Below are 246168 nucleotides of genomic sequence, written 5' to 3'. Positions count from 1 at the left end.
ATTTATTCTCAAGGTGCAAGAGATTTTACACATTAATTTAGAGGCTTAATGCAGCACACATTATGTGGGCATTAATAAATTTAACGAAAGGGGGGCAAGGTGTCAAATGCTTTGCAGCTGTCCAGTTTCTTTGAAAAATAAGGCAGATATATTACTGCTTTCTTTCTTTTTTAGCTCTGTTGCATTCACTCAGAAATAGGTAAATTCTAAATTGCTTCTGCTTCAGAATAATATGAAGATAGGAAACCACCTTTCAAATATTAATTGCATGCATGTGAGCTCAGTTGAGTATACTGGTTTTGCAGATGGACAGCTGTGTTTAGTCATTTGCAGCAAAACAACAAAGACTCTTACAGCACCTGAAAGAACTCAGCATTTCTGTTTCATCTCTGGAAGCTGAGCTTTCCTGCTGCAAGAACATTCGGAAGCAAGTGAACAGAGGCATTGTCTCCTTCATGAGCAAGCTATAAGGGAAGAGACATAATAAAAATAAGCAGGCTTGAACCAATCAATGACACTTATAGAAGCTGATGGTGGTTAGCTGAGCAGCTGGCACCACTGTTTTAATTAAGTATACACATGAGCCTATGATGACACAGTGGTGGGACAAGAACAGCCACTGCTCATTGTGTGCAATGAGCACTAAGAGAGATATTACCCTGGACTGGATTCATATGTGGAAAAATTCTCACACAGAGAGCAGACTAGAACTGTGCTTGCTGGTGAATGGAAGAAGGTACATAGGAGCCAGTGGGCCTTGCAGCTTTCCAGTGATGAATCGTCGTTTCCTGAAGTCCTGAAGATGGAGGAGAACAAGGATCTGAGGTAATGTGTAACCACGCCTTTCTATGGTTGGCACTGAGGATAACACCTGTAGTACAATGAGGCCTGACCTCTCCATGGGTTCCCTTGATCACCAGGTCCCTAACATTTCTGTTCAATGGTGGCTCATTTGTATCATACACATGGGATTTCTCTCACTGCTTGACCTATGGGAGGTATGGAGCAGTCAGCTGACTGGAGGGGGGAAAGAGAGGCTGGCGAAGTAGTTCTTACGCAGTGGGCAAGAAAGGAAAGGGTGTAAAAAGCATTTTGTGTAAAACCCGAGCAAGCAGAAACAGTATCAGGGAAGACATTGAAGTATAATAAGCCCTCGATTTACGCAGGGGTTACATTCTGTGGATTGCACCTAAAGCCAAAATTGTGTACAGTTAAAACACATTCAATGCAATGGTGGGCAGGATTGCCGAAGTCATTTTTCCTGGATGCCTGCCCCCCTTTTATTGTTATTTATTTGATTTTTTTTCTTGCAACACACACAAAACTGAATGTGCACAGGTTCAATGCATGTAAATTTTGTGGGACTGCTGTACAAGGTACTGAGTCTGCCAAGGTAATGCAAACGTAGGAGGTATTTGTAAAGGAAAAACCAAAAAGTCAGACACATAATTCTTCCCATGCTTGCTGTTCTCCTCTGAAAATCTCCTTCCATTTCTTCTATCCAGGTTGTTGTTGTTGTTTTTAATCTCTTCTCCTATTCCTGAGTTAGGGGAAATTGGGTTGGAAAATGCTATTGAGAAAGGTAAAATACATTAATGGTCTGCTTAAGCTCACCCTCTTTTCTCAAATCCTTCACCACTTTCTCCAGGTTTAACAATGAGCCTTGCACCTTCCTCAGTATAACAAACAAATGAGAAAAAACTTACGTATCTTGCATTTATTTATCTGTCTTATAACTTGTAATTAATCTTCTGGGTAAGAGAAGACAGTGGGAATGAGTGGTGAGGTTTGCATTCCTTTCTGGGGTATAGAAATGTTTAGGGCCAACCATGTAGTGCTGCACTGTGTCGTGTCAAAATGGCACCTAGTAAGCTCCAGGAGTATAATATGGAAACTCCATTTATACTCTTGAATCATCCATGGATTAAGAGATGTAATGACAATAGAAGCTTAGAATGCATGAATGCAACCAATGAGGTCATGTGCTACTTTGACATTTTCCTTATTTTTCTGTTTACTGTTTCCGTCCTTCCTATATTTCAATATGTCCTCAATTTATTTCTAAAAGATGCACATTAATGTTTCTATTAAAGCATTATTGTCCTCCAGATATATCCCAATGCCTTGCGTTAATTAACTTTGCATTCTAAACAGCAGCTAAAAATCACTTTTATGAGAATCATTCCTCCGTTGGGATAATTTAGGATCTCCTTTATTTGACTTTCACAGTTTGTTTGTTGCTGTAGGTAAAGCAGATTTTTTTTTTTTTGCCTGTAGCCTCCAACAAGTTACTCTGGAGTAAGCCTGTTCAATTACTCAACAAAATTGCTCCAACAAAAACAGTTGGAGGCTTGCAGCCTTAGAATCATTAACGAGTTAATATTCCTGGTTACACCTACTTGTAAATTAGATAAATAATATTTTACATAATAATTTGAAGATGGCTGGTTTGATGACACTTATGGCTGACTATGATTGCTGTACAAAAACCCTGCCAACAGTCAGATGCAGCTGTGCCAAGATGCATTACCAAAAAGAAAAACTGTGTTCAACTGTGTTTACATGTGACTCCAGTCATGTAAATTGGTACACTAGATATTTGGCTGTCCCCAAAACAAATGTCCTAATCCAAAAGAGAAAACAAGCATGAAAACTGGTGTTGTATATGTGTTTCCATAAGCTGAAAAGCCCAATCTAGGTGGAGCTGGTCTCAGAGGCCTTTGCAAATCCTCTGTCACAGTGCAGGTTATCTTTTCCAGGAGACGGTCTGAATGGACAGTCCAATTTTTTAAAAAATGCACCAGATTTCTTAAAGTTAAAACAATACCACACACTACTTTTCCATAGTAAATTTGCTGACAATTTAAGTGGTCATGGAAGCATCCAAAGACTTTGGACCATAGGCCCAAATGTAAGTGGAATCTGTCCCCTAGTCCTTCCAAAAACCTAATAGCCCTGTGAAGTGAACACTACTTTTAAAGTGTTACTTTGGCATATGTAGGAGTCTTAGGGATTATGCAGATAAAAATGGAATTTGCACATTTAATTTTCATAAATCATCCTTCCACCAGAATTTTTAGTTCCTTAATGAAAGAACAGTAAAAACTACATCTGAGAAAAATTTTATGACAAGGGGAACAAAATGGACATTATTTTTACTCTTGAGATCTCCCTAATTTTCCTCAGCAGGTCTGAATATTACCATAATTACATATCATGGAATAATGGCCTATTTCAGTAGCAATTATTGGAAGTTAATAAAATTATCACTTAATCTTAAATGTTGCCACTCTTTAATTTGCCATCCAGATTTCTACCCCCCCCCCTCCCAGCCCCAATATGAGAGTAGAGCAAGGCAGGAATTAAAGCATTAATTATAAACTAACCTATTCATTTCATGTCAGAAAAATGTACGAATACCAGAGCCTTTGCTTATTTAAATCTCTATCTAGAATATTGTGAAATGAAACTGGAATTAAAGTAAGCAAGAATGAAAACGGATAATGAAAGAGCAATATTTAAACACTAAGATGTCTCACCTAGGAGATTCCATTGTGCAATGCAGTATTTATACATTGAGCAGCCCAATCCTGTCCTGTTAAGTGTAATGGCATAGTTAGACCATTGTCCGGTGCCCAGGGCCATATATCTCTGCCAAACTGCTTTCTAAAAACTCCTTAGTTTCACCACTGCAATTGTTGCTCCTGTGCTGGCAAGCCTGGATAATACTGTGCGCCATAGGTTTCTTATGGCAAACAGCATTGATACATTTGCCTCCATCACTCTGAAAAAAAAACATTTGAGTGGCAGATCCTGCTGCTAGCCAAGGCTAGGTCTTAGAAGAAGAGAAGAAGAGTTTGGATTTGATATCCTGCTTTATCACTACTGTAAGGAGTCTCAAAGTGGCTAACAATCTCCTTTCCCTCCCCCCCCCCACAACAAACACTCTGTGAGGTGAGTGGGGCTGAGAAGACTTCAAAGAAGTGTGACTAGCCCAAGGTCACCCAGCAGCTGCATGTGGAGGAGCAGAGATGCGAACCTGGTTCAACAGATTACGAGTCTACCACTCTTAACCACTACACCACACTGGCTCTCTTAGTGCCAAGGTAAAACTTACCTGCGTGACAAGTGTCATGTGTTTTAGATTGGCATCCTGTGGGCAGAGATAATGTCTTGATCTTATGGAAAGCAACTCCCCTTGGATCCTTTGTAGCTCAAGAGCAGTTTTAAAATGTTCTGAGTAAAATAAATAAAGAGCCATTCAGTGGGCCTTGTAATGACCGCTCCCCGCATAAAACGGGGGGGGGGCGCCCTTTGCGTGGACGCGTGCAGCCCCTGGATCTGAGCGGCTCCATCAGCATAGGCTTGGCTTTGCCTTCCCTCAGGTGGGATACCTGGAGGTCTCCGCCTACCTCAGTCAGATGTCCAATCCCGCCTGGGGGAAGCGTTGCCAAGGAGACCAGTCCAGGTAGGGGAGGGATTACCTGCCCACACAATAGAGGGAGGATCTTACCTGGGAATCCTCAATTCAGTGGCCTTCCACAGGCCTTCAGTGGGCCTTGTAATGTACTTTGAAACCTTCCAACAACATGTAACCTTCTTGGGGATGGTTTGATTGGGGAGGAAAAACATATTAAGTCCAGGTCTTGGTCCTACAGTCGGCCCCCAACCTTCAATCCTGCATTTTCGAAGTAGGCCCTCTTTTAAAAGGAAACTGAATAACTAATCTGTCTAAAACTCACATCCATTCTGTGTTTCTGTTTCACTCTTGACACTTCACTACAAAGACTACTGTAGAGGCTACTGATGCCAAAGGATTTATTTTCCTTTTTAATGAAGAAATTCACTGTATCTATCAACCTTAGTATATGCCTGACCAAATGGGTTGTATAACTTTTCAGAGATGAATGAAAACAATGGGTACAGTGCAAGATATGGTTAACTTGAATGGAATTAGAAGCTATTTTGTACAGGTATTCTGAATTCTATGCCAGGTTTTGGCTGATAAGTGTTAGATCGCAACAATACCTTACATAGCCCCTCCCTCCATGCTATAAAATGCTGTGTGGTGGACCGCCCTTGGTATAGGGACATCCTATGGAGCTATGAATACGCAGAAGCCCCCCCCCAATGTTGTCAGTGCGTGTTGTTTCCAGGAATCTGGCCTATTTGCTCCTTGCTCCTGAAATGAACACACACCCCAAGATCATTCAATGCACAAACAGAACATCCTGGTCAGTGTTCAAAGAGCTACTAGAGGTACAGTGGTGCCCCGCAAGACGAAGGCCTCGCAAGACGGAAAACCTGCTAGACAAAAGGGTTTTCCGTTTTGGAGGTGCTTCGCAAAACAAATTTCCTATGGGCTTGCTTCGCAAGATGAAAATGTCTTGCGAGTTCCTGCAGGTTTTTTTTTTCCTCCCCCCCTTTTCCCCAAGCTGCTAAGCCGCTTATCAGCTGATCCTAAGCCGCTAAGCCGCTTATCAGCTGATCTGCTAAGCCGCTTATCAGCTGATCCGCTAAGCCGCTTAAAAGCTGATCCGCTAAGCCGCTTATCAGCTGATCCGCTAAGCCGCTTATCAGCTGATCCGCTAAGCCTGCTAAGCCGCTAATAGCGCTAATCCGCTAATGGGCTTGCTTCGCAAGACGAAAAGACCGCAAGACGAAGAGACTCGCGGAACGGATTCTTTTCGTCTTGCGAGGCACCACTGTATGTCCACGGGATTGGATGTGCCTAGTGGGGTTGTGGGTTTTTTGGCTTTTTCTTTGAAAGACAAATCCTCATGCCACCCCACAAACTGCTTTTGAAATTCTTCATTTCAAAGGCAGTTTGCCATTAACTGTGGGAGACTCTTGTTAGAGAAACACAAGTTGAGACTCCCCTTAGGGTACGCTGAATTAGTCAAATGGCCAAAGTATGAAATTCATAGCAGTTTGCCATTGGCTTGCAAATTCCTGTATAATCAAACATGCACAACCTACCTCCTGAGCATTTTCTTTTCTGATAATTACACAGCCTGGTTTTTTTGGTCTGTTCTAATATATTTCCAGGCAGCTTAAATTCCACATTTTAATATTAGAAATCCACTTTAATTATAAGTAATCCTTGGTGCCATGTGTCAGTCAGCTGTATTTGCATTTACACTCCTCTGTGAGGCTGCAATATAATTTTCTGTTTATTATCATGAGTGCGCTTCTGGTGTAAATCTACAATTTCATGTAGGTCGTTGCTGGCAGTCAGCCAAAGCTTTAATTTATCTTTGCCTTATCTTATTCCAGTACACCCAAAAAGCCTGATGGTGCAAATAACAAACATTCCATCAGCTGTGCTGCTGTGGAGGACTCCACAAATATCACCAGTTTACTGCTACTGTCATTCTCTATATTGGCTTTCTGAGAAACAAAACTGATAAGACAGACTTCTCCCCTGGTGGGTGTTCCTGGGGAGTATTTGCCAGCCAAATCATTATTCCCTTGAGGTGCAGGCAAGTCTATCAAAGATGATTCAAAGACTATAGACTGCCTGATTCAGAGAATACAGAGCCCGGAAGGAACAAAATAGCTGGATTCTCTTGGGCTTTCTGTCTGTGCTGATTAATTGTTTTCCATTCGAGGCTATTATATTGGTAAAATATTTGCATTATGTGTGATAGAATATCTGCTCCTAAGCAAATTCGCCCTGTGTTGCCACCTTTTGATTCTTCCTTGTCTTTGAAACATTGCTGTGTTAAGTATTTTTTGCTTACACTCCTTGCTCCATCTCTTGCTGTCACATGCGGTAATTGGGCTAATAAAAGGCAGAAACAAGAATTTATTACACCTTGGGCAATACTTTTAAACAAACTTTTATTTGCTAGAGCAGCACTTTCCCCACTACGTGCTACTGTATATTTTGACACTTCTTTTTAAATACTAAATCTGGCTTTATTAAAACTTAAATCATGCAGCTGTGCTCTTTTATGCATTGGGTGGGGGTTGTCCATACATTTCCTTAGGCATACTAAGGTTTGGGATGCATATGAATATTCAGATGATGGGCTGTTGGGATCTACAGCTACTTCATTACTGTCAACCTTCTCCAGATGTTTTGCAGCAGAATAAATTTGAGTTAAGAAGATGAATTTTAGGCTTAAGTATTGGAAAAGATGACTGTGGGGCAAAGATGTCCTGTAAAGTTCTTAGTACGTGGTTCGTTACCACCACAAGGCGTTCAAACCATAGCACTCTTGGAAGAGCTGTGTTCAAATTGGTTTATATTTCCACTTTTGGTGGGCATGTCCAGCTGTGCATGAGTTTGGGGAATGCGATTCATTACTACCAAAATTTTCTCTACACTAGACCATAGGTGATTCATAAAGCTATGCTGCTTCATTGTTTTGAACCTGCAACTCTGGATACCTGATGCAACAGGAAAGCAATGTTTAGCATGTACCTGGAAGCCTGCCAGACAGCCTTCTAAACAGCAGTGGATTGATAATATTTGGGGGAGCATCATTACATGCAAACTTAGCAAGTGCTATTGTAAAAACCAGGGAATTCCACTTTACTTTCTAGCATGCTGTTATAGCACCATAATTTCCATCTAGTGCCTATTTGTGAAAGCCTTTCAGGCTTCTGAACACATTCCAATAAAATACAGACAATTATGGTTTTTATTCACCTACGTATGTCCAAACACTCCCAATATTTCGATATTCAGTCTATTTTATTCTAATGATGTGTCACAAGCCCAGTTCTGCTGTTTTCCCCAAAACATGGCAAAAATGTGAGTCCATCTGATCCATCTCTTACTGCACAGAGAAAGTAGATCACGGAAGGGCTATCGTAGTGTAAATCATACTACCATAGCCTTGTGCTGTGCAGGCTTCTCCTGTTATGTTGAGGCATGTAGCAGTGTATCATTAAGAAGTGAGATCTTGCATCTCACTTATATGCATCCGTTGAGTTAACTATCTCTATAAAACATGCACATCATTTTCCTGGTAGCACCTATTCAGAGTCTAACATTGGGGGCAAACAGATCACCTAGCAAAGTACTCAGAATGCTTATGGGGCAGGGGGGTTGCAAGACATTTGTTGCTCCACAGTGCTGGCAATCATACCGCACATCTATTAACCACAGATCTATTTTAGCTTAAGTGTATAGCAAAATGCCCCCACCCCGCCCCAGTAATAATGCTTTCAGAATTTTTGATCACGGATATTATATTAATGTGCACATATTTGACATATACTTGAAAATTCAGCACTGGCACTCAAAGGTTTTGCAACAATAGTCAATATATCTGATATCTGACAAGTGGCATTCAGCCCTAGTCAGTTGCTGACATGTATCCATCAGTGTTTAACAGTACTGGAGACCTGGTATGCAATACCAATCAGTGTTTGATAGTTTCTAACACATGGCAATAAACAGCAACAAGTGCTTCATTCCGTATCAACCAGTATATGCACTGAAGGTATCTACAAAGGTTCTCTTGTGAGTGCCTCAATCTTCATAAGTGGGAACTAGAAATATGGCCTTCTTGGTTGTGGCACCCTGCCTTTGGAAATTCCTTCCCAGGGGATTTCCCTAGTGCCTTCATCTTTGCAGTGATGGAACTTGCATTTTCTTGGCTTTTTCAAACTGTTATAAATGCTGCTAGAAACTGCTAGTCTAGTACCATTTTGATTGTTTATGATAGCATTTTGTTCTTTTATCTTTTGTCAGTTATCCTGGGAACCTCTTTGTTGAAGGCATGCTATACAGTTAATTAATTAGATAAGTTGACTGTATCTGACATAGTAGCAATCAGTATTTGGCAGTTTTGCATAGATTACTTATACTTAAGTACTTTATATTACCTTCATTCATTTAACCAGTCCAAATATTTGAATGCTGACTTTTCATGTCATATTTTGACTTGTAAGTTTCATATATTGGAGCTTGACTTAAAAAAAATCAACATTGAAATATGAATTGTGAACATTGATTTCATTTCAGCTTTATAAAGTTATTTTGATACATGTATGTTATGTGTTGTACGTATTACTGTGAATAAATTAGTTAGCAGAAATTATAATTAGTATATTGACACTTGTAATCCTAGGCATCCTACTCAGAAGTAAGTCCCATTGAGGCCAATGGGGCTTGCTCCCAAGTAAGTTGGTATATGATTGTAGCTAAACTGAATTGATTTGAAGGAAATGAATTGAGCTTGTCTGCCAGCTGAAACATTACCTACCATGGCCTTGCCACTCATAATTGCTGTCTCTGAATCATTTGGGGAGTTTTCTTTCACATCCATCTCATTGTGTTTGCACAATTCTGCATTTGAATTTCTATTCCATCAAACTGGTAAAATGCAGTTAAGAAATTGCAATACTAATCCCTGAAATTGTTTACGCAGGAATCTTTATTCTCTTAAATCTTCCAGTGTTAAAGCAACAGAAAACATTTAGAATGTCCTTTGGTGGAATCTTATTACACTTGCTATAATATGTAAACTGATATTCTTTGATGCCAGCACGTTGCCCATACAGAGAAATCTCTGCACAATTAAATGAAAAGTGAAAGGAAAAAAAAGAAAGAAAAAATAGGATGAAAATAAAAAATAACTCCCCCCCCCTTAATCTGATTAGGATTAAAGTACATTAATAAATTGTCTGTTAACACAAATTGGCAATAATACAAAAAATCTACGTCTTACGTTAGTCAAGAAAAATAACTTCATTTGAATACAAAAGGATAAATACACTCTTTTTTTTTGTCCTATAGCCACTCTTGTACAGTAGGTCAGCACTGCATGAACTTGATGCAGTACTTCTAAAATATACAAGGGTATGACTGGCTTTAGATTTATTGAGGAGGGAGCTGGTACACATGTGCATTTACTAACATCAGACAAAGAAATCGTTCAACCAACAAGGGTTACAGAGCAACGTTCACTAAAGCACAGTTGGAAAGGGAATTTCAGGGGCTGAAGCAGGCCAATATGGCAGCTTTGAAACAGATTTCCTTATACCCACAATGCACTGACAGCAAAGAATTGCCTCTATTTGGTTGGTCCACACACTGGGAAGAGGTACAGTTGCGCACCAGATTGGAGGAGCAAGGTTCTGTAGTTTCTTTCTTTCTTTCTTTTTTTGTATTCCCATCTGGGGGTGGTTACGAAAGCCTTTTCGATCCTGTGTAAGCTTTTGCAGCTGTGACTTAGTAGTAATAGTATTGGCAGCTGCCGACTTAAGCTTGAGTCAGAAAATTAACAGTCTTGACTCGCTGGGTTGTCCACCACAGATAGATATGGCTTAGTTCGTTTGGGCCTTTATAGAGTCTATATATGTGTGGAGATTTTAGTTTTCCCCCTTTTATGTTTTTGAAAGACTTATTAGCATCTGCTTGCTGCTGCTGCAATTTCTTTTCCTCAGATTTCCTGTGGCATGTTCTTTTTTTGTTTTAAGCAGTCTGAAGTCGATCCTCCAAAGCTGGGTTGCCTAGAATATGAGAAACCCACTTAATCCTAATGGAGCAATCAGTGGTAATAGGAGTATAACACGTGGTAATGATATTGCCCCTTGCGCAGAGCTTTGACTGCAACCGTCTGGGTCCATTTCGCAACTCTGCTTCTCACACAACACACCAGTGTAGGCTGCGGGGCACTGGCAGCGGACGTTGTTGTGGCACGTTCCCCCATTCTGGCAAATCTGAAGTTCATTGTCACATACGTTTGCTGCAAAGAGTGGAAAGAGAAAAGCATAATCAGTATATGTGACTTGGTTATGACAAGCAACGAGGAAAAATAAAAATAAAAATAAAAGCATTGGTTCTTCAACCCGCCCACCCCTAAACTCCGATAATTTCAGTACTCGGTGCATTTACTTGTGAGTAGATTTGCTAAACCCATGGTAATTACTCACCAGCAAATGTACTGAAGAACTTGGCTTGAGTGTGGGCCTGCCTCTTTGGTCGTGAATCTCTGTGACTTCATCCCCTCACCTCCCTGAAAGGGTTAGCTTTCTATACGCAGCCTATAAGCAATTAAGTGCTTGCCCCCCACAGCCAGCAGTTATGCACACTGAATGTGCTGGTTTTCCAGCTTGTGTATAAACCAACCTGTGTTACAGCTCCCAGCTGAAGGCTTAAATTACCTTCCCATGTTCATGTTACCAGGGTTACCACAGACTCTGGTGTGCAGGATAGAACACACACAAGGCTGCTAGTCTGGGGTGCATATAATCTCATGGGGGGGGGGGAGGCATCACCCTTTCCTCATGGGGAACATAAGAAAGCCAGACATGCTGTCCACCAACCTTTGGCAATCTGCTTAAGTGCAATGGTCAAAGAGGAAAACCTAGACCATTTTAGACTGTGGAATTTTGCACTTGTGTATTGTGCAGATTTATCCAAGCTATGCATTCAGAAAAAATTACAGTACTGTATAGACTTTCTGGGACTGTTCCACTACAGACAGCAGGTATGGGATCACATGTCTGAGCATTCCCTTCCAGAAAACTTAACATGTTAGAGAAAAGGTTACTAGTCCAACTCATTCCCTGATATGCCACTTTTCCACATGAAGGAAAACGCTATTGCCCCACCTACAGTGGTGGTACAGTCTTGGGAGATCTATGCTTCATGAATGTTATGAATGTGACTTGAAAGCTATGTGAATATGCCCAAAGATCACACCACCAATTCAGCGCTAAAATTATACTGTGGCATAACCCTGATGAGATGCCCATGCAGAAGTCTTCCTGGGTGCATGTAACCGACACTCAAAAGATATAAATAATTATGCGAATAATGGAAAACCAGGCATACAGTTCTATGTAACAGGTGGCTCTGTGTGTTTCCAAAATCTGTATATACGTTGGTAATCATTGCTTTGAATCCAAACTATAGAGCTGAGATTCAAAGAACAGTGAGTGGAAGGAAAATAGCACACAGCACTTTTATGCAAATACATGTGGCGCTATAAATTGGTAGGTTCTATAGCAGTTCCCCAGCTTGTGCAAGAGGTTGAATTTGATGCTGCACCAAAAGAATAACAATTCTGGTTTTACGCTGCAATCCTAACCCCATTTACCTGGAAGCAAGCCCCATTGCTTTCAACATGACTGGCGTCTGAGTAGAAATGGTTAGGATTGTGCTCTTTGCTTCATCTTTCTCATACAAACCTTCTGTGTGCTATGTGAAATAGCCATTCTGTTAGTAGAAGCCTCCCTCTGTAGGCAGAAGGGCATTGTTGGATCCAACCCATTATGTTTACCATGCTCACATTAGTTTTTTGTTGTGAGATGGCAAAATACACCAGTCCACTTATTACTGGAGACAGTGAACCTGGCTCAAATAAACTCAATCACAGGCACATAACAGGATCTTTGAATATTTCTCTGCAGCAGTGCCTACTCCTTTAACTCAACTGATTTCTTCCCTTGACTTCTACGCAACTCTTTTGAGCGTCTATATAAATTCCGAGTATTACTTGCATGTAAATGACTTTCTTGGATGGAAGCCCAAAGCTTTAAGCGGCAATCCTATGCACCCTAAATGGGAGTAAGCCCAGATTAACACAGTGGGAGTTACTTCTGAATACACATGCATAGGATTGTGCTATCAATATTAGCTTTCTCCAGGCTTTCGGAGTGAACATGCGTGCACTTAAAGAGGGCAGGCAGGGCAGGGGTGAGCATGCAAGTCCTGATCCCAACCTTCCCGTGTGGACCAGCTGCATTTCAGACCTCCTTTGTGTGGAGAGGAGGGGTCTGAAGGGGGATGCTAAGCATGCTCATGAGCCCTGATACAGTCTTCTCCAAATGCAGGAAGTTCTGAAGTGAAGGCAGCATGTCCAGAAGCACTGCCACCTCTCTCCACTTCTACCCACACAAGCATTTGGGTGAATGCTTAACCAGGGCTCAAGTGCCCAGTTACACAGACACAAATACAATGGGGATTTTTTGGAATCAATGCCTACTTAATTTGTTGTCAGATTGCAGGCTCACAGTTATTCAGTATCCAAGTAATTTTATACCTTTGGACAGGGCCAGCCCAAGACATTTTGGCCCCTGAGGCGAACCACAAAATGGCACCACCCCAGGGAAGAAGGGGTGAGTGAACATTGGTATCAGGATCTGTTGTCCCTGTGGATCCTGCTGCCTGAGGCAATTGCCTTAGGGCCGGCCCTGCCTTTGGAGTGCCTTAAGGTGCAGTTTTCCTGACAGACAGGGCATAGCAAGGGGAAGCATTACTGTCTGAACAAAGTCTCTATATGTTGTCATTATTATTATTGAATTGGAATTATTAATGGTCATGTTTATATACAATGATGATATTTGCAGCAAACAGGACAAAACTTGCGCATTAACAAAAAGGCAACACTTAGTTGCCCAAAGCAAAATACCAATATGAGACATGATGCCATTACACTGAGCAAACGTATCTGTGGAAGGTAAGCTGAAAGCACGAGGAGGAAATAGCAGAGCAATGGGAGCATGCTCCTGGGGAATCTCGTAAGCAAGTGAATACAGATAGAAATAGGACAAATGTCTCCCTTTTTAAAACAACAACAACAACAACAACAACAAAGTGACTATTAGCCACAGACAACAATTAACCGAGAAGTACATATGTCACATTTTAAAACATTTCTTCCTATGCATACATTCTCTTCCTTCCACCCACCCACCCACCCACCCACCCAGCATGCATCCTCTGTCCAATCTCTTGCTAATCCTTCTTCTTTTATGATAGAGATATTCTAAAAGGAGTTTAAACACTCAAAGTACCAATCAAATAAATCCCTCATAGCCTTCTTTATCGGGGGAAGGCAGTAGCTCAGTAATTCAATGCATGTTGTTTAGGCAGAAGTTCTCAGGTTCAATCCAAGACTCCATTTCTAGTTAGAACAATCTCAGGGAGCAGACCTGAGTAGGACCTAGGAGAGCTGCTGCCAGCACTGGGCAGGATGGACCAAACCCTGACAGAAAAATAAGGAAGTTTCATGTGTTTGCTCTATTCAAATCAACAGTGGTTGCAGCAACAAGTAGTTCTTGGTGGAATTGCTTCCCTTACAGTTGCTTATAAAGCATGCCCTTTGTTCCCGATGCACAGTTGACTTCTAATTCTGTTCATGCAAATGCGTTGAATAATAATGCTCTTTCACTTCCTCTCCAGCATACCGTGCCATAATTAACAGGAGGGCAACCAACAGGCAGCATCTAAACATGTTCTTCCTTCGTCACCTTCCTGTGCGATTCCTTTTACAGTGCTAATGTATTTTTTATGACCCATTGACACAACACTGAAATGCATCCACAGTTTCTGATCTGTAAATGTCACAACTGCATATTAAGCCATTATAAATGCTGCTTGCTCAGGGAATTGTGATGATGATGACCATATGTCTGCATTTTAGTCTTCTTTAATATAGCACACTAGACGAGCCTAATTGGGCATATTTATATTGCAGATATAAACCAAGAGAAATAATAAACCATAAAGCAAGTCTGATGAGATTTCAAGTCTGGGAAAAGATTGCAAGCAGCAACAGAAGAAATAAATGCAGAATAAGGAACTAGACTTTTTCTTAGATACTCATAGCAAGATTATATTTTGTGAATTTCCACATTTGTTTGGAAATCTTTAGACTGGTCCACTCAAATATGTATATAATCCTTTGATTAGCATCTAAATTAATAAATTGACTCCAGTGAATACCATAGCATATGTTGAGTTCTATTTCTGTTTGTGGTGCTGGATGTAAAGTGATGCATTTCCAACAGCACTGAAAAGCAATGCCTCTGAGGAGAGTATGAAGATTTGTGTTGTTGATAAATGATTTGTCTGCACATGACTGCTTTGCACTGCAGTCACATGATCAGCGATTATTATTCCTTATAGTCTATATCCTCAGCAAGGCTGTAATCCTATGAACACTTACCATAAGAGGTATAGTTCCATTGACCCAATGAGACTATTTTGTAGTAGACATTTATAGGACTTAAGTGTGTGTAAGGTTGCAGACTATGCTGCTTATATCTAATATTCACATATGATCTTTCAGTTCATTTGGCTTGAAATAAATAAAACTTTTGTAGAAAAATCCAGCTGCAAAGTCCCTTAAAAGATTCGGCATATTTGAAAAGGGCAGCTGTGGTTTGGTGTTTCTTTGTTTCTTTCTAAACTGGGCAATGTCAGGCATGGAGTATCAATGCAATAGCATGGATATTGATCATTACTAGCCTTAAATAATTAAATGGCAAACTAATAGTTAAGTAAATGCCCCTCTTAAACACCAGATGAGCTCTTAATATCTAGACGTTGAATGCTAATTGAGACATTTCCTTAAGTGTGCCTATCTCATAACTAATAATTATTGTTTGGGTTTATTTTTATTTGCAAAACATTTGAGTGTTTAAGAGTGCATGATCCCTGTCTACGCCTATGGTTTCCATCCCACAGTAACTGCAGCATTTTATAAAGTCTATGATGAAATTACTGGCAGCTCCATTTTAATCATTTGCACTGATACTTCTGCTTTTTCAACTGCGGTGTAGTGATATGTTTTGTGATGCTCTAACTCTTGGTATGCCCTGTCCTAAACACTTAGAGGGCTATATAGAAAGGATACGAGTAGCTTGACCCATGGTATGACATGCAAGCTAAAAAAGTGAAGGCAAATCCTTATGTAAAACACCTTGAAGGGGGTGTTTTATGCATTGGTTTGTATGCATTGTGTGTGTGTGTGTAGTTTCATGCACTCATTATCTTATTGCTTGGCTGCAATAAGATACCTTTACCTACCTTTGCTTGACTGAAAATGACAATGTTTGTTAAGCAAATCATATCCAGCTCATCTCTATTCTTTATCTTTGATGTTTGAGTGAAGCTGGTGAGTCACCTATACCCTTCAACCTTTGGCTAGCCACAAATTTATTTCTTCCTTGATGACTGTTCTGCCACACAAATTGCTTTCACTCACACCATCAGACAGAAGCAATATTTGAATAAATGGACATTGGGTAGGACCCATAGTAGCTAGCTTCCAACTATGACCGGTTCATGGCAGATTAGCAAACACAACAACTTCAGAGGCATAATCACAACACTGTAGCACAAGTTCACGTGTTAGAAAATGGCAGTATAGATTCACAAGAAGCCATTTGTTTTCTAATCCCAGTGTCATTAATAACTGCAAATCTAGCGCAAAAAAAAAAAAGGGAAGAGAACAGCGTTCTGGGGCATGTGAATCTTTTTCACTAACAGGGAGGTGATGGAACTGAGATGTATAGTACACCAGTAATGGAGAGTGGTGCAAGCCATCACCTGTATGAACTCCAATAAGGGGAAGATGCAAAGAAGCACACTGTGCTGGCGTACTTTCACAGTTGCATAGAAAGGTGGCAGTTTGTCATCTACAAGTGAGACAAGCATCACCTGATGAAATCCCTGCTCCCACACAGCTATTAAATGCACAGAAACCTTGCTCTCATTAGCACTTAATAGCTGGGACTGATGGATTTCCACATTTTGGCAATGGGAGATCTGGGATGCAATTGCTAGTGGCCTCCTGGGAAAAGCAGCCATTTCTTCCACTTGGTGGCTGATTAATGCTGAAGCAGCTGAGAAAAGGTGGCATTTGAGACTGACCCAAAGTGTTAAGACTGAAGGGAAAGGAGCCACTCAAGGCAGACACCCTATAATCGTTATAGCATAATGGATGACCCTATTAAAGACTACGAGAGTCAGTATACTATATTTAGGTGCTGCTGATTGCAGGCTTTCCATGTTTCTTAACATTTCACCTAAGGTTTTCCCAGCCCCGATTTTGAATGAAGTCACGATTCCAGCAATATGGACTGGAAAATGAATGTAACAGCTTTTGATCTCTGGCACAGTAGTAGATCTTCTAAAAAGTGACACTCATTCAATGGATTAGTATATATATATACTAACATTATATCATTTTCCCTATATTTTTACAATGTGAAATCATGTAAAAGAAAGTTGTATGCTGCTATGAAAAACAACCACTTACTCCAATGCTATGGAAAGAATGAATAATTATAACATGAAGACTAGGTTGAAACAGAAATGTTCGTGTCCCCCCATGAGACAAAAAAAGTGAAAGTAATGGTCTTTGAGAAGGTGATGTAATTAATTGCATATCAAGGGGGGTGGGGGTGCTTAGGAAAAATCAAGATCAGCCACAGAGGTGGAGATGGGTGCATCTTTGACTATTGCATCTGAAAGGGATTTGGTAGCCACCCATTTAATTTGAAATGAAGTTAGATTTAAAATCATAAAAACAAGTTAACAACATTGCCCAAAGGCAACTCATTGCTGAATAATAACGTGATCCTACATGTGTTTACTCAAAAGTAAATCCTAATGCATTCAGAGTTCTTATCCCCAAGTAAATATTCATAGGACTCTAGCCTGGGGCTATGCACACTTAATTTGGAATAAGTCCCAGTGAATTGAATCAGATTATTTTCAAAGCATCACACTTAATGACCTTCTGTAAATATTTATTTGAACTTATACTAGATCTCTGGAGAATGAGTTAAAAAAAAATCTTACAGTTGTTGGCATAGCAAGTTGTTTTAAGCCAGTTTCTGATCAGGATCCATCGGCTTCTGAAGAGTAAGGCAGTGGTGCCATGTTTGGTGATGATGAAGACCCAATTTTGGGCTAAACTATGGAATAGGATCAGGACTGCAGTAATTCATATAGACTCTGCTCCATGAAAATATGGGAAGCAGAAACTTATGTTTGGATTTTCTCATTCAGAATGTTTGCATATGGGCAATGTAAGTCACAATTCTGAAACCTCAACACTTCCTAATATGTTGAAGGAAGGAAGGAAGGAAGGAAGGAAGGAAGGAAGGAAGGAAGGAAGGAAGGAAGGAAGGAAGGGTCTTTTGAGACCAGGGGTATAGAGAAATAGACTTAAAACTACTCTGTATCTCCTATGCTCAAAAATGTTATGAAATCATACAATCGGTTCCAGAGGTGTGCAACAGGAGAAATGCAGCTACCAAGGACTTTGAAATAGCAGAAAAGGTAAAAGAGTAAAGGAACAATATCCAGCACTGCACAAAAGAATAAGTGGGCACTCTCTCCAGACAGAGATAATAATCTCAGATCATAGAGTCGTTTTGACAGGCCTGATAGAGGATAACAAGAGATTGCTTTCTAAAACGGACAAAATTGAAAATAAATCCAGGATTAGGCATTTTAGAATTACTGTTGTCCCAGAGGGGATGGAGCCCTCCAGTTGTTCTTAGGCAAGGGGAGGCGCGGTTAACTAAGCTTGTGCAGTTGTCTGATTTAGATCAAGTGCTTTCAGGAAGAAGATTCTTAAGGGTGGGAAGGAATCCTCAGCTCCAGCCATGCCATAAATCCTTTTGATTGTCTTTGGATACCAGGCAGTTCATAATACAGTCCTCAAAGCTGCTGGAGTCACCTGAGGGGTACAATCGGTTGAAGACTGGGGAAAGCTGTAAATGTGATAATGAAGTTCAGAAGCATGAGGCTGGTAATGAAAGGCCAAAGGAACTGTGCGCATACGGCTTAGAGATAAGAAAATGAAGGGAACATAGTAGTATTCAAATGCGATAAAAGACTCCCACAGTGAAGGAGAGCAAATGTTTTCCTGTTCAGCTTTAGGTTGGACATTACATATATCTATATATGAAAATCTGTACCAAGTATGCAGTAACAGTCCGCATGAAAATGTAGATTCTTCTTCCCCGAAGGTACTGACAACCTAATTTTTTTTGATGGAGGAAAGTCACATGTCATAACACAGAGCCTTGGGCAGCCTTAAGAGAGTCAGGAGTATGCAACCAGACCAGAACTGAAGAAGTCTTTCTAGTAGGAACGGCAGTGGCTTGGAGTGCTTGGTATGTTTGAAAGGGAGAAATGAATCTTATATGCCTCTACATTCTTTTAATGTCTGATGTTTTACTGCTTTATTATTATTATTTTTATTATTTTTATTATTTTTATTATTATTATTTCTGTTGGGAGCCACCCAGAGTAGCTGGGGAAACCCAGCCAGATGGGCAGGGTATTAATAATAATAATAATAATAATAATAATAATAATAATAATAATTTTATGGTTTCGATCAAAATTCTCTTCTGGTTTCCATCTGCCCACCCCACTGCCTCTACTCTTCAGAAGCCCCACCCACCAACTCCCTGCCCCAAGAACACACTCCTCCTTTCCTACCCCTGGCACCAGAGGCTGACATGGTTGGGCACTTGCCTCAGGTCTTGGAAGGGCCTATTGCCAGCACTACTTAGCTCATTGTCTGGGTCCCACTTGATACTGAAATGCAGGAATTGCAACTAAAGAATCCCTGACAGATAGCCATCCAACTTCTGTTTTAAAAAGAACCTCCAAGGAAATAGATTCTACACTCTCCAAGGTAGTCTGTTCCACTGCCAGCTGCCAGCTCTTGCTGTCAGAAAGTTCTTCTGATGTTTAGTTAGAATCTCATTTCCTGCAATTTGAATCCATTGGTTTGGGTCCCTCTGGAGCAGGAGAAAAGAAGCTTGCTCCATCTTCTATGTGACAGCCCTTCATGTATATTTTAAGATGGCTATGAAATCACCTCTCAGTCTTCTCTTTACCAGGTTACACATACCCAACTGTGAGGTGATTGACAGGTGAGAGGCATTGTTCACCTTTCGGACTTGTCCTGCTGGACAAATCCAGTTCTTCACCCTTGATATAGTGGATGTAATTAGGTTATGATGCTATAAAGATATATGACCAAATGATGATCACTGAAGGCAACTAAAGTCAGTTAAAGCAAGTGAGGGCAATGACAATATGTATATTTCTCAAGGACTGTAGTGTGTGTGTGTGTGTGTGTGTGTGTGTGTGTGTGTAGAAAATTCTGAAATGGATTCAAAACTACATAAAACAATAGACTTTTGATGAAAGCTTTTGTTCTCATCAGTAATTATTCATTTCCCAAGAATTCAATTAGTGAGTTGTTTTCTTTCAGCTAGTCTCATAAGCAGGGTTTGGGCTTGTGAAAAATGTGAAATCTATCTCACAGCTATCCATAAAATGGCTGTTCTGCCACCTTCATTTTAGGATCAGCTCTCAGTAAGCTGCCTCCATAGTATGTGAATATTAAATATTGCCTTGTGTATGCAACTTGGGTGCACTGTTTACCACAGAAGAGAAAAAAAGCATTCAGTACACAGTATAAACCACCACAGTTGGCAATGAGAGTTTATAGGGACCTTTGGAAAATACGTTGGACTCTGGATTATAGCTATACAATTCCCCATCTTCTAAATTATTAAAAAGTGTGCAGATAATACTGGAGCACAGCTCTTTTATGGAAACCTTGCATTGGGATGTGACTAGAGGGTTACTAAGCAATACGGTGGGTTTCCGTACAGACTCTTGTCTAATGCCACATTTGAAAATTGTATGCTTGACTTAAAAGGGAAATTTGTTCTGGCTGAGCTATATATGTACACTCCAGTTTTTTGTCAGGGAAGAAAAATACTGCCCTACACATTTTAATAAGTAGATTAGAATGGATCCAAAGAGGTAAGTCAAGTCTGTTATGTAAATTTTTGTGCGAGATACCCGCTGTGCATAGCAAAATGCTTATGGAAATGCTTTGAAAAGAATTATTCTACATTTGGGTAGCTAAAAGAGAATCCTTTGGATTTGAATTTCCTCACAATGAGAAAGATATTAGATTTCTGTCTGGATTATCCATGCCAATTAAAAACTTTAATTACTGCTTCACTTTAGTGTTGTGCATGGGGGGGGGGAGCACTAGAAGCTGGTCCTATTTTTAATATTGCTTTGGCTTTCAACAAAATGACAATTTATTGTTTTGACAATTTGTGCAAATTCCATTTTAGATTTCCCTCCCCCACCCCATGGTAAATCACACAAGTTGGGATTTTACTTGATATATTGACAGGAGCGGAATAGCAGCAAAGAGGCCATGTTTCCACATTATGGCTTGAAATTGAATAGGTTATCAATTATTTTAAATGTTATGTTTTCTGGGGGGAAACCTAACTAACAGCAGTAGAACACCAGTTACAAGAGCAGAACGTGGCACAAATGAAAAATTAAGTGAAGGGATAAATAAATAAATATCCGATTTATAATTGTTGTTTTGTGATCTCCATATTATATATATTTTGTCATGCACTACTCTGGGTTTGAAGGGAGGAATATAAATTTAATAAATACATTTCATGAATAAATGAATGGATAATAAGAATATGGCAGAGCCACATGTGCAAGCTCTTTATATCTGGCTGTAACCCTTGCTTCCAGCTAGGAGGAAAGGACTGCATTCTTGGCCTTCTCCATAGGGATCAGGGCTTCCAAATGTGGTTATGGTGATATAGGCAGAAGGCCTTGTGAAATACATCCTGTGTTGCTTTACTTGCGGATGAATGCAAGTTTAGGGGGTGATCTCCACAGAACAATATGTCACTTTTCAAACCCTCAGATTTGTATGGAGATGGAAGCAAGGCTTGGATTGACAAACTCCGAAGAATTATCTGTGGAGGTTGCAAAGTAGAGTAAAATTATAATATTACTTTTATGAGCCAAGCTAACAAGTGGAAAGAAAATATCAGGATTTATATTAGTTATGAGGCATGTACCCCCTATTTGCTTTATGTATGGAAAAAGGCAGATTATTTATTGCAATGTCACTGTGCCAGCACTGTAAAATATAAGGTGAAAATAAATAATCTCTCTATTGGAATGCCTCCCACTCATACCTCTTTAAATTATGATATGGTATTTAAGATTTATACATTTTCTTATCAATGAAGACTTTTAAATAAGAAGCAAAATGTTCACAATATTTTCTCTTTTAAATACCTTTAGTAATGTAAACTAAACAGCACTCTTCTGCCTTTTCTAGCAATTATGGTAAAGTATTAGGCTCATATCTTTTTGAATACACATAGTATTTAAACTTTGAATCTACCTTAGGTGAAGCAAGAAATGAAGTTAAATATCTCTAATCAGTGCTATTTTCTAGAAAAAGAGGTACCAGAACTCACCACGAACCCTTCCCTTATTCTGATATAATGGCAATGGCCCACCTGAGAGGTGCCGGAACTGAATTCTGGCTGGGGGAAAATGCCCTGGTTCTAACACAGTGAAGTTGCTCAAGGCTCTCAAATGATGGCTAGAACTTTAAACACTTTTCAAAGGAAACTAAGGAAACAGAGAAGCCTGCTTCTTCTCAGTATCTGCACTATAATCTACAAAGGGAATTGTTTTTATGGCTCTAGTGGTGATGAAGAGGCCTCTTTCAGTAATGACCCCAGCTGCCTTTCTGTTGCACAGCAGTTTGGCATTTTGAAGAGCCTGCAGCTGCCACTGGTGGAAATGGCAGGTCAGATTATCCAAGGCAAAAAGGGCAAAAGGAGTAAGATGCGTAGGAAAGCAAGACTGGGAGCAGAAGTGCTGGAAGAGGACAGATGGGTGGAACAGGGGGGTGGGGAGAGTGCTGTTGTGTTCAGGCCCTGTTTGTGGGCTTCCCCCAGGCATCTGGTTGGGCACTGTGAGAACATAATGCGGGGTTAGATGGGTCATTGGCCTGATCCAGAAGGATCTTCTTAGTTTATCATGTGTTTGAGAAGCATATTGGGAATGACCAGGTTGGTAAATACGGCAAGGATCTGTCAGGAGGAAAGGAACCTGAAAGTCACATAAAACCTTATATTACAGGCATGCAGCTAAACATTTAGTGAGTTATTTTGAATTTCTTAAAAGTTTAAATATACTGCATAGTGATAAGTTTAACATGAGCATATCATGTATAATAGCTAGCTTGTTTAAAGTGCTATGGGTATCTGGAAATTGTGAATGTGGACAAGGTACATTTTGGGGTGATGCTCCCCCCTTGGGTCTGCAATTCTGGTATGTTTTTGTGCCAATGAGACTAAGTTGTGTCCCTTGTATTGCTGCGTGAGAAAGCTGGATGAAGAAGAACATATTAAACTGGCACAGCTGCGTTGATGTTAGGCATGTCACAAGAGCACAAGCCTATATGGGTCTACTCAAAAGTAAGCGCCACTGAGTTCAGTGTGGCTTACTGAGTATGTGTAGGATTGGGTGCCTGTTAAAGAGGTTTGTAAATCTCTTCTACCGTTGGTAAGTAGAAGTGGGTGACTGGGCTCAAAGATACTGACCCATTTACATTATAATATCCAGCAGCTCCTGCCTTATTCTCCAAACCCACTCTTAGTTATTGTGGTTGGGGAGAGCCACATATAGTGAAACTGTCTCTCCACAACTGCCTTGGAAATAAGATTTTTTTAAAAGAAAGAAAAAAACCTAGACAATAACAACAGTTTAAGTTAAGCATCTTTTTCACTGAAAGAGGACTTCACCTTGTGACACCAAAATGGCTACTTTTCCAAATTTACCACAATGCATCATCTCATTAACTGAGCACCCTGCTGAATAAACTCCTGCTGATATATAATGAGGATGTAGTGTGTGCTTCGGCTCAAAAGCTCCTTCAATGTCCGGAATATGTGTATCTCTGCATATGTATCGTCTGCCTGGGGACATGTTTGAGAGATTGCGTGTTCCTGTTTGTATTTGGAACGATCTGTCCGTAGCTCTCAAAAATGCTGTTTGTTGCTTCACACTTATGTAGCCCAATCCCATGCAATATTTACTGAGATGTAAGGCTTAAACTGTTCATAGCACTTAATTCCCGGCTAAATGCTAGTAGTAGAGCTGCCTTAATTTTTCTTTTTTGTTGCCAATGGTATTTCTTTGTTGCTGTTGACATAACCTTAACAGAGGCAATCCTATACCCACTTACCTGGGAGGAAGTATATGTCATTAAACTGAATGGGACTCACTTCTAAGTAACACTGTATGACACTGGTTTCCATGCGTACAACCCATGTTTACTGTTTTCTTTAGTATGGGATATGTTGTCTACTAAGCTCAGCATGCCCTATCTGTAAAATCAGTAAGGACTGCTTACCGTTAACAGCGGGTTCCTATCTGCACACCTGACTGACTCCATCATCAGCCTTAGCTGGCCGCAGGGGTCAATGAGATTTACCACTGAATTTTATTTGAATTGGCCAATCATGGCCTTTTGGGTGAGCGGGGCTCTGGCGATGGACCCAGGCTTCACTCTGGTCCACTGCCACAGCATTTAAACCAGCTGCGCTGGGAGCAGACAGCAGTCAGCATGAGACTGCTGCCCAGAGGTAAGTGGGCAGCACGCATGTATCACCTTGTTGTGGAATTGATGAGTCACCATATTCAGGCCCAGGGAGGAATTCCCTTGCCCCAAAATTGGGCCTGTCTTGGGGTTTTGCCTTCCTCATAGCAACTGTCACAACGTTTTGGTGGAAAGAGGCATTGGATCGGATCCTTAGCCAAGGGGGTGGGTCCCACACCCTTTCTCCACAATCAAAATTACAGGATACCCCAATAAAGGAGTCCAGGGGGAAGGTTGTGTCCGAAGGCCCAGATAGGGGCCAGTGAGCCATAGAACACCCCACATGGTGACCTGGTGGGTTTGCCCTATTTGATTTGCATCATTTGGTGGTGGTAGTAGGGAGAATCCTTTAGCCCAGGATCCATGTTTGCTTTCCGATTGTGGCCCCATTGTCATTTGGGTAGCATTGTGATATAGTATTTGGTAGTAGGTAGTAGACTTGTTGGAGGGCAGGGAAATAGCTGTCCACCTTAGGTGAAGTTGCTCTGCCACCAGACTTGCCACAAACTGGAGGGCTCCACCCATGGACATACCCCATATCTAGCAACATTTCCTTTTAATGATCTTGGCTTTAAAAAATGCAATGGAATTTAATATTAATGACTTTTAAAAAAATAGTCCATATCTATTCATATCTGGCCTTAATGCCAGGTTTATATATTGCTGGATTGTTGGGATTTTTTTTTGTACCTGTTCTAAGTCAGTGATGAGCAAGCAGTTTATACAAAGCTTACTTTCACAACTCCTACTGAGGACAAACTTTTACAGTAATTTCTGCCCACCTGTCATTTCACAATACGAGCTGCCCATGCCTGCTTTTGCTCAAATGAGCAATGAATAATTCTTCTCGATAAACATTATAATTTCCCCTTCAATAGATTTGCAGTCCAACATAGCAATTGTTGTTTTAATCTTTCAAGCTGTTTTATTTCATGCACCTAATAGAAACTCTGTCTCCTTCTGTTCTAAGCTCCCTTTGCATTTTCATTCCAAGCTACTTCTGATTGCCATATCTTGTATTGAAATATTTATTACCAAGCCATCAAGTATTAACCGCTTAAAAATTATACTTTCTGAAGAGAAGAAGCAGGCTTCTTGTTTAACTTTTTATACATTCATTATTGTTTGCATGCTACAGAAGTGCCCATAACTCTCATGTGACTTTGCTGATAAAGCAAGATGGCCTTTTCCTTGAATTGTAATCTTTGTACACTTATGAGTGGGTATATCTAATATTTCACCATAATTTGAGCAAGTATCCTCTTGGAGCTTCCTGGCTTAAACCTGAGTCTCTGGCTGTGGGGATGGGATTGCAAGGATATGGATAAACAAACACATAATGAACATATGAAGCTGCCATTTGTCCGAAAACTTTTATGTTAAAGGTCAGGACAGAATATTTTTTAAATGCAATAAATAAAATCTAGTCCAGTGCTGTTCTGAGTAGTAGTGGACCCGTAGGTCTGAAGCAGAAAGGGGGCTTTTCCTAGCCCTGCAGCCAAAAGTTATTTTAACTGGAGATGCTTGGGACCTTCAGCAAAGCTGAATGCCTCTCCTCCAGCAGTAAACTTCATCCAAACATTATGGGTTGCCTCTAACAAAGTCATCCTGTTAGTTCAAGAACTCCCACTATGGGCTCCCTCTCTCTCCCTTCTAGATTTGGGGGTGGGTGGAAGGCGCACAGGGAGCGGAAGTCCTGATGTGCAGGAGGAAGTCATTGTGCTAGTGGGACAACTGCATTGGATACAACTGTATTTTTTAATTTGGGGAGAGGGCATGAAAAACCCCTTCTGTTTCTGCTGAGACAATCTAGGGGAGTTGACAGCCTCCTAAGAAAAGGTCATGTTTCACTGGGACCATTGAGACATCTACCGCAACAGATGTGAAAAATTATGCTTCTTTGCCTATACTGAAGTCAGGTAACTGTTAGTTGCATTTCTAGTATGGTGCCCCATTACTACATTCATGGCAACACATTATACTCCGACCGATGTAAGGCCAACATACGAGGTTGTATGGAAATGAAGTGTTTTTTTGTTTTTGTTTTTTTAAGATCCATAAGAACAGCATTACTAGAGCAGACCAATGTATCTCCTGGCCAGAGTCAACTTATTGAACCAGCCCCTGGGACACATTTTGTTCTCCAATTGGCATAACGCCCTCATATAATAACTCCACTAGATTGCCTTCACTTAAAAGATTTGATGGTAAATTCATAAGTGCAGCTTCAGGGCATCATCACATTTTTCCAACTTAGAGTGCTGCAACAAGTGTCAGACATGTTATAAAAGTTTCCTGTGTGGCTAAATTAGTGTTTGAATGTGCAACACTGGGAGACACTTGCCCCAAGTGAAACTTGCAAATAGCTCTGCCTTCAGTGTTAATAAAACCACATCCTCTTCCTGTTCCAGGCTGGAGTCTGTGGGTATATTCCAGTCAGATGTGGTGAAATGCAATAAAGGCAGATAAGAGTCAGGACCATGGAGAGCTCCCCAAACTACAGGCGTAGGCCAGAAATGAGACTCAGAGGCGCTGGAAGTGTTTGGTGTTGACTGATACTTTATACCAGGGATAGAACACCTGTGGATCTCCAGGTGTCTTGGATTACAACTCCCACAAGCCCCAGCCAGCTTTTGCCAGGGGTGGAGTCATGGTCCAAAAATGTATGGAGGACTATAGGTTCCCACCCTTCCTTCATATAATCTGGCAAAGGAGTCTTGACTTCCTGGAAGGGAGCCTTCTTGGAGGATAAGGCATCTGTGTCCTCTTATGCAGACATGCACTCCAGCCGTTTTGGAAAAGCTTGGTTGCCAGCAGCTTTAGAGAAAAGTAATTTGGAAACTAGGAGGAAGAGCAAATGTGCCTCATCCAGAAACAGAGATAGAAGCCTCACTGTCACATTGGGCTTCACTTCCATGGAAGCTTCTACTGGGGTCACTGCTCTGGAAGCTGCCTCCTGGGAGGTTTAAGATTTAGCAATTCTGACTCTGATTTTCCCCTTCCCCATATTTCCTAGTCTCTGTTTGAAACATAGGAATATGTAATATTACAAATGAAAAACTCAAAAACTGTTACATAGTCACCTGAATGCACTGAAATGTGCAACAGATTCCCTCCAGGTGAAATGTTAAAGCAGGTGATGCGCCACATTTTTCAAAGTTGTTTCTATCTACATATCAGAAAAACAAATCCTCAGATGTGCAATGTCATTATTTGTCTGCTCTTCTTTGTTAAGATATTTGCCAGCTAGTAGTGTAGAATCAACACAGATAAAAACATGGTATAGGGTGTTGATTCTTTGGTATAAATCCTATCTTCACAAGGGTCATCTCTACTACCATAAGAAAGGACATTGCAATAGGGATACAGGGAATATGTAAAGCACCCCTGACATTTTTTTAAAAAAGAACTTACTAAAACTCTTTGCTTCCTTCAAAATTCCTTGGGATTTCTTCTGTGCAGGAACCTTCAAGTTTACCATAAAATGTTGCTGTAGGTAAATTTGGTGGCAACCCTGGTCCCAGACCCTACCAGCTGTGCTTATTGAATGGACACTTTCATCCCCTGCCCCCGACTAACAACAGGATAGCAGATAACACCCACTGTCAATCTTCAGTAACATCTTCCATCCATGCTGTCTATGGTTACAAATTTGCCTTGAATGTTTCACATCAGTATTTCAGTAACAACTTTATATTGCAGAGGTCCGTGGATGCATGTGATGAATTAGGTGTCCTGTGGCTTGTAATCTTAACATCAAATTAAAATAGTAAGTAAAATCTGTAAAATAAGATATTGCATGAACATTATTGGCCCTTGAGGCATAATATTAATTAATAAATTAAATCAAATGGCAGCAAACATATACAAAGGAACTAACCTAAACAGAATCCAGAATTCTGTAGATCTGGATGAGTTGTCAGATACTGTAGCCCATTGCAGTAGCTTGCACAGAGACCTCCAGTTTTGCCAGGGCACACAGATATTGTTATGCTGCACTGATACAGGAGGTCTTCTTGGAAGCATGATACAGATTTCTAACACCAGAAACCTCATAGGTATAGTCGCATATAATAACATCTAGTTGAGCCTTGCAGAAGCAGATGAGAACTTGGCCTACAGGGGAATGTGCTGGAGGGATAGTTCTTGGGACGAATCAGAGCTCTGTAAGGAATGTTTTAGACATATCCGCAGCCACCAAGGAACCACTATGCATCCTATGCAATTGGCAGCTGTGTCTGAATGACCCAACCTTGTGAGCAGGGACAATTACTTAGATTCATGACAGAAGGCCAAATTTCAAATTGCCTTAGGTTGGTGTAACAGCAAGGACTCCTCTTCAACATGCATGTGCCTATTGTAAATACAGCTAGTGTTTGTAGGGTTCTCTGGGCAGGCCCATTCCCTTGACCATGACTTCACCCCAAAGGACCTTCCACACTATCCTTTGTTTCTGAGATCAGCCTCACTGTCATTTTGCATATCTATCATTGACCCCAGTTGCATATCTATCATTGACCCCAGTTATTGCATTTTGCTTGCTAGTAACACATAATCTCGTTCCCCTCCTCTTTCCTCTTGCCAATTAGGTTCCACTTATTCATTTGGTGTCTCTCACCATTCCTTCTGCCCCAGGCAAAAACATACTACCAATCCAATTTACATGCTGTTTGCTTCGCCAATTCTTCTTCCTTCAGCAGAAGACTGCATAGTAATAAATATTTATATATTTTTTTGCAATAAAACTACGTTTTGTTGATGTTAAGCTTTTGACTTTTATCCAAGTACTGATTTTCCAACATACTATTGTAAAATGTAACCTCTCTGTTGCACACTGTCTCTGAACTAAATATCTCATTACATATGTTTGTTAAGTTCATATGCATGCTTAGATGCAAGTGTGACTGAGACCAGGGGTCCTTATATTTCCTCATTCTTACTATACATTGGACATAGCCATGCATCTCTCTCTCTCTCTCTCACTCACACACACACACACACACACACACACACACACACACACACACAAACACAGCCACAAACTGTAACACACACCTCACAGCAGACCCACTGCCCCCTCTTTCCCGTTTTAGGGTTCCACCTTAAAAAGAATACCCCCCCCCCCAGTTCTGCATAACACCAGTTCTCTGGCTCTGTCTTCATTAACTTTGCCCGTGCTACACATATTCTACTCGTTGTCATTATGGCTTAGTTTCAGCTGAGACAAGGATTTATATTGAGTGTATGCTTTGCATGCTCATGCAAGTAATCTTTCGGGACTCTTTATAGCACATTAGAGAGATGTTGCTGCTGTTGCTGTTCTTGTAATTTTCTGTACTACTATAATAAATTTCCTTGAGAAATAAATGAAGTGAACATGAAAAGGAGCTGATTATAAAGTTTACAGAGTCCTGGACTGAAAAATAGGGAATCAGGTAGAAGACCTATAGGTAGCACAAGCTGACATCAAAACACTTCAAAATTCATGCTAATTTGAAGGCTAGTTCCCGGTGAAATATATATAATGTGGTTTTTTTATATTTTATGGGGGAAAACACCACCTCAGATTTTCTGGCCACTCATCTGTCTGTGAACCTCCTGTAGCCTCCTCTGAAACCCCTGGTCTGACTCTTGTCTTGGCTATGTAAACTTTTTTGGAGCAGGGGCTATAGCTTAACTCAATCCAAAGTGTTGATCAATTGAAAATGTCAGTGTGAATTTAAGCAAATCAATAGCAGCTATTTTTATATGCCAAGGTCCCGATCCAATTGCAGTTTTGGGCAACTATTAATGTGTAACAAATGGTGGACCTTGATAGCGATTCATTTGCATCAAAAGGCACTTTGAGCCTCTTGGAGGAGCATGATGCCTCCTTTGCTAAATTAAAGTGTAAGAGAGGTGGGAACCTAGACTAATAGAATGCATGGGTATCGAGATAAGTAAGGATATGAGCTGTATCTGGCACAGCTATTTCTCTTTAAAAACACGCAAATGAATTCAGAAAACATTTGGTCTACTGAGAACTCTGGGAAAGTGTTAGTTGATTTGCACCTTCCTTGAACTCTATTTACTGCTGGGGGTTTCAGGACAGATTACAGTATAAAAACAAATCAGAAACAGTACAAGAGCAGCCGCTCAGTAACCTAAAAATATATCAAAATCTAACTGGATGTTACTGCACTGACAAATATTTAGATTCAAGACAAATAAGGTTTCACCTGGTGTTGCATAGGCATTGGGAACAGAACCAGTGTTATCAGGGGTTATTGCTTACCATAACTTGAACCTCTACCAGCAGCTCATGTTGCATATTGATTTGCCTTTAGGCTAATGCTGCATGCAATACCCCCAACTTAACTGAACTTTGAGTAGCTAAAACTGCATTTGTTCACATTTGTCCCTTGTCATGGAATCCCCACTTTCCTTTATTCCCTTCTGTTTCTGCTGTCTCCCACATTATCAAATATAGTATGTGATGCAGTCAAAGTCAAACACCTTAAAGTGCCATATTTCCATGGGAGATATAGGCATACATGCAACTTTTGAGTTGGAGTAGTCTTCCATTATGTTTGATAAATGTATAATGAGTAGAAAGAAGGGAGTTGCATTCTGAGGGATGGTGGTGTTCTGAAATGAGAGGCAATTCAATGAAATCAGGGGTTTATACAACAGTATTTGTTAGATCTTGTGGAACCTTCAGCAGTTGCACTACAAGCAAGGATGTAGTGTTAAGATAATCCCAAGAGATTTCCAAATGACATCTAGTCAAAACAATGTAATGCCCCTACATTCAAAGCAAGCTACCAGAAAGAGTGCCAGAGGCTGGCAAGTTTACCTTTGCATATGTGCCAAAGCTACAAAACTACTGAAGGACCCACCAGTCCCCAAACTATTCTTGTACTTCACTAAGTACTTGAGACAGACAGAGGTAGCATTGGACAATTATTACTCTGCAGGAACCCACTTCCAGGTGGAGGAGGATGGAGGGACAGGATATTGATGCTAACTTGCCTAAAGGTTGCCCAAATCATGTAACCTTTAGTACACCATTGTAGATTTAGGATGCACCCTAACTTTAGAAGATGAAGGTGATTTTGCATGCTTGCTGGAAGATGAGGGGAAATGCAAAGGGTGGAACTGGCAAATAGCCAATAAACAAGGCACAAATGGAAATACATTTGCATAAAGCACACAACATCAAATAATGAACACATCGAATCAAAGCTTGTTCTTGATAATCCACTAATGGAGAGCTAGGCAAGATGCGTTTAATGAAATGTTTGCTCTGAATAGCTCACTCTGCTCCAGAGACTTCCACTGCAAGACTATAGAAGTTGATGAATTCTAATTGGATAATTGCATTTCACCTACCTGAAAATCCATTCTTGTTTCTACTTCTCAAATAAGCTCCTGTTTTTTTCCACCCACCCTGCACTGCAAATGCACCTTCAAGCACGAGGAAGGCTGCACTATATTGGCCCAGTGGCACAGATAATATTTCCTATGTTCAACAATGGGTGTGCCCCCTTGGCTCATATACTAGTCCACTTCCCTCATCTCTCCTACTTAAAAGTCCTTCTCCCTTTCCCTTTCCAGTATATACTGGCGTTAGCATTATTTCTACACTGAGGTTAACACTTAACCATAGTTAGCTTTAATGATGGTTTACAAACCTGCTTTAAAGCTCCAGTTTAAAGCTAACCATGGTTTGCATTATATTTGAAGAATACTATGTTTGTGACTTTGAAACATGTTACATCTGCATGGCTTGGTGAACCACTTGGTAAGCAGACCTTTCCTTAGGAGCTTCTCTGTGTGGGCAACCTTGGGACACAATTTCATATGGTCCTTGGCCTAATTTCATGTGAATGACAAGGAGGAATCTGGAGAATAGTGAAAGCTCTATCCCTGCCAATATTAGGCTTGGGCTCCTTCCAGGCTTTGGGCACATCCATATACATTGAAAGCACAATTTTACCATTTTTAACAGTCATGGCTTCCCCCAAAGGATCCTGGGAACTGTAGTTCATTGAGGGTGCTGGGAATTGTGCCTCTGTGAGGTGTCCCCATCCTAATGCCTCTCAGCACCCTTAACAAATTACCATGACTTATGCCACATTAAATATGGTGTGTGACCTTTGTCAATGCCTTCCAATGGCTTCCATTCTGTTCAGTGTTTGCATGTGACAACCACCCCCCAAGTAGATTACCCACTCTCCCAAGTGACTGCAAACCCTCAACAGGGGGGAAACCACACATTTCCCACTCCTGCTCTATTGGAAAAATGAACAAGTAGCACTCTATTATTGGAGCAATCCAGAAAAAGATTTGCTACATAGATTTGTCTCCTACAGTTCAAACGAACTTTGTCACATTTCTTAGTATTGGGTTTTGAATGGTTAGATAATAGATAGTAAACCAGAACATCCACAGTTAGGGTTTTGTAGAGCATGGAGAGGGAAACTGTGCCCTTCCAGATGTTGGTGGACTACAATTCCCATCATTCCAGACCACTGGCCATGCTGGCTGGGGCTGTTGGCAGTGGAAGACCAGCAACACCTGGAGGTTCCCTAAGCCTGTTACAGAAAGTCACAGCTCAATATATTAATTAAAATTTCTAGGGTCTAGGAAAGGGCAATGCAACGAAATAAACATACATGCACAATTCTTCTCACCTTTCTGTTTTCAATATGCCTTTAGAACCCAGCCACTGGTGATACAGCTCATCATACTTTAGTTGATTGTAGCTGACAAGGTGCATATATGTGCTATCTTAGTTAAAGGTTTCTCCAGGCATTAGCAGAAGGAAAGGGAGAGGGCACTACACATACGCAGAATGTTGAAACGAAAGAAATTGCACAGCCAATTTGCTACCTTTTGAGTGCTTTCATTAAACTTCAGGCTGAAGGAGTTTTGAGACCTTGCAGAAAGGTTTCTCTTCTTTTTTTAAAAAAAAAGTGCTGAGGGACTGCACACATTGGCACAGAGAAGCGCAGGCAGCAAAGGGTGGGGGAAGGGGGGGAGGAGGAGGGCAGATGTAGGGCAGTTACTTACATTGACAACCCTGGTTGTGCCAGTTATATCCCCGCAGACACTTATCACACTTAGGCCCTGTTGCTCCCTGCTTACACTCACAAATTCCTCTTTCATTACAGCGATCATGGACTGAGCCAAAACGGCTACAGTTACATTCTGCAGAAACAAGACAACACATATGAACTTGGTAGAGGGGTACAAGATTAAAAGTCATTCATTACTGATAGGGGTAACAGCGGCCAAGTTTAACCATAAAGGAAGATGGTTTGATAACGGCAGACTGCTGGAAAGTCCACTTGCTCATTGGTTTAGAACGGGGTTTCCCAAACTTGGGTCTTTAGGTGTTTTTTTTGGACTACAATTCCCATCATCCCTGACCGCTGATCCTGTTAGCTAGGGATGATGGGAGTTGTAGTCCAAAAATAGCTGGCGATCCAAGTTTGGGAAGCACTGAGAGTATCAGTGTTCAACTAATGCAAAGGGATCCATAACTGAGTCATATCCCCAATCCAAGGTGGATCCCAGCATTCACTCTATTACAACACACCACATTATTATTTTTTGGTTTACTTTAAAAAAAGAAAATGACAAAGGAGAAGTGAGAAATATATGATAAAAAGATTGAAAGTGGGTCCTGTGTTGCAGTTTTTGATTAAAGGTGGGTCCCTGCTTGAACTACTGAAGACTACTGCTATACATTTAGGGTGGTTATTCAGTTAAGCAGTTCTACTAGTGTAATTGACTTTTGCTGTGCAATGAAACTTTGCTCCCTCCATTTATCCTGAGGCTTTCTGAGGTCTTCTCCAGCCCTCCAGAAGGGTCTCAGTATGTCCTTTGCATGCAGAGGGTCCTAAATTCAATCCCTGGCATCTCTAGGTAGAGCTAGGAGAGACCTTCTGCCTTGAAAATGGCAGAGAGCCACTACCAGGCAGTAAGCAAGCTGGACTAACTGTCTGGCTTCCTAGATTCCAAAAGTACTTGCATTAGTGGAACTGTTTAGTTGGGATACCACCCTTAATGGCACATTTCCATGGTGGTATGAGCAGAAAATTAGCAGAAATAAAGCGAAGAATGAAGTCCTCAGAAGTAACTAACGGTGACAGCGCTTACAACTTGTTCTTCGCGTTTTTATATCATTTTAATGAACGTTAAGACAGCTTGCTATTTCAGGAAACATCAATAGACCATCAAGTTAAAGCTCGCTTTAAATTATTAAAATAGGTAAGACTCCACACTTGATGCTGAATATTTTCTAAATGGCAACATAAATGCACTTTACTAATTTCCAAGGCAGTCTTCCTTTATGTTTATGGGCATCAGCTTAATTTATTCATGGCATTTTAGTGATTGGAGTTTACAGGCTGTATTTTTTTTCTCCTGCAATGTTAGTACACCTTTTAAGTTATGCCACAATATCCTACTTGAGAGAACTCAATGGGCAGCAGATGAGAGTGTCCCAGAGCCTTGGCCAATAATAACTTAAACCCAAGCCTGTCATTTTCGTTACCACATTGAATGTAAAAACATACAGATATGAAATGCACAAACTTTGACCATATGAATTTTTGTGATAAGGTGTCTCTTATAAAAACCAATGGATCAGTTTTATTGAACCTATTTTGTTTTCATATTTTATTTCTAGGAAATGTATGTTCTCATCTCGCACCCCTATTGGTTCTAAATCTCTGGAGTGCTTTGTTGCAGGAAGGGTGGGGGTGCTGCTGTAATAATGGCAGGCCAGATTACCACTGACACTCCCCCAAGTAGGCTGCTGGCAAGTCTATACATGCAGTGCAGTCGCACTCTGTTCATGTTTTTTCCCCCTTTCCTGGTTGGCAACTGGGGAGTCAGATTTGGCCTGGGGCTTCAGTGTATACATGCTGGGGGTGTTTAAGCAGAGGCTGGTTGCTGCCTCTGATTAGATGACCAACTAGGTATCTTCCAATTGTATGATTCTATTGCAAATCATTATTTTTCATATACATAAAAATCAGGTTGTCAATGTCTGGAATGCTATGTGATTTGCATCTTCCCTATATATCCTTGCCTTGTTTATCTTGTTGTTTGCACTTCTGGTAGTTCCTTGAGGATCTGATTTTGATTGCAGATACACTTGTGTAGATAGAATTGAGACTTCAAGTTAATAATAACTTTCCCAACACCCCTGATATCTGCTATCAAATGCAAAGAGTGCGAGTATTTCTTTTTGAATTTAGAGACCATGCTGGGTGAACAGCTCTATTTTTTCTTTTAATCATTCCATTTAGATTTGTTCCCTGGGATTTCATTATGAATCCGTGAGATCAGAAATGACAAAACAGGAGGGGGAAACTGAGAATATTTTAACATGGCAAATAGAAATGGGGGGTGGGGGAGGAGAAGCTTAAGGGGAAAATGTTTTGAGTAGCAAATATTGCATCTATTGCTCAGGATTTCAATCCTTACAAATTGCAAATGGCATTTCCAAAGGAACGTAGGCTAGTGCTATTGGTGGTGGTTTGGAAAAATGTGCCAATTGAAATAATGATTATCCTGTCAGTTGGTTATCTGCAATACATTAACAAAGTTACTGAGAATTTTGCCCTTGGCAAAGGCATCCAACCATGCGGTATGTCACATGAGAAAAAAGGGACAATTCCGAATGAAATTGATATTCAGAACTTACTTTTAAATGGCTTCAGAACCAAGGTTGTCAGAGGTGGATAAAGGGATTTTAAGTCAGATGTTTACATGGAAATAAGAGCTGATTGGCCTTTACCTCGTTTAACAAATGGAGGGAGAAATTCTGTCATTGCCAAAGCCAACAAAAGTTTGGCATTGACTTCAATTGTGTTAGTATTTCACCTTGGATTCAGCTACATTGGCAAAGAAAGAGCATTTTTTATGTGTTGTAGTCTAACACTGTGACACCAGATGGCGATGTGGAGTTCCTTTTTTTGCCAACCCGATTTCTCAAAGTTTACAACGCATTTAACTGAAACGCTTCTTTGACATGTCTAGATCCAGCCCCAGGCAGATTTCACTCGTGCAAAGTGAGTTATGTGCCAAGGAAGTATTAAGGACTGGACATGCTGCCCACATATGCAGCATGGCTGATCATTCCTGAACTGTCAAATGAGGCCTCTTAGTGTGACACAAGATACCTTCCTGTGCAGCAGAAGAAATCAATCACACAACTAATTGCTCCTATGCACCTTCAAATGCTGCTTGCACATTTTGCTGTTCTGGCTTTGCGGAGAAACGCAAAACAAATTATCTGTGCTGAGGCTGCCCACTGCATCTCCATATAAATTACTGTTCTGGGGTTACCCCTTTGCAGCCAGGAGGTACCCCCCGGACATTAACCTACACACCGCTGCAGCAAGTCATGTGATATGGCAAGAGGAAAGTGTGAGCACAATCGGGGGACGATGACAATGCTGTGGCTATAAATCTGTTGCAACCTGTTTCATACTAATGCTTTCCCCATGAATGCAAACATGCACATAGATAGGATCAGGATCATGGATCTTCTGTACACGACTGTAAGTGCAGAAGCCAATGAGAAACAGTTAAATACAATCACTCGACGGGCCTAATCAGAATGCAAAAACCCAGGTACCACTGGAACATAAAAAAAAAATTGCTTCTGTTGCTTAGGTTGCTGAAGACAGTAAGGAGAAAGTTTCTCCATCATCGAAGGGTGCTGATTTTTGTGGGAGCTGGGCCAACATCTCCATATGTTCAAGAAAGGGGGCCCCAAGCTATGATTTCCATAGTTGAGCCCTGACATTTCTCAGTAAAACACTGTCTGGAAGACCAGGTTCCTGCCACTGGTGCACTCAAGTGTCTATCTCTCCTTCCTTCCAAGCTGCCTTTTTCAAAGTCCAGCCAGTTCTTTAGCTTTACAAATAGTTAGGTTCCCTGCTGGCCTTGATCCGAAACTCTTAGATAGGCAATTGGTTGCCCTCCTGCTTCAGAGAGCTACTCTAAATGAGCCCCCTCAGACTCCACCAGCTGGGGTACTGGTGCCCTTTTCTCCTGCCCGTTTCCAGTTCAAAAGGAGGAAACTATGAGGTACCTTCCTCACAGATCTCTGAAGCCAGGCACATACCTCTGATATCAGAAAGATAATTCCTTGTCTCTATCAAGCGCTAATTAGCAGATGATGCTCTGTTTAAAAGACCTGCGCTTGTCGGATGTGTTAATTGTATTGAGCAGGGCAGTATGAGCGGCTGTCTTGTTACTTGTCATACACACGTAGTTAGTATTAGTGCAGCATAATTAAGTTCAAAGGAATCAATCTTTTCGTTTCACTTGGCACCAAATGACTTTAAAAGGGATGTGAGCATTATATTGTATGTCCATGCATGTTTCTGGATGCTGTATTCATTTATGAAATAAGTTGTGATTGACACCTCACCCTATCCTGATTATTTAAAAAATTTAGATTAACGTGGATCTGTTGTATTTCTATTGGACAAAATATACTTTAAATTGCTAAAATAAAATAAAAATCTCTCTGTATAAATGATAGAAGGCATTGTGGTGGGTAGAGGAAATTCTAATCCAAGCACAAAAGTTTGTTTGTTTAAGTAATACAATACAGGGGTCTCAGATGTGCAATTAAAAAACAACATAGAACCTCCTCAGCAGATCATGGTTTTAAGACAATTTGGTAGCTAATGTCCATAGAGTGAGGCTATATTTATGATAAATGTTGATCTGGGAAATTGACAATGATGCTCCCTAAACAATGTCTGAAGGAAATGGTTGTTGCTGTAGTGTAACATATTTTTTTTGAGACTACGCAGTATATTGTACTTGACTAATGATGTTCTATTTGAAGGAAGGAATTGGCAAATAAGTACCATCTATAGTTTATGTGCACAGAATCGTGCACTGGCAAGGAGCTGGAGTTGATAGCTGATTAGGAAAACACATTTAACTTCATGACCTGATGGCAGTCTTGCAGAATTTGTAACCCAACATTGCATGACAGCCTACTATGGACAAAAATGTGGGATAATAAAGTAAAAAACAGTATCAACAGCAACAGTTATAATAATGCTGTGCTGCAAAAAAAAAAAAAAAAAAAAAACAAACAAACAAAAAAAACAAAAACAGGGCTATCAATCCCCTGGCAGCCTACAATACAGAACTGGTAGGCTGAATTTGGTTTGGTCAGTCCAATTTATGAACTATATTCTGGTCTAAAGGGCTGGTTTAGGATTTATTTCCTACATGGACAACTCTTCTGTGCAGGAAATTGCATGAACTCTATGTGTACATTATAACAGATCCTAAATACACATTTTTCTTTTTTGTGTTCTATGCACAGTTGGTACCCTGCTGAGTTGTGGTAAAAAAGCTAGGAGTGTGTTAACTGCAGGTGAGTTTCCTGCATGTGGATGGTGTGTGTTGAAGGTTCATCACACCTGAAGTGGCCCTATTTTGTGAAATTCTCTACATTTGTATTTGGGCAAAGCTCAGTTTTCAGTAATCTTGATCTATGATTGAGGTTTTGTCTAAAGCATTGCAACCTATGGAATCTAGTATGCATTGGGCTGTGTGAACAAACTTGTTCCGGGGGAATCTACTCTACAATGGAAAATAGCTGCCAATTTCCACCTTTTTGTGGTTTACAGGAGCGCATATTGTGGCATATTTTAAAATCATTCTTTTCATTATTTTGTGCAGCTGGTCTTTACGCCTGATATTTTCCTGTGGTCAATCTTACTTTGCTTTTGAACATTCCTGCGTATGTTTACACGTATCAATAAGGGAACAGAAACAAGGAGTACCAACATTGCTCTTGAATACATAGATGCTAATAAAGTTTTCAGATTCTGTAGGTTTGAGCAGATTTCTCATTCATACAATGGAATTTAATGGAATTAAATCAGTTGCATATTCTGTGACTGCTCTATTACAGGGGTCTTCAACCAGTCCAAACTGAAGACACACTTTAAGAACATGGGATCCACTTTCACATTTTCACTTTTGATTTATATTTAATAGTGCTAGTATCTCACCACATATCAAACCCTGGGGTATCAGCATGCTATTCTTTTTTTCAATAAAAGTGAACCAATATTTCCTATATTGTTGGTCAAACTTTTGAACCCTTTTAATAGTTGTACCCTGGTCTTTGATTTCCGGGTAATTCTTTAATTCAGGGGCAGGGGCTGTGGTCAATATTGAGCAAGAGGACAAGCCAGCACAGTCATTCATGCTTGTGTTTTGTTACCAAAAAAGTATTTCTATCACTTCCAATAAAATGAGTCACCTCCTTTATTTCTCTATCCCTTGTTGCTGCCTTTTTCTCTCCCTACCTTCTGGCACTTTTTGTCCTCCGTCACCTGCATTGCTTCTGCTTTCCTCTCCTCTCTTCTTCCATCTCCTCTTTGCCTCCTCCTTGCACTTTCTCAGTACTTTATCTGTTGTCACCACCTTTCACAATCTGTCTGTTTTCTCTTCCTCTCTGCACATGCCGTCTTCTACATTCTCTTCACCTTCTCAAACTTTCTTCCTTTTACTTCATTTTACCTGCTCACTATTACATTTCTCCCAACCTCTTCTTTTTCTTTCCTCACTTTCTTCCAGCTTGTGTCACCTTCTCTGCCACCTTTAATTCATTTCTCTGTGCCCTTTGTCCCCTTCCTAACGTCAACTTGCCTGAAATAAAAATGAGCAGGATTTCTCAGGGAGGCTCAGTACCCTCAGAACTTAATACAGATATCAGGTGTTTTTTGTTGCCCCTGTGTTGGATGATGATTTGAAGGAACTCCCCAGATTCTCCCTCACCGAATCAACGTAAGAGTTGTCATTTCAAAACAACAACCATTTCCCCCCTCTTAATTTGCAAAGTGTTGCCATCTTATAATTCTTTTTTTAAAAATCAACTAAATAAAGCTAATTTGCGTTCCAAATCAACCCTGACATACTAAAGTTGCATGCTTATTTGAGAATAAGTCCCATTAAAATGGGCCTTACTTCTGAGTAGACATGCATTAGATCTGCATATTAAGATTAATGAATTAATCTGGAGAGCTGAGTCCCCGCTCCCTTTCCTTCTTTACTTTTTTTGTCAGCTTCAGTAGATGAATTCCCCCCCTCTCAGAACCACCTCCCTATCTGTCCTCTCCTTGTATCAATGTGCCTGAAATCAAATGTACACAGAATAAATCAAAATGCTTCAGTAACCTCACAACCTAATCTACACAGCAATTGTTTGCTGCTGTCCTCAGCCACTGAATAGGGAGTAAGTCCCATTTAACTAAATTGACCTTACTTCTAAGTATTATTGGCAGGCAGGGGGCAGGTGCATAAGAGGCCTCAGTGTGCAAGATGCCTGGCTGCCTAGTCAGTGTATAAAGCAAGCATTGCAGTGAATCCCTAGCCATGTCTACTCAGAAGGAAGCCCTGCTGAATTCAATGGGGCATATTCCCAGGTCAGTGGGATCGGCATTGCAATCTTACTCCTGAATGAACAAATGATTCGACTGAAACTCTTCAATAATCCTGTGAGACCTGCTCTCCAGTAAACACATAGCAATCCAAATCAGGCTGTAAAGTCACAATCCTATATGGGCACATTTTCTTGGCAGTAAAGCCCCACAACTGTATGCTGGGGAGTGTCTTCAGAAAATTGGACTGCAAGTGACAGCAGTATAACACCTATGCACTAACTTTAAACTGAGAGTAAAAAGGAAAAAGGAAAGTCCTACCATAGCTGAACCCAAGTAGCTTTTACTCCCCAAGGAACCCTCCTCTGGAAATCTAGCTGCAGCAAGAGAAATCTACCCATGCTCATAATCAAAGGTGATGGGGAACTATAAAAATCTCAAGGGGACTGGACCCAAAATAGAGGGCACCCCCAAAATTGAATATCTTAGGCATGGTTGCCCATTAAGCTCAAGTGGGATCCCCTGCTGTTCCTGTCCAACCCTTCTACTCCAAGTCAAGTGTTCAGTGGAGTAGCAGTCCTTACTAGTGAGCAAACCCTCACATTTGAAGGCTTGCTCTCTAGAATTGGGGATGCCTGGATTCATTCCTGCCCTGAGCGAGTGCCCCACCAGTGCCATCAACAGAAACAATACCAGCCCCCCTTTTCTATGGAGAGGTATCCCATGGCTTCTGGGCATCCTGCCACAACCCATTCTGGGGCCATGGAAAATGGGATGGATAGCCAGGCAGCATGTTCCCAGTAGGGAGTGGGGAGGAAATGGCAGTAAGGCTGGGAGGGGCAATGTGGGGAGGAAACGCTCTTACATAAGGGGGGGGGGGAGGAGCTGCAGTCTCCAGGCTTGGTTGAGGAGTCTTGCTTTGGTATGACCCACTTAGCATGGTCTTATGCCCACCTATGGGTCCTGAAGACCTGCACTCTATTATATCTATTGGGCTACATATGGGTGGGTGCTGTGATCTGTGAATCCTGTAATTTTTGATCAAATTATATAGATTCTCCAATGGAATCTCATGCTGGTGTTTCAATGGCTGTAATGGCGGGTTTTGGATTCATTGTTGGGAACTGGTGATTTCTTAGGGGTCTAGACCTAGAGCAACTGGCAATATCAAGGTGTGATTTTTTTTGAAGGGGGAAAATGTCTAAAATATTGAGGATGGCCATCACAACCCTGTGTAGTCCTTATTCAAACTAGACGCTTAAGGCTTAGAACAAATGCATGTAAGGTGTGCAGATTCTCCATTGAAAACGCTCACTCTGGCTCAGCTGGTACAACGAAGAGAAACGTTGGAAATGTCTCGCTTTTGTACTAAAGAGGTCTGAACAGCTGAAAAAAGGCAGAGAACGAAACGCCAGAATTAGAATGAAACTGACCTATGCATACATTTTCATCGTCCAGTTTTGCCGCAGCATTTCTGTAGTAGCCCAGCCTGCACAACTCACAGTGCTGCCCTCTAGTGTTGTGTTTACAGCTCACACAAATGAATGCACTGAGCAGATCGATGTAACTGCACCGGTTGGAGTGGCCGAAGCATTCACAGTCTTGCAAGGAAGAACAAAAATGTACACAAAAGGGTATTCTGCAGCAGTTATAGCAATTCACATGCTCTTTTTTAAAAAATAAATGAAGCATGAATAGATTATGAATGAACAGCAGCACAACATGTTAATTAACGTTACAGTAGCGTACATGGACAACCACAGATGTCTGACTGTATGAAGGTGGTATCTCTTTTCAGGCAGGTTAGAATGATTAGACATCCATTACATAGCACTGAGAGTAGTATTATAATCTGTAGGTCTAATGGAGCAGAAGCATTTGCAGCTGTAAACCTTTCATGGGTTTTGTGGGATGGCTTTTGCACAATGTGCAATCATAGCCTCCTTTAAAAAAATAAATAAATACGAAAACCCTGGTGATTTTGCCAGAAGCTGACTGCATTATTGGGAATTTCTCATGATACATGTTGAAGGCTAAATGCACTTTTTTGGGTGGATAGGCTTGCCCTCCCCCTGATGGACCACATTTGCAGCTTTGCTGTGCTTATTAGTCCACCTTTGCCTCTGGTGGCCCTTGTGGCCTCCACAGGTTGGAGTGCCCTCTGCCGCAGCTGACATGTTTCAGCTATGACCCCTTCTGACAGACATGGCCTAGTCCTAGTAATCCATTCTCTTGTAACCTCTTGGTTAGATTGCTTGTGGCATTTTATAAGAGGCGGCCTTTGATTGTCTTTAGTTAGTTCAAGATACAGTTACTAAGATGATGAGAATGGGCATTGGGTTCATACCTCATCAGTGCTTACATTGCTGCACTGGCTCCCAATCAATTTCTAGTTCAGTTCAAAGGATTAGTGAATTGAACCGTGCATGACTTAAGTCTCGGGTACCTGAAGCTCACCTGACTCTACTTCAGCCTGCACATACATTAAGGTAGTTTTCAGAGACTTTCCCTTAGGTATTCCACCATCTGAGGTGAGAAGGGTCTTTTTGGTGGTGATGCACCAGTTATGGAATGTTCTCCTTGTGGAGATTTGTTGGGCACTGACTCTGCTATCTTTCTGGCAATAGATGAAATCATTTTCATTTCCCCAGGCCTTTAAAACCATATTCATCCCCGGAGAATCTGATTTTATGCTATGCTTATATGAATTTTAAATTGTCTTTAGTTTTTTATTGTTTCTATTTTGTTTCTATACGTTGTATATCTGCCCTGGAGAATTCTTAGAAGGATGAGATAGAAATCCTTAAATAAATAAAACAAACATGTGTGGTATAAGTGGCGTTGCCACTTGGAATGTGAATGACTTTTATTTCCACCTTAATGTGTGGTGCCTCCCATCACATGTTCACTGACTGTTCCCCTCAAAATGCCCATCATGAATCGGGATGAATGGAACTGAGGGGATATTGATTGAAGATGTTTGACAGCTAAAGAAGGAAGTGGATGCTTGATGTACATGCAACTGCCTGTTTTGGTAAACCTTGTGCCCTGGAGTATCATGGAGACTTATTTCCTTCAATAGACCAGGTTCTGGGTGCATGAAAGTAAAAATTCAACATGTGAACTAACTCTTTAGCTATGGAGAAGTCAAGGAAAACGCAAGATAGAAATCTGTCAGTGGGACAAGGCATTCAAATGACAGGTATCACCTCTTGCTGATAGAAAAATGTAGCCCAATGCCTTCATATTTATGTCTCTGCTGCGTTGGACCAAAATCTTATGCTTGCTAGTTACTAGCTGCAACATTTTCCTCTTTCCTGTTTTAGTATAGAATTCTGACAGCTCTGCGATAACTCCCATATTTTATTTCAAATTAAGTGTTAGTTAGAATTAGCAGTCTACATTTAAATAGCTAGATGAAGCCATGCTCTTATCATACTATATTAGGCAAGAATGCTGCATTTGCACAGTCAGCTTATCACATGAAATGGCTATACAGATAATGCAAGAGAGTTGGAACTCTCTTATTAAGTGCTTATGGGGAAGAGCAAAAGCTCAGCAATAGCTTTGTGTGCAGAAGATCCCAGGTTCAATCCCTGCCATCTCCAGGTGGGGAGAGAACCCTGTCTGAAGTTGAGACACTGCAGCTAGTCAGCGAAGACAAGACTGAACTCATTGGACTAACGGTCTGACTTGGTTTATGGCAGCTTCCTAGGTTCCTATGAGGCATTTTACCAGTTGAAATATACTCAGAGTCGCAAAGTGATTTCATGCTCTTTATTCAGCTCATAGTGGTGAGGAGGAAATGAATGAATGTCCCCTCAAAGTATCTGCTTTATATACATTATTTACACAATGGGCTGCACATGATTGGCTAATTCCGGAATTCTACTGTAAGCCAATCAGGTTGTGGATTCACTTCTATCTGGAGCATGACTGGGTGGTTCCTGCCAACCAATCATACTGCTGCATTGTTCTAGGACCAATCAGACTGCTGCATTCTGAATCCTATTGTTCTAAGACCAATCAGACTGCTGCATTTTGGATCCTATTGTTCTAGGACCAATCAGACTGCTGCAGTTTGGATCCTATTCAACTCAGTACATAACACCAGCGGTGACAGGCATATCAAGCAACGTGCTCATCACTGGGTTAGCAGCTGATTCACCTGCCTGAATGACCCTGGCCATCTTGGAGAGAACTTCTGGATACTGATTGCAATCAAGATGGGAGACTTGTAACAGTGAAGGGGGAAAAAACAGAATGGAACAGAACCCAAGGCAACTTTCCCCAACCACATTAGCCTGGAACTTCCTGGAAGGAAAAAAAAAGTTTTTCATCAATTATTCAATTTCTTAATTGAAGCTTTATAAAGAAGAGCTGTCCTTCCAGCTATGCTTTGAGCAGCTGTTGTCTTGAATTATTTTATTTTTTTAATACAGTGAGCCCCTCTTAGCTATTGAGTCCTGTCTGATGACTATCCTCAACCGGACACGGAATTAATGCATGTAATAAAGGTGGAGGAGTTTTCCATGACAGACCTCTTACCTCTTTCCCTTTGTGAATTTAAGAGAGTCATTTAGGAGGAAAACACTGGATTGTTAAGTACGAAGTCAATTGCTAATTAATGGCCGTGATCTTTGAAATGGCAAAGCTGCTCAGCAAATTATAATGTTGCCTCCTGTCGCCTACTCTGCCTCTTTATTACTGACTCTGACTTTTCAAGCACATGACTAAGAGTATTTTGGACATGCTGAAGAGGAATAAAGCCCTTCTGACGCACATTCGCTTTCACTTCAGGTTCACAGTATTGGTTTCTCTCACCACAAGAGGATCTTTCATGGGAAACCTCACCAACATAAAGTAGAGTTGTCTGCACATCAGGTTGGCCATGCCATGCATCTTTTACCTATCAAAGCCAGCCTTCTCTTAAGCAAAAATGGCAATGCAGTCCTACAAGGACAGGCACTTTAGAACCCAGACACTGGACATATTCCTTTAACTACCAAATCAGAGCAGTATGGGTAGGACCTAGCAAAGCCAAAGGAAAGGGGCTCTTTTGACATTCAGGTAACGTATGATGGAGAAATAAAGGAATACTGTGAATTGACAGCACAGGTCTCTCAGCCCTAAGGTTTCTAGCTAATATGTCCCTTTTAGAGTCCCAAAGCAAAATGTAAGTGAACAGGTGTTGTTTCTTTCCTCACTGTAACGTTAAGCATACCTGTGGAGCTTGGGTTATTGTCCAAGCTCTTAAAGAGATACATTGTCCAGAAAAGAATACACCTGCCCTATTTTAACCTCAAATTAAATGCACAATATACTTTCATGCTCATTTCTCCAATATCCATGGGATCTGGCTTTTGTTACCATAGCGCAATTTCCTGTCATTCTGGCATGATTCACACTAAACCCATACAGGCCAAACCCATTGGCCAAACTCTAAGCCCATATTGCAAATAATTTCCACCACTCAGCAAACCAACAACAATATGTTGAATAATTTTAAATTGAGAGATAGTTAAAAGTTGTTGTTTTCAAAGAGTAGGTACTAAAAATTTCCATAGTGCTTGGAATATCTAAAATAGCATAGCAGTCATTACAAGTGACAACCACCACTATACAACCTCTGTTACTATAAGGCATGAATAATGTGAATTCTTTTTAAAAAATGGAAGTGATGCTACCATTGTAACTGCATCACCAAAATAAACAGTTTGGGCACAATCTAGCCAATGCGAAGCATGAAACAAGTTCTATTGATTTCAGCCAGTTAGATTTACAGAAAAATCCTACGCATGTTTATTCAGAAGTAATTCCCATGTTCATTCAGAATTAATTCCCACTGTGTTCCTTGCTTATATTCCAGGCAAGTCTCCCATTGAAATGAATGGGACCTAAAAGTATTTTATGGCTGGATTGTGTCCTTTGGATTCAAAGAACATGTCTTGAAATAATCAAGCTGTGGGAAAAAACAATTAAACTTCCTTTGTAATTGGTTGACATACAAATAACATTTACATAATTACAGCAAAAACCCATATATTGCGGGGAGAAAAGAATAGTTCCACTATGATAACCGGGCGGTGGGGGGTGGGGTGGGTGTTATATTTAAATCAGGAACTGGAGATAGCGAAAATATCACAGTGCAGCTCTATGGTTCTTAGCAGCTGACAACTTACAAAACCTGCTGTGCTAGGGCAGTAAGGTAAAAAGAAGAAGACCCTTGGATGGTTACGTCCAGCCAAAGGCAACTATGGGGTGTGGTGCTCATCTCGCTTCATGCTGAGGGAGACGGCGTTTGTTCACAGACAGCTTTTTGGGTCATGTGGCCAGCATGACTAAATCGCTTCTTCTGGTGCAACAGAACACCATCCCAGAAGCCAGAGTGCATGGAAAAGCCGTTTACCTTTCCTTGCACTGGTATGCTTTCAAACTGCTAGGTTGGCAGGAACTGGGACACAGAAACAGCAGCTCACCCCGTTCCGCAGATTCAAACTGCTAACCTTCCGATCAGCAAGCCCAAGAGGCTCAGTGGTTTAGACCACAGCACCACCTGCATCCTTGCTAGGCCAGTAGCAGGTAAGGACCTCATTTTACTATTGTTCAAGAGAAGCTCTGGAACAACAGAGATGTGCCATGAAAGGGGCTTTGGGTGCATGGAAGAAACAGTGAAGAGGGAGGCTGCCATTAGCCACTTCAAATACCATCTACAGCTGTTTCTGAAATGGCCTTAGGGGAATGGGAACAACTGTTCCCCCAGTTACCAAAAGAGGTGATGCTCTTTGTGGAAGAGAACCAAGTTGTTGGTTTTTCCCATGTGACTGGGAATTCCTGATGTTGCTGGAATAGCATGTCTACAGGTAATGGTAGAGCTCTGTCACCCTACTCCGGATACAAAATAGATAAAAACAAACAGTTGAAAGGCATAAACTTCTTTTATCTGCTCAGTTTCTGTAGCACTGAGCTAGAAATGAGACAAATGAATTGGCCATCCATGCAACCAAGGAAATTTTGTGGACTTGTATTTATACAAGCAAATGTCATTATTCTGTAGGTAAATCTTGATATAATTTTAATTTCTTAGAATATAGAACCTTCTGAGAACCTTTATACACCTATAATTATATGGCTTGTTGGTATGTCTGATTCAACTTATTATTATTTCACAACTTTATCTGTAAACTTACAATCCCACTCCCCAGTTTGTTGACACCTAGAAGAGGCCACCATTTATATCTCCCAGCATTCTGATACACAGCACAGTGCCAGAAGACACAAAAGACACCTCCCCCACACCCAATTTGGTGCTGCCTCTTTCAGCAACCTGGTGGTGGTAACTAGGGGTGTGAACAACCACAGAAGAATTCCAAGGAAAATAGATGGTTCCCCCCACTTGGGGTGTGCCAGATTTTAACCCCATCCTCCATAATTGTCCCTGAGATTTCTGCTCAGCTTTTCTCACTAGCTTTTTGATTTAGTTTGTTGTACTATTACAGACAAAAAATGGTGTGTTAATTCCACTTTTCCTTCCAGCAATCCATTGCGGGGGAGTGGAACTTGGGATTTTCAATTTCAAAACAGCAGAAGGGAGAGGGATGTGAGAGCTCCAAAATGTTGTGCAGTGCCTTTGGTCCACTTGCCACAGCTATATCAGAGATATAACCGTCAGTCCACTGCAGCAGCTGCTCAGGGACAAAACAGACTATGCTCCACACTTCCCAAAGGGTTACACTTTACTAAGTTACAGGTGCAATAAATCCCTTGCAATATTGTTCCTCCTTTCCTCTCTTTTAATACTTTGTTATTCCTATAGAAGAACCACCTCTTCTGTTTTCGGTTGCACTTAGCAGCTGAAGTAGCAATGGAGGGCTTGAAAATGCTCAATGGAAGGAAATCCCCAAAAACGAACATTTCCATTTCTTGCTACCATTATAGTAACACTATCCTATGATGATATAAAAAACATTTTAAAACCACTGTCCCCACGCTATATCAAAGTTTCTTATTCTTCTCTTGTACAATATAAATATGGAAACAAATATATTTTTCATTATCAACTTAAAATTTCTACATTAGAAATAATCTACTCCAGGTTCATGGTGTGGGTCATTTATCCATCCCCTGGGGCAAAACAAAGGTCAGGGGTTGTTGTTGTTGTTTTAAATCAGCCCATATGCCTTGGCAACTCTCATCCCATGACTAAGGACATATTGAGAACAATAGCTTGGCTTACACAAATATTGCAATGTGTTGTTCAAATGCTTAAACAAATAAAATTGAGAAGTGAAAAATAGCAAAAATAGTTCTGGTCTATAAATGACAGATGCTCAGCTGGGACAGACTGTCTGGGAGCTGTCAAGGCAATTGTGCTATGCTTTTAAAATGTCAATATAATTCCATTATTTTGATAAAATATTGAAACCATATCAGGGCACATGGAATCCAATAGATGCAGCCGGTTCACCAGGAAGTTCAAGGCTAGAATTTCCACCAAATTTTGCTTAAAGCAAAATTCAAGGGGAAAACACACGATTCTGCTTAAGCAAAACAACCGAGGATGCTCAAGCAACTTCCCAAAAAGATGAGTGCAGTTTATTGTGTGTGTGGTGCAATACTGCTCACATCAGTTAAACTCCACTGAAAAGAAATGTAGCTACCGAAAAAAATGCTGCAACTATTCATTTCAATGTACTTTGTGTGAGAATAATTTTTGGTGGACTGAACCCCATGTTTCCATAAAAGGTGTGAGAAAGTTTCACTGTGGGGTGGTAGTTGGGGAATGGATGTTATATATTGGCTATAACATTCAAGTGCAACTGAACAGTTCCACAAGGACTTTTAACTGCACTCTCTTCTCTCTCAAACCCTTCAATCGGTTCAGGGGTTCCTCTAACTCTCCAGAGCAGATTTAGGGGTTGTGTGGAGAGATGGGAAGGTGGTGAAGTTCTACTGTGCAGTTAAAAGTCCTTGTAGTAGTGGAACTGCTTAGCTGGCTACTGCCCAATGATTGTTTTGTTTGTCAAAGGCATATAATGGAATCAATTCTGCATGATTCACTTGCCTGTACTTTACTGGATTATAGTTTCTCATTTACTGTATCAAATTAGTAACACAATCTAGAGGACATCCCTCCCCCAACTTCTGTCAAAAATATGGCTGCTGTGATTTTGTGTGTGTGTGTGTGTGTGTGTGTGTGTGTGTGTGTGTGTATATATATATATATATATATATATATATATATATATATATATATATATAGGCTGCTCATCAGTAATAGATCCCTGGTGGCTTACAAACATGACACAGCCTAGGAATCATTTTTATGTGCCCCTTTTGTGGTTCATGTCCTTAGCAATGCTTAATTCTTTCATTTGTGCTCACTAATGGGATGATACTAGACACCACATCACAGTTATTCCAGATTCATACAGTGCAATCTGTTACACAACACAGGGCAAACACTAGGAAATCACTGTATGAATGCAAGAATTCCTACCTCTTTTGTGGTTTGCAACTTGAACAGAAGAAACAGTAGACAAAGCTAATTTTGGAGCAACTGGATAGGTTTAAAAAATGAAGAGTAGATTAGGAAATTGTCATATAGGCACAAGTTTAAAAAACCAAACAGAACCTAAGATGAATTTGTTGCAGCCCTATATAAACTCACATGGGAGTAAATATTTTGAACTAAATGGGAGTTTCTTTTGCATAGACATGTACAGGATTGCACTATTGGTAATACTGGATGTGGATACTTATGTATGATATATTTGTAAAATAAAACAGGTTTATCTAAGGAGTTAGGTATTCTGGCTATGAAGCTTAAACAGGTGACCTCAGAGAACCCTCACTACTATAAATATAAAGTTAATTAAAACCTTGAACACACACACACACACACACACACACACACACAATATGTTGTTGGGATTTCTCAGTTCCTTTTTCATAACATAACTTCTGCTGTACTTCCATGCCCTGATCAAGAGATATTCAATAACTTACTTTGCCAAACCTTTATTAGGCATTACAAATATAGCCCATCATAAAACATCCATATATAATTTATTAAAATATATAAACAAATAAACAGCCATGTAAACATAGCTGTCAATGTTCCCCTTTTAAAAATACAACAGGCTGGGGGGAGGAGGATCTAAGACCCCCTAACTGTAGTGTTACAGATGTGTATGTGAGATGCTTGTACATCAAATATAAGTGGTCTAAAATGTCATCAGTACTACATGTTCTGATGGCAACAGATCTATTGGTAGTGGAGGGGTAAGGGGCTAATTCAGTCAGATGCCTCCTTCCTCCTGCTAAACCGGGGTTTCTGAAATTTCGGTCTCCAGCTGTTTTTGGACTACAATTCCCATCATCCCCTACCACTGGTCTTGCCAGCTAGGGATGATGGGAGTTGTAGTCCAAAACAGCTGGAGACCAAAGTTTGTGGAACCCTGTGGTAAACAAACGATCAGGGCTGTCAGCTTCAACAGTATTGGCCGTGTGTGTGTGTGAGAGAGAGAGAGAGAGAGAGAGAGAGAGAGAGAAAGAGATAGAGAGTGCTTATTACACGCTTTTTTAGTTGTTTGATGCTTAGACCGTCCTACTTTATCATAAGCAATTGTAATTGTAACTGTTGCTTTCTGACAAACTGCTAATGGGCTGAGCTAGTCACGCAACCATTTGCAAACTATTCCCTATATGAGAAGGATAGTTCTGTTCCCATTTTACATCATTACCTGAGCATCATAGCTGATGCTTGACCTCTCAGTGCTTAATGCTGCGTTGCTCAAGATTCAGTGGGAAGTTACGTTGAAGCCTAAGACCCTTTGCAATTAATTTGTTAAATAACAAAATCCATTAGAAATGCTAAGTGAATCTTAATTCACTCAATGCCATCAATAGTCAATTGCTTGTGAAATACAAAATAAATAATGTGCTCTCAAATTCAGTGTCAATCTTGATGGAGAGCTGTAGAGGAAAGATCGGTTACTGTAACCTCTTCAAGGGACATTTGAAGAAACTTGTAAAATATAATATGGATTCCATGATTAAGGCAATTCTAGCTGTTAGTAATGTATGTATCTAGGGCAGGCTCAATTTCATCACTATGATCAAGGGCTAGGACTGCATTCATTCCAATCTAGCTCTCCAACAAATTGCTAATACATTTTGTTTTAGCTTAGAAGCTATTTCCTGGATCCTCTTTTGCTCATTTCCTCCTCCATCTGTATTCATTAGAGTTTAAAAGGAACATCCTGGGTATAACGATGGCAAGCTGTAGACCAATATTATTTGCTTTTAAAGAGGGAAAACAAGATAATTCCATGTGATATAATGAATGCATTTACACCTGACCGAATGAATTTGCTGCATAAAAGCTCTGTAGGAGAACAAACGTTTAAAATGATAGCATTTTAACTATATATGTTCTTCATTGTCTTTTTTTTTAAACCATACTCCCAGAATAATCATCAGGCCACAGTCTGACAGTAATTGTGTGTGTGTGTGTGTGTGTGTGTGTGTGTGTGTGTGTGTGTGAAAATGTCACTGGAATTCAGATGTGAAACTAGTGCACTAGGGATTTCAGAAAGAAATATTGCTGTCAGTGCTAGTGGAAATGTAATACTTTAAGCACACAAAAAAGGATACGGGATATGGGAATCAACCTACAGTGTGACTTGACCTCTTGCGGGGGGGGGGGAATGGAGAAGAGAAAACCCCAGCTTTTTGAAGATGCTGCATTGTTCAAAGAAATTCCCTGAGAATACTGTTGCTACCACCACTATAAGTCTGTCTCAATGCAGCCTCAGCTCTGAATACCAACCGAAATAACATTCATTTCAATTAAGAAAAGAAAGCAGAAGAGAGAGACATTAAGAAATGATTTGATGGAGACAAAAGAAATCTCTGGCACTCAAAATTTCTCAAAACTTATTTATCATGCAAACCTTGATGCCTATACAATTCCAGTCTTCTCCAGGGACTCATATTCAATTTAAGCTATAAAAGTGCTTATCACTTTGGTGAGGAAGATCTGTACACGTTATATAAAGCCTTTTCATGTAAGATTCATTTTTATGATAATTCCCAGTAGTTGTTTTTGGACAGTATACTTTTTTATTAGTCCCAAGAGAGGAAAAAAAATGTGTTTTGTCCTTTTTGCCATCATCTCAGATTCTATGAAAGCAGTTAAAAGTATAGACCAGTAGGAATTTTACAGAATCCTACCTTGATTTGGGTTAGAAACCCCAAGGGAAGATATATTCGGCCATATCCTATCAAACTTTGGAGGAGCTGCATATATCAGGAAAAATCAGGATTTGTTATTTACATCTGCTGATAGATATTTTTTATTTGTTTTATTTCTAAACAGACGTGTATGGAGAAAAACATAAAGCACAAACATCCATTACTGGACTTTGTCAATGACACACTTGGACAATACATCAAGGCCACATTGAACAAGAACAAGCAATTGATGATTCCCAAAACATTGAATGGACATTTACCTCTTTTGTGTGCACGTGTGTGTGTGTGACATTTCAGCTTTTATAATGTAACATTACCAATTTTGATGTTAAAATATGTATTACAGGAAGGGACACTGGATAACAGGACCTCTCTAATAACTAGGTTCTATGGGGTAAGGCTAGAAACTCATCTGTCAAGGATGATGTTTAGGGATGGTAGATGGGGCAGTGGAGAGGAGAGGATAGGCTCTCCTCTTTGATTTGTGCCATGTTTGATGATTCCTCGGGAACACTTATATCTCTGGGTAACTTGCTAGTTGCACACATTAAATGATATTGTTATAAACAATTACATGGGTGAACATACTAGGCATACATGCCACAGACGCCAGTCCAAAGAAAGATGACTTTGACTAACGTTGATAACACTGCTACTTATTATTTGGCATATAAACAACACATCTGTGATGATGGCCCATTCATTGTTCTAGTCATCCAAGTGATGAATTAACACATGTGGACCAGTCTTAACTAGACCCCTACAAACATACACTTCCATTTTGCCTGCAACCACACCTAGTAGTGAAGCAAATAAACAAATTATCAACACTTCCTATTTAAAGCCATACTCTAAATATAAAATCAGAGTATGAGCCTAGGATAGCAAAGGCATTTTACATAATTTTTGGTCCTCCGTGCTCTTGGAAGCTAGACAAAGCCAGGTTTTCAAAAATTATAGCAAAAGATTTAAAAATAAGTAGACTGGGGTTTCTAGAGAGAACGAATACACATGATTTCTTATAATATCCAGTGAACTATATATGCAGAAAGCAACTAAAGGGAAAAAATACTTATGTGATAGCAGAAATAATCACTAAGTTTCTATGAACTTGTTGATCACTGTTTTGCTTTCTGATGAGAATTATCAAATGATTTTTTTCCGCATTGCCCTGGCAGAATTAGAAAATATGTCCTCCACAGCTGTTCTTTAGCTGCAGTAGTGTGTCTGTCTTCATTTAAACATTCCCATTATGTGTCTTATTTCACTCATGCTAATGACAACAAAAATCACAGGAAAGAAGCACCAATGAAATAAAATTTTGCTTAACGTGAAATAATAATAATAATAATAATAATAATAATAATAATAATAATAATAAATCTAACGTTTTATTGCATTTCAACATGTTTGGGACATTTATCAACTAGAGAAGTTACAGCATTTTTGTGAAGGTATGATTTTCTGTAACCATATTTCACATGCTTCCTCCCCACCACCCCTGATCCTCACACTGTAATTGGTTTCCTGTTTAAAGGCAAGAGATCTGACTTATGTGTGCATGGTTCTCAGTTGTAAGACTTGACACCTCGATGAATTGTGCATTGTTTCTGCTTTGGAAAGGGGCAAGTTGCAGGGTGGAATGTTTGGATATTATTTTGGACTACTGATCAACATGGCAGGCTACTGCTACGTTTGTTCCTTGTGCAAAGCAACCGGTTGACCAATTTTAATGAAGAAATCAAGCTATTTTGTGCACCCCCTGCTAGTCTATTAAATAGACTCAATAGTTTAATGTCTTGTGCAACATGGCAGAGCTCTGCCCCAGTCTTTTCTTTAAAACAAAACAAAACCCTGGCAATAATTTGTTCATTATACACACTTATCAGTTGAAGTTCTGAACATCAGGTTGCCTACCCTGATCTAGTGGATTAATTGGGTAACAGCAATTTTTTGAGAGTGCAATTCTAAGCCTCTCTGTTGGTGGTTGAATGGGGATGGAGCTCATGTTTTTCTCCACCAGTGAAGAGTGCCACTGGTGCTGATGAGACTCTGCTGCAGGCTGGTATATGAGGCGCTGGTGGCTTTTGGAGTGGAATACCAGTAATCAATGTATCCATAGCCTGTGGTTCACCTAAGGGGCTTGATTCTTGAGTTCCACATCTTCACCAGTCTGGAGCTGGCACAGCAAATATATAAAAAGAAGATATATATCTTTCCCCACTCCCTGTTTTGCTCTGGCCATTTATGTAAAAAAAATAAATTCTATACTACTTTGTAGGCCAATTGCCTCACAAAGTGGTGTGCAATCAATAAAATACATTAAAAGGCAATCAATACAACATTATAATAACCTCTCATTAAAACCTTTCTTGCTTGTGGCCCTGGGTTTGGATTGCTTTGGCTGTTAATCTTCAGTTGTGCAATGCAATTTTATGCATGACTGTCCAGAAAGAAGTCCTCCTGGGTTCAGTGGGTCTTATTCCTTATACGTTTATTTAGAGTTGCAGTCTTGGTCACATTTGACCTTTGAACTGTCTAATATCTCCTTCTCCAACCTTGTGATGCCACAAAAAAAATCCCACATCTCACTGAATAGGGTTTTGGTACCTACCCCTTTATCCATGAGAACTAGATTTCAGTTACAGATAGGTAGCCGTGTTGGTCTGCCATAGTCAAAATAAAAAAAATCCTTCCTGTAGCACCTTAAAGACCAACTAAGTTAGTTCTTGGTATAAGCTTTCGTGTGCATGCACACTTCTTCAGATACTTCTTCAGATTCTTCTTCAGATACTTCTTCAGGTATCTGAAGAAGTGTGCATGCACACGAAAGCTTATACCAAGAACTAACTTAGTTGGTCTTTAAGGTGCTACAGGAAGGAATTTTTTTATTTTAACTAGATTTCAGAGGTTCTTAAAGATATCTTTATTAGTCACATCCTGTTACATTCTCAGCCTACTTTGATCTGCTCCTCCCATCTCCTACTTCAACTACTGGATCCTTCAAGCATCTTCCTTTAAAAATAATAATGGTACAGAGCCTGTTCAGCTTTAGATTGAAGCTGCTTCCACTGGGCTGAACCTTGAATTATTTTTAAGCCTTGTTCCACCGCCAGTATATCAATTATTACATTTTCCCCCTGTGACAAATATGGCCCTCATTCTAGGCATTGAGCTTTTCATTTTTTTTCCCAATTTGTGGCTGGATACAGCATGAACACTACCCAATCTCTGCACATTTGGCTTTTAAAAAAATGCTTGAATAGTGGGATGAAAACTTCTGAGTCACTCAGAGATTCTTCTGGAGGCTGCCTGTGAAGTCTTTAGGTAACTGGAAAAGATGACTCATTCTCAACAGGCTTCAATCAGAATCCTTTAATAGCCAGGCCATATAATAGCCACTCATTCATTTACCGCAATTTGTTAAGAACTCTCTTTTCCTGAGCAGCAGGAAAATAACATAATAGTTCTGAGATCTCTGCAGGGGTATAGGTAAGTCTGAGGAGAAAGATATTGAATTGTAAAATGCAGCCGGTGATCTCAAAGAGCTGTTTTTTTATTATTAAAAAGTGCAGGGGTTGTGGATATGCACAAAGACAGAACTTTTTATTTATTAAATTTATATGCTATACCATTTCCTCCAGAGATGAAGTTGAGATACTTTTAATCTGATTTAGCATTTTAACTTTCGTATGTTTTAAAGTATGGCCGTACGTCTGTCTTAATTTTATCTTTTTATGAACTGCTTAGAGGGTTTTTAATAATAATAATAAAGTGGTGTATAAATCTTAATAAATAAATGACATTCAAAAAGTACCCACATAGTTTACTATTCAGGTACTGACAAAGATTTGCTTTGCTTTTGTAAAATTGTCTTCAGCATCTGCGTTTTTTTGAAAGAGATATTCAGATTCTGATGATTTTTTTAAAAAAAATCACCCAATGCCATATAAAACATATTCATACTTAATTATGATGTTTTGGGCTTTATGCTGAACAGCGTGCTGTGATGGTTGCTAGCAAATATTTGTTTTTAATTATTTTGATTATGACAAGTATACAGGATATACAACATATGCAAAATATAATAATAATAATAATAATAATAATAATAATAATAATAATAATAATAATAATAATAATAATAATAATAACCAAATGCAAGCTTTCATACCAAAAATAGGTAAGCTATAATGTTATCAGTTACTCCACTCCAGTGGGGGAAGCATATTCTTATAAAATGCTTAGCTCACTGTGCTTACCGGTATCAGCCCCACTCCTCTGGGGAATTTCTTATGGTTATTTTGATATCAGTAGTATCGGTCAGACCTACACAACTTGCTAAACAAAATGCATCTATGATATATGGTGATTTTTTCTCTTGCTGGAAGCAAAACCAGGAAATATACTGAGCCACTAGTGGATGATTGCACACGGCTGGTGACCTGTGTTAGGCTTTGTGGGTCAAAACTGAAAGTCCACTGAAAATACGGCAGGCTTCCTCAACCTCGGCCCTCCAGATGTTTTGAGACTACAATTCCCATCATCCCTGACCACTGGTCCTGCTAGCTAGGGAACATGGGAGTTGTAGGCCAAAAACATCTGGAGGGCCGAGGTTGAGGAAGCCTGAAATCTGGCATACCCTCCAACATTTCTCCGATGAAAATAGGAACGTATAATAATAATACCCCTCCCATCTGACTGGGTTGCCGCAGCCACTCTGGGTGGTTTCTAACATTTATAAAACATTAAACATTAAAAAAACTTCCTTATACTGGGCTGTCTTCAGATATCTTCTAAAGCTTGTAAAGTTACTTATTTCCTTGGATTGGGGGTTGCATAACTCCACACTCTCCAACTTCTCTGATGAAAATAGGGACGTCCTAAGGAAAAGCAGGACATTCCAGGATCAAATCAGAAACTGGGGTGGCTTCTGTAAATCCGGGACTGTCCTTGGAAAATAGGGACACTTGGATGGTCTGATATGGAGATCAGAATGAGGCCAGAGGATGCGATACCGCTCCCTGTTCTATCTGTTCTGTATATATGGAAGAAAGGAATGAACAAGACTATATTTGGCATGTGATGAAAGGTCCGAATGTTTAACAGGGCTAATGGCATGTTTTGGTCATGGTATGGTCTACTAGACAGGTGTCTATAATGTAACATATATCAACCAACCAATCACCATTCACTCCTTTTTCTCCACAATAGGCACTGCACTAATTAATGGAATTAATTAATTATTCTTGGTTCTTACCTTAGCCAAGAACAGATGTAGACTTTTAAGGGTGGTTCACATAGTCACTTGGCAGAAAAATGGCCAGAGACACAAACATAATTGATGAATTGGGGTTTGTTTGAGGGTGGTGGGCATAACATGCTGGATCCTTGCCTAGGTGAGAGTAAATTGGCACCAAAATGATGTTTTTCTATAATAAAAGTGAGGGATATGACTGGTAGTGAGTGACATGTGGTGCTGCACAAGATGAATCTTTAGACAACTAAATATGTTATATGGCCAAAACATACATAGCACATGATATCTGTGATTGGCTCTCCTGATTTTTTCGCCTTTGAGAACTTTCACCCATTTTTGAGGGGTGTGGGGGTTGTTGACGAAGAAAGGGGGCGGCTCTCCCTTCTGCTTTTTGCCTTTCAGAAGATCAGGGAGAAGTTCAGCAGTGTGGGAAGAGCTGTTACAAGGATTCGTGCTGTGTTTTGTTGGCTGGCCTCCACCATTTACATTTTCCAATATTGCCTCAGAAAAATGTTTCATTGCGACATATTGTCATCCTCAGCAGCATTCTGGGAAGAAATTGGTGCCCACCCCCCCTGTAGCTCCTAGCAAAGCTTTAAAAAAAATGAGGCCTGTCTGCCTTAGAAGTCATGAGTTTAACTTCTCCCACCATTGAAATTCAGTTCCCAGGCCCTGAAAATATGGAAACACCTATCCACTTACATAACCTTTGAATGGGTCACAAAAAAGCCCTGGTTATATGTTCCCATGCCTGTCCACAGTTAAGTTGGACCCTAGAACCTACACTGGCAGAACGGGGGGTGGGGTGGGGGGAATTTGCCCATAGAGGAATCAACAGCTATGCTTCTCATAGCATGGAGATAAACATTGTCACTAATACCTGCTAAAGACACAGCTACAACACAGCTACAAGTTGGCAACGCCAGCTGTGAGCTATCTTTTTAATCGGATACGTGTTTGCTTCCTCCAGTACCAAGGTGGATAACTCTGAAAACTACTGGCAGATGGGTTTCCCTAAGGCACATGTACAAAGAAATGAGTGACCCCTTTGTTTTTTTCAGAGATAGCTATGTGAAATCTGTGGGCTCTCAAACCTCAGGAACCAGATTGTTGCTAGAGTGATCAGATGCAAAGGAGGAAAGGGCCTGTGTACATTTAGCGGTGGTAGAGGAGAGGGATTTCCAGCAGGTGTAACTTTCCCTCACCCCTATCTGACAAGCTGCATCTGCTAAAATTCCCTCCTCTCCACACCTATTAAAAGCACAGGAGTCCCATCTTTCTCTTCATCTGGTCACACTAATTGCTGCTGCCCTTAGGCCTCTTCCGGGGAAAGAAAGTGAGCACTGGGGTTGCTAGGCAACCGCTCCTGGTCTGCTTACCGAGAAGAGAGAAGCAGGAAATTTGTTAAACTATTCCAACTGCCTGCCTCCCTCCTTCATGACAGAGGACGGTGTAAAACGTATAATTCCATACCAGTGTGCCTTAGGCTGGGGTGGGAAACCCCGTGGTCCTCTGGAGGTTGAAGCCCAAATCCCATCAGCTTCAGCCAGCTTGGCATATAGTCGGGACAGATGGGCGCTGTAACCCAACACCTGCAGCTCCCTGTGTCTCTTCCATCCCCTGCCTTAGGCCCAACTGCGGACATTTTAATAATATATTTAGTCTTTTCTGAATGTTCACTGCAATACTTACGGTAGGATACTTGTAAGCTGCTTAGCGATACCCCCCCCCCCAAATGTAAAGGTAGACCATGACTTAAAGTTTACATGTATTTTAGCTGATAATGTGTGGGCAAAATTCAAGTAAGGAGATCTATAAGCAGAAGCCCTGTGCAAGGACTTCTTATTGGACAATGGGGCTTTCCCCCATCCTCCCTCTGTGGTGGGGGTTCGGGAGATGCTCCACCACTTGGGCAAATAAGAGAGTGGGGATCATTCTGTTTAGCAAGCTGAAATGCTCATGCAGCCTGAACATTCAGAATAGTACAATGGTGAAGTCCACTCTTCATTTTCAACTGTTGTTTTTTTAAAAAAACAACAACAACTGTTAATTCTGATTTTTAATGACAATTTTAATGTATACTTTATATTCTCCACAAACCTTTTGGGAGATTTTGTTTACAGTTAGGCAGCACATACATTTTCTGTCTCATTCTGTTTTGTTTGCTTGGAGCAAGGGACTGGGTTACTGTTCACACTTGGGACCGAACCTGAAACTGTCCTTTGGTTGGGCTGTTTTTCATCAGAAAGGCTTGTCTGATTCTTAGGGCAATGTTCCAATCAGCACAGTGGCTGTGTCTAGCCACATTTAATTTCCCACAGCACCCCAGGGTCTGAGAATTGCTTAAGTGTCTGCTGTACAAGGGAGGAGGATGGGAAGCAAACCAGAGTAAGTTGAATCTGCTTCAAGTGATGTCCGTGGCCTGGCCTCTCATTAATTGCCCTGCTCACCCACCCTACCACTGGTTCACTGCATTGTGCTATTCCAATTCTCTTCTAGTGCCAGTGTTGGATTAGTAGCGCCCCAATCATCATATTAAGTTATGCACGCAGCAGCAGCAAAGCTCTGCAAGGATATTCTGAGCTCACCTGCTAAAAAATGGCTGTGAAGGGATGGGGTTCAGAAATTCAAAAAGTGGCCTGCATTGAAAACATATTGGGGCATCATAATCCTCATCGGTTACTGGTTGGTTTACAACATAAAAATATAAAATGCATAGCATAATAGCAGAACACTCTATAGACATATTATATATTTATAGGGTATGGTTTTCCTAATATAACACCATCTAGCTATATCACAAGGCCACATTCAAGTTTATTTTTTCTTACTGCCCAATCCTAGGTGTGTTTATACAGAAGTATGCTCCAATTAACTCAGAGGGACTTGCTAGGAAAACAGGCCTAGGATTGGGTTCTTAGCTGTCTTAAAGTGAAGACAAGATTCTTGACTTTAAGAGTTTCATTTCATTTCCCACTCTGGCCAACCATTTGCTGCTGAATATGTTTTGAATTGTAGTTCTTCTATAATGACTACAACCAGATCCAGTGTGAGAGTAAATATTGTAGGAAACTGTTAAGATAAGCTTACTGATGCAAAAGCTAGAGTCAGTAGAAGTTATAATACGGTGCACAGGAGGTAGGGAAGAGCCCTCAGCAAAGTGTGACAACTTTTGTGTGTGAGAAAGGAGAGGAGAATGTGAGAACAGGAGTGTTACAAGTCTCAAGGGTGTCCCTATTTTCATCCATGAAATGCTGGAGGATATGATAACACAGAAATGAAATTATGTTTTCTTCCCATTTCTTCTTTCAATAAGAACCCCTGCAATGCTTCAGAGATAATCCCATACCTCTTAAAGTACAGGAACATAAGACTAAACCTGCTCAATCAGACCAAAGGTCTATGTAGTCCAAGCTTTCTCTTTGTAGCCAGCCAGATGCCTTTGATATACCGAAAAAGCAGGACATGAGAGTTACAGCGACTAGCAATCATACAGACATCGTAACTATTAGCTAGTGAAGGCTTTTCCTCTATGCATTTATTTAATCGCTTTTTACAACTGCCTTAAGTTAGTGGCTGTGTCATGTTTTGTGATAGGGAATAAGAGTCAACCTACACAGGCAGCAACAGAATCACTTGATACAACTTTTTTACTTGGGCTGTACCACTTTCTACTCATGACAGGAGACCTCAGGTGTAGGCACTGTTCTACAAAAAGGAAACTTGCTGTCAATGGCTGATAAAATAAACACTCTGGTAGCAAATCTCAGCATAGTTTATGGCCAGAATGGTTTCCCTAACACTCTTGAAAGAAGAGTGGGCAGGAGGGAAATATTTCAGTGTCTCTGAATATTAGCTCTTTAGCAACTTCTGAATCCTCCTTTCCACAGAGCAGAAGATTTCATTTTTTCACAGAGGTACCCAAACTTGAGATCCCACTGTAGCGTATTTTTAAAACCATGTTGGCCTCAAGTTATGTGGTCGACTTGCTCCCAGATTGAGGAAACAGACCACCTTGCAGAATGGTTGTGACATAAGTAATGATTGCTTCCCTTCCCAGTATCTCATAATTCTAGTAGCAGGATCAGAGCAGTTTAAAAAAAACACAGTTAAAAAAATTAAAATTAAAAAGCCCTTTTTAAAAAAGAAAGTTTCATTTGAAACCGTCTGGTTTGAAAAAAATGCTAACATGACACAAGCATGCTTTATGTAACTAGGAGCTAATAATGCAATTCTAACCATGTCTACTCAGAAGAAAATTCAGCAGACCTTATTCCCAGGTAAGTGGGGTTAGGACTGCAGCCAACAGATCTGTTTCGTATGGGTATGCTTTATTTAAAAAGACGGTGAATGTAATTTAGAGTGTAACAACCCAGCATTTAGCATATGATATCAGTAGCATTTTCTCTGAATATAGCTTTTTTTACTTGGGACAGAGGTGCTGGAAAGCCTTTTCTGTTGCTGCCCCCTCCTTTTTACTTCATTCTCTACAAATCTTTTTCCATATCTGGTTAATTAATGTATGTGTGCAGTATACAGTCAATTTGTACATCTCATTAGTGTGAATTATTATGCCGAAGACAACTAGGCTTGCCAATATTGTAATCGATTACCGTAGCTGTGACTTTAACAGCAGCTTGTCATTCAGACATTAGCAAGTGATTATATTTTTCTCCATGCTGTGAAAAGTGTCACCTGCAGATTATTATTTTTTGCACACCAAGCAACCACTAAAGCCAGAAGAGGCGGCCTGTCTAGGCTTGTTTTAGCCAGTTGTCAACATCATAGGCAGTATTATTTATTACCGAGCAAACAAAATGGTTAGGAGAATTTAAAATCTTCTAATGCAAACAGAAATTATCTTGATTAGAACTATTAAATCAGTAGTATACCTTAGTTTCAACATTTATCTGCAATTGAAGATGGTGTCAAATCAAAGAAAATTATATTGGCTATGTAACAGCTCCCACATGATCACATTTGAAGAAAACAAAACACACAGTTCTTAACAAATACAGGCACCTCCCGATTTGTGTGGGGGTTGAGTTCCAAGTCACTGCGTGCTTGTGTGAAATCATGTGCAATCTAAACACCCCATTCTGCCCCTGCTCTGTTCTGCCCCGCCCCGTTCTGCCCTTCTAGTGATGTTTTTTATAACGTTTCTGGGTCACTTCCAATTTTAGTGCTGTGTGTGTGTGCCTAAAATGGGGGTTGCCTGTAAACAACTCCCTTCACCCTATGTTGCACCCGAAAGGGTGGAATTCGGCATAGTTGTAAGTAGGGTACCTATGAACAGAAGGAGGTCTGCTCATGCAGCAGGGCTTTCCTTATCCCCCTCAAACCCACCTGAACCTCTTCTGTGAGTTGCTCAAACTTCCAGGTACAGAGTGAGGAGAACAGGGAAAGTTCCTTTGTCTGAGCGGACTTCGTTCCACTTATGCAACAACTTAGTTGAATTCTGGCCTGAGACATTTATGCTTACTTAGGAGTTAGATGCCCTTCAGTGTAATTCCGTGTATATTTACTTAGATGTAACTCTACCTGAATTCAATGGGACTTACTCCTAGGTAAGTGTACAGAGGATTGAGCTCTTAACGCATGGCTTCAGTGACATCCATGCCACAGAATGACTCTTGGCCACAATGGATCACTTGTGTGGGGTGGTGACCACCCCACCCCCCAAGAATCCCAGGAACCGTAGTTTCTGAAAGGTGCTAGCAGTTGTAGTTCTGTGAAGGACAGTTCCCAGGATTCTCTGGGGGAAGTGCTTTAAATCTATGTAACGTATGCAGCTTTAATTGAGGGAAACTTTACATGAACCTCTAGTGGTGCAGGATAAACCACAGTGGCGGCGGCGGCAACCACATTGCTAACTCCTATTATACATATTGGATCCGACTCCATAAATGGGCCTATCTCCCACTCAGCTTAGTGGCAATTACTTCTAAATAAATATGCACAAGACTGGACTGTTTGCTTGTTTCTTTATAAATCCTTCAGCCTCTAGTGTTGGATGTGGTTCTTGGGGAGCACTTTGCTGGGTGGGCGGCAGGGCTCTTCAGAATTGGTGCCAGCCTTACATACAATATTAATTTATCTTTTTCATTGTTTATGAAAAGTATTTATATCCTATCCTTCACCCCAAGGTGGAGTCTATTAATAAAGTAGTACAATGACAAATGTCAACATGGCATGCAAAGTATATTAGGTTTGATATCTCAAGGACTAATTGGAAAACAGTTGTGTGTCCCTGCCCTCGTGTGTTTGTGTGTGTTGTGGTGGTGGTGTATGTGTTGGGATGGGTCCTTTATAGCACCCTGGCCAAACACTGCACCTTCTGTTACCACGATACCCCCAGACCCCCCCAATAATTCCCTGTGGCAGAGGGACTTTGCTATTGGTTGGTTTACCACATTGCCAGCTTTCTAAAGACAACTGCCTTTCACTGTACAAAACAACACTTAGTGATTGCTGATCCACAGCCACTCATGCAGTAAAGGGATAGTTGTTCTTTTTCAAGTGGAAAACATGAAGTAGTAGTAAGCTGGTTTTGAGAATTGACTCTGATATACTTCCTAACATGGTTTTAGAATGTTTGGCAGATTTTCGAGTCCAAACTTCATGCTTCACTTTGCATGGTCATAAGCGTCTATCCATTTTTAGGAGTAAGTCTAAGCACGGACACATTTTGGTGCAATTGTCTACTCTTAAGTCATACTCAAACTAATGCCATAAGCAATATTTTCTGAAAAGGACAATCATCAGTTAGTTTTTCCAAAACAACAGCATCATCATATTTCTTGTACAAATACTATATATTATGACCAGAGTAGATATGTCAATTAACACGTCAATTAACACGTCAATTTCACTTTCTCATTTTCCCAACCTTAAATTTGGTTCATCCCCTTTCCTTATTTGCAAAATAAGAGGGGGGAAAAGTCTGCACAGGAATTTATCTGCATTTTTGCATCCCTTCTACTAAACACATTTTAACACAATTTTGCCTAATTTATACATTTTTGCAAGCAGTTTCTCCTGATATAATATAGACGTGTATGTCATTTTGCCTAAGATATGTATTTTTGTATCACAATTTTTGGATGGAGAACAGAATGCCACTTGAAGAAAGAGTCACTTAATACTTGGGAAAGTGTAAACTAGATCGCTCACATTAAAATGTGAACCAAATTTCTCCCCTTCTCCTATGTAGTGTAGGAGAAATTTAATCAAGGAAAATAGTGTGGCATAAATGACTGAATCCTCCCTTCCTGAGGCCAGCAGCCAGGAACTGACGCCTGCCTATAGCTACTGCTATTAGTACATTGACTGTTATTGCTGTTACTTTAAGAGGGCGATCCTGTTCATAGGTCTTACTTGGACCTTCGACTGTGTTTAAAATTTTATCCTAAGTCTGCACCATGTGTCTTGCAGCCAATAGGTTGTAAGATGTGTGTGTCGTGTCCATGTCTTTTACTCTTTCCATGAGCATTTGGGGAGGTGATTCCTCTGTCTCATCTCCAGTTCCATTCTGCAGCTTCAGATGGTTTGCACAGATGTGAATGAGGGGAAGGGGAGGCCCAGAAGGAAGTAGATTTTTCTTTCTCTTTCTTTCATATACATTTGATTTTCAAGCTTGGTTAGAAAAATTGTAGTGGCATCCTACAGCTTTTGGGTTGCTCTATTGGTCCTAGATTGTGGTTAGCAGTGCTGCCTGCATTCTTGCTATTCAATCTGTATATTGTTATGAGTGTGTGTGCTAGACACCCTAAATTCCTGGGTCTAATCGGTGTTAGAATATAATTACAATTTGGTGTTAGAACTGGTGGCTAGACCCATGTGTGTATTTGAGCTATGTACTAGAATAAGAGTTGGTCGACAGTGGAACAGACTCCCATGAGAGGTGGTGGGCTCTCCTTCCTTGGAGGTTTTAAAGCAGAGGTTGGATTACCATCTGCCATGTATGATGAAATTGAGATTCCTGCATTACTGGGGGTTGGACTAGATGGCCCTTGGGGCCCCTTTGAACTCCACAATTCTGAGATTCTCAGTTGAAGGAGAGCGTGTGCCTACTCATTTGCAAATGAGATTTGCCCTTGATCCTTTGTCATACTAATCACTCATTACCCTCAAACTATCACCTCACAGAGGAACCTAGTCCTGGCTTAATGAGTTTTTGACACTATGTACTAGAATACATAGCATTGTCAGAAAGTTCTTCCTGATGTTTAGTCACAATCTCATTTCTTAAAACTTGAATCCATTGGATTGAGTTCTATCCTCTAAAGCAGGATAAATTAAGCTTTCTCCATCTTCCGTGTGACAGCCCTTAGATATCTGAAGATGGCTATTTTATCTCCTTTTACTCTCCTCTTTTCCAAGTTCAACATACTGGAACTCCCTCAACCGTTCCTCATAAGGCTTGGTTTCCAGACCCTTGATCATCTTGGTTGTCTTCCTCTGCACACATTCCAGCTTGTCAACATTCTTCTTAAATTGTGGCACCCAGAACTGGACACAGAATAAAATATTACTTCCCTTGATTGGGACACTACACTTCTATTGATGCAGCCTAGAATAGCATTAGCTTTTTTCTCTCTTTCTTTCTTCTGCATCACATTGCTGACTCATGTGAAGCTTGTGATTTACTAAGACCTCCTAGATCCTTTTCACATGTACTATGGGCAAGCCAGGTGCCTCACCCCAGTCTTATATTTGCACAGCTGGTTCTTCCTGCCTAACTGTAGAACCTTACATTTGTCCCTGCTGAAATTCATTTTGTTAGTTTTGGCCCAGTTCTCCAGTCAGTTCGGTGAGCGGGTTCTTAGAATTGGAGATCGGAGTTATGCAACAGATATTGTAAGTAGTGGGCTGGAGAGAGTGTCAGAGAGCAACATTTGAGAACAATGGTTGAGGCGTCCTTAAAACCAAGGCCGCTGTGGCTATGGGAGAAGTCAGAACCTCTTGGGGTGTGAATGCTGTGAACCCCTCCTTCGTAGGCTTGGGTTGTATATATGTATAAATAAGCCTAAAGACACCACAGTTTCCTAATTTCCAAGAGGAAACACTGACCCTCAGTAAGCACATTAACCTCTGGAATCTCACATTGCTTGGAGATTAGGGTAGCGTGTAACAATATATATGTACTTAAACACACTACTATGAGTATTCTATAATCTCCAATATCCTGTGGTCACAAGGAAACTGGACATAAAAAAACATGCATTGGAATGCCCTATTGTCTGGGGAAGTGTGGAACATTATTCTTGGTGGTCTGCAGTTTGTTCCACAGGAGAGGGCCCTACTGTGTTTCTTAAGGAGGTAATTGGAGGGAGAATGACACAACTGCAAACATCAGATTTAATGCCTGCTGACTTTGATTGCATTTTGTACTTCAGTACATTGTTTGTTTCTAAACTCTGACTTCTCTGTCAGCGATAGCTTCGGAGGTGGTAATCACCCCCACAAAACTATCTGTGCATCATGTCAAACCTATTTTCTGCGTAATTGTGCACTTTCTAACAAACTACTTAGCATAATTAGTGTCATGGTGTACTGCGGAATACAGATTAGATGCAGTAGTTTGCTAACAAACAACTAGTTCAAATCAGGGCTTTGAAATTCCAGGAGGGGGGTGGTTCAGGGGTGATGGCTTTCCTCTACCACGATGAGTGTGGCCACATAGATGTGACAGGCAGTGACAACATTGAGATGGAAGGCAGGGAACCAGAGAAAAATCCTGGCCAAAGAGGCAGCGTGCACACAGCAAGGTGCGGTGGTGGGTTTGTCACATTTTGTAATAGAGAAGGGTTTATAAGTGGTGGAGTATAGCCCAATCTACACTTTACAGAGAATAAACTAATAGGGTGGTATATGATTGAGAGAGAATTATGGACTGTGGTACTTCACTTGTTAAATAGTAGTGTCACTTAAAAAAAACCCACAATTTTTTTTACATGAAATATACTCACTGTATGTAGTAAACTAGTGCATTGGAAGAACAGTTTCAGCACAGTTCTTTCTCTGATGTCCTAGTTTTTGACATGCTCCGGTGTAGTTACATGGGACATGTGAAAAATATGGCTACTGTCTGAAGTGATGCAGTGCAGTTTCAACCTCATCTACATAATGCATAGAACACCCCTGAATTGCTGGTTGAGTGCAGAAAATGTGTAAAAGGGAAGGCATGAAGGAATGGACTTTAATCTTCAGTGTTCAGTCTCAAAAGTATTTTTGACAGGTTCGTCTATACCATGATTATTTAACGATGGTCAACGTTAGGTGCTCTGTAGGCATAACTGATCATAAAAGCTTTACAGTATTCTGAAATTGGTTTTGGGACTCATTAATTGCTAACCATCTCACTATCAGCTATCCCCCCACCCCCAAGCCAGTGCTGAAAAGATCAGCATTGGAATCAAATGTGCTGGAAATGATCAAAGAACCTCTTATTCAATTGATAGACAACAGCAGGTACAAATGACCTTAATGGGGAAAGCTCTGATTTAATTTTTTGTGTAGATGATCAGAAAGGATGTGTTTACTTAACAACCACTCTTTGCATTGCACTTAAACATTAATGATGTGCTGCTTTAATACAAGATCCTTTGAGATCAAAGTGAATACAGAATTATACATATATGTTACGCATCAATATATACATATTTTATTCTTCCTTGGGCATGCTTTTGATCATCTTAGTCTTATGGATGATACATGAACATCTGTTGCAATGGATTTTCTTTGTATGCTGGATGTTTTGTGTTCATTTTTCCCCTCTCTCCACTAAACTGAGCAAAAGCTCCAGGCATACAGAAGCCAATATACGCAGTTCAGTGTTTTCTAGCAAGCGATATTAAATGCACTACCTGAGAATAATCTATTCCCAGCTGAGAGAGGAAAAACCTCCTGGAATGAACACAAATATTGCATTAGCATAGACAAAAGAAGAAATCACACAGAATCCATTAAAGCAGCCTGATGTTATTAATCTTGTTTGGCATGTGTGTGTGAACACACACAATTTGCAGTCCAGTGAATCTCAGTAGATCAGAATGGGGAAAACACTGGGTTGTATCCACTGTTAGTCCTACTCAGAGCACACCCACTGAAATTAATAGGCATGTCTAATGTAGGTGCATCAATTTCACTGTGTCTCCTCTAAGTATAACTTGGATGCAACCCTCTATTATTTATGAATGGTATTTTAAGTGAAACCTATTCCATATTTCCTCTTAAGAGTATCTAAAAGGGATTATTTGTGAACTAAGGCTATGCAACAAATTTGAAGAAGCCATATTTGTCAATAGTCACCTGAACACCTGTACAAAGCAGGAAGTACCTCCAGGAGAGCAGGCAAGGTTGATTGCCCCCCCCCCCTTTGTAGGGACTAACAGATAACATGAGCTACTGACTATTTCGGTAGGCCTGTGACTTGGGGGGAGTCTGAAAGGTTAGCACAACTGAAACAATTCCCTTTTTAGCAAAGGCAATTGATACTAACTACACCACAGCTAAAAGTGTCAAAATTCAAAAAGGTCAGCAATGCATCCTTTCAGTTCATCTTGGATTAATCCAAGTCTATATGAGTTTCCCAATTAAGAGTCCAAGGCCAACATCTGCTGATGCTCAGAGATGGTGAATGCAGTGAAGAAAGCTATATGGGAGTGTAAAGTGAATGTCACAACCACACGAGTTCATGCAAGACAATACCAACAGTCTGTAGCACAAGAACTATTTTTACCATTTATCCATTTCTGTTAGCTATGATAATGGATTTTTGTTTGGCTACGAACCATAAGATTTCTCCCCTGGCTTCCCTTAGGCTCCTCCCCACTTTTCTTTGCATCAAATAACACAACCAGATTCACTGTCAGGGCTTCACACCACTGTGCATTTGCAGTCAGAACTATGCTGAGGAGGATACTAGGGCAGAAAAAATACATAGCACTTTTCTCCTGCATAATGTTAACACTAATTTCATTGCAAGGAAAATGGCTACTTTAACATTTAAGCCAGTACAAAAATGGACAAAGAGCACCACATGCATTCATGACAAGGCTAGTTTTGAATGCATTTAGCATGCTATGTGGTGCTTAACAAATCAGCCCTAAGCCTATTTATGAGCTGAAGAAAACTGAGTTGACTTATAAATGCACGGTCAGGTCTCTCAATTTAGAAGAAGAAATGCGGCTGATAAATTATCAGGTCACTGTTTTTCAGCCGGATGTCAGGTATTGCAAATCTTCTGTCGGTGGTTAAGAAATGCATAAGGGTCCTGCATAGCACAAAATCTGGACACAATCCAGGCAAAGTGGATTTAAATCCCATTCGTTTTAAGCACGTGCTTAACTTTCCTGTTGAAGTCAGTGGCATTTAAAATTGAGAGTAGCTAGATCTGGCTAACTTGTTTAAAGCTGTGCTGAAAAGAAATACGATTCTTCCTAGCATGGCTGCAGAGATCTACCAAGGCCTGTTTCTCTCTTTCCTACTTTGGTGTAAAGTAGATCATGCATCACGGAGAATAGAAGGCCTGTGCACACTTTCCACATTCCCAAACAAACTCCCTTCTCTTTGCTAGTTTCTAATTTGCATCACATACAGAGTGAGAAGGGAGGATTTAGGTAGTAAGCACAGACTCCTCTTTCCCCATAATGCTCTCGAGCGCTGCCTCTACTTAAGCCAAGATAGAGAGAGAGTGAAAATGGGGCTCTATTTAGCCCTATGGGAATTACTTTTTAACCCTATGGAGTTCATGGGGATTACGCTGCCTATAAGCACTGCACTTGCATTAAAAAGGATTGTTCCCAAAGTGCATATGCTGAGTTTCCCATGTCACTACTTTACTGTTTAAGACATTCAGTGACTGAGTACATTTTATCAGCACTTGGGATTCTTTAGTATAAAGTTCCAAATTTATTTACAGTGAGATCATGCCAGATTTCTTAAGTAAAACCTGAGTATCTGACTTAGGGTAAAAGTGAGATAAGTTATACATGTAGAAAAAGTGTTGAATAGAAATACTTATTTCAGGGACAGGGTGCCTTCAGTTTTCATCTTTTATTTATTGTCTAGAGAAGGGCATTCTATAAATCTTCTCTAGCAGGAGTTATTGGCCTCATCTGCATGTAACGCTAAGCAAAACCATGATGTAGCTGGATGAGCAAGTGTATGGTCACCCATGAGGAAAATCCTGTCCATTTTGCTTATCCTCTAGTCCTGGAAAATGATAGTATTGCCTTATCAGATATCTATGCCACCCTTCAAAGAAAAATTAACAGGGTGGTTTGCAGATTTGAACCTAATTTGGAACAATTACAATAAAATATTCAATGTAATCTGGACTGGCTATAGTGAAGGATCTCAAAATACAGTCCTGGCAGTTTGAAGAGTAGTTGGTTTCCTCTGCTGTGCTTGTTTGAAAGCAAATAATAAAGGATTCTGCTTTCATTCACTTTCAAACTTGAAAAATATTAGATGTGTATCATTTGAAAGCCCTTAATTTGCAAAAAAATGTCTGTTTAGTGATCACAATCTGCATTGGCTGTTGCGTTATGAGGTGTGTTCCTCTGAACATAAATATCTATGATGTGCAAATGCAGCAGGAATATTAGTAATATTTCTCCAGTTACCACAACTGCAGTTTTCAGGGAGAACAGAAATAGATGTTGGAAAAATAGATTTTCAGAGGCTGAACAACAAGCAAAGCTGGCCTAAGTCTGTTCTGTATTACTTACTACCAATGCTGGAAATACTGGGCATACCTGAAAGAAAAGAGAGAACTTTGGTTAGGGATGCAGATATATTGATGTATATTTTATATTACCGCATCAGTAGACTTCATTGTTAGAGCAGCACCACCAAGGGCAAGTTCTGGCCAAAGGCAAGCATTTCACAGTCCCATTGAATTCTATGGGTGAATGAAGCACATGTTGCTGAACTTTAAAAAGTGCTTAAATGTGTCTCCATCACTTGTTAAGTTCATCCAAATCTTCCATGTGTAAGGGCAAAATGGAACAGTTAACACAGAAATAACTGTTTCTGAAAATTCTGGGTTTCTATGCAGCTATTACATTATATTAAATTAAATATAAGCCATTTGCAAGCAAGCAAACAAACAAGCAAGCAAATAAACAAACAAACATATTTGTCTTGCTTTCAGGCAAAAATTGTATTTCATGTTTATGTAGGTAATAAAACAAATATTGCCATTGTTGCAGTATGGATTTCTTTGGCCACCTGTTGATAATTGTTTACTGTATTATTTACCTTTTGTCTTTACTTTGAACCTACTAGAGTTAAACCACATTGTGTATATACATGCGTGTGTGTGAGAGAGAACATATAGCTCATAATGATCTTTGTACTACTTTCAAGTTCAGTTAAAGTTGGGGAGTTTTCCATTAATACCTTTGAATTCTGGATTTTGAATAGCGCCACTGAATACGTAGATGAGCATTTTTATGCTCAGAGGTAAGGCTGTTACTCCAAGAAAGGAAACAATTCTTTGTAACTGCTTGCAAAATGCTCAAACAACTTGTAATTAATAAATATTTCACTTGCTGGCTTTAGAAATCAACAGGATTTTTTTTAAAAAATCAAATAAAAATATCATTTGAAGCCAGTTAGTCATCCCACCTCTAATTTCTTTGCACTTGCAGACAATATCATGCTAGGAAAACAGCCAGTTAATGATCTCATGCAATCGAGCATTTTTCAAAATGACCTTATTCTCAATGAGGTTCAGGTGCTATGTAGGAGGCTCCCACAGTGCTTAATACGTGCCAGAACTTGTGGGCGTTTGGGAATGTTATTTATGTCCAACGTGTGAGAAATCACTGGAAATTGCAAACAGAGCATACGTTCCTCTCATTAACCTTCATTATCTGTATCACAGCTATTTGGCTTTCCTGTTTCACAATTTGGTAATGGCAACAGCAAACTCCTCAGTATTGTATTATGAAGGGTGGCTTGTCTTCAGTGGTGGCTGCTGACTACTAGGCTGGTGCAGGTGGAAGACAGGGCAGAGGCAGAGGACAGAGCAGGTAGGCAAAGCCAGGGTTAAAAATTGACAGGGGTTCACTTGAAACAGAGGCACAGACACATTTGAGCCTTTGAGCCAGCCAGCCAGCCAGACACAGAGTTTAGGTAGTGGGGAAGGAGAAGGAGCAAGGACAGGGGATGTGGTGGGAGAGTAGGAGAGGTATTAAGGGATGGAGGGGGAAGAGTGAGACTAGGGGCTGTGATGTTGAAGAAATATTGAGGTTAGAGCAGAGGTTGTCAAAGGGTGTGCTGCACTAAACTGGAGAGGATGGCAAGTGTGCTGGGAAGATTCAAGGACAAAGAAACATTTAAACATTTTGGTGTAGTATAACATTCTATATCTATCATCTATCTATCTATCTATCTATCTATCTATCTATCTATCATCTATCCATCCATCCATCCATCCCTGGATCCCTTGCGAGTGAAACGTTTTGGCTCCCGATCACCGCAAACCCGGAAGTGAGTGTTCCGGTTTGCGAATGTTCTTTGGAACCCGAACAGCCTTGGTTTCCAAACGTTTTGGAAGTCGAACAGACTTCCAGAATGGATTCCATTCAATTTCCGAGGTACCACTGTATATTAATTTGCAGAACATGGATAGATATATTTTCACAATGACAGAAAAAGCATCAAGCGATACTGAGGACAAACCTAGTTGTTTATAATTATATCTTGGGAATGGTGCATGTTCTTATTTAACTGCATTGCTTTATACTTCTGGATGTCCCATGATCATATTATGAAGCTGTTGCGTTCTATGTTACAAATCAAGCACCGCTAGTTGTAGGTTTCTTTTTGTTTTCCAATGTAGTTCTTAGCAAGGAAGAAAAATTGGTGTGGCGTGAACAACTTTTCATTATGCAAGTGTGGCCCAGAGGGGGAAAAAAGTTTGGAAACCACTGGGTTAGAGTGTGGGGAATGAGAGAACCAGGGTGTAAGGAGGCAGAAACAGAGACTGGGGGGAGTGAGGGGCCAGAAATAGCAATACTAAAGAGGAGAAGAAAGAACAAGGGGTCAGGAGCTGTGGAAACGAGAGGCTAAAGGGTGGGGAAAGCTTTTCTGTGCTTCAGTTCAGCAGTAAAGAACAGGTTTTCCTGGGGAATGCAGTGGGGCAAGTGGACCCATGCCTGGAAAGCATGGGGCAAGTGAAAAAACCTCTCGAACCCATGCTTTTTAGGCTTTGGACAAGTGGAAGCATGGAAGAGCCCAATGCGATTGGAAACATTTGCATAACAGTTATTTGCATCAATTTGCATCAAGTGATTCGTTCCATTCCAACACCCACAACCAATATACTGCACTGTAATATGCAAACATGCTTTGCAGGAGGCGGAGGAGGCGGAGAAGGAGGCGGAGATATTCTACATGGATCCAGCTCTTTGTGTGATGAGAGTTGTCAGATAAAAAAGTCCCAAAGAAAACAGGTTTGCATCATGAACACTGATGCTTTAGCTGGTAGAATATATTTATAATGAGTTGCAAAGAAAAATACACAAACAAATAGCTGAATGGTTTTACGAGGCAGCTAAATGTCTCAAAATTATATACCATGCATTAAGAACTGTTAATTATATTATTAAAATAGCCAGTTTGCATTGCCAGTTTCCAGTGCCAAAATAATAAATTACACCATACAATCAAGGCAGCAAGTAAACCCAAACAGTGTTGCAAAAGCAGAGAAACAAACAAAAGAAGCCCAAGTAAAAGTTTCTGCAATAATGTTACAATATGAAAGGCTTCCCGTAGGCAAATAACACTCTATTATTGAAACCCTGGGTTCCTGTGAGATTATCTGCAATGCAGAATAAATCTCTTATCGCTACACCTATGGGCAATGCTGTTTTCTCACCTGTGGGGAAGTATACTTAGCAGCATGGCTGGCATAAGGGACAGAGTAACCTTTGCACAAATGAAAGCCAAATTCAAGGTTGGATGATTGTCATGATTAGGAGCAAAGCCATCCCTCTCTGAGCCTATTTGTCTAAAATCAGTTTGGTTTGTTACATTTGTACAAGTTTGTTTGTTAAATGCCGGAAATGATACAAAATCGCAGGTGAGGCAACGTAAGATTGCAATCAATCTGTAGGGGTTCCCCCCCCGTCACATTGCCTTATAAATGCCCATACTACATATTTTGAGTCAAATATATTACACACTGTCCCCCTTTGTGTCAGTAATATACCAACTGTGAAAAATCCAAGACCTCAAGAAATCTGAGGATATCAACTCCTCTTCCACTTCCTCCTACCAATTTGTTTGTCTAGGGTAGATCACATTGTGCTTCAAGCAAAGGGACAGGCAGAAAACAAAGGAGAACTGTACCAGATTTTAGCTGAGCTTGACAGCTCTGTCAGACACCAGGACCTTATGATTTATTCAGTGGCGTAGCGTGGGTTGTCAGCACCCGGGGCAAGGCAAGTAATTTGCGCCCCCTAACCCGTGGATTTGCGCCCCCTAACCCTAACCCCCAGATGTTGAGCCCGGTGCGGCCGGGCCCCCCTGCACCCCCCACGCTACGCCACTGGATTTCCTGTGTGGTAGTCAACGTTCATGACTGATGAAAGTCTGAAGGTACTTGCTCTTATCTTCTAGTACATGTTTGGCTGAAAACACTCCAGATTTCACCCGCAACCCCACTTTAGTGGAAATTGGATGGTGTACAAGAGATGCAGGAAAACTCCGCCTCTGATCATGTTTGCTAATCCCTTTAGTGATACCTGCATGCTAAGTATTTGTTTTAGATTTGTGAAGTACATATTGCATTGCAAGAGCTTGAGAGTGTCTATGTATAAGAGGGACTCAATCACTAGGGAGACACCTGGACAGGTGCATAAAGGATGTAGGATGCTCCTGTCTACAAGGAGCAACTGAGAGGCAGAGCAGAGTTGGATGCTGAGGAACTGTGTTTTTCCATGCAGCATCACTCAAGCTGAGTGATTCTGAAGCCTTTTCTAGGCTGTGAATTCTCTGTGCGAGGAGGGAGGGGGGAATCCTGTGAATTTCAAAATGTATCGTGAACATAGCTTTAAAGTATTAACTCTGTGATCCAAAGTGTCTGTTTTTCTAAAAGTTAATGCTCTTACAAAATGTTTTTCCCTTCTTTTTGAAGGTTCACTTCCCCCCCTGCCTGGTAGGAATTTTATCATAATTTCATGCCCTCCCTGCCCACACTTCATGGTTTGTTACTTAGTCTATTACTTTCACATTAAACTTGATAAGGTCCTGCTTCCTGTGATATTCATTTTGGAGGTTTGATTCCTCACAGCTGCTGCTTTGAAGTGCGAGATAACATTCGGAACATGGCACATTGCTGCTGTTTTTTTCCTTTAACTTTTCATTTAGCTGCGGCACATAACCCTGTTTCTTCAAAATAACTTTTCAGTGAATGGTTATTTCCAAAGCCAGATTTTTTAAAACTTTTATACAGGGCAGAACGCCGGACTTTTTATAAAAAAGCAACTAATAACTTCTACTCCAAAAAGGTTTGATGGCTTATTCTCTGCTTGCTCCTTTCCCCCACCCCTCTTCCTCTGAGGGATTTAGGTACATAAGTCAAATTAGCAAGGATCCGAGTTAATGTATAACTCGCTTGCCTGCATGGCAGAACAGTTTCATGGATTTCTTGCTTTTTTATGTTCCTTTCTTCTTTTTGTACCTCTTCCTGTCCCCAATCTGAAGTCTGTATTGTGCTGCTCTCAATACTATTAGTCAGAGGGATGAATGTGCATGAAATGATCCAGCCAAAAGCTAAGCACTTATAAGTCCCATTGATTTAAAAGAGAGAATTAAGCACCAGCTTTAATCTCTCCCATTTAAACTGTTAGGACTTCAGAGTACTTAACTTTGGCTGTATCATGCTCATCATTTTCAAATAACTGAATATTAGTACTTTTGGTTAAGCATTTATCCTGGTCCAGCAAGCAGACCATAATACTGGGTGCCATCCACACATGCAAAAAGAAGTTCCTGTGTGAAGACCTCACAGTAGATGAAAAGCACAGTTTACAAGCTTAACATAACTGGATCCAAGTAACGATCATTGGATGTGGGTTTTACATGGCTGTTTGGGGAACAAAATAAGGCATATACTGTATACCAACGATCCATGAATGTAAATAAAAAAAGAGGAACTCTTGAGACCATATGCCACACTTGAATCTAACCCAGCATCCAATGCCGGGCACAATCCAATTACACAGTAAAGTGTAAGGATGTGCATGGCAGTGGGGCTAGTCTTTGTAAAAGGGAGAACTGAGAAAAGCAAGCAGAATGAGGTGTGTGTATGTGAAGGTGAAAATGAGGGTGCAAAGGGATGCTTGCAGAAAAGAGGGAGCAGGGGGGAATGGGGGTGCAGATGAAAGCAGGGGCATGAATGTGTCTGCAGAATAGAGAGGATGGTTGCTTCATAATGGGGGGGGGAGGTGAAAAGGGTGCCTAATGGTTGCAATGTGAGAGAGGAGGAATATTCAGGAGGCTACCATGGTGGTTGTGTGCAAGCAGGGGGTACTGCATAAAAGGAAGGCTGAGGACAGGGGGGCGAGGGTGAAAATGGGTGCAATGCAGGGCAGAAAAGTGGCATCAGAAATGGAGTAGGGAAGGTGAAAAGTGAGCTTGTTTGTTACATGGGGTAGGAAGGGGAAGCTCTAGGAGATTAATTGTGGGGTTGGCGAGCAAAGCGTGCAGAGATGCAGCGCCTAGTAATACCATAGAAACAAACTCAAGCAAAACCACTGGTCTTCTGTGATGACCTATTTGTGACAAGGAATAGCTCACAGCCGGTTGTTTATCATGGTTAGGCAGCAGCTGTAAGATATGCCCTGTTACACTTGGCTGAATAGGATTCTTGATGTCATATTATCTATGTCACAGATGAAACCGTTTCTGCATTTTTATTTGGAGGTTTGTATGTCTCTGTTAGGGACGCGGGTGGCGCTGTGGTCTAAACCACAGAGCCTAGGGCTTGCTGATCAGAAGGTCAGCGGTTCAGATCTCCGCGATGGGGTGAGCTCCCGTTGCTCAGTCCCTGCTCCTGCCAACCTAGCAGTTCGAAAGCATAAAATAGGTACCACTCCAGTGGGAAGGTAAACGGTGTTTCCGTGCACTGCTCTGGTTCGCCAGAAGCGGCTTAGTCATGCTGGCCACATGACCCGGAAGCTGTATGCTGGCTCCCTCAGCCAGTAAAGTGAGATGAGTGCCGCAACCCCAAAGTTGGCCCGGACTGGACCTAACGGTCAGGGGTCCCTTTACCTATACGCCTCTGTTGCATGGAAGTATGAACTTGCACAAGCTAGTGTAGGCCAGTGAAAGTAATAGTTAGGGAGCAGTTAGCAAACTAACGTTTGCTCAGAGTAAAGGTAAAGGTAAAGGAACCCTGACAGGTCCAGTCGCAAATGACTCTGGGGTTGCAGCACTCATCTTGCTTTACTGCCCGAGGGAGCCGACGTTTGTTGACAGACAGTTTTTCCAGGTCATGTGGCCAGCATGACTAAGCCGCTTCTGGCAAAACCAGAGCACTGCACAGAAATGCTGTTTACCTTCCCGCCGGAGCGGTACCTGTTTATCTAGTTGCACTTTGACGTGCTTTCGAACTGCTAGGTTGGCAGGAACTGGGACTGAGCAATGGGAGCTCACCCTGTCGCAGGGATTCGAACTGCCGACCTTCCGATCGGCAAGCCCTAGGCTCAGTGGTTTAGACCACAGTGTCACCTGCGTCCCTTTTGCTCAGAGTAGGCCCATTTAAATGAACACCCAACTTAGGTCCATTCATTTCAATGGGTTTAGTCTGAATATGACCCCAGATGTTTGGCTCAACTCCCATCAGTCCCAGCAAGAAAGGCCAACGGTCAGGAACAGTGGGAGTTGTAGAGGGCACCACATTGACTACCAATGAGGTTGGGGTGTTGGACTCCAACTGGAGACACCCAGGTTCAAAAACCTGCTCAGCCATAAAGCTCACTGGACCCTGGGCCACTATTTCAGCCAACCTACCTCACAGGATTGTTCAAAGGATAATATGAGTGGGGGAAACAATGAACATTGCCTTGATCATGTTTGAGGAAGGGTGGGATATAAATGTAATAGTTCACACCAGTGGTTCCAAGTCAGCTTATTACTGAGGTCCCCTTATTTTTAAAAAGCCAAGCCACGGACCCCCTACTTTTGAAAATTTTGATAACTCCATGGTTGTTACCTCTGCAAAGCAATTTTCTGAACAAAATGTGGGGTACCCCCAAATAAGCAAAGGATTTTAGGTATACTAAAAAAACAGACTAGGGCTCTGGTTTCCAACATCGTGATATATCAACAGCTAAACAGCTTGATATTCCGATATATCACGACATCTGAAATGGGAGATCAGGCGTGAGGGAAGGAGCAGTCGCAGAGATCTGGTGGGTGAAGGAAGGAGAGGAAGCAAAGTCACCTTCACTGTATGGTTTGAGTGGGAAGGGATGGGGGTGCATTAGGCCGCCTTCAGCGGCGCCAGCGAAGATGTGCATCTACTGTGGCTGCTACTGCTTTCCTGCAGACTGAGGGAAAATGCTCCGCCTCAGTGCCAGGGGAAGGTAGTACCTGGTGCCTTGAAGTGAGGGCGATCAGCTGCTCTGTTCTCCGTCAGCGTGAGGGGAAGGCAGGGCCTCGTAATCGGCTGCCCTGCCCTCCCTCACACGAGGAGCAATACATTGCTGTGTATTGCCGGGTCAAAATCATTACTGCGGTGTGATTTCAAAACCGATTTTGGCTAACTTATTGAAAAATCTCACAAGACCATAAAATCTGTGATATTACCGGGCAAAAATGACAAAAAAATTGTTGGGGAGAGGCAAGCGATGGGGCCGTGGACCCCTAATTAGAAACCACTTGTTTACACAGTGATTCTCACATTATAGGCTTATCATGTGTTCTTCCCTTCCTATAAATTTCACACAGTGAACAGGAAATGAACAATAGAAATTTCAAATGACCAAACTACATTAAAAATGCCCAAAGAATGAGATGTTGGCATTCTACTGAATGCGATAGCACGTATGAAGTATGCAGAGAAGGAAATTTGGTGCTTACATTTATTAAAATGCTACATGAGTGGATATCACAATTTTGAGGTTATTTTAAAAAAGACATCAGGCAGGGCTGGGTTTTTTAAAGTTTAGCTTCTAATCCTTTGCACACTTACTTGGGAATAAACCCACCAAACACAGTGGTAATAGGCATGTTCATTTGCTCCCAAATAAACACGCACATGACTGGTTAAAGTTCTATTACTCCTTTAAGCTATAATGTTTTAGGATGTTTTGAGTTTGGCTGATGTGCTCTCTTAGGATCATTTTTTTTACCCACAAGGCCAGAGGCCAAAATGCATCATCACTACCGTGGCAGTTCTGCTGTGCACAAGTACTCACAGATATTTGCCGTGCCCTTAGGAATGGGAAGATATGAGCCTGCACTCCAAGGTCGCCCCTGATAGTTCTTCTTGCATTTCCCACAGTCTGGGCCTGTTGTGTTGTGCTCACATTCACATAACAATTTTTTGTTTTCTTCTCTGCAGCCAGTGGCATGGAGATTACACTTGCACCTAACAAAAGAAAAGGCAAGGTGTTATCACAAGTGGAGATTTCATTTCAGGATGTTGTTCTCCAAACTGAAGACCAGCTCTTGGCAAGAAACATCTACATAACAAAACATTCTGCTCTTGTTGTTGCTGGTTTAACTTCTGTTGGTTTGTTGTTGTTGTTGTTGTTTTAAGCCTCCTAGCACTGTTTCAAATTGCTTTCATACATAAATGCTGTGACAGTTGGATATTGCTGTTTGGTGTGTACTAATCAAACAAAAAGTAACTACATCAAAACTTTCAGATCTGGTTCTCTTAAGCCCTGTGCTCAAATCAACATAGCTCCTTATAATTAACAATTGTATATTATATCCCAATCCTACGAAGAACAAACTTAACTAAAGACTTAACTGGCTTAAACTGTAATTCCTGCATCTCCAGAAAGCTTGGAAATTGGAAGTTCTGTGATGAGAGTGTATAGCAATGAGGGATTACCAACAGGGAATTAACTGAATGTCTCTGAGCTATAGCACCCAGACCTGTGCAGAGGAGGGGGGGGACCAGGTATACTTGCCCCAGGCCTTGGAGGGCTAAACTAGCCAGAGGCCTGCTGGACTTACACTGCCATGCCAATCCCTGTGTCTCCCAGCTGTCCTAGGCCTCAGACAAACTCTGCATGGGCCTCAAAGCACCTGGGACTCTGTGTGTGTGTGTGTGTGGGGGGGGGGAGGCTTGACAGTTCTAAGTGGCACCGAACTGAAAGAGGCTGAGTGAAAGCAGCTTCCAAAAATTCTCCATCCTATTTGCAGGTGACAAAAAGCAGGGAGGGCATTTCTTGAAATACTATATTTTGGGAAAGCTGCAAGATTCTTTAACTTTTGGTGGGCAGGGGGCAAAAAAAAGAAGAAGAAAAAAGAAGTCTCCTTGGATAAATCTCCATTCAGTTAATGCTAAATGAAACTTCATTGTTTGTCAACACTGGTGGATGGAAGAGGCAATGAGCTATGACAGGGGTCTGCAACCTTTAAGACAAAAAGAGCCACTAGGACCCGTTTCCGAAGAAAAACAACAACTGGGAGCCGCAAAACCATTGCGACATTTAAAGCATGCGCGCCGCTGCCCTCTGATCTGACAGCGGGCGGGAAGGTGATGTTGGGACTGTGCGTGACTAACGCACGCACCGCCCCCATGCAACATCACAGCCAGTACAGCGCCTGCCACAGTGGGGAGTGTCGGGGTGCACAATGTGCCTCCTCCCCTCGCTAGTATCCGCCCCAGAGCCGCAGCAAAGGTGTAAAAGAGCCACATGCGGCTCCGGAGCCGCGGGTTGCAGACCCCTGAGCTATGAGAACAGGGCAGGAAGCTCTAAGGGCCAACCTCACAGCATTATTGTGAGGGGAAGGGGAGAATATGGTGAGCAAGTCAATAGAATTCTGTTTCCCCACCCCTTTCAGAATGAAATGGGACTTGCAAAAATGCTCCTATATGCAACTAACTTGAGATCTTAACCATCATACCATGACCACCTCAAGGGAAACCTTTTGCATCAATAAATGGTTGGAAAAGTTCTGGTTATTTTAATTTTAGACATTGGCCCCGGGCTATTTGGGCAAAAAATAAAATAAAATAAAATAAAAGAACAATGTATTCTACTGTGCTATAAGTATGCAAATTGAAATGGACTGAACCAGAATATGGACCAAAGTCCTTTAATGAACCCAATGCCTCTTAATGAACACCCAAAAAATCCCCCAAGAACTGAAGATGCGTTCAAAATGAAAAAGCTCGTTTTATCAGCATGAAAGCATTGTTATTTCTTTCCAGTAGATGTCAGAAATGGTTTAAAATCGCCTTCAGATACATGTTGGAGAGGTGCCCAGGTATTTAGCAACTCTGGTTGATTATTTTCCTAACGATTTTACATCCGGTGGTTGGAAAGATTCTTCTGTGGGCATTTGTCACCTGTTCCAAGGAGTGACTAGTAATTAGGGCAAGGCGGAAGGGGCAAGCATTTTTTTTTTTTAAATAGCAAGTGCAAATGAACAGCTGCCAAACCTGACTTCCATTTAAGGGAAATTTGACCTGAGGCAAGTAGCAACCCACACATATATCCTCAGGGCAAAGCCAACTTATGGCATCTTTAAGGAATTCGGGATAATGGCAGATAGAATTGGTAACCTGGTACATGCAGTTTGCATTTCACCTGTGGCTTAAGTAAACGATACTCTCAAGAATGGCTGCTATAATACCTCATTCCAGCTGGAAATATTAACAAACACCTTTTCCCTTTTAATTAAAATGGGTGTGCGAGGGTGGTGGGAAATCCCTGTAAACAGGTTTATAAATGAGGCTCCGCTAAGCGGAAAGTTTAATTGTTCTCTATTAGTGGTGCTAGATTCCCTGATAAAAGGCTTGTTTTCTTCGCACACATCATTTACAGAATGGCTTTAAATATAAACAAAAACACTGCTCAGTTCCTGACAAAAAATAAAAAAAATAAAATACTGATTAAAATAGGTAAAGAATGGAAAATCTGGAAATTGGAGAGGTTCTATGAGGTGTTATAAATGAAGAGTCATCAGATATTTTGCTGCCTGATATGAAGCCCAGGTGGCACCCCCCCCTACACACACACACACACACACACACACACACAAGCACTTTAAAAAACCTTGAACATAAGAAGAGCCTACTGGATCAGGCCAACGGTGTTTATGGGAAGCACAACCATTTTGGCTGTGAGTCCTGGTCTTACGGGGTTTTGTTGGGTGTGTTGCTCTTTTTTTTGTATCTTTCTTTTAGAACTTGTTCTTTTATGTGGAAATTGTTCAGATTGGCTGTGTTTCTTTTTTTTTTAAATGTATACATGTATGAAGGCAGGATCCGAGCATAGATCTGCCATTGCAGTTTTGTTCTACCAGTACTGCTTTTCCTTTCATTCCACTGAGTTTTCAAATAACAGATTTCTATGTTCAAAACGAGTAAGAAAACTCACCACACCCACAGCTTTGTTTTCTAAGAGTTGGAAGAGCAAATTCAAAAAGAAACAGACCTTATAGAGGTTTGCAAGAGCTCCTGTTAAAATATTATGAAAGCACCATGGTCGGGATAAATTCTCAGCAGAACCCACCTACTCTCACGAGCCCATAATTTAGTGGCATAGCACACAACCTGCATGCAAAAGATCCCAGTGCCAGTTCCCAGGACTCCCATTTAAAAGGGAGCAGGGCTTGGAAAGACCATTGCATTAAGTCCTACATAACAGTTACAGGAGTAATAGTCTCTAATGGTGTTAAGCAGCTCAAGGTGCTCAAATACTCCTTCCTCTATGCAGTATTCTGGAGGTGCAAACACAGGATGAATTAGGACTATTTGTACCAAAAGGGGCTATGGATAAGATGCATGCTTCTACACTTGTGTGATATGAGGGTGCATGTAAGGCAACTGTCATGCTTTTGACTACACAGCAGTAGTCAAATTGTTGCAAAAACAGCAAACAGTCCTGCAGCCCCAGCATGCTTAGTCTATGTGATCTGACAGGTAAAATGTGTACAAACAACTTCGCATACATTCACATGGATGTGCATAAGTTAACAGTACCAAAAGGAGTTCTTACACCTTCCCCTAGTTAATACAGCTAATTACCAATGGATGCTAGAGAATGTGAAATGGTTTGTGTATTGCCCTATAAACGGACAAGTGCTTCTATGTAACTTTCATATGTAACATGTATAATGCATGTGTACTGAATGAAGACACTACTTGGCCAGTTTATGCAGTATTCGGTCGACATTACCCACTTGTGCACATTCTCCAGCATTCCTCGGAAGCAATGCATATTGCCTGGGAAATGTGCAAACTCACCTGTTCACGCTGGCTCTGTGTTAACAGGTAGGGGATTGGACTAGATGACCCTCATGGTCCCTTCTAACTCTACAATTCTATGCATATATGCTCAGCGTTTTAATGTGACTGTGCGTGTTAGTGGTGTTTCTGCACATTTTTCACTGCACTTATATTAGGTACACTGCAGTTGCATTAGCTACAATAAATGAGGCTCTGCTAAGTCACACATATAAAAGGTAAAGGGTAAAGGGACCCCTGACCATTAGGCCCAGTTGTGGCTGTCTCTGGGGCTGTGGCACTCATCTCGCTTTACTGGCCAAGGGAGCCAGTGTACAGCTTCCGGGTCATGTGGCCAGCATGACTAAGCCGCTTCTGGCGAACCAGAGCAGCACACAGAAATCACCGGAGTGATACCTATTTATCTCCTTGCACTCTGATGTGCTTTCGAACTGTTAGGTTGGCAGGAGCTAGGACCGAACAATGGGAGCTCAACCCCTCACAGGGATTCGAACCATTTACCTTCCGATCAGCAAGTCCAAGGCTCAGTGGTTTAGACCACAGCGCCAAAATGAAAATAAATTCTATGCCTTGAGACTTGGGGTGGGGGGCGGTGGGCAGGCGGGCGCAGGCTTGTAGAGATTGGCAGGGAAAGTGAGAAGCTGCTTCTTCTTAAAGGCTTTTGTTGCAATTAGTTATCATGGCTTCTTCCTTCAGTCTTGTTCTCCCAGACAACTAATCTCTGAAGTAGCCAACAGAGGCTTGGTGTTTTGGATCACTGTTTGTCTCGTGCTCCAATACGACCTCCTTCGTTCAGCCTCAACAACATTTAATTTCTCATTCAGTTAAAACAAAAAGGCCATCAGGAGGACGCAGATGAATATATTCAGTTTAGGGGAGAATTCCCTTTGACCTGAATAGGTTATGATTTCATACAACAACCACCGTAAACAGGAGGATATAAATAATGGGAAACATTACATCCTGTGATTTTTGAGGCAGGGATTATTGGCTAAAAATCCCATGTTTAATTTTTGTGAGAAGTTCAGAGTTCTCGGAATCAGTGTCTGTTTGACCTTAGATTCCATAGGACATAGCAAGAGATTCATACTCTGAGAGATAATAAGAGGACAGCAATGGCATTTTGTGCTGCATACTGAAAAGCATTGCCTTCTGAATATGGGGCTCTCTATATCTTTATCAATCTAGTGAGATGCAGCTGAACTACTCTAGTAAATTCTGTGCATGTCATTGTGAGGAAATTCATTCTACAGCTACAAAAATGACTTGTGTACTAGAGAGAATGATGCATAATGAATGGATAAAGGAAGCCAATGCACGCTTAGCTCAGCTGAGAAGTATATATGCAGTGATGGGCTTATGAATGTTTGAATGATGTACATGCCAAAAGAGAGAATTCTGGATTCTGCCTCTGAAGTGTAAGTGGACAGAAATCAGAAAAATGTAAATATCCATTGGCTTTTCTTGAAAGCAAGACTCCATTGCAGAGCACATCTAAACCACCCATCTGTTAGTTGTCTTCATTATCTAATTGATTATTCCCATAAAAAAACAACAACTTTGGTTTAACAATATTTTAAGTCTCTTATACACATTATATATTTCTTTGAATTTTTATCCCACCCCATCCCATGGACTGGATTAAGCATAAAATAAAAACAATATATAAAAAAGACTTTGGAGCTCATCTTGATTCATTTGCAGTGACTAGCAAAACACAATTCAGTCATTTGTCTCATTCAGAGATGTCAAAGAAATGGAAAACATTGGATTGCAACATGCTGGCTTCTGTGGAAAAAGTTTGCATCAGAACTGGGCCAAAGTTCAACTGGACTTGGATTAGAGAGCCCTATTATTGAGCTTTGTCTGCTAAAAAGACTGACTGATTTGGAAATAAAAAATAAATAAATAAAATTGTCCAGTAGCACCTTAGAGACCAACTAAGTTTGTTCTGGGTATAAGCTTTCGTGTGCATGCACACTTCAGATACACTGAAACAGAAATGATGACTGATTTGGCTAACTAAAACCCACAGTTACCAGACTCTAGTCTAACTGAGGCCATCCATCAATTATGCTTCCACCTAGGTCACAAAATGTTTCTATTTTTCAAGCCAGGTCAGATATATATCTAGAAAGTATGGTCACACACCCAGCCAAATTATGAAAAAACCCATCCCTTCAGGCATGTCAAATACATGTCCAAACAACAAATCCCCTTGGGCAAAGCTAGCCATGTATCCAAAACTCCAAACAAACTCCAGAACCTCACATTTGCTTAGACCAGATATTTATCTCAATTCTATCTTAATCCCCAAATTCACCCCCATCTTTTGTGTCTACCTAAACTCCAAATGCTGGCATTACACTAAGACTAAAGCTAAATGGACACCCAAGTCTCCAAAGCCTTCAAACGCCTTTGTACATGGCCAGACTCCCATCCCCCAAAGCACTCCTCTGTAGGAAAAGATGAAAAGCTAGGCTGACTTCTTTCATGCTGATGAGAAACTGAGAAAATACAAAGATATGAAAGAGAGAACATAAAGACCCATTTCCAGCTGTTTATAAAAAAGAGCTCAAAATAATGATGATTATATTTCACAATTAGATAATGGCTTGAGGCTAAAAAGAAATCCAACTCACTTTGATAGCAATCTCTTTCCTTCCTCTGGGGTACTACAAGATGGTAACCAACAAACAGCGCAACCACATGATTTGAGGATAATTCAATTGCTCTTATTAAACTATGCTTGTGTCCAGCAGTGGGGGTTGCAAATATAGGTTTGGCTAATGGCCAACTCCAGCGGGTGGTAAAGTGGGGATAGAGGCCAAGACTTTGAGGTGAACAAAGGATCTAATGAAGACATTTGGAGAGGGTCCAATGATACCATGAAGTCTTTGTTTTCATTCTAGTCTAAGCTAGGTTTGCTATTAAACATTAAAGATACATGCATTTTTGCTCTTTTTCTGCCCAGCCCAACATTGGGTCCTCCAGAAGTTGCTGAACTACAACTCTGATTAGTCCCAGCCAGAAAACCTATTGGTCAGGGATCATGGCAGTTGTATTCCAACAATATCCGGATGGCGCCATATTGGCTACCCCTTGGTCCAGAGTAACCAAAATGCTAACCCACAGTATTATTTCATCTAAATAAAATGATGGACAGTCAAGCAATTGCCTAGACATTTTTCTTGCTCCTAAAACTCACAAAGCCTCCAACCTCCATAAACCCCAGCCATCATAGGCAATGACCAAGGATGATGGGAACTATAGTCCAACACTATCTGGAGGGCCACCTATTACTCACCCTTGGAGGGCCACCTGTTACTCACCCCTGTTCTAAAGAGAGAGTTTTAGAGAGGGGAGGGAGCCATGTTCCAGCTACTAAAATCTGATGTTGACACACATTTTGCACACCTCTGGGGCAAATCCACAGCATACATTTAAAGCACACCCAACACACATTTAAAGCATGTCTGGGAACTATGGTTTCCCTTCCATAAAGCTACGGTTTCCAGAGCCATTAACCAACTACAGTTCCCAGGATTCTTGGGGGAAGTCATGTGCATTAAATGTATGATGCAAACCTTCCTTTTCATGGTCTGTCACTGTAACAGCCACCTTGTCAGAGCAGAGATGGTGAAATTCAACAGTGGCTTGCTGTGTATCTGGAAATCTTGGCACTGTTTGTATCCACAACTAGCTGATCTCTATCTTCCTACTCCAACCGAGAAAACCTGTACATGAAAGTCTTTTTCATGGCACACAAAATATGCAGTTTTAATTCCCAGTACCTCCAAACTGCTGCCTAATATCCTGGGGATCAGCTCTTCCTCCTTGGATGGGTCTGTTTGCTTTCTTGACCACACATCTTTGCTACTTTCATTATTTTGGCAGAACACGTTTTAAAATACCTTTCTGTCTGTAAGAACTTCTTTTCTTTTTTCTTTTGCAGTTACGTAAGCATTCTGGAACACCCAAGGAAGAGGCCTTAGTTTTTGTGTGGGAACAAATCATGGGTTCTTCAGCTTCTTGCAGCTTCTATTTACATCTATGTAAGTGACATTAAAGTGCTGTAAATATCACCAAGGTATAACTGCTAATAGCAAGTTGATTCACTTGCTTGTAAGTGTCAACCAGCAGACTGGAGGTCACATGAGGGGATCTCTCATGCTGACAAAAATTAAAAACAAAAAAAATAAGGAGTGTGTGAGAGTTGTTCTTGGATACATTTTTAACGAGGAGCCATATGTTCCTCTCTTAATACGCAACTTAGGATCTTTGCATAGAATTGCCAAGGTTCGGCAAATCAGAATAAAATCCATGTATAGACTAGTGATAAGAAACTGGGATACTGTTTAGTATCTAACTAAACAGTTCCAGTAGCGCAAATACTTTTGGCTGTGCAATGGAACTCTCTGTCCCTCTCCTCTTCCCACAGACCATGCAGACCTCCTAAATCTGCTCTGGTTGGTTGGGTGTGTGTGTGTGTGTGTGTGTGTGTGTGTGTATGTTGGGTGAAACTCCACAACAGATTTAGAGGGTGCTCAGGGGAAGGAGAGGGGAAGTCCCATTGCATAGCCAAAAGTGCTTGTGCTAGAGGAACTGCTTAGCTGGATACCACCCCATAGTCTTTCTATATAGCCCAAGTTAGCATACTCATTATAGACCTCAGCTCTTTCTCCCAAGCTGAGAGAAAGGCAATGCTCTTTAACTGCTCTCTTGCAAATGTACCTCAGATGCTCATGCTTGTGCCCAAGCCCAAACCCATGAGAAGTGATGGCAATGAGCAACTGAAGTTTCCAAAGCAGTTGTGGCAGAGGAGGATAGGCAGAATTAGCTTTACATTAGTAATGTTCTCTCTATAGTGTTGTTGGGCTATTCCAATGGGTCTGCCTTAAAGCAAGACCTGTTCACAGTCTGGAATTTGAGAAAATAATACAAATTTATCACATCTATTCATAAAATATATAAAATGGCCAGCTCAAAAACATTTAGGATTCTTCCCCCTGCCATTAAAAATGTTATCTAATTTTGCTTTTCCATGATGAAGGGCGCTGTATTTCTATTACTTGGTTTTGCATATCCCTCTTCCATGATAGCTCCACAATACTTGTCCTAAAACTGGTCTCTGGAGGATATATATATATATATATATATATATATATATATATATATATATATGCTTTCGTAGATTTTCACGGCATATATGCTTTTCGTAGATTTTCATATATATGTGTGTGTGTGTGTGTGTGTGTGTGTGTGTGTGTGTGTATACGAGCAGTTAATAAATGCTTAGTCCCACAATGGATATGGTTATACTTTATTGGACCAGCCTCACTCAGTGTGGTGCCCCACAGATAGTATGGACTTCACAATGGGGTAGGAGAGCTGAAAAAAGTTCACATCTGGCAACCAGTGCACCCCTTTGCTTTCAGATAGTACATGGGTGGACAAGTCTAAAAAGCCTAGGACACAAATTTTCATGGCCCTCTAGTGGCTATGGTGGCTGAGCTCAACTACTCATGTACTATCTAAAACCAAAGTGGCACATTGGTTGCCAAATGAGAAATTTACTGGAATTATTTTCAACTCTATGACCCAACTATCAACTCATATCACTCCCTTCTAGCCCAGCCATGCCCACGGGGGCTGATGGGAGTTGTAGTCTGAAACATCTGGTGGGCATCAGGTCGGAGAAGGCTGTATTAGAAGGCAGCGTGCAACTCAAATATATTTGGCTACAGGTGTTATCTGGATAGACATTTTAGAAATGTTGATTGTATTGGTACTTTATTAGATTTTAAATTATAGACATCCCCAGAAAATATGGGTGAGCAGTAAAGAAACACCTAAGATGCATACATATTGTTACAGATTTGGGATACCAGTCTAGTAGGGAAGAGTAGAAATTAATGAATGTCAAGAGCTAGCTCATATTTGGAGTATTGAAGGTAAAATTCCAGGCCAGTGGAAAACTACAGGCTCAACTTTCTTTCCAAGCCAGGGCCTTGCCTGGGTGTTAACATGACAAAAGGCGTTGATAGCCCATAGTCCAGGGGTCAGTAAACTTTTTCAGCAGGGGACTGGTCCACTGTCCCTCAGACCTTGTGGGGGGCCGGACTATATTTTTTTTTTGGGGGGGGAATGATGCAAGAACACCACGAGCCCCAGTGGCTGCTTACATGTGTCTTGCAAGGGGCTGGCGGCAGGGGGGGGAAATGAGCAGTGCACGAAAGGGCTCTGGAGAGGGGCTGCTAAAATGGCAGCCGCTCGAGTGCTGCTGCTGGCACCAACAAAACCCAGCCCCTTTCCTCCTCTAGGCAGGGCAGGGAGAAGCCAGGAGGAGGGGGGGAGGAGGTGCCGGTGCCGCCGCCATGTGAGGGAGAGGGAAAGCATGCGTGAGCTGGTGATCCACACGGCGATTCCTGGATCATCCATGGGTCCAGAAGGCAATTGGGCCTGATCTGGCCTGCGGGCCTTAGTTTGCCTACCCATGTCATAGTCCTTGGGCCTGGGCAGACAGGGGTTGCCAAGGTGATGGGGAGGTGGCAGGCTGTGTTCACAGGAAAAACCTAGACTTGGGATAGCAGATGGATGGGGAGGAGCTGCTTGGAGCAGAGGTGAGCTGGGAAGAAGTTCTGTCTCTGTTGTCTTTTCTATCTTGGAAGGCTGGCTGAAGGTAAGCTGGGAAAGGTGTCTTGGACTCTGGTGCTGCACTGCTCTAGGGAACAAGACCTGCTTGAGACGACCATGTTGTAAGATATGGGCTCCCTCCATCAAAATTCAGGTGTAAATATGTGAATGAATCATATTTCTTAAAGCTACGGCAGCCTCTTAACGCTCCTTAATTATCAAAGGAACACAGAATAAGATGTGGGCACCTGGAACCTGCATGAATCTTGCTGCAGCTCAGCAGAGATTGGAGGTGGCATTCAACCTTTGTAACAATATATTGGGGAGGCAGGGATGGAAGGGAAACTGCAAACTGGCGTTTCGTGTCCATTCATGCTGCGTAGAGTCAAGGCATAACTCTCCCATTCAGAACTCCCATAGCCTATGTGTACCACTGGCAATGTTTTAAAAGACCACAGCCATCATTTCAAAAGGCAAATGAGGGAGAATGTTTTACAAGGAACTAGCTTCATAAAATACAGATTGCTGCTGGTAAATAGGGACAGCTAGAGCATGTGGGATACATTTAGCCTTAGCTGCGGTTAAAGAGGAAGCCGTTTATAGGAGGAAGGGGACCCCATATATCTCTTCCATTATTGTTGCTATAAAAATATTGCCTGGAGTGAAATTTGAGGCAAATCTGTGCTCGCCGAGGCAAAACAAATGCAATTTTCAGAAAAACGCAAAAGGATCTTGATAAGACTGATTAGGTTTATAAGGTGGATGAGATATCTTGCATGTCCCTTGGATATCCCTGAATCTTGCCTATAGCAAAATCTGAGGAGAATGTAGAAGTTCTTGCTTGAGTAAAATTTCTGAGGGATGTTGGAGGAAGCCAAAAAGATTTAACAGTGGTCTTATCCATTTGAGGTACTACAGTACATAGATATGGGGAGGGGGCCCCATTCTGTTTAGTGGGTCACATACTAATTGTGCAAATCTTCTTTAAATGGGGGGCAACAGGGGACAGAAGAATAGACCAGCATTTACAATTAAAGGTAATTGTTCCGCCAAACATGAATGTAGTATTATGACATTATGCATATAGCTAAATTATTCTTTAATTTACAAAGTAAGGACTAATATTGGATAAGGTTTTAAGCTTCTTAATTCTGTAAGTAGCTTTGTGCTGCGAAAGAAGTTTACCTGTGCTGGGCAATCCTCTTTTATGTTCATATTTGAAAACTATGTGTGGGAAAGGAATATTTGTGATTTCATTGGCTGATTAGTTTTTTGGCTTCACTACTTTGGTTAGTCTTTATTGTTCAATTCAGTTTGAGAGGATACCGATTGGGTTTCTACATGCAGTATAATAAAGCAGAGTGTTGTTTTTAGCCCAATATCAATGGATCTATTCTGAGTACAGTGATGCCTCGCAAGACGAAAAGAATCCGTTCTGTGATTCTCTTCGTTTAGCGGTTTTTTCCGTCTTGCGAAGCAAGCCCATTGAAGGATTAGCGCTATTAGAGGCTTTTAGCGGCTTTTCTGCTGATCGGATCAGCTGATAAGCGGCTTAGCGCTATTAGCGGCTTATCTGCTGATCAGATCAGCTGATAAGTGGCTTAGTGCTATTAGCGCTATTAGCGGCTTATCTGCTGATCGGATCAGCTGATAAGCAGCTTAGAAAAAGGGGGGGGGGAGGAAAAAAACCAGCAGGAACTCGCAAGACATTGTCGTCTTGCGAAGCAAGCCCATAGGAGATTCGTTTTGCGAAGCACCTCCAAAACGGAAAACTCTCTCCTCTAGCGAGTTTTCCGTCTTGCGAGGCATTCGTCTTGCGGGGCACCACTGTAAAACTTAGTTGAAGGGCACCCAGTTTCCCCCTTTTGCTCACAGATGGAAAGGCATATCTCTTTTGAGACGCTGCCCCCTGCTGGCAGAGCACAACAGTAATTACATGAGGTGCAATCTTAGAAGAGACATTTCCTCCTCTTCAATGTTGGCATCCGCCGTGTGTAGCACTTCAATTTTTTAAAAATAGGATTTTAAGTAAAGCTAAATAAAAATCTTATCCTGTGATTGATTGCAAGCACCATTTTAACTGATTGAATTCCCCCCCATATAAAAACTCTTATTAATCTAGCCAATTAATTTACTAAATGGTGCTACCCTTGCAAATGTAGATTTGCTACAGAAACTAGTATCTGGAAATTCACCGTATTTTTCGCTCTATAACACGCACCCGACCATAACACGCACATAGTTTTCAGAGGAGGAAAATCGGTAGGCATGCCACCCGTAGGCATTCCCTCCATAACATGCACAGACATTTCCCCTTACTTTCTAGGAGGAAAAAAAGTGAGTGTTATGGTGCAAAAAATACGGTAAATGCATTCCAGGCTACACTGATCAATTCCAAGGCACGCTGTTCTAGAACAATACAGTTTCAAGTCAGTTCCCTCCATGCTGTGTTCTAACCTCAATGTCGGAGAAACAGAGTGATGGCGACTTCAAACTGTACTGCCCTGGATCTGTCTGTTTTAGGACTGGAATTACCCTGATAAAGAGAGAAATGTAACATCACACAGATATTCAGGGTTTCCGGATGTTAATTCTGCAGTTCAGTTGCTAAGAATATCTTAGACACATACAAATAAGTGAACACAAACAAAAGAGGTGATATAATAGCCATCATCAAATATTTGGAAGGCTGTCACATGAATAATAGATCAAATTTCTTTTGTCCTGCCCCAGAGAGTAGGCGATGAACCAATAGGTTCAAATTAGAAGAAAGGGGATTTTGGCTAAATATTAGAAAGAACTTATTGATGGAACAGACCTTGCCCCAGAAAGGTGGTGGACCATCCTTGCTTAGAGGTTTCTAAACAAATTCTGGTCACATATCAGGAAGGCTGCAACAGTGGACTTCTAGCACTGGTAGAGGGTTGGACTGAAGGTAAAGACGTGTGTGGCACTGTGGTCTAAACCACTGAGCCTCTTGGGCTTGCCGATCAGAAGGTTGGCGGTTTGAATCCCTGCGATGGGGAGAGCTCCTGTTGCTCGGTCTGCTAATCTAGCAGTTTGAAAGCACACCAGTGTGAGTAGATAAACAGGTACCGCTGCAGTGGGAAGGTAAACGGCATTTTTGTGCGCTCTGGTTTCTGTCATGGTGTTCTGTTGCGCCAGAAGTGGTTTAATCATTCTGGCTACATGACTTGGAAAGTTGTCTATGGACAAACGCTGGCTCCCTCAGCCTGAAAGCAAGATAAGCGCCGCAACCCCATAGTCGCCTTTGACTGGACTTAACCATCCAGGGGTCCTTTACCTTTACCTTTACCTAGAAGGTTGGACTATATGAGATTTCAGGTCCTTTCCAACTCTGAGATTCTATTCTAAGAAATTAGACAGTCTTTCACAATTCCCTTTGCCAGATTCTCAGTGATATAATGAATTTCTGTTACTTGAACTCCACTTTATTTACTGAGGCTGCAACCCATAGGTATCTGGGAGTGCAGCCCATTGAATACAGTAGGGCTGACCTCTGAGTAAACATGCACAGGACTGCACTGTTAATTTCTATCCTAAGCACAGAATTTATGGAAGATGTTCAAGGAGACCATTCTTAATGCTGAAGTTCATAAAGAAATCTCATTGATTCCCAATGGGATTAATTGTGAGCAAGTGATTGATTTAGTGACAAGCCAGCCTTTTCAGGCTTCTGGCATGATTTGCTCTGGGTATATTATTGTCCAAAGGTCAAACAGGAACTCCAAAATATTGTAATAATTGCAGTAGACTTTTGTCATTTTTGTTTAGCGCACTGGTAAAACGAACCCTTTATTAAAGTTAGCAGTGAAATAAGTAAGGAGAAAGAGATTGGATTGGAAAAGTCACCACCAGAACGAGCCAAGATACTTAGCTTTGTGTCACAGAGCTTACTTGCTGTTACGGAAAAAGGTAGATTGTCAACATTTAATCCTTTTTAAGGGTTTATTACTAGACAGTGCAAAAAACAAGGGATGCCTGCTTTTCCCCTGATGAGCACGCTTAAGCCGGAACCTGTAAAGGTCATTCTAAATGCAAATGGCTAAAAGTGATGACAAGGTAACAACATGTCATGAGTTGCCCACAGATGATTTCAACAATGTATTGAAAAGTGAGGCAATTTAATTGACACTTTTTAGGCATTGCTTTTTGAAGGAACTCTTTTGATTAACCCGTGGACCACGTTTATTTCTGGACAATCTTCTGAGGCCCCGTGCCAGTAGTAGGCAGGGTCAGAGCAAAAGGTAGGCTGATGTCATGGACTGGCAGGATGCAGAGGAAAGGTGGGAGGCACTAGCTGGGGAACCCCCCCCCCCAAGGGAAGAAGGTTCAGAGCCAGGGGATTGGTGGCAGATGATGATGAGTGGCCAGAGGGAGAAGATTGGGAGGATGAGGTGTTGGAAGCTGAAGATGTAAAAGGATTTAGTGAGCAGGGAGAGGTTCTGGAAGAGAGAAGACCAGAAGCTGAAGTAGAAACAGAAGAGGAGGGAGGCCAAGAAGCAGAGATATGTCAGGGTGTTGAAGAAGCAAGGGTGTCTCCCTTTCCTGTTGTGACAAGTTCCCCTCTCCCTGATCTTCTAGGTCCAGGAGAGGTATGAAGTGGGAGGAGCAAAGGTGGGCGCACCAATGTAGTGCTTGGGAAAGTCCCAGGAGAAGAAGAGACTTAGGCAGCTGTGGGAAGACCAAGACCTTCAGTCTCCAGAATTGCCTCATAGGGGCAAGACCTACCAAGAAGAGTTACTGTGCTCATTAGGCCTGGCACTCCTGGGCAGACCTTGTTTTGTCTAATAAAATGTTAACTTCACTTATTCTGCTTAATTTATTGCTGGCTCGCTCCAATGAATATTAATTCTGCCTTTGTTCAGTAGGCTAGCTGTTCCATCCAGGCAAGGAAGAGGCATTATCAGAGTTCAAAGACGCATTCCAGGCAAGCAAACACACAGTCAGGCTGCAAAGTATGACCAGTGTGGGGTGTGGCCTAGGGAGCGTTCTGATGGCCAGACAGATAAGGGTAGAAGTTTGAAGCAAAGTACATGAGGAAGCCTTGGGTCTGGGAACATTGGTCTCCACTCACCAGCTAAAAAGCAGGAGGGAGCACATGATGTGATGTTGAGAAGTGGTAGGCCTAACCATTTTGTGACCCCACTGCTCTTCCCCCTCCATTCTCACTCTCTACTGTTGCTTTCCCCCTGCTGCTAGGTCTCCACATGCATGTTTGTCTCGGCTGGGAGAGGAGAGTGCTGGGCAAAGTAGCAGATTAAACACACTGTCTCCACTCACTGGCTCTCTCCCTTGCACAGGCCCCATTAAGACATTTGGCTTGGCTCTGTTGCACAATCTGAGCTGCGCTGTAGGGTTGGCTCGCCTTATGTTCAAAGAGCAGCATCCCACAACAGTGCAATCAAACTTCATCACAAACCATTTGTGTCTTCTTCTCTCTTTTTTGGCAGGGTGAGGATTTGGGATGTCAAGTGTTGTTGGATAAACAAGTTAACGGGCAAAAAGTTGCCAAGAAATTTGTAAAGCAAGAACAGGGAGAATTCAAGGTGTCTGCCTCCTCCAAAGCAGCAGATGTGGGCGATATAAAAAACGTGTGCGTGAATAAATGTTTTAAAAATAAAGCAATGTTCACGCCAGGAAGCAGGGGGCGGCACGCAAGAGCCCCATGATGCAGATCTGCTTGGAGAGAGACTTAGGGGCACTTAGGGGCAAACATATTATGCTTAACGCACAGCACACAGCTAAGTCTTTCTTAAAAAAACAAAAGGAGTAACAGTTGTGGTGCGGCCTGTTGTTGGGATCACAGAATGTAGGGACTGGAAATTTATACTGTTCCCTCCTCAGTTGCAATCTCACCTGAAAATTCCTACCTCTCCCAGCATGGCTACAAGGCTCGGTACAAATTGTTCCCATTGATACTGATGAGATCTTTTTTTCTTTTTTCTTTCACTAAGTGTCATAGCTGGGTGTATGTGTGGTCTTCAGGCAGGTGCAAGACACCCCCCCCCATGTAATTAACTCAAGAAAAACAGGAGACATATCAGATGCTATACATTAAGCATAAATGTAGTCTGACCCTATATGCATGGAGAAAGAAACACGTGAACTGGGCCATGTCATATTTAACAGGATGTAGTGTCTTCTCGATTCCTCACCTTACATCCTCAATAACCTTTTGCCACATTGTAAATACTTTGTTTTTTAAGGAAGACTTTTGGTTAAGTGTTAATTTATCTCTGCAGTGACATCATACATGTGTACTCAGAAGAAATCCGCTCACTCAGGAATCTGCTCCAATCTCGTTTCAGACCTGGTCTGGAGAGTGGGGTTGTTGGGGAGTACAACCCTGTTAGTTCTCCTGGAACTCTGGGTGGTTTTTTAATGCCATTCAGAAGCAGGTGCTAGGAGGTTACTGTTCCATTACATGGCTGTTGATTTTGGGGTTACTCGGGGTTCTATCTGTCCCTGATGCTTTTTAACAGATACATGAGAATTTGGGATGAAGTGGGTTTGGGATGAAGTGTCATCAGTATGCAAGTAACCCACAGCATTGCCTCTCTTTTTTCTAGTCTCAGGGAGGCTGCGCAAACCATGGATATGAATACAGAGGCAGTTTTAGGATATATAAGGGGAAACCAACTGGAAATTAATTCATATAAGACAGAGATACTATGGCTGGGGGAATTTGCTCATCTGTAGGGAGGTGTGACAAACCTAGACAGCCTAGACAGCATCTTAAAAAGTAGAGACATCACCTTGCCAACAAAGGTTGGTATAGTAAAAGCTATGGTTTTCCCAGTAGTGATGTATGGAAGTGAGAGCTGGACCATAAAGAAGGCTGATCGCCGAAGAATTGATGCTTTTGAATTATGGTGCTGGAGGAGACTCTTGAGAGCCCAATGGATTGCAAGAAAAACAAACCTATCCATTTTTAAGGAAATCAGCCCTGAGTGCTCACTGGAAGGACAGATCCTGAAGCTGAGGCTCCAATACTTTGGCCACCATGTGAGAAGAAAAGACTCCCTGGAAAAGACCCTGATGTTGGGAAAGATGGAGGGCACAAGGAGAAGGGGACGACAGAGGACGAGATGGTTGGACAGTGTTCTCGAAGCTACCAGCATGAGTTTGACCAAACTGCGGGAGGCAATGGAAGACAGAAGCGCCTGGCGTGCTCTGGTCCATGGGGTCACGAAGAGTCGGACACGACTAAACAACAAAGGGAGCTGTGTGACAGAGTTTGTAAGGTGTTGCACAGCCCCTGAAAAAAAATATCCTGGACTCAGCGCTTATCAGTGAAAGGATGCGCTCCCCTGGTGACTAGGATTTTTTAAAAAATCAGTTTAGGCTAATTTGCCAGTTGCAACCCTATTTAGAGGACGTTAACCTTGCAATAGTCACACATCCTAGTTACATCCAGACTAGACTGCTGTAATGCACTCTGATTGTTTGGAAGCTTTATGTCTGAAAACCTTTGAATTCAAGTGGAGCACCAAAGCGCAGTCTGTGACTTTCTTCATGTGATAAGGAAGTGTAGGAGGTTGTGCCTGAGACTCTGATTGGGCTGAGATTTCCCCCTGGAGAGTCAGGTCTGATCAGGGTCATAGGCAGTAAAACATATACCGGTCTGAGAATGGAGGAGGAGAAATTGGTAGGAATTTACTCTGGCATTTTACCATTGATTTTTAAAGATAGCTCCCCATGAATCTGCAGGGACTTCCACTTAAACATCGATGGAACAGTGTACCCAATATTTAGTATAAACGCTATAGTGCATGGTGAGGTGGTAGTTTTCCATTTGAAAGCAATCTCTGAACTAAAAGAATTTGAACAGGAAGAAACACAAAAGCAAAGAAAAATAACCAGTAGGACAAAAGTGTAATGGTTAACATGCTGCAGATATGCAACTACAGAGAAGACTCTACAATAGTTATTTTAGTTTATACTGATGTTTAAGGTGACATCTTATCTAATTGTTCTCTACTGCTATAACATTCTGCATTTGTAGTATTTGACTTTGATTTTTTTTATTTTAAGGATTTTCTCAACATAGTTATTTGAAGAACTATGAAGTGGTATACTACTAGTACTATTACCACTCCTACTAGACAGAATTTTAGAGCAACTCCCTGCCTCTCCCCAAAAAGTGCCTTACCAGTAAATCAGCCAGACTATGGTTCAAACAGCATTGTTTTGGGGAAGCTCAGTGGGTCAATGACAGAGCATCTTGCAGACAGACGGTCCCAGGTTCAATGCCTGGCATCTCAAAATAGAACTGGGGAGAGCATGGGATAACATGCTTAAGTCTAATTAATGCAGACCACAGAGTAAGCTGTTCTGCCAGGCTTAGCTCACCTCAGCTCAAGCCTTTGTTCCCCTTCAGTTTACCTGAGAAGCTCAATGTGTGAGGAGGTCTGAGCTGGATGCTCCAAGCTCGGACTGCATGGTTCTTACAAGCCACTCTTGAGTTCCTATACACATAATTTAGGAACATTCATCACTTTGAAACTAAACTAAGTTTTACTGCCACACAGCTTTTTTCTGAACACTGTATGGAAAAACACATGAACCTGACCTTCGAAGAGTTTCTAAGTAAACCAAATTTTAACTTACCAAATGTGTGGTCTTTACCTTTGTTGGAGAAAGAGGGAAGTTTTGGGACTCCCAAGGGCATATTTTAAAGGGCGAACAACCTATATTTCCGTGCTTCACTTTGCTGCATATTTTGTGATTTTGCTGGGGTTCTCCCACCAAAGAATACTTGCCCCAAACTTGGATTTTGGCTGCCAGTAATTCTCCTTTCATATACCTATTTTTTCCTTAGCAATAACAGAGACTCCTGCCTGAAACCCTGGGGAACCACTGCCAGACATTGCAGACAATACTGAACAAGATGGACCATAAAGCAACTTCTTATGTTCCCACGTTTTCTCAAGTAGCCAACCAGATGTCTCTAAAAGCTTTCTGTGATGGCCGACTCCTGTTGTCTATTCCCAGAACTTGGCACTCAGAAGTGACTCACCACCTCTTAACATGGAAGTTCTCTTTAGCTATTTATAGACCAATCCTTATGGCAATTTCTGTGTAGCTAGATCATGATAAATTACACCAAGCAGCAACTTCATGGGGGAAACTGGGTGAAATAATTGATGAATGAGAATTTGCAAACAAATGACCAGATATCAGCCACTGGAGAAGGAGATATACCTTGCACAGGCAAGTACTTGCTTCCAGTATGAGATCTCAAAACTTAGAAAAAGCAAGTATGGTTGCAAGGCAAACTGAGAAAGTGATGGTGGAAGCCAAACAAACAAAGCTGTAAGATGCACAGTTCAGTTCAAAGCTGTGGATTCTCTGCTGAAAAGCCCAGCGACAACACAGACATATGCTCAAAAAGCAAAGCAAATGAAAACAGCAGAGCCAGCAAATGGAAAGGACAGGAAAAAAAGCATGTTGCCACTGTGGATCTAGGCAGCATCTCCACCATGAATGCGCAAGTTCTACAAAATCCCCGGAAAACACAGTCTAGGTCAAAAGGCAGTTCATGTGACAGTTGCACCTTCAGTGCTGCAAATCCTGATTCTGCTCATGTACATGCATGCACATCAGTCTCTTCTGGTCACCCGGGGAACCTTTTACCCCCTTGGGTAGCAAGCAGTGGCTACTTCTGGCATGGGAGATGCCTTTCTCCTCTTTCCCCCATGCTTCTCTGAAAACCAAAGGAGACACTTTATGCTCACCCATCCCTATTAATGCTATGGCGTTTCTAACAAACACCCACATCTCTTTCACTCTGCTTTATTACAGAGCGCCGATCACTGTAGCAATTCCCGTTACAAAATTCCATTAGGGGAAACTTAGATGAAATAGTTTCCTTTCTGCTCCATGGAAAGGCCAGGCCTAAATGTGTTTCTGTCACCTTGGTGATCCCCTGTAAGGAGGAATACAGTGGCAGGCACAGGAATCAGTAAAGGAAACAGGCAAGGAATGGTAGAAAAATTGCAAAGGTGTATTTTCACAGGGACAGTTTGCTTGTGAGGAGAGAGTACTCAGAGCTTTAGCAAGGAACCTGACAGCTGCTTTTTTAAAATGCCGTAACAACAGAGCTAGATAGTGCAAGAAACATGTTGTCTCTTTATCCCCTGTTCCCTACAATGTATATACTATAGCATCACAGCATATGACATGATGTCATCATAGAGCATTGTGTTTCTTTGGCTCAACGACCAACGTCCGATTATGTTTTATTTACTTATTTGTGTGTTTTGCTTATATAGCCCCGTCAGTGTGCATGGGACTCTACAGAGCACAACAAGCAGCTCTTTGTCCTGAGGAACTTACAGGAAACGTTGAGAAACAGCAGAGGCCAGGACAAAGAGGGAAATAATATGTGATTGCTAACCAAGCAATCCTACCTATAGAAAGCCTGTGTAAATCTCCCCTATTCCAAACTCAGTTCAGGAGGAATTTTATTTACACCAACCAAAAGGTTGGCATTTTTCTGCCAGGTTGCAAGGTCATGTGACTGAGCTGAAAGCCCCTTTTACGCCGGCATAAATTCTGAGCCCCAGCATATCTCCAGATGAGCTGGCTGAGGAATTTATACCAGCATAGCCTCTGCTGAGCCCTGCCTCAGCAGGGAAAGCCCAAGGTATACTGAAACCAAACTCTCTCATCCTTGTGGATTTTGGGTTTGGATTGTGTTGTTAGGGTCGAATTACATGTCATGCTCAATGCATCGCTTGGTGTGGGCAGAATTTAGATTAGGAGCCACAGGTAGATCTCTGGGTGGTTTGCAGTTGCTTGGCAAGTGTTTCAGACTCTCAATTCTTCAACAATAAAAACAGCCAAATTATTTTTTCCTAGGTTAGGTTGCAGAAATTAAACAAGGTAATGGACTAGTGTGTTATTTTGTTCAGTCCCGGAACTAAAAACAAATTCACAGGCTCATAATGTTCAGGGGATGCCCCATTCTTTCATGCTAACTTTTGAACCTGGTTCTACTTGGTAGATCTTGGGGTTCCAGGGAAAACACACACACACACACACACACACACACACACACACACACACGAGAGCCAATACCTACAGTGTGTGTCTACTTGTGTCTGACATTGAGAGGGGAAATTAATCCCTTCTTTCCCTGCCCGCCCCTGAGACAGCAATGAGGATTAATTAAAAAAGAGTTCAGATTGACACTATATCTAATGTGTCTGTCTATATCTCATAGCTGCCTGTGTGTAAAGGGGATATTTGGGGGAGGGATGCAGCTGGGGTGGGGATACCAACCTCCCTGCCAAGTGATGAAACGTAGTCCAAATAACAATCTCCCTTTGCTTGTAATTATTATTGTTATTGCTATTATTATTATTTTTTAAATGAGGAATAGCTTCATGGACATAGTCAGCATTTATTCTGGGAGGCAGGCTTTATGTTGGGGGGCAAAACTGGGTTATCTGTGATGCAACTGGTTAAGCATTTTTATTTACTGGTATTTACTTGATATAGGGGTGGCAGCTGCCCCCACCCCCGCTCCTTTGGCTACGCCCATGCATAGCTTCATGCTATACATTAGGCATGATGTATAATTTGAGCTGGGTTGCAGTAGGGGAAGGGAACTAAGGGGTTAAGCCAACAGCTCCAAGGGAAGGTGGGTTTTGAGGAGGGGGGGTTCCATAAAATACAAGAGGGACTCTTACATAGCACCTTGGTGTCATGGTTTGTGCTATGTAACACATTAACATGGAAAAGAGAGAAATGATTTTTTCTTGTGTTGTGAACTTTCTGCCTTATGGTTCTGATTATTATTATTATTTCTTCTTCTTCTTCTTCTTCTTCTTCTTCTTCTTCTTCTTCTTCTTAATATACAGAACAATCAACAAAGCAGTGAGATGCTCAGCCTGAGAGGGTTGTGCTCACACAGAATCAGTTCACTAAATAAAAAAGGTAAAAAGGTAAAGGACCCCTAGACGGTTAAGTCCAGTCAAAGGCGACTATGGGGTTGCAGTGCTCATCTCACTTTTTGGGCTGAGGGAGCCGGTGTTTGTTTCCAGGTCACGTGGCCAGCATGACTAAACTGCTTCTGGTGCAACGGGACACCGTGATGGAAACCAGAGCGCACGGAAACACCATTTACCTTCCCGCCACAGCAGTACCTATTTATCTACTTGCACTAGTATGCTTTTGAACTGCTAGGTTGGCAGGAGCAGGTACAGAGCAACGGGAGCTCACTCCGTCGTGGGGATTGCCTAATTTCATGAAGTGGAGTGGTATTGAGAGAAACAGAGGGAGTGATGGGGTGGGTGAGAGAGCTATACAATGCTGCAACTTTTGCTTAGCTTTGGTTTTTAGGTTCACCCACCACCAGCTGTCGCCACCACCCCCGGCTAACTTTTCCTGTAGGTAAACATTCCTTCATTGGAAACAGATTTCCTCCTACCCTGACCCAAAACAACAGCATAATCAAGAAGCCCTTCATGGCTACTTCTTATCAATAAACTGGGTGGAAACAACCTCTCAGTCTGTCTGTCTCTCCTCATGTGAGATTAAGCTGCAAAACCATTGTATCCAGTGCCTGACTCCGGCAGATAAGCATAACCTCCATTCTTATCCGTAGAAACATCACTGACCATCACTACCTGTTAAACAAGCACCTTTCTCTAGCAAGCTGTACAAAACTCAGGAGACAGCATTCTCTTAGCACAATAGCATCCCCATTGCAATGCAGGAAGAAGAGAGCTATATTTGAGCAAATCAGCGGTAAGTACAGAAACGCACAGCAGGAAAACCTGCTCACCGCTGCAGTGCATTTGTTTGTTTTCAATAGACACCGAAGCACTTCTGTGCTCAAGACCGCCTGGGATTGGTTCTAAAACTTATCCGTGGCCTCAGGTACATTGCAACCCTTTATTTTTACATATATTTATACAGTCTCCAAATGCATTTTGGTACAATAGAGGAGTCTTAAATAGTCATGAATGGATGTTGTTTGAAACTTCCAATAGATCCTTGATGCCTTCTAACAGGCTTTTCAATGCTAGAGTGGTTGTGTAATGTACACTTTGCTTTCTTTTGCACAACTATCATTTTCTTCCACACTTCGCATTCACACCCACACCTAAGCCTCACTGGATGATGGCTCCGACCTGGTGGAATGCTCTGTCCCATGAGACTAGAGCCTTTCAGGATTTAACCTCCTTCCGTCGGGCCTGTAAAACAGAGCTATTCCACCTGGCCTTTAATTTGAATTCAGCCTGATCTTTTATTTCCCTTTTCTTCCCCCCCTCCTCTTTTATGAAGATTACCCGCTCTGAGACCCCACAGCTAATTCTCCCCTGGCCTCCTCGCTGGCCCAAGTAGGACCAATTCAGCCAGCTAGCCCTGGGGATTATCTAATGCTTATTTTCCCTAAATTGCTTTCTGAATTTTGAATTTTATTGTTATTGATGTTTTTGTACTGTATTTTATGCTGTTTTTACAATTAAGTGTTTAAAATTTGTTGTCAGCCACCTGAAGCCCAGTTTTTGACCTGGGAAGGGCGGGGTATAAATAAAATTTATTATTATTATTATTATTATTATTATTATTATTATTATTATTATTACTGGAGACTAGAACAAGTCCCCCTTTTTTCCTTTCGTTATGTCTAGTCTAGTCTATTCTCAAAAGATTGACTGGCCATATTTCAAAAGAACTCAAAGTGGAAGGAACCTTTCAGTCAGACTGGCCGCTTAAGCAAGGAAAAGCCTAATACATAAGCTGAGCAGTTAATTCACTAGACTCTCTGTGAGTCCTATGAAAATATCGGATCTGCCAAGTTCAGCTAGCCTTATGTTAACAGGTGGGAATAAATATAGGACATGCCAAGAATATGTAGACAGAGCTGGTACAGAAGGACAGAATTAAAACTGCTAGCAATTGGCAAGAAATACTGCAACCTTCTTCCAGGAATGCCCGCCAGAAAGAAAAGCTTGCTGAACTCAAAACAGCAAGTAAATACTGCTTATATTGCATTTTTGTTTTAATGCAACCATGCAGCCTTCATAATTACATATCTGGTGAGGCACTTCTCCAGGTGTACTGATACAGAGAAGCACCTATCAACCTTTTCATGGTTAGTACCCATAAAAATATGTGTGACAGGCAGAAATTCAACAAGAGAAGCTATGCTGGACTAGAGATACAGGGGTGTTGTTGTTTTTTTTTTTAAAAAAGAGGCTGCCAACCCTTTTATATTTGAAGTCTTTCTTGGCTTTTTGTCTGTTTGTTTTGGTTTTGGCTTAGAATTCAGAAAATTAAGAAAATTGTTCAGAAATAATGGTTTTGAAAATTGGCAGGTTTGGAAGCATGAAACGCTCAGGCTTCTTTTGGGTGAGACAGCGTTACTAGGGATGGATTAATTTGCCTCTTTTTTTTGAGCCATGCTACTTTCACTTTTTTAAAAAAACAACAACAACCAACTACTAATTATATTCATTCTATTTCCACGTTAAACAACTTTTAAAAAATCCTCTCAAAACACCTATTTAAAATGCTTGAAATGTATATTTCCTGATATTTCATATCGTAATTCACTGAGATCAAATTCCTCAAGCATCTCTTAAGTATTGCTAGCTTAAATTATCAGAAGGATGACTACTGGAACTCCAGAGATCATTCACATATATTAAATTGCTCAAGGTTTCCTTCTGCACTGCAGAGGAGATAAATAGTAGTGGGTTAGCCAGTCCGTCCTGAGAATTCTCTCTCAATCTGGATAGTATTCAACAAAACCCCACAAAGCTCTCATGCTCTTTATTAAAGATCACAAGGCACATGCAGAAATATTTACTAACATTCCAATAGGCTGTTTTTTTGGCTCTGAATGAAATTGGTTAGACGCTTTTTATGAAGTTCCATGTAGAATTCTCGGTGGAGTTCTGTAAGAACGAGTGAGTTCACCCTTCTTTCTAGGTTTGAAGAATTAAACTGAAACTAGATTGCAAAGGAGGAAGGGAGGTTTCTTCCCGATCTGGGCAGAGTCAATAGAAATTAGAATATTGAAATCGTAAAAAGAATAAGGAAAATATTTATGTATGCGGTAGTAGCAGCTAGGATCGTTATTGCTAAAATATGGAAAGGGGACTCTGCGCCCACAAAGTTACATTGGCAAAGTAAAATGTTAGAATATGCTGAACTAGCAAGATTAACTGCAGGATTCTGAAACCATACAGATCAAATATTCAACAAAGAGTGGAATATTTATAGAGATTACCTAAAAGAACATTGCAATATGACCAATTCATTGGCAGGTTTGGATTGCATTTCTGCTTGAAAACAAGAGATTGTTACAGAACAAAAATGATAGAGAATCTAGGAGAGATAAAATTAAGTGTGCAGTGAAAGGGAATTTAGGAACCACAGTGGGAGGGACGGGACCAGAAGTCACAGTAGAATTAGCAAAGGATGGAATTAGTCTTTCTTTTTGGTACGTAAAGAGTGTTTATTTTGGATTGCTTTTTGTTAATATTGCTATCTATTGTTGCTATATATTGTTTGATTTGGTTTTCTGTTTTGTTATGTTTTTAAACCAATAAAGCATTAAAAAAAGAAAAAAAGAAACTAGAATATTGCTGTGCCTAGATTTCCTAACCTGCCTTGAGGTCTAAAAAGGGGGAAAGGCACTATCTTTTCTTAAAGGGGCAGCATTCTTCAGTGCAGCTGAATCCTCATCTAGTACTATATTTTTTCATGGCCTTTGGCTGTGATCAGAACCTCAAACCCAAGGACCAGCTGCGTCCCTCTGAGCCAATCTATCTGGTCCTTGGGATTCTCTCTATGCGACAGCCTTCGGTGGCCCAGCTGCACATCTTCCTTGAACGTTTCTGCCAGGCTGGAATGTATCCTTGACCTCCAACCGTGCATCTTGCTTGTCTGGAAGGAGGATAGATAGAGAGATGTGCAGATGTGTGTGTAGAGACTAGCCTACTGTAGAAGGTAACATTTGCATGAGTTGCTCTGCCAATCTTGGCCCCAGCCTCACCCAAGGCTGGGACGTGGCCCCCATAAGGCTAAAAGGTAAAGGGACCCCTGACCATTAGGTCCAGTCATGACCGACTCTGGGGTTGCGGCACTCATCTCGCTTTCTTGGCCGAGGGAGCCGGCGTACAGCTTCCAGGTCATGTGGCCAGCATGGCTAAGCCGCTTCTGGCGAACCAGAGCAGCGCACGGAAACACCGTTTACCTTCCCACTGAAGCGGTACCTATTTATCTACTTGCACTTTGACGTGCTTTCGAACTGCTAGGTTGGCAGGAGCTGGGACCAAGCAACGGGAGCTCACCCCGTCGCGGGGATTTGAACCGCCGACCTTCTGATCAGCAAGTCCTAGGCTCTGTGGTTTAACCCACAGCGCCACCCGCGTCCCCCCATAAGGCTACTTGGAAGTAAATGATGGCTCTTTGGCTGGAAACGGTTCCCCATCTGAGGTTTTGACAATCAGACTTGGCTGATTGACTGTGCCATGTGAATTTGGTTAGAACTGGTTTTCTGGGTTGCTTCCCATGGTCAAAAATAGATCCTGGCTGGAAATGGGTTACTTAAATTTTAATATTGCACAGCTCTCATTGGCACTGTTTCTCATTTACACTAACATATCCCACTGTTTTCTTTATGAAATCATAATCTTGGCCCATCCTGATAGGGCTTCTGCATCTTCCCGTTGACTTGTATGGACGTAGAAGCAGTTGCAGTGAAACAGGAAGAGGAAACAGAAGAAAGAGGCTCTTCTTTCCTTCCGTTGTATTTGTGCCGTCTTCAAGCTACTGGTGCTGTGTTACTGAGATGAAGGGGAATGTATTCTCAGTGCTCTCAGAAGGGATAAACTTTTTCAGAAAAAAGTCTGGAAGTAGAGGCACTTCAGAAACTGTGTTTTCCATATGTTTGTTTCATAAGCCAACGGTTTATCTTTTATTGCTGAAAATATGGTATTTGTAACTACCTGTGACAGCTTGCCCTATAAAAATCTGTTATGGAATAATGCCACTGGCACTCATGGGCAGCAAGGCCATAAGTGAACCTGGTGTTTCGTTCATTAAGATAGCTTAGTTTGCTCATCACCACTGGTGCTCCAGAGAGATTTAAGAGGGCAGAGGACACATCTCAGCCTGTGTAATAGGAACTGTGTGTGTTTGCACACATTAAATGGCTGTTCCATATACCTGCTGCTCCATAAGTGCATGTGATGAGCACTGGATTGAGTTCATTGGGACTAACCTGAGGTAAAAATGCAATCAGTCACAATGATGAAAATATATGCATCTCTCTTCATTTGTTTATTTTTCATTTTCAGAAATATTGATTAACTCAAAGACGGATGACAGTGGGATGAGAGGTGCAATTCAGAAAGCTCTGCTGTTTGCTAATGCAAACTTAAAGCATTTTTATTTATTTAGATATTTTGTCTTGGGGAGGTAGAGAAAGGTTGGATCCTGCTGGTCTGCTGAATTTGACCCAATTGCTTTAAGATTCCATCTACCAGAAAGGACTAAACAACTTCATTTATATTTCAAATGCTTCAAATCAATATTCTGTTGAGCCCCTCCTCCCGCCTGAGTTTGGGATCACCCCACCAGCAAAAGCAACAACAACGTACAACTGAAGATTTTAAGGAATAGATTGCCTGTTATAAATAATTTATGACTGTCATAAAGGAAAAACAGATTGTGAAATACTGCTGACGAAAACAATGCCTATATTAAAGGATGAACCTTCCTGACTCTGCCTTGCCTGACTTCGCTTTTTTTACAATCCTGTCGTCTCTTCCTCCCTCTCCACCCCCCTCACCCCCATTTTTTGAAAATGTCATTCAGGCTTCCCTGCTCAGCCACACTCAGCAATGAAAAATGCAAAAGCTGCTTCTGCTCACAAAGAAATACTTGAGATAATCTGAAAATAAACAAACAAACAGGAATAGCCCACCACCCCAAGGATTAGAAATGCTTGTGTGCATAACAGACATTTGCATCTGAAAAACTGGGTTAGAGTAAGCATCTTATGTAGGGTCTGAAAGCCCGACACTGGGTGTATGCCAGTGAAACAATGAGACGGGATGACCTTAAACCTTCACTGGTCCACGAGAGCTTAATTCAGTCAGGGGAGAACCGGCCTGGCAGGCCCTTGTAGGTTGAAATTGATGGAGTGCAGCTGAGGCCTTGGTTAGGCATGTCTGGCCAGGCTTTGAAGCAGCTTAGATAAGAAGAAAGTGCATATGCATACACACACACACACACACACTCCTCCTCCCTCCTCAACAATGGAGAAATTTGCCAAGATGATGGCTTAAGTAGCAGAGGATCAGGGAATATGAAGGCACTTCTGGACTGAAGGATAGAGTAGGGAGGGAGGGAGGGAGGAGAGTAGGCAAGGAGTTTGAATAGCATGACTGAAGGGGTGGGAGTTCTGCCCCCTTAATTTCCCACACAGGGGGAAATTTAGCTTGTGCATGAGACACATTGTTCCTGTTGACAGTCTCCACAAGCACTGAAAGAACAAATTCCAGGTGAGGCTGTGCTAGAGAGTTGTGGAAAAGCAACAACAATCATGGCACCTTAAAAACTAGGAGATTTGCTGTGGCACCAGCTCCATCTGCTAGAGCCAATTCCATCCACAAACATAAAGCGGTTAGTGGTTACCTCAGTGGGCAGTTCATTCACACACTTGCATAAAAAGTGTGAGGAGGTGAGCGAGAAAGCTGAGACTTACTTCCATTGCAACCTCATTGCTCTTCCCTCCTGAAAGGTTGCATCTTTCTAAGTTCTTTGAAAAGAGCTGCATTATTATTATTTTTTGCAAAATGTGGAGAAGAGACCAATTGCTGCCTGTTCCTCTTCTCTGCCTTGCAATGCCCAGAAAAAATGCCTAGTGTAACACAATGCATGGGATGGCATGATATGTCCACGCTACTGGGAATGAGGTAATGCATTGTGTGGTAACATCATGTCACACAGAAGCCCCCTTCATGGCTGCACTGCATCCAGAGGCATCACGCTTAGGATGCGGCACGGAAAGTCTGCCTCTGGCTTTGCCCTTGAGACTTCATGGAGGCACCAGCCTTACCAAGTTAGGCTTAGATATCTGCAAAGGAAAGCCTGCATGTGTAGCTCACTAAGCATTATGGAGCCCTGGTCACGTAGCATTCCAGAGCATGTGCAAGGTGCATGGGTGAAGACTTTCTTTTGCACGTGCCTGCAGGAGTGGCTGGTATGATGAGGTGGTGCCATGCATGGAACGGTGTCACCACAGTACAAGGATGAGACAGGATGGCAGGTCAAGGCTGCATGGGTGTACTGTCAACAGCATCAGATTGGACCAAGTTGTGAGCCTGTGCAGCTCACTACCCTGCCCCATCCCCAGACCATCAGAAGAGAGGCCCTGTCCTACTATATAGGCCTCTTATGTATCCATGCCTAATGAATGGGTACTGGGGACTGGACCAATGGTACCACCTGGCTTTATGGATGGAGCCAGAGGTGATGTATAACAGCCCTATTCTATATGGGATGCCCCTTCATGTGTCAAAGTCTCATGAAAACAACACCTCTGTTTTTCTTCTGATTTCTCATTCTGCCCTGTCACATGAGCAAATGTCCAAAGAGCTCCATATGGCAACATGGGGACATGGGTCCTTTATTTCTTGCTTCTATAGCTGCCAGTGTGTGTTGTACTTTCTTGCCTTACCACTGCTGCAGATTGCAACAATGCTGCGAACCACAGCTTAGAAGAAACAGAGCAATATGCCGGGGCAAAACGGCTACCTACATTGATTTCATTAAGCCCTAATTATTATTTTTCTTCCTGTGCAGCTAGCAGCTGTGTGGTAGTTTTGACAAAGCAATGTATCAGAATGCTGTGACAGAGACATGGAATTGGGAACTTGGATCTCTGCTTAAAATCTAGAGGGAAAAGTGGTGGATGGTGTCATTTGGGAATAAAAAGTGATGGGTGGTGACCTCTCTCCTGTTCCGCCCCCAGCAATCTGCTCTCTCCCCCTCCCCCAGCACTGAATCTTGGCCGGGGAGGAGAGTGTAGGGAAGATTTAGTCAGAAGGAATCAAGTAGCAACAACACCTGCCACTTCTCCCCTCTAAATGAACTCTGCCTTCCAACGCTTTTCATGAGTTTGGCTGAGATCAGGTCTTCCACTCGCAGCTAGCTCAGTCCTTACACACATTTTGGTGAAATACTACAAAAATGACAAAGCTACAGAGTAACTCCAAAGTATGGTGCTTGGATAAACCCCCTAACAGTAGGTTTTATCGCATCATTTAGTACATTAGCACATTTGTATGATGCCAGCTCAGAAATGCCTGCATGAATTTAGCCTCCCACATGGTTGTCTTTTGTACTCTTGTGTCTACATATGAATTATATGCATGTGTTTCTTTAAAATAAAAGTAATCTAAATATATGGCAGATGTGCAAATCCCCCCGGAGGCAAATGTACTTTGGATTCAGAATGGTGACAATGTACTTGACAAAAGTCATCACGCAACTTGCTGTCACATTGTCACCTGTTCGTGTGCCTTGCTGTGCCCGAAGCAGCTGTCTAGGAGCCTCACTGGTTCAAGAGAAGTCTCATGTATTTCTCTTGGGGCAACTCCTTCTCTTTTCTGTTGATCTGTTTATAATTTTGCCTGTTGCAGCTCTGAAACATTCATGCTTTGAAAAATGTATGGTTGAATACATAGCGTTGCATTTTTATTGGATTCCTAAGGCACCTGAAAGTATTTTCACTGAAAGCATTGAACTCGAAAGTCAGTTCCTATCTGTCATGATTGCAGTCAGCATTACTGGCATAACTGGAAAAGCATCAGAAAGTAGGACTTTGCCCTATCAAAAACTACCCTAGCATGTATTCATCACGTTCTTCCCTGATTGCAATCCACTGCTCAAGAATTTGGAGGAGAGGACTTCATGATAACAGAGGCATGGAATAAAAAAACCCCAAGACCTGGCTGACACAGGGCCCCAGAGTTCACACACAGTGAGGAGTTGCCAAGCAGTTGTAGCAGATATCAGCTCTAACAACCTACAAAGAGAACTCTTCCATCTCTCTCCCAGTTTGCAGCCTACTCAGTCTCCAGCATCAGTTGGCTTCTTCTAGTGCCACCAAAAGAACAAGGAAAACTTAGTCATGCAGGGGATTCCATGCAGTGCATTTTTTGTTCTTTTCTGCAACTAAGAGAAGCAGCTGGGTGCTGCCAGAAGTGGAGAGAGCAAGCAATGGCAGTCAGAGACGACGCCAAGGGGTTCTCCACATGCGGTTGTAGCAGCTGAAAGAATCAGGAGCTAATACAATCAGCTGGAGTCTTCCTATCACATGGAGACTCTATTTAGCACTCCTGTGCGAGCTCCTCCCAAGTTTAAGGTAACTGAATCTTGGGGATTCTCACTAATTAAATTTGAGCATGACACAGTAGAAGCGGTCAGCATATGAAGGACCCAGAAATTTCTGGGAAGAAGACAGTACAACATTTCTATGAGCAGAGTAAGAAAATCTACATTGAAATGAAATATGGGGAAGTACCGGTATGTGTTCAGTTGGAGATGTGTAGCTAAGTATACCAAACGAAACAAGCACCCTAGTGACATCACCTTTCAGGGCTGTGAAGAAACAGCAAAGGGGTGCAGTTGCTGCATACTATCATCCCAAGTGCATCATTCAGGGTGATAACTCAAATGCCCTCTTAGTCCCAATACAGCTTAGCAGGCTCAGACACATGCATGATGACTGTAGCTATCACTTGATAAGAAACTGAGTGATGTACTTGTCTATAAAGCAACCTGCAGGAAGTGAACACAATGAAGGGCAGTTCACAACTGCACGTACAGCATTTGCTTTCTTAGCTCAAAGTGTGAATGGGATTCCATTGAGAAGCATCGTGTTTGAGTGGGCGCGACATGATACGAAAGCTTTTAATGTGGAGCCTGAGTACTTCCACTGAGATACATGAGCATATGCAAACCAGCCCCGTTTCTCTCAAGTGGCTTCACCAAGAGAGAAGAGGAAAGGAGTTGCAATTATCAACATGCCTCTGATGGCATCAGCATATCATACCTTCAAAATCTCTGTACCTGTATTGCCCTAGATTGCTAAACAGCAAAAATGAATCAATTTGGATTCGTCAGATATAAAAGTCAGAAACAATCAACAGCCCTGCTGCTGTCCTGTCACCAGCAACTCACATTAAAAATATGTCGTGTTCTGGGAACTGGAGCAATGCTCGTGTTCAACAAAAGTAGTGCCAAAGTACTAGTCAAAGGACTCTCCCCACATCCTTGACAGGTTCCATGTGCCTCATTCATGCAGCCACCCTGTCTAAACACCCCTGGGTTCCTTCTAAATCAGAAAGAAGTTGTCAAGATACGTACCGTACTTTCAGTGAGCAAGTTGCTTTGTGTAAGATGACAAGAGAAGGCAGGTTTTAAGACACCCTCTTCCTTTCTCTCCATCCCACTCTCCCTTTTAAACACACAATACGAAAAAAACACACACTTGTATTTCTCTGCAGGGGATACGCACTTAATGCCCCTCACATCTCCAGGTTTCTGCAGTTCCAGTACAGGGAAGGGATTTATTGTTCAATTTGTTCAGGGAGGTGGGGGGGGGGCAACAGTAGCTTCTGATCTGATACATGCACAGTCTAATACCAAGCAGTGGCCTACAAGCAAATGGTGCTTGGACACAGTGAAGCGCTGCATGCAGGTCAATAAACTTAAGCTGAATCCAAAACAGACAAGAGGTGTTCTCAAGTCTGGAGATGGAGAGAAAGGCTGTTCCAGACAGGACTGCAGTTCCCTGTAAAGAAGAGATCCACAGCTTGTGGTAGCTCCTGGATCCAACATAGTCACTGGAGGCTCAATTAGCCTTGATCACTAGAGTGTGCATTTCCAGCTATGGCTGGTTCACTAGCTACAGCACCTCTTAAGACACTGCACTCCACACTCTTCTCTCTTCCAGGAATGTGCAATGTGCTCTATGTCGGGCTGCACAACACAAGCTTGGTTTGGGAGATTCTGGAATAAATTGAAAGGTTTATTGGGAATAGAGGCAGTGACCTGGCAGTCTAGAAACAAGCTGGAAGTTAAGCCATAAAGTGAGGGGAAGGCAGCTCAGTATGCACTTGAGGGTAAGATGTGCAAACTAGCCTTGGTCTCTTGTGTCTCCTGATCACTCCTGAACTGGACACTACAGCGCCACCACTGCAGTGGTGGTGGTGATGCTCATGAGAATGAAAGCCAGCAGCTATCTCGTATGGCAAACTCCTACAGTGGTCCAGCAAGTATGGGCTCTGGACTCCTGCTATGAGAGTCCCATGTTTAGTCCTGATGCCTTGCAACCCAAAGCAACCTTACTTCCCAAAGGAAGAAGTGCTTGATAAATAAAAAGGAGCACACCCCACTTCCAATCTGGTAAATATGAGAGTTATGTGTGTGTAGGAGGAAGAGATAGACAAAATTAGGGCAGGGAGTTGATGCAGTCCATGGACCAACAATTAGCTGCCCTTGCAACAGATAATGGTGCCGGTAGTTTACAGCTTCTCCTGTATAGCTTGGCTACTGTGGTATTAAGCTCAAGCAACTGGATTATTCAGCCCTTCATGTGTCCCACTGGTAATTTCCTAATGCATTACCTTGTCACTCACAAGTCTGCCTAGCAATGTTCATTAGGAAGGTATGTGACAGCATCCACTAATGTATGTCTGGGGCAAGAGAATCGATTTCCCCCTTCCTTGCAAAAAGAGAGATCTTTAATAGTAATACTGCAGGAGAGATTACGAGATGGAAAGTGCACACTGATGGAGTCTACTGCAATACATTATCGGGCAGGAAAATGTCACTGATGTATCACTTACAAAATATTATCCATTTTTTTCCATGGGGTATGAGGCTGCTGGTAAAGCGGGATAAGAGAGTCCGATTATATTTGTGGATGAAAAGATGCCCTGGGGAGGGTAGGCCAGCCTGTTCCTTAATGAACTATTCAAAGGCAACAAATACGGCTTGAGTTTTAATAATCAAGCTGCAAGAAGCAATGGTGGCTTAGATTGCTGCAGCCCAGGATATGGTCTTGAAGTCAAGATCATGCCACCGTGCCAAATTACCTCTGTGGAAATTGATGGGGAAATGGAAAGGATATAAGGTGCTGCTGCTGACAGTAATCCAGGTGGCTGATTTGTTGCTGGGCTTGCCCTCCTCGCCACTTCAGATAATTGCAGAACTTTCCCCGTGTTTTACTAAAGGAAATGCTCACTACCTCCTTTCATAAAGTTCGCAGCATCAAACAGATGGTTACCCTATTAGCAACCATTTGCATTTAACACATTTTGTAATGATTTATACACCACATGTTGCTGAGCAACTCAAAAGCAGTCAGGGGCAAAGAACTACTCGAGTGTGAAAGTGCACATCTCAGGGTACATATCCTTGTGGTATCCAAATCTGTATCTTTTTGCATATTGTGAAAGCAATTAAATTTGAACCACAACTCCCCCTCCCCCTGTCTCCACTACACCACTACCATAGCTAATTAGGTTTGTGTCATGGCTGCAATTAGGAGCCTATATATTGCAAGTTGTTTTAAACTGTTTTTAATATTGTGTTTTAATATTGTAACCCACCCTGGGACATTAGGGGTGAAGGATAGGTAAGTAGTAGTAGTAGCAGTAGTAGTAGTAAAAATAGTAATAGTAGTAGTAATACTAATGTTCTTATGTACTGGAGAGCATATTAAATATTTCAAAGCTATTTTCTCTCAGAATATGCGTATATGTCTACCTCAAGAAAACCCATTTATATCTTCTCTCAAAATATGCATCAAAAAAGTTTTGATACTTGTTTTAGAAGAGAACTGGACCAAAACTTTCAGCATGTGTGAAATCCAGTGCATAATCCAAGAGGTGTGGATCAGGTAAACTCAGGTCAGTATACAAAATCAAATTACTGAAGCATGCCTACATACATAGCATCTGTTTATATAGACCAGAGGTCACTAATCTTTTTGGTCCAGTAAGCACAATGTAAATTTTGAGAGAGTGCAGTTGGTGCCAGTCACAAAATGGCTGCCATTATGTGTGTGCAACACAACACAATATGGCTGCCATGGGGGCGTGGCGTAACACAAAATTAGAGAGACAACCACTTCTCACTACCTTATGTTTGCAATAGGAAGTCAGATACGCACTGCTGGTCCTGACTGTAGTGATCACATAATATTGATAACACAGAGAATATGATGCTGTTGCTGCCCATTAACAATGGGGAGCATTCCTCTGTACAGTCGGACCTTGGATCCCGAACGCATTGGTACTCAGACGTTTTGGCTCCTGAATGCCGCAAACCCGGAGGTGAGTGTTCCGTTTTGTGAATGTTCTTTGGAAGCAGAACATCCGAACGTTTTGGAAGTTGAATGGACGTCTGCAACGGATTTCGTTCAACTTCCAAGGTATGACTGTACCAGGAAAATATAAAAGGTGCCCCCACCACAATTAGAAATCACTTAGCAGGTATCTGCACATTTTGCTCCATAACTTTCTTTCTAAGGGGGCTAGAGGGGCATTTTTTTCTCAGGTGCTGGGTTGGCAACCCCTGAACCCATTTCCTAGGGATACATATGCAGAAGCCTGTATTCATGTGTGCATCAGTATAAAAATCTATGATTTGGAACTCAAATTCTTTTATAAATCTATTTGCTTTTCTCGCACTTTGGGTTCCGTGCCCCTCCAAATGCTACTTTCCTGAGAATGAAGTCTGTGTAGTAGAGAGGGGGAGGAAATTTCAAGTTTATACATTTCCCTTAACCCATGCTGAATCTAACATTCAAACCTGACAATATTGCATTCATTTTTATTTGGAATTGTCTCTTCCTCCTTCTGAATGCAGTCATTTGCTCCTACTGTTTCTGCATCGATAATACATTCAGCATTACAGCCTTTCAAACAGGCCACTTTTATTGTCCTTGAGATTCTGGCTGCTGGATATTTTCTCTCTCCTTTGATTCCATAACGGAACACTGCTACATTATGTTCCATTTCAAAGTCATGGAGAAGACAATAAAGAGCCATGGGAAATGGCTGCTATCATTCTAGGCTCCTGGCAGTGATAGAGGAATGTGCTGTTTGCTTTGTTCAAACTATGTGCAGCTTGTAGAAGGTCTTGGGTCAGTTAATGCGGAGTATGCTATGTGTGTGTGCACACACCATTTTTATTTTTAAAACTATTTTTTCTACAAGCTTATTTGCTTCCTTAGATTTTCAATATGTAAGTTTTAAAAAATTGTGTTCATCCATATCCTTTTGTGCCAGTCACATGTAATGGTCAAACAACACAGAATCTGGCAAGTGATCAGTTCCAAGTCTTCTTTCAGGGTAAATCCCTTAGGTATCCCAACAGTACAGTTTTTAGAGTACTAAGAATTTCACAGAAAATTGTATCCTTTCAGGATTTCTTGCCAAAACCCTTTTAGATGAGTCCAGAAGATCTGAAATATGTCAGCATTAAGGATTTAACACTTCCAACAACTTTTCTCATTTATATAGATGTAATCAGATAATGCCACTTACAGCCTCAACATTTTAATCTAAGGGACAACATGCATTCTTCTGTAAACGTTTTTCAACATATATTTCACTGTCTCTGGATCAGGCATTTATAGTTTGCTAAGGGGGTGGGGAGTACTAAAAATGCAATGGCCTGCTTCCTTCCTTTTTAAATCTTCATGAAAAGTAAAAAAAATATTATTTTCAACAGATACATAAATTGAAACAATTGAGACAGATATTACAATGAGATAATTCTCAGGAATTCCAGAGGAGAAAACTCAGTATTATAGAATACTGTTAGTTGTGATAAGAGATAGTGGGTAGGTTGACTTTTCCTTTTTACTATGCTAACAAAATGTTATTGACTCTTAGATTATAATCTTGCCCTTTATTCCTTCCATTTTTAAATGACAGTAAAATGATATACTTTTATCTAGGTCAGCTGGTCAGATATTGCTACAGAACTTGACACAAGGTAATACAGTGGTACCTCGGATTAAGTACTTAATTCATTCCGGAGGTCCGTACTTAACCTGAAACTGTTCTTAACCTGAAGCACCACTTTAGCTAATGGGGCCTTCCGCTGCTGCCGCGCCACCGGAGCATGATTTCTGTTCTCATCCTGAAGCAAAGTTCTTAACCTGAAGCACTATTTCTGGGTTAGCGGAGTCTGTAACCTGAATCATATGAAACCTGAAGCATATGTAACCCGAGATACCACTGTATAGTCTGATATCAGGTAGTCCTGATCCTTTATTTAGCATATGGTAGCTAATTCCTTACCATTATTCCAATATCTCAAATTAATATTTCTGAGGATGTTCAAAAAAACAACCAAGGTAATAGGTTTATTTAATTAAAGCTACCTTCCCAATCAATACAGTGGTAACTGAGACCAGAAATTTAATTCATTATTAATCACTCTTTGCCATTTATGCTTACTATATTGTACCAAACTGAAAGCATTTTCAGGTACAGGTGATATAAGGGCTACATCTCTGTGTACAAATAAATATTAAATTCCTGTTACCCAGCAGAGATTCCAAGAATCTCTATATAGCTATCATTAGTAATTCTATTAAGGAGAGACAGATATTAGAAACGTGTCCATTAGTAATTACCCTTACTCTGGGAAGTGTATATATTGATGATTCAATTTGAAAAGAATTACATTCTACATTCATAATAATTTTTCTTGTAAATATCACTGGTAAATAAAGCCACTCTATTCAATTAAAGGCCTTTTCCACATCCAGAACCATTATGGCAGTTTTGGACATGGTGATATGCCATGAGGAATTCCTGAGTAGGGATGGATCTGCCAATTTTTGTTTTCTCTGTTTTTTATTTTTCCAGTCTTAAATTCAATTTGCCACATTTCTGCAGCAATTTGTGGATTTTCTTTATAAAAAATCCTCAAGAAATTTATTCATCATTTTAATGTGATTTTCTCCTAATAAAAATATTTTTGTATGCAGCTTTGACCAATGCACACGTTTTGGCAAGCAATTTCTCATAAAGTAATACATGTTATGCTATTTTCATTTATTTATTTTTATGCAAATTTCAGCTAGTAAATACATTTTTGTAAACATTGGTTGGTTGGGAGAAGGGCACTGCAAAATTTAGATAAGTGTGAATTTTGAAGGATGGCTGTGTTTCAGTTCTCATATTGTTTCAGAAAGTGCAAATTTGATAAATTTGGCTTTAAATGTGAACTGAATTGACACCATCCCCAACAGACCCTTTCTTCAAGGATTGGGGTTGTAGTTACTAAGGCAGGCATAGAAGAAGAAGAGTTTAGATTTGATATCCCACTTTATCACTACCCGAAGGAGTCTCAAAGCGGCTAACATTCTCCTTTCCCTTCCTCCCCGACAACAAACAGTCTGTGAGGTGAGTGGGGCTGAGAGGCTTCAAAGAAGTGTGACTGGCCAAATGTCACCCAGCAGCTGCATGTGGAGGAGCGGAGATGCGAACCCAGTTCACCAGATTACGAGTCTACCGCTCTTAACCACTACACCACACTGGCAAACCCAGCCCTCCAGATGTTTTGAGACTACAATTCCCATCACCCCTGACCACTGGTCCTGTTAGCCAGGGGCGATGGGAGTTGTAGTCCTAAAACATCTGGAAGGCCGAGTTTGCCTATGCCTGTACTAAGGACAATTGATCTATAAGGGGAACTGAAACATTTAGAATAGGGGTAGGTAGGAACCTCAGGACCTTGGATAAAATACAACTCTCCAGGCTGACCCTCTGGACACTAATAAGGCCACACCCTCTATCCTCAGACCATACATCTCCCCAGACCTGTTCTGCACCCTCCTTGAGTACTTTTGCCTGGCTGGAATGTGTCCTTGAATGTGATAATGTCTGGATGAAGGATAGATGCGTGTGTGTGTGTGTGTGTGTGTGTGTGTGTGTGTGTGTAAACCTCTGGCTTTACACCCCTTTACCCAATTTTGCTTTACCATAGGCATACAGTCCCCCTAAGGTAATGTGGCCCTTGGGATGGAATAAGTTCCCTATCACTGATATAGTGGCTCATATTTGGGGTTGCTCCAAACAGCATTTTCTATGTTTGCATTTCAAACTTCATGCAGTCCAGCATTATTTTTCCAACAGTAGTCAGGCAGATGCCTCTAGAAATTCTGAAGCACAGCACGGATGTGACACATATCCTGTTATTCATCCAGTAGCTATACTTAGAAGTGTGCTGCCTATGATCACAAGGGGATCCATTTAGCTCATCCTTGAGCTTCAGAATTGTTATACTCTAATAGCTTTACTATATTGCTCTGAAGAGCATAGTGACCTACTCCGAATAGAAAACAAAAGCTTTTACATGCTTGATACGCTTCATAATTATGGCTGGAAGCTTGTAGCCAAAGGATTGTCTAATTAATTCCAGTCAATATGCAAAATTAGAGATGAATGGTCTAAACAAGGTGTCCTTTGTATTTATTGTGCACGGTGTGTGCATTTTGTATTTTGGGTGTTCCTGTCTGGGAACACTGAAATATTGTAAGAACCGGCTAAGGCAGAACTATGTCCAAGATCACCTAATGAGTCCATTGCCCAAATAGAATTAGTGGATAAAGCATATTTCACCAGTTAAGGCTGATGAGCTAGCTGTGTCCTCTGCCAGTCAAAGGACAGCTTGACCTCTGTTACCCAAGCTCTGGTAATACTCATCTTAAAATACTAAAATGCATTGTCCATGGGGCTGCTTTTCAAAGGTGTCTCCGAAACTTCAGTTGGTCTACAGTACTGCCGCCTGGCAACTGATTGGGACAGTAATTCCCTGCCCCCCAAAAAGTGTTGGTTTTTTCAGGGATGCAATCTTGTATAGCGCCCCAAAATGTGTGTTTTGGGGAGCTGTGCCCCCCTAAAGCGGTTTTTGGGGAGGGGGAACTGCAGCACAAAATTGTGTGAGGTCGCAGCAATCAAAATGGCCGCCATGGTCTTGCAATAAAATAGGGGGAGATGGCATCTCAGAAGATGGCGTCCTGGATTTTGGTTTCAAGGTGTTGGAGGGTATACAGTGGTGCCCCGCAAGACGAATGCCTCGCAAGATGAAAAACTCGCTAGACGAAAGGGTTTTTCGGTTTTGCATTGCTTCGCTAGACAAATTTCCCTATGGGCTTGCTTCGCAAGATGAAAACGTCTTGCGCTTTTTTCTTAAAGCCGCTTGAAGAGGCGCAGTTGCGACGGACCGTGCTTCGCAAGACGAAAAACATCGCAAGACGAAAAGACTCGCGGAACGAATTATTTTCGTCTTGCGAGGCACCACTGTATGTTGGAGTTATCTTACAGGGGCCCCTTGCTGGTATTGCATTCAAGTTCTGGTTTCATTTCTGTAGGTGTAACCTGGTAATGAAATATGGCAATGAATCTAATTACAAATTAATGCTAGGTTTAGAGGCATTTCACTTATTTATTTTTAAATAAAAGAACGGTGAGGAAGCACACACAAAAAAATTACCTATTGCAAGAAGATTAGGAAACATTTTCTGGGTATGAGGACAATTTTTTCCTGAAATGTTGCTGAAGACAAAGTGTGTGGGGCATTGGGAGTGAGTTGTTTCTCAGCAGTGGAGGTGGGATAAGTGTCTGATATGTTAAAGAGAAAAGTTCTGGGGCTTTAAGGCAGAGGCCCAAAGTCAAAGTGTCTGGATGGAGGATGGCTTCAGTTGCTGAAGGGTGAGGGAGAACAATAACTGTTGTTGAAGGGTGAGGGAGAAAATAAACGGCCTTGGTCCAGTATATCTGAAGGAGCGTCTCCACCACCATCGTTCTACCCAGACACTGAGGTCCAGCACCGAGGGCCTTCTGGCGGTTCCCTCACTGCGAGAAGCCAAGTTACAGGGAACCAGGCAGAGGGCCTTCTCGGTAGTGGCGCCTTCCCTGTGGAACACCCTCCCACCAGATGTCAAAGAGAACAACAACTACCAGGCTTTTAGAAGACATCTGAAGGCAGCCCTGTTTCGGGAAGCTTTTAATGTTTGATGTATTATAGTATTTTAATATTCTTTTGGAAGCCGCCCAGAGTGGCTGGGGAAGCCCAGCCAGATGGGCGGGGTATAAATAATAAATTATTATTATTATTATAATCTGTATATGTTTAAAAAGGACTAGGATCTTCTCAGTTGTGGCTTCCTAACTGCAGAGTGGGCTCTCCAGCAAGGTTTGTCTGGTGCCTTCATTGACACCTTTTCGGTTTGCAGTCTTTTGATAAGACTAGGGTGATATTGCTTGTTATTAGTAAGCTGCCAAAGTGAGACCTTTGGGTAACAAGCAACTAGCAAGTCTCATAAACAAACAAACAAATTCTGCTTTAAAATTCTCTAAAGTGGATTCAACAGCTAATCCAGGGCTTCTCAGTCACTGCTCTTCCTCAGTATTTCTCATCTGTAGAATGAGACCACATTTCAACTATTATATATGCAATATAGTCTATGTATGCATTCTACAGGCATTTCATGCAACTAGTCTATGGATAGTTTCACTCTTTTTATTTTCAGGAGCAATCTGTTAGAAATTTAAGAGCATATTCATTTGTCTGGCTACTCACAAGTAAGCCCTGAATGAGTTCAAGTGAACTTACCCCCACAATATTACATTGTGGTACATTTAAGTCTAGATTCTATGGACCCTACCATTGTCCAAACACATCCCTGGATGGTTAGACTCTTGTCCTTTGCACTCATGCATGGGCTTGTCTCTGTTTCATTTGTGGGATGCTGAAGGGTATGGTTAAAAGACAGGTGGTTAATCAGCTAGAAACTCAATTCAGTTGATGGCTCTACTTACAATGGAGTAAAGTCCAAATCCAAACATTCTCAGGTTGCAACCTTTCATGCATGCATGGAACTGCTGCTAAAATGACAATACTATTTGAACCTTTTGAAATCCAAATTAGGTTACAACGCATAAACAACCTTCTTGACCACAGGCAGTAACCCAAGGAAATCCGGAGCAGTTTACTCAAATGCTGCTAAACTCGGCTAATGCATGTTGAACTGATTTCATTCATTTTTATTCATGATGTTTCCTTTAAAAGCTTTTGAAGTGTTTAGAAAAGATGAGCACTCCTTTTCTTTAATGACATAGTGCAGCAGCTATAAAAATATTTTCTACCAGCACAGGGGAATTGTGAATAAACTGACAAGATCATAAGTACATAAGCTCCCCCCCCCCGGCCGCCAATTCTCTTAATGAAGTTTGGAATTTAATTGGAAGAATTGTTAGATGCAGTCACTCCAAAAAGTGGCAAAAGTCCCAAAGGAATGTGATAAGCTCATGCAACTATTTTTGTTAAAAAGAAACCTCAGGTGCTCTAAATAAATGTTTCAAACCACAATGATTTTATAATCTCCCCTTAACAGTATGAAGTAGACATTATTAGGAGACTTTAACACTGCACTATAAGTTTATCTAAACACTTTTGATAAACATGAAATTAGACCAGCTCTTTATTATAGAATCATAGAATTGCAGAGTTGGAAGGGACTCTAAGGGTTATCTAGTCCAACTACTGCAATGCCTTATTAACATTATGTTGCTGCTTATTAACATTATTTTGTTATGATAATCACCAGCACTATTAATAGTAGTGGTATTCACACATTGTAGGGAATGGTGCAAGATCGTGACTCTTTCCCCCTAAAGGCTATGCAATTGGCAGCAATGTGAAGTGTGTCTGCATCAATATGCACATAAGACCTTCACATTGATGTTGAACGCCTTGCCGGCAGGGAGCACTACCAAAACTTACACCAGTGTAGAGAACGTATGGCTACTGATCTCCCCCCTCCTGGGGTCCTGTGAACCTTTTTAATAATTTCAATGGGCATGCCCATATTGTTCAAGGGCATGTTGGTCCCTCTCTATAATACATCCCGGGGCAGTGTGCTATCCTCTGTTATTCTCTTCCTAGGGAGGATGATGATGATGATTTCTTACTATATAATAAAAATGCAAGTGTGTTGTCACACTGAAGTTTGCTTTGTGGCAAGCAGGTGCTGCTGCAAACTACACTGTGACGAGAGGCAGTGAATGGATAGCCCAGGCAAGTTGCAGAGGGTATGCCAGGACAGGTTGCAAAAGCCATCTCCCCATCTCCACTGCCTCTAACACCTGCCAGCATGGGGCCCATGCTGCTGGAACCCAGATCTGCACACTGGCCAGTGCCACTGTCCGCCTTCCTTCTCTGTGAACTCTATCAGAAGCTGCTACCACCAACACCACTGATTAGCATAAAGAGCAGGAAGGGAAAGGCACCTGGAAATAGCGGCCTGTCAGCCTCAGGCTCTGCAGTGGAGCTGGCATGACATGGAATGGTACAGGGAAGGCAGCCAGAACTGGATCAGCAGTGGCAGCAGCATCAAGTGAAAAGGGGAAGGCCTAACCCCTGCATGCCAATCCTTTCAACTCCTGAAGTCTGATTACACAAGTTATGTTCAGTATCTACAGACTTTCTGAACCCTTGTGAGTGTTTTGAGCCTTATGGTACTCGGTGAAACCATTGTCAATTGTGGGTCTAAAGTTTATAAATTGTGGGTCTCTGCGTCCTACACAGGGAACAAATGAATCACTTGTGCTTCTTGTTCCTCTGCACTGCATAATATTCGAACAGAATATCAGTCAATGTTGTTTCTATCATTATATCCTTTTCTATGCAGTTACTTGGGAGAATTCAGGTATTTCAAGGATCAGATGATGAAACTTCGATTGCTGTGGATGACTTCTGCTCCTCTGAGCTCAGAAAGGATTGCCAAGATGAAATCCAGGGACCATTTGCTCAGATCTTCAATACAAGAACTAGTGCTTTATTCTGGAACTTAAAATATCTTTGAGTCCCTTTGCAATACATACCATTAAGCCTTTCATTTTATTTTTATGCTCTTCCCTCTGCTGGAATCTTCTGTATTTGAGTCCCAGGGCTTTGCGACTATGTCCCAGCAATAACAGTAGCTCTGTTTTTGTCCCTCACATTTAAATTTAATCCACCTCAGAGTCTGAATTAGTTACCCCAAGGGGAGGGGCTCATAGTTTACCATTCTCTCCCCCCCCTTCAGTCAACATGCCTACAATTTTACTGTGACTAAATACTCACCATTCAGTAATCTGCCTGAAAATGTCAGTAGCTACTTATTTTCTCATTCTGTAGCTTAGGATATGGTTAAGGAAATTCTGGAGCATTTTCAGGAATACCTCTGCAAATGTATGGCCTTTCTTGAGACCAATTCAAGTCACAAAATGGGGGCCTGTAGGACCCCGAGACCCCCATTACTGATTGAAATCATTCAAATGATTTATTAAATTTAAATGAAACAGTATTCATGGCTGCTGGTAGAAACAGGAAAGGTGAAATTTCACAAGGGGCTGCCTGGGAGGCAAACATTGCTCACTGCTGAACGTACCAAACTACATTAGAAAAAGGAGAAACTAGATGTATCAGAGATGCAGGGTCTCATGGAAATCTACTAAGTGGATACACTGGTATATTAACTAGGTAGGAGCAAGAATGGGAAAAGAGGAACTGGTGGATAATGAAACAAGCAGAATAACAGCTTGAGGAACTTTGTTGCTTGAGATCAAAACAGATAGGCAGGAAGGTGAGGTACACATCTAGGGGTTTGGCTGGAACACCTGGTAACTATTTTAAACAATCACATATGAAATCCTGTACCGTACATACCTCGATTGAACTCAGTTGGACTTACTCCTGAGTAGAAATGCATAGAATTGCACTTTTTGCCAGGATCCAACTCTATGTTTTTAGGAGGGAAATCAACATAGGCATAGAATGTGCACATTCAGGCACAATGGCAAAATGCACACACTGCCAAGTCCTCTCAACCGTACTCTGGTTCAGAAATCTTGCAAAAGGAAATTAATGCAGCTTATAGATGCATTTCAAATCGGGATGGGAAATGGCAAGATAGTTGGAAGAGGCATAAACATGAGAGTGCTCACATGAGGCTGAAGGTGCACAAATGAGCACACAGAAACGGCCACTCATGTACATATAAATGCCCTAGCATGGATACAGCCTAAACCTGAACCCAGACAAACTATGCTCGGAGCTGACTTTAGTTTAGGAAAACGAGTCAATGTCAAACCATAGTTTAGCATCCCGGCTTGATCCCCTTAATAGCCGTAGATAAGATGAGCCACTTAAATGAAATAATACACTGCGATTCATCGAAAACATAAGTGAAAGTTTCTGAGCTCTTCTGAATAGCCACAGAGGGGAGGGGAGGGGGAAGGCATGAGCACAAAGCTCCTGTTCATAACGCAAAATGATAGTTTAGCATTACATCTGAACCAGATGGTTATGTTTTCAGGCACAATAGTAACTTGTGGGGGCACTTGGATGTCTTCTGGTGGAGCCCTTAGCTAGAATTTTCCACATGCTGCCTTACAATCAAATTTCTGGAGCAAACTTTTCCATTAATCAGAGTCATTCAGGGGCTGAAAAATTGCCTTTTCATTAAACAGTTCAATAGGAAAAGCTTTCTTGCAGTTTATTCACATTGTCTAGCTTTTAAAATTCTCTCTACAGTCGGCAGTGGACAGAGTGAAAGAAGCCCTCTCCTGTCTTCCTTCCATTTCTATTCTCACTCAGCCAGACTTTATTTATGCATTAGTGGACCTTTTTCAGCCATTAGGACCATCTTGCTCCAGAAGTTAATTAACACAAGTGCCATAATTTAGTACACTTAATACTACTTGATGCCCTTTAATGTACCTTCCATTAGTGATATTATTGTAGTATTACCCTGTAAATTAAAATGAGATCAAGATGAAGAGAGACTCTCTTTAATTAAGGCACTGGCACACTGAACTCGCCTGTTATTCACCCGAGAAAATCGCCTTGATTTAGTGAAGCAGGCCGTCCATAAATCAGAATTAGTTTATGTGGATTATTAGGTTTCCCAAATAATAGCAGCACAATAGGGTTGGCGAAATTGCTAACAGCCACATTTTGTCTTTTTTGTTTTGTTTTGTTTTACTCATTTTCTTAATAAACACACAATGAAAGGTAGCAAATGGAAGTTGAATAAACAACTTGTAATGGAAGAACTGAAGTGTTTATCATGAGAACGCAGGGTTTCGTCCTCGGTGCAATATGCATTAGACTCATTTCACAGCAAAATGCAGCTGGATAAGAAAACAAATTGTATATTAAGTGGGTAGGTTTCCCAGCTTTAATGCACCAGAAAAGATTTTGCGTAACTGCTCTTATACTGAATGCAGTAGCTTTCATATCAAAATCACCTCCTTTCTCCCTCCCTTTCTACATCTTCAAAGGCCAGTGGAAGCAAATAGCATAATTTTCAAATTATCTATTTGGTTCCTGGATTGTTTGATTATTATTGGGCCTCCTTCTTTGCAGACTGAACTGTTTTGCAAATATGGAATGCAGTTGAATTTCAAATCTACTTAAGTCAACTGATGTTTCCCCATATATACAGTATTGAGCTCTTTTCATCTGCACATTTGGTTTTTAATCTTGGGTTTCTGTTTGGCACCACAGCCACTTTTCCCTTCCATCAGGGCATTATCAGTTAGGGCTTCCTTTTAATTGAATTGTACCTCCAGTCATCTCTACATACCCAACAGAATCTGGGTGCAAACCTTGGATAGTGATAAGTATTATTTGTTTCTTTAAACCTGCCTAAGATCCCAAATGTACAAGAAACCCATAATATATCTCACCAAGGCAAATCTTGCATTTGGACATGAATAGAGGGACACCAGAGAGTTCAATCCATCACCTTGAAATGAGATAGACAGCAAAATTCTCCTAACTATGGTTTGTTTGGTGCAGATCCACTTCAAATTGGCTTGTATATTCAGATGGGCTTAAGCATGGTTAGTGAAGCACTAAATGACAGCAGGAAGTTAAAGTTAAGAAAAAACAAACAATGGCAAACAAACAACAGGGTTATAGGTCTGTTAGGGCTCGAGTGGTCAAGCTCTTATTAAGTTACCCAAAACAGGAACAACAGAGCTGTGATGGTTCTGGTAATTTTTCTCTTTTAAGATGCTCTGATGTTGCTGCTTGTCTCACCTCCCATCCCCAAGTCAGTCAGCAGTCAGCAGATTCTCAATGCAAAACTAACAGCCCTTTAGGAAGCTCTGCAATCAAGTGGGCAAGACCCACAGAAAAGTTCACATCTGCCTTGCATCTCAATCCTCTTCCTATCAGCCATGGGGATATAGGGCGCCAGCCCTAGCCCTTCTGGGATATGATCCCCTCCACAGGCAGTGGCAGAGCCAGACTCTTCCAAGCTGGCAGCACAGCATGCAAGCAAACCTCTGTGGCAAAGTTACATGTTAAATTAAAATCACGATTCGATTTCATGAATCTCTCGTTATTTTTAAACTGCAGCCACGGGGTGGGAGTCTCAGTGAAAAACACTCCCCCAGAAGCTAGTATTTGCTGTAGGAAGGAACCTGTTCTTGGCACTGGTGACAGATTCCACCCTGCAGCAATTAAGTCGGGGAGCAATGATGGTTTCTGATGGGACTGTGGCATGGGGGAAAGGGTCAGCCCACTTCTACAATCACAAAGGTCCCAATCAACTGTAATGCCTGTTATTAATGACAACAACATACTAATCAGATCACACATTTAAGGAAACATGTAGTTTGACCCACTATCTTAACACTGTCTGACCACAGAAAGTGCCTACACATACGTGGCAGGCTCCCCACTCCTGCCAGATGCCACCTCCCCCCCAAAAAAATGTCAGGGCAACAGAGCTGGGTCAGTGGAGATGGCTATGTTTTCCTTCTCCAGAGTTTCTGATAAAAGACTTCTGTGATAACAGGTTTTAACTTTTTGTGTTCTCCACTCCTCATTCTAAATTTCTGACCTGCGCACCTTGACCCTTGAACTTGCGTGGGGAAATAATACAGATTCAAGTGAGCTAGAGGTTTTGTTTTCTGAGGCTAATAGATTGTGTATACAAGCCCTAAAAGAACCGGAGAGGATTTATCCAGGTACGTGGTGGGTAGGAGTCAGAAGGAAACCCCCAGATCTCCAGAGTAGCATCTTCTAGCAGTCATCCGGGTGAAATATAAAGCTTGCCATCTTTCATGAGGTATGACAGAGGCATCACAGCTTGCTCTTCTTTTGAAGCCGTGAGAGTAACCAGGAGCGAAAGCCATCCTTTCGCTACTTATGGGGGAATAGATTAAGCTCTTATCAGTGAAAGGGAGGCAAGGATCCAGATGAGTTGCAAGAGGGGGAAACTCTGCAAGAGGTGCTTTATCAGCACTGGTCGAGCAAAAAATTCACATGAATTTAATCTGCTAGGATAGGATTACATAGAAGATAACCCCTTTGTAATGTGTGTGTCCGATTACTGGTGGATTTAGCCAACAAGCAACACCATTAGATAAATTCTCTGAACTGTCACACTTAATTTTTAGAGCCAATTTGCTATGGGATTACTGAGAGGGTTTAAAAAAAAAAAGCTGTCTTTCAGAAGGCTTCTAATTTTAATTCCCTTGCAATAGGCTTCCTCTCTTTCACTCTCTCTTGTTTGACTCCTAATTATTATTAGGAAACAACCCTTTGCAGCAGGAGTACGGAAGTGTCTTTGAGCAATGGGAGAGTGATTAGTTCTCTTGTTTGTGTATGTATAGGAGGGTGCAATTCAAACGTCCGTACACCCAGGAAGAGTTAAAAATGTGCTGTAAACATTTTTGTGGCCTCGCTGAACCCTAAAACAATTCTCCTATTTGAATCCAAATATTTACCTTAAAATATCCAGTGGTTGAACCCCTTTGCCAGGAATAGAGTGAGCAAAATATACAAAATGAATGAAGGGATATTGTTCCTCCAACGGGTATAAAAGAGAGATCTCTAGAAAACATTACCATTCACCACCCAAACAATAGCTGTGCATTTAAATAACAATTACGAATCCAATGGCATTTTACCAGTGTTGTGACATTTCAAATTAATAAGTGCTAATGCGTGTTAGAGAAAGGGCACGAGGAAAACAAACTGTGACACCAGCTATTCCCTCCCCGCCCCAAATTCGAATTATTTCTTCTCATTAAGAACACAATTTCTTTGTGAAGCTGTGTTGATAGGTTCAGGCCTGACTTGCTGCCTGCCGTATGTTTTCTTTATATGCTAAGTGATAAAAAGATAAGCAGATATTTGTACTGAACTGAATTTATTTCACTAAACCAAGACTGTGGTGTTAACAGGGCTTTTTTTTCAGCTGGAACTCACCAGAACTCAGTTCTGGCACCTCTCAGGTGGGCTCCATTGCCATTGTAAGAGAACAATGGAGGTGTTCATGGCGAGTTCAGGCACCTCTTTTTCTAGAAAAATAGCACTGGGTGTTAATATCTAAAAATCAAGCAAGCTTCGCCCTAATCAAACCTACTAGGCTTCTCTATTTGGCCCATGAGGCCATTTTGGCCAAGCCTTGGCCACCTGCCCTACCATTGATGGTCAAATATGATATCAAGCAAAGAGGTTTTCCAGGCACCATTGATAAGTGGATCCCTTGCCCATATCACCTCTGGCAGCTGTTCTTAAACAGTACCTCTGCAATGGGTGCAGAAGGCAACCTCTGGTGTACTAAGACTGCTAGATGATATTATGTGTGTGCTGCGTTTTGGAATATGCACTGTTAAAAGGCTACCAACCATGCAGTAGAACTAGGGTCTTGGCACTCTGTGTTCCTTTCCTTACTGTTACCAGTGCTTAGGAGTGGGCCATAGGATTATGAATTCATGTATAAAGACTGAACAGGAGTTTGGAGAACGATCATAAAATCAATTATTGATTGCTGATAACTGCACTTACTGGACACTTGCTTTGTCATGTCCAGCCAGTTTTTGGATGGTTGTGTATAATCAGCTATCAATATACTGCATTAAGGGCTTTCTTCGAGTTTAAAAATGATTGAGAATCCACTCTATTTTTAAAACGAAAGGAAAATTATAAGTGCTAGCAGGACTCAGCAAAGGAGACTGATGAAGATTTGCCGAATGAATATCTGCCTCTAACAACTGGGTGTATGGACATGGTTCCCAAGGTGAGATTCAGAGTACTGCACACGAGCAGTGCAGGATACAGAACCAGCACACATGAAATCCAGGAGCACTGCACAGTTTGGATGAGGTCAGTCCTTCCTTCTCATTCATCTAATGAGAATACACAATCCCTTCTTCTCACCAGGGTCACAGTACATGTTCATTATCTGCACATGACTAGTTACACAGAACACTTTCATCATATATTTCACCTTTAGGGCTTGTGAAAGTACAATAATCAAGCAAGAGCCAAGCAATGAATGAATGAATGAATGAATGAGAGAGACATTTCTCTCTCTATATGCCTGGCTAATCTCTTTGTGGAAAGATGCTAAGGCAGCCTTTAAACCAGTGGTGTCAAACCTGTGTCCCTGCCAATGGACTTCAGCTTCCATCAGACCAGTCAGCATGGTCAATGGGCAGGGATGATGGCAGTTGACAGTCCAACCACAACTGGAGGGCCACAGGTTCCCTATCCCTGCTTTTTAACACCGTTCCTGAGAAGTACTTTTTTGGAAGTTCATCCCACAATACAGTTTTAATATTTAAAGGCCTGTACCCATGTGGGTGGGGCTAAATGGGTGGATCATTCTTGTGGGATCAGCACCATGGGGATGAATCAGTGTTTTCCATAGTGTTCCTGCACTATACAATGAGCACTGCATGTTAAGAACTCATTGAGATTTTTAAAAAGTTTGATCATTCTGTGCCAGTGGGGAGCAGGGAGCAGTTGAGAAATCAGAACAGTAATATTAGCATGAATAGATGTCAGCTCTATCCTTATGGTGATAAATGAAGGCTTGGTCTGAGGCAAGGCAAAATGTTTTCCTAACACTGGACTGCCATTGCATGAGTTTAGTCACATTTACAGGCAATTCTGAGCAATTGAACGTTAGCCATACTGTGATACCTGAGCCCTATTCTTAAGAACATTTACTTAGAAAACCACCCACACTTGGATTTGTTTGTCCCTGGCACAACAAAATTCCAGGTATTTGAGCATTTCCCCTTGATATTTTAAGCTTGAATGAAAATGAAGTACTATAGCAGCAAAAAGAGAGTACCAAAAGTTAACAGATTATCAGTCTGGCCAATATACTTTCCAGACGGTAAGGAGAGGAGGGGAGGGGAGGGGAGGGAGTCAAACTATTGCTGAGCACTTTGCTAGATTCTAGAAACAAAGAGAATCTATTGTAAGTAAATCACATTTCCCTGGCACTGAATTCTCCATTTTGGAGATGTTGGTCAAGTGTGGTTTGCCATCTTTACCCACACACTTAGAAACACAATGGTTGCTTCTATGACACTGGTAGTTGTGCTAGTGTCATGAGCCTCCAACTGGAAAGACTGGCAGCAGTCCCTCTTCTGACCACTTTGTCACCTTTCATATATTCTTTCAAATCTAAAAATTCTGTATGAGCCTGAGCCATTCCAACATCACAATAAAATGTTTAGGCATCTCTTCAAACAGAGCTAAAATAAGCACTAGAGTAGCCTAACACTGACTTGGAGTATCTGAAAGGTTCTTCATCCTCTCATGAATTAATATGTAGTCTAATCCTCCAGGGAATTCCCCTGTCCATGCCTCATTGACACAAATACACATAAACAGAGTAGGTTAGACCTGAGACTGTTCTCTCAGTGGTGGCCAAAATCTGTCACCTTGCTGCATAGTAAGTAATGCCATGTCTGCTCCCATCAAGGGAAACACTCTTGTCATTGGGAAACCATTTAAACTTTTCTATTCCTCACTTTCACTGGAGATTGCATGTTTCTCTTACAAGTGCAAGAGTTCTCCCCTCCCATCTATAAGGTGGGGGGAAAGGCAAACAAGTTACCTCTATAGAAAACATGTCTCTCCATCCCTTCCAATATTTGAGAAAAGCTAGATACTAGTGCCACTGGAAGGAGCTAATTCCAAGCTTGTGTACAGTGAGCAACAAAACAGCAAACCTGCTGTGGTCACCTCATAAACAGAAAGGGGTTAACCAAGTTAAAGAGAAAATCCAGTTGTAAACCAAGCAACTGGTGCTTGCAAAGCAAAATTTCTGCAGAAACCCATATCAAAGTGCAAGTCTTCAAAATTATAGTGTGCTGGTTGGTCTAACCCAGGGATGAGAAATCGGTGGCTGTCCAGATATTATTTGTTCCCAGCTCCCATCATCCCTGACCATTGACCATGCTAGCCGGGGCTAATGGGAGTTGGGAGTCCAACAACATGGTGGCGGGTGGGGGGTGGGGCTCAGGTTCCCCATCTGAAGTTGAAACCTAGCCTTACAAATTATCAAGTTGCAACCATGTAGATGTACAAAGAATTTTCTCAACGTGGCTAACAATTCAAATTCCAGTGGAAATTGCTACTGTCTTTAGAAAGGGGAGGAAAGATGGAAGCTTGCCATCACACACAGTGTTTAAAAAGCAAATGAAAATGCATTTGTTTATTTTGTCTTACCTTCCAATTACTTTTATGTCTGAGATTGCATAAAAGTAGCGTGTCAAGTGCTGTGGATCCACGTATATTTCCCCTGTTGCTGGCCTGAGCAATCTTATCCTTAAGTCTGTGACCGTAAAGAAATCTCTTAGGTTCTTGGTTGTGTCGAGCTGCCCATAGAGAGAAGCCATATTATGGAGCCGAGGCCCAGCAAAAAACGCAAACCTGTCCTTAATCTCAAAGTGGAGGATTTTACTGTTTGCCATGTACCCCATAGAATATTCTTCTGTGCAAATGATTTCTAGGACTGTTTGTTGGGACAAATCCCTCACTGTTTTTGGTTCCATGTTGAAAGCATTTAAACAATCTGTAGCGTAATACTGATATGGCTGCCACGTCCGACCATAGTCGAGGGACTTCTCCAGGATCATTAGGTCTGGGCGGCCAGATTCAAAGGTGATGACTATGTTGTCCGTTAGCTCGATGGTTTTGTTCCAGTACAGGGTGATGTTCACAAGGAGAGGCTGGGGGTAACCCTTCCAAGTGGTAGACTGCCAATAGGTGGAGGGATACCTTCCTTCAGCGTCAAACATCAGTTCAGGCGGATGCGCCAGTTCATCAATGGCTGCATCACACTCATTGCACATGTAGGGATTTCCCTGGAAAGAAGGGGAAAAAACAGCTGTAAGAAGGATGGCCGCGTGGATGAAATGATTATGAGAGTGTAGTCAGTTTCACAGGTTATAGCTATTGGTTTATTCAACTTCCAAATAATTGGCAAAAGGTTGCATGCCAGATGCATGGGAGATTTAGACCTTTGGAGAGTCTCTTCACTATAAAACAAAAACGAAATAACTGTTCATCATTATTTAACCTGCCCAAGAAAAACTACACAAGATATCTATAACTTGCTGCAACTGCAGGGACCCCTGATTTTCATCAGAGCAGGAGCGGGAGGGTGTGCTCTTAACACAGACTCTGATGCCCACCATTTTCTCGGTGTAAAGTTTTCCTCAAAAGAGCAGCGGATGGGTTGGGAAACAGTATGAGGGAATGGACTGGGGAAATGGCCTTGGAGGAAAGGACTAACGTCACTGCAGCAAACCAGGGGGCTCCTGCAGTTGCTTTACGTAAGAAATCAAACAGTTGGGGGAGATTAGCTCACAGATCTCCCACATTTGATGTAGTCTGACCCTCAGTGTATCAGAAACCATGTGGGTGTTCAGGAGCTTACATTCTTTGTGTACAGTGATACCTCATGTTACAAACGCTTCAGGTTACAAACTCCGCTAACCTGCAAGTAGTTACCTCGGGTTGCGAACTTTGCCCCAGGATGAGAACGGAAATCACGCAGCAGCAGGGGGAGGCCCCATTAGCAAAAGTGCGCCTCAGGTTAAGAATGGTTTCTGGTTAAGAATGGACCTCTGGAACGAATTAAGTTGGTAAGGTAAAGTTAAAGGGACCCCTGACCATTAGGTCCAGTCGTGACCGACTCTGGGGTTGCGGCGCTTTATTGGCCGAGGGAGCCGGCGTACAGCTTCCGGGTCATGTGGCCAGCATGACTAAGCCACTTTTGGCGAACCAGAGCAGCACAGTGAAACGCCATTTGCCTTCCCGCCGGAGCGGTACCTATTTATCTACTTGCACTTTGACGTGCTTTCGAACTGCTAGGTTGGCAGGAGCAGGGACCGAGCAACGGGAGCACACCCCGTCGTGGGAATTCGAACAGCCAACCTTCTGATTGGCAAGTCCTAGGCTCTGTGGTTTAATCCACAGCGCCACCCGCATCCCTAAGAGGTACCACTGTATTATAGATATTTATTGACATAAACAACCAACTGATGCCTGCTCAGTGTTATATATGCAGATACTGGATATGTTAACTGGCTAATAGAACTAACCAGTGACTATACATTGATGACTGGAGTGGCAAACATGTGCCATCTGTTCTAGTATGATGGATTTTAAATGTAAAAGCACCCGTGAAATGTAAGAAGCTGTCTTATACTGATTCATTATACTGACTGGCAGCAGTTCTCCAGGGTTTCAGACCAGGGTCTTTTTCAACCTTACCTGGAGATGTCAGGGATTGAAACACAGATGTTTGGTACGGAAACAAAATGCTGAGCCACAAATGATGCTCTTTTGAATTCCTGCAGTAGAGACCCAACCAATGTATGCCCAATAATGAAATTGCCCTTAAAAACTCAATGTCCATTTTTGCAACACATCAGTGGCTACAGCTATTGCATTTGCAAATTGTCTTTTTACAACTGCCTTTCTGTTAAGGAGTGGATTTCCAAAATCTGAACAAGAATAGTCCTGCTTTGTCTTTTTCTTAAATAAAGCCTTCCTCCACAGTTATGTGGTTAGCAAATTTTAATGTTAGCCTTACTGAGGTTTAAGAGGAACAAAATTGTTTATTTACCCTGAATGAGTTGCTGGTAATCAACTCACCCCCCCCTCAAGGAACAATGAACAAGTGCCTAACAGCTCAACAGCCCTTGATTCTTTTTAGAAATATGCTCAGTAGTGAAGCTAGGAATGTTTCTTTCTTCTTTAAATCACAAGTGCATTGCCCAAGAAGAGCAGTGCAAAACAATGGTCCCTTCTAGGGCAAATGCATCCGGATAAGCCATACAGACTGTATGCATTCCTCTGTAAAACAATACCCTCTGTGGCATTTTGGATTCCTTTTGTCCCTTGGCCTCAAATATGTCATGCTTAACTGTGTGCCTGTTTGGTGATGTCTTCCTTTAAAGACCTTTACACTGCTCACCACAAATCATTTTGTTGTGCCGCAAGACTACAAGCTCAGGGGCTTGATCCGGACATCTGCTACCCTATTACTTACAAACTAGCAGAGTACTTCATGTAAGACTTATTTCTCTCTCCCTCTCCTTCTCTCCCTCCCTCCTGCCCTCCAGTAGATGCTGGCTCCAATTTATCAGGACAAGATAATCCAGCACCACTTGATTAAGGAGGTGGGCGATGACATCAACTCTGTAACTGGACTGCTCCTGAGGTGGTGGCTGAAGATATGAACTGCACGTTTATATATAATCCTGCCAATAAGCGGGCAGCTTTTACTGCCGCTTTCCCTCCGTGGCAAGGTGAAAGTGAATTATTCTCCTCTTGACCTTTCGATGCATTAACTCGAGAGCTGCCACCTTTGCCTTTCGCTCCAAAAGGCTATCTTGTTTGGAGGCTGGGGTGGCTCAAAAAAATGCTACTCCAAGAGCATCACAATGGGCTAAATCATGTCTCTTAAATCATCTGTATATCAATTCAGCTTCTGGCAGCTCAAATCCATGATAAGTGCTGTTGCAGCTAAATACCGACCCTATTAGAGGCAAGGAGAGCACAGAGACTGCTGTGCTTACTGCTATGGAGAGGGGGTGAGATGACTTTGTGCCATCATATGGGCAAGTTTTTATTGGCCCGTAAGATCCACTGGCTGTTGCAAAATCAAGCATAAGAAGGACTGCACACATGTCTACCCGCCCTGGACAAACCTGTTACCAAGGCCATTAAAAGCAAGGCAAGAAAATAGTGGAAGAAGATGAATGTGAAGACGCGTATACTTTGGAATCAGCTGGAAGGGGAAAATAGCCTTGCAAATAAGTCCATAAAGGTTACTAGCCCAGAAGCATTTTTGCCAGTCTTTCTGTACTCACAGTAAGAATTCAGTTCACACCGAGAGCCTGGAAAAAAGAAACCAACCCTCTTCCAATTTACAAAGGCTTCCTTGCCTGCAGAATAGCGGGTTGCCCCTTGTGCACTGCCAACCATGACGAAGCATAGATCCAGAAAAGAGGACAAAGGAGGTTGTCTGCTTTGTATAAAATTTGCATGTGCTAATTATATGTATAGATGCAAATTAAGAAATACTTATTGCAATTGAAACAGAAGTACAGGACATACCAGCATTGTGGAGAAGACTTGTTTGCTATCTAGGTACTGATAAATGTTGATGAGCAACTTCAATGACCTTGATGTTTTCTGTTCTTAGTGTTCATTGTCTTGAAACAGGACCGCCCTAGAGGATTCCTTCAAATAGAGAGGTCTGTCCTCTGATAGCCCTTCAAACATGACAACCTGCTGCAGAATGGGAGGGGAGGAAACGGTCCCAAGTCCTGCAGGCAGGAAGGTCCCAAGGCCAGTTTCCTGCACGTGTGCCATAGGAATCTTACATAGGGGTCTGATCCTTTACCTGGGCATAACAAGTGCTGCTCCTAGGATTTCCCACCTGCAAAATATGAGCTTGACTTGCTCACAGGTTTTTATTATCCTGCATTACAAATCATAACTGGGTTTGCTCATGCAGGTGTTTAAGGGCGTTTGAGTCCAACAAATAAAATTCGAATGCTGTAGGGTGGTTCTTGATAATAATTTAATGACTTTGGATTTTTGGATTGAGACATGGAAAGACTACGCTGCTGGAGACACTACTTTCTCAGAAGCTGGGAAAGGCCTGTAAAGAGATGGGAGTTGTTGTTTTCCTGGAATTCTTTTTCTTGAAATGATCCTATTTTAGATGGTCTATAAAGACTTTAACAAAAATCCAGGCACACATTCAATTAATATCACCTCTGTGCTGTTTTTCACCTGTGTTTGTCATCTTACTGCTCCTTTTTGCTGTATTTCTATTTTTTGTATCAGTATTAATGTTCTTGTTGTATGTTTCTTTGGGTGTATTTTTGTGTAGAAAAGTGGGATAAAAATGAACTAAGCATACATTTTAAAAGGAGCATTGACAGATTTCTTCCAGGACTTGTCCTAAAGTCTTGAGGTCAACAGGTTGTATCCAAGAAAGTCATACTCAGAGTAGATCCGTTGAAATCATTGATTGCAATGGATCTGCTCTGATTATGACTTTGTTGGATACCACCCAACATTTCCAGAAGATGCCAAAATTTCCGCAAACAACATTGTATATTTCAGAGAATTGAATATTAGTTACTGAGAGGGTTAACCACTGTTCCATCTTTTTCATTGCAAGAAATTTCTGTTCTAATTACTGTGAGTTCTTTTTTCATATCTTGGTAGGGGAATAATTCTCTAGATAATTAATCTTTCCCTTTTCCACCCTGTGTAATTACTATCGTATTTCTTCCCATCTCCTAACCTTAGGGCTTTGGAGCTTTTCAATCATCCCCACTGTGATCCCAGTCTCCAATAATGGCTTCTCCCCTGGTCATCAGGTAAGTTGCAAGATTTATATTCATGTCAATTTCAAGGAAATCAACTCGTCCTGCCATTCCCCAGAGCAGTGGTTCCCAACCTTTTCGGCATGGTGACCCACTAATCAAAAGTTACTTGGTACATTGATTTTTGGACCTTCGGTCTTTGGCAGTTGCCGGTTTCATGTATTTTAACTGTAAGGTTGCCTATTTTATAACTTAAGGCCCCCATTAATGTGAGATTTGTTGAAATATTTATAGTACTTTCAAAGTTATTCAGGTTTTTTAAAAATAAAATAAAGGGAGGGTATGAACACCAATAATCTGAGTGCAGGATGTTACTACATAATGACTTCATGTTGTAATTTGCCAATGATTAGGTCCCTTTCCTCCTCTAAGCTGCAACACTCCCTCTTGACTCCACACATTTAAACAAGTCCAGAACAGTCTATGTCTCTTAAATTCTATGTCTGACCATGCATGCCTTCTACTTCAAGCTTACCACAGAAGTCAGCTATGTTCTCCTGAAACTGAATGTGGAGATCAGGCTACTGATCCCCATCCCACAAACATATGATATCGTTGTTGCTCCAGGCTCCTGCCCTCTTTGCACAAAAAAATCCCCCCTCTTTTTCTCTGTTTGCTGATGCCAAACTGGGCAGCTTATTCCTTGTATTAAGCACAAAGGATCTACCAGTCAACCCCTGCTCCCTTAGCTTAAAAGGGATTGAATCTCTTTTACCCCCACCAAAAGAAAATCTCTAGACCTGTTTTCTGCAATTTGGCAGGCATAATTTACTCTGTGCTTTTAAATTTAATCCACTTTGGCCAAAAGGGGTAGCAGTTGTTGTAGCTGCTTTTAACTTCCCCATTATAGGGAACACATAAGTTTGCATTATACAAAGCAGCTCAGAACCCAAAGCACAGAGGGAAGTGAACACAGAATGAATCAAACAGGTACAATTTTTTGTTGGATACAAGGAAAATTGGGGGGGGGGGCATGCCCATACCTAGTATATGCTAAAGTACAGAAATATGCTGGAAAACATTCAAAGAACATGTCTAAAACCATCACAACACAATCCAGCCACTTTTATGGCTTACAGTGTAATTAACTGTGCTTCCCTTTGGCTGGCTCATGCCCTTGTTTTATCATTTCCTCCCATGCATGCTCAGTAACATTTTTTTTTTACACATCTTGCACATTCAATGAAATGCAGAGGATTTAAAAACAACAACAAATATTACAAGTAAAATTGATAGCATGCTCAGCTAGCCACTGAAAAATCAGTTTAATATATTCAGTGGTTCCCCCTGACCCCCAATCAAATGAAAACACTACATGTTTTCAACTCTATTGGGATTTATAGATTTTGAATATATGTAAATGTGAACTTTACATAAAGAGGTCAGGATTATACAAATCACACCTTGACTTGAAATTAGGCAGCTTCAAAGTTTGTCAACACCTGGCTTGCCTGAGTAACTATTAACTTGCATGCTAGTTTTTCCTGTGGAAACCCCCCCACCCACCCAAAACACACAACTACTTTATCTGGAGGTCAGGGATATCAGAATGTAGAAAATCAAAGCTACTGAACAGCAAGCTACATACATTTATATTAAGCTGCTCTGACAGCTGCCTTTGGTCTCCTAAAGCACAGCCAAGAAACTCCGATTGTGGATCTGTTGTGATTCTTTATATTGAAAACTAAAGCGACTCCAACACTACACAGGGGTCCCTAGATGCTACCAGACAGCAGGTTTTAGGAAGTTGAATGGATAACCTAGATTGGATACTGCTGTGTCTCCTTAAAGCACTGCCTGTTCCCTTGCAGCAAAGCAGGCAGGAGCTGCTAAAGAATATTAACTACTTGATTGGGAGGAAATTGGCTGACCTTTCAGAGTGGTCTTTGAACAGGTGAGCTGAATCCCCAGGAACCTAGCTGCTGGATATGACCTTCCACCTACCATAACTCGAGTAAGATTCAGAACAAAGTTGAAAAGGCGGTCAACAGGGCTAGATGAGTGGGCAGAGCACAGATAGAAAGGATGAGAAGGAAGGGTAGGGAGAGAACGGCGCTCAGCTCAGGCAGAAATGGGTGTCTTCTAACCCATGCCCCAAACTCAGAAATGTACTAATTGCATACCAGGACACAGATGCTCCACGCCCAGGGCTATGCATGCGCGTCTGTGTGCTGCATGTGCAGAAGCACAATTACACAAGAAACACAATAATTTATCACTGGGCAGACAATTCGGTGTTGTTGTGGCCATGAGGTGGTGGCCATTTTTAGTGAAGGCCATGACAGGGTCTAAAGGCCTGGGCATAGTGCTCCCACCCCACTGCATTCTAGCAGGCTTAGCTGGTGACAGTGGCAGCAGTGGTGGTCACAATGGGAGCTGGCATTTTTAATTCCCCAGCCATTAGCAGGTGACTAACAGTGCTTGGTGCTGAACCACACCTGCCCAGTCCTTACATTACTTGTACAACGCAATCAGGGAATGCAGGAACCAGATCATGGCTAGGCCTGAAACAGCAGATCTATTTTGGATGGAACCAAATGGTTTTGTGGTTCACTCTGAAATGTATGTGCTGTGTGTGTGTGTGTGTGTGTGTGTGTGTGTGTGAGAGAGAGAGAGAGAGAGAGAGAGAGAGAGAGAGAAAAGAGAAAGAGAAGTACAGTCATACCTCGGGTTACAGATGCTTCAGGTTGCATTTTTTCGGGTTGCGGACCGCCAAAACCTGGAAGTACTGGAACAGGTTACTTTCGGGTTTTGGCGGTCGTGCATGCGCAGAAGCGCCGAATCGCAACCCGCACGTGCACAGACGTGGGTTGCGAACCCTGAGGGTTGTGAACGTGCATCCCGCACGGATCACGTTCGCAACCCTAGCGTCTACTGTATGAGTTGGAAATCCAGTTCTGGTTCATGCTGAGCCAGGCTCATTTGAACAACAGCTTTGTCCTTTGCCTGGATCCATTCCTCACAATCATTTCAAGTAGCAAAACATTACTGAAACTGTTGTGTAAGCAAATCACTCCAAATGAGCTTCCTGCCTAAACGGCTACTGATAAAGCAAAATCAATCAATCAGAGTGTTCTGTTTGGTTTCATTGAGCTAAATGATGTTATAGAGGTTAACAATTTGATGATTATGGAGGAGGAACGAATGAGAGGGTGACAGTAGTCTTAGGCAGGAGAAGGCAGGCAGGAATCCCAGTGCAAACCCAATAAAAGGGATGTTCCGAACTTCAGTGGGGAGAGAACTTAAACTGATCCTAGGCATTGCTGTGGGGGAAAGAATCGGGCATGTGTGTCTTTCTGCAAAATGTTTACTATGTTTATGTACAGTGAGGACTTTCCTGTAACAAGTCATTTTGTGCTGGCACCCACACCACTTTTATCATTATATGAGTACTGGCACCTCATTTTCTTTAACAAAAAGGTAAAGGTAAAGGGACCCCTGACTGTTAGGTCCAGTCACGGACGACTCTGGAGTTGCAGCGCTCATCTCGCTTTATTGGCCGAGGGAGCTGGCGTACAGCATCTGGGTCATGTGGCCAGCATGACTAAGCTGCTTCTGGCGAACCAGAGCAGCACACAGAAACACCGTTTACCTTCCCACCGGAGCGGTACCTATTTATCTACTTGCACTTTGACGTGCTTTCGAACTGCTAGGTTGGCAGGAGCAGGGACCAAGCAATGGGAGCTTACCCCATTGCGGGGATTCGAACCACCAACAATCTGATCAGCAAGCCCAAGGCTCAGTGGTTTAGACCACAGCGCCACTCGCGTCCATGTATAATCATGACACACTGATATAGTAACACTGTCTATACGGCCCATCTACACTATACATTTAAAAGCACTGCCATGCCATACCCGCAGGTATCCCCCCCAAAAAGGGGATATCCCGTTTTCTCGTAGGAGAGCGTGGTGGTCATTTTGGGTGCCATGATTTTGTGCAATTTCATGGAGGGATGTCACCCTGAAAAAATGCTCTCCTCTGAAAAAGCATTTGGGGTGAGGCTGCAATCCTACACGGTACTTCCAAAACATGCATTTTTGGGCATTGTGTGAGCACAGCCGTGAAAAAGGCGTGTGTTTGGGGCTCCGTGATCTTGCGCAGGAGCACAGGCAGAATTACATGCATCCTAGTTTGGGGACTCAGTAAGTTGGGAGGGCATTTCAGTCCACTTTGAGAAGCCATGGTTTCCTCTGCGTTAAATGTATATAGTGCAAATGGGGCCATTTCAAAGCATTTTGGCAATGTTTAGAACCTCTCCCCTTAAAAACAACAGGCAAAACTTACCTCCCCCAAAAGACAAAAAAAGCAGGCCACCTCCAACCAAACAGCCCCACCCACAAAAGCAAAAACAAAACCCCTTCTTAATTAAAAATAAGTAATAATAATAATGATAATTTATTATTTATACCCCGCCCATCTGGCTGGGCTTCCCCAGCCACTCTGGGCAGCTTCCAACAAAATATTAAAATACAGTAATGCATCAAACATTAAAAGCTTCCCTAAACAGGCTGCCTTCAGATGTCTTCTAAAAGTCTGGTAGTAGTTGTTCTCTTTGACATCTGGGCGGGTGCCACTACCGAGAAGGCCCTCTGCCTGGTTCCCTGTAACTTGGCTTCTCGCAGTGAGGGAATCACCAGAAGGCCCTTGGCGCTGGACCTCAGTGTCCGGGTAGAACGATGGGGGTGGAGACGCTCCTTCAGATATACTGGACCAAGTAAATTGCAAAGGTCTTCGCGGGCACTAGTATGGTCTCTGAAGGTACTGTGGTGCCCCATCATTAGGGGACTATGCATCTTCATGCCATTGAAAGCTTTTCTTGCTTGGTTGCTGTAGATCAAATTGCTGTTAAAGGCACAAAAGGAAAGCCATAGCCCTTGTTGCTGCAGTCAGGAGCCTGTGGCTCCACACTATGGTGCTGTAGGATGATTTCATTCTCTGCAGTGCAGTTGAACTTAACCTCCGCAGTGCATGCATGTATGTGTGTACATACATGCATATGTATAGGTGCAGACACGTGCACACACGAACACACACATTTAGCTTGAAAGCAGCTCAATTAAACTAAAAATGAAATGAAATCTTTGCAGTCTGCCAAAACGTTTGGCTATATTGCTGACTTTCCAAAGTGTGACGAGGCAAAAATAATAAAATTGTAATGCTGTGAGAGGCAATGTGCTAATTAATAGCAGCCTGAATCACTCCCAGAGGTGCTGTGGGGGGAAAACACACTTAGAACACTGTGATGCAGAAGGGCGAAAACAAAATCCCCCCATTTTCCTTGCTAATAGTTGGGAAAGTATTTAGAGGCTTTCTGTTCAATTATTTGAAAATATTTTAGATAGGTGTTTTTTTTAAGGCATGCTGCCGCCCCCCTCCCGCCCCCATTTGGTCCAGCTGAAGTGCTGCTTCTTGGAAGTCTTTGGCAAAGATCTGTTCGAGACTGCCTGCTGGTCACAAGATAATTAGCTCCAGTTGCTTATGCTCGAGTCTGTTAGATGTCACTAGCAGAGAAAATGTGCTTTGTTTTGACAAGTAAGGGAATGGCTTTTCTCCCCCCTTGCATTCATTTCAGCATTAGGAGCATTAAGGAGGATTATCACAAGGGCATTAAAATATGTAATCAATCCTTTTAACAAAGATCCTTTTCATTCTGCTTTACTGCCACCCAAATACTATACTGCCACCCAAATACTAAACACATTTCCTGAGAGGCAAGCCAAATGGATTTCAGGGGAAGTTTTATTTCCTTTCCAGGACATGCTAATTCGTTAAAAACCCAATGTTCCTGGAAAGTATACAAACACACCCCTGACCCTGACCCAAACCCTCATGCCCTAATCTCAGATGTGTGGCATGGGAGGGCAGTGATTACCTAGTCAAGAAGAAACCCTTTCCCCATTTTTAGAGACCATATTATTATTATTATTTTGTATTAAATGTCTTAGCTGCTTTGCTTAGAAACACAGATAGCTGCCTGATGCATCAGCAGAACATCTAGCCAGGCACTTGTCTACACCAGTCTTCCTCCAACCTGGTACTTCTGTCTGCCCAAGCATGCATGACAAAAGGGGTGAGAGAATATTGAAGCTTTAGCCCAAGACATCTGTAGTGGTTCTTCCGGGTTCCAGACAGGAGTGTTTCCTACCTTCCACCTGAAGACGTCAGAGAGTGAACCTGGGATGTTATGCATGCAAAGCATGTGCTCTACCACCAAGCTATGTTCCTGCGTTTTGGCTCAACTGACACCTTATTGCTTCATATGCTTTAGTGCTGAGTCCTCACACGTTCCAGTTAAATCCATATTTACTCAAATTAAGCCCTGCTTCTCAGTGAGTGCGATATGGATTTATCGTTCTAACATTACGAGCCAATACACCAGCAAATAGGTTATTAGGGTTGCGTTCAATGACTGCTACATCAGCGCCACCTGACCAAGAGGACTCCATGCTAGCACAGTTGCTGTACAAGAGGCTGCGGCTACCCAGGCACCGACCAATGTTTCCAGCTCCGTGACAGGCGCAAAGCACAGTGCTGCTGTACAACACTGAACCAATCAGGGAGGATGCATGGAAAGGTCGGAGTGGAGGTGGTAGAGCAATAATGGGGGAAGGAAGAAGAAGAAGAAGAAGAAGAAGAAGAGTTTGGATTTGATATCCCGCTTTATCACTACCCGAAGGAGTCTCAAAGCGGCTCACATTCTCCTTTCCCTTCTTCCCCCACAACAGACACTCTGTGAGGTGAGTGAGGCTGAGAGACTTCAAAGAAGTGCGACTAGCCCAAGGTCACCCAGCAGCTGCATGTGGAGGAGTGGAGATGCGAACCCGGTTCACCAGATTATGAGTCCACTGCTCTTAACCACTACACCACACTGGTGAGATGGAAAATAACGCCAATATATTTCACATCCAGCAAGCAATTGGGCCCCTTTGGTTTCAGATAGTACATGAGTAGTCAAGTCTAAAAAGTCCAGAACACAAATTTTCTAGCAGTTGTGGTGGCTCATTTACCAGAAGTATTGTATTTGGCATTAAAACTCTCAAAGTGTATATTTGATTCTGACCAAACTAAGCCTCTTAGATGCAAGAGCCTGCCTGCATGCATGCATCTAGTTGCACAGAGCATCAGATGGTGGTACAGTATGACTCCATGTGATCCTTGCACATACACTGTTCTTCCTTACACACTCAGAGACGCACACTGCCCATCACACTAATGGCCCCTTGCCTAGTGAAAGCAAATACAACATCATGACTGAGCTTATATTGGTGTTTGCAGTTGTTGTGACTTTGCAGCTCTTCTGGTTGAAATATTTATCCTCTTGCTTCCTACTGAAAGGATCCTTCCACAGCATATTCTGTAGCTCTGAACTTGATTAAAGCAGTTGCTTTCTCAAAAACATTTTATCCCTGTATGTAAGACTGCTAATACCATGTGGACCTTTAAAAAAAATAATCAGGAAGAAAGATGCAGGGTGGGGACTTAACCTTTCAGGAGCATGAACACTGGGAAGCTATATCACAGATTACATGCCATAATAGATACCTGGCTAAATCCCTCCAGAGGATTGGTGGGGAGATTTTTGCAAAGTGCAAAGACCATCAAGGTCAAGTGGGTCAAGATTCTATGGAGCTAAAAATAAATTCTGAGCAATCAAATCTCAAAAACCTTTTAAAAAAAGAATAAGGAAGAAATGCTGCTGTCTGGTGTTGTAGTTTGGATACAAGAAATATAGAACAGACCTCAAAAACATTTCCTGATGTAAGAGTAAAGTCACTGGAAGATTTTAGGGGATGAATCTAAAGTGAGATAGGTTTACAGTTGCATAGCAGGCTCATATCTCCTGAATCTCCAAATGATAGTAAACACCTAAAGTGTCTGAACTTTCCACTGGATTCATAAAATTAAGCTCATTTCAGACATCCAGCTGAACTTTCTCAATGTCTGCAACTGGTCAGAAATCTCTAGATTCTAATGTTTGACGATGACATAATTGCATGCTACAGCCTAAAAGCATCTAAGTTCAGACAGGGCATATTTCAGATGTGTAAAATCTGATTCAAAGCTAGTTTAGTGACATAATATGGTCCAGCAAATGTTTGTGTAAGATCTGGACATCTCTGTGTTTAAGGAGCTATACCACAAAGCTTGCCCAAAGCGTGCTATAGCCTGCAACCTGCTACATGGATGAAGAAGATGGGTCTAAGGTCAAATGAAAATGTAAGCACCTGCCCCTGGCAGTGAATTCACATTCCAGATGTCTATATTTATTTTAGGAGATATTTATGCTGGAAGATGTTTGCAAAAGAAGGGCAGCATCAGGCATTTCCCTTGAATGTTACATTCAATGAGCGTACAATCTGTGTACACAAATAGTTGAGCTATTCACCTGCATAATTATTCACATATAATATTCAATGAGTGTGCAGTCTGTATACTACACAACAGGCAAGTTGCACAAATCTGTATGAATGGGGAAATGGAAGCACAGTGCTTCATGTTTTCCATTCCTACTCAGATACAGTGGTGGCTCATGAGGAGCCGAAGTGGCAGTGGTGTACACTCAGTAGTGGTGCTGCACTCATCAGGATAGGGTGGGACAAGGTGGCAGCAAGGCCAGGGCAGTTCCAGGTCCATGCACAATTCCACCTCATGCGTATTGAGCTCTGGCAGAGTGGTACTCACAGCTGGTGAGCTGTTTTTGGCTTGGTGAGTTTAGAACTTGTGCTGTTATGCAAGTAAATCTTAATTCTGACCCCCGAGGATCTCTCTGTGTGATGCGGAATTCTTCCTGCTTTTTGCAACCAGCAAGATGGGTTGCAAACACTGAGGGAATTGAGTGATTGCTAAGAGCTTGTTTGTTTTTAATTTGCATTTTAGTAAGCTGTCCTGAGGCCTTACTTCCCTGCATCACATAAGCCTGGTTTCTGGTTTCTGGTGTGTGTGTGTGAGTGTGTGTGTGTGTGTGTGTGAGAGAGAGAGAGAGAGAGAGATGGAGACAGATACAGAGAGACACAGCTAGAGAACCTTTTGGTTTCTGTCTGCTCTGGGTGTTAACATGTTTCCCTAGATTGTGTGCAGATATTGTGCCCTTCACCTGGCAATTTCCAAGACTATCTTCATCCTCTGGATGGTTCTTTGGTCACTTCAGATTGTGCAGCTGCATTTAACAGTACCACCTCATAGAACCTTGAACAGCCTTGAACTGCTGAAGTGGAATTGAAGTGCCCAAGTTCTCTTCTATAGAGCAATGCTGCTATTCTTAATGCAGTCCTTGCTTACCATATGCTTGTTGCTTAGCAGTTCCAGAAATAATAACCTGCTCTTTGAAAGCCATGCCTTTTTAATGTGCTCAGAAGTAAATGGAGGCCCAGCTGTGGAATGAATGGGTGTATTTTCATCGCAGCAGCCACTCACTACTCACTCCCCCAAATGGTGAAGAGTATTTATATATATATTTTTATATATATATATATATATATATATATATATATATATATATATATATATATATATATATATATATATATATATATATATTCCCACATGGAGCAGCATCTGTCTGGGGAAGGGCCATTGAACCACTGAATCACTGAATTGTAGAGTCAGAAAGGACCTTGAGGATCATCTAGTGCAATGCAGAAAAATGCAGCTGTCCCTTACTGTGATCAAACTTGCAACCTTGGCATTATCAGCACCATGCTCTAACCAACTGAGCTACCCAACATCCCTGCCATATCCCAGTAGCAGAGCAAATGCTTTGCATACAGACTATTCCGGTTTCAACACCTGGCATCTCTAGATCAGTGTATCCCAACCTTTTTGGGGCAAAGGCACACTTGTTTGATGAAAAAAATCTCGAGGCACACCACCATTACAGCCCCGTGACGTCAGCGCGCAGCGTCACACCGGGAGGGACGCACGAAAGTGTAAGTTTCAATTTTTCCCCTCCCCCTTGCCGGGGAACCTCCAAGCTTTGGGGGTGGGGGAGGAGGAGGCAGCAAAGCGAGGCAGGAAGGAGAGCGCGGCTTGGCTGGGTGAGCTTTGGCAGGGGCAGGGAATGAGAGCCGCGAGGCGGGCGCTGCGGACGGAGGCGCTGCCTGCCGAGCTCGCAGGCAGCCAGGCAGGCAGACGGCGAGAGCCCCGTGCTGGGCAGCCTCTCCTCGCCGCCGCCGCCCCGCCTCTCGCCGCCCGACTCGCCCACCTCCCTCCGGGCAACATCTCGCGGCACACCAGGCAACATCTCGCGGCACACTAGTGTGCCGCGGAACAGTGGTTGGGAAACACTGCTCTAGATAATTCTGAGACTTGTACAACCCTGCAGAGCTGCTGCTGTCAGCGGTAGGTCCAGACAAGCAGTGCAGACCTTTCTTTTTCAGTGCAGGGCTGTCAAAACACAGGGACAGTGAATTAGGGATTGGAACCAGCATGCATGGAGCCAGAGCTGATGGTGAGTGAAGCTACAACTAAAAATGGGCAGGGACACTCCTTTTTTTCTCTCTTTATGTTATCTGCATCTCTCTCTCTCTCTCTCTCTCTCCCTGCCACCTTTTCCTCCTTTGTTGGTTACAGATCCCAGCTTCCAGGTTCCTCCTTAGCAAGCAAGGCCATGGATTCTTTTCAGCCCTCTGCCGCTGCTACAGTCCATAGTATTCCTCCTAGATCTTTTCCTCTGGGATCGCCAGGGCAATTTGGCAACAGAAGCTCCATGGGACCTTTTCAGCTCTCTTCTTCTATATGTGAATCCAGGGTACCAAGTATGAACAGCAAAATGCATTGCATTGCAAGTCTTGCAAAGAACAGTGATGTTCACAGTTATACACAGCAGAGGGTGGAGCAGTCCCAATATTTTTAATGGATGTGGCGCAAAAGCAATGCTAACAGCCTACTTTTCTGGAGCTCTTACTGAATGCATGTGACTTACAGTGCACTCTCTGAGATGTGCAAAGCTACCTAAACTTGGAGGACACAGTGTGAGCAGAAATGCGGTGTGCTTTTCTGGGTGTGATCTGATCTGGTTGTGCTTCCTGATTGCATTACGTGCACCAAGAAGACAGCTGCTCAGCCAGAGATGAACAGCTGACCTCCACCAAGGGCAAGCACATTTTGACACGTTGTTTGCATCCATTGTTATTGGTTTGTTAACTAACCTGGCTTCAAGGGAGGTCGATTCAACAGAAACTTATTTTAGCTATTTAAATACTGCATTTTTCATATACAGATAGGTAGCCGTGTTGGTCTGCCATAGTCAAAATAAAAAATTCCTTCCAGTAGCACCTTAAGGACCAACTATGTTAGTTCTTGGTATGAGCTTTCGTGTGCATGCACACTTCTTCAGATACACTGAAACAGAAGTTGCCAGACCCTTCTATATAGTGAGAAGGTGGGGAGGGGTATTACTCAGAAGGGTGGTGGGAATGGGAGATTGGCAGATAGCTGAGATGAGCCTGTTGACGACTCTTAACAACTGTAATAGGTCTTACAGGAAAAGGCAAGGGGTGAGACCTGGTCTGAACAGAGACATTGGATTCCTATCTCATTATACATGACTAAGCCATTTCTCACCTTCTCACCCCTTGCCTTTGCCTCTAAGACCTATTACAGTCGTTAAGAGTCGTCAACAGGCTCATCTCAGCTATCTGCCAATCTCCCATTCCCACCACCCTTCTGAGTAATACCCCTCCCCACCTTCTCACTATATAGAAGGGTCTGGCAACTTCTGTTTCAGTGTATCTGAAGAAGTGTGCATGCACACGAAAGCTCATACCAAGAACTAACATAGTTGGTCTTTAAGGTGCTACTGGAAGGAATTTTTTATTTTGCATTTTTCATAATGTGCTAGAGTCACAATGGTGGCCATCTCAAATCAAACTGGTCTGTATAGGTTGGGGATGAATGCAGGGACCACAGGCTCCTCCAGATGTGGTTATACCACATTTCCCATCACTCTGACAACTTGCCATGCTGGCTAGGGCTTATGGGAGTTAAGAGTCCAATGGCATCTGCAGGGCCACAGGTTCTCTCTCCCTCTTGCAACAAGTATTTTCCTCCCTTTTTAAAGAAAGAAAGAAAGAAAGAAAGAAAGAAAGAAAGAAAGAAAGAAAGACTCATGGATATAGTGAAAGTTTGATAGGTTCCTTATATCGCTTTACATAAATATAATTTTTGGGTTTTAAGGTTTGCTCAGTGAGGCATCCGTGTTGTCATGAAGCAGATTATGACATGTCAGAATGCATCATATCAGCTGGCGATAACACTATACAGTCATCTGGAAGCATTTGTATTCAGCGAGACCAATCAACTCGGAGCACTGGAGGAAAACCTTACGCCATTTGAGAAACCACATATTATCATGGTTCAAATATTCATCCCAAGGAAGCATACGGTACACATTTATTTTCCACTTCTTACTTCCACCAATTTATAAAATCCTATTTGGCTTGTCCAATTGTGCAGCTACAACAAATACACACATATATATTCTGCATAATCTCTGGGATATTGGATATAAATTACAGAAAGACAATGAACAGAGAGACAAGCAATCCTCCATGGTGTTCATTAATGTTTGCTTGTGACAGACCAATGTCAACCTTAATTTACTAAATTTTCCTGGGGATGGTTCTTGATTATACAGTGAGATATTTTTTTTAAAGGCTGCTTGGAATGTTGTAGCAACAGTGAAATATTCTCTCTCCTTTTTTGTCAAAACTGATGTGAATACACACACACACACACACACACACACACACACACACACACATGGCCTGGATTTAAACAATAGTTGAAATGTCGTCCAGAAAGCAATTATAATTATTGCCATAATATGATAGTGCCACCTAGACTGACCTGTTCCAAAATCCTCCACAGGCTATCCTCAGTGGAATACATCTAGTTCATAAGCTGAATTGCTGAATAAATAATGAAAGAACGTTTTTCTCAGCCTCACAAAGACATCACAGGGATGAGAATATGAAATAAATAGCTTTTCCCCTTCCCCATCATATGGGTCCCTATCTTGGCCATGGGAAATGAAGTTATTAGTTCATTATCTATATAGCACATTACAGTGTTAAAAGTTTGACATTACTGTTGAAAGATTGCATACGTTGCTACCAGGATCCCTGACTTCAGCAACTAAACCAATTCCTGTGACTATCCATCAATCTGGTTTACTTTCCTACCATCCCTTACCATTGCCCACACTGGCTGGGACTGATGTGAGGCTAATTCGGAGTCCAATAACAGAAAGTGGACACCATATTGACTACCCCTGTTTTAATGGATCAGAGTAGCCATTGAAGCTCCATGGCGCTGGGCAAGGCCTCCTCCAGACGTCACAGGCGCGTGGCACGCCCCCAATCTTCAGCTCAAGGCGGCACCAATGAGTGGGAGAGACGGAGAGGCGTCCTTGCTGTTGCACCCATTATGGAGAGGGAACTGCTTAAACTCCTGCTATTTCCCCTTGCATATTATTTTGCAAGGATGCTTTTGGGTAGAGAAGCCGGTGCTGGGTTAACATTATGTAAATAACTGCCAAATGTACAATTTGGCTCTGAGAACCTCACAACTGGCACAAAGATAACAGCACTCCGCTATTGTTTGTTCTAGCGACCTGGTACCTATATGGAGATTAATGCTTTCTGCCACCTCAGCTGTTCATCTGTATGTATTTAGCTCAGATTGTAAAGGTAGCAAAATATTATTTTCCCTTGGTCTCAAAGAGGAAAACTAAAGCATAGTCGATAACAGAGCTAATTTGACCACCATCTCTTTGTTTTTGAGCTAGGAGCAAAATCTAAAACTGCTTCTTCCTTCTTACTTTGTGGCTGGCATTTATTATTTTCAGCTGCTAATTCTATTTCTGATTCCATGGGGAAGAGAATCCACACAGCCGGGGAAGAAATAAAAGAAGGGTTTAAAAAATATATAAAGGGCTTCTTTATCTGCTGAGGGAGCTCTGCTGCTGCGACTATCTGCATCTGTAGGCAAGATTCATTGTTCTCTGGCATATTATTGATTCTGTACCTGTGGATTTCATGCCAAGCCCTCATTCCGACTCTACCCATAATTTTATCTCTGATTTTTTAACAAGCATTACCCCAGACGATTTCTGACCTCCCCTATTGCTACCAATGTTCTCATTGCCATTGTTAATAAGCTTTCGAACTGGTGGATTAGCCCTGAATGTCAAGCACCACAATTAGAATTGCTGATGTTATGCAGAAATAGGGTGGCTTCCCTCCTCAGTTGAAATAACAAGACTGCCTTATTGCCACAGAACTCAGCACTCGGCTTTATTGTATTTGATCATGTTTATCGTCAAATTTCCTGGCTTAGAGAACCCTGGGGTGCCTATGAGCCTGTACAATCCTGGGCTGATAACCCCCCTCTAAAAGAGATGAAAGCCTTATAGGATGGGGCTCCTGAGAACTGGTCAGGTAGCTGGGAAAGTAGGAGGAAGAAAGCAGAAGAGAGAGGCAGAGATGGAGGGAGGGAGCAAGAGAGCATAAAGGTAAAGGCCTCAGTGGGGAGTAGTGGTTTCCTTGATCTGTTGTTGGCAGTCATCTGTCTTGAGACACAATGGAGGGTACCTCTGGGAGTGAAGTCAAACTGTGGCATTACCAGCACTGAACTGACCTCAATGATACACAAGCCTGGGCAGTGTGTATGGAGGTCCTGGGCTGCCCAGATAACAAGACCCCGCTCTTGGCCTCGCTGATGTGGTCCTAAGGAAAGCAGAGCAATACATTTGGCACCAGCTTGGATGCCGGAGCTGCACATGGAGCCATCCAACCGCCTTAGGGACTCTACTCCAGATTTGTGTAGGGTTGTAATTTTCTGCACACGTTTTTATTGTTTTATATGATACTGCATATTATAACTGTTGCAGTGATATGTGGGGCAGAAATATACATCAGTGATGGCAAACCTCTAGTCTGCAGGCATAATAAACTCACAGGGCCGTTTTGGGCAAACCATGCCCACCTTTTCCTGCACTTGACATTATATCAGTCGTGGAGGCTTTGAGCCTCCATGACTTGGTGCTGTCTGAATTTGGTGCCTTTTTCTGTCACACTGCCCTCGTCCGCCTGTAGAAGTAGCTTGCAGGGGATGGGGACCCTTAAGATCCGGTGTGCCATCTGGGTCCTTTCCCCAAACCCTAATCTACATGAATTATATTGCCACAGCTCTAGTCCCTACCATGCTGAGAGACTGCTCAGTAATCTATGGTTCTGGACTGTGAGTTGAGGAGGCCCAGCGAGCCCACTTTTTGAGAGTCTCAGGTGCTGGAGAGGAGCACAGACATTGCCTCATCTGCATATAAGCTAGTGAAACTCTACTGGACTTTCAGACAGACAGAACACTATAAAACTTAAAGCTAGAGTCTTCAAGACAATATGTTGAGGGGAAAGCCTGTTTGAGTACCGCCTGAGAGAGGTTAACCTCCTCTCATAATTTTTGGTCTTTACACATAACTCACTACCACTCAGAAGAACAGTCTGGTGGGCTTAAGCCAGTGGTGGAAGAATTAAGAGGCATTTATGCAGATACAAATCCTTGGACCTCATCTCTAACAATGAAGTGTTTGAATGGGGATTTGAATCAATACATAGTGTGTTGTGCTAGGAACATCCATACTTACCCCAACACCAAGTGATATGTGGCCCTGGATATCGTAACAGCTACACATGAGGTTTTTTGTGATCATTTGGGGGTATTTAATGACTTTGCCTTCATTTGGTTTGTCTTGAGGCCAAAATAAATATTCTTTTGATGAATCACAATGAAGTGTGGAATGCTGTGTGGGATTTCTCTGGAAACAGGAATAGAAATGCTGTTTGTGCCGTAAGGTAAATGAATGGTTCCTTAGCACATGTGATGGATGGTTCAGGATTTGTATGTGTGTGTAGGGTTACAGAACAGATTGTTTCTAAAAAGAAAAGTTACAGATTCAATCTACAAAGAGAGAGAAGTTGAAATCATTTTGAACAAAAGAAGAGGAAAAACCCTTGGCCCTACAGAAACTCTGTTGGTTTAAGCAGCGTTTGAACTGCTCTGCTTATATTCTTATTACAAGCTTCTTTGAACTCACCGCTCCCAACCGACCATAACGGACTCTTAAAAGAGATATAACACCATTTTAACTGATGTTTCATTTCCAGGTGCTATTGACACACTAGTTGGCCTTTGCTCGACAGATAGAAAGGCTAGAAGTATGTTATTATATATATAAAAAAAATCAAAGCTGAGATTATCACAATATTGATCTCAAGCCTCCTAGCCCGAACCTTTTAGAAATGCCCAGCACTGGAAGATTTCTAAGTTAATCCTGACAGCTCTCAACCCTATAAATATACGTATCTTTTACATACATTTCTAATTAAGAACAGCAAGATTATATGGTTTTACAATCTCTGCAAGTTTATATAGGAGTGAGGGCTCTAAACTGAATGCAAGGGTTGTGTGTTCCTGAGTATTCTTCTAAATTAGGGCTAGGCAAAAATCAGGTGTTTCTTCATTCTGTCTCTTACACTTTCTCTCTCTCTCTCTCTCTCTCTCTCTCTCTCTCTCTCTCTCTTTCCTCCATGGCAAACAAGAGACTTTATCACAGTTAAAGGACATATTCCAGCTGGCAAAAGCACGAGTGTGGAGCAGGGTATAGCTTGGGAGAGAGCCTAGTCTGGGAATCTCATAAGAACCAAAAAGAGAGGCTGCATTTGGCCCTCAGGCTGCCTTAAGTTCTCCACACCTGCTCTGAATGAATGTTCTTGCTGTGTGTGTACAGTGAACGCGATGAAGATATACACCCCAGGATGGGCACCTGGCAGCTACTGGCTAGTGACTCCCATCAAAAGAGGCAGGTATTCCTGCTGGCCATGGAACGGAAAACAATGTTATGCACTCAGGTGCTTCTCACTCTTTCTCCCTGTTAAGTATTTTTATTCAAAGTTTTCAACATAAGAGACAATAAAAGCCATTCTCATCCAAAAACGAAAAAGATACAGAAAAGCCAAAATAAGAGAGAGGGAAAAAAACACAAAAAAGGCAAGAGATAGAAGGGGGGGGGGAATAGATATAGAAACCTTCTATCAAAATTGTATCATATCCTTTATGCATATACAAAAAAGTTGACCTTCCCAAGTCTCACCTAGGAACTTCTATTCCCCCCCCAGCCTCCCACCCAGGGGGGCCCTTTCTCAGTGCTTTCTTTCTGGGGGGACGCAGGGGTATGCGGACCCCTAACATTTTGTGTTGCCCCAACCGAGGGATGGACGGACTGACATGTCGGCCGTCTCCACAGTGGCAGCTCGGACTGGAGCTCGTCATTCTCCCCGGCGGTGCCCAGGGAGGTGAGTCTGGGGTGGCTGCAGTGGAAGCGACGGCGCTGCTTCTTCTCCTTCTCCTCCTCTTGCTAGGCTACAGCCAGCTGGTTGGCACTTGCCCCTCCTTGCTTAAGCTGACCCTGCCGTCACCAGGGCCTTCCCGTCCTCTCAGCGCCACCGCCACCTCTAGTCCCTCATCCAGGGGTTGGGGGGGGGAGAAGGCAGGGAGGGGGAGGGGTGCCCTTTCTATCCTGTCTCCCATACAGAGCCCCTCACCATCCACCTACTACCTGTGCATGTCCTCATCAACCCAAGATAGAGGACTTCTAGAAGTCAAAAATAAAAACAAAGTTAAGCAAAAAAGAAAAAAAAATCCAATTCGCCACCTGCCAATTGTACATATAATAATCCTTCAAATTAATCAGAACATGCACTACAGGATAATATCTACCTATATCCTATTCTATCGCTGCTTATCATTCTGCCAGGCATAATTCTTCTCAGGCACCACGCACCCATCTTTTTCCCCAATCCAGAAGTCCAAAAGTGGTTCTTAAATTTGTGTTCTCTCTTTCTGAAGCTGCCCATGAAGAGTCCCTGCAGGGGCTCAGATTTGAGACCCCGGCTCTTACCCAGGGGCTCAACTTGTTAGCGTGGAACTACTCCCCTTTCCATTCACTCCAACAATGAAACTCCAGCATTGGGAGCTATGGCATGTGCATTGAGGCACATGCAAATAATCCACTTTCCTGACTTTTAAATTATGAAAAATTCCCACATACATAAGTAAGTCAGATGCAACCCAAGATAAGGAAGGAGAATGATTCACCCATTACGATTGACAAGTAAAAGAACATGGTGGCAACTGGCTTCTACCCACTGTAAGAGCGCAGAATACAAAACATTACTAGGTTCACCAGAGGCAATGCAGATCAATACTTTCTCCTCTAAGGACTCTCCTTCTTGGCCAGAGGTGCACCTGTAAATGATACTCACCAAGGTAGACAACTAGTTTTTAAAATGAAATTCTCCACACATTGCTTCCCTTAACACATTTCCCCCCCCCCCCATCATCATACGGTCACTTATTGTCTTGACATAAGCACCACACGCACACTGGCCCTTTTTACACTTTTCTTGAGAAAAAAGAAAAAGAACAGCAGTTGCTTGCTTCAAAAGTGACTTAAATTAATTAGGTCGAAAGTCTGAAAATAGCAGCCATTTATTTTACAGTTATGAAACACAGGAATTAATAAGCTTCGAAACTACTGTTAACAAAGTAGCAGTGAATATAGCTGTTGGATTGGCTTCTATTCCCTATTCCACTATGAAGCTTAGTGGCATGCTGCTGTCGCTCAAACTAATCTACCTCAAAGGGTTGTTGTGAGGATTAAAGAGGGAGTGACTCACCCCGAGCTTCTTCCTGTATAACCGTGGCATGCATGCTATAAATAACAAGAGATATTAAAGAAAAAGAACAGACCTTGGACTCCCTTTGGCACCCATTTGCCACTGGAGAAACACATTTTTTCCCAAGGAAGGGTAAGCCATTCCTCCCTACACATTGAGGACCTCATTGCCACACACAAAACTTTAAAAAAGCCAACCCTCTGATGTTGCTTCCACTACACAACATGAACATGTACTTAAGCCCTCAAGCTGCAAATGCTATTTATTGTTTCAGAAAATGTGCAAAAACACCCCCCCCAACAAACTGGGTATAAAATCAGGGAACTCTATGCAAGATTAGCATTTAATACTATCACATATCTTGTGGGCATCCGTCTGTCTTGAGAGACAGTGGAAGAGTGTGCCATTGCGGGTAAAGTCAAAGCATTGGAGAGTTACAGAACCTGCTGTGGCTGTAGAGACCGATATGGGGGAGATATGTTTCAGTGCAGGCAGGGCAGATGAAGGTGCCTAGTTTCGCTGGTGCAGATGCACCATGGTGTTCTTCTCTCTGTGTTATTCCCAGTAGACATTTCTCCTCTGGTCGCTGCAGTGAATACACAACCTGTCTCCAGGCACTTCAGTTGTCTGCAACAGCTTCCCACACGGCGGGGTTAATGTTGCCAGGCTTCATGTCACATTTGCAGACATCTTTATAACACAGAGTTGGTCTGCCAAAAGGCCTGGTGCCTGAAGCCAGCTCCTGCAGATGCCCAGCTGATTACCAGACAATGTGCCAATGACTATTAGCTAAAGCTGTGTCAGAGCATTCAACTTGCTGAAATGCTCACAAAATGTACGAAAGCATGAAGAAAACCTTTGGTCCAACAGTTGAAAGAACTGCACCACTGAAAACCTTGTCTGGAGAGTACAGTCAAACTTAACAGAGAAATATGCAAAACGAAACAAAAAAGGAAAATAAGGCAAGCTGCTTATGTATGATGATGTTTCAAACCTTATGCAGGTATTCTCAACATGCAATGGATGCAAATTTGCTGGGGTGCAGGGCACATATGCAAGCCCTGCCACACTGTGCCCCCGTTATGTGGTGGTGGTGGGCTCTTCAGATCTTCGTGCAACTAATATGAGGATCTGAAGAGGGTTTCTAGGGGTTCAGCTGAACATACTTAGACACCTCCCTATCTTACAATTATGGGAAGATTTTTAAGTGTATTCAATAGAATGTGCTTAGAAACTCTCTCCAGGTCTGCACAAACAGAGGTGGCTTTAGGAGAATGCCATTGGTTTAGTCACACTGGGCACACAGGGGATTCAGCAACTATCTTGTAGAATGGAAGTCGAGAGGCAGGGGGGCACACAATTTTGCCGTCGCATAGGACACCGCTGAAATGTGAGACCCCAAGGACTGCCACTTACACTTTGGAGACACTGGGGTGCACAGTGGCTTACATGCACATCCCCGCCCCATCCATGTTTTTAGTGACTCTTTAAAAAAAGTTGAATCTCAATTCCCATTCTAATGTTCTTACTGGCTTTAAAAAATATTGGGCAAATTGATGGAGGACAGGTCTACCAATCTATTAGCCATGACAGCTACAGGTTCAGAGGCATTGTGTCTCCAAGATCTCATTCCCACAAACAGAAGATGAGTTGTCAGAATGCTGGAGGGTCAGGGAAAAAAGTTCAAGCTATGCCTTCTCCCTGTTCTACAATAGATTTCTTCGTGTAGGAATGTTTTGCACCGCAGATCATTCCATAATCTGAGTCCTACCTCCAGTCTGAGGACCATCCAGACACAGGTTTGTCACATCACCTGATTTTTTTTTATAAGCAGTAGATGCTGAGGATAAAGCCTGTGAGCTTCCACAGCTGGTTGCTCTTGGAAACAGAATGCGGAACAAAGTGGCCTAATAGCAAGGCCGTTTTTATAGTGTTGCTGCTGCTGTTCCTTGGCCGTCCAGTGCCATGTTAAACATTGGTTTACAGTGGACACAAATATTTATAATGCTATTCCTAGAACGAAGTGACACGTTGGAGCTCCCAACAGATCGCCGTAGGATCTGCCTAATGTTGATACATGACAGGTGACCCCAATGAGACTGGCTGAGTTGAGGCTATGTGATTTGCTTCCTGACACATGGAGCTGAGGTGCACAGACGATTTGTAAAGGTGAAGTTGAAGCAAAGTGACGGACTGCATTCTAATACGCTTTGATCCACTGCAAAAGCAGTTGACGTGCCTAGCCCCAGGTGCCCATCCTTCTTCTGGCCCGTCCAGGGAAAGTAAAGAGTTACAATATGTCATGTTCCATTACCACTTCCATCACAAGGCAGTGATCTGCAGCAGCAGAAGTAACAGATATGATGAAGGGGTTGAGCCTTCGAAAGAATAATGTGATCAGTGAGCTAAAAAAAACCATAGTCTGTGACTATAATACTTACCATGGAGTCAGACACACGCAGGATTGCCCTGTATAAATATCTGCCAGCCTTCTCCAACATAGTGGCCTCCAGATGTTTGGGACTGCAATTCCCAATAGCCTTAGCCACCATGGCCCAATGATCATGGATGATGGGAGATGTAGTCCTCAACAACAGGAGGCTCCCAGTTTGGTGAAGGCTAGTACTTGGCCATTTTGAAAATGAATTCACCATTGCTGGAATCAAGTGCGTGAAATCTGCTTCATTCTGAATTTATGTGAAAGTACTCTGGGAAAAGCAAGGCTGTTGGCATGATGCATAAATATTTCTTTCTCTCCGCAAATTTCCTGCCCAGTTTTGATAACAGCAAACAAGAAGGAGCTGTTGTATGTGTTTTCTGCCAACACCTCCTAGGAACTGTTCCAGTAGCTGGACTTCAGAATGACAAGGTTCACTAATAATCCTTTCACCCCCACACTTTTTTTTTTGTCTACACAGCAGTAGGTGATAAAGGAACTCCCTCTGTTGGCGAGACTGTTCAGAGATGCCCCAGACACATTGCTTCTATTTTTAAAATGCAGGCAATTTATTTTAGGTGTCATTGGGCTTTTGTTGGCACCATCTTGCATGATGTCCCCAATTTCTTCAATTATGTTTGCTGCTCCACCTACTCTTTGTCACGTGCCATCAAACTACAATACAGACAGGGCTGCTTATGGCCAGCAAGTCAAGCAATGAAACTATACTATGGAGCATTTTGATAAATCCAGACACAGCATTCTTGTGTGGCAAGGCAGCGGCTGGATTCAGATGGTTGACTGTTTGAAATATTAGCTGCCTCAAGGATGTATGATTCCTTTTCCCTTTCCCACTTCTAGGGAGTGGTGAAGATGAGAAACTTCCATTCACAGTTTTGCCGCAAGCAGGATTTTGATGTTTTCTCCAAAGATGGAAAACTATGGTTTGGGATCCTCAACTGCCAGAAAGGCTTGCAGCAGATTATGGCTATGAGCACAATTTGCTGATGAAATGTTTAAAAAGAAGGGACACTTAGGCAGAATAGCATCTGTAATTCAGAAATACATGTATGGACACGTGCAAATATTTTATCTGGTTTGGGGATATGTTAGAATTAGGGATGGCAAATTTTGAAATATAGGATGCAATCCCACTCGTTTTACTACTTCAGCATGGGATTAGAAAATGGAGGGGAAAGATGCATATCCTCTTAGCCAGCCCAATAAATGCTTTCTAGACCTTGGACCTAGCTTTCAAGGGGATGGCCTGGAAAACTGAAATTTTGTCCCTGGTGTGAATGCAGGGCTCCATATGAAACAGAAACTTGTTTCAAGGTTTTATAATTCACATGCTGCTTTGCCTGCATTCAGAAGTGGCATAGCAGTGTGGTATTTGGCCACTGGTGCACATATACTTACACAGGTCACCGAGTCATGCAGAACTTTGCAGAAGCTATGTGCTTGAATCTCAGACTTTACTTCTAATGTGTGGGGAAACAAAGGTAAGAACTCTGCTAAGGTTAGAAGAATGGAGCAGCACCAAGAGATGTCAGGCATCCCATGCAAGGCTTCTGGACTGCAAGTTGCCCACCTGTGACCCAAAGTAAAGGTGCTTTCAGGGCATAGCCAGTTGTCTGGGTGGGGAGAACAGAACTGTCTCTGACACATAATAGTGATAATTGTGGGCAGCCTCACTAAAGACTAAAATAGAGAGCTGATAATGGCATGGAGCACAAAAAAGGAGGGTGTGAAGAACTCAAAGAAGCTGATTAAATTTTAAAGACTTGGTGACAATTCTGCTTGACATTTGTCTTCCTTTAGCATTCACCTGTACGCTTTGTACTAAGCCCTACGCCTCTACTTATCAAAACCTATAAGGCCAAATATGTGTAAAGACTAGCAAAGGTCTAGCAAATCATGTCCTTGACACAGCAGGAACAATCCAACCAAGTGCACACACAGCTGCTGACCTGCATGGACCAAATTCTTTTTCAAAAATCCCACTGAATCACTGAAGAGAAAAGGCTTAGAAGGGAAGACTGCAGCCAGCCTTCCTGTTAAGTTTCTGTGGCCCATAGCTTCCTGCCACAGTGTAGATCCAATGCCATAGAGGCACAATATCTGGTGAGGAAGAGTACAGGCTCCCCACAAAAGAGTTCAGTTTTCCCTCACAGCCTTTGAGCAGTTTTGAACACTAACTTGATGGGCCAAAATCATACACTTTGCAGCATATGAAGGCACAAAGCCTTACACGTTATAGAACAGCTGGACACTGAGGAGGCAGAAAATCACAGGTTTCCTTAGGGAGGCTGACTACACATTACTTCTCTCCCCCTGGTTTCTTAACTTTATATTTTCAGTTTCTAAAAATACTTTTGACAAACAATCCCCATATACTTTCACCCCCACAAAAGAAACATGCCATGCATAGACATGTAAAAAATACAGCCAAATATTAAGTTTGCAAATTGTTTAGACTTGATTGCATCAGTTGGGTGTTTTCTACTCCCCGTCTTAACAGATCGTCGTAGGGTGAGCCATGGGAAGCTTGTGGTGAGTTGACAACTTTGTCCTTTCCTGTGTACTGAATAAACATGTGCCATCCAGTTTCAAAATCATCTTTGGTCTTTGTGTTCCTGAGCACTCTAAGGTGCCTATTTGGTTTTCCATTAGGGCTACTCTATCTCACCATGCCTCTAGAGTTAAGTTATTAGCTGTTTTCCTACACTGTGTTATTGTATTTCTTGCTGCAGACGTGAAAAAGATTAGTAAGTCCTTAAATAGTGAATTTGGCTCAGGATCGCAATACCTCATGGACCGCCTGTCTCCATATGAATCTACATGGACCCTGAGATTGCCTTCTGAGCCCTTCTTTGTGTGCTTCCTCCACGAGAGGTCCAGAAGGTGGCAACATGAGAAGAGGCCTTTCCTGCAGTGGCTCCCCATTTGTGGAATGCTCTCCCCAGGGAAGTTTGGCTGGCACCTTCATTATACACCTTTCGATGCCAGGTAAAGACATTCCTCTTTAACCAGGCCTTCACCCAATGTCCTTTTAAAATGTGTTGTGGAAAAGGGGGATTATTGGGTTGTTCTTGTTCTTATTTTTATTATGTCGCTTGTGTTTTTATCTTGTGATTTTATGTTGTGAACCACTCTGAAACCTGCAGGTATTGGGCAGAATACAAACCAAATTAATTTGTTGTTGTTGTTGTCATCTTATAACCAGATTTAGGAAAGCTAGCCTCAGACCAGGTTGAATCACCTGTCCTGTAATAGGAGGAACTTCTTCAAAGACAGTTTTCTAAAATTAATTGTACAGGTTTGCATCCCCATCATATATGGAAATATGAAACGAATTGTTTGTAATGCACTCCAACATAAAGGACTGGAAGGAGATATTATTAACCTGTGGCATTTATTGGTTGTGAATTGTGTGAATTGTTTTGAAACTATTTTCTCTCAGTTTAGCTGACACTGATTTAAAAGGTTCCTTGAGTTTGCGTTACCAATTTAAGAGTGTAGATCCAACTCCCATATAGATTTTAATGAGTTTAGATCCCCTGTCACCATTACTTCTTGAGGTCTTTGATGCTAGACCAAGATCATTTCAGTATGTCCAAAGCTAATAGCATGGGCGGGCTGAAGGGGAGAGAGAGAAAGGGAGTGTGTACAACAGCTAGCGTTCTAAAGAAGATTTATGTCTTTCCAGTTAAGCAAGAACCAGCCAACCGACAATAACAGTCATGCCCATAATGTTTCTCCAGCATGAAAAAACTCAAACTACCTCTCAGGTCCGTGCTCTGAAAGAGTGAGACAGAGTAGAAAAAAACTAGGCCTGTGCATTATGTAATGTGTGCAACCCAGAGAAAAGGCACAAGGGTTTAACGCCAGCTGGTTCAGAGTCTGAGGGGACCGTCTTTCTGCTTTCAGAACAAATAGGCTGTCACTGCAAGGAATTGATTTGCTCTATGCAGGGACTTGCATCTTTTTGGTGAAAATGAGTAATCTGTTTCAAGCAGTTGAAGCATGTCCATTGTCATGATTACCTCCCAGGAGTGCTTCCGTGCTGGCGAGATTTGTCAGATCCGAGTAAAATTTCTATTTCTAGTTTTGAAAAATAAAGTTTTAATATTGCAATAATAATAATAATAATAATAATAATAATAATAATAATAATAATAATAATAATAATAATAATAAAAATAATAATAATGATGGATGCTTGCAAGACAATGAAAAATGTGTGGTATAATGTAACAGGGTCAAACACACTAAACACAGTGGGTGTTAAACAAAAATCTTCTGGGAAGAGTTGTTGGATCAATGGGTTAAGGCTGGGTTGCTGCATTGCTGGATGTTTGCTAAGGCCTTTCAACTGAATATGATGGATAGAGCCAGTTTAGTGCAGCACACGGGGACTCACCGAGCAGGTGGCTTGGTTCAGGGGTGGCTTGTGGGCCAGTTAAATGACCCCCGTGGGCCGCTTGTGGCCCATGGGCCTTACGTTGCCTACCCCTGTCATAGAGTATGCTGCCCTGCCAGGCTTAGCGATGTCATTTCCCTTATCTTGGGAGGAAATAAGTACAGTGGTGCCTCGCAAGACGAAATTAATTCGTTCTGCGAGTTTTTTCATCTTGCGAATTTTTCGTCTTGCGAAGCACCTCTTCAAGCAAGGCACCCTGGGTATTAACGGTTTTAAGAAAAAGGAAACAAACTTGCAAGACGTTTTCGTCTTGCGAAGCAAGCCCATAGGGAAATTTGTCTTGCGAAGCAACTCAAAAAACGAAAAACTCTTTCGTCTTGTGAGTTTTTCGTCTTGCGAGGCATTCGTCTTGCGAGGTACCACTGTAATCCAGCCTATTGTCCACCTGAGAAACCCAGCCTGTGAAGAGGTTTGAGTTGGTTGCCTCAACTCAGCCACATGGCTCTCACCAGCCATCCCTGTGTTCCTATATTAATAATTTAGGGACTTTCACAACTTTGTAACTAAACTAAGTTTTACTGCCTGTGCAACATTTCTGCGTGATGTATGGAAAAGCACTTTCTCATTTGTGACACAGTAAATAGCATGCCCATCTCTAATCCATTTTATATATTTATTTCTTTTTTAAAAAAAATATCAAAAAACCACCACACAGGCACATAGGATTTCAGCCTACTTATGAATCTTTTCTCCAAGGGATGGGATAGGATGAAGGCTCGTGTCTTCCCTTGTGTGTATAACCCCCAGATGCAAAAGGAGGAATTCCAGGAAGACAATGAGAAGAATCTCATTAGCTTTAACTTACTCCTCACTGCCACCCAGGCGTGTGATATTAAAAACATATTGCATTTCTGGAGTATGATCCATTTGAACAGCAGACATTTCTTGCAAAAATCCCCCTACAAAAGCTTCCCTTTTTAAACCCTGACTAAAACAAAGCTTAACTAAAGCAGACCTCCACCTACATTAAAAGTATGTGTGCTGTGGGATCTGTGAAGTGTATAAGGAGGGTAGCTGCTTTGCACATCGATGGCGTGGCATCACTAGGCTACATGCCCACCCATTGTGCAAACAACAACATCTGAGAGCCCTAGTGTTAAGCTGCATTTTTTTCCATTCATTCTTTGCTAGCCTTTCCTCTCTTCTCCTCCCTATTCTGTGACACTCTTCTCATGTTACACCAGTGAAGTGGGAGATGTCACACTGATGGGGAACCCTGTGGTCCTTCAGATGCTTTTGGATTCTCATCAAGCCCCACTTAGCATGGGCAAAAACATCTGGAGAGTCACAAGCGCCCCATCCCCCTGAGCCTCCTTCCCATGCTGCTGTGGTAATACAAGAAGTCCATACTGCAACTATTCCTCATACCAGCACCACACCACCAGAAACAGAGTTAAAAGGGACAAGGGGGTGGGATGCAGAGGGTATTTGGAGCATAAGGCATTGCACTGCTATGGGATGATATTGTCTATCCCCTCTCTTTTGCGAGTAATTTTTTCTATGAACTGAGAGTTGGGGGGGGGGATTAAAAATTGCTGCACAAATATGAAACTTCCTTCCTCTAGAAAATCACCAGAATTCAAAGCTTGAGATTTTATTGTATTTTACTGAAGAATTGTACAACCTTCCACTAGTGACCAATTGAACTGATTCCCTGTGCTTGACGCCAGCTGTTTTGAGCTGTGTTACATCACCACCCCCTGCTTTCCTTCTTGAGTGCTTTGGACAGCAGGTTTATACCTCCCTGGACTGGGGCTCTAGCCCCCGAGGACACTTTCTCATTTGTGACACAGTAAATAGCATGCCCATCTCTCAGGAACACATTAAATTCTGAGAACTACCTTTCTGCCTTTCTGTGTGTATCTGAAGAAGTGTGCATGCACACGAAAGCTTATACCAAGAACTAACTTAGTTGGTCTTTAAGGTGCTACAGGAAGGATTTTTTTTATTTTGACTATGGCAGACCAACACGGCTACCCATCTGTACCTTTCTGCCTATTAATCAAATCAGTTAATTTATCCATTTCTGCCAACTCTAAAAACTTCATCAGTCATTTCCTTATAGATGGAACTTGTGGATGTTTCCACTTGGGATACCACACTATTTTCTGCTACTATTAAAGATTTCACTTAGTTTGGAATAGCCTCTCAAGCCAATTAAACTAAATCAACATTGGACTAAGTCCCAATATAATTCCTCTGATTATGGTATTGCCTCCCAAAACCAGGTGCCATTTAACACTCTGACACATGTTTAGTAAATGTATATTTATAGCCAAACACTTTCGATATTTGAAACAACTGTCTGAATATCTTCATAACTACCACAATAACTATTTGCATTATTTTTATATGCTCACTGACAACTCTTTTTTACCAGTCACCAAGCATATTTCATTTATGTTCAATGATAATAAAACCAAGTTCTCTTCCACACTTTGCTCTAATCACAGAGCCTCTTGTCCCTAAATCCCTAAGTATTTTGTAACCCCCCCCCCCCGTATGCCCTTTACTAAATTATATGATGCTATCTTTCTCCAGGGTGACAACTGCCTTTATGGAAATGTGAAACTAAATAGCTTGGATCAAAGTACAAAGAGCAGAGGATACAAAGCAACTACTGGAAATTCTTCAAGGCACTACTTAAACTAGAATGAGGGGGGGGGGATATGCATTCCTTTATTTTTTTCTTAACCTAAGGAAATAATTCAGTTTTGTACTGGAATTTGTATAAATGAAGAGGATTTACTGGTGTAACAAGGTACAAGGTCATGCAGACCCACAGAGGTAACTAGGAATTTTATTTTTATACGCATGTTCTGCATGACACAGCGTAATATGTCATGTGTTGTTGTTCATCTGAGGTTGTATTTACCTACTTTTAAGACCTGTTAAGGAACAGATGGTTGTTATTATGCCTTCATTTGTAAAACTACAGAATTCAAAGAGGGTGCACTTTCTTTCCCCCCCATGACCTGGTACATCAAAACTCCCCTGCCCTATTTGTTGGCAGAGAAATTGCAAGGAAATTTTCATTGAATTATCCCAAGGAAATGAGAAAATCAGGATGAATTTTGCCAACAGCAGTGGCAGGAGCACAGCTTCCCCACTTCTGTTTTTGGTGCTACTGCAAGTGAACAGTGTTAGCTGCGTTGGCAGTCTAGGTACCATTTTGCATATCCCATGATGCCATGGATACCATCATTCTGGGGCATTCCAGGAGGAAGTGGCTGCTACCACACAAAGGTAAAGGAAGGAGAATGGCCCTTTTTTACCATGTGTGTGTGTGTGTGTGTGTGTGTGTGTGTAGAGATAGAAAATAGGAAAAATCCCAGTAACCTTCTCAGAAAGATTTCTTCGGAGAATTTTCAGCTCAGCTCTAGTAATGACGAAAGAGGAATCTAATTTTTAAAAACTGTATGTGTATGTATATAGGATTTGAAAATCCCTGAAACTTAGTGACATGCTTTCAGGATGTCCCTAAGGAAGATCAAAAGGGTGCATATAACTCAACAAAGCATTTGATGCCATTTCAGGTCTGCACAAGCTTCTACCAAGAGATCAACACGCAATTCCCACTTGCCCTCCCTGACCTCAGTGTGCTTTGAACTGATGAAATGCGAGCACCGGTTTCCCCCGCAGAAGCCACAAGGTAAATGTAACAAGTAATCCATCTTCTGAACAGCAATCAGGCAACCACTTAACAAACACGCTACACAAACATAATAATTAATCTGAGCGCTGACCTGAATAGCAATTAATATAATCAGCCTCAATTGGCATGCTCATTGTACACTGGTTTTTGTTTCCTAACTTGTCAAAGTTAGGACGTTATGCTCCATATAAATATGCTGGCTGGCACTGGGGAATGCTAATTTCAGGTGGAGGAGGTGACACCAATGTACAAACAGCACAGGGTGTTCACGCTTTTGTGTTCAGAGTAAAGTGAAACACGGTGTCGGTGTCAAAGTAGAACAAAAAGGACAAGTGCTCTCTCCAACTAAAAGGGGGGGAAATGTAGACTCCTAACCACAAATGACAGACAGAGCCTTGTGGCCTGTGAATATTAAATGAGACAAATAGTACGGAAAAGCTATTACTGTGGCCTCAGGTTCAGCATCAACTGATACGCTTGTCTTTTTCCTTTTCTTTAATTAAAGGCACAGGGCCACATACGGAACCAAGAGGCTTAATATTCACCTAGTGCAAAATTCAAGCACCTTGGTTTAACCACAAGTGAAGAACATGGGGAAACATAAAGAATGGTTCTCCAGAATATGGGGAAAGACCACTTTATGTGCCCACTCCCACCATAGAGAGATTAAATCAGTGATTTGTCTGCCTTTGGACCACAGAATTTAAACCTTCTGGTTTCTTGTGTAGGCAGGCTTCAAAAGTGGAATTCATCATAGAGCCCTTGTTTCTTTCGGATCCACATTTCAACATTTGAAGGTGCAAATCTCAAAGTCCCTCGCCTTAGTCCCAGTGGAAGCGGATGGTATTTCAAAGTGGATAGGCAGTCCCCTAGGGATCCTGGCAAAAAGCTGACAAATCTTGAGACTTTTGATGGAAAAAAGAGAGTTTTTCATAAGAAATATGTTTTAAACAAATTCTGTGGGGTTTTTTTATATTCAAGAGCCCAGTGCAACCACCGCTTCCTGCCTGCAAATATCAGATCTGGTTTTTAATGAGCTTGGCATTAGCCCAAAACAACAGCCCTCATTAAAGTCACCCACTTCCCTTTTAAACAGCATCTCCATTATGCCCTCAAATACCTGTTGCAGCAGTTTGCTGGGCACCAGAGCCCAGCTGCCAGGTTAGCATTTCAGAAAACAATGTCCATCTCTACACCAGCTGTTGATGGGAGCTTCTTCTGTTACCAAGCCACCAGCAGGTATTTTTTTGAAGAAATGAAAGGGAAGGCAGGGGGACTGGCTGGCTAGGAAAGCGGGGAATGGAAGAAGCTAAGGCACAAGCTAAAGGTAAAGGGACCCCAGACCATTAGGTCCAGTCGTGACTGACTCTGGAGTTGCAGTGCTCATCTCGCTTAATTGGCCGAGGGAGCCGGCGTACAGCTTCTGGGTCATGTGGCTAGCATGACTAAGCTGCTTCTGACGAACCAGAGCAGCGCACGGAAACGCCGTTTACCTTACCACCAGAGCGGTACTTATTTATCTACTTGCACTTTGACGTGCTTTTGAACTGCTAGGTTGGCAGGAGCAGGGACTGAGCAACGGGAGCTCACCCCGTCGCGGGGATTCGAACTGCCGACCTTCTGATTGGCAAGTCCTAGGCTCTGTGGTTTAACCCACAGCGCCACCCGCATCCCAAGGCACAAGCTAGGTAGCACTTAAGTTCCATGTATGTGTCCTTAAGTGCAGGTTGTTGTTTTATAACACAAATTGCCAGTGCAGGGTCCCCAACATGGAGCAAGACCCAAGCAGTGGTGGTGGTGGTCTGGTGTTTAGAGGGTTTTCAGCTTTTGCTTCCTGCTTCAGTCCCAATCTGGACAGGTCCCCTGACCCAGGGCCTGCAATTTCCATGGGGGGGTGGGACCAGTTGAATCCTGTGGGAGTTATTTTCCTTGTAGAAACTGCCAGCATAGAGTCCTGTGATTTGGAACCATAGTAGGCAACCAAAAGTTGGCACTACTCCTTTCCTGTGGTAGGGAACCAGTCCAGATTGATACCTTCACCATGGCAACTTGCATTTAAAAGCCCTGCACTTAAGGACAAAGATGCAGATCTAATGTTTTCTCTACTTTGGCACTAATTAGATTGCTCTTGTTCCCCTATAAAAAACACGTTATAAATTGTAGGAGTGAACATGCCATTCTGCCTATGGTACTAAAGCTATTCTTATGGGGCCGATGTTATTCCACCACCCTATCTGTTTCCCATTCCTCTCTTTTTAAAAAAAATGTGCTAAGAAAACAGCAGTGGATGAGCTTTTCTCTTCTTCCTTAACCAATTCCAAGACTTCTACAGTCTTATCAAGGGGCAAAATAGATGAAAGAAACAGAACTGAAGATTTAAGAAGCATAAGGATCTAAGCAGAGGCCAGCAAGCTGACTCAAAGCTACAGAGAGCAAGTTCATAGAGATGTCAACAGAAAGTTCAAAAATCTCAGATAGGTCAGCATTTAACTGGAGCTAAAGTGACAAACTGGGCTGGGGAAACTATTGGCTTTTTTGCTCTCTGACATGGAGACAAAACAACAACAGCAACAGCAGCAGCAACAACAACAACAACCATGTTTTTCTCACTAGCCCTGTTGCACTTCTTCTCCTGATATAAATGATTTATTAGGGAAGCCGGGCAGCAGAAAAATCACACGGACAATGCCAGAGCATCCCTTCAAGGCAATTCCGATGCAGCTCGTAGTTCTCATCCCCAATGAAAACGATGGCAAGGTGGAGAGAGAGCAAGAGAGCGAATTTGGCACTTGTCACGAATATATGTGCTGTCAGATGTACAACCCAAAGCCTCACCCCAATTAAGCTTAAGTGCTTGGATTTAAACCAATTTAATTCCAATGACTTCAGGAAGACCCAATCTGTTTATGTCCGAATGCTTCATCTTAACAAGGTTGCAGATCGAGCGGTTTGCTAGCTAGCACTCCTGAGCAAAAAGAAGAAGGTGATTACGCTCCCACATCCATACGCAGAGGATTATACCAGGCAGGTTTTGAATCACTGTAAAATGCATCATAATACCTTTGGGTTGAAAAACAAGGGTTGGCCAGGCACATACAGTTAGGCTCTGTGCTAATAAGCTACTATTCTAGGAACCCAATGTTTCCCAAAATTCTGATACACACTTGTTTTCTGGATTAAAATGGCATTGCTCTATTCTTCTTTCATTCCCAAAGGCCTAGTCTCGTCTACCGTTTTTGAAGGCTGTGCCACAGAGCCCTTTGATGCTATTCAGTGGTATGTAACAACGATATTAGAAGCCTAAAGGAAGTTTCTGAAAATGATGCACAAGAAAGATAGTAAAACAAAATATCCTTTCGGAGTATTCGTCTTAACTGTCGAAATGTCCACATTTTGGCATTAGGAAACAAGCATGGGTTTTCACACTGGTACGGAAATAACATCACTGTGTGTTGCTTTCTCCTATGATGATGCAAGTTTTCCAGAAGCATCAATTAGAACACATTAAATTGCCATTTCTTGCCATTTTCAGGATTTCTCCCTCAATGTGAAGAGCAAATCAAATCAACAAATGGAAAACTAAAACAGCCAGCATTTTGTGTTGCCAAATGATTAAGGAAACGCTTCCTTGGTTTGTATGTATCCTGATCTCTTCTGTTATCTTGGGGTGTAGTGAGTGAAGGCGGACAAATATCCGTATGCAATTCCAGTATTTTGTATGTTCCTTTTCTTGTGAGACTAGAGAATTTAAAGAAAGTCTCCACAAACAAGTGAGGTTCCCATCTTTCTCCCCATTAACTGAATTTGAAAAATCTCCACAAACAATGAGATTACGATTTGGAGGGATGTTTGAGAACACTTCTAGATACGGACATCTTCAGGCAATGCTGTGTCCTGAAACACTCCACAGGGAACACAGATTCTTCCTGAAGTTTTCCCCTCAGCAGAAATCTCACTGTACACTCCCCAGGCTTGTTCTACACTGTGCTAGAATTTGCAAGAGCTATATGCATTTGACTCCATGTGTCAGCTTGCTGTGTCTCTAAGCCTTGGCCATTGTGGCTGTTTCCATCTTCACTTATCTCATATTTTTTTTCTTCCTTGTCTAAAGCTTGATGGTCTGTTGTCTGGTTGCATGCCTCTTACACCTATTGACCCCAAACAGCAGGTCAGGTCATTATACTGGGATAGACTATTGATCCACATAACCCAATATCATCTGCTCCGACTGACCCAAGACCAAATTAGGCTCCAGGTGAGGAGTACCTTCAATGTACCCTCCCATTCCCCCCCCCCGGCCTTGAAATACTTTGTATAATTGCATTTATAGTCTACTTCACAATTTTGATACAGCCTACCACAAACCTTTTCCTCTTGCCCCACCCCCAAAACAATAAAGTATTAAAGAAAGTAAAATGAGATTTTAAAAAATGGGAACTTCCCCCACCCCATCTCCCATTTCCCCATAAGGTTAGCACGTTATCAACTATATTTTTGAAATGTGGTTCCATGCACCCCTGGGGTTTTAAACACATGCTGAGTCTTTGTGGTGTTATGCATTAGTGGCATGCCAGACTCCCCTAAATTCCTGGATCCAGTAAGTGCTAGAATTTAATCAAGCCTCCTGAACCCCTGGATCCAGCAAGGATTAAATTGTAAGCCAGGCTGGTTTCCTGATGAGGTAATCCCCTGGAGTGACGAGCCATTGGGAAAACAAAGGGAAGTCAATGGCCCATTAAGAAGACAAAGGCTCTGTGTCAGATGGCAAGTTGGTGGGGCCCCTCCTCCAGCTCCAAGTTAGTTAGAAGACAATGCCAGAGTTTTTAGAATTGGCTGGGATGTGACCGGGAGGGAAAAGGTTGCAGGTTGGAAAAGACGGCAAGCTGGAGAGAGGGCTGAAGCATGATGGTTGGCTTCTGTTTGCATCCATGGCTGTGGAGAAACAAGTCTCTCATGGAGTGTTAACGCTGGGAGCCTCTCCAGCATTGTAAATGGTTGATTCACATATAGGTGTAAATCAACCATAAATCAAGACTTCACAGTTTCTGCTGTGCCTCATTTCCAAAAGGAAACATGGACCCTAGGTAAAGTGCCTAGCACCCCTGGAATCTTGCACCACTCAGAGATTGGGGTGGCATGCAACAACATGTACTACAGGCTTGTCGTCCAGTTTGGGAGCAAGGATGGAGCTAATACACTGAATGCATGAGAAGGCTATTGCAATGCTAGCAAGCTCCATTAAAAACAACAAGGCTTACTTTTGAGTAGAAAGGTAAACGATTGCATCATTAATGGTGTCCATTAATGCACACAGGAAGAGAGTGGGAGTAGATTTTCATCTTTCATTACTTGACGTCCCTAGAGCACCTTGAGTAGGCATCATAGCAGCATTAAGCACATCAATTAAGTCAAAAAGTGCTTTGTTAAAGGGTTACAGGAGGCTTCCAAGCTCCTGAACCAAACCTTTTAGTTGTGGCTGTATTAAAATCCCACAAATGCATAAAACATGAACTAGTAAAGTCGTCTGTTTTAATTAACAACTAGTACATATTAAAGGATGCACTGGCAAAATGCACCCTTCTTACCTTAAGTGCAGAAAGGCTACGCACCTTTGCCAAATATTTATTGCCTTTTTATGCCAGAAAGGATATACTTTCCAACGGGCTTTGAATCAATATGTTATGGCAAGCCTGGAATCTCCTGGGTTTCTGACACTATATATGTTCTTTGAAGCTTCCCCAGTTTTAAGAGACGGACCCCCCTCTCTCTTTACGTTTAGCTTTCAGCCTTCATGTGCTCTTCTATCCTTTAAAAAAATAACTCCTGTTCTTTATAGCTATGAGATGCAGAAATATTCTCAGCTCTTTTCCCCCCCAAATAAGAGATGAACTTTTAGAGAATCAAAAAATCTTTAAGCTTGTGCTGCTTCAGAATATTGATGGGAAATAGAATCACTAAAGGCTCGTGCACATCAGAAACTCACTGAATGGAAAACGAGCACATTGGGATGACCGCTGTCCCTGAAATGCTATGTTTCAATGGGCAGGGAATTTGTGATGTGAAGAGTACTCAGTTGTACAGCTCCTCTGCCAGCTTTGCAATGTAGTAGAATTCCATCAGGGCTGTGCCAAGTGCTTTCTATGGAGAGATGAAAGAGTAGCTATTATAATCCCCCCAGCTTTTAAATTATGAACAAGCCCATAACCACTGATGAGATAAACAAAGTGGTTTTGGGTGGATTTGTTTGTCTTTTAATGGTAATTAGTATGAGTTGTGCTGCCTTGAATATGGTTTTTAAACAGTGAATTCTACATTTTTAGACAAAAAAATAAACAGTGGTAGTAGTAAGGGCAACAAAAGCACAAATTCTTCCAGTCTTGCTCTTTCTATCCCAGATTTGGCTGTTCTCCTGTGCAAGAATGCATTAGCAATTCATCAAAAGAGCAAGTGTCATTATGCACAGGAAGCCTAGGGAATTATTTTGCATTTGATTTTCCACTTCTGATAGCATTATTATTGATTTAAATATTCTCCAGCTTGACATAGGTTAGACACAACAGATCACTGTATTTTTGAACTGTCAGTCATAGTAATCCTGGGCTACCCAAACTCAGATGGTTTTAGAAATTGTAACGATGTCAGATGCAGAGGTCAGACTCCCAGCCCAGTAGCTCTCAAACTTCAACAAAAGCCCTCTTACTAAAGCATAACTCCTGAAGTTCCTGGGAAAGCTAATCATAAAATATCTTAATCAATATACTACATGATGGAAAAGCCAAGGGTGGAAAACAGCTCTGTGTTCTTAATACCGGTAAAAGAATAATGGGGGAAAAATAGAATAATATTAATAGATTTGTAATCTTTGTAAACAGAAGTACACCATATGAGGCATGATCAATACTAAAGTCGTTGACAAAAGCAGTCTCTCTAAATCCACTCAATGCATGTAAAATTGTTTTCATTTTATATAATTTAGCTGAGTGAAGCTATTCACCCTTCTGCTGTTTGTCTGAAATTACTCTAATTTATTCTATATGTACATTTGCTGGTTAATTGAAAGGCAGTTATTCAGTAAATGGCTTACAATGTAAGCCTGACATTAAAGAGTGCCCAAACTGTTAACATTAGCCCAGGGATCCCATTTTGGATTTGGGAGCTCTGGGAGCCCTGGGAAATGTTATTTTTACAGCCTGCTTGATGTCAAGGGAAATTGTGTTCCCCTAGCCTCTGACACCAGGGATGCTGGCAGCTGAGATACTGCCAAACCAGTATTCATTCGAGGCATTAGAGAAGAGAACAAGGGGACAAGGATAGACGTCTACTGCTACCACAGAAACCATTACAGAAGCAGCTGCAGCCACTAGTACACTAGTAAAAAGTGCTTGGGGTTCAAGGGAAGGGTAATGTTTACAGCCAGATTTAGAAACCTTAAGAAGAACAGAAGCATTTCCCCCCTCCAATGTTACCAGCCACAGTGATACAGATTTCCTCTCAATCTTGGAACTCTATAGAGAATGACGAAACTCCGACTCTTCTCAAAATTCAGAGGAAGACAGAGTGTGGGGTGGTTGTTGTTGTTTTGGATCTGTGATTACTGGGTTCATGGAGAGACCAGCCAAAGCAAGCCCTGCCACTCCCTTCTACAGCTCTGGGCTTGCTTTCACATTATGCACAATCCTCCCCAGCTCCTCAACCTCTCATTTTTGAGACACGGTGTGAGATATAGGATAAGGCACTCCTCTCGAGGGAGGGCGTAGGATTCAAATGACCGAAAAGTTTAGGCAAGCTACCAATGATAACCATAATTTTGTGGACCCTTGTGAGTCCTACTGTCCTGTTATGAGGAAGGATGTGTGGATCCAGAATTGGCGTCCACGGTCACTTATGGACTCATGTTAAGACCGTGTTCATGGAAGACAGTCTTACTCGTCCATGAGTGATCGCTGAAGAAGAAGAAGAAGAAGAGGAGGAGGAGGAGGAAGAGGAAGACTGTTATACAAAATGACCTCCCTTTTGATAATGGTATGATATTTCCATTTGATAGATGCTGAGCAGCGAAGATACTTGGAATTTGAGCCATACCAGTTCTGCTACTTTGTGTGTCAATAATAAATATTGACATAATAACAAAAACAAAAAGTTTAATAAATAAAAGCTACATTGTTTGTTATAACGTAACCAGCTCTCAAGCTTAGTTTTCACATTTTGACAGTGGAGGGAAGGCAAATGGAGTTAACAACAGATCAGTGCTAACAAATGCCATTCTGCTTGCAAGCTTCCCCTAGGCATCTGGTTGGCTACTATGAGAAGGGGATACTGAAAAATATGACTTTTGAGCCCTCTGGCCCAAAAATGGCAACTAGGCATTCCATTTTGGCAACTGTAACTCTGGTTTAAGGAGCCATTTGGCGCCTAGATTATATACCTGAGTTTCTAACACTGCTTGTGACCTTATGTTTCTTTGGTCGAGGATGTTTCATATTATGATGTGAAACAACCTAGGAGGAAAGTATGCTACTTCCATAGCACCAATTAATTGCATTGCTGGTGTATCTGTGCATCAATGTGAGTCCATTGGCTAACGGCTGCAAGAAAGTAAAGGTTTCTATATATGAATTTAAGGGTCCGCAAGAGATTGGGCCTGTCAGTGAACACACTATAAGAACCTGACTGTTTTCCAAGATGCTACCAGCACATTTCTCTTCCAATAAGGGATGTAATATATCAATTGTTAAAATTGATTTTCCCAGAAAGCTCCTCTCTTACGGACTTTGAAACTGTCCGTGCTGCATTTCATTTACAACGTACATTACCAAGGAAGCCTCGCTGCAAGCTTCAGAAAGTTTGGATGCTATTAGAATGCTTTGGGAATACTCACAGTTGCGAAGCCAAGTAAACAAGCATTAATAATAACAAAACCTTTGGAAAGAAGACACCTTGCTCAATGAAAACACCTGTTCCATGTGCAGTGGGGTTTTCTTCAAACAAACAAACATGTCCAAAATTGAAAAACAAATTGCAAATGTATCAAAGCCATGAGAAAAAGGGGCCACTGTCAACTAGAATATTCAGATTGGTCTAGCAAGCACTTTGGGCCTGTATTAGCTTGTATGCATCACTAGAAACCTTTCTGTTACCAGTAGGCATTTTTAATGGAAGTTTGCTTTCGGACATGGATCATTCTTGCTGAGAAATGAAATCCGTTCTCTTCAGACTTGAGGGATCTCTTGAAAGGTGAATGTTGAGAGCCTCAGTATATGAATGTTGACCCCAATGCCAGTTACTGTGCTTGTACAGTACAATCATGGAGTCCTGGGGCAAGCCGTGCCATCAATACTATTCAGGATATTGCAGCTTGACAGAGATCTGTTTCTAGGGTACCCACCTGCAGAGACTCTCCCTAAAATGCTTTACTTACTCTGACAAGTTCTAAGCTGCCCTTAAGTATTAGGATTCTTAAGGGAAGTGTACAAAACAAAGCAAGTAATAAGACTGCAGGAGCAGTGTGGGGCTGCTGCCAAGCATACTTTCCTGAATACACTCCACAGGATGATGTGGTATCGTATATTATTTATTATCATTATTATTATTAAACCCTGCCCATCTGACTGAGTTGTGTACACAGTGTGGTGTAGTGGTTAAGAGCGGTAGGCTCGTAATCTGGCGAACTGGGTTCAATTCCCCGCTCCTCCACATGCAGCTGCTGGGTGACCTTGGGCCAGTCACACTTCTCTGAAGTCTCTCAGCCCCACTCACCTCACAGAGTGTTTGTTGTGGGGGAGGAAGGGAAAGGAGAATGTTAGCCGCTTTGAGACTCCTTCAGGTAGTGATAAAGCGGGATATCAAATCCAAACTCTTCTCAGTCACTCTGGGTGGCTTCCAGCATATATAAAAACATACCAAAACATTAAACATTAAAAACTTCTCTATGCAGGGCTGCCTTCAGATGTCTTCTGAAGGTTTCATAGTTATTGATCTCCTTGAAATATGATGGGAGGGTGTTTCACAGGGCAGACACCCCTCTGCCTGGTTCCCTGTAACTTCACTTCTCGCAGTGAGGAAACCATCAGAAGGCCCTTGGAGCTTTTATTGGTTTTAATTGCCACTTTATTGTTTCATTTCATTCTTGTACCCAGCGATGGGACCCTAATAAACCCAATAAACAAATTAATGCCACAGGAACCATTCCATATCTAGCCTTCTCTTCACCACCTGCCTAACTCTTCATGGTAGACAGGTATGATATACCCACATAAGGCAGGGATGAAGAACCTGTGGCCATTCAGACATTGTTGGGCTCCAACTCCTATCAGCCCCAGACAGCATGGCCAGTCAGGTGCTGGGAGAAGGAGTCCAACATGCAGAGGATCAGCAGTTATATCCCTGATATAAGGGGACAGTGTGAAGTTTGGTATTTCCTATGAAATAATTCAGGAATTCAGGTGGCCACTGGGCTGAATGTAGTCCTTCCTCTACCAATATAATCAAGGTGTGCGATGCTAGAGAGCTTTGACCACTGTTTCAAGCATAAGGAGAAGACAAGTGGCAAATTGGCTCTTTCAATGCCAGCTCTGTTCAATGTGTGAACTCTATTTTTTTTTTTATAATGCATTTTTATTGAAGTTATACACAAAAAACAGATATATATGAAAATACAGAGAAAAAATTACAAAGAAAAAAAAACGAGGAAAAAAAAAACCACACATCCGAAAAAAGAAAGACACACAATCTGAACTTCCCTCCATCCTTTTGATAAGTATCAAATATCTCCTTCCATTATGTATTTGATTTTCAATCTATAGTCTTAAATTCACTCGCTGGTCGTATTGTTCTAACCCCGTCAATTCACTTTAAGCATTTATTCCAATATATTTCCAAAATTTACTCCAATTTTTCAGAAATTTCTGTTCATCCTGATCTCTTATTTTACCTGTTAGTTTGTCAAGCTCAGCATAGTTTACCATTCTAATCTGCCAGTCCTTTATGTTGGGGATGGTTTCCACTTTCCAATATTGTGCCAACATAATTCTCGCTGCTGTGGTGGCGTAGAGGAATATCGTCCTATCTTCCTTTTTAATTTCTTTATCCATCATTCCCAACAGGAAGGCTTCAGGCCTCTTGGGAAAGGTATACTTAAATATTTTTTTAAGTTCATTATAAATTAATTCCCAAAAGCCTTTCACCTTTTTACATATCCACCATAAATGATATAGGTCACCCTCCACCTCGCCACATTTCCAGCATCTCTTATCCTTTAATCTATACATTTTGGCCAATTTCACAGGGGTGTGGTACCATCTATATAGCATCTTCCAGATATTTTCTCTCAATGCCATACATGCTGTGAACTTTATGTTACAATTCCAAACTTCTATCCACCTTTCAAAATCAATGTTATAACCAAAGTCAATTGCCCATTTAATCATTGCCTCCTTCACCTCCTCATCTTTTGTGTACCACTCTAGTAATATATCATAAATTCTGGACAGGGTTTTATTTTTGCCTTCTATTACTTCTATACTAAATTTTGATTTTTTATCATCAAAACCCGCCTTCCTCTTATCCTCTTTTAACAAATCATTCACCTGGTGGTATTGCAGCCAACCAGTGAATAAATTTTTTATTTCTTCATAAGGTCTGAGTTTGGGCCCTTGGTCAGTTTTTCTTAACATTTCTTCATAGGTGGCGTTTATCTCCTCCATATTTATTTTCTTAATCGTTAAGGCCTCTATTGGTGAAATCCACCATGGGGTCTTTCTTTCGAGGAGGTTTTTGTTCCTTTCCCATGCTTGATATAATGGTCCCCTAAAAATATGATCTAAGAAACTCTTGTGAACTTTCACTTTCCCATACCAAAGGTACGAATGCCATCCGTACCAATTATTAAAGCCTTCCAGGTCCAGTAGCTCTCTATTCTCCAGTTTTATCCAATCTTTTACCCAATATATACAAGCCGCTTCATAGTATAAACTTAGGTCCGGGAGAGAAAAACCCCCTCTTTCTTTTTTGTCTATCAAAATTTTCATTTTTATCCATGGCCTTTTCCCCTGCCAAATATACTTTGCCAAGGCTCTCTGCCACTCTTTACATTGTTTTAGGCCTTTAAGTATGGGGATGGTTTGGAATAAAAATAACATTCTAGGCAGAATGTTCATTTTAACAACAGCTATCCTCCCCAAAAAGGAGAGTTTCATCCTCCCCCAAATTTCCATGTCTTTCTTTATACTCCTCCAGGTGGCATCGTAATTATCCTTGTATAAATTTATGTTCTTAGCTGTAACCCAGATCCCAAGATATTTCACTTTCTTAGCTACCGCAATTTTGGTCTTTCTTTCTAGATCTATCACTTCTTCCTTTGTTAAATTTTTAACTAACATTTTGGTTTTGTTTTTATTTACCTTAAGTCCTGCCACGGCTCCAAATTCGTCAATTTTTTGTAAAGCTTCTTTTACGCTGTTTTTTGGGTCTTCTAAGGTTAGTACAATGTCATCTGCGAAGGCCTTGATTTTGTATTCCCTCTTTCCTACCCTGACTCCTGTGACTTCTGTTGCCCCCCTCAGTCTCTCGTTTAGTATTTCTAATACTGTTATAAACAATAGAGGGGACAGGGGGCAGCCTTGTCTAGTTCCTTTATATATACTAAAATATTCTGTTGTGGTGTTGTTTATTACCAATTTTGCCTTCTGTTCCTTATATATAGCTTCTATGCCTTTTCTAAATTTCTCTCCCATTCCCATCATTTCCAAACTTTTCTTCAAGAAATCCCACGAGATGTTATCAAACGCTTTCTCAGCATCTATGAATACCAAGGCCGCTTGTCTATCTATACTCATATCCAAATATTCAATAATGTCTATCAAGTTCCTTACATTGTCCCTTAGTTGTCTCCCTGGGAGGAAGCCCGTTTGATCTTTATGTATTCTGTTGTTCAAAACCTTTTTTAGTCTTTCTGCCATTATATCTGCAAATAGCTTGTAATCATTATTTAGTAGTGAAATTGGCCTATAATTTTTCACTTCCAAAGTATCTGCCTCTTTTTTGGGAATCAAAGTAATATATGCTTCCTTCCAGGTATTCGGGATCCTTCCTTCCTTTAATATATTATTCATCACTTCGCCTAACACTGGGGATATTTGGTTACTTAGTGTTTTATAATATTTGGCTGAGAGCCCATCTGGGCCTGGCACTTTCCCATTTTTCATCTTTTTAATCGCCTTCTTTATCTCTTCTTGGGTAATTTCCTGGTCTAATATCTCTTTTTCTTCTTTTGGGATTTGTTTTAGATGATGTTCTTGCAAAAACTGCTCTATTTCTTGTTTTGTTTCCTTTCCTCTTTTATATAAGTCCTTATAGTATTTTTGAAATATCTTCCTTATTTCTTTTGGCTCTTCCACAATCCTTTCTCCTTCCCTTATCTTACTAATCGTATTTTGTTTTCTTCTTTCTCTTATTTGCCACGCCAAATATTTGCCTATCTTGTTTGCGGATTCAAATGTCCTCTGGTTCATCATTTTAATTTTCCATTCTACCTCAATGTGTGAACTCTAAGTGGACAGCCATTACACCTCCATTGCACGATGCACTATAATTAATGCTCTTCCTTTCTTCAGTCTTCAAATTCTTATTCCCAACATTTGTTGCATATGCCTTAATAAGGAATGGGCAACTCTGGAGGTTGTGCCCTCCAGATGTTGTGGAATAGAACTTGCATGAGGCCCAAGTAGCATGGGCAATGGAAAGGAATCATAAGAGCTTTTGTCCAAAACATGGAGGGGAGGGGCGAGCGCACCATGCTGCCTTCCTCTGCTTTAATGTAAGAACATAAAGATCACCTTGATGGATCAGAGTAAGGGTTCTTCTAGTCTGGCATTCTGTCTCCCAACAATGATGAACTATAGACCTTGGAAAACTGACCGGCAGGGTATGATGTATAGCTGTGCTCTGTTGTTTAATCAGTGCATAATGTGCTTGCAATATTAAAGCAATGCAAACTACAACCTACCATTTGTTGTATAAACAATGACCTTGTCAAGAGAGCAGAGAAAGTTCTGAAGATGTCAAAATCCAGATTTGGAATCACGTAAATATGTTTTGCACTCTGTTTTAAAATAGGCTTTTGTTGTGACCAGACGGTATCTCTGGAGCTGGGTGTCATTAATGCTTTCTGTTATAAGGTGTGTAATTATAAAACCAAGGAATTTATACTTCACTCATAATTGATTTTGCTTACGAAGTGGGCAATCAATACCTACTATTGAATATAAAATGATGCAGAAAAAGAAAGAAAATTGCTCTTGATTAACCATTCAAAAGAACCTGATTTTAATCATCATTGTACAAGAACAAAAGTAATTTACAAGAGTCAACCCTTGCCCCCCGCCCGGAGTCCAATTTTATCTTGGGGAAAATTTCCCTTTATAATAAACTAGAGATGTGAAAGCCCAGAAGAAAAACAGGAAAACTGAGGCAAGGATCTGTTCTCCCCAATTTTTGTTTTCCCCTGATCTGTTTCTGAAAAAATGGAGGGAGGCAGCCTTTATACTCTACAACAAACCAAAAACTTTCATTCTCACATTTTTCTGTAGGCAAATTTGTATAGGAGATTCCTCTAATGTTTGTTTGCCCTTGTAAGTGTTTCTTGACTACTTAGCTACACTCTACCCTAAACACCAAATGTCTGCAGCAGCATCCAGGAGAATTAAAAGAAAGTACTGTAGTGTCTGCTAAGCATTTTACTTTTTGACACAGACCATGATACAGAAGTGTTTACAGTCATACCTTGGGTTAAATATGCTTCAGGTTGAGCGCTTTCAGGTTACGCTCCGCGGCGACCCTGAAGTAATGAAACGCGTTACTTCCGGGTTTCGCCACTCGTGCATGTGCAGACGCTCAAAATGACATCATGCGCATGTGCAGAAGCAGCGAATCGCGACCCGCACAGTCGCGGGTTGTGTTCTACTCAGGATGTGAACGGGGCTCCAGAACGGATCCCGTTCGCATCCAGAGGTACCACTGTACAAGCCACTGTCTGCACACACCGTTGAGTTCGTTTGTATATTCCCCATTCAGTGCCTTCACACTCACTCCCTGCAATGAATTACCAACATTGCTTTTCAAAATTTACTCATAGTTCACTTTGTTGGATTGCAGCCACAATCTTTTATAATCATTTCTGGTGTAGCCAGGTGAAGGTTTTGAAGGTCGTGCCACAAAGTCTTTTTCCTAAGAAAAAAGTCCTTTGATATTATTTAGTGGTATGCTGTAAAAAATAATAAAAAATAAAATAAAAAATCAGAAGCCTAAAGAAAGTTTCCAAAATGATGAATCAGAGGGAGAAAGACTGTTAAATGAAAAATCCCTTGGAGAATTCATCTTAACTGGCAATATGTCCACACTTTGGCATTAGGAGATAAATGTTTTATTTCTTTCTGCTACAGAAACGACATTATGGAACATCCACAAGAGGTGCAGAGAATGTGCTCAACTTCCTGCTTTACTACATAAAGGAGAAGCACAATGAAAGTTCTAACAATGTCCTTTCTTTTTGCTGGGCAGTTCCAAGCTAGCAATTTAGGCGGAATACTTTCTTGACCCAAGATATTTATGAATACCTGGTAGGAGCTGTTTTTAAGACTGCTTTCCAGCCTGCCCTGAAATTGGAATGCTGGTCTGTGGGTGATGGACACCCACCCCCCCACCCACCACTGCTCATTGCTGGGCAAATGGGATGCAGCTGTATTGGGGATCTAAAAGGATTCCTGTGAGCTAATAGTCTACTTGCAAGTAAAGACCTGGTCACGAGCCTACTCACAAGAAAGCCAGGAACTGGGCGTGGCTGGAGAGTAAGGAGTAAAAGGGGAGAGGAATTAGGAAGCCTCTCTTTCCCTGCAGTGGTAGCTTCTGGAGCCCAGGGATAATGAGGATAGAAGATGTTCTGTTTGGAGAAGAGATTATTTGAAAGGGGACATGCCCCATTTGTACAAAAAGGAAGAAGGAAAGGCTGTATTCCATTGATATAACTGAGGATATTGCATGCTTGTGCACATGGGAATTCAGGGACTCATTACATGAAAATAAAGTCACCCCCATTATGCTGGTCTGTTTATGGGGCAGCCAGACAATGGAGACAATGTAGCTGCTCCTGCTGCTATTCCAATACAGAACTCTCCCATCACCTGTTATAGACTGATGATGAATCCTGCTTGGTGCATTTTTAGAGCGGCGAGTAGTAACTCATTAGAAAACAGAGAGATGTCTGTTTAATTACTTGAAAAATGTCTCTGCCACTACCTTTCATGGCACCTGGAGGGGATAAACATGTCCACAGTTTTAATTAATTTTTATTTCTTTCATTGCACCTGTATGGCTGATAGAAATTGAATTCTAATGAAAGTGCAATCAAACACTCCTCCAGGCATCCGAAACATGTTTTGGCAATAACCAGAAAAAAACGAAGCATTTCTCTTGGTTTAATTAAAGGTTTGGAAGGGTATATTTCTGGGTGGTGGGAGTTGGAAAACACAGCTTTACAATTGTAATTATCCTAACTGAAACCAGGAGGCTAACTCCCTCATCTCTATTCAGAAAAGGGCACATTTCCCCACACATTGTGTGTCCAATTAAGTAAGATAGCAGTGTTTATTTCCGCAGTGTATACTGTTTAAAAAATGTAGTAAATATTGCTTTCCTAGCTGGAGCAACAGGCGCTGATGGCACACAGTTGGTTCTCAGCTCTTTTGCATGACTATTATAACCCACATCCATCCATCTATGATTGAGGGGGAACCTAAAGACGAAGCAGTTCTTTATTTTAGATTATTTATATACCACACTTCATAATATGTCAGGGGGCAGTTTAGTTAGTAGCTACAAGGGGGTAACCCATAGGGTGCAAAAGAGTAACTATTCACACTATCTGCAATTGCCCTGATTTCTGTTTTGCTTATCATAAGAGTGTGTGTTGCAGATTTACCTATTATCTGCCACATGTGTGGTCCATGTCATCTAACTAAACAAAGGCCAGCTTTTGGTTCTCTTAACATCCTGATTCTCTGTTCTGAAGCATCCCTTTCATGGACTGCGGGATGACCATGGTGCAGAATGCTCAAGGTCTGCTGGAGCTATATGGTCTGTGCTTGCCCCATCCCATAGCTACTCTCTTTCCTGGCTGGGGAATATACAAAAAATATATACACATTTTGTATAGACACATATACAAAAAAGACCCAGACAAGTGAACATCATTCCTTCTACTTCCAAAGTTCAGGGCTTACTTTTTATTAAGTTTCAACATTATCAAAACACAATTTTGTCTTTCGTCTTATTCTTATCGACTTCCCACCCCATTTTCCATGGAGTTGTTGTTTCTCCCCCTTCTGCTGCAACCTACGGTAGCTATTAGATCATAACCACGATATTATAATCTAATTACTTCCGTTGCTCATAGCTCAAATCCTGCTCACGAGTTCATCATACTATAATATTTCTTTAAATACAGTGGAACCTCGGGTTACGTACTGCCCCTCCTTACAAACGCTTCAGGTAACAAGCTCCGCTAACCCGGAAGTAGATGCTCCTTGTTGCGAACTTTGCCCCAGGATGCGAGTGGAAGTCGCGTACCAGCGGCGCTGCAGCAGCAGGAGGCCCCATTAGCGAAAGCGCGCCTCATGTTGAGAACAGTTTTGGGTTAAGAACGGACCTCCGGAACGAATTAAGTTTGTAACAGGAGGTACCATTATTATACATACATGAATTATGTTGCATTTATAGGATATTGGCCCCATTTTATAACTGAGTAACACCAAGGCACAACAATGAGAGACTATCCTGAGATCAATCAGTAAATCCACAACATAGGACTCCTAAGCAAAACTAGCAGTTTTAAAAAGTATTTCTCTGAGTACATTCAGAGTGCTTTTCTCTCACCACTGAGCAATTGCAGGCTCCACACAATCCACATATACATACACACACAACTGTCCTCTTCATCCCCCCCCCCATTCAGCAGCTTTTTATATAAACAGATTGATGATTTATTGTTACAACTCGATGCCCTTCTTGTCATCGGGGACAGAAAAGCTCTCCATATCTCCATTCCAATTTGTGCTGAGAATTCACCAGGATTCAGCCAAGGAGGCTGTTTTATGTACTAATGCTAAGTCCTAGAATATGAGGAAAGTTCCTCTAAGAATCAACAGAGTGCCTTTACCCCACCACCAAATAACTGAAGTCTCCTCCCTGCTCCTTCCTTACCGATTTATTATTCTTTTATTGGGTTACCTTTGAAGGCATTCTTTTCATTATTACATCTGAGAGAATAATACTTTTACTCCCTTTCCTCCCCCCCCCCAAATCCACCCACACATTCCCTTCCCTAATCAGTACACAAGGTGCCTTTTCAACTTACCAGCCAGGTAGTAATTTCCATTTATTAAAGCATTCACTTTGGTGCTTATCTGTGGATATGCAAGGCTGAATGAACACTTGGCTGTACCAAGAAATCTCTTTCTGCCTTCTTCATCCCCACTCCCTCTCTGAACTTTCCTTGCAGTTCCCGGCAGTGAATGTATAAGGAGTATGGAAAAGCCAATAGAAAAAAAATGTTCACTCTATCCCTTTTTGAGGCATTTTCATGAACACACAAGGTATAAAGCAGCGTAGAGGAGTCTGGGCTTGTACACAAGCCATACTCACAATGTCCCTGGGCGCCTCTAAGGCCTTGGCTCTGTACACAGTCCCAATTACTTTGCATCCAGTTTGCTTCCACCACTGGTTTGAGAAGCGGTGTACACATATAGCGTGTTCTCCCTAGCAGAGAGCACGTGTTGCGGTTGGGAACAGGCCACCCTCCAGTGACTAGGCAAATTTAGTTGAATCCCGACCATTTAAATGGTTAAACTGGGTTGCTGGGGTGTTTTGATTGTTGCCAATTCGGAGGAGGGGTCAGAGTCTATATATACAGGGGCCAGACGTTGGCACGGCCTCTTGGCCGTTTTGCATCGGATCACCCGCCCTCCCTCCCTTTAATAGGGGGGTTTTTTATTTAAGCTGATCACTTGACCTTGCTATGCCTGTCATGGTGTCGTTCGCCTTGGTGCGGGGGCACGGTAGGAATTTTGCCATCTGGCTGATTGGCTGGTGCCATTTGGTTTTTGCCTACTGCGTAGCAAATCGTCACAACTTGTAAGGTTGGCGGTTAGGCACTGGTTAAATTGGTGCTTGGAGGGGTAAGTGCCTACCCCTCCAAATGATGCGAATGGGAATTCCGTTAAAGGAAATCCAGGGGCTTGCCATTCTTTCGTCCTTGTCCCCGGAGTCGGACTTGGGCCGTGCAAGCCCCAACGGAACATGAGGGTGAGAGGTGTGGGTCTGTGTCCCAGCTTCATCTCTCACCCAATACTTGTTTCCCACGCTGGCTTCCGCTGGTATCCGGAAGGCCAGCTCTGTCCCTGAGGGCAAGGACAGATAGTCGGAACCAGTGCCTAAGCAACCACTCACATTTTTGTATTTGAATAAAGTTGTGGCCAAAATTATGCCAAAAACCTTAAACAAAAATTGATGTGTGAAGTGTGAATTATTGGGGGGCTACTGTGACTCAACACGCAACTGTCCACATCAGTCTTGTATCTATCCTGCTTCTTCTTACTAGATACTGCTCTTTGATGTGTTCCCCCCTGAACCAGGTTTGATTCGATTTGAGAAAAAGAGCGACCTGCTCTTCTGCTTTAAGTCGTGAATGTGTGAAGCATCTGATAGCTTGTTACATGAGCCAGAGTTGTTCAAAGGTTGCCATGTGATGGCCATTCAGAAATGAGGGATGGCATAGGATGGTGTTGTGAATCTAGATTTTCCTTCCCCAAGGAAAGGGCACTTGTACTCTGTGCACACTAACCCTTAAGTGGCAAATTTCCCTCTCTGAACCAGAAGGAAGAATAAGAAATAAAAGAGAATTGATGGTACAGAAGTGGCTTAAGCAAGCCATTTACCCCTTGGTACCAAGTTTGGGAACAACTGCCAGCTATGAAGAGTTACAACATGTGAATACGGCCCTTTGCACATTGAGTATGAAGATCTAATGGAAGTTTCTGCATGCACCCAGTTAAATGGACTTAGGGTTTCTGATAACACAGAGGTGCTCCAAGAAAGAAAGAAATTAAATAAATTATACAACAATATACATTAAAGAGTGAATTAATAACACATATAAATTATCACTGACAGATTGGTAAATCCAAAGTTAAAATAATATATATACAAACGCATAAATAATATATATTTTAATTAGTATGATCTCACAATCCCTCTAACTCTACCTTATTGAAGGGTTGGGATTAAAGATACGCTGTGCACAATATGGCATACCCTGCAAGTGTCCCGGAAAAACTAGGCCATCTCTCCCCTCCCCCCCCGGGACATCCTCTCTCTTTTTTCTTTTCTCCCGTGAGAGCATGCCAGCCATGTTTTGGACTTCAAATGGCTGTGCTGGAATTGGAAGCTCTAGTCCAAAACATCAGGATGGTACCATGTGGGTGAAGGCTACTTTAGAACAATATGTTCTGCCATCTTATTTACACCTTACATCAGAAAACTGTATGTTTGGTACCAACTTCCCCATAATTTGGATTCTAGTCTACAGCCGTATATGCCTCCTTGCCAAAGATTTAATTTATGTTTCCTATATATTCAGCTTTCACAGTTTAAAAGACTGCTGCCATGGTGCCACACACCCCGACTCTTCTGCTACGGGAGCAAAGCTTAATGTCTCCTAAGGTGGAGCTACCAAGTTCAGAGGAAACCAGGCGGACTTGCAATCTGGGCAGAGGAAAGCATCCCCCTATCTTCGAAAAAATGGCGCACTTCCCCCTCAGCTAGGCTGCAGGTGAGACAGCAAACATACAGAAGACGTCAACACTTCCCTCCACATCCAAGTTCATTAGTCAATCTAGTCTGGAAGAAAAAACAAGAACCTTAAGGGAACCAATTTGGCTTATTTTGCCACTCTTGACTTTGGCAGTCCCTGATTTGGAAGAGGTTCACTTTTCCATCGTAACAATATTTTAAATTAGTTGATTTGCATGGGAACGAAATATAGCTCCCTTTGCAAAACTGGAGACATGTGCAGCCTGGAAGTGTTATCATTTTATGTCGGCATGGCTGGCTTCAAGACACCCGTTAGATTGATAGAATAATTGCAGGGTGTTTTGTTTAAAGTAGCTTGGTGTTTTAAAAGATGTGAAAATGGACAGCGAGTAGGCAAGGGTTCAGAACTGCAGCCTGTCTTGATAGCTTTGCTTCCTCCTTTGCGAGGGATATGCAAAAACAACATGCAGTGGGATTTTGCATATTGCAGGCCTGGCTCTGAACTCCTTAATGAGGCAAGGATGCCACTCATTTCAGTGGGAGTTTGGCTGAAAAATGAGGCAGGAATTGGCCTTCTTCCAATGTTGCATACTGAGAATTTGCAAGATGTGTCTATTTACTCCAGACAAATATGATGAGAGTGGAACTATTACAATATAAATCTCCTAAGAAGGAGTCCCATGAAACCAGTAGAGTTTAATGGAGTGCATACGCCACACACCGCTTGAATGTTCAGGTTATTAAAAGTCATTCTGAAACCTAGCAGTTGTGCACAGACTGTTTTTGGAAATGTATCAAGTGTGCATATGAAAGGCAGGACTGTATTTTAATGCACTTTTTGTGGGGGCTTTTTTTTTTTTTGCTTGTTAAGTATAGTGGGCTTTGGCAAGTGGTAAGAACTTATCGGAGAGCCAGCTGCTATTTTTATGCCCTCTTTTGTAATTTGGCTTTTTAGCGATGCACTTATGGGGCTATCACCAGCTGTCCTAGTTACATCAAGATACATTGGTCCAAAAGGGGCAATTCTCTTTTCATCCTCAGGTTTTTCTACAGCTGTGAAGGCAGTATCCTCAAAAAAAGCAGACAGTTTGACCCTTGGCGTGTGAAATTGTCCTAAAGCAGTGTTTCTCCTCAGGCTGCTAACTCAAACAGGATGAGCCAAGAGGGGAGAGGGTGTGTGTGTGTGTGTGTGTGTGTGTGTGTGTGTGTGTGGAATGAACTAGAATTCCTGTTTAATCCTTGATATGTCGATAGCAGAGAAATCTCTGACTTCCATACGTGGCTGTTAGGACAAGGGGGTTGTTATCCACATCTATTCAAGTAAATCTTGGGTCCTAGTGTACAGTGTAATAATCAGGGACATTATGTGGATTTGTGAAACTCTCAGAAAGATGTCTGATCCATTAACTGTTGGGAAGGATTACAAGGAAGTCTATACGTAGTATAACATGCATGCACATGTACACCATAATCTTTCTGCAGCATTCAGTTGTGTTTCACCCTAATGTTCTCCAATTCCAGCCCATGATGATCAAAGGGATATGTGCTAAAGTGGTGCAACTGATGCTTTGTGCACCACCATTTACACCATCCTCCTGAACTTGGTCCTCTCTCTTCCCCTGCAACTCTCCAAAACTTTAGCAAGCGTTATATGCCTACATCCTCCATAGATTTGTGTGTGAAGATAACAATAGCAGTAATTGTAGCAGCATCTTTAATAGGTAGCACCGTAATGGAAATGGCTGTTACAGGATGCATTCACACCCATACTTTGATACTCCTGGGTTTTGTTTGTTTGTTTTTGTCTCCAAAGCTGCATCAGTTCTAGACAGAAAGTTCTATGGGCTCTTAAAGCTGAGAAAGCATAATCTTCTGATGATCTACACAGAAATGCATAAAAAGCAATAGACCATAAATCAGCGGTAAACGGTGAGCCATTACTATATTTCAGCCTAACTCACCTCAGAGGGTTCTTGTTCCTAGAAAAAGGGGTAGGATGCAAATTTAACCATTAAGTGTAATCCTATGCCCCCCTCCAGGAGGGCATCCTAGGGGACATAGGATACATCAGATTCCCCCCTTTGGTGCCACAGACATGTCAAGTTACCACCAGCATTGCAGAAGAATCCTTGCCCCACCTCTATTGTTTTTGCACATCTGATATTGACCAAGACAAAAAGAGGATGTGTCAGGGTGTGGGTGTAATATAGGGCCATCCCAGGAGAATCCAAAGCCTTCACAGGTCTCTGCCAATGTTCCCAAATAAGGAGAGGACGATGCTAGTTCAGGGGATGGCATCAAACACTTCTGTGAATTGGAAATAATGGGAAGGTAAAAGAAGGAAAAGAAGGAAAGGGACGCGGGTGGCGCTGTGGGTAAAACCTCAGTGCCTAGGACTTGCCGATCGCATGGTCGGCAGTTCGAATCCCCATGACAGGGTGAGCTCCCGTCGTTCGGTCTCAGCTCCTGCCCACCTAGCAGTTCGAAAGCACCCTTAAGTGCAAGTAGATAAATAGGTACCGCTTTATAGCGGGAAGGTAAATGGCGTTTCCGTGTGCTGCGCTGGTGCTGGCTCGCCAGAGCAGCTTCGTCACGCTGGCCACGTGACCCGGAAGTGTATCCGAACAGCGCTGGCCCCCGGCCTCTTAAGTGAGATGGGCGCACAACCCTAGAGTCGGACACGACTGGCCCGTATGGGCAGGGGTACCTTTACCTTAAAAGAAGGAAAGAGGACAGGAGCATGCAAGAACATTCCCCTGACCTCATGTCCACCTTGCAAGCAAGATCCCAGCAAGGCTTTGGATACAGCAGTTGTATTGCCTTCTGTTGCACACACACACACACACACCAAATTTAAGACTGTAGCCTAAATACATTTAATCAAACCTGAAATTCTTCTTCCTACCCGCCGGGCTACATTAGCCCTAATAAGAAACTGCTTTCTGCCATACATGCCTCCCAATGCACTCCATTCAACATCAGAGGCTTTGCTCCTGGCACCTCTGACAAATGAAAAGGAGGCATGTATGCAGCAGGGCCTTTTCAGGTGTGGCACCAATACTACACTATGTAATCATTCATTCATACGTACATTTTACTGCCCTATACCCACAGGTCCCTTGGCAGTTCGCAAAATAAAATCACAATATAAAGACATAAAATACATAATAAAAATAAAAACAAGAACAACCCCTCCCCAACACATCTTAAAAGGGAATTGAATGCCAATCAGCCGGAGGCCTGGTTCAAGAATAATGTTTTACCTGGCATCTAAAGGTATCATTATGAAGGCACCAGCCAAACCTCCCTGGGGAGAGCATTCCACAAATGGGGAGCCACTGCAGAGAAGGCCCTGTTCTCGTGTTGCCACCCTCCAGACCTCTCATGGAGGAGGCACACAAAGAAGGGCTTAAAAGGTAATCTCAGGGTCCAGATAGGTTCATATGGAGAGAGGCGGTCTTTGAGGTCCTGAGCCATTTAATCTAGGGCCACAGGCTAAAAGCTAGTGGTTTCATAAAGCATTTGGGTAAAAATTGTGTTGGTTCTGCTATTGGGTTTTGTTTTTATAGCCTCAGTTTGGTTGGCTGTTAAAATGTTTGTTTCTGCTTTGGCTTCTGATGGCTGTATTGTTTTCCATCTTGTTCTGTTTCATTCAGCTGTTTTTGGATTCATCAGTATATTGTTCCGATATACTGCATATTGTTAGACGCTGCGCATTGTTATCTGACAAGAATAGTGGCGTATAAATGCTTCAGGGTGCATCAGAGAACAGTAGAGCAGCTTGTTCTTTGCTCTTGGCTTTTAACTAGCACTCACACTGTCTCCATTAGAAACACGGGAAGGTAAAAGCTATTGCTTCGTTTCTTTATAAATAAACTAGCCTGGCACAGTTCAATAATGCCACGCACAAGGAAAACAAAAAATGTGCATAGCATATGTGAGTCTGAAACTCGTTAGATCTTCCCTCCCCCCCCCACCCAAGCTTTTCTAATTGAATAACTGTGATTCAGTGCTAAGCACAATGTAAATTAATTAACGAGATTTAGGAGGAGGGAGGAAACTCAATCCTGCGTTCCTTAACTTTCAGAACAGCTGTCCTATCGAATGAAAGACATAACGTCCTTAACAGGCTAGTACTTCAGACAACCTAAATGGCAGAAAGTATTGCAGATGTTATTAAACAGTGTGCAAACACTGCAGCAGGAACAGCCCGCGTATCTGAAGGATTGCCTTATAAAACTAGCAACCAGCCTGCAATTAGGGTCTAATTGGATGCACCGGCTAACAGGGCTGTATTTCCGTCATATAAATATATTTTTTAACTGCGCAATGAAGGAAAGGAGCATATTTTTTGGTTAAACGGCAGAAAGCTGCATTTTACATAAAGAGGTGATGGCGCAGAGTTTTGGGAAGCCTTTTGTGATCAGCACGGGGACCCCCCCAAACACCCCCACAAGCCAGACAATGGTGATGCTCTATTCCCAAACAGGCGATATTAATATCGTAAAAATTTAGTAATCTCAAGAACTCTCTTGCCACGAAACAGAGACAGCCACGACGAGATGCAAATCAATGCTCCTGCCTAATGAATAATGCAAATGAGCACTCTCACAGCAAGGCTGTCTGCAAGAATCTTCTCCTGCCTCACCTCACATTTCTGGAGGATTTTAGCACCATGTGTCACAAGAAATTAGAGAAAGGCACTGCCGAATAATGACAAAGCCTCTGAGTCCCCAAGTCGGCGCAGCCAGCCAGGTGCATTAAGATGCATGGGACAGCAAGGGTGAGATCTGACATCTCATTAAAATGAAAAGCTGGCTGTTTCCCCATCTTCTGGTTAATAGAGTTGTAAGGCGCTGCAATTTGCAATTTATTTTATTTTTATTTATCTTTTGGCAGCCAGTGCTTAGAGATATACCTTTCCACCGTGTTCTTCAGATGAGTTATGGAAGGGGGAAATTGCACAGCTTTCCTGCCTGTCTTCAATGCTGTGTGCCTAACATACCCAAGAGCCTGCCTGATCCATTATGACGTCCCACTGCGATCTCTTATATCAGTAGCAAGGATGCTTAACGCCTCCAATCCTTGTCAATTCCAAAGCAAGCTGACTGGATCTGCATCCCCTAGATTAATGTGTAGACTGGAAAATACAGTTGTGAAGTTAAATAAGTAGGCAAATGCAAATTTTACTGTAGATTTAGTATTTTTGGGGGAGCAGATTGACATGGAAACAGGACAGAACTGAGCTATAGATGGAAGCATTTGCAAATGAAACAAATAGAAATAGACTGAATTGTACACCCCTAATCAGCGGGCTCCAGTCTTTCCAGATCCAGGGTGAGGGCTTGACTTTAATCCCATCCTGCCCCACTTTTAATTTGTTAGTCCTGAGGACGGGCAGTATCTGGCTATGAGTCTCATCAGTTCAAGGACTTACGCTTTCACAATGGACCTTTCCCTCACCGCACCCTAAACCAATTCTAGGGGTTCCCCAAAACCTCTGGAGCAGATTTGGGGAGTACATGATGCATGAGGGGAGGTGAAGGAAGTTCCAAGGAACAAACAGAAATCATTGCGCTGATAGGATGTGTTTTAGAGTGTTCACATTCTGTTGTGCTTTTATTATGCTAGAAGCCACCCAGAGTTGTTGGGGCAATCCAGTCAGATGGTTGAGGTATGTATGTATGTACGTACGAATAAATACATAGATTTCTCCCTCCCTCTCTCCGATTGTCACATTTTTCTCGCCTCCCACCCTGCTCTCGTTCTCTCTGTGTTATTCTGTTTCTCTCTCTCTCCAAAAGATAGCAATGCCACCACTGTGGTGACTCACTTTACATGAAGTTGTGACCCACCATTTGAAAACCAAGTGCGCTGTATTAGGTCAACAAATGATCAAGTGAATACTGAGAGCAATTCATTTTCAGGGGCTGCCCTGCGTTACTATTATTTTAACAAGATTTTCACGGTGCTTACCCCCCCCCCAAGGCCTAACCTATCTACAATAACAATAATAGAATATAAAAATAGCCTGATCTTCTCTACACACAGTAGCAGGACTTTGCACTGTTAATTTGTACTCCACAGTCCTTCTCCACAATTGCAAGTGCACATCATTAGGAACTGCAACAGAATTCTCCTATTTTTCCCGCAGTTCAGTGCAGAAAGAACACACACTGGGAAATGACGAAAAAGCACATGTACGTTCCTCGTTTGAGAATATCGCAATGCCCCCAAATGTAGCAACATAGAGCTCAGGATTTCGTGTTACCCCCATCACCTCTCAGCTGCCTTCAAGTTTTCTAATAGCGTTTTATCAGTTTTGATACAATCTCAGCGCCACGTTACTTTTGTTCTGCTTGCAAGTTTCCACACCTGCTGGAGACAGATCAGTATGTTGGCGAAAGAAACTCGCAAGAAAAGGTTGATCTAGGTAATGAATACAAAAATGAGATTAGAGAGATTTTATCAGGCATCCGCTTAGGGGGCTCTGGAAAGAAGCTCTTTTATCATGAGCTGGCAAAGAAATCATAGCTGAAAAGAGGGTCTCAATGCTTAGCTTCTTTTTATAGCATAGCTGGTGGTTTCTTTCTTTTTGGGTAGGTTTTTTTTTTTGGGGGGGGGTTGGATCATTCTCTAATATCTGAAATAGAAACACTATAGTCACCACAACAATTTTTAATGTTGTGTAGCTGCTTCTGCTTGCATTGTCCTTCCTTATTTTGTTGTATCTCCATCCCTCCCCTCCATCCTTCTCTGCAAGCTTTTGGGGGACAAGACCTGCCTCTTTTTAAAAAATAAAATAAAATTCTTTTTTAACAATGTTGCTACAGGACTGTATTTAACAATAATGATTGCATTATGTTTCAATGGCATCAATGGCACTGTATATTTTTATTATTATCATTATCAATAATAATATTGATGCTTATTGTTTCTTAAGAGTCCTTTGATTAACCTGCCCAAGATGCTAAACTGTGCAAGGCATTTAGTAGACCTAATGTGATGTAATTAGTTTTTGCAGTCACAGAAGCAATAGACATTCTATTCCCCAGAGCATATCTCAGGGTGGTGCGCTGGGTTTTTACCATTCCCTTTCACTTCTGTGACATCCGTTGGATGGTCTAACACAGGCTTCCTCGACCTTGGCCCTCCAGATGTTTTTGGCCTACAACTCCCATGATCCCTAGCTAGCAGGACTAGGGGTCAGGGATGATGGGAATTGTAGTCTCAAAATATCTGGAGGGGCGAGGTTGAGGAAGCCTGGTCTAACAAGTGTGCTTGATAGAATGAGACTTCAGTTCCTCACTTTGCCACAAAGTTCACTAGGTGGTCTTGGAGCAATTAAGTCTTTCTCAGTCTAAACAAACTAAGTATAAAATAGAAGAGGGAATGACATTCTCCTTCACCTTCTTGAAGGAAAAGTAGCATAATGGTAATGATGATGACACCCACTGTGTAATGCATGTTCGGTGCAACTATATTGTTTCAGGCAGTCGTGTGAGATGACAGTTGCATATTTTGCCTGGGACAAGTGGTTACGACCCCTGGTCGTAACCCAAATCAAGATGGGGTGTGGCTGGGCTGCCTTCCCTGGCTTCCCAACACCAGGTCAGTGCAGGTTACTAAAGGGGGAAAGGGGAGAGATGGCAGGGAGGTCAGTGTGGTGTAGGCACAGTGGCAAGAGTGTGAAACCAACTCCACTACTGTGACAGCACCACAATGACATCCCCACATGTACATCTGCTTCCAGTTACTGAGGCCATCAGTGCATGTGCTCATTGGAGTGATAGTTCAGTGCTCACAATTGGCTCCAACTTTTTTAAACTACAAAATAAATAATAATAATAATAATAATAATAATAATAATAATAATAATAGCAGCATATATACCGGTACTTCTGTGGGGCAGATGTAGCTCAGGAGCAGATATCTGCCTTGGATGCAGGTCCCAGTTTCAACCCTTGGCCTCTCCAGGTGGGGTTGGGAATGTGTGCTGTCTGAAACCCTGGAGAGCCACTGCCAGTCAGTGTATAATCACAGAATCACAGAGTTGGAAGGGTCATCTAGTCCAACCCCCTGCAATGCAGATATCTCAGCTAAAGCATCCATGAGAGATGGCCATCCAACCTCTGGTTAAAAACGTCCAAGGAAGGAGAGTCCACCATATCCTGTGTTGTGATCTTATGCTGCCAACCACCCTGAGACCTGCGGGTATAGGGCGGTATACAAATTTTAAAAATAACCACAATGCTGCTAAACTACAACTCCCATCATCCCACCCCATTGACCATGCTGGCAGAAAATGATGGGAGCTGTAGTCCAACAGCATCTAGAGGGCACCACGTTGACTATTGCTGCCCCAGGCCATGCCTCATAGTTACTCATCTTCCTCCACTGGTTGATTGGTTTATTTACTAGTCACCCCATCCTACAGAGGTGGTATATAATAAGTTAAATCGAAAACTATTTCACAGCTAAAGTCGAACCAGCATGACAGTATAGAGCAGCACCAAGCACAACAACTCATTTTGCACATTGGAAGAGCTACTACAAACGACGTTGAAAAGTCTGAGGATTTTTTCACCAAAAAGCAAGGTCAGCAGTTAAAAGCACAACAAAGGACTAGCTGAGAAGAAGCTTCTGCCAGAGCAGGCTAAACTGCCAATCTCAATCCAAGAAACAATTAAACCTTGACACTTTTGAAAAGTAATAAAAATGTCAGGATGAGTGAGTGATATGTTCCAGATCCTTGGTTTCCAGCTGGGAATCCAAAGGATGCTTGTGTTTAATCTATTCTACAAGATTGATAAAAGGGAGGTATGGGAAATTGTGTGTGTGTGTGTGCACGCGCAAACGCACGCATGTGTTTGGTTAAAATAAAGCAAATTTTGTATGAGCAAATCATGCTACAATTAGAGATACATGTTGCTTGTTTTTTAATTGGCACTATTTTTCATTAAATGGTTTTGTACAATATATGTATTACAAGAGGTTGTGTGTTCACACACACCTCGTTTTTCTTCATTATGCCTTCCGTTTGTTGGGGTGCATTTCCTTTTTGCATTATTTACAAGGTCACAGAACCATGATTCACGAAACAGACTGCATAGGTGCATTTCTGCAGAAGCATGCACATCATAAATAAACACACTAGAGAGTCCCAGATGCCAATACTCAAATGTCGAAGAAGATTTCATTGTTTGGTCTGATATTCCTAAATAAGTATGAATCTGTTTGCTTTTACTGCACAAGTGATGCTATCTCTGTTCCGTGAAACATGAGGCCAAGGGGGAAGCCTAGGATTCCCCGAAAAGAATAGCTTGGACAGACAGACAAGACCCAGGGACACATAACCAAAGTTTTGCAGTTGGGTTATCTGCACTATTTATTTCTGCTTACCAGTTTTATATGATTACCGAAACAGTGGGAAGGCCTCTCCCCACCCCTACGAAGATAGAAATGAAGGATGGTTCTAGTTAGTGATGCCTGAAAAACCCACAATCGTCAAACCCAGAGACTGCAGTTTATCCCAAAAGGAGGCAGTAATTGGACATGCACGATGACGTGGAATTAAGCCAGGCATCCCCAACCTGCGGCCCTCCGGATGTTTTGGCCTACAACTCCCATGATCCCTATCTAACAGGACCAGTGGTCAGGGATGATGGAAATTGTAGTCCAAAACATCTGGAGGGCCAAAGGTTGGGGATGCCTGAATTAAACCAATAACAAAAATACTCCTCAGATAAAGTCTTCTACACAAGGCACAGAGCTTAACCCTTTGAGCCATGTTCCTAGCTGCAATGAAGCCTCAGTATGTATAACTGCATTTGCTCCCATTGATCCCATCACTTCCCTTCTCCTGCCTCTCTATTGTCTCCCTGCATTTAGAGTGTTAATGCCTCAGGGGCAGCTCTGTAAAGTAACTATTCCCACTGATGGTACTGCATAAACCATGTTTTACATCTGGGTATTGCTTAGTGAGATCTCTCTGCTTTTGAATAGGCAACGTGGTGTGGATTTAGGTGCAGATAAGACACATGCCATTTTGCAATGATATTTTGGCTCTCTAATAAAGTGGTGCCTCGCAAGACGAAATTAATTCGTTCTGTGAGTTTTTTCGTCTTGCGAATTTTTCGTCTTGCGAAGCACAGTTTCCCATAGGAATGCGGTTTTAAGAAAAAGGAAACAAACTTGCAAGGCGTTTTTGTCTTGCAAAGCAAGCCCATTGGGAAATTTGTCTTGCGAAGCAACTCAAAACACCAAAAACTCTTTCGTCTTGTGAGTTTTTCGTCTTGTGAGGCATTCGTCTTGCGAGGTACCACTGTACTAAAAATCACATCCTTACATTTGGAGAGAAGAGTTGCGAACATCAGCATGGAGGGAGGTGGAGAAAGGTACAAGAAACATAGGGGTTGATTTCACACAAAATCTTATTCTTCTGATCTGTTACAAGAACAGCAATCTGTATTTCTCCCTCTGCGGCTGAACACATGATACATTTCAAAAAATGAATCATTTCCCCCTCCCTTAGTAGCTTGCTGTTTAGATTTTTCTTTTCTTCCCCCGCCACTTCAGTCCTCTGTAAATGTCAGCCATGAGCAGCTCAACGGCTAATAGTCACCAGAAGAAAGATTCCTACAATCAGGTGTTAAAAAAAAACTTTAAAAAAATCAGTTTGGATGATGGCTCTCAACAGTTTTACAGATAAAAAGAGTTTAAAACATTCAAATGTTAGAAAGCACCACCCTTATTTGTATGGAAATGCTCTTCTCATCATAAAGAGTCCTTTCTAATGCCTTTTTAACTACCTACTTATAAAAAGGCTTACCTTCTGCCTCTTGGAATAAAGGAACATGTAATTAAAAGTAGCTGCTGTTTTTTTTTTGTTGCATGCAAATTAAAAATCTGTATAGGCAAAGATGTCTAAAGAAATAACACAAAGACATATATTGGCAGCAGGGTGGGGGTGGGGGTGGGGATAGGCAGTTGCAAGTTAAAACTTTGAGAATATGATGGTGACGTTGCCACAGCAAAGTTATTCAGAGTTTTCCATTAGGGTATCTGCAAATGTTCATATTTTTTCTAGTTCCAATGTAAAAACTACATGCCCACTGTTGCAGGTAAATATAACACCAGCATGGCAAGGTAGAAACATGCACAGACTACAGCAAGAGGTTTTGCATACCTCTAATTACGACGATGACTACCATGGATTTAAAAGCACCAGCAGAATGCTTGACATGGGCCAGATTCACCCAACATACTAAAGCTGGGATCACCAACTTACTAAACTGGGATCAACAACATATTAAGCTGGGATCGACAACCTGGCACACATGGGTGCCCTGCCACTAAAGTCTTTATTGGGACCCCTGGACAGGGGCCCAAGACTCTCAGCTTTCTTTCTTTTTAATTAAAGTTAAGTCTCTAGCCCTCAAGTTAAGCAATTCCTGTGAAGTGAGTCAGCCTGGCTGCTCCTGCCTGTCAGTATTTCAACCAATGAATGAAGTCAGAGCTGTGATAGATACATGAGTTGTTTGCACGCTGGCAAATGGGAATCCCTGGTGTCTTAAAGATGTGCTATTTCCCCCTCCCTTTTAGTGCACTCTTCCTGCTTCTGTGTTCTTTCTAGCCACTGGAATCTCCATAGTTTTCCCTTCCTTTCCCCCTAGAAACCAGGAGGCATTTTTCCTGTTCTGGGTTCATCTAAGATTGGGTAATCCATAAAAGTTATGGTCTTCTGAAAATACTACCATACAGTATGCATAGGTGGATCTTGAAAAATCCTCCTTCCTCACAGAAGGTAACTGTGAAAACTTTGCATAGAGACTGAAGTAAGTCCTGCTGTGCAGGAGCTAAAGAACTCCCTAAGAATTAACAGTATAGTTAACTTGCAACACAATGGTATGCATGTCTACTCAGAAGTAAGTGTTTAATGGGGCTTATTCCAAGGTAAGTGGGTACAGAATGGAAGCCTAGGTTTTGGTTTACGGCTGGCATTGGGGGGAAACAGGGTTGTTGGCACCTGTCCATCAAGAGACAATGGAGTGCACCTCCAGGGCAGAAGCCAAACTTCTGTATTAGCAACACCAAAGTGCCCTCCCTGGGACACAAGCCTGAGCAGTGTGTAGAGGTCCCGGGCTGCCCAGATGTCAAGACCCTCCTCTTGGCTTCTCTGATGTGGTCCAAAGGAAAGCAGAACAATACATCTGGCATAAGCTTGCTTGCAGAAGTCGCCAGAAGAAGGCATACAAGGCGACATCGAATCGCCTTGTGGGCTCCACTCCAATGTGGGTTTACTCCTTATCCTTTTCTTCTGCTGAAGTTATCCCACAAGGCAGCAGAGGTTTGAGATCAGAGTTTTCCTTCTCCTAGATGGGCTACCTTCCCAGGTTGATGAGCCCCATCTGCCCCTCACTTCCCTCTACAGCATATGCAGAAACTGCCTTCTTGACCATTGGACCCACTATTGCTCTCACCTGCTCAATCCACCAGAGCCTGTCTTTGCATGCATTGGAAGTCCATAACTCACTGAGTGTTGGAAACCTATCAGCTACCCTCACCAGGTTTAGCCGGCCAGTCAAAGCCGTTCCCGTTGTGCGGTCACTTGTCACATGCTGACAGCTTCTAGGAGTCACAGTTGAGAGCAGAGTGCATGGTGGGGACAAACTACCCCAGAAGGAGCATGGCATGTCCCCCACCAGTGGTTCTACACTTCCCATAACACCTCATACACCCTGTGGAAAAGCAGGTTACATAACAGCTCATACGGTAAGCAGAAATTCAACAGAATAAGTCCTTTCCAGTATCTGTTGTTTAGTCATTTAGTCATGTCCGACTCTTCATGACCCCATGGACCAAAGCACACCAGGCACTCGTCTTCCACTGCCTCCCGCAGTTTGGTCAAACTCATGTTAGTAGCTTTGAGAACATTATCCAACCATCTCGTCCTCTGTCGTCCACTTCTCCTTGTGCCCTCAATCTTTCCCAACATCAGGGTCTTTTCCAGGGAGTCTTCTCTTCTCATGAGGTGGCCAAAATATTGGAGCCTCAGCTTCAGGATCTGTCCTCCCAGTGAGCACTCAGGGCTGATTTATTTCAGAATGGATCGGTTTGATCTTCTTGCAGTCCATGGGACTCTCAAGAGTCTCCTCCAGCACTATAATTCAAAAGCATCAATTCTTCAGCGATCAGCCTTCTTTATAGAAATACAATTATGGGGAAAGATGCACCATTACAACATTCTCTCTAATTTTGTGCTATGCCCCACCTTACACCATGGCAGCCATTTTGTGACTGGCACCCCAGCACTCTCTCAAAATTCAAATGTGCTCACTGGTCCAAAAAGCTTACCAACTCCTGCCTTAAGTGAAATGTTTATCTGCAGGTTCCTGGAGAAAAGCTTGCAGCTGCTTTGCTCCTCCTCTTTGTGGAGCTGCACTGATGCAAATCAGACTGATGAAATAGTTTCCAGTCCACATGGGGGTACAAGAGACCCAGACGAAGATGTGGGCAGCACAATTTTGTTGGTGGCAGCTTCTGTTTCCATAATGGAGGACAGAGCTGTTACAGGAAAGCTGTAAAATGTGCAGGTGTGTTGATTTTAGAGGTGATCTTACGGATCATAATGGGATTTAGGAAAAGAGATAGCATCCCCGGTAAACAGAGCCCTGAGTTATGCAGGGTTCTATAGACCAAGAGCAACATCTTGAATGGTTTCGGACAAGAATGAAAAACCAACCTGCATATTCTGATCAAAGTACATTATAAAAGAGCAGTAATCCCACCAAATATACACACGAGTATACACTACTTTTCTATTTGGAATATCAAGATGGTCAACAAAAGTAGAAGGCTCTGTTTCTTTCTTCAATAGTGGAAAAGTTCATTGCTTGTTTAAGTCTTCCTGCCTTTTTTTTTTTTTTTTTTGAAGATTGAAGAGCTTCCTACCGCTAAAAAAAATCTACCCAGGATGATCATAAAACTGATTATAAATAAGCAGGTATTCACTCAGATAATAGAAGCATTTGGTATAATTTGACTCCTTTTTTCAGACAGGACAAGAAATATGTATCATATTTATTTTGAGCAGATTCATTTTCTGAATGGGTGAGTTTTTGTATCAGCAAAACTGATGATTTGTCTTTGCATTAGCATACTGCTTTATAGAGTCTCAAGTCTTTTTAAACTGGTGCTGCCCTGTGATTATTAAACCATAATAGGTTGCTGATATTTACACATGTTTAAGCTGGTGATATATCCCGAAGCTGAAACCCAGCTATCGCCCAGCCCTACAAAGCAACCCTAGTTACCAGGTAGGCTTCATGTATTTCTTCTTCTTTAACTACCTCTTCTATATCTCTCGCCATGCTGAGATCTGTAGATTTGTGATCTGATATAAAATTACTTATCTGCTTAGGTATGTGCAGAACTGGACTTCAGACTATCCCCTGCAGACTGAAAGTCACTGAGCACCCAAGTAAAAGAAGGAGATTAATAACCAAAAAGTGCAAGAAACTATCCTCTTCGTAGGGCATACATATTATTAAAATTCATTCAAAGGCCTCTCTCTATAATTACATTCACACTGTCAAGACTTAAATATCAAGACAGTGTCACTGCCAAGTGACTGTTCCCATGTGGATTTATTAAATTCTGGAGACAAAAAAAAAAAGAAGTACTAAAAATATAACCTTAAGAGATGATGTGTTTATGGATATTTCTGCCTGGGGATATTGCCGAACCTTTTGCTCTTAAGAGACTAACATTTTTCTATCCCAAGCTTTCTCTGCTTCACTCCATTAGATAAAGCATCTAGGATTACTGCCAATTTTTCAAAGTAAAATACTGTATGAAGATTGGGAGCTGATGCTCCCCTAGCTAAACTGTCCAGTTGCTAACTTGATTTATTTGCAAGGCGCAAGATTTCTCTTTCTTTCAGGAATTTCAGCTTTCCTTTAAAACAGTATGATGTGAGAAGGATGAATCGACCAACCATCGGTGGAGAAAACATATCCAACCCCATCTTTAGGCCAGTGCAAGGCAACCAAAGCATGGACCAGCTGTCTCTATCCGGATGTGGACCCTTGCACACAATTATCTGCTGTGCATGGGTTGTCTTTCACACTAGCTTCTGGGGCTGTGTACAAAGCTCAGTTAGGAAAACTGGACACAAGTATTGTCTCCAAAGGCATGCCTGATGTGGTTCTTATTAACCAATACACCAAAAGAAAAAGAAAGGGGGGGGTCATTCGGCTTGTTTGAAACCAACTTCAGCTATATTTCCAGATCTGGACAATGCAATGGATGCTGACCAATCAAGATAATTGCTTAGATCCGGGTTAGTCATTTTTGTTATTCACAATAGCCACTCTGGGCTCCATACAGCTGTCAAGGGACCAGAATGATGTGATCCCAGCATGGATAGTTCATCTAGTTAGCAGAGACCAAATATCACACACACCCCTACCTCTGTAGTGCCATTTGCAACGTGCAGACAGGGAGAAACATTTTCAGCACCTCGTCCAATTTTTGCTCATTTTTGACAGGGGGAGGGGCAATTGCCATTATTTTAAACAAGGTGGCAGGTGGTTTTGTGGGTCCCCCACCTTGCTTTTTCTCAGGACAGAGTGGCTGGGGCAACCCAGTCAGATGGATAGGGCAAATAATAAAATTAATCTTAAAATTATCATCGCACACTGGGCCAGTCTGCAGTATATGGCAGTGCCATCGTTCTCCTTGGACTGCACCTGCACTGTCACCAAAGCTCCCCCACCCCTAATGGTATTTCTTAATTAATAATGGTACCCCCCCTTTCCCCAGCTTGAGAACACTGTCAGCAAGACATCCTCCCTCATGAGCAGCCCAGCGCCATCAACCTGATAAATTGGGCATTGGCTGATGAGCCCAGAGGTTTGTAAGGGCTGTTCACAGGCTACACCATTATTCTCCACATCGTTCTCTTCAGAACGGCTAAAAATAAAATAAAAACGAATGAGCAAAGGCAAGTTCATCATTCACCCATCAGGCTGGGAGTTAACCAGCTGCCCACACCAGGCTTAGAATGCTGAAGTATTATTAATAGCCCTTCTATGGTTAGGATTAGAAGACCCCATGCACTGAAAAATAGATATCTGGGATCGGGGTTTCCTGCCTATGGAATCATCTATGAATGAGTGAACTCATGAGTCACTATGCAAAGCGCTTCCCCAGAACATGTTTCTATTAAAAACCATTTTATTTTACATAACTGTTGTAAGATTTCAGCAATATGGTGTCCAACTACTCAAGTAGCATATTTGTTTATAAAATCCTGACTTCACTTTAAAAATGTGTTTATGTGATCCAGAGGGGAGGGGGGACGACTCTTTTAGTTGCATTTTTCTCTCTCTTGAAAACGGAGCAAAACCAAACCAAAAACCTTGCTTTTAGAAAACAGATTTACAGTCAAATTCATCATGGCACAATCCTGTTAATAATTTACAAGCATGCTTTTAAGTGGATTAATGAATGACATTAGAATCTGTTTTTCCTGGAATGTGGCTTTTTAATTTTGATTCATGAAAGATATATTCTTTTTGCTGCTGTTCCCGTCGGGGTGCAAAAGAAACAGGCATCCCACAGCAAGCCATCACGGAGGGTTTAGCGATATTAGGAGCATTTATATTCCTTTAATGAGACCAAAAAGTGTGCCACTACAAATAGCCTGTGAAAACTCCAACACAGACATCTAGAACATGCATAGTATTTATCACTATAAACATATTCATTCAATATTCTAGCTGGGCCAGAAAGAATGACATTTTGAATGTGCATTTGCATAGGACTTTGAAAAAAAGATTCAGATGATTTCCTTCAATGCACTCATTCCCCTTGATCCCTTCCCAGATCCACTCTCAACCTGGAACTGTATGCCTACAACCTACATATTGGTTCATAAACTTACTCCTATTTGCATTGCTCCTATTTGCATAAAGAAGTGATATGCACCCCTTCTCTCCACCATGCACATAACATGGGGCTATGAAGTGTGATGCTCTGAAAAGCATTATCTTTCCATCCATATTGGTGCATGTAGACCTTGGCATGGAGCGTTCTCCCCATGATGGGAATTATGAGGAAACACAAGGTGCAAATACAAGAACCTTGCTGAAGCTAAAGAGGTCTGTATTGGAGGGAAGCACCTAGGAATGCTATGTATGCTAGCTGGAGTCCTACCATGGAAAAAGGTGGGGTGTAGGAACACAGATCAATTGTCTTCCTACCTAGTTCTGTATTGTCTGCAACGACTGGCAGAAGTTATCCAGGGTTTCAGATAGCAGACATTCCTGGCCACACCTAGAGTTGCCAAGGGATTGAACCTGGGACATTCTGCATGCAAGAAAGAAGCTCTGCCGCCAGTGCTGTGCCAGGCTATTTCACACCCTAGGCAAGGCTAGCTACTTGCAGCCAGCATCTGAAATTCACCAGGCACCGGGAACATTTTGCACCTGGCTATCAGCCACTTGCAACCGAGTGAATATGCCCAGGCGCAGGAGGTGAATGCCTGGGGATCCTTGGATGTTGACTGTTTTCACACACTAGCAACACATCCTATAGAATTCTATGCTTCTATGTTTTGGTTCTGCACAATCAGAACCAAAAAGCCGCATTGAAAAATAAGACTTTAGAGCTGTCTAGCCCAAAATGACAACTAGACATTCCATTTTGGCGACTGTAACCTTTGGTTTAAGGAGCCATTGGGCGCCTAGCCTATATATCTAACACTGCCCATGACCCATGTGGGAAACAGTGCTATTTTACTAATGTTATACTACCTTTCAAAAATATTCAAGGTGGCTTCATGTACCTTAAAAAAAAAGCATGAGCATCAAAATGCACCAATAAAATGAACCACAACCAAAGGAAATGCAGTGCGTAGAGGTCACATAACCTTCATTCATAAAAACATGAAGATATTCACACACAAAAACCCCATTTTCATCAAGAAAGGAAGGGAAGAAAAGGAGGGAGGTATACAATCTGAATGGGTTATTTTCCCCTTCATGATAAATTACCAGCTACCAACCTTCCATACCAGATTTGTTCTTGATATTGCTGCTGCAGTGCTGTATCGATTTGTTGTCCTTAGGCATCCATGCATATATTAGGGCATTTCCAAATGAAACCCCAGATTCATTTCACTTCTTGCCTTATAAACTAGTCTGATGAATGGAATCCGGTGGTTTAATTATTTCAGTAAACATAATCATGGCACTGCTAACTACACCAGAGAGCCCTTTATTTCCCTAATTTTTTAGCAATGCGAGCCTACTGGTAATGAAAGGCTTGCTGCATTAATGACGCCGAAAATCTCCAAGGAAAACATTTAAGGTCCAACTCATAATGTTATGCTAGAATTACATGCACAGAAGACTTTTTAATAATCTTTGTTTCCTAATTTAGTTTTGATTGGCTAGGAAATCCATAGTGGCACTCAAAGGCTTGCTTTTACGCTGCCATCAGCAACTCAGCTCTATAAATTGTACAAATGTACACAGACTTCCTCCATCTGTAGGCTCTTTCAAAGTCTCTGTATAACCTCTCCAGGAAAAAAAGAAAGCTAAACTAAAACTGCAGCATGCTGCAGATAATTCCAAGATAAGTTGCAGTTTTTTAAAGATACTCGGATATTGCAGTGGACTGTGGCAGCAAAGGCTGCCTAAGAAAATAAAGAGTTCCTCTCTTTTGGTCGCTATTACTCTTCAATAAACTACTGCTTATTGCAAATTACAAGTGGACACTGGCAATTTGCTAGCTGCACCTCTGCTCTTTCTGCCTCCCTCATCCACACAATCATTCCTGCTTAGCACCATGTTCTTTGGGCACCTAGCCACCCAGGGACCTGGAAACAATAAATTGTCATGAGAAATAAAGGGTAAAGGGACCCCTGACCATTAGGTCCAGTCATGACCAACTCTGGGGTTGCGGCGCTCATCTCACTTTATTGGCGGAGGGAGCCGGCGTACAGCTTCTGGGTCATGTGGCCAGCATGACTAAGCCGCTTCTGGCGAACCAGAGCAGCGCACGGAAACACTGTTTGCCTTCCTGCTGGAGCGGTACCTATTTATCTACTTGCACTTTGACGTCCTTTCGAACTGCTAGGTTGGCAGGAGCAGGGACTGAGCAACGGGAGCTCACCCTGTCACAGGGATTCGAACCGCCGACCTTCTGATCGGCAAGTCCTAGGCTCTGTGGTTTAACCCACAGCGCCACCCGCGTCCCCAGTCACAAATGTTAGGAATATAGGGAGCTGCCTTGGCTCAAGTCAGACAAACAGTCTATCTAGCTCCCTAGTGTGTTCCTTGACTGGCAGCAGCTCTCCAAGGTTGCAGGCAGAGAAGTACGTACACCAGCATCCCGCTCTTTCAGACCTAAGGTCTATCTAGTTCAGCATCTGAGGAGCCCACAAGCAGCTCTTTCTCAGTCCTTCCAGGAGACGCCAGGAACTGAACCTGGGACTTCTTGCAAGTGCTCCACCACCTTCAAGCAATGGTCCAGGAGTGATGCTGATGAAATTAGCCCATGTGCACTTTTTGTTGGGTTTTGATCTTCTGAATGACCTCCTCTTGTTTGCAGCATGACCTCATCTGATATTTTTATTATTATTATGGGCTTTATCTGCTCATGTACAGCTTGCTTTTCTTACTCCCCCTCCCTTACATATTGCCAATGCACATTAGCACATATGTGCAATTCCTTGAAACACAGGATGAAAAGGAGCCTTGATGTGGTCACATCACACAAGGGCCCCCAATATTCCTTTCTGTGATGTGATTTAACTGAGGCACACATGTACATGTGTGCATTGATAAAATAACAGTGGGGTGGGGGAATCCTGTCTGAAGCTCCTTTTTTAATTTTTTTTCTTCATATTTTTTAACATTACAAACATCCATTGAAACAAAAAAACACTGATACAAACTTGGGGTTCTCTGAACCCCCAGAATGCCCCCACCTGTTTTCAAAAGTCTGAAGCTTCTTTTTACCCACTGTTTTAATTAATGCATGTATGAGCTCTTCCAAGCTGGAAACTTCCGAGGAAGAGGAGGAGGAGGAGGAGGAGGAGGAGGGAAGCACCAACTGTAAACGGCTCATTATTGAAAATAATTTTTAGAAATTCTCAGTTTAAATCTGAAGGAGAGCGAGCTGAGCACAGAGCTGAAGGAACCCACAGTACAGCAGTGAAACGGAAAGGGGGATATCCACTCTTCCTTCCTCCCATGGAGACTGGATTACAAAAGGTTTCGTTCTCTACACAGGTGAACATGATGCTAGCTATCATCAGCTTGGCCAAGCAGTGCCACAGCCATCATGATCATCAAAAGAACAATCTTGCACAGATGAGGAAGAGCTGCAACAGAATATTGCTGTGCATCTTCTCTTCCTAACAAGAGAGTGTTTCTTCTCCAGGTTCTAGCCAGTCAGGTTGCTCCGGGGTACTGGAAGCCATAAACGGGGTGCTCCGGGGTACTGGAAGCCATAAACGGGGTGCTCTGGGGTACTGGAAGCCATAAACGGGGTGCTCTGGGGTACTGGAAGCCATAAACGGGGTGCTCCGGGGTACTGGAAGCCATAACCCACTAAAAACGCAACAGGGATCTTCTCCCTCTTTGTTCTGTTGAAGCTAATCTGCAGTCTCTGATGAATACATTCCTGGGAAACCCAGCCAGATGGGTGGGGTATGAATGAATGAATGAATGAATGAATGAATGAATGAATAAATAAATAAATAAATAAATAAAATCTTCTTTGCATACAAGCACAGAGAAACCAAAATCTCAACCAAAGGCTGCACTATTCGTACAACTCACTCACTCTAAGGTGCTACTGGAAGGATTTTTTTTTAATTTTGTTTCACTCTAGTTCAGTTTATTAACTTTTTGAATAAGCAAGAGTGAGAAAAAGCTGCAGATGACATTTTCTTATGACATTTTCATTCATTCGTATGCCTGGGCTACAGACTGCACATGAACCCTTCCTGCTCTTTGAAACCTCAGGTCAGGGTCTGGAGACCAGACAAAGTACGTGACCTGTCAACAGTCTCGATCAAGGCCAAAAACATTTTAAAGGAAAGCCATATGCTAACTGTGTGCCTACCATGACTGTGATTTGGAACATGCTAGATTTAAAACATTCTTGTGAAACCTGCATCCCATTCTCAGCATGTAAACATTCCTCAAAGCAAAAGTATTAAAAATGAAATCTTCCTGTGACTAGATCACATTGCATGTCTCCATCACAGCAAGCAAGAGTTTGCTTTATACAGAGTCAGACCATTGCTCCATCTAGCTCAGTACTGTCTACATTAGCATGAAGTAGCTTTCCTGGGTTTCAGGCAGGAGTCTTGAGTTTTCCCAGCCCTATCCAGAGATGCCAAGAATTGCACAGAAAGCACATCATTCTACCAGTGAACTATCATCCTTCACCAAACATGTAGCTCTTGGTCATTTCAGAAACAGGGCACTCAACTCTATGGGGGGAAAAACACTTTACTTTTTAAAATTACATGAATTTCTCATGGATCTGCAATATTTTATAGGTGTTATTAACACAATTCCCTGGGAAGCTCTCCTGGCCCAAATGAAATGAATACCAGAGCTTGTAGCCCTCTTGTACCACTTTTGCTCATTTCAATGTGGTACACACTGGGTAGACTATGCCCTAAGTGAGCTTCCAGCATGTGTGTACAGGTTAAGGCAGAATTGATATGTCCAGCATTTTGCATATTCTGCCTCTTACTTCTAGCTTTGTCCTGTGGTTCTGTGGTTAACTCAAAGTGTACATTACAAAACACAAGATGAATGCTTGTCACCGATTTAAATAGCCCAGGGATGCATGCAATTTATAATAATGCATAACCATTTGCACAAGAAGTAGTAGATGACAAAACCAGAGCATAAGTTTTCACTGCACCTAAATTATAGAGCAAGTTTACAAATGGTGAGATTCCGTATATAATGTATGTATAGACACATATACCAGTTTAGTGAAACTGTAGGGACTCATATGCAGGTCAAGTCAGCATTTTTATCCAATGCTGGTTTAAATAGCTAGTAGGTTATTCATCCTGCCCAAGAGAACTGTGCTTCCAACTTTGGGATTTTGGGTTCATTCAGTTATAGGAAAACAGCAAACACACTCAGAAATAAATAAATAATGCTCTGAAAAAATAGGATTGCCAGACGTGTAGGAATGTTTCTCTAGGAATCTTACTTTTTGCAGAAGCTTGTTACCTTCTTAGGAGAAGTTACCTGGAAGAGTACAGGTGCTCTGCACCACTTAATGATGCTGGCAACACCAAGATACACTTGAAATCAAATCTTGGTAACCTTGTTTGCATTTTTATCCCGAGCTGAAACCAGGTGCATTTTGACTCAAAATATTGCAGTTGTGAAAGGACACACCTTTCATTTAAAGGAACAAGTAATGGTTTTGCCATTGATACCAACTGAACCTAAACAAAAACATACTGAATGACTAATTATCACCTCTTCAGCTTAAAAAGCTGATTGTTTGCCAAAGGTTTTTCAGACCTATAGTATAGAGTGACATGCAAATTTTGCCATAAGCCTAAATTCTTGGTCTTGGTCCACAAGACTGAAGTTAAGGATATTCACTTTGTTCTGCTGAGGGATCTATCCTTTAGGCCACAATTCAACATTCAGGTTTTTGCCTTACCATTCCGCAGAAGGTCTCTGGTGGATTTCCACATGTTATGTCTGGTGGATCCAGGCTCACTTTCACATATTTCATCATATCTATGGCTTCTGGCTGACAGGCTGTGTAATCCCAAAACTTCCCTTCATCTGTGTAAATCTGGGTCTTACACACATCATAATGCCCCCAAGCAGAAGTGTAGTGCTGTATCACCGACGACACAGTAACCCAAAGGGCATGAAGTGACAAGAATCTTGACAAATACATCTCTAAATCCTTCACAGGTGCCTTGACAGCTATAACCAGTAGCAATCAAAGGTGTAGTCTATATTATACATGTATGTACACCAGGAGTTGCGAGTTACTGTAAAAACATGTTCCGGACCAGAGCAGAAGAGTTAGGTTACAGTGGTTGCTTTTTTAAAGTTGGAAACTTTGGTGGTAGCCTGGCATTACAAAGAGATGTTTTTCATCTGAAGGATGTCCACTGCCTTAAAAAGAACGTATCAGGGCCTTAATCACATACGTAAAGGACGTTCAAAATCAGATGATAGCTTAGCAATGCTGCCAGTCTTCAGCTGGGTAGTCAGTAATCCTGAGCGATCCTCCTCTTTCGCAGCTCATGAGGAATGGCCAGCCAAACCGATAAATCAGTTGTTGGAGCAAAACGATGAGCATCTACAGGCCTGTGTCTAACTGCCATCAATCATTCTTTTCTTCTGGCACCAGCACCCTTTTAGAAACAATAAAAGTAAGAGTTATTGTCCAAGAATCAATGCATTAGAAAAATATACGATATGTTGACATTTCAAGAGCCTTTGATACAATATAAGGTAAATTGGAATAATCTGGATAACCTTTACTGGAGGGGCTTTTACTGGAGTGAACAAACTACCGGAATCACTCATCACCAAAACTATTTTGACATGAAAGATTTAACTCCTCTCTAACAAAGACAGATATGTAGCATTCTCAGTGAGTCCTGAGTCCCTCTTTCCCTTGGTTTATTTGCTTCAGAAATGGTATTTCCATCTTGGCAAAGCCCGAGAGCAAGAAATAGCCCTTAAACAGCTTTTGAATTTCATAACCAAAAGGGGGATAGAAGCCCCCAACCCACCAGAGGTAGTGGATCTTTTATTACAGCGACAAAGGGCTGACAACAACTTGTGTGCTTTTCATCTCTTGGAAAGAAGGCCTGGGAGACAGCTCCAAGTGTCTAGTACACGTCTCAGCTTTTGTTAGCTTAATAAGAGAGATATTATGAGCACACTTCTGTCTCTTTGGATTTTTTCTCATTAGTACTGGAAGAGCTTTGCTTCTTTTGTTTAATTGTGTTTAATGACAAAGATAACAGTTGGCTCATTTGCAGCTTATAATAATTTCCTCTTTCTATAGGCCTTCTGTATTTTCTTTTTATTATTATTATTATTATTTTAATGTCCTTTTATGTGTCAATTTCCAGAGCAGAAGCCATCCTCTCAAACCCCCTCTGTTCGCAGGAGAGGGACATAAAACACTGTGCTGTAAATTAATTAAATGCTACAACTATTTTTTTTTAAATACAAAATCATGCACAGAACCATGGGACAGAGATGTTCACCTCAGGCTTAATCAAGTCCCCCTCCCCCCCAAAAAAGCATTCTTTCCTGTCCTCTGGGGTGGGCAGATGGTCATCGGGATCTACTGATAGATCTCTGTACCAGCAGTAGATCGGAAAGGGTTTCTGACTGCCAGTTGTTAAACAGTACCAGCAACAAAATAACTTTTCCCACCTAAATTAATGAAAAGTGAAATGAAGAGAACTGCGAGTGGACTTTCTGTGGAGGGGCTGTCAGCTCATCTCAGTTCTGGTACTGAAAACAAATTCCTACGGCATCTTCTGCTTTGATTCTAATTATATGTCCTAGTAAACAACAACAACAATATAGATTTGACAAGCTTGAAGTCTGCCCAGCCCTGCTCTACCAGATTTTAGTTAAGTTGTGATCAAAAGTTCCCAAAAGCTTTGGATGGGATGGGGTGGGGAGTTTACAGGCTCCAAGAAGTAAAGGCATTCCACACTTGATGGTGACATCTCTCTTGGATTTTGCACACAGCTTGTGCATATGTGTATATAATATGATGTTTGAGCTCAAAATCTGTGAAGCCCTTAGCTTTAGATGGTGCCAATTGGTTCATGGATCCAGAGTATCTGCAAGCAAATCAGATTGTTCCAACTTAAGAGTCTAGCACCTGGAGAATGGTGTGGCCCCTGAAAATACGAGTTTAGTTATTCCCTGGTACAGGCCACAGTCCTCAAACCTATGCTGGGATGGAAGCATTTCAATGTGCCACTCTATTTGCCTTTAATGATGCTTTCTGAATGTTGGGAGCCTGATCTACACACTTCAAGGGAACAAGGAGCTGGTTCTTTCTGGCAATTTCCCCCAAGATGATGTGTTTAATCATATAGCCCCATTCTTAACAATCTGTTATTAAGCCACCATCCGCCACCAGCTCTCCCAGAGCTCTTCCTTGGCATATGGAAGTACGGTAGCTGTGCTTCATACAGCTGCTTACCTCTGTTTGTCAGTTTTGATCTTCTAGCCAGTTGCATTATTGAGACTATGATGCCACATATATGAAAAAAAAAGCTCCCCGCATTATAGTAACTTCTTACAGCTCATTCCAGAAAACATCTACTTCCAGGGAAAGGGAACCTGGTCTTCAAAGCGATTTTTGCAAACAAGTTCCTTCTATTCAAAGAAGGCACCGTCTTGAAACTGAACTTAGCTACAGAGACTACGCAGTGCCAACAGATGGCTGAATTGTGTTTCCATAGCAAATTACAATAATTGCCTTATGGACGCAAGTGCAATTTCCTATTATGTTCATTTCATAAAATGGTATTGTACAGCTGTTACATGCATTGCATTGCATTAGAAAGTGTTCTGGCTACTTGAATTTCCTTCCAGCAATGAGCTGCACAATGTTGGAATTTTAAATTGTCACAAACCTAGAAGCATTTTTATAATATATGTATTTTCCAACGAACATACCTTTAAAACCATACCATTTTGTCCAACGTCTCCCTTCAGTTTTGGTATGCTTAGTCTTGTGTAATCATCACCAAGCCATTTCATGCATTCATTTGGTAATTTAGAAACCGCGTTTGATTCATTTCAAATCTGCTGTTTTAGAGTTTCTTCCATTGTAGAGTCCAAAATGCACCTTTTTAGAAAGAAGGCAGATTTCCTTTCCCCGCTCCCATTCATCGTTGGGGTGGGGAAGGGTTTACTAAAGAAATAATTCACTTTTTCGGTCTTATTTGATCTTTTCTTTAAGAAATCAAATGTATGATTACCAGGAAAAAGCTATATATAATGAATGCTGAAATGATGAAGTACCTTTGTGAATAAAAAGATGCACTTCTGCAAGTAAGCTCTATTATTTTCAGGACCCTTTACTCCTGAGCAAATGTGTGCTTAAATACCTAACCTTTCTTGCGGAGCTTTCCTTTTTTCCCATCAAGATGTCAGCAGACACACAAAGCACAAATGCAGAAAGTGGAGACTAAGAGCAGCATTGAACACTACCCCTCTTCACTAGGCTATACCCTTTCCCCTGTATAATGAATCCTCATTAAGGAAAGTTTAGAGTCATGATGATGGTCATTACGCAGAATTATAGACTGTATCATTGATCGAATTTAGTGTGCTGACAAGGGGAAAGTGGAGAAGATTCTTCAGGTGATATGAGAATCAGACAGATACCAGAACATGTGAATGGCATGTTTGACAAGAGGCAGCCAATTATAGCTTAAATTTCTGGCACCTGTCCGGTACATGATTAATAGTTTTTCATTACATTACAGACATATTATTAATGTATTAAAAATGTCATGCTTTGGCAAAAGCTAACGCAGCATACCTTAGCTGGTTGGCAGCGTCTCATTATTAATGAGCTCTCAGTGACACAGGGAAAGATACTGACTTAAGATCACAGGCTAAGGGTCGTCAGTGTTTGGGGCAACAGCATCACGTGACCCATGTTGCATTTATGCATGGGAGGGGGGGAGAGCAACTCATGAAAGCCACGTCTCAGATACCTACAGTCGTAATGATTTTATTTTCTTGCACGAACTCACAAATTTCCACTTTGATCCTAAACAGAACAGCAGTTTATTTCAGTACAGTTCAAATAAGATTCCTAGTTGAACTTCCTTAGTATCATAAACTTTTTGAACATTAACATCGGTAGTGGAGATAAGGAGCTTTGAAGAATCAAGTAGGATTCCGCCACCCCCCACCCCAGCATTTTCCCAATTCATATTTGATCTATAACAAAGAAGTGCAAATAACTGACAGACGTCTGGTGTTGTGAATCCTCCCAAGGGTTTATAACCTCTGCCTACTATCCAATCATGCAACCTACCATATTAAACTGAATTGATCCACAGCATCTCACATACAAAATCTAGCTTCTTCCTTAGTTGAAGGAAAGGTAATTGCAATCTGCTGGAAAAATAAATGGATTATGCTAACTGTATTCAACAGAGCCACAACACACAGTGCGTTGGAGCTGTCCCTTGTTTCTGATAGCTCATCACTCCCGAGGTACTTTGACCCTTAAATTTTCCACCTATGCCCTATTCTCCAGTATCTGAAAAAACAACAACCAGCAGGCATTTCACACCCCACCACCCCCAGGAGCCAGCACACACATTCCTAACTTGCATTTATCGTGTCTTAAAACAGTGATATTAATTGCTTCGTAATCAGCAATCTATTCTTAGGCATGGACAGGTAATCGATGCCCAGCCTTGCATGTTGCATTCATTGCGCATACCAAATTTGATACCCCAGCTCAGACACCAAAAGCGAATGCCAGCTGTAATTAATTATTATAAAAGAGAACTGTCAATTCTCATTAGCATTTTGCTGGCAAATGTAGCTTCTTGTAGTAGGCTTGGTCACTGGGAACAGCACCATCTTCCCACACTCGCAATAATAATCATCTCATTATAAAAACTGTCACCCAAGAATGAGATGATCAGGGATGCTGTCAGGAGAACTCTCCAGGTGAGGGTTGCCTCTACTACTTGTCTTGATTTTTATTTTTAAAAGAGTTAAAAAAAATAAAGAACCCAAACCAGTTCTAGTTATATTTACTTCAAAAGAAGTAAAGCGTTTATGCATTTTAAGGAAGTGTGGTCAGGTTTGCAGCCTTTCGTTACATTGTCACATGCAAATCAAACATAACTTAGTACTGTAGATAGCTTGGTAGATAGATAATGAAGCCATAAAGCAGATATGTGTCAACTATATTCTATGCTATTCTCTACAGATTTTCTTTAAAAACCTTTCATGGCATTTTGGGTTTTCTTCAAAGGCTCCAATAATACTGTTATGAACACAATCCAGAACGTGCAATAAACCACCACAATTTTCCACTCCCACCACCACCACTCAGGAAATCAAATCTGGTAGGGTAAGCCAGGATCTCGGCATTTAAAACTAGCCCACATCTTAAAAAATAAAATAAAGGTCAAGCTCTGTCAACTTTGGAAGCTAAAAGGGAACATATATATAAAATAGGGTTTGCACTTTACCTCCTTGGATGTGGGATCAAAAATGGAAAATGCCAATTTTGTACGACTATGGAAACCTGGTGTATGCGAAACCTCTGCATTTAGAACTAGCCCACTGCTTTTCATAAATACTAAATTAGCTGCTGAACAAGCAAAAATAGGACCATATGGATAATTGGGTATATGCTTTATGCCCTTAGGCTTGGAAAGTAGTAAAATACATTGGGTTTGGGTGAAATATATAAGAGGATTTTGATGGTAAAGAGTCTAGCTTTTTTTTATTAAAAAAAAGCAATTAAAATTTTTGAACTGTGGAACAGTGCAGATATTTTTCCCTTGGGAAGGTAAGAGGGATTTTTGGAATTTTAAGTTGTAAGGCGAGAGAGAGAGAGAGAGACAAGATTTGAAATTTAATCACGAAAACCAAGGGCTCTAAAGCAACCTAACCCCCAGTGATGACTGTTCCGTTTTTTCTGTCTTGCAGCATTATCCGGAAAACACAGTACACGAATGCCTCATAGCGTAGCACAGTATTCAAATTGGAAGGAAAATGAATCACATGCTTTCATTCGAGGGCAATATTATCAGTCACTGTTGGAAGCACGTATTGTTATAACTGCAATAGATTGCTAAAGCGCCTATCCTTCATTTAAGTAGCTGCTACAGAATAGCCTATTGCTTGCAACAGTTAGGCACAATTACCAGGGAAAGATTGGTGCCTGCACAACATAAGAAAAGTTGTTGGAAAGTAACAAACTGTGGCAACAATCTTGCATGTAGCAATAAAACCCTGCGTACAGGATGGCTTCTCACGACACTCATAAGAAAATTTTCCAGCTGAATTTCAATATTCGTTACCACTTAAATATATGCAAGGAATTGGCTGCCGATAAGCTAAAAAGCCCTGGCTTTGCTTAAAATAATAGTAATAATTCTACACCTTGGATCACAAATGCAGTTGCACTTTTAAATATGATTTAGGCGTGACAATTTGAGAAAGAATGAATATCCATCTCTAACTGCGAACTGCTGTGGAAATAGTTCATACAGGATCCACGATGATTCAAATGACACATTTTGTGGTGTACTTACCCAACTCTCTTGTTAGGGTAAATACAGAAATCTTTCAAGTTCCTAAAACTTGACAGAAAAGTATGGGCTGAATTTATATGATGTTATAAGTGACTTCCAGGAACACATTTCGAGTCTAACAAGATTGTGTTATGAAATCTATTTGACAGAATCATCTTTTACATATCCACTCAAGGATAAAGCTCAATTAAGTTCGCTGTGGCTTACTTCCAATTAAGCGGGTTTAGGATTGGGCTATTTTCAAACAGATACTAAAAACAAGGAAACCTATGAGGAAAGGGGCCTGGCAACCCACAATCTGCACCACTGCCTTATTTATTCCCCTGCTTTCATATATTTGGAAAACAGAAAGATGAAGAAACAAATATTTATCAATATATGGCTCATACTTTTTCTTTAAGGGAACAAGATGTAAAGCATGCAAACTTTTAAGAGTTGTTATCTGTTGAATACACCTTTTCATCATAGCTCACTGTCATCTGATGCTTTTGTTTTTGGGGGATAAACTCATTTTCCTCTCTCACCGCCCCACAACCCCAACACTTATATCTGACCGATTTAGAAATATTGTATTTCATTTCACATCAGAATGAAGACCCAGTGGAGTTGGGTTTAAGCCACCTCTCCCAGTCTTTTTGCTGTATTTTGAATCACATTTCCTCCCTGCACAAAAATTTTTATTCACAGAATAACAGAAAAAGCTACTCGGATTCAGAATGAACGGTGCACTTTTTTAACAGCTTTGGCTCAGATGATCCATTAAAAAAGTAGTCTGTATTTAGCAAACATATTCTAGTTTCTTATTCCTACCATCATTAAAAAAAAAAAAATTCCAGGGAAAGATCTCGTGCTGAGGATAGCCCTTTTTCGTAAATTGCAACAGTGAGGTTCTCTCCCTTGTTTAAATCTTGTGCCATCGATTCTGTGATTTTAAAATGAAATTCTAAGCTAGCAAAGGTCCAGGGCAGGAAGGTAACCGATTGAAGGTTTCCTTATGAAGCAGAATTTAATTAGATGGTTCAGAATTGAGGACACCCCACTAGCAGAACAATAGATTTCAGGGGAGACGGTGCCAGCCCAAGGAGTACATCTCTAGTTTCATTGCCTTGGCAGAAAAGATGCCTGGATCCCCGCCACCACCACTGAACATATTCGTTGTTTGATAATAAGAGGTCAATTGCCCTCTTTCCTAGAAACAACCCCTCTGAAAGACCCCCCTAGCACATTTCCGCCCTTTCGCCAAGATTGCAAATCTGGTCGCCTTCTCCACGGAAGACCCTCCCGGACGAACGGCAGAGGGCGCAGTTTCTATTCGTATCTAAGTTTGATCTCCTTTCCCTCTTCTAAATATCTCTTAATTGGTTACTGCGGGGAGGAGGGGGGGTGGCGGAGAAGAGGAAACGCCAGAAAAGCACAATAATTCTGCTTGCTACGGAAATATGCATCTGAAGACGCTGCATTAAAAAAAAAAAAAAGTACATGGGCAGATAGATGAACACCCGCTTCCTCTGAGCAAACCACAGCGCTACATCCAGATCCAATGCCACCGGAGGCTCCCCACTTTCCATCCCTCCAACCCGGGATAGAAAATAATAATAATAATAAAAAGAATAGAGCATCCCCTTCAGGTAGCCCTTTGCACGGTGGAAGGGAAAGAGGAGGACGCAGCAGCCAGTTAGGTGGGAAAGTCCCAACAAACCTCGGATGGGATCTCGTGCCTCTGTGTTTGGCCAACAGAGAAGTTTCCCCCGGGCAAGCTGCGAAAGGGTCCTCGATCTTTTCCAGCTCTGGGATCTTAAGCAAGCGAGCCGAAGTGGGGAGAAACCTCGTTTTGGGGTGGGGAAGTTTACCCCTTCCTTCCTTCCTCCCTTCGCACAGCGCCGTCTGGAGGGCGGGCAACAGTTTTACTCACCGTGCGGGGCAATCGCTGCGCGCGTCGGGCAGGAGAAGACGCCGAGGCCGAGGAACCGGGCGCCGCCTTCGCTCGGGACCCCCTTGGCGGGCGCAGGAGTCTCCAAGGCTGTGGTGCCTCTCCGGCAGTGCAGGGACGCTGAGGGGGAAAAACGAGGGCTGCCCCTCACTGGCCGCTCCTCCCGCGTGCCGTTGCCGCCGCCGCCGCCGCCGCTCTCCCTTCGCAGGCGACGAGCTAACAAAGTTACACCTCACGCCCGCCAAAAAGAGAGACTTGCGCGAGCGAGGCAAGGGAAAGCAAAGCGAGCCTCGGGCTGAGGCTGGGCGCTCCCCGTGCGCGGCGCCCGGCGGGGATTAGCCACTCCTCTGGCGCGGCCACTTTGGAGCAGCAGCAGCAGCCCAGCTTGGCTAACAACGGGGCGGGAAATCCTGAGGCAGAGGGAGGGACCTGGCTCGGACAGAGGTGGCGGGAAGGGCGGCGCGGGAAGACGGCGTCCCTTCAGGCGTCCCGCTCCGCAGGGACTTTCCCGCCCTTCCCCGGCCGGCTTTTCCCTCAGGCCGCCGCACTTCTTGGCGTCAAACTTTTGGCGGGCAGGCGCGGGGCGCGCGCTGCTCGCCCGCCGGCCGCGGCGGCTCCAGGTGGCGCGGCTGCTCCCGTCGTGCTGGTGGCGGCGGCGGCTGTCGCTGCGGGACCCCCCCAGCTTTCATTTTATTTTCGGCCGCCGACGTTGAAGGTGCTCGGAAGGGACATAAATCACCGCAATTAGCCTTGGCGCCGACCAGAGCCTCCTCGCCTCTCCCAGGGCCCCGCTGCCGCCGCCGCTTCCGGGGCGCGTCGCGGCGCTCCAGTCAGAAATGTCACTGCACATCAGCGTCGACGGCGAGACGCGGGGAAAAGTCCATCGGATGAAATATACATGCAACACACCCCTCCTCCTCCTCCTCTCTCTCTCTCTCTTTTGCAGGACTGCAAATTCTCCTTGGGTACTACTCCTACCGGCAGCTCCTGGGCGCTCTCCGCGGCCCCTGCAGTGGCGAAAAGAAGCTCGCAAACTTAAGGACAGGACGCGATCAATGCGAGAGGGAGGGCGAGCGGCGAGGAAGGCGCAGAGGGGGTGGCACCGCCGTTTCACTTAAAAGCAATCTCCTCCTGCAACTGGCAGCGACGAGAGAGATTGCGAACCTTATACCACCTCCGGACCTGAGCGCGCCGAGCGGTCCTAACGCCGATGGTATCACCAGCCGGCTCCGGCTCCAGCTCCCCTTTTTTTGCTTACCACCCACAGCGTCTCCGGCACCTACCACGCCCCTCATTCTCTCGCTTTAACAATGCACAGGTGTTTTCTAACACACACACCCCGTCACAGTCGTATCCATCTTATTAAGAATTAAGTCTGATTGCTGCAAAGCTGGGTGGGTGGGATTTGTGGCCCTTGGGATGTTGTTGGACTCCAACTCCCATCAGCCCCCTAGCCAGCTCAGCCAATGGTCAAGGGGGTTGGGAGTTGCAGCCCAGCAACAACTGGAGGGGAGCAGGTCCCCCCCCACCTCTGGTGTAAATGGCACGTCACTTCCAGGTAAAGTTAGTGATTTCCAAAGGTTGAGGGAGTTGGGTAGGTTAGCCTGAGAAAGAGGAGATATGCTAGCCACCTTCAAATTTCAAAAACGGCCGTCACATGGAAGACTAAACATCAGAAAGGGCTTTCTGATAGAAGAGCTGTTGGACAGTGGGACAGATTTCCACTGGAGGTTTTAATGACAGATGGATGGCTGTCTGTCATTGATGCTATAATTGAGATTCCTGACCCCTGGGCTCCCTTCCAATTCTTTGCAACCTGAATCTCGACCATCACCATACCACACATGAACCACTCCTTGGTCATGTAGGTTCTTCATAGTTCCCTGGAGCATTTGGGGTGCTTCACACTTTGCTTTAAAAATCCTGGCACCTAAATGAATGCCCAGCACTGCCACTTGTGAATGGTGCACTCATGTATAAATCCCCAGGGTTTTCTGCATTTAACACTAGCAGTCGTCTGGAAAAGGTTTGGGCCACACCTTGCCTGTTTCCTTGCGCTGATGTATGTGTCTGCACCCTTTGTGACTGATGGTGTCACATTGACATTTGCTCTGATTGGTTTTATGTGACGTGATGAAAATTTTTGAGGCGACAGCCTCCTTCATATAGTCCTGATTTTCCTCTAAAGAAATAGGTCGTGTAGGTGACAATAGAGAATAGCACAGCTGAAGTTAAGTTCTTTAATGTCCCTGTGATTTCACTGGGAGAGGACATGCCTAGCTCTTTGACTGAAACCAAAGGCACACCTATGCATTTCACTTTGGTGGCAGAGCCATAGCTCAATGGTAGTCCATACATTAAGCATTTTTCAGCATTTAAATTCCAAAAAATGAGGGGTGCTAAAAAGTTGTAACATGACTTGGGAACTCAAAAGCTGTGGTTAAATTAATACAATTTAGTTTTGTTTGGTAAGTGAATTGTGTGTAAAATTTCACAGAAATCTTTAAAAATGATAGCCATGTACTTGCAGTTATATTATATATTAATATGTATCATCATCATTATTGAGCATTACCTAATGTTTTCAAAAAGAAAAATTCAAATTATTTGGTTTTCCAATAGCAGTTTCTGTGCTTTCTCATCAGATGCAGACCTACCAAGCTAAATGTTGTCCAGTCGGAAAAATAAAAGCAGATTTGAATTTCTCACACTCTAAAACATATTTTTAAGACTGAAGAAATTTGCAAAAATAAAGTTATACCCTCTAAAATGACATGCCCTAAGCAGGAGTCTCAGATTCAACCTCTGGCAGGTAAGGCAGGGAAGACTCCTGTCTGCAGCACTGTCACCTCTTGTTGACAATACTGAGCCTTAAGACTCACAAGCCTGAAATCTAAAGTATGTATGCTGCTCATTTATTACTGGTGATACACTTTATTTAGAATACTCCTATGACACCCTTCAGTTCAAAGCTCTCAAGGCAGCCATTAGCCACATGATCAAGAATACAACAGAATAATACCATTCCTGCTATAATAGTGAACTCGTCTGGAAGCGAAATTGGGCCACCCAGAAGTATGGTAGTGGCTTCTGAGTACTTGAAGTAGGTGCTAGGAGTGCAGAAATGCAGAACATGACATTCGAGGGCTGGGGGGGGCACCCTGTGTGTCATGGACTTGTGAGCTTACAGAATGCCAATTAATTGAGGGGGGCTCTAAATCAGAGGTGGGAAACCTCTGGGGCTGATAGGAGTTGAATAACACCTCAAAGGCCACAGGTTCCACATCCCCATTCTAATTAAACCAGAGTTTATTCATCTTATCAAAGGCAAAATCAGACCTGCTAAGAACCAAACATGGTCCATAAGACTGTTACAAGGAATCAGGGACCCATTCATGTTTCTCCTATGTAATTGTGACAGAATCACTTTCTCACATCATGGTTGTCATAGATCCATTGTCTTTCACAAGCTCTTGATGGCTACTGCCTCTCTGGATGTGTAGGTAATCATTCACCACTATGAACTTCACATTCCCAAGATATGTAAATGTTCACATGTAGATCATATTATACTGAGCTTTACTTCAATCGTCTATCATAGTGAACTTAAATTCCTGACTTCTGTTAACACTTTTTGGCTGACGTTTAGCTATACATTTGGCAGTACATGGCACATTTGGGCTGACCTCCTCCTCACTACGTTTATGGCATCCCTTAAAACATTATTGTTCCCAGAGCACAGTGACCCTAACTGTATGTTCTTGGCCTTGATTCTTATGTATTTCCTGAAAGTCAAACACATTTTTCTTTTCTTCCTTGACCAGCCAAATTTGCTTCCCTTGGTACTGATTCCTTTGGTCCATGCATCAGCCGTGCATACTTGCCTATTAGCAAAGCAAACCATTTTGTTTGCTACAACTGAAGCAAGAAAAATCAGCATACCATGGTACCTCAGGTTACATACTCTTCAGGTTACAGACTCCGCTAACCCAGAAATAGTACCTCGGGTTAAGAACTTTGCTTCAGGATGAGAACAGAAATCGTGCTCCGGCGGCGCAGCAGCAGGAGGCCCTATTAGCTAAAGTGGTGCTTCAGGTTAAGAACAGTTTCAGGTTAAGAACGGACCTCCAGAATGAATTAAGTACTTAACCCGAGGTACCACTGTACAGCTAACCTATGTCACATGTTTTAGTAGCACTTTCCTACAACTTCGCCAGTTTTACAGAGGGAGAGAGTAATTGTCAGTACGTTGGGGCAGTGGCGCTTACCTAACCTCTTGACAGCTGAGTTGCTCCTGCTTAATGGGAGGGTGAGGTGCGAGGTTTCAGAGCTTGGCACAGTGCAAACATACCAGCAGGGGCACAAGATTGTGTGTGTGTGGGGCCTCAGGCAGTGGTGTGCATTGAAGATTTTCATAGGGAAACAGAGCTAGAGGCACCAGCTGGCGAGGGCAAGGGGGGGGGGGCTAACATGCAAGTGAGCATTGTGCCTCCCACCCTAAGCATGGCAGAAATTTCCCGAGCTTTGGGAAGGAGGTGCCTGGCGATCATTTAGGGGAATAGCCTAGTCCATTGACTACTTGCCTCTGACTTCGGGAGTACAGAGATGCATACTTCCATAGAGGACAGCTGTATCAATGGGAGAGTGGGTCAGGGAAACAAAGCAAGTTTTGCTCTCACTGCAACAGTGTCCCCAAGCACAACACTTTACTGTTTCCCATAGGAAAATTGAGAATGGCAGCCTTGATTTTGGTGTAGCTTGCTTCGGGATTTTAGCTGCGGTCTTTGTTCTCAGCCAAGTTATAGCAAAGCTGTATCTATGCTAAGTGTATGTGTCAGAGTGGATTATGGGAATCTTCTCACTTCCCAGAAGTACAATAAAGAAAAATAAAAAAATGCTAGGTTAACTATTCCAAGCTTGCTCTTTGTGTCTGAAAGAAAAACACGGCACATTATTGCTATATGGTACTATAACAGTCAAGGAGTGCGGACTGCATTAAGAAAAGGTGTTGGAAATGAAGGATAGGATATTAATGGTCATCAGTTGTACCTCTGACCCTGACATACTTCCATCTCAATTCAACAACAATAGTTCAAGAAGAAAAATGCAACAGCCCATGTCCCTGGCTCCCAGGGCTGAGCTGGCTCATCTGATTTCCCATTGATTTATTTTGCCCTAACTCAGCTCCCAATTTGCTCAATCAATAGGCGATTATTTGGCTATTGATCCAGGCCTGTGTTTTTAGTGCCTGCAACAGCTTTATTTGCTGCTCCCAAGGGAAGAGTGGGGAGTGACCAGGGGGGAAGGGGGAAATGGTGCTAGAGAGAGAGAGAAATGTCTTAATCCAGTGGATACAGGATTCTGCAGGAAAAGAATGTCTGCCTGGAAGAGTTGGGACAAATAAGAGTTCTGTAGCACAATAAAGACTAACAAAATATTTGCATGCCTTCTACCTCGCAGATACACACACATATATAGAAAAAGGTGTTGGTGCAAAGGACACTTTACAAGATGTGTACAGTCATACCTCATGTTGCATCCACTTCAGGTTATGTGTTTTCGTGTTGCGTCCCGCGGCAACCCAGAAGTACTGGAATGGGTTACTTCTGGGTTTCACTGCTCGCACATGCGCAGAAGCACTAAATCATGTCACAGGTGTGCAGATGCAGGACTTCGGCTTGCGTCCGTTCCGTGTTACGGACGGGTCTCCGGAACGGATCCTGTATGTTTCATATAGTTTTTTAAAAAATACATGCCTTCACCTTATTTTGTGAGGAGTTCCAATTGATTGGTATAATGATGGGAACAAGCATATATTTCCCCAACCAAGATAAAGCTATTGTAACAGGTCTTTATTGCAACAGTACTTTGCATTGGATTCTCTCTCTCTCTCTCTCTCTCTCTCTCTCTCTCTCTCTCTCTCTCTCTCTCTCTGTGTGTGTGTGTGTGTGTGTAGAGTAGTGGTGGTGTAATGATCAGATAGTAGAAACACTGGCAGCCTGGTTTTCCTCATCTTCTCCTGACTGCTGCCAGAAAATTATATCAAGAAACTTGGGTCTGAAAGAAAGCCTCCCCCTTCCCCGCCCATCAAATTGACAGTGAAAGGTTGTTGGACTCGATTTTACCTAATCTCCTTCTCATCTTGGAGTTATTTTTTCCTTGCCCCCACCCCCCTTGAGGGTAAGAAGATCTTCCCCATTCCTGTCTGTGGAACCTTTGAGCAAGACATCTCCACCTAAAAACTTTCCAGTAGATATGTGCAAAAGCCAAAAAGAGGGAAATAAATAGACTTCATTCCAACTCCCAGTCTAGGCTCCTTGTTTCTCAGGGCTGGAATGAAAAGAAACCACTTCTGTGTGGGGCTGTGGTCTCAGGTAACTTCAGAAAAGCTCATCAAGTTAGATTTTTTTTTTGAGGGGGAGGGGAAGCCACTTTCCTCATCTGATCCAACCCAAAGGAGCGTACCATAGCTTGCCAGCTCATCTCCCATAGGAATGGGGGGATATATTCAGTTTGGTGTGTGTTTTAATGGGGACCTGCCTAATTAGCACTCCCTGAAACAATATGTAAACAGATTCACAGCTAGCTCTTGCAATTGCCACCCTTCTGAATTTTGTGGTGCACTTCTCCAGCCAGAGAGTGTGCACAAAAATGCATCTATTAGTGAAAATAGCATACAAAGATCCATTATATTAGGCAGAAAGGCTGCAAAAATGTGTGTATAGGGCAAAATTGCACACAAATATATGTATATAAGAAGTGGACATTTAAACGGTGATGGGTTTTCATGAGGGCTTTTTTTTTTAGTCACAAACTGATGTGGAAATGTGGCAAGCTGAATTTGAGATTGGAAATGTGAGAAGCTGAGAGAAACTGACAGATTCACCCATCCAGACCACCTGACCCGACCCAGATCAACTTTGGACCACACAAGTCTCAGTTGCCTCTGTTTACCAGTGATGGCTCCTGTCCCATATAAATCACTATCTCCATCTTCCTTTTTCACCTCCCTCTCCCAGGTTTTAAATGTTGTTAAGTAATTGCTAGAGTTGTCATTTTCTTTTAGAGAAGAGCTTCCTCCAGAGTGTCTTTAGAAGTCAAGTGCCTTAGTGGCAGATGCAAATTCTTTCATGGGGAACTCTAAGCCACTGCATAGAGCTCAGGCTGCTAAGTCACGCCTTGGCTCTGCACATTTTGTACTGTCGATAACAGGTTGGAGGCTGATAGTGTTTCCCTAACCAATAGGACAAAACACTGTTTTGATTTTTCAAACAGCGCATGTCAAGTTGCTGATGCGTACAAGACCATACAGCAGATGGAGTTGAAAGATTTAGGAACATGTGATTGGGAACTGCCCAGGCAGCCAGGCTTATTACATGTTGGGGTGTTACAAGCTTGTCCTCTGAAATTTTGGAAAGTTCATTAATTACATTTATAGCCTTCCTTTTTTCTGTCATGGAGCACAAAGTGGATTTTACAGGGTTCCCGTGTGATTTCCCTTTCAGGCACTGACCAGACCCTGATCCGTTTAGCTTTGGCAAGGTTCCTGCATCAGGTGCCTTCAAAATACTATATCAAGAATGTATGCAATGACAGCAGCGAGGATACTACTGGCCTATAGATGGAAAGAAGATAAAGTTCCAACCAGAGAGGAATGACTGATGAAGATGATGGACTATGCCGAAATGGCGAAAATGACTGGGAAAATCAGAAACCAGGAAGAGAAGAATTTTAAGGAATGGGAAAAATTCATAATGTACTTAAGAGAAAATTGTAAACAACTAAAAACTTTGACAGGATTAGAGTAATGCTTGTAATGTACAAAAAACAATGGAAAAATGGATAATATTCTTTTAACAACTTAGAGGAAATAAGATAAGCAGATGGAAAATTGGATTGATAGTGGTAACCATGGAAGGGCAGAGAGAAGTCAAGGGATGCAGAGGTGATTGCTGTGTTTGAATTTAAATTTGTTATGTAAAACTTAATAAAAATATTATATATAAAAAAAGAATGTAAGAAGAGCCTCCTGGATCAGGCCAATGGCTCTTCTAGCCCAGCTCCCTATTCCTGCACCCAATTATTTGCCAAGCTAAAAATATTAGAAACATTTATAGTTTGAGCAGATAAGAAATTAATTGGGGATATATATGCGCCAAATATCCACTTTGAGCATTATACACTCTTTCAAAATGAGAACATTAGAAGTATAAATTAGCACCTCTCACTTCTCTGAAAGTTTGCAAAAGGGCATCTTGCTTTCTGAGAAACCATATGCCTCCCATGAAGTGTACTCTAAAATCAACAGAAATAATGTTGAACTAGGTAACAGGAAGGCTAGGAACGCATACCCATGAGCCTTCACCTCAAATGAAACCAAAGCTACAGTGTCAAACCTGCCTCCTATTCCTTCCATTTTTGTGTATTGGGAATCATATGGTGGAGACCACAGAGTCAGTCTCATTGGATATGTTTGGTGTTGGACTTAGAACCAAGTTCTTCATACAGACAATTCCCAGTTTAGGTGCATCAGAATGTTGCATGATTGCACACCTGCGCACAGCCCCAGCCCCAGAAGATGTTGCGAAAGGGGGTGGAATGAGGTGGGCCAGGGCAGGAGAGGCACAGGGTGCGGAAGGCTTATGCACACTCCGCTAATGCACATGCAGAGAGGGGATGTCCGGAACTGAATCTCCGCACAAAAAGATTTACATGTATTTAAGGGCTTATCCACATCTACCTTTTGCCTCATGCTTTCTAGGCATAGGTCTGCACTTTCCCCATCCATGCCCAAGTGCTTTATTTATTTTTGCCCCTGCTGCTTTCCCCAGGAATACTCAATATTTACTGCTGAATCGGGGCAAACAACAATTCAGGTTAATGAATTTTTACCTGGACCATCTAGGCTGCATAGAGGGCTCATTCCTACTTCTTTTTGCACCATACTTTCCAGGAACAGGTCTGTGCTTTAAAGCAATCCATGGAGAATCCAAGGGGAAAGGAGGAGAAATTAATTTTTTGGATTGGGGTTTATGCTTTCTTTTAGGATAAAAAAAGGTAAAGGGACCCCTGACCATTAAGTACAGTCACAGACAACTCTGGGGTTGCAGCACTCATCTTGCTTTACTGGCCGAGGGAGCCGGCGTTTGTCTGCAGACAGCTTCTGGGTCATGTGGCCAGCATGACTAAGCCGCTTCTGGCGAACCAGAGCAGCTCAGGGAAACGCCATTTACCTTCCCGCCGGGGTGGTACCTATTTATCTACTTGCACTTTGATGTGTTTTCGAACTGCTAGGTTGGCAGGAGCAGGGACCGAGCAATGGGAGCTCACCGCACTGCGAGGATTTGAACCGCCGACATTCTGATCAGCAAGCCCAAGGCTCAGTGGTTTAGACCACAGCGCCACCCGCGTCCCAATTCTTTTAGGATGCCTGTTCAGATTTTGTGTGTGTGTGTTGTATAGATTAAGGTCAAAGAGATTTTATCAGGTAGAAGACAAGATTCTTAGAAAGGTTTATAGCTTCCATCTCTTGGAAATATTTGAGATTAATTTAATTTTAAAGCAATGCATATTGATAATATTTGTTGTGCCTGCTATAACAACAACAACATCATCTTCATCAGTGCATGTCACATAAATTATCTGATACCCTCCACCTTTATTTTATCATTACTATTGCACCCTGGGCAAGAGGAACTGTGTGTGCATGCTCACATTTACCCATACACAGAATCAAGTGCATTTGGCACACTATAATCTAAGTAAACAGTCAAAGGCCTCCACTGCAAAACCCTGATATTCTGCTGATTCTTTGTCCTTTCCTGCAGATCTTTAAGCTTTCCCCCTGGGGAATGGAAAGACATGGCCTTTCCCCAATTAATTTTTTAAAAAACCAAACAGGTCTATGTATTAACTAGACAGAATCATCAGGATTCCTTGCTTGTCTTAGTCTGTAAATTCAATATAACAGACTACTGGGAATAGAGTTATTTAAAAAAAAAGACGCTAAGAAGATGCTGTAATCAAAAACTTAATGAGCTGTGTATAATCTGTCAATAGCAGAGTGATAAATGGATAAATGGGGTATCACGAAAAACATCAATGGCAGCTTTGTTCCGTCAGAGGCAGAACTGGTGAGGAAATGCTTCAGTACAATTGCCACTCATTTGAATGATGCTAGAGAGACCTGGATTATAGTTTTAAATATGGCCTTCCCCAAGTGGCTCGTGTGAGATTTTCCTCTTGAGTCTGTAGTACATATTTTTCAATGGTTGCATGTGATTTTTTTTAATGTAGGGATTTCAGGCAGAGTATCCCCCCACACTCCATGTCAGCAAAGCATGGGGGGTGGGAATGTAAATTTGAAGTGGATTGAAAATCCAGTTTAAAAAAGGCTGAGAAGTACTTAAATATCTATCAACTCTTCTCCATCTGTGCTATACTGTAGTTGACACAAATGTGGGGAGAAAACTCACAAATTCTCTGTTTAATTCTGATTGCAAGAATTCAAGTGTTATCTTCCCCTAATCTCCTGTGATCTCATCAAACTGTGCACTACCTGTTTTGACCTGGAGTAAGTATGCCTGTGAAACAACAGCTTAGAATTTATGACTGCTAACACCACAAAAACCATGACCGCAATATAGCCTAGAGTGAAATACTCCCAGGAGCAACATTAAAGGAATGGCAGGAGAAATAACTGATTGTAATTCAAACAGGAAAATTGACTATCCATAGATGGGATCTAGGAAAGAGAATTACTCCCATAGGTTTCACATGTAATTAATTTTAATAGGGGAAAGGGCTAGTATTTGAGCCTTGAAAGCACCACAGATCCAGTGACTTGTAAGGGACTTGTTTGTTTCACCATACAGAAGGCCAATTCACATGGCCACTTCATGTGTAGTCTGCAGTTTTCTAATGGTAAAGTGTTCCTGCAGAAGCATCCATATATGGTTGACTTTCAAATCTCCAGCTTTTTAAAATGCCTAATAAATGCTAGGCTCACCTAATAACAATGACTGCACATACACACGGAACTTGTTTTTCCAAGTTAGTATACTGCATGCTTTTCCCCCCTCCTGGGAGCTTGTGTAGAGTGAATAGGGATGCTTGATGGATTTCTTCTTTGCAAATTCTGATATGAACTGCCTGATAAAACCCCCCTGAACTAATGTATGGGGATGAATGAAGTGATCCTTTGAATTTCACACTTCTTCATTTTTTTAAAAAATATTTATTAAATTTTATAACAATTAATGATACAAATCTCATTCATTGTGTTATTTACCGGTACATACTTCTTCAGTTTTTGTGATGCTCAAGGGATATACCAAAATGCCTATCAAAATGTTTATTTTAAGATAAAAAAAACATTTAGACTGGGTATCTCAAGAGAAAATGTGTATGCATTTATTTATTTATTTTTAAAAATATCCATTAAAATTGCAACAGATTCATGCAAAAATGTGTCAGGATAGACTTAGGAGTGGTCACATCAAATTGGCCAAAGCTGTGCTAAATAATGGGCAAAGTCACACCAAAATGATGTTTCGGTCCACATATTGATTTAAAATGGTGCCTGGTGTCCAAACAGTGATGAAATTCATTGCCCACATCTTGGGAACCCATGGACCAGGTTTGCTGAGGCAGCCAAAGCCATGCTAAAAATGGGCAAAGTCATGCCAAAGTCAAGTTTTGGTCCGCCATCTTGATTCAAAATGGAGGCCAGTATCCCAACACCCATGAAAACCACTGCCCACAATGTGGGAACGCTTGTGCTGAATTTGGTGATGCTATCTCAAGAGGCAACTGAACCTACAGAGAACAGATGGGCAGATGAACTGACTGACAAACCACTTTCCAAGAGTACATAGATGGACAGAAGATAGATAGTAGACAATGGCCCTCAATGAGTTAACAGAGAATTGGCTAATTTTGCATAGCCCAGCAGTCTGAAAGTTCAAACGATAAACATTTCTCAGCATGAATAACCTGAAATGCATTTCAAGAAAGTCATTAAAGACACTGGTTTCTAATACATTTTGCAGCTTCTTCATGCTGAGCAGTGCAGAAATGGGGGGACGGGGGTTTACAACTAAGTGTCACTTTGTCACTGGACCATCCCAAAATGTGCAATTAGAATCTGGTAATGAATAATAAACTGCAGGGTCTTTGTATGTGCCTATCCAGAAATTATAGTTCCATATGCTAATTATGAGCATTAGCATTCCAAAATACATACAATGTGGGACTGAGTATCTTAGCACTTATCCACAAGTTCTCCTTCATGTTATATGTTACCTCAAACAATGCTTACAAGGAAGAGGAAGAGTTGTACATAGCCTGATCACCTCTAAGTTGCCTGTCTGTGTATAGACCTGTAATGACTTTGACCGTCTGAGGGAACACCACTCATGGCACCCCACCCCACAGATGTCTGAAGATGACAGGCCCCACTGACTCAAGGACCTTGACCACCCACTCCAAATGGTTTTTAATTGTATAATCCCATGTAAAAAGGTAAAGGGACCCCTGACCATTAGGTCCAGTCGTGGCCGACTCTGGGGTTGCGGCGCTCATCTCGCTTTATTGGCCAAGGGAGCTGGCGTACAACTTCCGGGTCATGTGGCCAGCATGACTAAGCCGCTTCTGGCAAACCAGAGCAGCGCACGCAAACGCTGTTTACCTTCCCTCCAGAGCGGTACCTATTTATCTACTTGCACTTTGACGTGCTTTCGAACTGCTAGGTTGGCAGGAGCAGGGACCAAGCAACGGGAGCTTATCCCGTTGCGGGGATTTGAACCGCCGACCTTCTGATCAGCAAGTCCTAGGCTCTGTAGTTTAACCCACAGCACCACCCGCGTCCCATAGTTCCATGTAGGAGCCTATAATTCACACACAGTGAATGAGGCTGCCACTCAATGAAGTGTTAAAAAACAATGCATTTGATAACCCAACAGCTAATCCATTCTATTGTTCTGGAGTAACATTCCATGTGATTAGGGTGTATCCTGGCAATACTACGAGTTTCTATGACCTTATTGAATTGCATTAATGTTTTTGATGAGTTTGTTGTTTACTTTATATGCTATTGTGTTTCATATCATAGTGTTGCATTTTTGTTTTTTTAAATGCTATTGTGATTATTTTAAGCCGGTTTGACCTCAACATTTGCTGTAAGGAAAGCAGGATGCAAATATTAAGTAAGCTCAGCTATGGAAGATGATAGCATGGTGCCCTGAAAACTGTCCCAAACCTCTGGCTTACCTGGCAGCAAGAGAGTATGCCAAGTTTGAGGGTTAAACCCCACAACAAAGTCCAAAGGTCAGGATACACAGTCCAGAGTCAAACCCAAAGCACAGTCCCATGGGCCCATCAACCTAGGCAGTCACACAGACCCAGCATCTCAACTCTGCTGCCCTTTTATACTCTACATGCTGATTGCAACATCTGGTGTTGATGAAGCATGTGGTCCTCACCTGTTCCAAGCCTACTCCAGCTGAGGAATCACACACCTCCTCCCAGAGCTAGTGAGCTTCACCTGGCCAGTTAGAGAGCTGGGCTGTGGGCCCTTGCCTGCCTCAGCCTCTTAAAGTGCCCCTCCCGCTGCTCCCTATGCTTTAGACCAAGGGTAGGCAACCTAAGGCCCGGGAACCGGATGTGGCCCAATCAGCTTCTCAATCAGGCCCGTGGGCGGTCTGGGAATCAGCGTGTTTTTACATGAGTAGAATGTGTCCTTTTATTTAAAATGGATCTCTGGGTTATTTGTGGGCATAGGAATTCGTTCATCCCCCCCCCCCAATAATGTCTGGTCCACCACATGGTCTGAGGGACAGTGGACCGGCCCACAGCTGAAAAAGGTTGCTGACCCCTGCTTTAGACCAGGCATAGGCAAACTCGGCCCTCCAGATGCTTTGGGACTACAACTCCCATCATCCCTAGCTAACAGGACCAATGGTCAGGGATGATGGGAGTTGTAGTCCCAAAACATCTGGAGGGCAGAGTTTGCCTATGCCTGCTATAGATACCCATATACTTGCCATCCTCTGTCACCCTGTGAGTGACATCCCCTTCCCCATCTCCTGCTTGCCTTGGTGTACCCCAGCCCTGGCAAAACCCTTTGCCGTGATCCTCTTCCTCCTCCTTGTCATCCTGCCAGTTCATAACAAAAACAGACATTTTCTGCTGTTGCCCCTGGTAGAGGCTAATGGGGCAATTTGGGCAAGGTTGTATTCCCAATGCTGCACACTACTGCCAGTTACCAAAAGGGGGATGGGCAAGGCTGTAGAGAACACAGGACTTCCGGGTTAGCGCCTCCAGCAATGGCGGATTTCCTCTGATTGGGAGGAATCCGCTTCGTGGGAATTAGAGTCTGGACCGCCACGGCGAGGCGGAGACCCACCAGAAACCACAGGTGGGAGAAGCCTGTGGACGTGGGATTCGGCTGGCACCTTTTGCGCCTCCCCTACTCACGGGGAAACCCGGTTTCGGGGATCCGGAGCGACGTGGGGTGAGCGGCACGGTGCTTCGAATCGACTGCTCTTTTCACGGAGTGAAGCCGCATTGCTGTTGCCGGAGAGCGGTGACTTTTTCCTGTGGACAATTGGACTTTAAACAACTACCCGTGAGTAGAACGGAAAATTGGACTATGAAACATCTTAATTTGGCACCGAAGTGGGAAGGTCTAAAGAGGAAGTCCGCCTTCCGCTTTTGTAAATAGATTGAAGCAAACACATTGCAAGCTAAAGTCTGGAAAGTTGCTTGTAGAGGACTAAATTCCCATCAGTTAAAACTACCAACCCCCCCCTTGGAAGCAGGAGAAGGGGGGGAAATCTAGACTGTTTAAACCTGCAGGAGAGAGAGTAAAGAAAGATAAATTTCCACCGTCTTGAACCTGGGAACGGGGTGTCAGAGACAGACGCTTTGGGGAAGTTCATTGACTGTGAATAAAACGTTTTTTGACAGATAGTTAAAAAAGAGAAACATATTGATTCCAATGTTTCCTTTTGCATTTAAAAGGAACAAAATATCTGAAAAACGAAAGGAATTTTGTTGCTGGATCTGCTTTTAAAAAGACGGATACAAACAGAATTTGTTTCCTCTAGAGGGAGCTTGTGAAACTGTTGCTGGAGTCGATCTGGGGAATTCTACAGCTGTAGAGATTAAAGATCGTGAGAACCAGACATTGACCTTGAACAAGAATGTGCCCAGAAGAAGCCTTAGTGCTTGCTTTTTGCAAGACAAGCGCTTTACTGGAACAGCTACATGAGAAGATGGATTTGATGACTGTTGCAGTTAGCAATTTTGGACAAACAGTGAATGCCTATATAGAAACCACTCAGGAACCAACCCAGGAATTTGCTTTGATAGGGCAAGTTGTGCAGAAGACAAAGGAGGAGGTTGTTGCTGAACCTCAAGTAATAGAAATGGAGAGAGCCGCGGCCTTGCAGGAACATAAGTTGTTGTTTCTGACGACTGAACCTGGAGAAAGTCAGATTTGGAGAGATGGAGTACTGTTTGGTTTGGCGATGGGAAGTTGGATAGATCCCCCTATGCAGGGATGTTTTGACCTTTGGGATCTGGTTTTGGGCCAGGAGGAGTTTGGAGTTGTGGGGGCCCTTAACCTTGGAGGGACTTTGAAACATGCCTTCAAATATCTTTTGGATTTCAGTGCTGACTATGGAGAATGGGCTGACCTGTTGAGAAGGGATAAAGATATTGTCAAGTTGGAGTCTCCCCGAGATCTACCCCTCAGTGAGAAAGGAAGGAAATTAAGAATAAGATCAGCAGAAGACAAAGTAAAGTGCAGGTATAAACATGAAGAAGACCTGCAGAAGGGACATGGAAAAGACTTAAAAGCCTCGGATAGAAGGTCACCAGGTTGATGGACTGGATGGAAGGGATAGAAAGGACTGACAAAACCCGAGACCAGGAAGAAGAGACGATGGATGAAGATTGGAAGAAAGTTTAAAAATTAATTTAGAGAATTATTGTAAAATTAATGAGTGTTAGGAAAAATGTTGGAATGAAACTATTTGGCTTTAGTAGAAATGCTAAAAGGAATTATGTATAAATAAGTTTTAAGTTTTAAGCTTTAGGGCTTTTTATGGTAAGATAAGGTTAAAATAAATTAAGGTAATTTAATGACAGAATATAGTGAAAGATGGAAAGGATTTGCTGAGATAATTAATAACTAGAACACAAAAAGGGAGGTGTGAGGAGGTCGATGAAACAAGTTAACGAAAGATAAAGATTTGGGAATATTGGATTTGTTTTTAAATTTTTTGTTTGCTTTTGTTTTTGGTTTTGATGTATTGTGTGTTTTGTTTTTTCTTTTTTTCTTTTTATTGACTTGTAATGTTTAATTCCTTTTTTTGTCTATCTTTTTCCTTTTCCTTCTTTCTTTTTTTCTCTCTGTAATTTTAAATTCTCAATAAATATCATTAAAAAAAAAGGCTGTAGAGAACACAGCAGCCCAACTTGCACTGCCCAGTTGGCCACTACTGGTTGTTCCTGTGTTGCATAATGCCCTTCCTTCTGCCATACATTAAACAGCTTCAGACGTCTTGTGAAGCCTTGATTTATGTGTTTGAATCCTTTGAATTTCTATTTTATCCACTTTTATATGATTTTATGTGTGCTTATATTGCTGTTTTATTGTGCTTTGGTTTTCTTGACATATTGTTAGATTGTATACCACTTTAAATATTAAGTGGTTTATAAATGCTTTTAAATAGATACAATAATAAATATGTCAACTGCCCATATTAAACCCTTAGTACCCTGGGTGGAATCTACATACATATAAAAACTGTTCTGAAAATACTTTTTCTTAGAGCGTTTTTTAAAATACATTGAATTTTCCGAAAGGTTCATCATCACCATCTATTGTCACATTGTAGACTGCACTTAAAACAGACTTAAAATGTTTTATTTGCAGCTGTATAGCTGAGTCCCTGGTATCTCATTTTGTTCCAGTCCTTCTCTTTGAGTTCCTTTAGTGGAATAAGATTGTAAGCACCTTGGGACAATGACCTTAATAACAACAAATCAGAAGGAGATTTGAGGGTCCAATAAATTAGGCTGAATCTCTCCAGAGAAAATCTTCAATAACCTACAGAAGCTCATAGGGACTCCAAATGGGTTGCATTCTAGAGATCTAACAGAAGACGACACTCAACAGTGTTTAGCTTTAACTAAATCAAACTGCATCACACACACACAGAGTTATACTTATTTTACATGTATACTAAATGTGGTGGAGCTGCTTCTATACCAGCCCCATCGAGAAATGTCTTGTTTCTACCCAAAGGGTGGTTCAGGTGTGCTCCCGCAGGTTACCTGGCTTGATTCTGAAGATTCTACCAGAATGTGGAGAGATTATTCTGATCTGTGAGCAGTACTTGAGTGACATGTTTTCCGTTTTAATTAGTTTCTCAGCCATATGGCATGAAGTGATGTAGGAATGGCTTGCTCACGCTAAATAAGAGGCACCTCTGGCTAGGCTCAACAGTTCCTACGCTCTCAGCACAGGTGAACTCTATTCTATATTTTGCTCTGCTGTTTCTTATGCTCTTATAGTCCTGCTTGAATATGACCTGTTTTGGTAATTCAGTGGGTGGCTCGTGCTCAAGGACTTGGTGATTGTGAGGGAAGAGCTGGTAACTTAGGCGACTACCATCTTCTAAAACATCTGGAACAGCTAGCAATATTCTTGTGGTGCTCCTTCTTGGTACAGACACCATTCAGTAATCAACTAGGAGGGAAAGAAGGAAAGAAACACAGGAACATTCAGTGGTCTGGCAGCATGACAACTGGAGATGGGAGAATCTGTCCATTTTGGTTTTTCGCAATTTCTAATTTTTCCAGTTCTCCATATTTCCATATCAGTTTGCATTTCTTTTTTTAAAAAAATGCTCTCATGAAAAGTAATTAGCATTTTAGTCCAATTTTCTCTTACTATGCATATTTTTGCATGTAATCTTTTTTTTAAATAAATATTTATTAAGTTTTCACAATTTTTTTAAAAACACATACAATACACACAAAACAAAGATATACATACAGTAACAAACAAACATGTATAATTTCAACTCCTTCTTTCTTAAACTTACTTCATCGACTTCCCCATACCTCCCCTTTCTGCATTCCAATTCCCCAAATTATTTCAGCAAATCCTTCCCCTTAAATTTATCCAATTTTCCCTTTTCTTTCCTTTTACTTAATCTTTAACAGCTGTAATCCCTTACTTTATATAACCACAACATTTTAACATTCATTAATTTTGCAATATTTTTTAAGATAAATTTTAAATTTCTTCCAATCTTCTTCCGCCACCTCTTTTCCCTGGTCTTGGATTCTGTCAGTCATTTCAGCCAGTCCCATGTAGTCAATCACCTTCATCTGCCACTCTTCCAAGGTGGGTAGATCTTGTGTCTTCCAGTACTTTGCTATAAGAATTCTTGCTGCTGTTGTAGCATACATAAAGAATGTTCTATCCCTCTTTGACACCAATTGGCCGACCATGCCCAAGAGAAAGGCCTCTGGTTTCTTAGAAAAAGTACATTTAAGTACCTTTTTCATTTCATTATATATCATTTCCCAGAAGGCCTTAATCTTCGGGCACGTCCACCAAAGGTGAAAGAAAGTACCTTCAGTTTCCTTACATTTCCAACATTTATTATTGGGCAAATGGTAGATCTTTGCAAGCTTGACTGGGGTCATGTACCACCTGTAAATCATTTTCATAATATTCTCTCTTAAGGCATTACATGCTGTAAATTTTATACCGGTGGTCCACAACTGTTCCCAGTCAGCAAACATGATGTTATGACCAATGTCTTGTGCCCATTTAATCATAGCTGATTTAACTGTTTCATCTTGCGTATTCCATTTCAGCAACAAGTTGCACATTCTTGACAAATTCTTAGTATTGGGTTCTAACAGTTCTGTTTCTAATTTTGTTTTCTCCAAACTGAAAGCCAATTTTGCTGTCCTGTTTGTAAACCTCCATTATTTGGTAATAATGGAGCCAGTCTCTTACCTTAAACTTCAATTTCTCATAACTCTGTAATTTCAATTTATATCCCTCTTGTTCCAAAATTTCCCAATATTTTGGCCATTTGGCTTCCATATTGAGCTTTTTCACGGCTTTCGCCTCCATCGGCGACAACCACCTTGGGGGTTTATTTTCCAACAAGTCTTTATATCTAATCCAAACATTGTATAATGCTTTCCTAACAATATGATTTTTAAAAGCTTTATGCGCTTTAACCTTGTCATACCATAAATATGCATGCCATCCAAATACATTGTTAAAACCTTCCAAATCCAAAATATCTGTATTCTCGAGGAGCAGCCAATCTTTCATCCAGCAAAAAGCTGCTGATTCATAGTAAAGTTTAAAGTCCGGCAGGGCAAATCCCCCTCTTTCCTTTGCATCTGTTAAAATTTTAAATTTTATTCTGGGTTTTTTGCCCTGCCAGACAAATTTCGAAATGTCTTTCTGCCACCTCTTGAAACAGTCCATCTTGTCAACAATTTGCAATGCTTGAAACAAAAATAACATTCTAGGCAATACATTCATCTTAATAACAGCAATTTGGCCTAACAAGGAAAGCTCCAAATTTAACCATATTTCTAGATCCTTTTTAACTTCTGTCCAGCATTTCTCATAATTGTCTTTAAATAAATTCACATTCTTAGATGTCATATTAATCCCCAAGTATTTCACCTTCTTAACCACGGTCAACCCTGTTTCATTCTGGAACCTCTCCCTTTCAATAACTGTTAAGTTTTTCTCCAATACCTTAGTTTTTTGTTTATTCAAGTTAAATCCTGCAACTTGACCAAATTCTTGAATTAATTCTAAGACCCTTTTCGTACTAGTGTCTGGCTCTTGTAAAGTAAGTACCAAGTCATCTGCGAAGGCCCTTAATTTATACTGTTTGGCTCCGACCTGCACCCCTTTAACCAGCTGGTCTCTTCTAATCATATTTAGCAAAACCTCCAGGACTGATATAAAAAGTAGTGGGGAAATTGGGCACCCCTGTCGTGTCCCTTTTTCTATTTTAAATTCTTCTGTTATCACATTATTTACAATTAGTTTAGCCTTTTGTTCTGAATATATTGCACCCATACCATTCTCAAATCCTTGCCCTACCCCCATCCCATGTAGATTCTTCTTCATAAAACTCCAAGAGATATTGTCAAAGGCTTTCTCCGCATCCACAAATATCAGTACTGCTTTAGTATTTATGTTCACCTCTAATAATTCCAAAATGTCTATTATATTCCTCACGTTGTCTGACAAGTGTCTTCTTGGGAGAAAGCCTGCTTGGTCCTTATGAATCTCTTCCACCAATACTCTTTTCAATCTTTTTGCCAAAATGTCTGCAAAAATTTTATAATCCACATTGAGTAATGATATAGGGCGGTAGTTCTTAAGCTGAGTCTTTTCAGTCTCTGTTTTCGGTATGAGTGTAATATAAGCTTCTTTCCACGATTCTGGTGCCTTTTCCCCCTCTAGAATTTCATTGCAGACTTCCTTCAAAGGTTGTAACAGCCACTCCTTCAAAGCTTTATAGTATCTGGAAGTCAACCCATCTGGTCCTGGAGATTTGCCTAGTTGCATATTTTGAATGGCACCTTCTATCTCTTGTTCAGTTATTTTCTGGTTCAGATCTATTTTACTTTGATGAGAGATTTTTTGTAATCCATATTTCTTAAGAAACTCATCTATGTCCCCTTCATTCTGCGGCCCTTGTGAATATAATTTTTTAAAATAACTCTGGAAGCAGTTTCTAATCTCATTTGGCTTATAAATGTTCTTTCCTTCAACCTCTAGGCTTGTGACCGTATTTAATTTCTGTCTTTTCTTCAATTGCCAAGCCAGAAGTTTACCACATTTATCTGCTGATTCAAATGTCCTTTGTCTCATTTGTTTAATCTTCCATTCTATTTCTTGATTCATCAATTCCATATATTGCGTCTGGTATAACTTAATTTCTCTCAAAATCTCTTGGGACTTTGGTTTAGATCTTAATTTCTTTTCTCCTTCTTTTATCTTTTCCAGAATCTTGTCCTTTTTCTCATTTTGGCTTCTCTTCTTTATTGTATTTTGTTGTATCAAAAATCCTCGCATAACAGCCTTACTTGCGTCCCAGATTACTCTTTTTTCAACATCTGTTTTTAGATTTATTTCAAAATAGTCTCTCAAAGTTTTTTGGGCCTTTTTGTAAACCTCTTCATCTCTGAATAGAGTGTCATTCACTCTCCATCTAAAGGAGCCAGCTGTTGTTAACTTCATCTCCATCTTTACAGCATTGTGGTCGGAGCAGGTTTTTGGGCAGATTTCCACTTTCTTTATCTTTGGAGCCATCCCACTAGTAACCCATATTTGGTCAATTCTAGTCCATGTCATCATAGCTTCAGAAAAGAAAGTTCCCTCTCTCTCGCCTTGAATGCACATTTTCTGCAAGCATTTCCGCCTAATATTAAGCATGTTTACATACTATTTTAACTAATATTTTAACATTTTTATGCACACATTACCATTGTGTGTGCATTTTTGTATATATTCCTTAGCATGAAAAGTACAAATTTTGAAGGATGACTCTCTCTCAGTTTGCTTAATGCTTCAGAAAATATGAATTTTATTGGTGTCCCTTTAAATGCAAGCTGATTTCCATTTATCCCCAACCCCTAACTGCAACATTCACACATTTCCTCCTGTTGATGAACCCCTAAGATCTTTTGGTTTCAACCAGCTTCCCCTTTCAGCACTGTGCAGTGCATAGGCCTTCTGTTATGAAAACCTGCAACTGCAATTTCAGCAAGCAACTCAATACATAGTATTGGTAGGGAAAATATCTGCAAAATGTTTACATTTCTTTCAAAGTACATCTCTCTCCCTAGAGGGCATCTGTGAAGAATGCTATTGTGCTTGCAGATTTTACGATCTGTTTATTTCCCCTAGATCTATACACATATTATCATTACTGTACATATTCAGGCTTCTTATTTTCATTCTTTCTAAATGTTGCAGTAATGGCCTGGCAGTTTTTATTAATGCATGCCTCCACAAGGGCTGTCAATAACTATTCATCAACGTGTCTTTACTGGCCAGTTGTTTTCAGCATTTTGCCATGCCCGTAATACGTTGTGATAATGTTAGTTTAAAATAGCTATGGTTCCAGTCACTTCACATCAGCCCCCAAAAGGCTGACAGCCCATAGGAAGAAAGGTCTGCTTAATACTAAAACAGAGTACAATGGATACAACTGGTTTGGGGGGAAGATTGGGGCCCCGATCTAACTGTACATGCAGGCAGGAGGCAGGCTTGTGCCTTGCGAAGTTAAAACAGCCTGGGTTAGATAAAACTGCCCTGAACTTCTTGGGGCCAAAGGTTTGGGGTGAAAAAGTGTGTGTGTGTGTGTGTGTGTGTGTGTGTGTGTATGGGGGAAATGCTCACTCAGTGCTTTATCAGGGTTTAGTCTCAATATGTTGGCCCTCACCCAGCCTACCACAGCATTTAGGTGCTGGTTCAAAACAGTAACAGTGTCTCCCAATTCAGAGGTAACAGAGGATTAGAGATGGGTGTCATCAGTGTATTAGTGACATTGTGGTCCAAATTTCCTATTGACCCCCCTTCAGACAGATCTTAAACAACATTGGGGATAAAATTGCACCTCACAGCACAACTGCCAGGGCATAGCAACATAGAAAGTGGTATTCAACTAAGCCTTACTCAGAGTAGACCTATTGAAATTAATGGACCTAACAGAATAGTGTTAAATTCAGTAGGTGCACTCTGAGTAAAATTCAGTTGGCTACCACTCATAATTCCCCAATACTATTCTTACTGATTATTGCAATTACTACTATGACATTGGGTGCCCCCACTACTGTTGTTTAATAAAAAAAGGGGGAGCCCCTTTACTTTCCAGTTTTCCAAGCAATGTTCAACATTGATCAGGGTGTTCTTGAATTAAAGTTCATACACTGTTCTCTGAAAGGAACAACCCGTGACTGTATTTCAAGATTCTTTCCTTAATTTTATGACCAAATATTTCAGTCATGTATATAGCACCAAGCTGAAACGTTATAAAATTGACTCAGCATTTTCATAAAACTTTTAATCATCACTATCACACTCAGATTTATAGAGTTGCAAAACACAGAGGTTACAAATTCAGCATTAAATTTTTACTGTAAGGTTGAGGAGGAGGAGGAGGAGATACAGGAAGGAACAGATTTATCTGGCAGCAAATGACATATTAAGGAGTGGGTGACTAGATGATGTAAGCTTAGGAGCAGTAACTTAAATAGAATTCAATGAGAAGAGAGCCTAGGTGAGAGAGACTAACTAAGGATTTGTTAATTTGGGGGAGGGTCGTATCTCAATGCATGCTTTGCTCCAGGGCAAAAGAAATAGCTATCCTGTTAAAGCTAAGAAGGCTTAGGTCTGGTCATGGGCCTGGATGGAAGACTACTTGGGAATACACTACTTGATTTTCATGATGGAAGAAAAGTAGGGCCTAGATATACTAAATAAAGAAACTACAGTGGTACCTCAGGTTACAGATGGTTCAGGTTACATATGCTTCAGGTTACAGACTCCACTGACCCAGAAATATTACCTGGGGTTAAGAACTTTGCTTCAGGATGAGAACAGAAATCGTGCGGTGGTGGCGTGGCAGCAGCGGGAGGCCCCATTAGCTAAAGTGGTACCTCAGGTTAAGAACAGTTTCAGGTTAAGAACGGACCTCCAGAACAAATTAAGTTCTTAACCTGAGGTACCACTATAATAAAATTGTTCCAGGTTCAATTCCAGGCAACTTCAGGTGGGGCTTAAAAATACTCTGAAACTCCAGAAAATTGGTGCCAATTAATGTAAAGAATATTGAGCTTAATGGACCAATGGCCTGACTCATTATGAGGCAGATTTGTATGTTCCACTTTTGTGGTATAAATCTTCCTATATACATAAAAAATGTAAGAATGTCATCATGCTGCAGTTTGTGTTGCCACCAATGGTTGGCACTGCAAACTATAGTGTGAAGACAAATGAGGAGGGGGGAACTGGAGACAGAGACAAGCAGATGTGCGGGTGGCTGAGTCTGGTGAACGAGCATACAGTCAAACAGGATGGCAGGTGGGTGAGGGGGCAAGGAGGTGGGAAGCCGAGACAGAAACTTGTGAGTGCCTGGGCGGCCCAGGCCAGCGAGTAGAGGTTGGGTGAGCTGTGAGGGGAAGGTGGGTTTGGGTGAGCTTTAAATGGAAGAGGGGTTGGATGAACTATAAAGGAAGGGGGAAGGGGTTTGTGTGAGGTGTAAAGAGAGTGGGAAGCAGGGATTGGCAAGGCTTTGGCAGGTTAGGTTGGAGTGGTGGTTAGGGGCGGCAGCCCTAGTAATGAAAATGAAAATAAAGCTTGCAGGGTATGAAAGGACCATTTGAGTCACTTTGTCTGCCCCCTGACTGAACAAAAACATCCAACACATTCCCATTAACGTCTGAACCTAAACTGCTTTTGAGTTGTCAAAGTGATGATCTCTCTTGGGAGTTGTTTTGCTCTTATTATTAGAAATGCCTGGTTTAAAGGTTTCTCATTGGGTGTTATAGTGCTTACTGATGCCCTGGCCACTTCAGTTTTTTACATTAATTGGTTGCTTTAGAGGCAAACTTTATATCTTCTGAAATGCCCCAAACAACCCCCTTTTTAATCATTAGGAATTATTAATTGAAGATTGTGCTCTCTAGTGTTAATCACTAAAATGTTTTTTTTTCATAGTGCCTATTTATCATTCAACTCCTCCTCCTCCTCCTCCTCCTCCTCTTCCTCTTCTTCTGGCACAGAGAAAGGGTGGGCAAGCATGCAGGTCTTTGACAGCTATTCACTAAATGGCCCTTATCACCATCCACTATCATATTCTGATAATAGGAAGGGTCATGGCAGATTGAACGGTCTAGGAAAAGAAGGATAGTAAAAGCAGTGCCATTGGAAAGGAGAAAACAGGTAGAGAAGGCAGCAGGTAATGTGAATCAGGCTTTTCTGAACAGGGTAGCCTATATGTCTTAATTTCAGAGGACAGTACTGAATTTGAAGGGCTTTTCAAATGACTGTCCTCTGTTTGAAGGCTGTCTAGTCCAGATCCAGTATTAAGATAACCCAACATTAAGATAGGAAGTTACCCATCAATAGTTAGCATCTGTGCAGGAGACCGAGAAGGCACAAAGGTTACCTGGTTACAGTTTCCCCACCATGGTGACATGCATGGCATTTCTATTTAAATTATAGTCATTATCTCTAAATCTGCATCTATACATATAAATCAGCGCATGAAATTTGTATGCAAATTGGTGCCCTCTCTTGTCCTCTTTGGCTGGTGATGCATTTCTTCTTTCGCTGGTGATGTGTGTGTTGCCACCTTGTTTCTGGAAGTGGATGAGGGAAAGAGCAGAAGATCAGAGGTAAAAGCATGCAAGGGGAATGGAAACTGGGGACTCAGCTATACAGCTGCAAATAAAACGTTTTAATAGTGTTTTAAGTGCAATACACAATGTGACCCTAGTTGGCGATGGTGAACCTTATGGAAAATTCAATGTATT

General features: G+C 41.9%; 2 protein-coding genes across 17 annotated transcripts; one reads left to right on the top strand and one right to left on the bottom strand.

Annotated features, from left to right (window-relative positions):
- Window positions 1-9374: 9374 nt before the first annotated feature.
- On the bottom strand, window positions 9375-222175 carry NTNG1 (netrin G1). Of its 11 annotated transcripts, none has more exons than XM_081195009.1 (10): window positions 220540-222175; window positions 211988-212699; window positions 133906-134543; window positions 80630-80802; window positions 71924-71950; window positions 52907-52972; window positions 50169-50228; window positions 42113-42270; window positions 33300-33437; window positions 9375-10706 (listed from the first exon to the last, which is right to left on the bottom strand). In XM_081195009.1, exons 2-10 carry the CDS (start codon window positions 212231-212233, stop codon window positions 10509-10511), a joined length of 1704 nt encoding a protein of 567 aa, XP_081051135.1. In that variant the 5' UTR covers window positions 212234-212699; window positions 220540-222175; the 3' UTR covers window positions 9375-10508. The 11 variants fall into 11 exon arrangements, with proteins under 11 accessions (XP_081051135.1, XP_081051131.1, XP_081051134.1 ...); XM_081195005.1 differs by having other exon boundaries at window positions 42103-42270; window positions 220540-222174; XM_081195008.1 differs by lacking the exon at window positions 220540-222175 and adding an exon at window positions 220327-220404 and having other exon boundaries at window positions 42103-42270.
- LOC308587425 (uncharacterized protein) lies at window positions 116435-172657 on the top strand. Of its 6 annotated transcripts, XR_014008361.1 has the most exons (5): window positions 116435-116681; window positions 139018-139088; window positions 151272-151479; window positions 163170-163277; window positions 167293-167382. XR_014008361.1 is itself a non-coding variant. In XM_081195079.1 (4 exons), the coding sequence occupies exons 2-4, from the start codon at window positions 139066-139068 to the stop codon at window positions 171708-171710; spliced, it is 228 nt and encodes a 75-aa protein (XP_081051205.1). In that variant the 5' UTR covers window positions 116435-116681; window positions 139018-139065; the 3' UTR covers window positions 171711-171931. The 6 variants fall into 6 exon arrangements, 3 of the variants coding, with proteins under 3 accessions (XP_081051205.1, XP_081051204.1, XP_081051203.1); XR_014008359.1 differs by lacking the exons at window positions 151272-151479; window positions 163170-163277; window positions 167293-167382 and adding exons at window positions 168288-168403; window positions 171939-172657; XM_081195079.1 differs by lacking the exons at window positions 151272-151479; window positions 163170-163277; window positions 167293-167382 and adding exons at window positions 168288-168403; window positions 171622-171931.
- Window positions 222176-246168: the final 23993 nt, after the last annotated feature.

The sequence above is a fragment of the Podarcis bocagei genome (genome assembly GCF_964188305.1).
Source record: "Podarcis bocagei genome assembly, chromosome: 5".
In the NCBI taxonomy this organism is placed as follows: Eukaryota; Metazoa; Chordata; class Lepidosauria; order Squamata; family Lacertidae; genus Podarcis; species Podarcis bocagei.
Note: the sequence above shows the minus strand (reverse complement) of the source record. Positions and strands in the feature narration are given on the sequence as shown.

What these genes read in the sequence shown, in the direction of transcription:
- LOC308587425 (XM_081195078.1), top strand. Translation starts at nt 116,567, where the DNA reads ATGATGCTGTTGCTGCCCATTAACAATGGGGAGCATTCCTCTGTACAG. An exon ending in TGAATGCCGCAAACCCGGAG is followed by an intron (nt 116,682 to 139,017) that starts GTGAGTGTTCCG and finishes TCCTAACCTTAG; the next exon opens with GGCTTTGGAGCTTTTCAATC. An exon ending in GCTTCTCCCCTGGTCATCAG is followed by an intron (nt 139,089 to 151,271) that starts GTAAGTTGCAAG and finishes TTGGGTTTTAAG; the next exon opens with GTTTGCTCAGTGAGGCATCC.
- NTNG1 (XM_081195005.1), bottom strand. Translation starts at nt 212,233, where the DNA reads ATGTATTTGTCAAGATTCTTGTCACTTCATGCCCTTTGGGTTACTGTG. An exon ending in CAGAGACCTTCTGCGGAATG is followed by an intron (nt 134,544 to 211,987) that starts GTAAGGCAAAAA and finishes CCTTCTTTCCAG; the next exon opens with GGAAATCCCTACATGTGCAA. An exon ending in GCACAACCAGGGTTGTCAAT is followed by an intron (nt 10,707 to 33,299) that starts GTAAGTAACTGC and finishes CACTCTTTGCAG; the next exon opens with CAAACGTATGTGACAATGAA.